General features: G+C 43.7%; 2 protein-coding genes across 5 annotated transcripts; one reads left to right on the forward strand and one right to left on the reverse strand.

The window, feature by feature from the left end:
- The first annotated feature begins 24,139 nt into the window (after positions 1-24,139).
- On the forward strand, positions 24,140-49,134 carry galk1 (galactokinase 1). The gene is made up of 8 exons (XM_059653846.1): positions 24,140-24,336; positions 30,367-30,556; positions 32,511-32,630; positions 34,429-34,564; positions 43,583-43,764; positions 45,790-45,940; positions 46,960-47,122; positions 48,385-49,134. Exons 1-8 carry the CDS (start codon positions 24,172-24,174, stop codon positions 48,454-48,456), a joined length of 1,179 nt encoding a protein of 392 aa, XP_059509829.1. The 5' UTR covers positions 24,140-24,171; the 3' UTR covers positions 48,457-49,134.
- Positions 49,135-64,980: 15,846 nt separating this feature from the next.
- itgb4 (integrin, beta 4) lies at positions 64,981-208,952 on the reverse strand. 4 transcript variants are annotated; one of them, XM_048555468.2, is made up of 43 exons: positions 208,361-208,951; positions 192,863-192,936; positions 189,823-189,898; positions 189,228-189,310; positions 188,251-188,343; positions 185,280-185,484; positions 184,560-184,656; positions 179,385-179,556; positions 173,828-174,091; positions 167,518-167,607; positions 167,028-167,156; positions 163,794-163,958; positions 163,632-163,708; positions 161,379-161,602; positions 159,823-159,926; positions 156,522-156,614; positions 155,325-155,448; positions 154,581-154,700; positions 152,421-152,527; positions 151,312-151,363; positions 149,980-150,162; positions 148,449-148,552; positions 146,803-146,861; positions 144,598-144,621; positions 141,770-141,918; positions 141,084-141,263; positions 139,455-139,606; positions 133,266-133,473; positions 129,672-129,784; positions 123,296-123,473; positions 118,919-119,055; positions 116,241-116,418; positions 113,801-113,938; positions 113,408-113,590; positions 112,310-112,429; positions 102,878-103,042; positions 94,904-95,029; positions 83,308-83,454; positions 81,821-82,009; positions 76,534-76,689; positions 68,571-68,735; positions 67,862-67,978; positions 64,981-67,379 (listed from the first exon to the last, which is right to left on the reverse strand). In XM_048555468.2, exons 2-43 carry the CDS (start codon positions 192,914-192,916, stop codon positions 67,255-67,257), a joined length of 5,625 nt encoding a protein of 1,874 aa, XP_048411425.1. In that variant the 5' UTR covers positions 192,917-192,936; positions 208,361-208,951; the 3' UTR covers positions 64,981-67,254. The 4 variants fall into 4 exon arrangements, with proteins under 4 accessions (XP_048411425.1, XP_059509831.1, XP_059509830.1 ...); XM_059653848.1 differs by lacking the exon at positions 81,821-82,009 and having other exon boundaries at positions 208,361-208,952; XM_059653847.1 differs by lacking the exon at positions 94,904-95,029.
- Between the last annotated feature and the right edge of the window lie 10,666 nt (positions 208,953-219,618).

The raw sequence follows: 219,618 nt of genomic DNA on the forward strand, positions 1-219,618 counted from the left end.
TTCAAATGAAATTCCAGGAGTATTCTTCATCAAGTGATGTTGCATCCATGATCCTCTTTCCATTGTTCAATGAGATGGTCTTTGATGTTCCACTAGTAGTCTGTTGGCTTGATGGTGCATAGTAGGGCCACCCCCTTGGTCCATGGCTTTTCTGCAGTTATCTTCTTCATTATCATGGTCATAATGCATTTTACAAGACAAAGACAATGTAACATAAGAACAGTGCTACAACCAACATTACTATTCTCTATACATTGGATGTCTGAAGGAATCCCAGCCATTCTTTCGCCTAAGTACATAGTGTCGAAGAGGGAGATTATTTAAGTTTATTCATTTCTTTTTGGATATGGTCAGCCAGGTCATATTTGTTTGAGTTATCGGGGATGAACGAATAGCACTCTTTTCTAATGAGTGCATATGTTCCTCATTTCTTGGCTAACATCATGTCGGGGCAGTTCAGTTCTGTAATGTTATGGTTCGTATGGCGACCATTTCTGCATTTATTTTACTCAAAGTTTGTGACACGCCATTGGCTACTTGTGCTAAGACTTCAACCAAATTGATAATTCTCTGGATAACTGTGTACCGTGCCAGGGTAAGAATATGGAGAGGAGCCAATCTGCTCCTGAAATTGCACGTTTGTGTCTTTTTGGCATCATCTGCAAGAGGGATGCTGTGTGGCTTATGAATGGTACCACATAGGCCAAGTAGCATGACCCTGTCCAGGTTGGGGATAGCAGGCATAGGCTATGTGTCCAGATGAAGTAAGTGCCTTTGTATGGGACGAATTGGGATGGGTGCCCCTTCTCTTTGGTTTTCCATTCTTGTTAGGCAGATCAAGCCATCAGGTCTGCCTGTCCCTGATGTGTTAGTCAATGTGATTAAATGGGGGTGGTCGTAAGGTTGTTTGGTTGGGCTGATACCATCCTGTAAAGGTGTTTTATACCCTGCTGATTTCCATTGTGTCCTATCTTGGTCAGTATTTACGAAGTAGTTTCTAGTAATGATAAATGTCAGTCTCTATCTCCCAGTTTTGAGCTGTTCTGTCTTAATACCCATTCAGCTAATTCTGAAGTATTAAAGAGAATAGGTTGTATTGGCATCCCTCCCTTAAAGTGTATGGGGACATGGGTGCACATCCAGCAACCAGAAACATCATGCTCTCTAGCATACACACGTGATAAATACAAAAGCGTATTAACACTCTAATTCCTCTTCTCCACTCACCTATGAGTGTCTGATGGGATCAAAAGTAAGAGGAACTCACAGAGGATTAGCGTTTTCATGCTGATGTTAATGTCAGCAATGTTGTTAATTACAGTCTTTAGCACATAACTGCGTAACATGTGGCCTTAATCTGTCCAGTTGTTGTCCTGGGATTGAGGCTGCGCATAGATGAGAGCTCTCTGAAACCTGCAAGAGGGGGTGAGAGAGATAGAGAGAGATAGATAGGTAGATAGATAGAGAGCGAGAGAGAATACCAGCTTAGCAAACTGGACAGTTGCTGCATTAACAATTATATATTCTTACCTGCGTAGAATGGAAAACATAACGGTGCTTCATCAGAGGGTGCACTGATGATGTTACCCATCAGGGTCATGAAATGTCTGAGGAACAATGTACCAGCTTGGCGAGCCAACCAACCACAACATCCACAACCCGAGCTACAAACCTATTCTAACATCTTACAGGATATCTCCATTTAGCAATTCCATTTTCACTAATAAGTGCGCTTCTGTTACCTGTCAATATTCCTCATGAGGTCTGTCCCCCTGCGGGGTGATGAGGCTCCCTTGCTTGGGGTTATTTTTACCAGGACCTTTGATCCTGGGCCTGGCATTTCTGTTTGTCCTGGGTGTCCATCAGATCCTAGCCCTTGACAAACTGCTGGTTTCATGCTTGTTCATGAAGTGTGTGTAGATGCTTACTGAAGTATTTCAGGTAATCCCAAACTTGTCCTTTGCTCTTAATCGGTTCTGCTCCCACTGTGATTAAGTCCTGGGGGAGTGTCATTGCTTGTTCTGCCATATATTCAAAAGGTGTTAGTCCAGTGACCCTAGAGGGTGTTGCCCTCTCAGCCATCAGAATGGCTGGTAGGGAAAGAGTCCATTTAACCCCTTCTCCTATTATTGCCTCAGTCAGAACATTTTTCAGTTTCTATTCATCCTGGATGTGAGTTTGCTCGCTGAGCTGGAAGGCTCGTTTTCAGATGTTTCGTCACCATTCTAGATAACATCATCAGTGAGCCTCCGGTGAAGCACTGGTGTTATGTCCCGCTTTCTATTTATCTGTTTAGGTTTCTTTGGGTTGGTGATGTCATTTCCTGCGTTGGTGATGTCATTTCCTGTTCTTTTTCTCAGAGGGTGGTAGATGGGCTCCAAATCAACGTGTTTGTTGATGGAGTTCCGGATGCAAGAACTGTGACAAACACTACATTGAACAAACTGGCAGAAAGCTAGCCACCAGGATACATGAACATCAACTAGCCACAAACAACATGACCCACTATCACTTGTATGCTTACATACAGATGAGGAAGGACACCACTTTGATTGGGACAACACATCCACCCTAGGACAAGCCAAACAGAGACACGCACGAGAATTCCTAGAAGCATGGCATTCCAACCGGAACTCCATCAACAAACACATTGATTTGGAGCCCATCTACCACCCGCTGAAAAAAGAACAGGAAATGACATCACCAAAGCCAGAAATGACATCATCAACCCAAGGAAGCCTAAACAGATAAATAGAAAGCGGGACATAACACGAGCACTTCACTGGAGGCTCACTGATGATGTTACCTAGTATGGTGACGAAATGTCTGAAAACAAACCTTCCAGCTCAGCGAGCAAACTCACATCCAGAACCTCAACCTGAGGTACAAATCTTCTCTATTCATCCTCTCTACCATCCCCAAGCTCTGTCGAAGATCGGGGATATGATACCTTTCATATTATACATGCTTCTTTCAGGCCACTTGACAAAATTTGGCTGTCACTTCCCATTCCTTTCCATATCCAGCAATTAGTTATCAGCTGTATCATTTTATTTTCCCCCACGCATGCTAATCCATGGCAAACATTGCAGAATGTCTGCTGGCAGAATGCAGGGGTTACCACTTTACCTCCTTTTCTCTAAATTTCGTCTGCTCTTAACGACGCCCCCTCTTTTATCCTTTCCGCTTTTTCTTCTGAATTGGCTGCTGCTTGTCAAGTTAAAATGTTCCATTCATCATCTTTGGCTATTTGGTCTCTCACAGCTACTATTATTATCACTTCCTGTTCTACCATTGCTTTTGCTGCACTATCTGCATAACTATTCCCACTTTGCTCTGGTGGTTCAATTTTCCTGTGTGCTTTTATTTTAATTACTGCTGCTTCTTTTGGTTTAGTAGCTGCAGCCACTACGTCCTTGACTAGGTTCTCATGCTGGATTATACTACCATTTGAAGAAACACAACCTCACCTTGCCTATGCCATCATATAGCCATGGACTATACCGAAGGCAAACTTACTGTCTGTGTGGATGTTAACCCTTTGTCTTCTCCCTTGCTTCAGGGCTGCAGTAAGTGCTTTTACTTCAGCTACCTGGGCAGACTGACATTGTTCTATTCTCCCTCCCGCTAAAAGCTCCTCTTTCAAATTACTCATGGCCCACTCAGTCTGTGCCTCACCATCATAATACCTCCCTGCCCCATCTACAAGCATATATTTTACATCTGGCCCCTCTAATGGCTTTTCCTTAACTCAATCCTGTCTTTCTTCTGCCCGCTCCAAAGAAAGGGATACAAACGTGTCTCTCTCCTTGTTTCTCCAAATTTTTCCCATTTCTTTAACTATGTCAACAGCTTCAGGTCTCATGGGGTACTGCATGTTAGGTGGGTGTACATTTCCAGGTATTTCAATTGGTTTTATGTCTCATCTTCCAAATTCAGTTTAGGTAGTTGCCCGTAATTTGGGGCACATCATTGCTAATTTATGGTAGGGATTCTCAGGGTCACATTCCCACTCAACTTTGGCAGCATAGATTCTCTTAAGGAAGCATGCAATCCTTGACCTTCTAAATTTAAACCAGCAAATTTAGGGCGGCATGGTGGCTCAGTGGTTAGCACAGCAGCCTCACAGCACTAGGGACCTGAGTTCAATTCCAGCCTCAGGTGACTGTCTGTGCGGAGTTTGCACATTCTCCCTGTGTCTGTGTGGGTTTCCTTCGGGTGCTTCAGTTTCCTCCCACAGTCCAAAGATGTGCAGGCCAGGTGGATCAGCCATGCTAAATTGCCCATAGTGTTCAGGGGTGTGTGGGTTATAGGGGGATGGGTCTGGGTGGGATGCTTCAAGGGGTGGTGTGGACTTCTTGGGCCAAAGGGCCTGTTTCCACAATGTAGGGAATCTAATCTTATCCCAATCAATTTTTGCTTCTCATATGTTAATTACAGCTCCAAATTGTTCCAACGAGTCTATTCCTAATATACTATTTTTGGTATTTTTATACACATACATACCAGTATTGATCGCACAATCTGCAGCTTTTATTTCAATCAGTTGGCCGAGGGTGGCTGGTAGAATCCTGCCACTCACACTCTGTGTTTTCAAAGTTTTGTCTGTTAATGGCAAATCCAGATCTGTGAGAGAGATGGAGGCTTCAGTGCTTGCTAACATACTGCACTGCCGGCTCCCCTAACAGCACATTTGCATACATCCGGTTATCCCCTTCCCTCTCTGCTTGAGGGCAGCTGCCTGTCGTTTACCCATGATCAATTTCTGCAACTCTCCTGCTGTAAGTTGCATGATAGTCTGCTCACTTATATTGCCATTGGCAACCAGCTGGCGATCTCCCTGAGTCTGTCTTGGCCCCTGCCTGTGCCTTCCTCCCTGGGGCACCAGCAATCTTCTGTGTGTCACATTATCTGGACATTTTGGGACAACCTTTGGTGAAATGTCCTCCCTGATTGCATACAAAGCAAACTCCTCAATTTTGCGACTCACTGGCTCCCTGTTTGTGAGAGTTTCCTGGAGCAATTGCTGCTAATTTCTTATTATTCCCATTGGTTAATTTCTGCTTTCATAGCCCGATGGAGTACTTTATTAATTTGTGGTTTTTTTAATCCTCCAGTTCTCTATCCACAGATTACTTCACCCAGTCGCAGTGAAATATTACACATGGACTTAAAATTTCTAAGAAAGTACCCATCTATCCTGAGACAAGCAGAATGAATTAAATAGTATTGAACCACCTCCTCTATTAACTTTGCCTTTTTTAATTCGTCTATCAGCTTTCTTAGATTTTAGAATATATCAGAGTTTTATTCAAAGGGAATTACATTCCCGAGATTCCAAATTTCCTATCATTTGCTTCTTTCACATCGCAGTACCTTTACAATGAGCATATCTTATTATTCGGAGCTAAAGATTCACTCGTGTTAAAACAGTTTTCAGAAATTCATTGCTGGCCAGTAAATGAAATTCCAAACATGGTAATTTCTGAAATTAAAATTTACCCAAAGTCCAAACACAAAGCAGAGCTAGCACCAAAAGATGAATTTTTACTGAGCTTTACAAACTAACCTTTTAAATCAACATATTTTTATAGACTTCTGCTGCATACAACCACTCAAAGTTTCTTAAATAGACACATTAACCACACATGTCCCAAACTTACATAGGGACACCTCACATTAAATCACCACACATTCCCAAAATGCAAACTAACTTCAAAGGATCTCCAGATCTCGAGCGCCAGGGATCAAAAAAACACAAGACAACATTTAGCAACATGTCCAAGTGAACTAGTCATCCTGTTGACAAGGTACAGAGAAAAGCCATCAGGTCTCAAGCAGCCAGAAGCTCTCTTCGTTCTCTGCTGTAAGCCACTTTAAACTTGGAAAAACACTCTATCTTTTCTTCAGTAGTTGCTGGAAGGTGTGACTTTTAATTAGAATTTTAAGTTAGAGACGTTGTCCAAGTGAACCAGCCACGCTGTGCCTCTTAGAACCAATAGAAATATTTGAAAAAGGCCAATGAGCAGCAAGAACTAACTTAGATTGTCTAAACAAAGACTTCTACACTACTTTCTCAGTTTTTCCTCTGACTGCATTTTATTTTCCCTGTTTATGTCAGTCTGTATGAAAGGTGGAGCTTATAAAGCTATTTTGTGTAGCTGTGCTCATGCTGACAGTTTATAACTGTCCACCTGTAGCTAAAGTCTAATTACTCCTTATGATTAGTAATTCTTGTTAACTACTGAAACACGGTCAATGCTTTCTATTAACCTGGGTCTAAAAGACAGGTGGGTTGGGAATTTTGTGTACTTTAAAAAAGCTCTAACTTTTGTGGTGATTCTGGGAACAGTGGGGATTGCTTTCTAGCATGCTACCCCAGAAAGGGGCAACACTGCCAACATGAGGACTTCAGTCTGATCACTCAAAGTCTGGAGGAGGACTGAAAGGGATTGAGTCTCAAACCACCATTGAGCCTCCTTAGCAGGTGGTGGCTCCACTCTTTTCCAAATCTGTGAAGATCTTGATGTAGTGGTAATGTCACTGGACTAGTCCTTCAGAATCCCAGGCCAAAGTTCTGGGGACATGGTTTCAAATCCCATCATGGCAGATGGTGAAATTTGAATTCAGTAAAAATCTGGAATTGAAAAAGCCAGTCTAATTGTTGATTGCCATTTGTCATAAAAAGCCATATGATAGGAAATCTATCATTCTTAACTGTGACTCTTAAGGGCACTGTGCTCAGGTTAGGCCAGGAACACCACCTGGGCCCATGATTTCAGTCCTTTTCCGTGGGTCAAGTGCCAGAAAGGAGGGTGGTGAAATGCATTCTAAATGGCAAGGAGCATTGAGAAATGTTTCCTCACCAAAGTCCTTGTTACCACACATTTTAAAGCATTTGTCTAACACGGTATCACTATCCCACTGTTCCCTTTCTAATGGCAAGAGGAGAAGGTGCATAATGCCGAGAGATGACTAGGACTGGAGATGGAACTGCAATATAGGCCATTCTCATCTCAATGAAGAAGAGGTCTTGAAGGTGGTCTTGAAAAATTATTGGCCCAGAGCTATTGGTTGAGGTGAGCTGCGAGGAAGGCTTCAGATCCTGAGATTCTCAGGACTCACATCCCTCTGCTGCAAACAGTGGTGAGAGGAAGTCAAGCTCTGCTCAGTAAGGGCTCTGGCTCCAGTCCATTGAACATCCCTGGCACCTGGGAGTGCCTTAGGATGAAAAATTAAAAAATTTTCCCTCAAGAAAATGTCAAGAGGGGTCCTAAAATGAATTATTTTGACCCATGATTTGTATGTCAGCTTAGGCTCCATTAGCAGGAGAGTGCCTTCTTATCCACCTGCCTCAGCAGCAGGTTCTGCAACTTCCAGTAGCACAGGATCTACAGGTCTTTGGCCAGCTACGTTCCTTCTTCTTTTTCAACTTTTCATGAGAGGTGCAGATTCCAGTGGAATGGACGCAATGCTCAACTTACACAGAATAGGCAGGTGAACTTGTTTAGGTAGGGAATTTGTTGAGGATTTTACTTCTACAAGGCTCCTTTGTTTGGTTTATTTAAAAGGGAAGCAGTTTAGAACTGCACAAGAATTGTGTGAAGTTACCACAAACCCTCAAGCAGCATTGGTCTTGATGTCTGTAGTCCTATTTTCCAAGGACCTGTCTCCATCTGCTCCCCGCCCATTCATTTACCTGTCTAGATATATCTTATATGATGCTATCGTGCCCGCCTCTGGCACCTCTGCAGGCAACACATTCCAGGCACACACCACCTTCTGCGTAAAGAACTCTCCACGCATATCTCCTTTAAACTATTCCCCTCTCACCTTGAAATGGTGACCCCTAGTAATTGAATCCCCCACTCTGGGAAAAAAGCTTTTTGCTATCCACCCTGTCTATACCTCTCATGATTTTGTAGACCTCAGTCAGGTCCCCCTCTAACCGTTGTCTTTCTAATGTAAATAATCATAGCTAGTGCCCTCCATAACAGGCAACATCCTGGTGAACCTCCTCTGCACCCTCTCCAAAGCTTCCACATCCTTTTGGTAATGTGGCGACCAGAACTGTACACTGTGCCTGGAATGTGTTGCCTGCAGAGGTGCCAGAGGCGGGCACGATAGCATCATATAAGATATATCCAAATGTGGTCAAACCAAAGTCCTATACAACTGTAACATGACCTGCCAACTCTTGTACTCAAGACCACGTCTGATGAATGAAAGCATGCTGTATGCCTTCTTGGCCAGTCTACTGACTTGCGTTGCCACCTTCAGGGTACAGTGGACCTGAACACCCAGATCTCTCTGTGCATCAATTTTTCCCAGGACATTTCCATTCACCGTATAGTTCGCTCTTGAATTGGATCTTCCAAAATGCATCACCTCGCATTTGTCTGGATTGAACTCCATCTGCCATTTCTCTGCCCAACTCTCCAATTTGTCTATATTCTGCTGCATTCTCCAACAGTCCCCTTCACTATCTGCTCCTCCGCCAATCTTAGTGTCATTTGCAAACTTGCTAATCAGATCATCTATACCTTCCTCCAGATCATTTATATATATCTCAGACAACAGTGGTCCCAACATGGATCCCTGTGGTCACAGTTCTTGATTTGAGAAACTCCCTTCCACTACAACCCTCTGTCTCCTGTTGCCCAGCCAGTTCTCTATCCATCTAGCTAATATACCCTGGACACCATGCGACTTCACTTTCTCCATCAGCCTACCATGGGGAACCTTATCAAATGCCTTACTTGAAGTCCATGTATATGACATCCACGCCCCTTCCCTCATCTATCAACTTTTTCAATTCCTCAAAGAATTCTATCAAGTTGGTAAGACATGACCTTCCCTGCACAAAACCATACTGCCTATCACTAATAAGCCCATTTTCTTCCAAGTGTAAATAGATTCTACCCCTCAGTATCTTCTCCAGCAGCTTCCCCACCACTGACGTCAGGCTCACCTGAATTATCCTTGCGACCCCTTCTTAAACAAGGGGACAACATTAGCAATTCTCCAATACTCCGGGACCTCACCCATGTTTAAGGATGCTGCAAAGATATCTGTAAAGGCCCCAGCTACTTCCTCTCTCGCTTCCCTCAGAAACCTGGGATAGATCCCATCCGGACCTGGAGACTTGTCCACCCTAATGTCTTTTAGAATACCCAACACTTCTCTTCTCCTTATGCTGATTTGACCTAGAGTAATCAAACATCTATCCCTAACCTCAATTTCTGTCATGTCCCTCTCCTCAGTGAATACCGATGCAAAGTACTCATTAAGAATCACACTCATTTTCTCTGACTCCTCACATAACTTCGCTCCTTTATCCTTGATTGGGCCAAACCTTTCTCTAGTTACCCTCTTGCTCCTTATGTATAAATAAAAGGCTTTGGGATTGTTAAAGATATTTCATGACCCCTTTTAGCCCTCTTAATTCCTCATTTCAGATTGGTCCTATTTCCTGATATTCTTCCAAAGCTTTGTCTGTTTTCAGTCACTTAGACCTCATGTATGCTTCCTTTTTCCTCTTTGCTAGTTTCACAATTTCACCTGTCATCCATGGTTCCCTAATCTTGCCCTTTCTATCCTTCATTTTCACAGGGACATGTCTGTCCTGCACTTGAATCAAGCTCTCTTTAAAAGCCTCCTACATATCAAAATATGGATTTACCCTCAAATATCTGCTCCAAATCCACATTCCCCAGCTCGTGCCGAATTTTGCTATAGTCGGCCTTCCCCTAATTTAGCACTCATCCTTTAGGACCACTCTCGTCTTTGTCCATGAGTATTCTAAAATTTACAGAGTTGTGATCACTATTCCCAAAGTAACCCCCTACTGAAACTTCAACCATCTGGCCGGGCTCATTCCCCAACACCAGGCCCAGTATGGCCCCTTTCTGAGTTGAACTATTTACATACTGCTCTATAAAACACTCCTGGATGCTCCTTACTAATTCTGCTCTATCTACACCCCTAACACTAAGTGAATCCCAGTCAATGTTGGGAAAATTAAAACCTCCCATCACCACCACCCTGTTGCTCCTACATCTTTCCATTATCAGTCTACATATTGTACCTCTATCTCACACTCGCTGTTGGGAGGCCTGTAGTACAGCCCCAACATTGTTACCACACCCTTCCTATTTCTGAGTTCTGCCCATATTGCCTCACTGCTTGAGTCCTCCATTGTGGCCTCCTCCAGCACAGCTGTGATATCCTCTTTGACCAGTATTGCAACTCCTCCAACCCTTTTACCTCCCTCTCTATCCCACCTGAAGCCTCTATATCCTGGGATATTTAGTTGCCAATCTTGCCCTTCCCTCAACCAAGTCTCAGTAATAGTAATAACATCATTCTCCCAGGTACTAATCTAAGCTCTAAGTTCATCTGCCTTAACTACTACACTTCTTGCATTAAAACAAATGTACCTTGGACCACCTGTCCCTTTGCGTTCATCATCTGCTCCCTGCCTAATCTTCCCCTTAGTTACACTGACTTCATTATCTAGTTCCTTACAGCTTTAGTAACTACCTCCTTACTATCCACTAACCTTCTCATTTGGTTCCCATCCGCTGCCACATTAGTTTAAACCCTCCCCAACAGCATTAGCAAAAGTAACCCCTAGGACATCGGTTCCAATTCTGCCCAGGTGTAGGCCATCCGATTTCTAAAATTCCCACCTCCCCCAGAACCAATCCCAATGTCCCAAAAATCTGAACCCCTCCCTCCTGCACCATCCCTCAAGCCACTCTTTTATCATGCTTCTTCTTTCATTTCTACTCTGACTAGCACGTGGCACTGGTAGCAATCCTGAGACTACTACCTCGGAGGTCCTACTTTTTAAACTTGGCTCCTAACTCCCTAAATTCTGCTTGTAGGACCTCATCCTGTTTTCTACCTATATCATTGGTGCCTATATGCACCACGACAACTGGCTGTTCACCCTCCTCCTTCCTATCACAACAGCCCTTTAATCAAGAGCTTCTTAACCCTTACCATGTTAACCAAGACTATACTAACCTTGACTGTATTAACCCACAACATATTAGCCTTGACCAAATAACCATGATTACATTTACCCAGACCTTATCAATGCTGAGCATATTGTTACAAAGTTGGGTAGAGTAGTTGTGGGGTGGAAGGCAGGGAGCTAAAATGTGTGGTTCCTACATGTGCTTTGTCTGTAATATACATCTGTGAGCAGCAGCTGAAGTTACCAGTCCAGAGAGCCACAGAAAGTGAAGCCCGTATATCAAAACAGCTTTACAGGCGGCAGGCAAAATAGCAGCCTTCAACTCCCCCTCGCACTCCCTGGAGGACATGTCCATCCTGGGCCTCCTACAATGCCACCCAGAAACTGGAGGAACAGCATTTCATATCCTGCCTTGGAATCCTACAACTTAATGGTCTCAATGTGGACTTTACTAGCTTCAAATTCTCCCCATCCCTGACCTCATCCCAAAACCAGCACCCCCCCACCCATCCTCGCCTCCTTGACCTGCCCATCTTCTCCCCCACTGATCCACTGCTCCCACCTCACTGAACAAACCCCACCTCCACTTCCTACCTCCAGTCACCTTTACTAGCTTCATCCCCACCTCCTTGACTTGTCTGTCTTCTCTATCCACCTTCTATCACCGCTCACCTCTATTTATTTCAGAGCCCCCTTCCCCTCCCTCATTTCTGAAGAAGGGTCCAGATCTGAAACATCAGTTTTCCTGCTCCTCTGATGTTGCCTGGCTTGCTGTGTTCATCCAGCTCTGTACCTTGTTATAACAGATTGGGGCTCGTGTTTCAGTTTAATTATCAGAGAGGTTTGACCATCCCTTGTCACAACAATATCAACCTAGAACTTATTAACCCAGAAAATATTATTCCTTACTAGCCACTACCTCCTGCGTGTTTGGAGTATGTAGTGTCACTTCCTAATGATTATCATTCATCCCAAATGTCCCAAATTATGAATCTCAGTGTTCTTCAAAATCTCTCAATTTGCTTTGACTACCAGAGAATAAAAACAGTAGATTAGATTTTCCTACGGCCAGACAGTCATTACTCTGGGAGTTCCTCATGGCGATGCTGAGGAATCGCCTTCTGAGGGAATTTTCCAGGAATTTGAACATTTCACTGGACAATTCCTGTACACCCAAACCCTTCATGAAAGTTGGAGACTTCAGGCGATTCTGATGAAATTAAGTAAAACAGTTATTCAGGGAAACTAAACTGCATTGTGAAACACCTTAGTAATTATTCAACTGACCCCATATTTAGCAACACAGCTGGATCTACATCTCCCCCCCAGGTCCTTCTAACCCCACAAAGGGACCCGACACTCTACCCCCAACAAGACCTGACAGCACTGTTCTGGGATTTGAGACTTGAGTCTCGAGATCTTTTGGCACCGTGTCCAATCCCCACCTCACCATTGAACCCAACCCTTGTGCTGCCTGACCATCTACTCCCCTCCCCCAACTGGACGAGAATGTATCTGCCCTCCACACACTCCGCTGCAGGACCTTAAATCCCCAACAGCCACTGTCTCCTAGGTCCGATTTCTCCAGCTCATCCCTACATACCCAAAACAATTACCTGTGCACCCTGCCCAACTACCTTGCACCCTGACCCTATCCAGCTGGTACCCTACCCCCTAGCCATCTGGCAACCTATCATCTGGCACTTTACCTTCAAACTTTTTGGCAGCCTACCTCCCCAGTATTCTGACATTTAATACACATTATTACATAACCCTGGAGCAGGTGGGAATTGAATCTGATTCTTCTGGCTCAGAGGTAGGGACACTGTCACTGTAGTTCAGAGCTTATTAACCCATATCTTATTAACTCAGGCCACATTAACAATGGTCCATGCATTTACATGTATGTGGTATAACCCTGATTTAGACTCATTTCTTTTCCCTTGAATTTGACTCCAGCTATTAACTTATTATTCTCTATTCCAGTAAACTGTGATCGGGGGTTCTCCCAGCATTTTGTGTGCCTTGATATTAATTTCCATTCTTCTATCCGGGTTCCCACCCCCAAGCAAAGATAGTTTTAAACCTTTGTCAACATCACTAGCAAAATGCCCTGCAAAGAACTCAGTCCCGGTTCTGTTCAGATGCAACCCATGTGGTTTGTACAGATGCCATCCAGTGTCCCAGGAATCCAAAGCCCTCCCTCCTGCACTATTTTTCCAACCACATATTCATCTGTCTTATCTTCCTGTTTCTATACTCACTTGCACATGGCAGTGGGAGTAATTTGGAGATTAGGCTTGCTAATTTTATACCTAAACGCCCTAAATTTTGATTGCAGGACCACATGCCCTTTCCTACCCATGTCATTAGGGTCAACCTCTTCACTCTGCCCAAGCAGAGTGTGTTGCAACATTTCCATGACAGCAGTTGCTGGAGAAGCTCAGCAGGTCTGGCAGCATCTGTGAAGGAAAAAAAAAATTGGAGTTAACGTTTGGGTCTGGTGACTCTTCCTCAGAAAAGGATCCGCAGTACTGTCCGTTTTTATTTCTGTGGCAGCCGTGACCCTAGCGCCAGTTACTCAGGAGTCATGTTGACAGCTATAGAAGTGCCTGCTCATTTCCCTGATTAAAGAATTTCTTGTTAAAACTGCCTTTCTGTTCTTCTTGCAGCACCTGTGAAGAGAAAATCCGAGGTAACGTATCCTCAGAACAGTTCTGAGGAAGGGTCACCGGATCCGTAATGTTAACTCTGATTTTCTCATCACAGATGCTGCCAGACCTGCTGAGCTTTTCCAAAAACTTCTGTTTTTGTTCCTGATTTACAACATCTGAAGTTCTTTTGGTTTTTATTTTCTATTCTTCTGCCCAGCTGGGCTACCCATAATTCTAGAACATGGCAGTTGCTGCACTCTTCCAAAGATCTACTAACCTCACCAATATCCAGATTAACTGCATTGTGTAACACAGTGAGGAACCGCTTAGTGAATGAGACCTCTACAAAGCTTTGGTCAGGCAACAGCTAGAGTATTGTGTGCAGTTCTTGAATCCACACAAAGTCTTAGCATTGGAGGGGACGCAGGGGAAATTTACCAGGGTAAAAACTGAAAGAACTGCTGGTGGTGGAAATCAGAAACAAAAACAGAAATTGCAGGAAAAGCTCAGCAGGTCTGGCAGTATCTGTGGAGAGAAATCAGAGTTAATTGAATTGAATCACTTATTGTCACGTGTATTCAATGTAAAAACACAGTAAGAAGTGTGTACCTTCACTGTACATATATGGCACCATTTGCATTCACTTAGAATAAAATATGAAACAAAAACTTAAGTGAGTCCAACTTTCTTTTACACTGCCGCAGTCCCACTCAGGGCCTTCTAGCCCTCACCATGCCGCCACCAGTGTCTCACCCTGGGCTGCCTCACCAACCCAATCTCACTGGCCCACACTTGATCCACTGCCATCGTTCCGGCCCACCCTCGATCTGCCATTGGTGCAGGACACAACCTGAGTGTACAGCCTCTGCCAATATGGTTCCCAGTCGTGACCCAGCTCCTCAGGCAAGTAGTTAAAGGGGCGGGGCTGGGATAGAATTACTACAGTGGGAGGCAGAAGTAGGGAGAAAAATTAAGAAAGAGAACTGGCGAGCAAAGTGAAGCACCAAATGGAGCAACTTACCCTGCTGCCATTTTACCAACCAATTAATGTTTTGGGTCCAGAGACTCTTCCTCAAAACTCAGAGCATGGTGTTGTCTGGGATGGAGAGTTTCAGGCTTTGAAGGGAGATTAGACAGACTGGAGTTGTTTTCCTTGGAGCAGTGGATATTAAGGGGGAAAATGACTCATATAAAATAAGAGGGGCATAGATGGAGTAGACAGGAAGAAAAGCTTTTCCTTGATAGAGGGGACATAGATTTAAAGTACAGGGTAGAAGGTTGAAAGATGTGAAGAACATCTTTTACCCAAAGGGTTGTTAGAATCTGGATCTAACCGCATGTAAAGGTGGTAGAGGCAGAAACCTTGTAACATGTAAGAATTATTTAAATGTACATTTGCAACACCAGGTACACAGGGCTGTGGGCCAGTTGCTGGAAAATAGGATTAGAATCATTTGGTGCTTATTTTTGACTGATGCAGATGTGATGGGCCAAAAGGCCTTTTCCTGTGTTGTGGAAAATTAACACCAACTTATCTACAGCTTCATTAACCACCTCTTTTAAACTCCAGGATGTATTCAATCTGAGCATAATGACATGTTGGCCTGCAGGTCTATTAGCTTGTTCAGTACAATTCCCTAGTGTTTGCAATTTCACCAATTCCCTCCATACTTACCACCACCTGATTTATAGCATCTCCCTTGAATGTTTTTTGTATCCTCTATAGTGAAGATCGAAGCAAACTATTCTGTTAGAACTGTTCATTCCATCTGCCATTTCTTAATTATCTATGATCAACCTCCTATTGTCACTCTCTCCAAAGGACCAACACTCACCTTACTGAGGAGGGGTCATGGATCCTAAACTTTAACTCTGATTTTTTCTTCACAGATACTGCCAGACCTGCTGAATTTTTCCATCAACTTCTGTTTTTGTTTCTCACTTTACTTTACCTTGTCCTTTTTAAAAATACATTTAGGAACTCTACTTATTGATTGTTAGATCTCTAGCTATTTTCTTCTCACACTGTAATGTATTTCTCCTGTTCAGCTTTTATGTACACTCTGCCATTTCTTATATTGTGTCCAATCATCTGATCTACTACTCACCTTTGTGCAGATGCTGTTTCCTGAAGTTGGAAATTTTGTAACTCACATTCTTGTTACTTTAATCAACCGGTTCAGAAGTGTTATGAGACACTTCTAGTACGGGTGAGACTTGAACCCAGTCCTTCTAGCTCAGAGGTGCTTCCTTTAACTTTTGTAGTTAATCATGGATGGTGGGTCTTTAGAATTTTTCTTTTGAGTAGGAATATACTTATTCTGAGCACTCTGAAATATTCCCTTAAAAGTCTGTTGCTGTGTCTCTATTAATCTATCCTGCAGCTAGTTAGCTTTCGTGCTTGCATAGTTACCCATATTTAAGATTAATAATACTATAAGATCTAATTTTCTTCCTCTCAGACAGAATGTGAAATTCAATCCTATTATGATAAATGCTATCCTGAAGTGCCTTTTCTTTGAGGCCATGGATTAACTTGGTTACTTTACACAATGCCAAGTCTACTGAAACAAAAAAATCTATCTCAAAAGCATTCTTTGATATCAGTGAAGATAGATGCTAGATGGCTGACAGGTATTATGACACTGACTGCTCAAATTCTTCAGACATAAGAACAACATTGGGCATGTGTGGTACATGCCCCAGGCAAGACAAAACATGAATAGCCATCTCTTGGAGCTTACGGTGTGGTTCAGTTATGGTGAAGGAGTATAACCTTTGGATACAGGGGGAATTTCTGGAAGGCAAATTCCTGACCTTTGCAAAAGCAAAGATTATTTAGATGGGCCTCAATGTTTGGTGCAGGGGAGGTAAATTTAAGTTCAGGATAAAAGAATCTCAGGATCATAAAGCCAGCTCTGAGATATACAAACTGACTGTCCAACAGATAGACCATGATCCTGCAACCGCAGGAAGTGCTACACTTGCCCCCACACCTCGTCTCTCACCCCATCCCAGGCCCCAAGATGACTTTCCATATCAAGCAGATGTTCACCTGCACATCTGCCAATGTAACATAATGTATCCACTGTACCCGGTGTGGCTCCCTCTACATTGGGGAAACCAAGCGGAGGCTTGGGGACCGCTTTGCAGAACACCTCCGCTCGGTTTGCAATAAAGAACTGCACCTCCCAGTCGCGAACCATTTTAACTCCCCCTCCCATTCCCTAGACGACATGTCCATTGTGGGCCTCCTGCAGTGCCACAATGAGGCCACCCATAGGTTGCAGGAACAGCAACTCATATTCCACTTGGGAACCCTGCAGCCCAATGGTATCAATGTGGACTTCACAAGCCTCAAAATCTCCCCCTCCCCCACTGCATCACAAAACCAGCCCAGCTCGTCCCCGCCTCCCTAACCTGTTCTTCCTCTCACCTATCCCCTCCTCCCACCTCAAACCGCACCTCCATTCTCTACTTACCAACCTCATCCCACCTCCTTGACCTGTCCGTCCTCCCCTGACTGACCTATCCCCTCCCCACCTCCCCACCTATACTCTCCTCTCCACCTATCTTCTCCTCTCCACCTATCTTCTCCTCTATCCATCTTCGGTCCGTCTCCCCCTCTCTCCCTATTTATTTCAGAACCCTCTCCCCATCCCCCTCCCTGATGAAGGGTCTAGGCCTGAAATGTCAGCTTTTGTGCTCCTGAGATGCTGCTTGGCCTGCTGTGTTCATCCAGCTTCACACTTTGTTATCTTGGATTCTCCAGCATCTGCAGTTCACATTACCCATGATCAAGGAATGGGTTGGTTTGAATCCCTACGAAGCAGTCAAAGTCACTCTGACCTTGATAGAAAAATGCCAAAATGATGCCCAGTAAAACCTGGAGAGTTGTTTTTTGCAAAAATGATGAAATTATAAACTGATGACCAGGAACACTTCGGGGACTGCATAGCAAGCAGCCACTTCCTTTTATTCAATCAGGTGAGACCGGTATTGTTGTCCATCCCAAATTACCCTGGAGAAGATTGTGGTGAGCTGCTTTCTTGAACCATGGCAGTGTTGAATTTCAGTGATGCTCACAATGCCATTAGGGAGGAAGTTCCAGGATTTTGACCCAGCTGTGGTGAAGGAACAGTGATATTTATATTGCTAGTGCAGTTTCTGGTCAATGGTCTTATCTACAATTTTGAAACAGGGGGGAGTCAGCCATGGTGATGCCACTGAATATCAAGCAAAAATGTTTAGATTCCCTCTTGTTGGAATGGTCAGTGATTGGAATTTGCATGCTGTGGATGTTACTTGCCATTTGTCAACCAAAATCCGGACATCAGCCAGTCTTAAAGCATTTGAACATGGACTGCTTCAATATCTAAGGACATACCTGGTCAATTTTCCACATTGCCAGAAGCCAGTGTTATAGCCTAATTGGAACAACTTGGCTACAAGTGTGACAACTTCTGGAGCACAGGTCTTTTAGGACCATTCCCAGAATATTGTCAGGTCCATAGTCTTTGCAGCATTCAGCCATTTCTTATTATCCCATTAAATGAAGCAAATTGGCTGAAAACGGGCAACAGTGATGCTGGGGACCTCAGGAAGAGGCTGAGGCTGAATCAACGAAAGGATGGGATTAAAGAAATTAATTACTGACTGATTGTTGATTTTGAATACCAATGCATCAGCAATCACAAACCTTGCAATGTCCATTGAGATAGTATACTTCCAGTGACGCGTGTAGGAGTTTCTACAGGGAAGAAATGAAAGGAGTTTAAATTGGCTGAGGAAGGCGGGTTCATGAATTTACGTTAGCAAGATATTGTGATGGTGCCAGAACTCCGTCCAATGCCATCAATACCCAGTGGTGAATGTGTCACAGGAAAACAGGATGGACGTGAGGATGTGATGAGCGTTATTCAAGGAGATGCAAGGAAGTGGTAAATGGTGTGGCAAAGAGCCATAAGGAAGTCATAACGGCTGCAGGTAAAGTGGTAGAGAATGGAGGTGATTCAGGTATGTGGATCCAGTGAAGGGTCATGGGTGATGTTTGCTGCTGCATGTGGTTCAGGAGAGAGTGGGAGGTGCAGGAGAAGTGGCAAAGGGAGAGGTGACCATCAGGATCTATGGTTTTGAGATACACAATGCTGTTGTAACTGGATTGGAGCAATCACGCATGGGCTGGCCATCCAGAGTGGGGGTCAATCTCACGATTTCCTTTTCCTTTTTGGTGGTTGCAGGAGTTACAGTGTAACACAATCCTGTTCACATGACAACTCATGGCATCAATCGTGAAATAGTTTCAGTTCCTCATCTGTACGCCAGTCAACTCCATCTGATCATTCAAAGTCTTTTCACAGGCTGTTGTTAAGCTTGATCTCTGTGATTCATTTGCAGCGACTGGAAAATCTCCATCCACAATTCCTGTTGTGAATATTGTACCTTCACCGGCTACTTTTGAATTTATGTTGCAGTAAACATGACAGGGCATCGGCTGTTGCATTCTCCTTTGAATTCTCTATTTTTGCGAGAATTGTACTGTGAAAGAATGCAACACACCACTGCATCATTGACACTCCCGTTGTTGATATTGCAGACATTGGGCACAGTGTTGCTATTTTCTTGCGTAGTTGGATCTTTACATACTTGTTGATGACAAGGCAAAGTCAAGTACTGTCTTCACGCTGAGAATTCAAAGTAACACAAGTTGAGTATTGCTGAGAGGAAAAAAAAGGGACACATTGTGTTCAATATTTTCATCTTGCACTGATCAGGGCAATTCATAAGATACCAATTCCAGGAGAAAACTAACATTTATACTGCATGAGAGGACTGCTGATTGGTTGGAAGGTGGATCCTGATTAGTAGAGGCAATGCCATGGAATTTAATGCTGATTGACAGTTAACTGACAGACTTTGTTTAAAGTTTAAACTAGGTAGGTTGACTATGATTGATCAGGGCACCAACCTGACAAATAAACCATCATATGGCCGTTGTCTGTTTCGTTGAGTTGAAACAGGTGGGGTGTGTACATGTACTTTTTTTCCGCAAAAGAGAGAAAAAAGGACCCTATGTGTAGCTTTCAGATCAATCACATTCACCACACCTTGAAATTGAATGATAATCCTAAATTGTTGTCAGCATTGTGTGAAAAAATCTCAAGAACTGTTCAACAAATATTGCCCAATTGCAGAATCACATCCAGCATCTAATGTTGGATATTGCATGCTCAGAATGGTAAGCATGAACTGATTGGCTACATTGAGTACCCTGTTAGTTGTGAGCAGCCAAAGGGAAAAGCTGATCGACAGCTGGAATCTTGTCTACAGCTCTGGACAACAGTGTAGGAAGGATGTGAATATATTCAAGAAAATGCAGAAGAAGTTAATGAAAATGTTACCAGAGATGAGACACATCAGTTATCAGGACAAGAGATAACAAAGTGTAGAGCTGGATGAACACAGCAGACCAAGCAGCTTCAGAGGAGCAGGAAGGCTGACATTTCAGGCCTTGAACCTTCTTCAGGCTACATTCTTTGGAGAGTAGGAGGCTGAAGGAGATTTAATTGATGATTTCAATATCATAACAAGCCTGAGGCAGAGAAACTGTTCGTGTGTGTAAATAGATCAAGAACTAGAAGGCACAGTTCTTAAGGGTTTTGCAACAGAACAAACTATGAAGTGGGAACTTTTTGTTTTTCATGTGAATTTGGAAGGCAGTGCCTCAAAATGTGATGGACACAGATTCAATTAAAACGTTCAAGAGGATATTATAACTATTTAAATTTTTAAAATCTGCAAATACAGGGAAAAGGCAGGAAATTGGCATTAAGTTTAGATGTGATCTGACAGGCTTTGGGACAAGCAGAACCATACCTGGCATTACACTGGCACTGAAGTCCACATATCACATTTGTGAGATAGGCATTATGGCCTTTTGGCTCGAAGGCAGCATCTTGTTAGTGGTAAACACAATTTGCATTGCTATTGAAGAGTCACAGCATAAGATACATAGTTTCACCTGTTGCTCAAACATTTGAGATTCTTTAGCCTTTTGTAGATTGGACACTTTTCAGGACCAAGAGTAACTGCCTTTCGTCAGTTTGCTCTATTTACAGTGAGAATGATCTGATCAGAGTACTGTTTTTCTGACAGGATGATTTTGATGTGTCTATTTCAAAAACCAGGTTTACACAATTCTCAAATGGCTCAAGCCTTATCAACAAGGTTTCCAATTAAGCCAATTTTATAGGGTATGGAACTTTATCAATTACAACATGGATACCAATAAATAAAGTAAGTTTGAGTAGAAGTGTATTGATGGGCTGAAACTACTTTAAGGTCCGGCCAAATGATTAAAAAAGGCATATGTGTTTTGATATGAAGCATATTTGTTAACTTAATCTACTTAACATACATTAGAACCATATGCAAACTAATGAGTGAATCTATTAGCTTAAACTATGTATACATATAGGCTCTAAAAGTTAAGTGGTCTCAGCATATTTATTAGCAACGAATGTATAATAATTCACTGCCTTGTGCCTGTTGAGGACCCCGTACTGCATTGGCTGATCGAGAGAACCCAGGGTTTCTGGCACCATTCGTGATCCTGGTCCAAGATGAAGCCCGATGATTGAGAGAATCATTAATGCTATTCTGGTTATGTACTGTGTCAAAATTTTGTGGTACTTTTCCAGATATTCCATTGTGCAGACAATAAGTGGAAAACATCTTCCAGGTGGGTCCATGTCAACTAACTAATTTAAGAAAGATTCCATGAGTAATCAATGCTGTGCAGTTACCCAAAAGCTTTAAAAATAAGCTGTTTTTTGCACTTAACCAGTATTCTTCCATTTGTCTTCAATTGCTCATTGTAATGTCAAATTAGCCCTTAATGATCGACCTTTAATAGTCTGGCTTGAAGACTTTTTTTGAGCCTACAAGTAGACAGTAGTAGAGAAACCACTTATCGTTTTCACAACGAGGACATGGAGGAAAGGAGCTCATTTGACTGTTCCATATCAAACCTAAATTTGAGCTTAGAAGAATGAGCATATTGAGATGTGCAAAGAAATATTACATGCAGCAGCAGATTTAAATGCAGAGGCTTTGTGAGGGGTAGGTCATGCCTTACAAACCTTATCGAGTTTTTTGAGGATGTGACTAGTAAGGTTGATGAGGGTCAAGCTGTGGATGTGGTGTATATGGACTTCAGTAAGGCATTTGATAAGGTTCCCCATGGAAGGCTCATTCAGAAGGTCAGGAGGAATGGGATACAGGGGAACTTAGCTGCTTGGATACAGAATTGGCTGGCCAACAGAAGACAGCGAGTGGTAGTAGAAGGAAAATATTCTGCCTGGAAGTCAGTGGTGAGTGGGGTTCCACAGGGCTCTGTCCTTGGGCCTCTACTGTTTGTAATTTTTATTAATGACTTGGACGAGGGAATTGAAGGATGGGTCAGCAAGTTTGCAGACGACACAAAGGTCGGAGGTGTCGTTGACAGTGTAGAGGGCTGTTGTAGGCTGCAGCGGGACATTGACAGGATGCAGAGATGGGCTGAGAGGTGGCAGATGGAGTTCAACCTGGATAAATGCGAGGTGATGCATTTTGGAAGGTCGAATTTGAAAGCTGAGTACAGGATTAAGGATAGGATTCTTGGCAGCGTGGAGGAACAGAGGGATCTTGGTGTGCAGATACATAGATCCCTTAAAATGGCCACCCAAGTGGACAGGGTTGTTAAGAAAGCATATGGTGTTTTGGCTTTCATTAACAGGGGGATTGAGTTGAAGAGTCGTGAGATCTTGTTGCAGCTCTATAAAACTTTGGTTAGACCGCACTTGGAATACTGCGTCCAGTTCTGGGCGCCCTATTATAGGAAAGATGTGGATGCTTTGGAGAGGGTTCAGAGGAGGTTTACCAGGATGCTGCCTGGACTGGAGGGCTTATCTTATGAAGAGAGGTTGACTGAGCTCGGTCTCTTTTCATTGGAGAAAAGGAGGAGGAGAGGGGACCTAATTGAGGTATACAAGATAATGAGAGGCATAGATAGAGTCGATAGCCAGAGACTATTTCCCAGGGCAGAAATGGCTAGCACGAGGGGTCATAGTTTTAAGCTGGTTGGTGGAAAGTATAGAGGGGATGTCAGAGGCAGGTTCTTTACGCAGAGAGTTGTGAGAGCATGGAATGCGTTGCCAGCAGCAGTTGTGGAAGCAAGGTCATTGGGGTCATTTAAGAGACTGCTGGACATGCATATGGTCACAGAAATTTGAGGGTGCATCCATGAGGATCAATGGTCGGCACAACATTGTGGGCTGAAGGGCCTGTTCTGTGCTGTACTGTTCTATGTTCTATGTTCTATGTTCTAAAATGTGTTGTTCTAGCAAAGATATTCATGAGCCCTGGGCCTATTAGGGCAACTCCATTTATCTGAACATACTTAGTGTCATTGAAACTGAACTCAGCTGTGTCAGTTGTTGAGTTCACACAATGGTCATGGGTCTAGATCATCATGACATTGTACTGCAACACAAATGTCTATGGCTTCTGAGTGGTACATTGGCAAATTGGCTGGTGTAGGGGTGACCTGTACCTGGTTACGTAAGGTTGCTTGGAGCTAAACACACTGAGGCCCATGCCTGCTCACAAGATGACAGACAGAAACTAAGTAAAGCTTAGTAGCCTGCTCATACAATGAAATACAATGGTACCTTTGAACAGAACTGCTAGTAGGTCAGGAAAAGGAACTCTGTACGTTGCCATCTGAGACAGTTCTGATTAAAAAAAATTGCCTTGGGACAGATAAATGACCAATTCCAGCTTTATTAATGAAAGGGTGATTGTTCCTGTAAATGAATAATGTCAGGTGGTAGATGAGGTACTCAAACAGCTGCAAGGACAACAGCTAAAGTTATTTTGGAGTAAATACTCGTGTAATGTTTTATGGGGCGGCGCTGTTCAGTGGTTAGCACTGCTGCCTCACAGTGCCAAACACCCGTGCTTGATTCCACCCCCAGGTGATTTGGGGATGTTGTTCAAACGACAGTAAATTCCTGACACACATCCGGGTGTGAAATCAGCAACCAATCAGTATCGACGAGGTGGGACTAGGGTATGACATACAGGGGGGCGGTGTGCCCTGATAGCCAATGGAAGGCGCGGCTGTAGAGGAGCGGCAGTGAGTGGGCGGGGTCTACGCCTGCCCTTCACCGATGGGGCGGGTCGGCGGTTTGATTGGCATATGGGTGCCGGGCTGGTGTTTGATCGACACATGGGGGCAAGAGATGGGCGGTGCCTGTGGGCGGTGGGGTAAGTTTATGTCTGATTGGTAGATGGCGTGGAGGAGGCGGGCCTCAATGTGATTGATAGTTGCGTGCAGGTTGAGGGGGCGGTTAAGGGTGTGTGGGTGGTGCGGACATTTGATTGACAACGTGATGAGCGAGTAGGATGGTGGGTGTGCGCGGCACTGACGTTTGATTGACAGATGGGTGTAGTTGGCGTGTTGGAAGAAGGCACGGCTGGTTGCCTGTGTGTATGGTGATGGCGGATTCCGGGGTTGGAAGATTGTTGCAGGACGCGCTGCGGGTTTTCAGGGAGAATTACCCGATGTACGAACCCAAAGTCGGCGTGGCCGCTCCGGGAAGAGTGAATCTTATCGGGGAGCACACAGACTATAATCAGGGATTCGTGTTGCCTGTGGTGAGTGGGAGAGTATGGTGAGGGAAGGCCGAATGGTTAGGAGAGAGGGAGAGAAGCAAGACATTAGAGAAAGGGCGTGTGGAGGAAGAGGGTTTAGAATGAGGGAGGGGGAGAAGTGAGGCACATTGGGTGGAAGTTGGTGTGCAGGAGAGAGTTTGTGTTTGGGGGTTGGGTATAGGAAGGGCTGGAGGGTAGTGGAGGTAGTTTCTGCGTGAGGCTTTGAGGAGGAATAGCATTCGGGAAGTTGAAGGGTGAAGACGTTGAAGGGTGAAGACAGTGGTGAAAAGATGGAGACTGGAGAATCAGGATCGCTGCAGTGTGGAAGCAGGCCATTCAGCCCCTCAACTCTACACCAACCCTCTGAAGACCATCCCATCCAGACCCACCACTTCCCTGTAATTCAGTATTTCCAGTGGATAACCTGCACACCTTTGGACTGTGGGAGGAAACCAGAGCAAGGCGTTCGATAAGGTTCCCCACAGTAGGCTATTATACAAAATGCGGAGGAATGGAATTGTGGGAGATATAGCAGTTTGGATCGGAAATTGGCTTGCTGAAAGAAGACAGAGGGTGGTAGTTAATGGGAACTGTTCATCCTGGAGACCAGTTACTAGTGGTGTACCGCAAGGGTCGGCGTTGGGTCCACTGCTGTTTGTCATTTTTATAAATAACCTGGATGAGGGCGTAGAAGGATGGGTTAGTAAATTTGCAGACAACACTAAGGTTGGTGGAGTTGTGGATAGTGACGAAGGATGCTGTAGGTTGCAGAGAGACATAGATAAGCTGCAGAGCTGGGCTGAGAGGTGGCAAATGGAGTTTAATGCAGACAAGTGTGAGGTGATGCACTTTGGTAGCAGTAACCGGAAGGTAAAGCACTGACCTAATGGTAAGATTCTTGGTAGATGAGCAGAGAGATCTCGGTGTCCATGTACACAGATCATTGAAAGTTGCCACCCAGGTTGACAGGGCTGTTAAGAAGGCATACAGTGTTTTAGCTTTTATTAATAGAGGGATTGAGATCCGGAACCAAGAGGTTATGCTGCAGCTGTACAAAACTCTGGTGCGGCTGCACTTGGAGTATTGCGTACGGTTTTGGCCACCGCATTATAAAAAGGATGTGGAAGCTTTGGAGAGGGTGCAGAGGAGATTTACAAGGATGTTGCCTGGTATGGAGGGAAGGTCTTACGAGGAAAGGCTGAGGGACTTGAGGCTGTTTTTGTTAGAGAGAAGAAGGTTGAGAGGTGACTTAATTGAAACAATTTAAAATAATCAGAGGGTTAGATAGGGTGGATAGGGAGAGCCTTTTTCCTAGGATGGTGATGGCGAGCACGAGGGGGCATAGCTTTAAATTGAGGGGTGAAAGATACAGGACAGATGTCAGAGGTAGTTTCTTTACTCAGAGAGTAGTAAGGGAATGAAACAAAGAAAGCTACAGCGCAGGAACAGGCCCTTCGGCCCTCCAAGCCTGTGCCAATCAAGATCCTCTGCCTAACCTGCTATCTGTTTTCTAATGGTCTGTGTACATTTGTTCCCTGCCCATCCATGTACCTGTCCAAATATATCTTAAAAGACGCTAACGTGTCTGCGTCTACCACCTCCGCTGGCAACACGTTCCAGGCGTCCACCACCCTCTGTGTAAAGAACTTTCCACGCATATCTCCCTTAAACTTTCTTCCTCTCACTTTGAACTCATGACCCCTAGTAATTGAGTCCCCCACTCTGGGAAAAAAATTTTTGCTATCCACCCTGTCTATGCCCCTCATGATTTTGTAGACCTCAATCAGGTCCGCCTCAATCTCTGTCTTTCTAATGAAAGTAATCCTAATCTATTCAACCTCTCTTCATAGCTAGCACCCTCCATACCAGGCAACATCCTGGTGAACCTCCTCTGCACCCTCTGCAAAGCATTGATTAGCATGCAGGAGAGACATGTACCTGTGAAAATGAGGAATAGAAAAGGCAAGATTACATCCTTTTGGTAATGTGGTGACCAGAACTGTACACAGTACTCCAAATGTGGCCGAACCAAAGTCCTATACAACTGCAACATGACCTGCCAACTCTTGTACTCAATACCCCGCCCAATGAAGGAAAGCATGCCATATGCCTTCTTGACCACCTTATTGACCTGCGTTGTCACCTTCAGGGAACAATGGACCTGAACACCCAGATCTCTCTGTTCATCAATTTTCCCTAGGACTTTTCCATTTACTGTATAGTTCACCCTTAATTTGATCTTCCAAAATGCATCACCTCGCATTTGCCCGGTTTGAACTCCATCTGCCATTTATCTGCCCAACTCTCCAGTCTATCTATATTCTGCTGTAATTTCTGACAGTCCCCTTCACTATCAGCTACTCCACCAATCTTAGTGTCATCAGCAAACTTGCTGATCAGGCCACCTACACCTTCCTCCAAATCATTTACATATATCACAAACAACAGTGGTCCCAGCACAGATCCCTGTGGAACACCACTGGTTACAGGTCTCCAATTTGAGAAACTCCCTTCTACTACTACCCTCTGTCTCCTGTTGCCCAGCCAGTTTTTTTTATCCATCCAGCTAGCACACCCTGGACCCCATGTGACTTCACTTTCTCCATCAGACTGCCTTAGTGAAGTCCATGTATATGACATCTACAGCCTTTCCCTCATCAATCAACTTTGTCACGTCCTCAAAGAATTCTATTAAGTTGGTAAGACATGACCTTCCCTGTACAAAACCATGTTGCCTATCACTGATAAGCCTATTTTCTTCCAAATGGGAATAGATCCTATCCCTCAGTATCTTCTTCAGTAGCTTCCCTACCACTGACGTCAGGCTCACCGGTCTTATAATTACCTGGATTATCCTCGCTGCCCTTTTTAAACAAGGGGACAACATTAGCAAGTCTCCAGTCCTCTGGGACCTCACCCATGTCTAAGGACACTGCAAAGATATCTGTTAGGGCCCTGGCTATTTCCTCTCTCGCTTCCCTCAATAACCTGGGATAGATCCCATCCGGACCTGGGGGCTTGTCCACCTTAATGTCTTTTAGGATACCTAACACTTCCTCCTTCCTTATGTCAACTTGACCTAGACTAAGCAAACATCTATCCCTAACCTCAACATCCGTCATGTCCCTCTCCTTGGTGAATACCGATGCAAAGTACTCGTTAAGAATGTCACCCATTTTCTCTGACTCAGCGCGTAACTTTCCTTCTTTGTCCTTAAATGGACCAATCCTTTTTCTAGTTACCCTCTTGCTCTTTATATATGAATAAAAAACTTTGGGATTTTCCTTAACCATGTTTGCCAGCAATATTTCATGTCCTCTCTTAGCCCTCTTAATCCCTTTTTTTCAGATTCACTCTGCATTCCTGATATTCTTGCAAAGCTTTGTCTGTCTTCAGTCGCCTGGACCTCATGTATGCTTCCTTTTTTCTCTTGGCTAATCTCACAATTTGACCTGTCATCCATGGCTCCGTAATCTTGCCTTTTCTATTCCTCATTTTCACAGGTACATGTCTCTCCTGCACGCTAATCAACATTTCCTTAAAAGCCTCCCACATATCAAATGTGGATTTGCCTTCAAACAGTTTCTCCCAATCTACATTCCTCAGATCCTGCTGAATCTTGGTATAGTCGGCCTTCCCCCAGTTTAGTACTCTTCCTTTAGGACCACGCCTATCCTTGTCCATGAGTATTGTAAAACTTACGGAATTGTGGTCGCTATTTCCAAAGTTGTCCCCTACAGTAATATCAACCACCTGGCCGGGTTCATTCCCCAGCACCAGGTCCAGTATGGCCCTTTCCCGAGTTGGACTACATACATACTGCTCTAGAAAACCCTCCTGGACACACCTTACAAATTCTGCTCCGTCTTGACCTCTAACACTGACTGAATCCCAGTCAATGTTGGGAAAATTAAAATCTCCCATCACCACCACCCTGTTTCTCCTACACCTTTCCATTATCTGTTTACATATTTGTACCTCTATCTCACGCTTGCTGTTGGGAGGCCTGTAGTACAGCCCCAACATTGTTACTGCATCCTTCCTATTTCTGAGTTCTACCCATATTGCCTCACTGCTTGAGTCCTCCATGGGGCCATCCTTCAATGCGGCTGTGATATCGTCTTTGACCATTACTGCAACTCCTCCGCCCCTTTTACCTCCCTCTCTATCCCGCCTGAAGCATCGATATCCTGGGACAACTAGTTGCCAGTCATGCCCTTCCCTCAACCAAGTCTCAGTAATAGCAATAACATCATACTCCCAGGTACCAATCCAAGCCCTAAGCTCATCTGCCTTGTCTACTACACTTCTCGCATTAAAACAAATGCACCTCAGACCGCCTGTCCCCTTTGTGTTCATCATCTGCTCCTCGACTGCTATTCCCTTTATTCACACTGACTCCATTATCTAATTCCCTACAGGCTTTTGTTTCTACCTCTTTTCTGTCCAATATTTGGTTCCCATTCCCCCTGCCACATTAGTTTAAACCCTCCCCCACAGCATTAGCAAAAGCATCCCCAAGGACATTGGTTCCAGTCCGGTTCAGGTTAGACCGTCCAATTTGTAATAGTCCCACCTTCCCCACAGCCAGTTCCAATGTCCCAAAAATCTGAACCCCTCCCTCCTACACCATTTCTCAAGCCACGCATTCATCCTAGCTATTCTTTCATTTCTGCACTGACTAGCACGTGGCACTGGTAGCAATCCTGAGACTACTACCTCGGAGGTCCTACTTTTTAAACTTGGCTCCTAACTCCCTAAATTCTGCTTGTCGGACCTCATCCCGTTTCCTGCCTATATGTTGGTGCCTATATGCACCACGACAACTGGCTGTTCACCCTCCCCCTTCAGAATGTCCTGCAGCCGATCGGAGACATCCCTGACCCGTGCACCTGGGAGGCAACATACCCTTCGGGTATGGAACACTTTGCCTGCAACGGTTGTAGATTCACCAACTTTAGGTACGTTTAAGTCGTCATTGGATGAGCATATGGACGTACCTGGAATAGCGTAGGTTAGATGGGCTTCAGGTCGGCACAACATTGAGGGCTGAAGGGCCTGTACTGTGCTGTAAATTTCTATGTTCTGTGTTCTATGTTCTATGCACCCGGAGGAAACCGACACAGAGAGAGCAAGCCATCTCCACATAAACAGTTGCCTGAGGCTGGAATCAAACCCCGGGGCCCCTGATGCTGTGAGGTAGCAGTGCTAACCACTGAGCCACTGTGGGAGGAAGGGGTGGCAGTGGTTTGAGGGAAGTACTCTGAGTCAGGAGTCTTACAAAAGGGAACAAGTGTGAGAGAAGGCTTAGTGGGAGAAGTAAAGGGATGAGCTGAGGGATAGGGATGTATTTGAGATAATAGGGAGGAGAGTAGAAATGGGGTGCGAAAGAACTTGATTGACAAGCCAGAGGGAGGGAGAGAGAGCTAAGAAGTTGTGGGCAGGGGTTGGCATTGAGGAAGAATGGGGAGGAGGGTTTCTGGCTGGGAGGGAGAGGGGTAGCTGGGGTGCGTGTTCCCCCAAATCCTGTCTAATCGTTCAGCCACTGTCAGTAAAACAGAAAACTGATTGTGGGATCCTGATGTACTGAGCTGGTTAGATGGATGCCAGACTTTATAGGAGCAAATTACTGCAGATGCTGGAAGCTGTGCAGGAAGCAAACAATGCTGGAAATCAGAGGGAGTCAGACAGCATCAAACTGTTAGCTGCTCTGTCTCTCCTTGGATGCTGCCTGACTGCTATGATTTCCTACCAGACTTTGTACATTATAACAGTACAAATCAGAGTGTTGTTTGTAAAATGGCTTGGCACTTTCTGATTCTGTCAGTGCTGTTATATAGATCAATGATGTTGCTTGGAATAAAATATTTTTAAGTGCTGAATGAGTGTTTCATTTGTGGAGGTGTAGATTTAAAGCAAAGTGGTGAACTTTAGGAACAGAAGCTTGAAAAGAAAAGGGAAAAAGAGATTCTTTAGTAGTCTGATTTTTGAAATGGTTGATAGCTGATGGTTAATAATCTGTTATTCCTTAAGGCTGTCCCGATGGTCACAGTGGTTGTCGGCTGTCAGAGTGCAGATGGGATCATTTCGTTACTTACCACCGCAAAGGAGGCAGATGAACCAAAGCAACTGGAATTTCCTGTGCCATCTGAATCAAAGCCTCTGAGTCCTGGCATACCTTGCTGGGCTAACTACGTGAAGGGAGTTATTCACCATTACAGGGGTAAGAGCATTTGTTGCTGCTGGAGATCACTAACATGTTGAGCTGCAATTTGTTTTGGTCTGGAGAGTCCAAAATAGGGATGATCATACAAGAAAGATACTAATTTGGGGGCCCTATTGTGGTCCAGTGGTAATTTCCTTACCTGGACAAGAGGCCCAGGTTCAAGTCCCACCCGCTCCATAGGTGTAATACTATCTTTGAACAAATTGATTAGCTGATACCAAGGTGGGCAGGAATTGAGAGTTTTGAGGAGGATGTAAGGGGGCTACAAGGTGATTTAGATAAGGTGAGCAAACACATGGCAGATGCAACATAATGTGGCTAAACATGAAGTTATATAACTTTGGTGTGCAGACCAGAAAGACAGTATTATTATGCAAGACACCTAAGGGATTTAACAGACTAGATTAGGAAAGGTTATTTCTCTTCATGAGAAAACCTAATCTCTGAGTAAGTGGTCTCCCATTTAATACAGATGAGAAATTTCTTCTACAAGAGGATAGTGAATCTGTGGAATTCTTTACTGCAGAGGGCCATAGATCATTAAGTATATTCACGGCTGAGATGGACGGATTTTTAAGGAGTAAAGTACTTGAGGGTTGCAGGGACAAGGGAGGAGGGTAGAGTTGAGTATCATCAGATCAACCACGATTGCATTGCATGATGAAACAGACTCAGTGAACTGCTGCTCCTTATTGAAATGGTGCTGGATTGAAAAATATGAATGTACAAAGGCAGGTGCACAAGCAACCAGGAATGCAAGTGTTGTCCAGTGGTAATTTCCTTACCTGGACAAGAGGCCCGGGTTCAAGTCTTTCATTGCAAGAAGATTTGAGTTCTGGAGAGATATCTTACTGCAGTTATGCAAGGTCTTGGGGTGAGTATTGTGTGCAGTTTTGGTCTGTCTACTTAACAAAAGATAAATTTGCCAGGCAGGGAGTGAGGTGGAGGTTCACTTGGCAGGTACGTTGGGTGGCAGGACTGTCTTATGGGGAAAGATTAATTTAACTGAGCTTGTGTTCACTAGAGTTTAAGTGGATATGAGGGGATCTGATTGAAATATATACTAACAGGGCTGGATTGACAAGGTGCAGGGATCCAGGACTGAGAGTTGCTATCTTGGGATATAGAGTAGACCATTTGGGACCACCTCAAAAGCTAGAAAACTTCTGGAATTCTGTACTACAGAAGGCCAAGTCACTAAATATATTCAAGAAAGAGTCTGATAAAGATTTAGATTTTAAAGGTGTTAAGGGGTGTGGAGAGGAAGTGGGGACGTAGCATCATGACAGAGGATCAGCCTGGATCATATTGAATGGTGAATCAGACTCGAAGGGCGAAATCACCTGCTGCTCCTAGTTTCTGTGTTTCTATAAATACAGTCTGCTGTTGGTATTGAAGTCCAGCTTCCAGCACCATTTTGCAGATGAGAGCAAATAATGTTTCTGCTCCAGTTGGGTTTTTTGGAGAGCCAAGCAGGAAGGCTTTGCTTTCCCTTAGTTGGGCACTATTATTGGAAGTGCAAACAGTTATGTGGATAGTGTACTGTTAACAGTAAGTGTGTTCAGACCTGCAGCTTGTAATGTGTTGCTTCTTTGAAAATAACCAGCAGATCAGTTGGCCTCCAGATCCAGGCTACAATAATTAATGGGAGATTATAGCAAAATATGTACAGTTCTGTCTTCTACTGTTCTTATGCAATCTTGTCAACCTTTCCACCACTTTTGTTTTGTAGTTCCTTGTTTATAATTGCTAGTTCGTGTGTAATTTCTCTAGAATTTCTCATAGGTAAATATTGCCAAGTGGAATATAACTAGTGTTTTCAGATGCACCAGGGACACTATCTGGTATACAGCAGATAGATTTAGCTATTTTGCTGGTAGTTTTTAAATTTTTGAGCGTTTTTCTTTGCCATGTCACTCGTATGAATATGCTGTCTATTGTATCTCTGCAGCGGGCCCACTCCCTGGGTTTAAGGCAGTGATGGCGAGTAATGTTCCGTTAGGTGGAGGCTTGTCCAGTTCAGCATCTTTGGAAGTTGCTATGTACACCTTCCTACAGCAGATTTGTCCAGGTGAGTGAAATGAGATGCTTCATAATTGGAAAATTATCAATCTCTGCTTTGCCTCTACCGCTCCCAAGAAGATTTAATGATGAAAGTCTCCTCCATCTCCAGTCTAGTTGTTGAGTTTACATATTGGAGGTATTCAAATGGCCAAGCAAGGTAACTACTGTGTTAGGTGTTCCTACTGTTTGGCTGGGTCATTATAGCGATCAGGGCAAGTACACTGACTGCTATAAAGTCTTGGCTTGAATCCTTTTACGAACCTTTTATGAAAGCTCATGGACCTTTTATAGAGATACTTACATCACAAAAGTGCCAGGCACTGACCAGATCTGACAAGATAGAATCTATTCATCACCCCTTGATGCTCAATGTCATTGACATCAGTGAGTCCCCTACTGTCAACATCGTGAAGGTAACCATTAATCAGAAACTGAACTGGACTAGCCATATAAACTGTGTTTACAAAAGCAGGTTAGAGGCTTGTAATCCTGCAGTGAGTAACTCCCTTCCCACCTCCCAGTGTTTTTTCCACAAGGCATTAGTTAGAAGTGAGACGGAATACTCTCCACTTTCCTGGATAGGTGCAGCTCCATAGCGCAACCCTATGTAGGATGTCTACTCTATGTCTGCCCGATTTGCACCCCATCCACCTCCTTCAACATTCACTTGCTTCTTCACCAATGATGCACTATAGAACAGTGTGTACCTTCTGCAAGATACACAGCAGTAACTCACCAAGCCTTCTTTGACACCATCTGCCAACTGTGCAACCCCAACCATGTAGAAGGACAGCATCAGCATATGTATGCACGGAAACACCACACCCTGAAAATTCCCCTTTAAGCCACACATTACCCTGACTTTCTCACCATAACTTCACTGCAGCTGAGTCAAAATCGTGGAACTCCCTGTGTAGCAACACTCAATATACCTACACTACATGGTTTAGCTCTATTATTGCTGGACTGTTAATCCAGAAACCGAGATAATGATCTGAGGACCTGGGTTCAAATCCTGCCCTGGTGGATGATGAAATTTGGTTTCAATTAAAATGTCTGGAGTTAAGAGTCTCATGATGATCATGAATCCATTGTGGATCGTCAGGAAAAATCCAACATTAATGTCCTCTAAGGAAGGAAACGGCCATCCTTACCTGGTCTGAACTACATGTCACTCCAGATCCACAGCAATGGGCAATAAATATTGGCCTAGGCGGTGGTGTACTCATGAGTGAATAAAACAAAACACTTCAGTATTTCAAGTTGCTCAGCACCACTTCTCCAAAGCATTTAGAGGCAGGCATGAAATGCTGATGTCCCATGAACATGCTTTTTAAAAAAGCCAATGTACAGGACTGGCAGGTCAGAGCCTATGAATTAAAATACAGTTGGCACAAGTTAAATACAATTCATTAAATCTGCTGGCACCAGGAAAAAAAGTTACCCATAAATGCTGCTGCTGGATTGACTTAAAAATCCCACTGATTTACTAATGTCCTTTGGTGAAGGGACCTTTTTCCTACACTTAACACACTTGATTCCACTCCAAAAAGTGGAATGGACATTGCCAACATCATCAAAATTACAACTGATTAATTAAAGAGGCACTTAAACTCAGGCATTGGCTTTGGAGAATACGCGCAATAAGTGTGGCACACTACTTAGGATGGGAGAGAAAGAGTGTTATGGATTATTGAGATACACATCCTGGCAGTAGGAACCATGCCTCTACATCATAGATGAAGCGTGAGGTGGTGGTAATAGCGCAAATGAGCCCTGACTATGTTTAGTTTTCTGATCATCAGATGATGGAGATTTAATGGAAAAGGCTCTGGCTTGTCAGAAAGCTGAACATACCTTTGCCTCCATGCCCTGTGGAATCATGGACCAGTTCATCTCGGTGATGGGGCAAAAGGATCATGCCTTACTCATTGATTGCAGGTGAGCTAAGGAAGGCATACACATCTGTTGAGTGTGACCTGTGATCTCATGACATTCTGTGTGGCTTTTGTTTTGGTCATGGATCAGATGACTATTACCATTCGAGTCAGGTGCTTGTGGGTTCAAATCCACTGCTAGAATTCTTGCACAAAATGTGGGCTGACACCCCAGTGTAGTATTGAAGGAATTCTGAGCTGACTGATTCATACAGTCATAGTGATCTATGTGAGCATAGAAAAAGATTCTTTGGTCCATTGAATCTGTGCTGGTCAAAAACAAGCACCTCATTATTCTCATCCTATTTTCCAGCACTTGGACCACACTTTGGCATCGCAATGTGCTTATCTAAATATTTCTTAAATGTTTTGAGGGTTTCTGCCTCTTCCACCCTTACAGGCAATGAGTTCTAGATTCCAACCACCCTCTGGATGAAAAGATTTTTTTCCCTCACATCTCTAAGTCTCTTGCCACTTACCTTCAGTCTATGTCCCTTGTCATTGATCCCTCCTTCAAGGGGGAAAGTTGTCTGCCCTCAGCCTCTGGTTCAAGAGATACAACCTCAGGCTATCTTCATAACTAAAATTCTCAAGCCCAAGCAACATACTTGTAAATTTCTGCAACCTCGTCAGAGAATCGGAGCAAGGTGGATTCCAGGACTGCATACAATACTCTAGCTGTGGCCTAATCAATAAATAATAGTTCTAGCGTAACCTGCTATTAAACTCTATGCCTTGGTTAATAAAGCCTAGTATCCAACCATATGCCTTCATAACAAATCTACCTGTACTGCTACCATAAGGGCCTGGTTGACATGCGCACTGAGGTTCCACTGATCCTCAGTTCTTCCTACTGTTCCTCATGTGGTCCCTTGCCTTGTTTGTCCTCCCAAGTGTATCACTTCCTGATTGAACACCATCTGCTATTGGTCAGCCCATCCACATTCTCCTGTCGTCTAAGGCTATCCTCTCACTACTTACCAGCTCACCAATTTTTGTATCGTCTGTGAACCTACTGATAAGCCCTTCTACTTTAAAGACTAAACATTTATATTACAAACAGCAAGGGCCTCAACACTGATCCTTACAGAACCTCTCAAATGTTAATGCTGATCATGCTCTGTACACCTTCTATTCAGCTGTAATACTGTACTCTGCTACTTGATGCACTTTGCATGGTACAATCTACCTGTAGAGCAAGCAAAACTCTTTTCACTGTATATTGGTATATATGACAACAATAAATCAAATCAAATCAAACCCCACTGGACATAGACTTCCAGTGACAAAAACTACCCCAAGCATCACCTCTGCTTTCTGATGCTCTCAATTTTGAACCACTTAGCCAAATTTCCTTGGATCCCTTAGGCTGTTACTTTTGCCATCAGTCTCCCATGTGGGATCTCATCAAAAGCTTTGCTGAAGTCAAAATTATCCACGTTAAATGTACATCTACGCACCAGTTCATCTCTTCAAGAAATTTGAACAAGTTGGTCAGACATGACCTCCCTTCACAAAACTGTTAAGCTGACTGTTCTTGATTAATTCCTGCTTCTCCATGTGCAGACTAATTCTGTCCCTCACAATTGCTTCCAATGGTTTCTCTACCATGGAGACTAAACTGACTGACTGGCCTGTAGTTTCCTGGTTTATCCCTTCCTCCTTCCACATTGGCTGCTCCCCAGTCCTCTGGCACCTCTCCTTTGTCCAGAAAAGAATTATTGCGAGCAGTCCTATTTGCTCCCTTGGCTCACTTAGCAGCCTGGGATACATTTCAGCCAGCCCTGGAAATTTATCTTCTTTAAAACGCGCCAGAAGCTCAGAACCTCCTCTCTGTCTATGCTAATTTCTTTAATTGTATCACAGACCTTCTTCCTGGTTTCTAACCACATCATCTCTCTCATTAGTGAACATTAACATAAAGTATTCATATAGAATCTGACCTACATTCTCTGGCTGTACGCACCACTTACCACTGTGTACCTTATTGGGCCCTGTTCTTTCTCTAGTTATTGTTTTATCCTTCATGTACTTGTAAAATATCTTAGGATTTTCCATTGTTTTATATGCCATTACTAGATGGGCTGAATGGACTAATTCTCTTCCTGTATCTTATGGCCTTTCATATCCCTTTTGGTCTCTCTCCCTAGTGCATTCTGTACTGCTCTAGGGCTTCTGCTGTTCTGAGTCCTAAGTATCTGCTGTGAGCCTCCCTTTTTCTCTTTATCCAATCTGTATTTCCCTCAATATCCAGGGTTTCCTGATTTGTTGGTCCCACCCTTTCTCTTTACTGAAACATGATGGCCCTGTACTCTTCCTGCTTCCTCCTTGAATTATACCCACTGCTCTGAATGGATTACCTAAAGGTATCTGCTGCCAGTCCATTCTGGCCAAATTATATTTGATCTTATTAACGTTGGCCTCTCCACAGTTTAGATCTTGGATTTCATGCCCATCTTGCCCTTTTCTATAACTATCTTGAATCTAACGGAGTTGTTTTTGCAGACAGCAATCACATTGATACTCCCGCATTGATACTTCATTCCCTAAAATTAAGGATTGTCCCCTCCCTGTAGGGTCTTCAACATACAGGCTTTAAAAGCTCTCTATGGTGTGTTTTAAGAATTCTGCTCTCTCTGAACTGTAGTGATTGCAATGAGGTCATTCAGGTGCACTTCATACAATATGAGTTCCCTGGTTGGGGCTGTTAATCTGGTCTCCTTAGGGAGCCCTGGCTGACAGATATAAACCAGGGTGTCAGACATCCTGTTCACCCTGAGAGCTAGCTCTGAGGGAGCTGGATCAGTGTCAGAGACTCTCCATGTATAATAAAGGGTGACTTGGTGACAGGATACCAGCCTCTCTGGAGTTATTTCATAAACCTTTCACACTATGATGACTTCTGTTAATGTTGGGTGAGTTGAAATTCCCCTATATCACTACTCTATTACTTTTACAGTGAAATTTGCCTACATATTTACTCTTCTACTTCTGTTAGGGGCCTATAGTACACTCCCAACAATGTGGTTGTTCCTTCTAGGTTTTTAAGTTCTACTCATATGGATTCATTTGAGGAGCCGACTAAGATACCATCCCTCATTGCTGTGACTGATTCTCTGATCAATACTGTGACACCCTCCTTACCTTTTATCCCCATCCCTATCTTGCCTGAAGGCCCTACATACTAGAATATTGAGTTGCCAATCCTATCCCACTCTCAACCATGTTTCAGTGACAGCAATCTCAACACACTCCCAAGCTTTCACTTGTGCCCTGTATTCATCTGCCTTGTTCGTTAGACCCGCTGCATTAAAATAAATACCATCCAATCTTGCCAAACTTCCTTTACCCCTAAGTGGCCTATAATTTTTGTGCCTTCCTGACTCAATTACTGTTTCTTCTCATTTTGGCTGTGCATCTCCCCCTGCTCAGGATCCCACGCCCCCTGCCAAGTTAGTTGAAACCACCCCCCCCCCCCCCAATAGCATGAGCAAACCTTCCTGCAAGAAGATGAAGGGTCTAGGCCCGAAACGTCAGCTTTTGTGCTCCTGAGATGCTGCTTGGCCTGCTGTGTTCATCCAGCCTCACATTTTATCATCTTGGAATTCTCCAGCATCTGCAGTTCCCATTATCTCTTCCTGCAAGAATGTTGGTTGTCTTCTGGTTCAGATGCAATCCATCCACCTCATATTGGTCTCACTACTCCTGTTGTCCCAGAAATCTAAAGACCTTTCTCCTGCATCATCTCTCCTGCCACACATTACTCAGGACTAATCTCTTACTTTTATAATCAGTTGAACATGGCGCTGAAAGAGATTACAACTTTCTGGGTCCTGGTTTTTAAGCTACTTCCTAGTTCCCTACATTATGTTTCAAGGACTTTGTCCCTTTCTCTTGATACAGATATGATATCTGTCTGTTGCTCCTGTCTCATCAGAATACCCTGCAGCTATTCGGTGACATCCTTGACACTGCATTAGAGATGCACCATACAGCCTGAAGTCTTCCTTGCAGACACAGAAATGCCCACCTGTTCCTTACAATTAAATACCCTATTGTTATAAACCTACCTTTTGTCTTCCTGTCCTCTTGTGCAGCAGACCGACCAATGGTGCTGTGAAGTTCTTTCACCTGCACAGTCACCTCCCCAGTAGTGTCCAAAACAGTGTCTCAGTTACTCTGCCTGATGGTTGCCAGTTCAATCTTCACTTGTAATGGTACCACCTCACTGAAGTGACTTGCTCAACATCACAAATGCTGCACAGCAAATTTACTGCAGGTCCAGCTCTGAAATGTAGTTTGCCAGTAGCCGCAGCTGGACGCACTTCCTGCATATGTGGCCACCACGGACAACTGAAACTTCCATGATTTGCCACAGGAGGAGCATATCACAGGTCTGAGCTCCATTGCCATGACTTCCCTTAAGCCCCTTAGTTACTCCTTTTTTTAAAACTAAAATTACATTTATGTAAGAATATGTCAGTTAAATCCACAAATAATCACTAGTTTAAAGAATCTACGTTGTACTAGTTGACGACAATTTGTAGGTAGTCTCCAGTAGTAGCCTCCTCAGCCAATGAAATCGGTGATTTCTTGTGGTGTCTCTCCGATTGATTTGAACTCGGAGCGGGAAATTTCAGAGACGCTTTATTCAGTCACTCTTCCAGACTCCTCTGTTCTGGTCCCAGTTGCACATGCTGGTCTCATGGAAAGGCTGAAATTCTACTCACTGGCCTATATTTACATGCTGCTGATCTCCCAAAGTTCTCTGCTCCAGTCCTGCTTGCTCACTGGTCAGAAGGATTGCAAGCTGTTGTCCTTAGTCCCAGATGAGATGTTCAACTATTTGCGGTCTCAGATGAATGTGAACAATCTTACGCCACTATTCTGAAGAGCTGGGAAATTCTCCTGGTGATTCAAGATGGCTCCTGGGTGGTCAGTTTCCTAGGAAGGTTCTTATTTGTCTTTGACTGCCTGCTGCCACTTTACCCATTTTTCCCCCAGGTTCCTGTCTTCCACTGTTTCAACTCCTTTGGCCGTGTTAATGGGTGCATTTTGGTCCTAATGAAGTTAACAAAATCATTACAATGCAGAAGGTGGCCATTTGGCCCATCTTGCCAGCACTAGTTTTCTTTCCTTAGTGCCAGTCTCCTGCCTTATGCCCGTAGCCCTCTGCACTATTTGTATCCAAATAATCATCCAGTGCTCTTTTGAATGCTTCAGTTGAACCCGTCTCCATCACATATCCAGGCAGTGCATTCCATACCCTAACTACTCACTTTATTCTCACATTAGTCTTGCTTTTTTTGCACTTTAAGTCTGTGCTCACTCATTCTTTTTTTCTTTTGAAAGCGGGAGCAGCTTCTCTTTATCTACTGTCGAGCCTGCTCATGATTTTGGAGATCTGTGTCAAATCTCCTCTCAGCTTTCTTCTCTGAGGAGAACAGTCTCAAGTACAGACAGTCCCCAGGTTATAAACGGCTTCCATTCTTCAGTATGTTCATAAATCAATTTGTGCGCAAGTCACAGCTATGATACAAAATAGCTCTTATAAGTGCAAGAAAACATTCATATGCCAGTCATTTAAAATAAATATTAGTGTGAAATCTTATTAATAAGAATGAGTGTTCATAAATTGGGGACTGCCTGTAGTTCAGTCTGTTCTCATAACTGAAGTTTTTCATTCCTGGAACTATTCTTGTAAATTTCATCTGCAGTTTCTCCAGTGCACTTGCATCTTCCTGAAATGTGGTGCCCGCAACTGTATGCAGTACTGCCGCTGAGATCTAACAAGTGTCTTACACAAACTCAACATCACCCCCTTGCTCTTTTACTCTATGCCACTATTAATAAAGTTGAGAACACTGTACGCCTTAGTAACTTCTCTTTCCACCTCCCCTGCCATCTTAAATGATCTGTGCATACATACACTCAGGCCCCTCCACCCCTGCACCCCCTAAACTTCAAGTTATGATTGTCAGTTTACTCTCTGAATTCATCAGTGGGTGCAACAGCTTTTCTTAAATTTAACTTCCCAATTGCTGGACTTCTCTGGACATCAAGATTACTGTATCTCTGTTTTTAAACTTTTAAATTAATTTTGATCTGATTTCGGATGTTTTCAGAGATTCTCTTCCCTGTTCATCTCTGCCCAACCCCCGCCCCATTTAATCCCACTCTGAATTTGACTCTAGCTTCAGTCCTGTTTTTCTTTTCTAATTCCAGATATATATAAAATAGCTTCATAACCTTGGGTATTTAATGACAAATTCCTGTGTTCATTTACCTGCACTTCTAGGCTGTCACAGAACTGTACTTTGTTCTAACTTATTTTTGCTAGACTCCTCTCTCCTTTTGTTCACCTACTGTGAAGACTGATGCAAAGTACTTATTCAATTCCTTGGCCATTTCCTGGTTCCCCGTTGTTATTTTCCCAGTCTTGTTCTGCAAGAGGCCTTTCTTGACTTGAGTGTCTTTCTTCCTTTTTATACATTTAAAGACTAGATCATTGCTTTGGTAATATGGCTTTAATAACCAAACCATAGATTGGTTTGAAGACATACTTCACCTGGTTCCAGCCCTTTTGCTGCTTATTCAAAGCCTCATGCAGAATTGCCCATCCGGCTGCTTTAAACATTTCATTGTCATTATATCTTAAATGCTTAAAGGGATAGACTGGGTAGATGCAGGTATGATATTTCCCCTGGGAGTCTAGAATAGTGTACATTACATAAAAGTAACAGGCATGCCAGTTGTGTGCAAGATGAGAAGGTTTTTTTTGGAGGTTTGTGAGTCTTTGGAATTCTCTATCACAGGGCTGTGGAGACTCAACCATTGAGTGTGTTTGAGGTCGAGACTGATCGTTTTCTGATCACCAGTGGCATACAGGGTTGTGGGAATGGGTTGAATAAATGACACTGAAATGTTTGATCGGATGTGATTGTATTGAATGGCAGATAGGTTTGACAGGCTGAATGGACTGTTCATGTTTCTGTGTTCCTGTTCTTCTTCCTCTGATCCAAAGTGCTTTGAGGTAGTATTATGAAATGTAATTTGGCACTGATACACACGCAAGGTGATATCAGGTCAGGTGACCAAAAACTTAGAGTGTGTGTTCTAGGGTGTACTAGTTTTTAGGATGACATTCCAGAGGTGAAGGCTTGATTGCCACTCCTGGAGTATTTAAAATCAGGGATGTTCAAGAACTGGAGGAGTTTGGATGGTCATAGGGCTACATATGATTACAGAAGCAGGGAGGAGAGAGGACAGCAAGGAGATTTGAAAGCAAGGATGTGATTTCTAAAATTGAGTCATTGCTTAATCAGAATTCATTGCTAGTCTGCAAGCATGATTGAAGGGTGAATAGGATGAGGTGTGATTTAAGATGTTGCAGCAGGGTTTTGGATGATCTGGAAGGTTAAAGAGGGTCAAAAGTGGGAGGCTAGCCGGGATTGAACTAGCGGAGCCCAGAGGAAATCAATATGTGAGTGAGGATTTCAGGATAACATGAACTGAGGCGAGGGTACAATTGGGTAATGTGCGAGTGAATGAAAGGAAAGATGAGAAGTGGCGCATGCAGGTGAGCTGATCGTCTTGATTTTCAGGAAGAAAAACCGATGTTGGATAGAAATTTCAGTCAACTGACAATCAAGCAGTGACGATCAAAATAATTTTCAAGTCATGCAGCTAAGTAAATTAGGGAATGCTGGGGGCTTAGTGCAGTGTTCAGAGGAGGTGATTTCTCTGCTTATTTATTGCACTCACTTATTTCCTCCCTGCATCTGATCTTTGGTTCCGTAAATCTCCAGCCCCTAGTCCCAAGGCAGTGCATGTGTTCTCCCTGCAGCTTTTAGTTCCCTCTAATGGCATATGAACAATGCAACAGAACAGGGGTTGTGGGTATTTGTACATAAATCACCAAATGTTAACATGCAGGTAAAGCAAGCAATTTAGAAAGCAAATGCTCTGTTGGCCTTTATTACAAAAGATTAGAGGATAAGAGTAAAGAAGTCTTATTGTACATGTATGGTGAGAATATGCCTAGAAGTAGTAGGTTTTTGGTTCTTTTTTCTGAAGGAAGGCTGTACTTGTCATAGAGTATGATGAAGGTTTACCAGATTGATTCCGGGGATGATGGATGGGACTGTTGTGTGAGGAGACTAGATCTATAGTTCCTGCAGTTAAGTGGAAGAAGTGCTGTCACTGAAGATACCAAATTCTTAAGGTGCCTGACAGAATAAACACTGGATGTTTCCACTGGCTAATGTTTAGAACGAGTTGTCACAGACTCCAAATAAGGGGTCTATAATTTAGTTCTGTTCTGAGAAATTCCTTAATTTGAAAGGTTATAAATGTGATTTTTTTTTACTTCAGAGAAGTCTGGGTACTCATTGAGAATATTGAATACTGAAAGAAATTAGATTTTTAGATACTAAGTGAATTGACATGAATGGAGATAGGCCTGATGATGTCATTAAGATAGAAGGTCAGAAGATATCCAGACCCATTGTATCTTTGTGGATAAAGCAGCATTATCTACTTTCTCATCATATCTCTGACTTCAGTCTGCCTATCTGTGGTTCAGCGTAACCTTAATTAGAGGACGTAAATGATTCAGTTAAACTAAATTATGCCCACACCTAAATTATTGTTCTAATCTTGTTTATATCTAATCCATGTGGCGTTTGTCCTCAGAGATTTGGTGAGGAAATAATAAAGGAGCTTTAATCTGTATCTAATCTCTTGTACCTGCCCTGGGAGTACTTGATGAAAGAAGTGAATAATCTGGATGTCTCCATGTAAATAACATGACCCAGCTCAAAAAAATTACAAAATTCAGAAAAAGGCCAAAGATAAGCTTGTGAGTTTTTCTCAGACACTGTTGGGAACCTGTTCGGTGTGAGGTTAATTGTTTTCATATTTTGTGACTGTTCTTTTGGATCTGCATTTGTGCTGTCCTCCGAGTGAAGCAGCCAAATTCATAGGGCTTGAGATATTTAAACTCGTACTGTTCCAACCTCAGGTCTTTGGAAGTTACCCCTGTGCCCCTCAATGATCCCAGTTTGGTGGTTATGATCACAAACTCCAATGTAAGACACACTCTGACAGGAAGTGAGTACCCAACCCGACGCATGCAGTGCATGGAAGCTGCAAAGGTGCTTGGAAAAGAGAGTCTCCGAGATGTTTCCATGGCTGACCTGATAGGTGCGTACCAGCTTGGTTTTTGCATCTTGTCTTTAAATGGATAAGGTGGGTAGGGTCAGAGAGAAAGGGCACATTGGTAATTAGCAAATAAGGAGTACTGGGGAAGATTGGTTTAAGAAGCATGTGAAGGATGAATTCCATTGGTGGGAAAATCATGATGCAGAGTCAAGGTGGTGACATTACTTGCCATCATGAGGACAGTAAGTGACTTGTATGATACATCGTGGATTTACACTTTCAACTTAGCTAGTGATTTTTTTCCTTTGGACGCATAGTTGGCACTTACTCAGTTGTAAGGCAGTTTGGATATTCCGAGGTTGTGAAAGGCACTATATAAATACATGCTTTTCTTGGATCTGCTCTTGGGCTCATTGGAGTAATTATATGACATTGGCTGTAAGTTCACCACCTAATTTACATCTCTCTCCATTTTTGTTCTGCTTTGGCCATAACTTCCAAATCCACCCTGCAAGGACAATACCATCTCTTCCAACTTACAGCGACCTGATTCTTCTTTGTTGCTGGGTCAAAATCCCAGAACTCCCTCTCTAGTTATACGATGGAGTCGTGTCACCATGGACTGTAGTGTGTCAGCAAGGTGGCTCATTACCACCTATTTGAGAACACAGTCTTGGGCAAGATATGATGCGTTGCCACCTATGCCCACATCCCAATAATTATTTTTTAAGAATTACTTGACAGAATTCAAAATTACGACCACTGTTTCTGTCTGCGTTCCTGGAAGCGTGCTCCTGTCCACTCGGTCCCATTCAGTACCAGTTTCCAACTTGTTCAAAGTACACAAGGGACCGTGGCCACAGAACAATCTATTACTGATTTTATAGGGTCAGAAGTTACAGCTATTCCACCGGATCTGGGGCTAAGCTGGTACTAGCTGTATTGCTCTTCATATCAATTCTACCTTACCCCAATTGCTATAATGTTGTCTTTTCCCTCCAGTGTTTATCTAATTAATTCTTGAAACTGCTGACTAACTGACAATTTCAATAATTGCTTGTGGCAAAGCGTTCTGTATTCTCGTAACCCAGACTAAAGGGCAGCTGAAAGTATTAACATTGGAAGGAAGCCAGATGTTGCCCAGAGCGCCTCTCAGATTCTTAAGATGCCCCAAAGTTTAATACAAACAATGAATCCCATTCAGAGTATACAAAGGATTGTTATGTGGGTAGCCAATGTGCAGACAGTAAAACTCCACAACTAGATGACAAAATATCTGATGGTTATGAAATTGTTGTAAGTAAATGTTGATCTCTTTATCACAGGGAATAATTGGATTAGAATTTTTTTATAGATCATAGGATCCCCACAGTGTGGGAACAGGCCCTTCGGCCCAACAAGTCCACACTGACCCTCAGAGCATCCCACCCAGACCCATCGCCCTATACCCCACCTAATCTACACATTCCTGAACACTATGGGCAGTTTAGCATGGCCAACCCACCTAGCCTGCACATCTTTGGACTGCAGGAGGAAACCGGAGCACCCGGAGGGAACCCACGCAGACACCGGGAGAATGTGCAAACTCCACACATACAGTTGCCCGAGGAATTGAACCTGGATCCCAGTTGCTGTGAGGCAGCAGGTTTAAGCACTGTGCCACTAGCTTAGTAATTTTGGAAAGTTTGATTAGATACCATACTATTAACTGGCTTCCCAAAGAAGCAAGTGCAGTAAATTCATCTCAGTTGTGTTTGTGGTAACTTGCTGTACACATTTTGAACAATATGTTTCTTACATTATAAAACTTCAAATGTACTTTATTGGCTGTAAAGCATTTGGGATATCTTGAAATAGATTATTGAAATATACGACAGAAATATATATTTGTTTCTACCTTGATGTAATTAATTTCTACCTCTTGCTTCTTCTCTCTGCCCTGCATGTGCCCACCCTCCCTCATGTGCCTCCTCTCCTTCCATCCCATCATACTTGAACCCTCTCTTTCTCCTTCCTTCCCATGTGTCCACTTCTGCTCTGTCTGTCTCCTATCTCTCTTGCCCTTAGCGGCTGAGGCCCATCTGGATAAGGAGGTGTATTGCAGGGCCCGTCACGTTATCAGTGAAATCAAACGCACGACTGATGCAGCCGCAGCTTTGAAATCCAGGGATTACCAAGAGTTTGGGAAGCTGATGGTGCAGAGCCACAATTCACTGAGGTACAAAGGAATATGGGGCAGAGTGAGGGGAGTGGAGAGTGAGATGATGCTCTGATAATATTTTATTTCCTCTATGGTCGAGACTGATTATATGGCGACAGACCTGTACGCACCAGTGCTGGGTGTACCCAATGTATGTTGTATATATTGTGCAGGCATTGCCTGTACAGGTAGCCCAGTGTGGTATAGTGACAGATCTGTACGCACTGGTGCCATAGCCCAGTGTGGTATAGTGACAGATCTGTACCCACTGGTACATATATCCCGTTCGGTATGTGGCACTTTCAAGGTCAAATGTTCTCTTTCATTATTGGAAGGAGTTTGGAAATCTGGAACCTATAGTTTTATGGCTATATTGTTTTCACAGCCCAAGTGATCATGGTGTGAGAATTACATGGCATTTTGCCAGCGACCACAATCTGCGTGTCCAATGCTTCAAGTATACTGAGTGCCAATCTCAGTCCAGCGTAGGCCTTGCATCAGGTAGTGTGATGTTGGTTTCATAATGCAGCCTCACAACCTGAGTCTAATACAACGCTGTTGAGTGGTAAAGTCTGATATTCAGAAATGATGGGCGTGGTCTGACATTTCCGATGAAATGTTTCCATACGTCTGACCTCACTACTTTATCAGCAATTGTATCCTAGACAAATGTGAGATCTTGATGTATATCAGACTTGAATTCCAGATTTGATCTCAGTGAGTCTGCAATGGCTCCTTTTATCCAGATTGAACAAGCTGTGTGAGCTGTACAGTAGACCTTGGCATTCCTGGGTTAGTGAGGAAAAATGAGAGATGTTCTGTGCTCCTAATCACTATTTGGTATACCACTGAATGAGCTATGCTTGTGTATATTGCGCGTTTCCTCAGTCACACTCTAAGGATGGTACTAGCGCCTGATGTTCAAGCATAGCTGCCAAGGACAGGAAATTGGGTAAAATACTTTCAGGATGGAAAATGAAGAAGATTGGAATTAACCGGCAAAGTTCCCACCTCTCTCACTTTCTTCTGTTTGATAGAGATGATTATGAGGTCAGTTGCCCGGAGTTGGATGAACTGGTTGCTGCAGTAATGGATGGCCAGGGGGTCTATGGCAGTCGAATGACTGGAGGTGGTTTCGGTGGCTGTATAGTTACATTATTGGACGCTGCAGCTGTGGAAAAAACCATCCAGCGGATAAAGGTAATGCTTAAAAAGCAAAGATCAATTTGACCTCTGGTTGGGAACAGTTTATGCTGTGGGTTAAGGGCAGACTTCAACTTATTCTCTCGGCTATGGGCGGACTGCAGTTAATCTTCTGGGTTAGGAGCGGACTGCAGTTAATCCTCTGGGTTAATTGGGAATATAGTTACATAATTGCAGCTCTGTTTGGAATTTCCTTCCTGATGGATGTCCAATAGTATAACTGGATGCACAAATTTGAAAATACAGTTGTATTAAATATTTCTGCAAATGGGGTGATCCAGTACAATTTTACTTTGGCGTAAGGCATTTCAAAGTGAAAGCGGGTTGTTCACCACTGGAAAGAAGTGTAGTGCAAATCTAGAATTCTGTTCCCTCAAAATAGCAGTGGGTACTGGGGAACAATATAGTTCTCAAGACTGATCGGTTGTTAGTTTTTATTTTATTCATTGGTGGGAGGTGGGCATCGTTGGCTGGCCAGAATTTATTGTCCATCTCTAGCTTTCCTTGAGAAGATGATGATGAACTACAGTCCATGTGCTGTAGATAAGATGAGGCTCAGTTCTTATGAGTCTGGAATAACTCTGACTCTGCTAATGGAGTTGTAGTTTCTGGGTGTGCCTCTGTCATTGTTGCTGAATCGTTGGGAGTGTATTTAGCTGTTTCAGTGGACCAAAACACTTGGATCTTAATTAGGTCCTCAACATAACACACAGCTTCATTAATCTTGTTTCTTGTCTGTCTAACCACAGTGGGACAGAATTAATCCATTCTGGGAATCTATTAATTTAGTCCCACTGATAACTGTCTTTCATGTCAATGCCTGGAATATATATTATTGGTGGGCTGTACTTAGCTTTTCACCAGCCGCCTGCTTGTTATCTTACTTGTCGTCTAACCAAGACCTTTGGGGTTTTTTCTGTTGTTCTTTTCCCTTTCCTGATCTTAACGTATTAAGACATTCTGCATCTGTAATACCTCCCCTTGAGTCTCTTGGCTTCTTGTCTCTTCTGATTTCATGTGATAGAATCTTTTGCTTGCCCCTATAGTTTCTTCTTCTGACAACAAATACTAATAAAAAGCAATAATATGGCTTCTGCTTGTTTTCAGTCCTATGGGGTGCATTTGGGTGGTGGCCCAGTCATGTGGGGTGGGTGCTGTTTGCCGTTTTATCTTGTCCACCTGACGAGTTTCATTGCAAATATTGGCTTTCTAACCTGAAGATTCTTTGCAGAATATAAAGTACCGTCTTTCATTAACAGGACAAGTACAGTGGAACAGCAACATTCTATATAACTAAACCGTCCAGTGGTGCCCATGTACTGAAACTGTAAGAACATATTCTCACCATCCCAACACTGACAATTATCTACATCCCTTCGAGGGAGCCGTGTAACAATCCACAAAGCAACTCTCGCCTGACCCCTGTATATGGAAAAAAATTTTGACAAATGTGTGAGAGAAAACATTTTTCAGAGGAATTCTGTCAATAACTGACTCTGATGGGTGACAAAAACTGAAACCCCTGACTCCTGGTGAGGAACCAGATATGACCTTTAGTCCATTGGATCCCCTGGCTTAGTGTGGAGTATTGTACATCAGAACCCAACACAGCCATTATGCAGATATATTTGGGAGAGCTGCCTGTCATCTGCACTACTGTAACAGGTTTGAAGGAGTCATCAGTCTCTTTCTCATGTCCTCCATGTTTATACCAGGGCTGCTTGATGCATAAGGGTTTATAACTAAAGTAGGTAAGTGGAATTGAGATACAGGTCAGCCACGATCTAATTGAATGTACACAAGCATAAGAATCAGGTCATTCAGCCCCTCAAGTTTGGTCTGTCATTTGATAAGATCATGGCTGATTTGATTGTTGCCTCACTCCACATTCCTTTTCTGCCCTCAATCCTTGATGCCCATGGTGAACAAAAATCTGCCGAACTCAGCCTTGAATCTATTCAGTGAAGATTGCTGGAATACCTGAAAGGGGATGAATGTTCTGTTCCTGTTACCATCTTGTTCTTGTCAAAATTTTAGTGTCTGTCTCTTCCAACACAGCTGGATGCAGTAGTCTTCTGTTGGCAAGTTAATTAAGCTTTTTGTTTTGTTTCCTTGGAGAAATGGACTTTTACTAGAATGTTACTTTAGGGAACTGGACCCCTCTCTCCCTTAATAATGTATCCATGTGGCCATTCTCTGTATTTGAGCCCACACTGTGAGCACTGATGGGTTACTGCTACTGTACAAGGATTACTTGATGTCCACACCTGCAGGTTTCACCAGAGCCCACTGCATTGTGATCGAACACTGAACCTAGAACTTTGTTCTGTGAGATTAAGTACCAACCTAGGCTATGGATCTAACCCACTGAGCCATCTAGGGAAGAATTGAAGTGTTGGTGTGTGAACCATGGTTATTGATGAGCACATTAGGATGTGACAGAACTGTTACTTCTTGGTGTATGGTACTATTTGACCCAGGCTTTTTTGTTTCTCAATAAAATTTAGGGTACAGTTTATGCAAATTCACAGTTCATCTGTTCTTTGAGATATCCATATTTTCCATTCAAAAAATCCAGTAACACAAAAAAAACTTCGTATGGTGGTCTGAAGTGTTTGCTATTTTAACCCAATGAACCTAAAAGGAAATTACACAATACATGTCTTTCATGGTACATATAGAAGATGCTTGACATCTTTGCTTTGGAAACTATTGTCTGAGGAAATCAATGTTTGAAGTCAGTCAGAGAAATGATATCGCCTGCAAATTCAAACTCTGGCACTGTTCCATCAGATCATTGGTGATCTATAATTGACTGGCATTAGTTTTATAACCATCACTACCTTTTCTTGGGGAAAAGGTTATCTAATTCAGTTTTTAGCAGAGGAAAAAGTTTCTTCTTTCACCTTCCATTCAATACCTAAAACACTCTTGGATAACCCCTTAAGCCTCTATACTATTCACAACAGATTCCTGTGTGTAATACAAGCTATTCATCACACTGACCATTCATAATGGAATTGTCCTTACATGTGGTGATTTGTTAAATTTAAGTACAGTTGTCTTTTGGGGTTGCTTGTAGCCCTCCGTCATTTCCCATAAAGAAGTTTTCACTCACCACCTTTTCACCCAGCTTGTGTTTCTTTTCCTGTCTCTTTAAATCTCAGCTGAGGACCGATGGACTATAATTTGAGGCGCCATTGCTGCTGCGAATATTTGTTGACAGTAACAGCAGTATAGCTACTAGTCTTGTTTAACATTTGAACAAGAATCATATTTTTGCTGTTGAGTTGGAAAATACCAATAATGGAGCCGACCTGATTGTTGGGAATTGTATCAGTGATAATGGGAACTGCAGGTGCTGGAGAATCCAAGATAACAAAGTGTGAAGCTGGATGAACACAGCAGGCCAAGCAGCATCTCAGGAGCACAAAAGCTGACGTTTCGGGCCTAGACCCGTCATCAGAGAGGGGGATGGGGTGAGGGTTCTGGAATAAATAGGGAGAGAGGGGGAGGCGGACCGAAGATGGAGAGAAAAGAAGATAGGTGGAGAGTAGAGTATAGGTGGGGAGGTATGGAGGAGATAGGTCAGTCTAGGGAAGACGGACAGGTCAAGAAGGTGGGATGAGGTTAGTAGGTAGGAAATGGAGGTGCGGCTTGGGCTGGGAGGAAGAGATGGGTGAGAGGAAGAACAGGTTAGGGAGGCGGGGACAGGCTGGGCTGGTTTTGAGATGCAGTGGGGGAAGGGGAAGAGCTGGGCTGGTTGTGTGGTGCAGTGGGGGGAGGGGAGATTTTGAAGCTGGTGAAGTCCACATTGATACCATTGGGCTGCAGGGTTCCCAAGTGGAATATGAGTTGCTGTTCCTGCAACCTTCGGGTGGCATCATTGTGGCACTGCAGGAGGCCCATGATGGACATGTCATCTAAAGAATGGGAGGGGGAGTTAAAATTGTTCGCGACTGGGAGGTGCAGCTTTTGTGCTCCTGAGATGCTGCTTGGCCTGCTGTGTTCATCCAGCTTCACACTTTATTATGTTGGGAATTGTACATTGTTTTGTAGGCCTGGAATTATTCAGGTCCTGAAAGTGAGGGGCAACAGTGCTAATATCTGGGACATTGTCAAAGTACAGACACTTATTAATATGTAGCTCAGAAAAAGAAATTTGGTAGAGAGTTTCTGCCCAGGCACTAAATGTTGGGAGATAATTGTAACTTGGAGAGTTTCAAATCTTCTGACTTTCAGTTAACATTACCAAAATAGTACGTATCGTGTGCGTTTGTTGCTAGAGAGTTGAGTCTCAGTACAAAACCAGAATATTTAAATAAAGACTTGTATTTGCACAGCATGTTTCACAAACTCTGAACATTCCAATGTACTTCCCAGTCAAAGTCTGTTGTCGAATAGTCTGTGTTATTCTTTAAGAAACAAGGCATTTAGTTGACATGATTTTGCCAGATACCAGAAACTGTTGTGCATATGCAATCAGCTTGCATCGATCTCCTGCTGCATGTGAGTTCCCCAAACCCTTTTGTGGTTTAATAATAGGTAAAGCTTGATCAAATTTATATGCTTCTGAATTTTAGCATTGCAGAATTTAATATTTAATTATTTTGTTTTAAAGAATGTGGATTGCCTTGTTTAGAATGATGAGCTTTACTACTTCTGGGAATGTTTGAATTATTGTCAGTAAACATTAAAGTACATCTAATTTGGCCATAAATTGTCAGAGATTTTCAATATGCTATAGTGCATAGTTAATTCATAATTTTCATGGATAATAATCAGAAACTTGTGATCAGATGAGGACTATATTGGGTTCCTCTGTTCAACCTCTTCAGTTGATTTAGAACAAATGTTTTAAAGTTCTTTTTTGCACATGATGATACCACTCTCCAGTTAAAAATGTAGTTCTCTACTTTAGTGGCCAATGCCCAAGTTCTTTTTTTGAGTTAAAACATGTGTAAATCTTTTAACTGTTAAATGTGAGGAAAATAATAAAAAAATGCAACATCAAGCATGTGGTCTCCGAGTAGTCACTTGCCCCATCTCCTTCCACCCCCAACACATACACAGGTACAAAGTTAAAAGAGAATAGTGTCCAAAAAAAGATAAAGGAATAAATGGTTTAGAGTGTTTTGGTTGTCTTTGAGACCTAACGTATTAATCTGAATGCAGTCAAGTGTAGTGAATGTTGCAGTTACTGAAAATTCTCAATTCATTTAATGATTTTTCTCCCTCTGTTTCTGTGGGAACCAGGTGCCAACTACTTCAGAGTGAAAATGGAGACAGAAACTTCTATAATTATTTGCTCAAGTGCTTTCAGAACCTTCCTTGAACTACTAGTTCCGTTGTGTATTTCCAGAATATTCTTTTGGGTTGGTCTGTCTGTGAAAGCTATTATGTCAATGTTTCATTCTTTAATTTGTTAATGTCAGTCTGAAACCAGGATAGGATTTTATGGGTGAAAACCTGACAGTTGGCCCAAAAAAGAGTAGCCTGGTTGCGCAGTTTCTGTTGATTATTGGCAGTGTTTCCCTGTTATCCTTTGATAAATATGTGGGAAAGTGGGTTGTTTCTATGCTCCTACTTTCATGATGACTTTCAAATTTAAACCTTTGTTCCTGCAATATCCACAGTCATCAAGCCTTGTCCCCATGCACTGAAACATTTAAGATGGATTCTGAGTGATCCAGGATGGGAGAAAACATTGATCAGAGATGATGGGAATGGCAGATGCTGGAGAATCCAAGGTAACAAAATGTGGAGCTGGATGAACACAACAGGCCAAGCAGCAACTTAGGAGCATAAAAGCTGACGTTTCGGGCCTAGACCCGAAACATCAGCGTTTGTGCTCCTAACGTGCTGCTTGGCCTGCAGTGTTCATCCAGCTCCACACTTCGTTATCTGGGAGAAAACTTTGAGGTTTTTTTCAGTGTGAAGTGGATTTCCTCGATTTTCTTGGAGCAGTAATTAGTGTTTTGTAAGTTGTTGCATTGTTTTGGAATTTTTGTGGAAAAAAATCAAAACAACAGTATTTTTTAAAAAAAGGGAGAGTAGGTACCACTTGGGAGGTGTAAAAAGGGAACCTTTCATGGCTGTCTGATCAGGCAGTGACGTTTCACAGTTGACTGCCTGTGCTGTTATTTCAAGCATCTCTGGAAATCAGAGTTTGGTGTAAGAAAAATAAACAAACAGTAAAATTTATAACTGACCTTGGAGAAACCTCCCTATTGTGAGCTGCTCACAGCAGGGCAACAGCTAAGTGTTTTTTTTAAGTCTAACCGTTCTGTGTTCTTTTTGTAAATTTGCAGTAGGTTTTTTTTGTTTTTATTGCAATGTGTCTCCAGATTAAACTTTTGTTTAAAGTATAGGTACTTGGTTACCCTTGAGCAGTGTTTTTAGAACAGTAAGACTGTACTATTTTCTGGCTCCGTAGGTTAAGGTGCAGAGATGGCTTTTAGTCGAATGATGTGCATGTCCTGTCAGATGTGGGAAATTTGGGAGAATTTCCATGTTACTAATGATAATGGCTGCAGGAAGTATGTTTGGTTGCAAAACCTTTCAAAATGTATGGATAGGTTGGAGTGGCAGTTAGAGGCAATGAGGAACTTAAAGGAACAGGGGTGTGATGGATGGCAATTTCAGGAACGTAGAAAAAGCACAGATACAGTCAGGTAGATGGGTTACCTATAGGAAGAGTAGGAGAGGTAGCCAGATAGCCACAGGAAACTCCTGCACTATCCCCATCTCAAACAAGTATACTGCTGGAAGATGTAGGATGTAATGGACTGTCAAGGGAATGTAGTACCAATAATAAAGTTTCTGGTACTGAGACCAGCTGTACTGTAATGAAGGGTATGTCAGGTCCCATGCGATTGACTGTGATAGGGGACACTTTAGTCAGAGGCATAGTCAGTTGTTTCTATGGCTGGCAATGAAATATCAGAATGGTGTGTTGCCTCCCTAGTGCCAGGGTAAAGAATGTCTCGGAGAGGGTGCAGAATATTCTCAAAGGGGAGAGAGACCAGCAGAACGTCATTGTAAACATTGGAACCAATGACATAGGAAGAGAAGAGGACAAGGTTCTGAGGAGAGAGTGTAGTAAATTAGGCAGGAAGGCAAAAAGTAGGTCCTCGAGAATAGAAACATTTGATTTACTCCCAATGCCATGTGTTAGTGAGAAGGAATAGGAGGATACAGCAGAAAAGGGTATACCTGGTCTAAGAGTTCTAAATTGGAGGAAGGCCAATTTTAATTAAGCAAGAACTTTCAAAATTTGATTAGAGGCAGATATTTGCAGATAAAGGGATGGCTGGAAAATGGGAAACCTTCAGAAATGAGATAACGAGAGTCTGGATACAGTATGCTCTTGTTAGGGTGAAGGGCAAGGCTAGTAGGTGTAGCGAATGCTGAATGACTAGAAAAATTGAGGAAGAAAAAGAAGGAAGCATATGTAAGGTATACAGGGATCAAATGAACACCTAGAGGAGTATACTCAACGGAAATCAGGAGGCCAAAAAGGGGACATGAGATACCTTTGGTAAATAGAGTCGTGGAGAATCCAAAGGTTTTCCATAGTACATTAAGGACAAAAGATTAACAAGGGAGAGAACAGGCCCCCCCCTGCTAAAAATCAGCAACGGCACATATATGTGGAACTGCAGGAGATGGACGAGATACTAAATGAATATTTTGCAGATGGAGATGGATATAGAAGCTAGAGATCTTGGGGAAGTAAATAGTGGTATCTTGAAAAGTCTATATTACGGTGGAGGACATGCTGGACGTCTTAAAATGCATAAAGGTGGATAAATCCCGGGGACCTAATCAGGTGTAACTTAGAAATCTGTGGGAAGTTAGGGAAGTGATTGCTGGGCCTCTTGCTGAGATATTTGTATCATTGATAGCCACAGGTGAGGTGCTAGCAGGCTGGAGGTTGGCTAACTTGGTATCTTTATTGAAGAAAGGTGGAAAGGAAAAGCCAGGGAACTATAAATCAGTGAGCCTGGCATCATTGGTGGGCATGTTGTTGGAGGGGATTCTGAGGGGCAGGATTTACAAATACCTGGAAGGGCAAGGACTGATTAAGGATAATCAACATGGCTTTGTGCATGCCTCACTAACTTGATCGAGTTTTTTGAAGAAGTGACGAAGAGGATTGATGAAGACAAAATGGTGAACAATCTGTGTGGACTTCAGTAAGACATTCAACAAGGTTCCTTATGGTAGACTGGTTAACAAGGTTAGATCACAGTGAATACAAGTAAAACTGGTCACTTGGATACAAAATTGGCTCAAAGGTAGGAGAAAGAGGGTGGAATGGAGGGTTGTTTTTCAGACTGGAGACCTGTGACCAGCAGTGTGCTGCAAGGATCAGTGCTGGGACCACCGCTTTTTTTCATTTATATAAATGATTTGGATGTGGATATAGTAGGAATGGTTAAGTTTGCAGATGACACCAACCGTGGTGGTGTAGTGGACAGTCAAGACGATTTCCTCTGAGCAAAACTGCACCTTGATTAGAGGGGCCAAGAAGTGGCAGATGAAGTTCAAATCTAGATAAACGTGAGGTGCTAGATTTTGGTAGGGCAAATCAGGGCAGGTAATTGTCGAACAAAGGGACCTTGCAGTGCAGTTCCTTGGAAGTGGAGTCATAGATAGAAAGGTAGTGAAGAAGGTGTTTGATACAATTGCCTATAATGGTCAGTGCATTGAATACAGGAGTTGAGGGGTCAGCAGCTGCAAGGGACATTGATTCGGCCACTTCTGGAATACTGCATTCAATTCTGGTCTCCCTGCTATAGGAAGGATTTTGTTTAATTTGAAAGGGTTCATAAAAATGTTGCCATAGTTAGAGGGTTTGAGTTTTAGGGAGAGGTTGATTAGGCTTGGGCTATTTTCCCTGGAGCATAGAGGTTTATAAAATCACAAGGGGCATGGATAGGGGGAATAGTCAAGGCCTTTTCCCCAGGGTAGGGGAGTCCGACACAAGAGGTCATCGGTTTGAGGTGAGAGGGTAAAGATTTAAAAGGGATCTTAGGAGCAACTTTTCAGGCAGAGGGTGGTGTGTGTGTGTGTGTGTGTAATGAGCTGTTGGATGAAGTGGTCAAGGTTGCCACAGTTACAACATTTAAAAGGCACCTGTATGGGTATATGAATAGGAAGGATTTGGAGGGATATGGGCCAAATGCTGGCAAATGGGACTGGATCAGTTTAGGATATTGGGTTGGCATGGAAGAGTTGGACCTAAGGGTCTGCTTCCATGATGTATATCTCTGACCCAATGGATATGATTCCAGAATGATTAATTTTAAATCTAGGTAATTACCCCGTGGAGAGAGATAATGGGAACTGCAGATGCTGGAGAATCCTGAGATGCTGCTGGGCCTGCTGTGTTCATCCAGCCTCACATTTTATTAACAAAATGTGGGACTGGATGAACACAGCAGGCCAAGCAGCATCTTAGGAGCACAAAAGTTGATGTTTCGGGCCTAGACCGTTCATGAGAAGGGTTCATTTTTTCTGATGAAGGGTCTAGGCCCAAAACATCAACTTTTATGCTCTTAAGATGCTGCATGGCCTGCTGTGTTCATCCAGCCCCACACTTTGTTATCTTGAATTTACCCCGTGGATAGCCTTTTCCAGGCATGATAGTCTGTAATAGCCACTAGGCATTTCTTTGTGTAATCCTAGATTTTGACTACTTTTAGGCCAGATTACTTTGGTAACCTTTTTAAAGTGATCAGCTCATGTCTAACTTTAATTTCCTCTCTGTCTCAAAGTCTGAGACTTCTGTATTAGTTGTGGAAAAATTGGGCTTGAAAGTGAAGCTCTTGATACAACAAATACAAATGTTGCCAATTTTTTTAAAAACTGAAAGAATTGTGGATGCTGTAAATCAGAAAAAGAAAATGGAAGCTGCTGGAAAAGCTCAGCAGGTCTGGCAGCATCTGTGAAGAAAAAAATCAGTATAAACATTTCGAGTCAGGTGACCCTTCCTCAGAACTGATGGTAACTGGGAAAACATCAGTTTATTTGCAGAAAATAGGGAAGGGAATTGGGTGGGGAATAAATAATAGGATCAAGTCTGAAGATAGAGAAAAGCAGTTGGATAGACAAAGGAGTTGGTAACAATCTGGCTAGGACGGTGAATAGCTGTCAATGGGGATTGGTGGTGACTAACAATAGGTTGTGTGTAATGGCAGACTGATAATGACCTGGTGTGTGGTAGGGGGCTGGGACATTAGAGAGTTTAGGCCCTAAAATTATTGAATTCACTATTGAGTCCGGAGGGCTGCAGGGTCCTGGTTACAGCATTCACAGTTATTTCAGTTATTTAGTTTTTAACTCACTGCCACATGTCTTTTAGGCATGCCCACCTTGAAGAAGTTCTACTCCTCTCTTTGGGATTTCTGTTCCAATCTTCCATCGACATTAATTTCACTATCATCCCTGGTGTTCGACCAAGTATTTGCGAAAAACCTGTTTCCACAGCCATATAACATTCCTCAGTGATTGTCTCTGACTCACACTCACCCCACGTGGATTCCAACTGAAGTTTCATCCCTCTTGTTTTGAATCCCAGGATCACAGATATCTCTGTGATGTTCAGTGTTCGATAGACAGCTGATCTTGCCGCATCCTGAGATCCACACTCAGTGCCATGCAACGTCACACTCAGAGTCTCAACTTTTCTCTCTAACAGTATTGCAACACACTGGCTCAGGGCTGCACCACTCCACAGTTCCACTTCATTCTCTGGCTCATTCGCCGTGCTAACAGGAAAATTTTCTTTTCCTTTCAGGCATCAAGGCCTACAAGATTCAACAGCTGAGAGATACCCATGGCTTTCTGGAACCTTCCTCTCCTCCCTTACCCTCTGATTCTGTCCCACTTCCCAATCCCACCTCTGTCGGGTATTCACCATCCCTCCTAACCTTCCGTTCTGTACTCGGCAAAGGCCTCAGCTTTATCTCTCTGCATCCCCACCTTAATGAATTTCAGGCACACCATGATGTTGAACTCTTCTTCCGCCGCCTTTACCTCTGTGCCCATCTCTTTGGACAAGAGTCCTCTCCCCATCCCACAGACACTTTTGCCCAGTTTCAACACTCTCCCTCCACCTAGACCCCTCCCTCTGGACTTTTAGTTGCACTCAATCTGTTCGTTGAGAACTGTCAATGTGATATTGGTCACCTCAATATCTCCCCCCACCCCGTCACCAAATTTAACATATCCCCCTCTGAACTGATCACATTCCGTGCGCTCAGATCTAACCCTGAGTTTGTTATTAAGTCTGCTACTAAGGGTGATGCTGTTGTAATCTGGCGAACTGACCTTTACATTGCAGAGGCTGAGCACAGCTCACAGATACCTCGTCCTATCTTCCCCTGGACCATGAACCTACCATGATGCATCAAGCCATTATATCTACTACAATAACTGATCTCATTTCATCCGGTGACTCCCCTGCCACTGAGTCCAAGCTGAAAGCCCCCAGTCCCATGCAGCTCACTTCTACATCCTTCCAAAAATCCACAAACAGGGCTGTCCAGGCAGACCTATTGTTTCAGCCTGCTCCAGGCCCACAGAACTCATTTCTTCTTTTCTTGACTCAGTCTTCTCTGCCCCGGTCCAGTCCCTGCCAACTACATCCGTGATTCCTCTGATGCTTTATACCAGTTTCAAAATTTCCAGTTTCCAGATTCTAGCCGCCTCCTCTTTACCATGGACATGCAATCCCTTTACATGTCTATTTCCACACCAGGAGGCTCCTAGGCCTCTCTGCTTCTTCCTGGAGCAAAGACCTGAACCATTCCCACCCACCACTACCCTCCTTTACTTGGCTGAACTTGTCCTCACTCTCAACAACTTCATTTTCTTTAGATAAGAGGTGTGGCATTGGGTACCTGTATGGGCCCCAGTTATGCCTGTCTCTTCATGCAGTACATGGAACATTCCTTGTTCTAATCCTATTCCGCCCCCACCACAATTCTTTCTCTAATATATCAATGATATTGTCAGTGCTGCTCCCCTCTTTCATCCTAAATTGGAAAATTCCACAAATTTTGCATCCAATTTCTACCCTGCACTTGCTTTCACCCGATCCATCTCTGACTCCTCCTTCCTGAAAATCTCTGTTTCCATTTGTGGCCATAGCATGGTCACTATTATCCATTATAAACCCACTGACTCCCACAGCTACCTGGACTATACATCCATACACCCTGCTTCCTGTAACGACTCCATCCCAATCTCTCAGTTCCTCCGTCTCCAACGCATATTGTTCAGATGAGGCCAATTTTGACAAGGGAGCCTCCGAAATGTCCAACTTTCTCCTCAGCTGAGGATTTCCCAGCTCTGTGGTCGACAGGGTCCTTGACTGGGCCTGACCCATCTCCCGCACTGCCTTCTTCACACCCTCTCTTCCCTCCTGCAACAGCGATAGGGTTCCTCTTGTGTCCTTACCTACCATCTCACCAGCATCCACATCCACAAGATCAGATGCCAGTTCTGCCATCTTCAGCTGGATGCCACCACCAGACATGTATTCCCTTCACTCTCTTGTCTGTATTCCACAGGGACCGTTCCCTCTGGTATACCCTGGTTCACACTTTGTTTGCTCCCAACACCACCCACAGCCCTACAGCACTTTCCCCTGTAACTGTTGAAGGTGCAACATCTGCCCATTTACCACCTTCTTCCCCAGTATTCAAGGGCTGAACCATATCTCCAGGTTGAGCAACACAACCTGCACTTCCCAGAATCTATTCTACTGTATTCGTTCCTCACAATGTGGTGTCCTCTACACTGGCAAATAAAGCCTGACTGGGTGACTGCATCACAGAACATTATGTTCTGCATGCAAAAAATACTCTGAACATCCAGTCGCCGGCCACTTTAACATACTACCCTGTTTCCTGACCAACATCTTTGGTTTGCTGCAGTGTTCCAGCGAAGCTCAATGCAAGCTGGAACAACAACACCTCCTTTTCCATTTGGGGACTTTGCAGCCCCTGGATTCAATATCGATTTCAATAATGTTAGGACCTTATTTCCTGTCCTGGTTCCCTACTCCACACACCAGGCCTTGTTATCATGCAGCCTGCCATTACACATCACTCGTTGTTTGTCAATTACTGTCCCCATTAACAGCTATTCACCCTCCCAGCTAGATCATCATCAACTATCTTGTCTATCTAACTGTTCTTCTTTCTCTTCAGGCTCTATCCTTTATCCTGTCATTTAGTCCCTACCCCATTCCCCTCCCTATTTTCTGCATAAAAATCACCATTTTCCCAGCTACCATCAGTTCTGATGAAGGGTTACCGGACCCAAAACATTAACTCTGACTTTTTTTTTCCTTCACAGATGCTGCTTGACCTGCTGAGTTTTTCCAATATCTTCTGTTTTTGTTCCCAAATTTTTAGAGTGTCTGGCCACAGGAGTAGTGCCAGAAGACTGCTACTATGGTTCCACTTTGCAAGAAGGATAGTAGAGATAGATCAGGGAACTATAGTCCACTCAGTTTTACATCAGTGAAAGAGAAACTAATGGAGAAAACAGCGAAGGAGAAAATTGATCTCAATTTAAAGAGGCAAGGTTTGATCAGGAATGGACAATGGCTTTTCAGAGGGAAGTCATGACTAACAAATCGAGTAGAAGTTTTCAAGGAGGTAACCAAATGTTTGGATGAGGGTAGGGCAGTTGATGTGGTTGATGGAGATTTCAACAAGACCTTTTGGCAAGGTCTGACATGGGAAACTGAAAAAGAAGATAACAGCTTCAGGGATCCAGGGTAACTTAGCAAAATGGATGTGTGGTGGTGTACCAGAGGGATCAGTGCTGGGTCCCTTATTGTTTTTAATATTAATAAATGATGTAGATGAAAATGTGGAAGAGATGATAAATAAGTTTGAGGATCTCACAAAGATCGGCCAGATGTTGATGGGAGGAAGGTCTTGGGCTACAAGAGAATACAAACTAGTTGGGGAAATGGGCAGATCAATGGCAGATGAAACTTGACCCTGTTGAATGTGAAGTGATTCACTTTGGAAGAAGGAACAAAATAAGGGAATACTCAATGAATGGCAAGATACTAGAAAGCTCAGAGGAACAGAGAGATCTTAGGGTGCTTGCCCACAGATCCCTGAAGTTGGCAGGATAGGTTAATAGGGTAGTTAAGAAGGCATATGGGATGCTTGTCTTTATCAGTTTTAGCATAGATTATAAGAACAAGGATGTTATATTGGAGCTGTACAGCACTTTGGTTAGGCCATAGCTGGAGTAATGTGTACAGTTCTCGTCACCACACGACAGGAAAGATGTGATTGCACTGTTGGGGTGCAAAGGAGATTCATTAGAAAAAAAATTGAAACTGGATCCTGGAAATCAGAAACAAAAATAGAAATTGCAAAAAAAAATCAGCATGTCTGGCAGCATCAATGGAGGGAAAATAGCGTCAACATTTTGGGTTCAGATATCCTTCTTCAGACCTGTTCTGGCCAGATTCACCAGGATATTAGCTGGGATGGAGTATTTCAGTTATGAAAAGATGAAGGGTACCAACCCAAAACATCAACTTTCCTGCTCTTCTGATCCTTCCTGGCCTGTTGTGTCCGTCCAGCTCTCTACACTGTGTTATCTCTGACTCCAGCATCGGCAGTTCTTAATATGTCTGGCTAAACTTGAGTTGTTTTCTTTCATATAACGAAGGTTGAGAGGGAACTTGACAGAGGTGTATAAGATTATGAGGGGCATGGACAAGGTGCATAGAAAGTAGCTGTTCCCCTTGGTTGAAGGATTAATAACAAGGGTCAAAATTTTAAAGTAAAAGGCAGGGGGTTCAGAGGGGATTTGAGGACGAACATTTTGACCCAGAGGCTGGTGGGGTCTAGGATGAACTATCTTGGAGAGTAGTTGAGATAGGAAACCTCACTTTAAAAATTACTTGGATGAGCACTTGAAGTATCATAACATTCAAGGAAAGTGGAATGAGTGTAAGTAGAACTATATTTTTGGTGGTACAGACTTGATGGGGTGAGGGGTCTCTTCTGTACTGTATGCTTCTGTAAAATAGAATCTTCGATGCCAGGGTGAACCAGAGTGATACTGAAACCTGGCAAATTGAGGAGTTGCTGCATAAAGCTGGTGCCAGGGGAATTATCTTGTTGACCAACCTAAGAACAGTATCAAGAAGACAGCTTGTCTGGAAATTAGCAGCCAGATTTAAGGCTGCATGTTTCTCTGGATACCTGGAAATACATTGCACAATTTTAAGGCACTACCAATTTAAGTATGTTCTGTACCTCTTTTTACCATGTATATATCTTGCATATACCACTTTAGACCTTGTGTACAGAGCTTCGGTGTTGAGTCACTTGCTTAGTTGGCTATTAACCTTGTCCATGAGACACTACCCCTTGTCCCCTGAACCTTTACCCACTAAAATATTGACTGTCCAGCTTCCCGTCCAGGTTCTCATGTTAGCTGACATTGTTTCTACATCCCCTGTTCCGACATTATCTGCCACTTTTCATAAAACACTGTCCTTATAAGTTATTATTTTATCTCTTAGAATAGATTAGATTAGATTCCTTACAGTGTGGAAACAGGCCCTCAGCCCAACAAGTCCACACCACCCCTTCGAGCATCCCACCCAGACCCATCCCCCTATAACCCACACACCCCTGAACACTACGGGCAATTTAGCATGGCCAATCCACCTAGCCTGCACATCTTTGGACTGTGGGAGGAAACCCACGCAGACACGGGGAGAATGCGCAAACTCCGCACAGACAGTCACCCAAGGCTGGAATCGAACCCAGGTCCCTGGCGCTGTGAGGCTGCTGTGCTAACCACTGAGCCACCGTGCCGCCCCTGGTCATCATGGTCATTACCTTCCTTTCCTCTCCAAAGTCCATAAACACTAACACCTGAAGAAGGAGTAAGACTCCAAAACCTTGTGTTTTCAAATAAACCTGTTGGACTATAATCTGGTGTTGTGTGATTTCTGACCTTGTCCACCCCAGTCCAACACTGGCATCTCCACATCATGAATACCACTGCCTAAATTGGTATCCAGTGTTCCAGGTACTCCATGTTTGTATTCCTCCAATCAGATTTGGACCTGTAACAAATAACTTCCTGTTTGCTTGTTGCAAGCTAACTCTCCTCGTCGTCAGAGATAATAGGAACTGCAGATGCTGGAGAATCTGAGATATCAAGGTGTAGAGCTGGATGAATACAGCAGGCCAAGCAGCATCAAAGGAGCAGGAAGGCTGACGTTTCTGAACTAGACCCTTCTTTCTCCTTGTTACCTCCTTTTCGTCAGACTGTCTGCAGCTTTGATGTAGATACTCACATCTACGTGCTTTGCTGCGTCTCCCCTGTCATTCGGCTGGGTTGGATTGCACTCACTTGGCTCCACTCTCATCAATCTAATCATTACTGGAAAATCATCTCCATTGGCTGTTGTCCCTGCTGCTATGTCCATGCTGTTCCCAAGGATCTATTCTTGGCTACGTCTTGCTTCTCAATCACATAGCACCTCTTGGTAATATGATCTGAAAACCCAGCGTCATAACTACACTGACAGTATCCAGCTCTGTAACTGTCTTGACCCCTTTTTGATGGGTTAGCCATTTGGAAATTTCTGCTCAGCCAATGCCATCAATTAAGTACTGCAAAGACTGAAGCCATTATCTTCAGCCCTGCTACAAACTGCATTCTGTAGGTACTGATTCCACCTCTCTTCCTGCAAACTGGGCTGAACCTAACTGTCCTATTTGATCCTAAGATGACCTTTTATTCACTTTTTCGCACAATCACTAAGGCATATATTTCCTCAATTGCACCATGTCTCATTTACCCATCACACCGTACTTAATGATCCACACTGGATGCTACAGGATGCCTCAGTTCCCAAGCTTGTTATCAGCTGCCTTCAAGGCCTTGAGGGTTCCCTATCTCTATAATGTCAAGTTCTAAAATCAGTTCATCTTCTGAGCTACTTAGAGACATTGTCCATCACAATCTATCATAACGCATGAGCAGCAGCCCATTTATGGTACATATATGTATAGCCATGTAATCATATTAAATGGACTGAACAATTAAAACATTGAGAATTGACAGGAATGTCCCTTTAACCTTCTGAGGTATCTTTATTCCTCTAATCCTGGCCCCCTGGGCGTCTTATTAACAGCTTTAACATTGGTTGCCATGCTTTAGTTGTTTTGGCTCAAGCTTTCAAATTGCCTTCCTAAATCTCTTCTCTTTTGTTATGGTCCTTATTGTCTACCTCTTTGACTAAACATTTAATCATCTGCTCTAATATCACCGTATGTGGGTTAGTGTCAGATTTTGTTGATATACTCCTATGAACTATTTTGATGTAAAGTCAAATTGTGTTGTTTATCTTGACTGCTGATCTTACGTTGGTTGCTGTGTTATGTGCTAAACTATTATATAAAGACATGTCCTTCAGTTCTTTTAGGCAAGTAAATCAATGGATTATGGGATTAAATTCAGATGATGGAGTTTAGGTGTGGACTAATTGTGATCTGAATGAATGGCAGAGCTAACACATAGGGCTGCATTCTCATAGAATCTTCTGTTCCTGAGCTAATTTATATTTAAAAATGCGCACTTGGTGAGTTTTGAGATCTTAGCGAGTGCATATTTTCCATTTTGGAAATGTTCCACAGTACATGAAAAGTTTCGCCACTGTAATTCTGGTTGGGTCTGTTGGATTGATTAGGTATGGTTTTAAATCAAAAACTGTGCACTGTGGAAAAAGCCAATGGTCAATGTGAAGAAAGACAATATTGGGACAAAGCGAATCAAGGCCTATCTACATGATTTAAGTGCAGAAGAAGCATTTTATTACAAGTACAAAAACCTGAAGCAGTGTTTACAGAGTGGGATTCACTAGGTAAGCCACATGCATAACAATCTGAGGCCATTTCCATTCCAGATATTGCTGCTCCTCAATTCCTATTGAATATTGTGTCACGTCTGTTCTGACTTTGCTACCTCTTGGTGTACCAGTGGTGGCTGGCACCGAGCAGTACTTAGACCCAACTGTGCAGTCTTCTGCCTGATCCTGACCTCACTGAGTGCAAGGGATAACCATCTGTGACAGGATCCATGGCTGATTTCTGCTTGTTCCCGCTGTAGGTTGTAATTCCCAATGTTTAGCTGCTTGCCTGAGATTAGGCTGGGAATTATACTTGGATTGGTTAGGCTCTGTACAATGCAACCTTCACAAAATTAATCTTGTTGAAAGCAGGCAATAGAAATCTTTAGCTGAAATGTGGAAACCAAATCTATGGCATTTAGCATACTGTATTGTATGGAAATTCCAAAATACAACCCAGTAAAATTACAATAGAAATACATACTTGGTATCTAAAATGTAAGCTTTTTAGGAAAACACTAGCATTTTGGTTGCACAGTATAAAAAATTGCTGAGCAGTTGGGAGGCAGTGTAGTAGATTTGGTAGGTTTCTATCCAAAATGGAGGATAAAAGAAACACATGTTGCAGTTCAGCACCTGTGTAGACAGGTGAGATACCTAAATAAGAAGAGGTATCTGGCTTTTGGAGTCAAGAAGCTGAATCTCCATGTATGCAGCATATTCTGTGTAAATACCTACATGCCTGTGGAATTCACCACCACAGAGGCTGAAACATATGGTTTGGAGAAGGAATTCAATATAACATTTAGACATAAGGGAATCAAAAAAATTAAAGGAAAAACAGGAATGGCTATTGAGATGGATGATCCAAGATCATAATGAATGATAGAGTAGGCTTGAAGGGCCAAAGGGCCTACTTGTGCTCCAAATTTTTGTTTATCTCTGTACATTTCTTAAATCCAACATCTACTAGCTCTCAGTGAATCCAACTGCATTGGACAAACATCCCCACGGTAATGAGATGTCTCTGCCAAATGGGACAAGTTCAGTCATCATCCTGATTAATAATTGTGAGTTATGGGGTCTTTTATACTAGTGGGAATTCAGCATCTGAAATGTGAGAGTCAACAATGCTTGACAGGATTAAGTCATTAAAATGAAAATAGCAGGGCAACAATGCAGAGCAGGTTGAGGTGGTGATGGGGATGTGGAAAGGGCTCAGTGGTTAACACTGCAGCCTCACAGCGCCAGGGACCCGGGTTCGATTCCAGCCTTAGGTAACTGTCTGTGTCGAGTTTGCACATTCTCCCCGTGTCTGTGTGGGTTCCTCCGGGTGCTCCGGTTTCCTCCCACAGTCCAAAGATGTGCAGGCTAGGTGGATCAGCCATGCTAAATTGCCTGTGGTGTTCAGGGGTGTGTGGGTTATAGGGGGATGGGTCTGGGTGGGATGCTGTAAAGGCTGGTGTGGACTTGTTGGGCGAAAGGGCCTGTTTCCACACTGTAGGGAATCTAATCTAAAAAAGGGTGACAATTAAATAAGAAAGACTGAGCGAAACCCAGAGAACACAAGAAATTACACCTGTTGATCAATGTTACTGTAAAGTATGTAGATTCCAGATAATTGCTCTCAGACCCACAGAGCAAAATTATTTTTCGCAACTTGAATCAAATACACTTTGAAAGTTATTTATACATTCTATATGGAGTAGTTGCTTATATCTGAATGTAAAAATAAATACAATGTATGTATGGAAATAATGTGACCCCAAGTGGAGGTTTCTGTTGGTGATAACAAGCACCAAGCAATGCAGAAAGAGTGAAGAAAGCACATAAGAATCTTCTGTGTCCTTGTCTGCTTCATTGGAGGCCTGGATTCAAGGTAATTGGATTGAAAGGAAAGTAAAATTTAGAGGCAGTTGGAAATTTGGACAGATTTCAGGATATGGTGAATGCAGAGTCTTTCATGATCGAAGCTCACCACCAACAAACTAGAAAACGTTACAGCAATATGTAACAATGCCAAGTGACCAAGCCTAATGAACAAATGGGAGCAAGCATCCATCATAACTATCCAGCAGGTCTCTTTTAACATGGGTGCTGACAAGCTTAGAGATCAGCGCATCAGAGATTACTCATTGGTATAGTTCAATGTAAAGAATCTGCAGCTGTCTGTACAAAGAGCAGGACTTTGCAGAAGCTAGTCCATGGATCAAGCCTCGTAGAACTTCCTTTCCATCTGTTTGGTGACTGTGCCACTCGTCATCATTGTTCGAGTGATCTGTTGAGTGATTGATGTTGCACCTTCCATTCGTTGTGTTGTAACGGTCATTCCCTCTGGAACCAAAACAGTTAATTAGAGCTTCATAGCAAAGCTGCTGATCCGAATATTCAATAACAGCAGTAGCTGAGCCAGAAGAGACAGAACAGCACACTCAGCTTGGTATCATTCCCACCAAGGGAGAATCTCTACCTTGGTGCCACTTCCAGAGAGGTACATTCCTGGCTTGGTACCATTCCTGGGAGGGTACAACTGCTGACTTGGTGCCACTCCAAGCTGGGTACAACCCTGGCTCAGTAGCATTCCTGGCAGGTACAACCCCCCGCTTGGTACCATTCCCAACTCAGTTCCACTCTGATTGGGTATAACCCTTAGTTCAGTACCACTCCCATTTCCGTACTAGGTGAACTACAGCAGGTGAAGTATTGATGCCAGAGACTGGGTACTGCAGCAGACAGAGTGCTTTTATTCATAGGCTAGTATAGGGTTTGGTTTTGAAAATGCTGGGGTAAATACAGTAAATGCTGTCAAGACGTACCTGAGAACATGGGGTCGATGGTGGACTGCAGTAGTCTGGTCTGCGTGCTCATATTCCCAGGTACCGTGTATCCCTCATGCCTCATTACCATCTGTTTATTGTAGTCAGTGAAGTTTGCTACAATATAAAGATCAAAACATAGCTGTTATAACTTGGAACAAGACCACTGCAATCCATCAATATCCTTTATATCCACTCGACAAATCACTATCATATATAAAGGAAAATTCTCAACTGATCCATCTATTCTTTCTTACCAGGTTTCATCTCATCATATCCCTCAACTTCTCCAATTACACTTGACAATGCAAAAACTGCCTTCTACATTGTTCTCCACGGATAGTTCCAATGTTCTTTGGTGAAATAGTTTTCCCCAGTTAACAACCTCATTTTGAATGTTACCATTACAGGTTCATGACTACCATGAATTAGAACACTGCATGGTCCATTTCCCAGCGTAGCCATTTGTATAAATGAAAGAAGGTAGGCAGGAAAGAATGAAGTTAGAAAGGAAGGTAGTTCAGTAGATGGCTGGGTCAATCAATTGACCAATCACCAGTCAAATCAATTGGCTGAACAAGGGCTCAACAGTTTATGACAGTGATTGACATACTTAGACACACCTGGAATATTTTAGTGTGTATGATACAGTAATATATGATCTGTTCATTGTTAATGACTGATTCTTTCTTACTGAGCTGGCTCCTACCTCCATCTTGTGACTCAATGGTGATGATGCCTTCACGCTCTGGGCCATAACCTTGGGTTGTCTTTGCTTGAACTTTGAACTTATATGGAACATTTTCACTGAGGTGAGGTACCATCAGTGTCATTTCTGCATCGTCACCCTCCACTTGATAAGTCTTGATTTCACCTACAAAATGAATCGAGATACAGTGTGAACAAAGTTGAATGAGGCATTTTTGTTGACCACAGTGTTAACTGATACCTACAGCATCATACTGGGGAATAAGATGGTGTGTCAAAAGAAATGATACCCACAGAACCACACTGGATGTTATAGAGAGTGATATCAACAGGAAAAGATTTTCATAGGGGTCGCCTTATAATAAGGATTAGCAGATGGTGGGAGGCACAGTGGAGGAATGAAGAGTGCAGACTCTGACTGGCAAAGTTTCCCCAGGGATTTATGTTGAGGTCAGAGACAATGGGAACTGCAGATGCTGGAGAATCCAAGATAACAAAGTGTGGAGCTGGATGAACACAGCAGGCCAAGCAGCATCTCAGGAGCACGCTCCATCATATTTATTAATGATTTGGATGAAGGAATAGATAATTTGCATATTTGTTTGCTCACAGTGTTAAAGTCGGTTCAACAGCATGTTGTGTAGCTGATAGCAGAACATCATAAAGGACATAGGCAGATTAAATGAGTGGGCAAAACTATGGCAGACAGAGTTCGTGGTGAGAAATTGTGAGGTCATCTACTTTGTATCCTAGAAATACAGACTGGAATATTTTCTGAATGGCAAGATAATGGACAAAGAACAGAAATGTTCAAGGGTTTTGTGTTCATAAGTGACTAAAAGCTAATGGACAGGTACAAGGCCAATCCCAAAGGCTAATGAAATGCAAAATTAACCAGAGAGAGCTGGGGCAAGGAAGAGGAGGTTGTGCTTTAGTTTTACATCCCAATCTGAAGTAGTGCATTCACCCTTCTCGTACCTTCACCTCAGGAATAATTTACTTGCTTGAGGGGACATACATAAACTCCCTAAAATTATACCAGAGCACTAAAACATGAAGACAGTTTACCTAAAATTGATTTGTATACTCCCAGGAATTTAAAATGTTGAGAGATAAACAAATAGAAGTGTTTAAAGGCATTCAATAGGGCAGGACAAGAGAAACAATTTCCTCTGTTGTGAGACTCCTGAACAAGAGGTTTAATCTTTAAATTAGAGTTAGACCATTAGAAATAAAACCATGAAGCACTTCTTCACACAATAAAATAGTGTACTCCTGGAATTCACTGTCCCAAAAGAGTGTCACTGCTTGGAGGAGTGACAGCTTTCGTTGAGCTAAGTATTGGAGCAAAGGCAGTTGATGGAGTCATGATATAGCTCAGCCATGATTGAATAGAATGCAGGAACAGACGTGATGAGATGACTCACATCCTACTTTGGCTATGTGGAACTTCCACAGTCAAACCAGTATCAAGCTGCTGAACCCAGCTGCAGTTGAGATTATGTGGGAGAGGCATATTGAACATATGACTGTTCAAGTCCTCCACTACTGATGCCATGATGGTGGCAAGATCAGGGAAGGGCACTTCATTTTAATGGCACAGGCAGATGCTTGTGCCCTGAGGTTGTGAATTGTGCCCCATCTGGAAAAATTGTTTGAATAATCCCAGCAGCCCCATATTATAAGGTAACTGTGTTTAAGTATAATTATAAGAAAACAACTTAATTCCTTTTTATTGGGGTGTCCTTGACACAGTCCCAGCTCAGATTCTACTTCTATCAACCAGTGATCTACTCACATCAAGTATTTTCCTGTCAACGATGGCCCAGGGAGATGATATCACAGGAGCCCTTCACATTGAGAGGACCTATCTCTCCCAAATTATTCCAATGGTATTGGTAGAGGTGGTAAAATGTCATCATTAACAGACCCTCAGGAACCCTCTCACCTTTATGCTGGGTACAATTGGACTGGTCTAATTTCCAGACTAAACGACCATAAGGTATAGGAGCAGAAATTAGGCCATTCGGCCCATTGAGTCTGCTCTGCCATTCAATCATGGCTGATAAGATTCTTAAGCACGTTCTCCTACTTTCTCCCCTTGACAATCAAGAACCTATCTATCTCTGTCTTAAATGGACTCAATGACCTGGTCTCCACAGCTTTCTGTGGCAAGGAATTCCACAGATTCACTGTTCTTGGGCTGAAGAAGTTTCTTCTTCGCTGTTCTGAAGAGTCTTCCCTTTACTCTAAGGCTTTGCCCTCGGGTCTTAGTCTTTCTTGCCTATGAACATCTCCCCTCTGTCCAGACTGTTCAGTATTCTCTAAGTTTCAATTAGATCCCCCCTCAACTTTCTAAACTCCATCGAGTATAGACCCGGAGTCCTCAAATGCTCCTCATATGTTAAGCCTTTCATTCTCAAGTGATCATTCTTGTGAACCTCCTCTGGACCCTCTCCAGCGCTAGTTCATCCTTCCTGAGGTATGGGGCCCAAAATTGCTCGCAAACCTCTAAATGCGGTCTGACCAGAGCTTTTATAAAGCCTCATAAGTACATGCCTTCTTTTATATTCTACTCCTCTCAAATTTGCCTTCCTAGCTACTGACTAAACCTTCAAGTTCACCTTAACAGAATCCTGGACTAGGATTTGCAAGTCCCTTTGCACTTCAAATTTCTGAATTTTCTCCCCGGTTACAATAAGGTGGACAGGCAACACATTACAGCCATTAAAGCACAGATAAAAGGTAAGACCATTGACAACCCTGTGGGAATGCATTGCTGTGCTTCAACCTTTGATGAAGCAAACTTGTTCAATATAGAATGTGTCCATATTAGCTGAGACTAGTAGGAGATTGAACTTGGAAGCCTTTTATACCAGCATCATCTCTTATCCCCTAATTGACAGACCTTCAAGTTCAGGTCAAAGCATCTGCTTCTCAACACAGCTACAAGAGACACTATAGAAACAGCCCAAAAAACTTAGTTTGCAATGAATTGCAGTCACTGTTAATATTTGAGTAAGTAGAATAACTTGTTATTTGTTAATAAAGTCCAACAGACCAGTTAAGCATTGGACACTGGAACTCCCTGCTTTACAATGAATGGTGCTACAGGATTTTATTTTTCTGTGTATTGTTGAGTGTACGCTGAAATGGGAACAGACTGTTGAAGGATTACTGCAGTTTTTTAAAGCAAGTAACCTGACACTAATTGTAAGTACAGTTGGTTCTGATATAACATGATAGTTCCATTCTTGTGCGATATCACATTAAAAGAAAATCGTGTAATCGTGGTGCCATTTGAACTAATAGGGCCAGAGCCACGTTAAAGCCAGTATAGGTAAGGAAAGTTTGCGCTGTACAAAATGCGGTCTAAATTCTTCAATTGCATTAAAGCCAATTCATGTTGAAGAAATATGTGTTATAGCAGAACCGACTACTATTTACTGTTGGTTCAAGCAGCAGTGGGCAGTGAGTTTGTATGTGTTTATGTCTGTGCGCATCAGAGTGAGAAGGGCCTTGCACCTGCCAACAACTATGTGATTGGTTCCTAGAAAGTGGAACAGTTTGCGCTGTTAATAACTTAGTGAAAAACTATCAAATCTCGGTGGGCGCTGTTCTCTGCAATAAAAATCATTTTAAGCCCAAGAAAACCACTTTATTTTTCTTTCAGCAATTACTGTAAGCTATTGATTAATAAACCAGATACCTTTCATGGGTATGAACTAGTCACCCAATAATGAACCACTGAACTATTTTCCAGTCTTCCTCTTTGCCCATGACACCTAAATTTATTTTTCTGTCTATTGGTCTCTGTGTGTGTGGAAGGGGAATGTTTATGAGGGGAGGTGTAGATTTATAACCAGTAAAGTTATACGCTGTCTGTTCTAAATTATTTACTTTATGGCTAGAGTATTTAATAAATAGTGTAATAAATAAATGTAATAAATAATGATAATAAAATGTGAGGCTGGATGAACACAGCAGGCCAAGCAGCATCTCAGGAGCACAAAAGCTGACGTTTCGGGCCTAGACCCTTCATCAGAGAGGGGGATGGGGGGAGGGAACTGGAATAAATAGGGAGAGAGGGGGAGGCGGACCGAAGATGGAGAGTAAAGAAGATAGGTGGAGAGGGTGTAGGTGGGGAGGTAGGGAGGGGATAGGTCAGTCCAGGGAAGACGGACAGGTCAAGGAGGTGGGATGAGGTTAGTAGGTAGCTGGGGGTGCGGCTTGGGGTGGGAGGAAGGGATGGGTGAGAGGAAGAACCGGTTAGGGAGGCAGAGACAGGTTGGACTGGTTTTGGGATGCAGTGGGTGGGGGGGAAGAGCTGGGCTGGTTGTGTGGTGCAGTGGGGGGAGGGGATGAACTGGGCTGGTTTAGGGATGCAGTGGGGGAAGGGGAGATTTTGAAACTGGTGAAGTCCACATTGATACCATATGGCTGCAGGGTTCCCAGGCGGAATATGAGTTGCTGTTCCTGCAACCTTCGGGTGGCATCATTGTGGCAGTGCAGGAGGCCCATGATGGACATGTCATCAAGAGAATGGGAGGGGGAGTGGAAATGGTTTGCGACTGGGAGGTGCAGTTGTTTGTTACGAACTGAGCGGAGGTGTTCTGCAAAGCGGTCCCCAAGCCTCCGCTTGGTTTCCCCAATGTAGAGGAAGCCGCACCGGGTACAGTGGATGCAGTATACCACATTGGCAGATGTGCAGGTGAACCTCTGCTTAATGTGGAATGTCATCTTGGGGCCTGGGATGGGGGTGAGGGAGGAGGTGTGGGGACAAGTGTAGCATTTCCTGCGGTTGCAGGGGAAGGTGCCGGGTATGGTGGGGTTGGAGGGCAGTGTGGAGCGAACAAGGGAGTCACGGAGAGAGTGGTCTCTCCGGAAAGCAGACTGAGCTCACTGAGCCCTGCCGAATCTTCACCATCCCCCCAGACCTCCCACTGACTGAGGACGAACGGTCAGTCCTTAGTAAGGGGCTCACCTTTGTCCCCCTACAACCACACATCAACGAATACCAGTCACGGTCGGACATAGAGCAGTTTTTCCGCCGTCTTCGCCTGCATGCCTACTTCTTCAACCGGGAACCCAACCCTCCTTCCACTGACCCCTTCACCCGCTTCCAACACAAGTCCTCCTCCTGGACACCACCTCCAGGCCTCCTACCCTCCCTCGACCTCTTCATCTCCAACTGCCGTCGAGACATCAACCGCCTCAACCTCTCCACCCCTCTCACCCACTCCAACCTCTCCCCCGCAGAACGGGCAGCCCTCCGCTCCAACCCCAACCTCACCATCAAACCCGCAGACAAGGGTGGCGCAGTAGTAGTATGGCGTACTGACCTCTACATCGCCGAGGCCAGACGCCAACTCTCCGACACCACCTCCTACCGCCTCCTCGATCATGACCCCACACCCGAGCACCAAACCATCATCTCCAACACCATTCATGACCTCATCACCTCAGGGGACCTCCCACCCACAGCCTCCAACCTCATTGTTCCCCAACCCCGCACGGCCCGTTTCTATCTCCTTCCCAAAATCCACAAACCTGCCTGCCCCGGTCGACCCATCGTCTCAGCCTGCTCCTGCCCCACCGAACTCATCTCCACCTATCTGGACTCCATTTTCTCCCCTTTGGTCCAGGAACTCCCCACCTATGTTCGTGACACCACCCACGCCCTCCACCTCCTCCAGGACTTCCAATTCCCTGGCCCCCAACACCTCATATTCACCATGGACGTCCAGTCCCTGTACACCTGCATTCCGCATGGAGACGGCCTCAAGGCCCTCCGCTTCTTCCTGTCCCGCAGGCCCGACCAGGCCCCCTCCACCGACACTCTCATCCGCCTAGCGGAACTCGTCCTCACACTCAACAACTTCTCTTTTGACTCCTCCCACTTCCTACAGACCAAGGGGGTGGCCATGGGCACCCGCATGGGCCCCAGCTATGCCTGCCTCTTTGTAGGTTACGTGGAACAGTCCATCTTCCGCACCTACACAGGCCCCAAACCCCACCTCTTCCTCCGGTACATTGATGACTGTATCGGCGCCGCCTCTTGCTCCCCAGAGGAGCTCGAACAGTTCATCCACTTCACCAACACCTTCCACTCCAACCTTCAGTTCACCTGGGCCATCTCCAGCACATCCCTCACCTTCCTGGACCTCTCAGTCTCCATCTCAGGCAACCAGCTTGTAACTGATGTCCATTTCAAGCCCACCGACTCCCACAGCTACCTAGAATACACCTCCTCCCACCCACCCTCCTGCAAAAATTCCATCCCCTATTCCCAATTCCTCCGCCTCCGCCGCATCTGCTCCCACGATAAGACATTCCACTCCCGCACATCCCAGATGTCCAAGTTCTTTAAGGACCGCAACTTTCCCCCCACGGTGATTGAGAACGCCCTTGACCGCGTCTCCCGCATCTCCCGCGACACATCCCTCACACCCCGCCCCCGCCACAACCGCCCCAAGAGGATCCCCCTCGTTCTCACACACCACCCTACCAACCTCCGGATACAACGCATTATCCTCCGACACTTCCGCCATTTACAATCCGACCCCACCACCCAAGACATTTTTCCATCCCCTCCCCTGTCTGCTTTCCGGAGAGACCACTCTCTCCGTGACTCCCTTGTTCGCTCCACACTGCCCTCCAACCCCACCATACCCGGCACCTTCCCCTGCAACCGCAGGAAATGCTACACTTGTCCCCACACCTCCTCCCTCACCCCCATCCCAGGCCCCAAGATGACATTCCACATTAAGCAGAGGTTCACCTGCACATCTGCCAATGTGGTATACTGCATCCACTGTACCCGGTGCGGCTTCCTCTACATTGGGGAAACCAAGCGGAGGCTTGGGGACCGCTTTGCAGAACACCTCCGCTCAGTTCGTAACAAACAACTGCACCTCCCAGTCGCAAACCATTTCCACTCCCCCTCCCATTCTCTTGATGACATGTCCATCATGGGCCTCCTGCACTGCCACAATGATGCCACCCGAAGGTTGCAGGAACAGCAACTCATATTCCGCCTGGGAACCCTGCAGCCATATGGTATCAATGTGGACTTCACCAGTTTCAAAATCTCCCCTTCCCCCACTGCATCCCTAAACCAGCCCAGTTCATCCCCTCCCCCCACTGCACCACACAACCAGCCCAGCTCTTCCCCCCCACCCACTGCATCCCAAAACCAGTCCAACCTGTCTCTGCCTCCCTAACCGGTTCTTCCTCTCACCCATCCCTTCCTCCCACCCCAAGCCGCACCCCCAGCTACCTACTAACCTCATCCCACCTCCTTGACCTGTCCGTCTTCCCTGGACTGACCTATCCCCTCCCTACCTCCCCACCTACACCCTCTCCACCTATCTTCTTTACTCTCCATCTTCGGTCCGCCTCCCCCTCTCTCCCTATTTATTCCAGTTCCCTCCCCCCATCCCCCTCTCTGATGAAGGGTCTAGGCCCGAAACGTCAGCTTTTGTGCTCCTGAGATGCTGCTTGGCCTGCTGTGTTCATCCAGCCTCACATTTTATTATCTTGGAATTCTCCAGCATCTGCAGTTCCCATTATATCTGTAATAAATAATGACTTTTGTTAAGCACATAAACCTAATCTGTGCTTTCTGTCAACTTGGGTCAGAAAGACAGATAAATTGGGGAATTCTGTGTACTTTGCAAAATCTTCAAATTTTGTGATGATTCCAGGAATAATGGTGCTTAATATTCAGTGTGCTACCTCAGTGAATCACAACAACATTCAGCTGTGAAGACAGGCAGGGCTTAATTTTAATTTATGATCTGAACATGGCACTTCTGATCGTGCTACACCCTCATAGTGTCATCTTGGACAGGGTGCTGAAATCTTGAGATTGCAACCTTATGGACTCAGAGGTGAGGATGCTGCCAATTAGCTGAATATGTAACTTGCTATGGGGAGAAACGGATGATTGTTTTGGTGCTTACCTTGTCCATCCAGTGGTTCACAAGTCACAAGGTAGCCCATGATGTCTCCATTTGGTTTGCGAGGTTTCTCCCAGCTTAGTTTGAGCAGTTCAGAGTTAATGGCTGTAAAGACCAGGGGCCCTGGAGCACTTGGTGTACTCAGTGTGAAAGGAGAGCCTGTTGAACAAAGAACAGGGATTTAGGATGTTTTCAATTCCTCCAACATTGCAGCTTTGTACTCATCATCCAATCAGCAATAATTATTAACAACTACCGCATCAAAATTGAGACTGTTCACGCAAGGCCCCCAACTCTTTGAACGCAGAATGAAATGGAGTCACACAGGCCTGCTTGATCCCTGGTTCAGCAAGGTTGGACAGCACAGCCATCACAGATGTAACCTCCTCTCCTCAGTTACAACCCAGGCCAGAATTCTCTTTTCTAACCTCTGTGCAATGACTCTCTTTGCCTGAAGCATGGCAGTCAATGATTGATGACAGGATCAGATTTGTCTCCAGCACCACCTTATTTTTAATTTTTTTGTAATTATCTCTCTGCCTCAATTAATTGGGTTATAGGTCATTCCCTTCACTTACTATTCAACTATTGATACTTTACTCACTTGCAGAGACTTGTTACTTAACCTTGTTGACTCTGCACTCACACCATTTATAGATATAGATAGATGCTGTGCCTGCATGCTTTTTTTCACCTGACGAAGGGACAGCACTCCAAAAGCTTATGATTTCGAATAAACCTGCTGGACTATAACCTGGTGTTGTGTGACTTCTGACCAGGGTCAGAATCAGCTCTCACCAGTTAGGCTTAAACTTCATTTAGACAGCAGTGACTGTGCAACTTGACCTAAGCAAGGAATAGGTTGCCTTCAGGAGAGAAAAATCAGATGGAGATGAAAGTGATTTTTACATTATCCCCTGCCTAACCAATTAATGGAACCTCAAAACTATAAGCAGGAATGAGAATTCCATTTAGAAAATGCCTTTCAAAGTGTTTTTTTTTCCCTTTTTATTCATTCAGGTCACGTGGGCAGCATGGGTGGGTTGGTATTTATTGCCCTTCCCTAATTCATAGAATCTTCTACAGCGTGGAAGCGGGCCATTCAGCCCATCAGGTTCGCACTGATCCTCCAAAGAGCATCCCTTGCAGACCCACCCCATCCCTGTAACTCTGCATTTTGCATTACTAATCCAGCTAGCCTGCACATCCCTGGATGCTGTGGGCAATTTAGCATGATCAATTCACGTAACCAGAACTTCTTTGGACTGAGGGAGGAAACCAGAGCACCTGAAGGAAATCCACATGGACACAGGAAGAATGTGCAAACTTCACACAGACAGTTGCCCAAGGGTGCAATTGAACCCAGGTCCCTGCTGCTGTGCTGTCCAAGATGCCTATACAAAGGTGGTGGTGAGCTGCCTTCTTGAACTGCTGCAATCCATGTGCTGTAGTTAAATGCACTACGTCATTAGGAAATTGCCCCAGTGACACTGAAGGAACAGCGTTATATTTCCAAGTCAGGATGATGAGTCGTTTGGAGGGGAACTTGCAAGTGGTGGTTGCCATATATGTGCTGCACTTGTTGCAAGTTATTTTGGGTTTCGAATCTTAGCAGCCTTGGTGAATTTCTGCAGTGTATCTTGTAGCTAATGCACATGCTGCTACTGAGTGTTGGTGGTGAGGGTGTGGATCCTTGTGCATATAGTGCCAATTGAGCAGGTTGCTTTGTCCTGGGTGGTATCAGGCTTTGAATGTGATTGGACCTGCACTCATCCAGGCAAGTAGGGAATATTCCATCACACTCCTGCTTGTGCCATGGAGATGGTGCACAGGAGGCGAGATTTCCTACCCCCTGAATTTCTGTCACAACTATAGTATTTATATGGTGAGTTCAGTTGAACTTCTGGTCAATGCATGTTGATGGTAGGGCTTTCAGTAATGGTAATGCCAATGGATGTCAGGGAAGATGGTTAAGTTCTATCTTGTTAGACACAGTTAACACCTAATTTTGTTTGGCCCAAATGTCACTTGCTGCTTTTTAGCTGAAAGCTTGCCATGAATGTTCATCCAATCAAAGAACACTGAAATAGACTCTTCGGCCCATCATGTCAACACCAACTAACAAACACCAAACAATATTAATTTCATTTACTTTCACTTGGTCCATAGGCTACTGTGCCCTGACATTTTAAGTATCAAATTGCTTCTTAATTGTTGTGAGAGTATCAACATCAATCATCCTATCAAAATTTCTTCAGATCTTCTCTAAACCACTTACTCCTCAATTTAAACTTATATCCTTTAAACTTATGCCTTTAGAAAAAGATTCTCAATATCTGTCCTGTCTTTGGCACTCATAACTTTACAGACCTCACTCAGATTCCTCCCCCCCCACCAACGCCTCAACCTGTTCTGCTCCAAGGAAAACAAACCCCAGCCTATCCTGTCTCTCCTCATAATTGAGATTTCCATCCCAAGCAACATCCTGGTGAATCTCCTTTACCCTCTCCAGTACAAACATATCCTTCCCATAGTGACCAGAACTGCATATATTATTGTGTTTTTGGCCGAATCAATGAACACTGTGCAATCATCAGTATACATCCCTAAATGTGACCTTATAATGGACGGAAGGTGATGAAGCAGCTGAAGATGGTTGGACCTAGGACTCTAAACAGCAGAGAGCTTTTCCACTGATTCCCATTGACTGTAGTTTTGCTAGGGCTCCTTGATGCAACACTTAGCAGAATGTAGTCTTGATGTCAAGGGCTTTCACTCTGAACTCATTTCTGGAATTCAGCCCATTGTCCATGTTTGAACCAAGACTGTAATGAGGTCAGGAGCTGAGTGGCCCTTGTGGAACCCAGCTGAGCATGTTTCATGGTTTTTGGACAGGGTTTGGATCATTATTAGGCATTAAACAACGAGTTTGACAGATTTGTAATTATTGTGATGATGCTGTCACTTTAAAAAGGTCATTTTGTTCTGGGTGTTTTGTAGAGAGTTTGTAAAGACAGAGGTGTAAAAGTGACTACGGAATTTGGCCTAAATCAATAGTTTAAGAGGCCTTTAGGTTTTGTTTGAAACAGTTTAACATTAGAAAGGGAGTGGCCAGTTCTCCAGATCAGGCTTTCTATTTCTTTATTTGTAGCAGTGAGAAGCTATAGGGTCCGAGAAGAGTTGGAGCTCCAGTAACTGATTCTTAACTCTGACTTTCTCTGAAATCTTTCTTGATGTTGAATGGCATGTAAGAATCTGTGTCTGAATTTACCTTTTTGCCAAAGGGTGTGTTTATGGGATGTTACTATATTGGAACAGTTAATTCGTAATAGGTACTGTATCTATTATTTGGATAAGTTTTTCAATAGTTGAGTTATTCCAAGTTCCTCTTTCTTTTGCTTGTATTTTAACTATAGTGTTTAAATAAATTGTCTTGCTTAATGTCGAATGGATTGACAGTTGTTTCATATGTGGAACACCCACTTGACATCTATCTTTAAAATAAAAAAAAATTAGGGTCTAGACTACCTTCTTAAAGTATTTTGAGGGTTCAAGTCTGATCCATAACATTATACAGCACCTTTCTTAACCTCAGAATGCTTCAAAATGCCTTACAGCTAAATAAAAACAATAGAAGTGTAGTTACTGTTCTAATCTCTGTGTCATATTCAGTATGTGACTTTGACGTGTGTTGTAAATTTTTCATCCTCATCCTTCTCAAGTTGTCTGCAAGCCATTAACACTAATGAACAAACCATATTTTGCTAAGTATTGGTAAGACTGCAACCATTATCTTTAGTCCTTGCCACAAATTCTATTCCCTGAATAGTGACTCCAACCATGTCTTTGGCAATTGTCTGAACCTAAGCTAGACCATTCACAGCATCAAGTATTTTATATGGAGATGAGCTGTCAACTACATATCTCCACACCTGAAACAACATTTGATTTTGTTCTGCCTCAGCTCATCTGCTGGAAAAATCCTTGACATTAATCATTGCAGTGTTCTCATGGCCAGCTTCCAATCTTCCATCCATTCAGTCAAAACTGGCAACGCGTAACTTTTGCATCAAACTGCATTCACCCATCATCTCACGCTTGTTGGGCTGCATTGGTTCCTGGTTCTACAATACCTCAATGTGAAAATTCTCATTTCCAAACCCTTGCCTGTTTATAATTCCGTAAACTCCTCCATCCTTCCTAGCTGTTGAGATCTCTCCAATTCTGATATCTTACACAGAAATTGCTGGAAACTCAGAAAAAAATCAGAGTTTTGGGTCCAGTTTTATCCAACTGTATCCAGCTGCTCTTCTCTCTCTTCGGGCTGTATCCTATCGTTTACCCCCTTCCCCATCCCCCTCCCTATTTTCTGCATGTAAAGTGATGTTTTCCAAGCTACTGTCAGTTCGGAGGAAGGGTCACCGGACCCAAAACATTAACTCTGATTTTTTCTTCACAGATGCTGCTAGACCTGCTGAGCGTTTCCAGCAAATTCTGTTTTTGTTCCGGATTTACAGCATCTGCAGTACTTTTGGCTTTTATCTGACACCTTACACTTTGATTTAAATTTGTCCATTGTTGGTGGTGCCAGGTTTTCAGCAGCTTGTGTCACATTATTCCCACTTAATTCCCACGCAAAACCTCTCCATTTCTCTGTGCCTTTTTCCTTCTTTAAGATGCTCTGGTCATCTGCCCTGATACCTTCCTCTGTAGAATGGTGTCAAATCTTAATGAAGCAGATTGTGATATTTTACTATGTTACATGTGGTCTATAAGTGTAAACTTTAATGCAGTCATGTAGGAATCTGTGCACTGTAAGGTCCCACAGATAGCAAAACCGTAATTGTGCTGGTTAAGGGATAAACAAAGATAAATATCCATTAAAGCAAATTTAGACTGGCTTTTCCTCAATCTTTGCTGACTTTAGACTCTTGAATTGACTCAACTTGGTAATACGATGTAACACAATAAGTTATTTAAGAGATCACACTCCAACTCTTAAGTTATCCAAAATGATCACTTGGCTTTTCTCATGGAATTTACTCTTAACAACAAAACTAACTGAGTATAGATTACAGACAATATTCCAGGTTTCCAGACTGAACTCCTTTTCCACAGTAATATTTGCAATGCTTCATTTCTCATTAGTAGCAACATACAGAATATGTCCAGAGCAAACATTTCAAGCTTTTCAAGATAATAAAATGTGAGGCTGGATGAACACAGCAGGCCAAGCAGCATCTCAGGAGCACAAAAGCTGACATTTCAAGCTTTTCAGTTCACAAGTTACCTGGAACTGGGCTCAGAGGGCTTAGTGGGTCCACGTTTGATTCAATGGTGATGACGCCTTCTCGGTCTGGACCCCAGCCCTTCTCACTCATAGCTTTGACCTTGAACATGTAGGAGCAGTTGGGTATAAGATCATTGATGATCATGGAGTTCTCGTCGGGGTCTGAGATGTCAATTATTTTCGTCTCACCTGGAACATCACGAGACAGTCAGTAAAGTTCAACTTAATCATGTTGTGGTTGGACCAGAATCATAGCTCAAGAACAGTTACCACCCTTCCTTCTCATATTCTCTGTCAGTATGCGTGGTACTCCTGATAGTCTTTGCCTATATATGTAAGTTTCCTATCTCCTGTCTATTCCTGTTTGAACAAAATACTTTGTCCTTCGTGGATCTTTTCTCGCCAAGCTTGAATCTGTATGAAAAAGGAGCAGAATTAAACCCTTTGGCTCCTCAAGCCTGCTCTGCCATTCCTACCAACATAATATCTAGGAGCAGGATTAAGCAATTCAGCCCCATGATACCGCTTTGCTATTTGATATGATTATAGCTGATCACATCTTGGCCTCAGTTTCATTTTTCTGCCTGCTTCCCATAACCCTTTAATCCATTACTAATTAAAAATCTGTCTGTATCCTCCTTAAATTTAATCAGTGTTCTGGGGTCCACCACACTCTGGGGTAATAAATCCCACAGATTCATGGCTCTTTGAAAGAATTAATTCCTCAACTCTGTTTTAAACTTTCCATCCCTTATATCCAATAAGATCATGAATGATCTCTTTGCATTTTGAATTCCACATTCTCAACTGCCCTGATAACCCTTGATTCCCCTGCTTAAAAATATTCTGTGACCCCTGGCACTCCCACCTTCCAAGGTACAGAGTTCCAAAATCGCACAATCCTCTGACAGAATTAACTTCATCTCTGTCTTAAAAGCATGACCTCGAATGTTCAAAGAGTGGCCCCTAGTTCTGCACTCACCTGCAACATTCTTTCCACATCTAACTTGTCAAGACCAATCAGGATCTATACCAGTTCACCTCAGTACTGTCTGCCCTAAATGCATGGCCCTAGGAACAGAGAACATCATTCCATGCCTTTGTCTCTGGATAGATGTTAGTCTCTTCGTGTATGTTTATATGTCTGTTTGTGAATGCTTTCCCTTCTGTGCATGTATTTGCCTGCCTCTTCGAATGTACCAATCAATGTGAAACACAAGCAGAAAAGAAACAGCAAGCCTGACAATGTTGGTGAAGGAAGCGACACAGCTAACATTTGTTCAACAGTCACTAATTGCCTACATCTAATTTTCTACAAACGTATTGGATTATTTTGCATTTCTAATCTGTGATATTCTCAACTGGTGAAGCTCTAGGCTACCCATCAAACTATGATGGGAACAAATTCAGACATTGATGAGTACTGGTGAGGCCTGGAACTCCCAGTGACAGCTGTGGTTCATGAAATGCGGAGAGACAGCACTGACCTCCCAGAAGAGGCTGGTATGTGACCCGATAACCCATGACCTTCCGGTCACATTGAGGTTTCTGCCAGCTGACTTTCAATGAGGTTGCTCCGAGGGCAGAGAACACGAGGCGAGTCGGAGTGTCTGGGATCCCGGGAGATCGGCTTTCTGGGGAGGAAGACAAGAATCAATTGAGTAAGTCTTGGATCAATTGAAGATTAAAACACAGGCTAAAGTTCTTCACAGGTAACAACACCCTTTCCTGGGCTTTGTCTAATGTCCTATAAGATGTAGCCTGCTAACTGGTGCCAAATGTACTGGAACTTCAATGTTGGCAAAACTGACATCACATCAGCAGATTGGGGTGGGCCTATTTACAATTCCTGCATTTTTCTCTACTGATCAAAATGTCAAGCATGCAACACTGTGCCTAATGTCATCCAAAATCTTGTCCATTTTCACAGGGCGTCATGGTTGATGCTGGAAATCTGGCATCAGCGTGGCAGGTAGGGTGTTTGTTTATGAGGTTTGTAAGATTGCGATATTTTAGGTAGTAGTTTTGAAATGAGAATACGTGAAGGGTATGTTGTATCCTCTGCAATAACTTGTGCAGTTTGTGAGAAAGAAAAGATTTAGATTAGAGCGGGATGAACGCAGCAGGCCAAGCAGCATCACAGCAGCTGGAAAGCTGACGTTTCGGGCCTAGACCCTTCATCAGAAAAGGGGGATGGAGAGAGGGTTCTGAAATAAATAGGGAGCGAGGGGGAGGCGAACCGAAGATGGAAAGAAGGGAAGATAGGTAGAGAGGAGAGTATAGGTGTGGAGGTGGGGAGGGGATAGGTTAGTCCAGGGAGGACGGACAGGTCAAGGGGGCGGAATGAGGTTAGTAGGTAGGAAATGGAGGGGCGGCTTGAGGTGGGAAGAGGGAATAGGTGAGAGGAAGAACAGGTTAGGCAGGCGGGGACGAGCTGGGCTGGTTTTGGGATGCAGTGGGGGAGGGGAGATTTTGAAGATGGTGAAATCCACATTGATACCATTGGGCTGCAGGGTTGCCAAGCAGAATATGAGTTGCTGTTCCTGCAACCTACAGGTGGCATCATTACAGCACTGCAGGAGGCCCATGATGGACATGTCTTCTAAGGAATGGGAGGGGGAGTTGAAATGGTTCGCGACTGGGAGGTGCAGTTGTTTATTGCAAACCGAGCATAGGTGTTCTGCAAAGTGGACCCCAAGCCTCCATTTGGTTTCCCCAATGTAGAGGAAGCCAAACCGGGTACAGCGGATGCAGTATACCATATTCGCGGATGTGCAGGTGAACATCTGCTTGATGTGGAACGTCATCTTGGGGCCTGGGATGGGGGTGAGGGAGGAGGTGTGGGGGCAGGTTTAGCACTTGCTGCAGTTGCAGAGGAAAGTGCCGGGTGTGGTGGGGTGGAGGGGAGAGTGGAGCGGACAAGGGAGTCACGGAGAGAGTGGTCTCTTTGGAAGGCAGACAAGGGTGGGGTTGGAAAAATGTCTTTAGTGGTGGGGTCGGATTGTAGATGGCAGAAGTGCGGAGGATGATGCGTTGTACCCGGAGGTTGGTGGGGTGGTATGTGAGGACGAGGGGGATTCCCTTAGGGCGGTTATTGCAGGGGCGGGGTGTGAGGGATGAGGTGTGGGAAATGCACTGTTCTTGACCATTGCGGGGGAAGGTTGCGTTCCTTGAAGAACTTGGACATCTGGGATGTACAGGAGTGGAATGCCTCATCCTGGGAGCAGATGCGATGGAGGCAAAGGAATTGGGAATAGGGGATAGAATTTTTGCAGGAAGGTGGGTGGGAGGAGGTGTATTCTAGGTAGCTGTGGGAGTCGGTGGGCTTGAAATGGACATCGGTTTGTAGGTGGTAGCCTGAGATGGGGACTGAAAGGTCCAGGAAGGTGAGGGACGTGTTGGAGATGGTCTAGGTGAACTTAGGGTTGGGGTGGAAGCTGTTGGTGAAGTGGATGAACTGTTAGAGATCCTCTTGGGAGCATGAGGCGGCGCCGATACAGTCATCAACGTAACGGAGGAAGAGGTGGGGTTTGGGGCCAGTGTAGGTGCGAAATTGGGTCTGTTCCATATAACTTACAATGAGGCAGGCATTGCTTGGGCCCATGCAGGTACCCATGGCCACCCCCTTTGTCTGTAGGAAGTGGGAGGAACCCTTGTCTGCCTTCCAGAGAGACGACTCTCTCTATGACTCCCTTGTCTGCTCCACACGCCCCTCCAACCCCACCACACCCACCACTTTCCCCTGCAACCGCAGGAAGTGCTACACCTGCCCCCACACCTCCTCCCTCACCCCCATCCCAGGCCCTAAGATGACATTCCACATCAAGCAGATGTTCACCTCCACATTTGCCAATGTGGTATACTGCATCCGCTGTACCCAGTGTGGCTTCGTCTACATTGAGGATACCAAACAGAGGCTTGGGGACTGCTTTGCAGAACACCTACGCTCGGTTCGCCATAAACAACTGCACCCCCCAGTCACGAACCATTTCAACTCCCCTCTCCCATTCCTTAGACGACGTGTCCATCATGGGCCTCCTGCAGTGCCACAATGATGCCACCCGAAGGTTGCAGGAACAGCAACTCGTATTCCGCTTGGCAACCCTGCAGCCCAATGGTATCAATGTGGACTTCACCAGCTTCAAAATCTCCCCCTCCCCCACTGCATCCCAAAACCAGCCCAGCTCGTTCCCGCCTGCCTAACCTGTTCTTCCTCTCACCTGTCCCCTCCTCCCACCTCAAGCCGCACCTTCATATCCTACCTACTAACCTCAACCCGCCCCCTTGACCTGTCCGTCCTCCCTGGACTGACCTATCCCCTCCCTACCTCCCCACCCATACTCTCCTCTCCACCTGACTTCTCCTCTATCCATCTTCGGTCTGCCTCCCCCTCTCTCCCTATTTATTTCAGAATTCTCTCCCCATCTCCCTCTTCTGATGTACGGCCTAGGCCCAAAATGTTATCTCTCATAAAGACCCTGTCTTTTTAGTTATCTATATTTTAAATTGTGCACTGAAATTGGAAAAGAACAGTTTTAAAATGAAGGATTGCTGAGGGATTACTTATATTTTTGAAAGCAAATAACCTGGATAGTCATTATAAATGTTGTTTATCCACCTGCTTATTCAAGCAGTAATTGAAGTATAAAATTGCGATCAGATATAATGGGAACTGCAGATGCTGGAGAATCTGAGAATATAAAGTGTGAAGCTGGATGAACACAGCAGGCCAAGCAGCATCTCAGGAGCACAAAAGCTGATGTTTCGGGCTTGGACCCTTCATCAGGTGCTTTCTGATGAAGGGTCTAGGCCCGAAACGTCAGCTTTTGTGCTCCTGAGATGCTGCTTGGCCTGCTGTGTTCATCCAGCTTCACACTTTGTTATCTCAATAATTGAAGTATAGTTTGTAGATGAGCTGGAGCTGATGGATGTGAACAAGATAAAGAGAAATTATCAGATTGCCACAGCTCAGGAGTTCAGTCTGTTTTCTCAGTAAAACCCACTACAGGCCTGAAGAAAACTAATTTATTCTTCCTTTAGCAGTTGGTGTAAATTATGACTTTAAATTGGTTAAGTGAGAGATCTTTTACAAGTGTGAACCAACCTCTTGCAAACCAGTGCAAGCATCCAGAGAAGACAGACTGAGAAGCAGAGTTTTGACAAACACAAGGAAGATCTGAGCAGATTCCTTGAGCAAAGACTACTGAACCGCTTCCCAGATGTTTTCCTTCATCAATAACATCCATGTTGTTTTCTGTCTGTGTGTGTAAGAGGGAGGTTGTTTGGGGGGATGGCGTTAGAGTTTTTACTAGTAGAGTTATTTGATGGTTCATAATTATTTATCAATGGCTGGAGTCTGTTTATTTGTAGTAAGTAGAAAATGTTAATAAAATGATAAGTGAATAAAGTCCTTAAAATGACTGTCAGTCTACAGAGAGTGCAATGGGTACATAGAACATAGAACATAGAACATTACAGCCCTCGATGTTGTGCCGACCTGACATACCGATCTCAAGCCCATCTAACCTACACTATTTGATGTATGTCCATATGCTTGTCCAATGACAACTTAAATGTACCTAAAGTTGGCGAATCTACTACCGTTGCAGGCAAAGCGTTATGTTCTCTTACTACTCTCTGAGGGTATACATGAGGATGTACACTTCATGCAACTAAATGATAAGATGCATACAGAAATTATGATGAAGAGTCACCAGACTCAAAGAACAAAGAAAATTACAGCATAGGAACAGGCTCTTCGGGCCTCCAAACCTGTGCCGATCAAGATCCTCTGTCTGACCTGTCATCTATTTTCTAAGAGTCTGTGTCCATTTGCTCCCCGCCCATCCATGTACCTGTCCAGATATATCTTAAAAAGTATATCTTAACGTGTCTGCGTCTACCACCTCCATTGGCAATGTGTTCCAGGCACCCACCACCCTCTACGTAAAGAACTTTCCTCGCATATCTCCCTTAAACTTTCCTCCTCTCACTTTGAACTCATGACCCCTAGTAATTGAGTCCCCCACTCTGGGAAAAAGCTTCTTGCTATCCACCCTGTCTATACCCCTCATGATTTTGTAGATCTCAATTAGGTTGCCCCTCAATCTCCATCTTTCTAATGAAAATAATCCTAATCTACTCAAGCTTTCTTCACAGCTAGCACCCTCCATACCAAGCAACATCCTGGTGAACCTCCTCTGTACCCTCTCCAAAGCGTCCACATCCTTTTGGTAATGTGGCGACCAGAACTGTACATAGTACTCTAAATGTGGCCGAACCAAAGTCTTATACAACTGTAACATGACCTGCCAACTCTTGTACTCAATACCCCATCCGTGAAGGAAAGCATGCCAATATGCCTTCTTGACCACCCGATTGACCTGCGTTGCCACCTTCAGTGGAATGGACCTGAACACCCAGATCTCTCTGTTCATCAATTTTCCCTAGGACTTTTCCATTTACTGTATAGTTCGCCCTTAATTTGATCTTCCAAAATGCATCACCTCGCATTTGCCCGGTTTGAACTCCATCTGCCATTTATCTGCCCAACTCTCCAGTCTATCTATATTCTGCTGTAATCTCTGACAGTCCCCTTCACTATCTGCTACTCTACCAATCTTAGTTTCATCTGCAAACTTGCTGATCAGACCACCTACACCTTCCTCCAAATCATTTACATATATCACAAACAACTGTGGTCCCAGCACAAATCCCTGTGGAACACCACTAGTCACAGGTCTCCAATGTGAGAAACTCCCTTCTACTACTACTCTCTATGTCCTGTTGCCTAGCCAGTTTTTTATCCATCTAGCTAGCACACCCTGGACCCCATGCGACTTCAATTTCTCCATCAGCCTGCCATGGGGAACCTTATCAAACGCCTTAGTGAAGTCCATGTATATGACATCTACAGCCTTTCCCTCATCAATCAACTTTGTCACGTCCTCAAATAATTCTATTAAGTTGGTAAGACATGTCCTTCCCTGCACAAAACCATGTTGCATACCACTGATAAGCCCATTTTTTCCAAATGGGAATAGATCCTATCCCTCAGTAGCTTCTCTAGTAGGTTCCCAACCACTGATGTCAGGCTCACCAGTTGATAATTACCTGGATTATCCTTGCTACCCTTCTTAAACAAGGGGACATCAGCAAGTCTCCAGTCATCCGGGACCTCACTCGTGTCTAAGGATGCTGCAAAGATATTTGTTAAGGCCCCTCCTATTTCCTCCCTCGCTTCCCTCAATAACCTGGGATAGATCCCATCCGGACCAGGGGACTTGTCCATCTCAATGTCTTTTAGGGTACCCAACACTTCCTCCTTCCTTATGTCAACTTGACCTAGAGTAAGCAAACATCTATCCCTAACCTCAACATCTGCTTCTCATCTGTTTTCACTGAGGAACAGGAGAATATTGTAGAGGAGATGACTGAGTTATGGGCTACTAGAATTGAAAGGATTAAGGTTAGTAAGGAGGAGGTGTTATCAATTCTAGAAGGTGCGAAGGTAGATAAATCCCCTGGGCCAGATGGGATTTTTCCGAGGATTGTCTGGGAAGATAGGGAGGAGGTGGTGGAGCCTTTGGCCTTGATCTTTGAGTCCTCATTGTCTACAGGTTTAGTACCAGAGGACTGGAGGATTGCAAATGTTGTGCCCTTGTTCAAGAAGGGCAGTAGGGATGACCCAGGTAATTATAGACCTGTGGGCTTTACGTCTGTTGTAGGAAAAATTTTGGAAAGGATTACAAGAGATAGGATTTATAATCATCTAGCAAGCAACAATTTGATTGGAGATAATCAGCATAGATTCGTCAAGGGCAGGTCGTGTCTCACAAACCTCATAGAGTTTTTTGAGAATGTGACCAAGCATGTGGATGAGGGAAGGGCAGTTGATGTGGTGTACATGGACTTCAGTAAAGCCTTTGATAAGGTTCCACATGGTAGGCTATTGGAGAAAATACAGAGGCACGGGATTGAGGCAGTTTGGATTAGAAACTGGCTTCCTGTAAGAAGGCAACGAGTGGTGGTTGATGGAAAATGTTCAGCCTGGAGTCCGGTTACTAGTGGTGTGCCTCAGGGATCTGTTCTGGGACCACTGCTATTTGGCATTTTTATAAATGACTTGGACGCAGGCATTGGTGGATGGGTTAGTAACTTTGCAGATGACACTGAAGCCAGTGGAGTGGTGGATGGTGTGGAAGAATGTTGCAGGTTGCAGGGAGACTTGGATAAACTGTGGAATTGGGCCGAAAGGTGGCAAATGGAGTTCAATGCGAATAAATGTGAGGTGATTCACTTTGGGAAGAATAATAGGAAGGCAGAATACTGGGTCAATGGAAAGATTCTTGGTAGTGTGGATGTGCGAAAGGATCTTGGTGTCCATGTACATAGATCCTGGAAAGTTGCTACCCAGGTTGATAGTCCTGTTGAGAAGGCTTACGGTGTGTTAGGTTTTATTGGTAAAGGGATTGAGTTCCGGAGCCGTGATGTTGTGCTGCAACTGTACAAAATGCTAATGCGGCCTCACTTGGAATATTGCGTACAGTTCTGGTCGCCCCATTACAGGAAGGATGTGGAAGCATTGGAAAAGGCGCAGAGGAGATTTACCAGGATGTTGCCTGGTCTGGAGCGCAGGCCCTATGAAGAAAGGCTGAGGGACTTGGGTCTGTTCTCATTGGAGAGAAGGAGGCTAAGAGGGGATTTAATAGAGACATACAAGATGATCAGAGGATTAGATAGGGTGGACAGTGAGAGTCTTTTTCCGAGGATGATGACTTCAGCTTGGAAAAGGGGGCATAGCTACAAATTGAGGGGTGATAGATTTAAGACAGATGTCAGAGGCAGGTTCTTTCCTCAGAGTGGTAAAGGCGTGGAACGCCCTGCCTGCCAGTGTAGTTAACTCAGCCACATTAGGGGCATTTAAACAGTCCTTGGATAAGCATATGGATAATGATGGGATAGTGTCAGGGGAGGGGCTTAGATTAGTTCACAGGTCGGCGCAACATCGAGGGCTGAAGGGCCTGTTCTGTGCTGTATTGTTCTATGTTCTATCTGTCATGCCCCTCTCCTTGGTGAATACCGATGCAAAGTACTCATTAAGAATGTCACCCATTTTCTCTGAGCGCATAACTTTCCTTCTTTGTCCTTAAGTGGGCCAATCCTTCCTCCAGTTACCCTTTTGCTCTTTATATATGAATAAAAGGCTTTGGGATTTTCCTTAACCATGTTTACCAGCATATCGCATGTCGTCTCTTAGCCCTCTTAATCCCTCATTTCAGATTCGGTCTACATTCCCCATATTCTTCCGAAGCTTCGTCTGTCTTCAGTCGCCTAGACCTCATGTATGCTTCCTTTTTCCTCTCGGCTAGTCTCACAATTTCACCTGTCATCCATGGTTCCCTAATCTTGCCTTTTCTATTCCTCATTTTCACAGGAACATGTCTCTCTTGCGTGCTAATCAAACTCTCTTTAAAAGCCTCCCACATATCAAATGTGGATTTACCTTCAAACAGTTTCTCCCAATCTACATTCCCCAGATCCTGCCGAATCTTGGTATAGTTGGCCTTCCCCCAGTTTAGAACTCTTCCTTTCGAACCACTCCCATCCTTATCCATGAGTATTGTAAAACTTACGGAATTGTGGTCGCTATTTCCAAAGTAGTCCCCTACTATACTATCAACCACCTGGCCGGGTTCATTCCCAGCACCAGGTCCAGTATGGCCCTTTCCCGAGTTGGACTACATACATACTGCTCTAGAAAACCCTCCTGGACACACCTTACAAATTTTGCTCCATCTTGACCCCTAACATTGAGTGAATCCCAGTCAATGTTGGGAAAATTAAAATCTCCCACCACCCTGTTTCTCCTACACCCTTCCATTTTCTGTTTACATATTTGTACCTCTATCTCACGCTCGCTGTAGGGAGGCCCCAACATTGTTACTGCATCCTTCCTATTTCTGAGTTCTACCCATATTGCCTCACTGCTTGAGTCCTCTATCGAGCCCTCTTCGAAACTCGAAATGTTAACTCTGCTTTCTCAGTTATGAAGAGAGATTGGACAGGCTGAAGTTGTCTTCCTTGGAGAGGAGGAGATTGAGTGGGGACATGATTGACATGTGTAAAATTGAGGGCATAGAGACGGTTGACAGGAAGAAACTTTCTGCTTGGTGGAGAGATCGATGACATAGTTTTTAGGGTAAGGGGCAGGAAGATTAGACAGGATATGGGAATTTGGAACTCACTGCCTGTAAGCGTGGTAGAGACAGAAATTCTATATTCTCTCCTTAGCACCTTGCCCTTTTCTCTTCCTATGTTGTGAATTCCGATGTGTACAACAACCTCCTGCTAGTCCCTCTCCCCTTTGAGAATATTCTGCACTCTCTCCGAGACATCCTTTATCCTGGCACCAGGGAGGCAACACATCATTCTGACATCTCGTTGTTGGGCACAGAAACATCTGCCTGTGGCTCTGATTTGAGAATCCCTTGTCAAAATTGATCGCACGGAACCTGATGTGCCCCTTGCTCTAGTAGAGCCATTCCTAGTACTAGAAACTTGGCTGTCAGTGCTACATTCCCCTGAGATCCGTCACCCCCTATATTTTCCAAAGCAGCATACTTATTTGAGATGGGGATAGCCACAGGAGACTCCTGCACTACCTGCCTACCTCTCCTACCTTTCCTAGAGGTAACCCACCTGCCTGACTGTTTCTGCAATTTTTCCACCTTCCTGAAACTGCCATCCATCATACCCCCTTGCTCCCTGTAAATTCCTCATTGCCTCTAACTACTACTGCAGCGTATCCATGTTAACTGATAGGGTTCATAACCACACACACTTCCTACAGACATAATCATCAGAAACATAGAAATTCTGCCTAATCTCCTACATCTGACAGGAACAGCACATCACTGAAGGTCATCTTTGCACCTTAACGATCCACAGACACAGAAACTGACACAGTCTTGCTGCTGTAAAAACACTGCCCTAGGGTAACTTGGTACCTATATTTTATATTTTAGAAGAACAGTCTAGTCTAGAGACAGATCTCAATAAACACATAAAAAACTACCCTATTCACCATTATGGATTTACAAACAAATAGAAAATGATTAGACTTATTAAAGTACTTAGATGTTCCCCTGCTGTGAGGAGTTTCCGATAATGAGTTTCTCAAGGTAGACCGTGAATTTTGCTGTTTGTATATTTTTCTTAGATCTAACTCAGATGTCCAGAGTTACTTGAAACTACCAGCATATACAGTCAGCTGTGAAAGGTCACTGCCTGGTCAGTGGCTGTGAAAGGTCACTGCATGGTCAGCAGCCATGAAAGGTCACTGCCTGGTCAGCGACTGTGAAAGGTCACTGCTTAGTCAGACAGCTGTGCAGGTTCACTGATCTTTTCTTTCGCCTCCCACATCGTCCCTGCTCCCTCTCTTGTTTTGAAGTATCTTGTTTTGATCTTTTTCCAAAGTTCCAAAATAACGCAACAGGTTATAAAATAGTAACTACTCCTCCAAGAAATTGAGGAAATCAGTTCCAACAATGAAAATACTTCAAAAAGGAGCAACTCTTACAGTCATAATTTTCTCCCATCCTCCATCTTACAAGCCCAGCCTGTTCCAATCTCTCCTCAGAAGACAAATCCACTCATTTCAAGTGTTAGGTTTGTAAACCTTCTCTGAACTGATTTCAACACAATTCCATTCTTTGTTTATTAACAAGGCCAATACTGTGGTCAGTACTCCAGATGTGGCCTCACTATCTAAAGAATAACCTGGATGTGAGTTTGCTCGCTGAGCTGGAAGGTTAGTTTTCAGACGTTTCGTCACCATTCTAGGTAACATCATCAGTGAGCCTCCGACGAAGCGCTGGTGTTATGTCCCACTTTCTATTTATATAATAGAAAGCGGGACATAACACCAGCGCTTCGTCGGAGGATCACTGATGATGTTACCTAGAATGGTGACGAAACGTCTGAAAACTAACCTTCCAGCTCAGCGAGCAAACTCAAATCCAGAACCTCAACCTGAGCTACAAATCTTCTCAAAACTCGCTAAAGAATAACCTCCTTACATTGTATTAAATTTCCCTGACAATAAACAATGACATTTTGTTAGCTTTTCTAATTACTTGCAGGACTGGCATATTCAAGTTCTGCAATTTACGGAGAACAAATTGTTTTGCATTTTAGAGCTCTGCAATCACTCACCATTTAGACAATGTATTTTATTGTAGCTGCCAAAATGGGCAATTTCACATTTTCTTCAATTTCCCACATTCTCTCCATATGCCAGATCTTCGCCCAGTTTGTAACTTTCTTATGTTCTCTTCACAACTTACTTTCCTGCCTATCTTGTTTCATTTGCAAATTTAGCAACCTTACCTTCATTCTCTTGTTTCCGTATTATATATATAAATTGTCTGAATGTGAACCAATTTAAATGCGAAACTGAATCAGAATCTCAATATGAATCTAAATCAATCTGAATTGCAATCATTTTGAATGTAAATATGAATCAATCTGAATTGGAATCATTCCACATGTGAATCTCAATTAGATTTGGAGTTATTCCGAATGTGATACTAAATCAATCTGAATTGCTATAATTTTGAATGTGAATCTGAATCAATCTAAGTTGAAATCATTCTGAATGTGAATCTGAATCAATCTGAATTAGAATAATTCCAAATGTGAATTTCAATCAACCTGAATTGGAATGATTTTACATGTGAATCTCAATCAATCTGAAACAGAATCATTTCACATGTGATCCTGAATCGATCTGAATTACCATCATTGTGAATAAGATACTGAATAAATCAGAATTGGAATAATTTCAAATGTGAGTCTCAATCAGTCTGAATGGGAATCATCCTGAATGTGATCCTGAATCAATGCGAATCATTTTGAATGTATGTCTCAATCAGTTTGAACCAGAATCATTCTGAATGTGATCCTGAATCAATCTGACTTAGAATTTCAATCATAATGAATATGGATTGGAATGTAGATTATTCTGAATGTGGATGTAATAATTATGAATAAGAATCAGAGTTTAGGGAAATAAGGTCTAACCATGTAGAACCATCTCCAGGTTCTCAAGAGCAGCATTTATATCCTCGGATTCAGTGCGTCTCCTCCCTCCAATCATCTGCTGTGTGTTCATGTAGTTAACCCCTTTCTTTCCATACATTCGTGATTCTGCGCAAACAAACATCCATCAGGAACTCAGAACAGTATGACTGGAGCAGTCCGTCCCTCTATCTCAATTAATCAAGCCTTTTGATCCTCTTCCGCTGACGGTACTGCTGTTGACTGGGGTATAGTTTCACAGTTTCTGCCTTGTTGTCCCTCCTGTATATTTGACTCTGAAACCCAATGTCAAATAGACACTGCACCTTTAGCTGGATCGCTAACAGGATTTTGGCCCCTTAGCTTCAGGCTCACCTGGAGAGCTGTCCATCTGAGATTAACTAACGCAGCCCGAGTTAGAATCTGACAGCCTACTGGAGGCAGCCAAGAAGTCCCTTGACCCTGTATTGTCATGCAGTTCGACAATGAACAGTCTGTATCTTAACTCTATTTGCCTACCATACTTCTGTAATCCATAACTAAACAAAACAATCAACAGCAGTTTTGAAATTTTAAATTGATCTTCAGCCTCGTTTTTTTTTGAGGGGAGACTGTAGTGACTGTAATGAGGTCAGTCAGGTGGACCTCATAGAATTTGAGTTCCCAGATTGAGGCTGTTAATCTGGTCCAATCAGGGAGCCCTGGCTGATAGGTTAGAACAGGGGTGTTAGACATCCTGTTCACTCTGTGAGCGGGCTGTGAGGGAGCGGGATCAGTGACAAGGACTCTCTGAATGTAAGTAAAGGGTGACTTGGTGATGGGATACTGGTCTCTGTGGAGTTATTCAGTGGAAGTAAGAGAAAAGCATGCTCCTGAAGAAATTTGCTTGCGACAGTTGTCTTTGAATTGGGGTAAGCATTTCTGATTAGATTCCCTACAGTGTGGAAACAGGCCTTTCAGCCCAACAAGTCCACACCGCCCCTTGAAGCATCCCACCCAGACCCATTCCCCCATTACCCACACACCCCTGAACACTACGGGCAATTTAGTACGGCCAATCCACGTAGCCTGCACATCTTTGGACTGTGGGAGGAAACCGGAGCACCCGGAGGAAACCCACGAAGACACAGGGAGACTGTGCAAACTCTGCACAGACAGTCACCCGAGGCTGGAATCGAACCCGGGTCCCTGGTGCTGTGAGCCACTGTGCCACCCTAATGTCTTGCCATTAAATGAGATGCTTGACTCATTCAATGCTGCCATCAAAGAATGGGCACATGATGTGGAAAGAATGTTATTTTTTTCCGGGCAAATGACATTCAGGGCAGGTGAAAAGCAATGAGTAATTCTCCTTACAGCTTGTAGTCCCACAGCTATTTTGGTTATTCGGAGCCTAACTTTCCCTGAAACACCAGATATTAGAACCTTTCAAGAGTTGATGGAATATTAGGGCCCCAAATCTCCTATAATTGTGAGATGCTATTGGTTTTATTAAGCAATTCAAGAACCACGGGAATCCATAATGGGATTTTTGATCAGGTTGAGACGACTGGCAAATAACAAAGAACAAAGAAAATTACAGCACAGGAACAGGTCCTTCGGCCCTCCAAGCCTACAACAATCCAGATCCTCTATCTAAACCTGTCACCTATTTTCCAAGGATCTGTATAACTCTGCTCCCTGCCCATTCATGTATCTGTCTAGGTATATCTTAAATGGTGCTATCATGCCCGTCTCTACTACCTCCACTGGCAACACGTTCGAGGCACCCATCACCCTCAGTGTAAAGAACTTTCCTCGCATATCTCCCTTAAACCTTCCCCCTTTCACTTTGAAATAGTGACCCCTCGTAATTGAATCCCCCACTCTGGGAAAAAGCTTCTTGCTATCCACCCTGTCTATACCCCTCATGATTTTGTAGACCTCAATCAGGTCCTCCTTCAACCTCCGTCTTTCTAATGTTAATAATCCTAATCTACTCAACCTCTCTTCATAGCTAGCACCCTCCATACCAGGCAACATCCTGGTGAACCTCCCTGCACTGCCTTCAAAGCATCCACATCCTTTTGGTAATGCAGTGACCAGAACTGTACGCAGTATTCCAAATGTGGTAGAACCAAACTCTTATACAACTGTAATAATGACCTGCCACCTCTTTTACTCAATACCACGTCCGATGAATGAAAGCATGCCGTATGCCTTCTTGGCCACTCTATTGACCTGTGTTGCTACCTTCAGGGTACAGTGGACCTGAACACCCAGATCTCTCTGGGCATCAATTTTCCCCAGGGCCTTTCCATTTATCATATAGTTCCCTCTTGAATTGGATCTTCCAAAATGCGTCACCTCGCATTTGCCTGGATTGAACTCCATCTGCCATTTTTCTGCCCAACTCTCCATTCTATCTATATTCTGCTACATTCTCTGACAGTCCCCTTCACTATCTGCTATCCACCAATTTAAGTGTCATCTGCAAACTTGCTAATCAGACCATCTATACCTTCCTCCAGATCATTTATGTATATCACAAACAACAGTGGTCCCAACATGGTTCCCTGTGGAATACCACTGGTCACGGTTCTTCATTTCAAGAGATTCCCTTCCACTACAACCCTCTGTCTCCTGTTTCCCAGCCAGTTCTCTATCCATCTAGCTAGTACACCCTGGACCCCATGCGACTTCACTTTCTCCATCTGCCTACCATGGGGAACCTTATCAAACGCCTTACTGAAGTCATGTATATGACATCTACAGCCCTTCCCTCTTCTATCAACTTTGTCACCTCCTCAAAGAAAGCAGAGGCATGTGACTTTGGTTTGACCCTTAATGAGGTGCTGAGTAGCCATTTAGTATGTGGGATTAATGATGTAACCATGCAAGAGCACCTACAAGCTAAAGCCTAACTGGACTTCAAGCAAGCATGACAACTGGCTTTATCATTGGAAAATGTGGCAAGTGGACACTATGAGTTGCAGGTATTCCAATGGAAGTTGACACTCTTAGAAATCTGATTGTCCTTGGGGAACACCACTTGAATGAAGACAATTGCATTGCCTCACTCAGGACTTTAAATCAGCCCACAGCAAAACCCTAAAACAAAGCCAAGCCTTGGCCAAATGGTTAAATTTTCCTTCAGGATCCGGCCAGCAAGGCATTGTAGTTTTTATCAGTATGTGGACTCAGAACAGCAAAAGAATCCCACTAGGCCTAAATTGAGTAAGAGAACCCATGAGCCGGTATTCAGGAGAGTGCAAACCCTGGAACATCCACCTAAATTTGGTTTGGAACAGATTGCTTAGCAATGTCAAAATCAGAGCCAATCAAAATAAATGTCTGGTTAAATGGTCACCTGGTTCTTTTGGAGGTCGATAACAGCATGCTTATTTCATTCATTGCAGAACCAGTCTTGAACAAAATTTGCTTTAGATTCCAATCTTAAGTTTGTGCAAGACTTCAGCTAGGCTGAGAACCTACACCGAGGAACCTTTAGAGATTAAGGCTACAAATTTGGTTCCGGTCTCTTATGAGAAGCAGCTGGTTCAGTTAACACTGATTGTAGTAAAAGGTCCAGTCCCAAGCTTGATGGGGCAAAAATAATTGAGAAAGATTTACTTCGACTGGCTCAACACTTTTCAATTAGAAAATGGCTGCCTGAGTGAAATCCTAATTAAATACCCAAAAGCTTTTCAGGAAGGTTTAGAGACTATCAAAGGAGCCTAGGCCAGCTTGCATGTTGTCCAGGAAGCAATTCCACATTTCTGCAAGGCTCACCCAGTGCCATTTGCCTTAAATGCAAAAGTAGAGGGAGAAATCAGAGGGCTGGAAAGTGAAGGAACCATAAAACCACTCCTGTTTGTGAAATGGGCAGCACAGGTGTACCAATTCTGAAACCCGACTGGTCAGTTTACCTTTGCGGGGATTTTAAACAAATGGTCAATCCCCTTTCAAAACTGTATAAATACCCAGTCGCTTGCATAGATGATCTATGTGCAAAGCTGGCAGGAGGGATGTCTTTTATGAAGCTGGCCATGAACCATGCATATTTGCAATTACGGTTAGATGAGGATTCCCAGTAGTAAGCTACAATTAACATCCATAAGGGTTTGTAGCAAGGTATGAGACTGCCATTTGAGGTTATTTTCAGCCTGTGCAATTTTTAAGCAGATGATGGAGAACATGTAACAAGGTCTACCCAGGTCACCATTTACTTCGATGATATGCCAATAACAGGGAAGGCAAATAAAGATCACTTAGAGAATTTGGATATGATCCTTAAATGTTCTCCCAGGTGGGTGGACACTTTAGAAGGAAAAACGTGCGTTCCAGGCACCCCAAGTGACCTATAAAGTCAACAAGACCAGGTTACACTGATTGGAAGAGAAATGAGAGCGGTCAAAGGTGCCCCGACTCCCATGTCTGTACTGGACCGGTGTGAATTATTATGGGAAATTCATACAGAACCTGCCTTCCATCCTGGCATCTTTGCAACAACTCTTAAAAAACAGTCAGCCTTGAAAATAGTTGCATAGCCAAGCCATAACTTTCAGCAAAGTGAAGAAACTGTTGTCATTCTCTAAGATGTTGGCACACTGTGATCCCAAGTGAGATCTGGTATTGATATGAGATGCCTCACCAAATGGTATCAGGATAGTGTTAGTTCATAGGTAGTTCAATGGAGAGGAAAGCCCAAAAGCACATACATCCAGGACTTTGGCTAATGCAGAGCGTAAGTACACTCAGACAGAGAAGAAGGGTTTGGTGGTCATATTTAGAGTCAGGAAGTTCCACCAATATCTTTACAGATGTGAATTTGTATTTAATAATGGACCACAAACCTCTGCTAGGTCTACATAAGGAGGACCAGGCAGTGCCGTTCGTGGCTTCAGGTCAAAGTCAGTGACGGGATATAATTGCAAATTGGAACACTGTCCGGGAGGCCAAGTAGCAAATGCCAATGCACCAAGTTACCTCCTGTCGGCAGATACACCAACAGTGGAAGAGTCCATAATGGCATACTTCTAGTCATAGCTGACCATATGAAATTTTGGACACAGAAATATCCAGTCCTGGCAAAATTGAAGCAGCTGGTGGTGATGGGGAAAACCAAAGAACCATCACAACCAGAACTGAAAGCTTTTTGGAACTGGAGAGATCAGATCACAGTAGAAGATGGCATATTATTATGGGGAACAAGAGTGATTGTTCTGAGCAAAGGTCACTGCCAGATAGTGGCTGAACTCCACCAGGGATATCCAGGGGTTGCATCTGGTGGCCAGGATTTGATGCATAGATAGTTACATGCATGGGGCAGTGCCCAGAGTGCCAACAAGGACAGAAATAATTGCCAGCAGCTCCCCCACATTTCTGGGAATGGCCCAGCAAATCCTGGACTCAGTCACAGGACGGCTATGCAAGTTCTTTCATAAGCTCAATGTTCTTAGTCATTGAGGATGCCCACATAAAGTGGTTGGTTGTGCATAGAGTTCATTTGTCAAATACAGGAACAACAATAGAAAAACTGCATGCATCCTTTGCAACACATAAACTCCCGGAAGTATTAGTCACAGGTAATGGGCCATTGTTTACCAGTAGGGAATTTGAGTATTTCCTAAAGTTGAATGGTATTCGACATATAAGGACAAGTCCATACCAACCATCATCCAATGGTCTGGTAGAAACTGCAGTCCAAACTTTGAAGGCAGGCTTAAAGGAAAAGCCGACAGCTTCACTTGATACCAAAGTGTCCCAGTTCCTATTTGATTACAGGATCACCTCTCGTATGACTACAGGATAGCTCCAGCAGAGTTTTAAATGGGGAGAACAATCCACACCAGATTAAAACTGATCGTCCCAGAACTTGGGGACATGGAGGGGTGAATGAAATGGCATCAAGAATGTCAATGCCAGACTCCAGACTCCATTAACTGAGAGAGGTAGTTTACTTGCACTGGTAAGAGGCATGACTGATGTGAGGTCAAGTCCAGTCATATATAAAGTTTGGGTAGGTGTGATGGTCCTGAATGTGCACATGGACCAGATGAAAGCAAAAAACCACAAATAGCGCAGGACCAAAACATGTCCACCAGCTGTGTTCAACCACCCAGTCCAGGGGAGATAGTGGAAAAGCAGAGAAACTGTCTATGCGTGGATTCTGCACTTGGCAGTATTGTGCACAGATTTCAGAATGTTAACTGCATTCTGTCTTGTCAAATTCCACCGGTCAATGATTTTTAGCACTATAACATCAAGGTGATCTTCTAAATTTTTGTCAGAATGGAATTTTACAGACTTTTTTTTTAAATTTGGCTTATTACCTGGAGTTTGCATCTTCCTAGATTTGAAATGATCCTGAGAGTCGAGACAGTGCTCTAATCAAAGCCGGTAAGGCATTGTGATTGTGTGAGAATAGACAAGAACAGCTTATTCATGTGTATAATGTAGCCTCACATACGTTCCCAACCAGAAAGTCAGGTGAGAAAGGATTTCTCTGCCCACTAGCACAGTACAATTGTCTCAGGTGTCTGTTTCCCCTCCGTAGAAGAAGGGTGATATCTACCAGCGTTCCTGCTCCTGATCACACTGGAGAATAACACAGCACTGCAGGAGGCTATTTGGCTTGTCTTGGTGGTGGTAGCTGTTTGAAAGTAATCCTGCTGTTTCTTCGTAGTTGTCCAAATTTGCCTCCTCCAAGTGTTGACCCAATTCCCTTTTCCCTAAACACTGTGTCAACATCTTTTAAAGTCTCCTCTACATTGGGGAAACGAAGCACAGACTTGGTGACCGCTTCGCAGAACATCTACGTTCCGCTCGCAAAAAAGACTCTGAACTGCCTGTTGCCTACCACTTCAATGCACCACCTTGCTCCTGGCCAATATCTCTGTCTCTGGCTTGCTACAGTGTTCCAGTGAAGCCCAGCGCAAGCTGGAGGAACACCACCTCATTTTCCGTTTGGGGACCCTACAGCCCTCCGGACTCAATATTGAGTTCAATAATTTTAGGTCCTAAACTGCCCAATATCTCAGCCCCCCACCCCACACACCAGGCCTTGTTACCACATAGCCTGCCATTACACACCCCCTGTTGTTAGTCACTAACAGTCCCCATTAACAACCACTCACCCTCCCAGCCTGATCGTTAGCAGCTCCTTTGTCTGTCCAACTGTCTTCTCTCTCTTTGGGCTCTATCCTCTCATTTACTTCCTACCCCACCCACCTCCCTATTTTCTGCATATAAACTGACGTTTTTCCAGCCACCAAAGACCCGAAACGTTAACTCTTTTTCTCCTCCGCTGCCAGACCTGCTGAGCTTTTCCAGCAACTTTGCTTTAGTTCCTGATTTACAGCATCCGCAGTTCTTTTGGTTCTTCTTCTCTTTCATAGTTTTGCTCACCTCGAGCGTCCCCATAGCCTTTTCTATTCTAAGGAGAAGAATACCAGTTTTATAATTGAAATACTTAATTCCTGGTACTATTCTAATAAATCTCCTTTGCAGCCACTCCAATCTTGACACTGCCTGAAGTGCCATTGTCTGTCACATACTCTAAACTCAGGTTTAACCAGTGACAGAAAGTATACTCGTGGTTGTTGGCTGATGCCTGCTGTTGGTTGAATGTACAGCTGGGATTAACTGCTGGGGTTCACATACGAAGAATGGTTTCCGAACTGGAGGCAGTTGGCATATACTTTACTCCACATGATAACACTGCATGTCTCAACAGACCCAATGGCTGTGGAATGCAAATTGGATGTGGAAGGGACTAGATGAATGCCAGCTCATTATTTATGAGGCAGCAAGAGTCAGTGTCTTTACAGCATAAAATGCATGAAATTCTGACATAAATTATTCATTATGGTAGCTTTCTCTTTCAAAAGTTACAACAAATTAAATTCCAGAAATGCCTATCTCTATGATTCAGACATAGGAGGTGAGATGATTTGAGCACACAGTATGTTACACACCGGTATAGTTCATACTGACCCTGTCCCAACATCATGTTAGTGTGAGTCTCTGAGGACATGAAAGAGTCTTCCATCAACCTGGTATATTGCTGGTTGTACGTGGTGGTGGTGCTCCTATTGAGGGTGCTGTTGGCACTGCCAGGGAAAAGAGAGTTCATCTCCCATTTCCCGTTGATCGGCATATCTGTGGGGAAAGGAGAAAAATTGTGTTCAGTAAAGCAATACAGAATTCTACACAGCAGCAGGCATCAGCAAGTATTGTCTCAGTATCAAAGTCACTGCACCTGGGCACCAGCACCACTCTACCTTTTACCCTTGATCCATTAATATTCAATATATTTTTGGATATCAGCTGCAAAGTGAGGGTTACTAAGTGGTACACCTTGTGCCAATGCCTTTTCTAAACTTAGTGAAAACCTACTGTCATGAGGGCCTCTGTAGTTTGGGTTTTCAGAGTTGGAACTCACTGTTCCACTGGAGGATGGTAACAGTATGGATTCTGTTAGGTTTACAGCAATGGAGGACAGTGGGGAGGAGAGTGAACCTGCCTATTTTGAGAGATTGGTCCATGTATTGGAATTCAGTTCCGTGGGTTGGAGCGCAGATACATTGCCAAGTCTGTGTAAACACCAATCAAACCATCAATGTGTCGTCACAGCTGTCCTTACAGTCAACAAAGGGGAGAAACAGGAAAAAAAATTCAACAATTAGGGCTAATGAGATTGCACTAAAGAAGCTCAGTCCTTTTGGTTCACAGTCAACATGAGTTGAGGTTGGGAATCATGCTGAGTAAATTGCTTACAACATACACTGCTCAGACCTTGTTTAATTCCTAACTATCCTTCTAGACATACTTTTAAAACATATGTTCATGGAATGTAGGTGTCACTGGCTGGACCAGCATTTATTACCCATTCCTAATTCTCAATCCCTTGACAAAGTGGTGGTGGGCTTCCTTGAGCTGTAATTGGGCTGCAGCCCAATTGATGTGGGGATACCCAAAATGCAGCTAGGGAGGGAATGATATATTTCGAAGCCAGGATGGTGGGTGGCTTGGAGGACAGAGTGCAAGTGGTGGTGTTCCCATGGATCGGCTGCTTTCATCCTTCCAAATGGAAGTGGCTGTGGGTTTGGAAGGTGTTGACCAACAAATCTCTCCAATATCTGTTAGCTGTGCTAGTATCTCAGTACCAGCTCAAATAGTCATGAGGAAAAATAAAGAAAGAGAAAGCTTGCATTTACATAGCACCTTTCAGAACTTCAGATCTCGGCAAAGAGCGTTACAGCAAATACTTTTGAAGTGTACACTCTACTCACTGTTGAATGAAGCACATGACAAAATGGACAAAGAGGTTGCACAATTATTACACAGATTGAAGAGGAAAGGAGTTCAAATCCCTCTAAACTGGCAAAGTATTTCTGAATGACAGAAGAGGAAAGGCCTGCAGAGAGGAGTAGGCCTGGTTGCCACAGAACATTGATTATAGAGGTACATCTCGGGCTACGAACTTCCATTTTGTATTTTATTACATGCTTTACAATGATCTTGTAGCATTGAGGCATGACCGTACATGTATAGTCAAGTGTACATCCAGACATCAGTAGCCACTTGAATCTCAAATTCTCTCAGGCGAATTTGACTCTTCCTGATCAGTGAGAAAAAAATGTGGCTCCATCTGCCACTTGAACCAATAGTTTCCCATTTCTGTCAGCAAATGCCATATATGGGTCACATGTATGTCCCTCCAATACTGTCAGGTAAAACTGAAGACCAGAGTCAACTTAAAAATCAGGGCAGGAGTGCTCTTCTCGGCAGCACGGTGTCCTGAACCAGCCCACGAAGTCGCAGGGTTCTCGCAGCAGTTTCCTTCTTCTTCTAGCCCGCCCTTTCACCTACCTCACTGCCACTAGCCCTCTCTTGGTGCCTCTGAACCACTCGGTGATCAATACCCCTCCTCTGGCTGATCAGACAGAAAGTCATTGGTTTCCCTCTGAGACAGATGACCAGCTGTTAAAGATTACCATTATAGACTGTCCACGTCAGACTGCCATCCACTCCCACTGGGAGTTGAAGTCAGCCCTATTGTGCCATAATATTTATTCAGAGGCTGCAGTCCCTGCCTCCCAGAAAGTGTGTGTGTCGCTTGCACTTTGTAAGCAGTGTTAACAATGTCCACTTGGTATGAGATGTAACTTTTGAATTTGCACAATAAAAAAACTGACCCCAGCAGCATGCATAAAGTGTTAACAGATCCTTAACCCTTTCTGCATGCATCTCTGTTCAGTTAATAGGAGTGTACGCAGTAAGGGTAGGAGGAGGTTTCTCAGACCACTGAGAAGTTTGCGCAGAAATACAAGTATGTTAATGAAACAAGCATTGTGAGATCTTCACCTTGACGTTCCTGTGGTTGGGGTGTAGCCTTCCTCCTCATGTTGTCTGAATACTCAGTGTCTTCGGAGAGGAGGCTCTCAATGTCTGAGGAAGCATGCGTCAGGGAAGAGCTACAGGAAAGGCGGGGTATCACTTCCACTGGTAGCTGCCACGTTACCTTCCGCCCATCGAAATCATCACCCAGCAGTTGGACATGTTGCCATTTGGAGCCTTGCAGAACAAGTTAATGACTGGTGTTGGTATATAATCCCAGAAAATGGTTCAGCATCAGCCCAGCAAGGCCATATCCACAAACCTAGCCTACCAATGTCAGATGGGAAACACTCAACGGATAGGCTTGAATAGAGAGAGGTACCTAACCACTACATAGGACTGTGTGTATGGCATGTGTACACAAATAAATCTATGCACACAGGAATGCATGCACACAACTGCACGCATACACACATACACCTTACCATACATGCATGACCCCAAATACAGAAAATTAAGAAGGATCAATGGTCATTATGAGGGAGTCAATAAATGGAGAAGCCTCTGAACTTTAGGTAAAGGTAATGTGTGACCAATTTTCAAAACTAGGTAATGACTGAAGTAGCAAAAGACAATGCTGGAAATACTCATCATGTCTGTCAGTATCTGCAGAGAGAAAAAGGACTGATGAAGGACCATTAAGTTGAAATGTTAATTCTGCGTCTCTCTCCACAGATACGGTTAGATGTACTGACTATTTCCAGCACGATCTGCCTTTAGTTCTGATTTCTAATATCCACAGCATTTTGCTTTTGTACAAGTTCACTGCTGACACCCAGTTATTTTGCTTGAGTAGAGTCTACGTTAATAGAATCAATTATCGGGAATAAACCTGAAGATGAGAACAGGAGGCAACATATATTCAGAATCTACTTAAACGACCACCTTGATTCTTTGAGAAAGTGTCATTCCAATCGGGTTGTTCACTTCGAAAGTAATGTAACAAAACTCAGCACCCGATACTGCCACTTAAGTTTAAAACTGTGGTGATTCAAGGGATAATAAAAGCATGAACTGGTGAAGGAAGCAACCTGGAAAGTTGAAGGATGCTTCTTTGTGGGAATTCTGATGGATGGGAACAAAGAGCTGAATGTGGTGGCCCAGCCTCAGGGTTTCCAAACTGTTCCAACAACCTGGACAGTAAAGCTCAACACGAACTGTTCAAATTTACAAATGATAGCAAATTAGGCTACTATTGTGTCTGGTAGCCAAGGACTATATTGAACCAAATCTTGGAATGTTTTAAAGAATATTCAGTTCCCAGGTTGGGATATCTATGATGAACAACTGTCTTAACCATCCATTGCCATATCCATTTGGACTATTAGGTTCCACTCTCGACTGCTAAGACTAAACTGCTGAAAAGGATTTCTCCGGACTGTAAAAATAACTGTTAGTTTCATTTCTATAAGACGATAAAACAGAGGAGCATAAGTAGTCCATTTGGCTCATCAAATCTGTACCATCATTCACTGAAATAATGGCAGACCTGATAGGATTCAGCTCCACTTTCTTGCCTTTTCCCCATAACCCTTGATTCCCCTACTGATTAAAAATTTCTCTATCTCAGCTTTGAATATCCTTAATGACCCAGCCTCTACTGCCCTCTGTCATAAAGAATTCTACAGATTCACTAACCTCTGAGAGCAGAAATTCATCCTCAGTGCTGCTTTAATGGGTGACTACTTACTCTGAGATTATCCCCTCTCGTCTTAGCTTCTTACATTGGGGGAACATAAGAAATAGGACAGGAATAGGCAATTCAGCCCTTAAGCCTGCTCTGCCATTTAATATCGTCATGACTGGTCTCACCTCGTATTAAATGGTGGTGCATGTTTAAGGGGCTGAATTGCCTACTCCTGTTTTTAGTTTTCACGTTCCCTCTTTGGAACAGCCTAGGAACAAAAGAAGCAACTTCTCAGCATTTATCCTGTCAAGACTTCTAAGCTGTAATATTGAAGCCATTTTAAAGCACCCTCCCCCTGCTCCTCCAACTTCATGTTCAATAACAAATGTGAGGAATTTGTGGGTGTCTTTTTGTCTCAAAGACAGCTGATATCTGTTCAGTCAACTCTGCCACTTCCATTATTTCTACCAGCCAATGTGCCAAATCTCTCGTAAATTCTCAGAATTCAAATCTTTCTCTAGATTGTAACTATCTTCTATCAGGCTGTCTCTGAATTCACTACATTCATGAATCTCAACTTATGATCCTTTAACTCAAATCCCACTACTTTTCTGACATTTCACCTTCCCTCTCTGGCCTCTTTGCCAGTTAATTTCCCTCTAGATCTAGATCCCTGAGCAAGCTTTCAATCATCTGTCCAGATATCTCATTCTGTGATTCAGTGAAAAATTTATAATCAATAACTCTCTGTGAAGTTCCATGCTGTACATCTCAATGACTCTATGACTGTAAGTGCCTCAAGAGGTTTGGCTGTGTTAAAGTGTTACATCAATGTAACAGTTGTAGTGTCCAGTTCCTGAGCTGTAGTTTAATTCACAAACAAAACATGGAGCTGTACCCTATGGTAAAAACAGTGCTGTGCAAGTCTGGGGAGCTCTGGGACAACCTGTCCACGGCTCTGATCAGACTGTGCCTTAGCTGCTGTGGCCATTTCAGGCCTAATAAAAACACAAAGGAGATACTCAAATGCTAGAAGTGATGCACCGAGGAAGAATGACCTTAATCCCAAATGACAGGAAGGAGAAAGAAGAAAGCAGAGAGCTGTCGCTGTAGAATGCATGTAACGAACTGCACGATAAAGTAAACACAAACATGACTTCAAACTGAAACCATCTGAGAAGTACAAGCTCTAACAGCAAAAGAGAAATTTAAGATTGATGCTGGAAGGTTCTACTTCAAAAAGGAACTAACAAGGTACAAGTCTTTAAACTAGGAAGGTTATGGATGAAATTGAAATATAGCCCTTGTTTAAGATCTTGTCTGATAATCAGCGCTTATGTTATCTGTGAAAAGGGGCTTTTTTTTTGTATCTGTTGAGAAAAACATGGCGAGCTGTGGGAATATTATCAGCACCTTTTTTTTGTGCTTGGAACTCAGGAAAAGAATCATGTAGACTTTAAAGTAGGAGATCACAAGGAGTGACGAGGATAATGCCAGGAACTCAACCATCAACATTCTCATCATCAACAGCAATATTAGCACAAGAATTATCAACATCCTCATTGGGCAACCAAAAGATCCAGCATCTGGGGGCCAGGATGGAAATGGAGTATGTGGTGAATGAATAGATAATGTGGTAAGTCTTTCAGATGTTTTTGAGAAAGTTGGAGGAACTTAAGAACTCCAAGGCGCTAAAAAGCTTTGCCACCAGAAACAGAGCAGGGAGAGTGCAGACACAAAACAGATGAGTGGAGGGAGTAGTTGGGGCATGAAGCCTGAGCAGGTTACAGCAGCAGAATATCGGAGAGTTTGTGAATTAGAGCAAAGATTTTAGAGCCTTTTGATGGAGTGGGCTTTTGTAAGTCTCCTGATTTTTTTCATATTCTTGCAATAAAAGATTATGATCTTACCTGAAATTGCTGAAGAAAGCACTAGGAATAGAAAAAAAAATCATAAATCACTGAAGGCCTCAGTAAGTCCCAAAATTGGTAAAAACAGAAGGAAATCAAAGAATGGGTGAGTGGTGAGTATATTGAAGATAAATGGGTAGAACTGTTTCAGTCTGGCTCTGGACAGGGATATGTAAAGTTTCACACAAGGCTGGAGCGAGCCAGAATAAATGGACTGAGCAATCCTGAACTCTTGGAGAATGTGCAAAGTTGAAACAAGGATCACAGGACACAGGGCTCCCACATGATTTAGGATGTAGCTTGGATTGGAGAGTTCTATTAAGGTTTGGAGCAGTGACTGACATTGGAGGAAGATGCAGTCACAGTTACAGGAGAATAAGATCCAAAGCTGAGAATTACAGATTAGTTTGTCTCATATCTAGAGTGGAAAAATACTTCAACTGAAAGGTGGCAGCAAAGATCCAAATGTGTCATCAGAAGCAACCAGCAATGTGTAGAGAAGTAACAATTTGTTTCTTACAAACCTATTTGGATGCTTGGAGTGGGAAACTAAGCTCACAGATAGACTTCTCTCAGCTACTCTTTGTAGATTTAAAAAAATGTTTACTAATTTCCTCAAATCAGCTGGAAAGGTTAAGGCTTGTGGAATTTGCAAATTTGTTTAAATTGATTGGGAATTGGTTCAGCCCGGACAACGTAACACGTGAGCATCGGAAGTGCAGGAAAGTCAATGTTTCAGGTTTGGACTCTCCTTCGGGACTGGGGAGGGAGAAGGGAGCTAGAAATAAATAGGCGGGTTGAAGCTGGGGGAAAGGTAGCTGGGATGATAATAGGTGGATGCAGGGAGGGAGTTGTAGAGATCTGTCAATGGGAAGGGTGGAGCAGACAGGTGAGAAGGTAGATGGGCAGACGAGCATAGTGAGCAGTTCCTACGGAAAGCAGGTGGGAAGAAAATATCTTTTTGGTGGTGGGGTCTGATTGCAGATTGCAAAACTGGCCGAGGATGGTGCATTGGATTTGGAGATTGGTAGTGCGGTATGTGAGGACCTGGAGTCTCTATCCTGATTATAGTTTGGGGGAAGGGGATTTGAGAGCAGTAGTGCAGGATATTGGTTGAGGGTATTATGAATTATGGGAGAGAGGAAATTACAGTCCTGGGAAGAGATGAAGTATGGTTCCTCAGCAATTTTTCCTTTGATTCCTCCCACTTCCTACAAAACAAAGGGGTGGCCAGGGGAATCCACATGGGACCAATCTATGCCTACTTCTTTGTAGGATGCTTGGAACAGTTCCTCTTCAGCTAAACCAGCACCATCCCTTACCTCTTCCTCTGCTACATTGCTGACTGATTCAGTGCTGCCTCATGCTCCCACGAGTAACTCGAACAGTTCATCCACTTCATCAACACATTTCACCCTGACCTCAAATTCATCTGGACCATCTCTGACATCTCCCTGCCCTCCCTGGACCTCTCCGTCTTTGTCTCAGAAACTGACTTAGCACCGACATCCATTTCAAACACACTGACTCCCTCGGCTACCTTGACCACATTTGCTCTCACCTACCCTCCTGTAAAATGTGATCCCATGCTCCCATTTCCTCCATCTCTGCCACATCTGCTCCCAGGATGAAGAGTTCTACAGCTAGACATTCCAGACCTCCTTCTATTTCAAGGACCATAATATCTGCTCTCCCATGATTCATAAATGCCCTCAACTGAATCTCCTGCATTTCCCATACTTCTGCCCTTAAACCTACTCATCCTATCAACAATAAGGATAGAGTCCCCTTAGTCTTCACATATTACCCCACCAATCTCCAAATCCAATGCATCATCCTTTGCCATTTTTGCCATCTGCAATCAGATCCCACCACCATCAAGATATTTCCCTCCCCACCCCATCCGCTTTCTCTAGGGGCCGCTCACGCTGCCTCGCCAGCTCCACACTCCTCATCAACCTTACCACCACACCCAGTACCTTTCCCTGCAACACAGGAACTGCTACACCTCCCCTCTCACCTCTGTCCAAGGCCCTAAACAATCAATCCAAATCTGGCAGAGATTCACCTGTATCTCTTCTAATCAGGCCTATTGCATCCATCGCTCCTGATGTGGTCTCGTCTATATAAGAGAGACCAAGCGCATACTTGGTGACCACTTCGTGGAGAATCTCCCCACCTCCGACCTCATCCCATTTCCAGCCCTCCCTCTCATCCCCGCTTCCTTGACCTGATACAACTGGTTCATCTTCCTTCTCACCCATCTGCTCCACCCTTCTCAATGACCAATCTCCACAAAAACATCTCCACAATCCACTATCAACATCCCAGCAACCTTTCCCCCAGCCCCACGCCCCTCTCTCTATTTATTTCTGAGCCCCGTTCGCCCTCCCCAGTCCTGACGAAGGGTCTAGACCCGAAGCATGACTTTCCTTCTCCTCCAATGGTGTCTGACCTGCTGTACTTCTCCGGCTCTACATATTATCGATTCTGACTTCCAGCCTCTGCAGTCCTTACTATCTCCAATGTAACAAGTGACCACACTTCCAAAAGTAACATTTCGTAATGAAGTTGCATTGGGATATCCTGAATGAGGTGTTATGGTTCGGCTTCAATGAATATCAAAGAAACAATGAATATTCAATGAATATCAAAGAAACAAAGAAACCTACAGCACAGGAACAGGCCCATCGGCCCTCTAAGCCTGCGCCGATCAAGATCCTCTGTCTAACCTGTCATCTATTTTCTAACGGTCTGTGTCCATTTGCTCCCTGCCCATCCATGTACCTGTCCAAATATATCTTAAAAGATGCTAACGTGTCTGCGTCTACCACGTCCGCTGGCAACGCATTCCAGGCGCCCACCACCCTCTGTGTAAAGAACTTTCCACGCGTATCTCCCTTAAACTTTCCTCCTTAGCAGCAGAAGAGAAAGATGAGCAGTGAATGGAAAATGTTTTTACCGTGAAAGAGTGTTTAAAGATTACTCTCTGGGGATCTGATCTCAGAGTCTGATGCTTTAACTGTGAATACTACTGGGGCAGGGAATCTGGAACAATGATTAAACATTCTGAATGCACACCCTTCTCTGCACGTAAGTAATAAATAGAAAAGACAAATGTTATCTTCAAAAATTTAGACCTGTACATAAATGGAACTTAACTTCAGTGGTTTGGGTTTCAAACTGTATAAATACAATGTACTAACACTAAAACCTGAACAGTGTTTCTGACAGATTTGAAACGGAGGAGGATCCATTACTGCTTAAAGTAGGGAAAGTACAAATGTCAAGTAGTGGTGTTATCCATGACAGAACAGTCATCTACGAACTACACTTGATGAGCTGAATGGTATTTTCCTTGTTCACATTTACTTATGGCCCGTTGTACACAAGCTGTGGTCTCAACACTGCTGGTTCAGATGGTTGCCTCTTTGATGTAATATGATTGCAGTTAAAGCAGAGAGGTGCTGGGAATGAATTAGGTCATACCTAAGTCATCAGAAGTGCTCGGCCTGGGTGATCGCATTACATCTGAGCTGTACATGAGGAAGTTCTCGTACTCATCGTGTGCTTCGGCATCAATGATCGGAACATCTGGAATGATGGGAACTGTGGGTGGCAGAGACAGGCATTTAAATAAGCTGTTGGTTCATTTTGGCAGAGATTTTCAATGTTATGGCCACAAGCTTTTAGAAAAGTTTCTCATTTTAGTTTTGGAACAAATACAAACGGCAAACACAATTTTGAATCTCGAAATGTATTTTCAGTGTTATCAGCATCAGATAAATTTGTGTGTAGCATCACAGCATAGAACTATGCCAGTTCATCTCAATGGCTGTCTCTTGTTCTCTGGGAAGAATGACAGATTTCCTATGTTTAGGGAAAATGAGGCCGACACAGCACGGGCTGCAGGACTCAAGTCATAGCATGAAAGGCATTGCGACATTAAGTATTTCTGACCAGGAGACTCTCCAGCTCTTACTGTCTGCCATCAATGCATTAGAATGATATGCAGGTTGATAATCAACCTGTGAGGCTGCATTATAAACAGCTTCTATGGCCATCAGTACCAGGACTGGGTTTTATGTTTACAGCAGTACCCAAACTCATACATATTAAAATTGGCTAAAATATCCTTCTTTCAAATTACAGTGTTTTTTCATGACTTCTTTAGTATGATTGGGCAGGGAGTGGAGGGTCCCAGTGGGTGAAGACTCAAACACCTGACCAAGAGGCAGAGGTTATGAGAGAAACTGGTCAGAATTTAGAGGGAAGATGGCCTCACGTTGGGTCAAGGCAGATCTTGTGGATGCACGAAGATTTTTTTTCTGTGATGAATGGACCCAGGGAATGGGTTTCTGGTTTATGAGCTGAATGATGACTCACTGTGAGAGCTGGACCCGTTTCTTGCAGTGAGTTGAGTTCACCTCATACACAAGGAGGTACCTGGCAATATTACTCAGTGAGATCTAGTGTCCATTGCCTAGAGGAGGTGATCTCCCTGGTGTGTGTGTGTGTGTGTGTGTGTGTGTGTGTATTAATTCTCTGACTGAGTGTTCAATACTCTGCATGAGACAGTTCGCTTACTGGACATTGGCCTTTTTGGCTGCGTGGAGAGGTTCATTGTGGCTTCTCGGACAGGTCCCCAACCAGCACCATTCTTGGCTCGCACTGTGTACCGATATGGCTGCTCTGCTTTCAAATTCTCGATCATTACCATCCGCTTCTTTGGCTTATCGATCTTCACCGTCTTTGTAGGTCCAATGGGCTCTGTCAACACGTAGCAAACAAAACAATCAGAAACCTGGACGTTCCAGCCTGTCCTCTTGCTCAGGATTGCAACAGAAAGGAATACACACTTAAAATTTCACGAAAGAGGGCAAACCCCAGACACACTCATCATGAAGCACCTAGAAATTTGATCATGCAAATGCTTCTGAGTATATGTCTGGAGTGTTTCCCTGTTTGAGAGGTACTTACTATTCTCATCAGTCACCACAGTGTAAGTGACTTCATACTCTGTGATTTCCCCATTGGTTTCTGAAGGTTCGGCCCAGCTCAGTTGGGTCACAGTTGGTGAAATGACATTGAATGCCAATCGTCCTGGCTCATTTGGTACTAAAAGGAAACAATAAGAACATCAGCATTAGTTTTCCTCATATTGTACACCACAATGTCCACCATCTACAATCAGGAATGCCAAGTGCAGCTCTAGCAAAAGACCAAGAAGCTTGACATCATCCAGAACAAAGCAGCCTGCTCAGTTGGCAGCCCATCCACCAACTTCAACATTCCCTCCCTTCACCAGTGCTGTAGAGACAGCAGTGTGTTTGATCCACACGATGCAGTGTGAATATATCTTTTTTGATCGCACTTTCCTGTGACTTCTACCACCTGGATGAACAAGGGGTACAGATACAATACATGGGAACACCATCTTCTACACCATGTCACACACCATCCTGATGTGCTAGTATGTTTCCATTACCTCCTCAATGCTGGATCCAAGTACTGGAGCCCCCTCCCTAACAGTATATTGAGTATGCCTTTTACCTCATAAACTGCAGCAACTCATGAAAAAGCTCACCAACAGTTTCTCAATGGAATTTAAGGATGGGTTTTAAATGCTGTCCTCATCAACGACACTCACATTCCATGAATAAATTTAAAACAAGGATCTTAAGGCAAAGGCAAAGTAAGAGTTGCCTTGATGAGGGTTTTTCAGATTGTGGCCTAAACAGCTGCAAGTACAACCCCACCCCCCCATTACTCACACCATTTGACACTCATGATCACCTGCGGAAACCTATTATTTGGCCTGTCAAGACTCTACTCACACCATTTGTGTGTTCTTTTAATGTCTCTACCTATTGATCTCTCTATGAATTCTGTGCCTGTGTGCTTCTCTCTCACTTCACCTGTTGAAGGGGCAACGCTCTGAAAGCTTGTGGTTTCAAATAAACCTGTTGGACTATAACCTGGTGTTGCCTGACTTCTGACCTTGTAATTAGAGACAACAGAGAGGTTGATGGTGGAATTTTGAGATGGTCTTGTTAGTTATTTTAAAAGGAAATGCATAATCACCAGAAAGGAGAGATTATTTCTAATGTTAGCTATCATGGATTGAAGAAGGGTCATTGGGCAGCCAGAAGGTTAGAGGAGTTGAGGGAACAGGAGTTAGACCTGATGGATGAGGTTGAAGAGTGTAAGAAAGGAAGCTGGAGGAAAATGAGATGGAGAAATAATGGTTAGTATTGCTTGGGGACCAATGGTTGGGAGGGAAATTTGCCTTAGGAGGTGAGGGGGAAGTGGAAAGCCTTTCAGCCTCATGAGACCATGGCTGATAGAATCTTTCTCACACACTATTTTCATATTTCTTTACATCATTTGTATTTAGAAATTAGTCAGTCAATCTCTAATTTAAACAAAACACTTCCACAGTCCTCTGCGATTGAGGGTTCCAAAGATTCACAACTGTCTGAGTGAAAAGGTTATGCCCCATCTCAGTCCTGAGCGGCTTTGCCTTTATTTTAAAATTATGTGCCTTGTTCCCAGACTCCATAACCAAAACAAAAACAACCTATCTGTACCTACCCAGTCTACTGCTTGAAGTATCTTGTAGCTTTCAATGAGATCACCTCTCATCTCTAAAACTCCAGAGAATATAAGCCCAGTTTGCATAACTTCTCCTTGTAGCTAATTATGCCATGCCTGGTAAGAAGACTGAAGCTACATACAGTACTCCAGCTGCAGTCTAACCAATTTGATTGAAGATGAATGAATAATTCCTAACATAATGATGATAGAATTCAGAAACTATTTGCACCTGTTTCTAGAACTGAGGCTAGAGAGAGCGGAGGCAAGGGACTGAAGGAGAAGAGACGCTAAGACACATTCACGCCCTTGGTCCAAGTAGATTGTGGGGAAGGAAGATCTGTCACACTGCACAGCAGAGCTTCTGTCCTGTTCTTCACAGGCCAGTGCAGAATCTACCAGAAACATGATCACCTCTTGTCTGCCAACAGAAACCCTGTGCAATGCCCAGTTGAATGGCAAATAATAGTCATGTCAGGAGTTAATTTTATCCTTCTGATGTGATGTAAAACTGAGGCCTTAACTGAGATCCTAGTTGCCCTTCTAAATAGCTGTGGAGGATCCCATGGCCACCGTTTTGAGGAAGGGATAGGATGTTATGTTCCAGAGGCCAATATTTATCCTTTGACTCCTATCCTGAAACTGGTCATTTCACACTGCTGCATGTGGGAGTTTGCTGTGCACAGGTTGGAAGCTACATTTTTAAAACTGCAATAGTGATTACTGTTCATTGGCATCAAAGCACTTTGCAATATCCTAAGATCATGAAAAGCATGATAGAAATATATGCTGTTTCTTTCTTAATAATAATTCTGAAGTAGCTTACAGTCTTCCAGTGTGCGACAGTGAACAACCTCCGAGTGGGGCCCAAAACCTAGCGAGCTGTGGGCACAAACATTCATCTCATAGTCACAAAATGGGTAGAGATTGGTCAGATCAGCAGAGGGAGTAGTCGTTTTTATGATCCGAGAAGAATTCTCATCCCCTTCAATCCAGTAGGTCACCTGTACATGAAAGAGCTCTAGTTAATTTACCTGATCCATTCAACTTATTTCGGATGAAGGTGCTGACCATTAGAAAATAATTACACAAAATATTCTTCACAGAAACAGGCCAGTCAGCCCGTCTGCTTTGGCTTGGTGTTTATATTCCACACAAGTCTCCTCCCATTCCATCTGTCACATCTCAAACGTTCAATACGTCTTTTCTGTTCCCTCATGTATTTCTCTCCTTCTATTTACCCAAATTACTTTCTATGTTTACAAGTGTCACATTCAAACCACTCTCTGTGCAACAAAACTTCACTCTAATGCCCTCTTGATTTATTAGTGGCTACCTTGTAATGATCGTCCCTTATTTTGGAAAGTTCTCTCCCCATCTACTCATCCAGCATTTTAAAGACCACTGAAGATGGTCTAAAGATTTGAAGGTCACTTCTAATTCTCCTCCTTTCCCAGGAAATAAGAAACATATTTTGTGATAGCTGCAGTCACTTGGATCTGGAATCATACTTGTAGATATTTTCACTTTCACCAGACCTTGTATGTTTGTTTTGTGGTATCGAGACCACATCTGTATACAATTCCATACACCTGACCTTACACGGTGAGCATAGTTTCCTGGTAAGGTCGGGTATATAGAAGTGTATATAGGCAGGCTGACTGGCCTATATAGAACTGTATACAGGCAGGCTGACTGGCCTGTTTCTGTGAAGTATATTTTGTATAATTATTTTCTCGATACCACAAAACAAACATACAAGGTCTGGTGAAAGTGAAAATATCTATAAGCATGATTCTGTACCCTCAGAAATAAATTCCAGTGCTTTGTTAGCACTTTTAGTTGCTTTGCCAAGCTGTATTGTTATTTTAAACGATGTTTATACCTGCACACCCAGATTTCTTGGAGTTTTTACCCATTTATTTCTTATTTTCTAATGGCACAGATATCATTTCTGTTTTCCTACCTAAGTGCAAGGCCTTACTATTGTCTATAACAAAGTTTATTTGTCACTTTGCTGCCCAGTCTTCATGTTTTCTAATGTTTCATTATTTTACGTGGAATTTTTCCTCTTTGTTGGCTGAATCCCCAGTTTGGTATCATTAGTACATTTTACATTGAGTCCACTTGTTGAGTTAAGTCTAAATCTTTAATGTAAATATGACGAACAATTGTCCCTATACTGATTGTTGCGTCATACCACATTTGACATTCCTCTATACTGAGTAACTATCCTTTACCTAAACTCACTACTTTCTATTTGGTCAACCAATTTTTTTTGTCCATTTGCTCTGCCTCCAGATGTCAAACCTCTTTCATGAACTTGCTGTGTGGAACTCATTGAAAATGCTGACTGATCTGGTCACAGCAACAATCAAAGTTTTGCACAATTAGGGGAACAGCATAGAATCATGCAGCGGTGAATGAGGCCATTCTGCCCATTATGCATACACTGACTCTTTGAAAGAACTGTCCAACTAATGCCAATAATCAATATTGCTTTATTTTTCAAATATTTATCAAATTTCCTTTAAAAGGCTACTATAGAATCTGCCCCATTCACCCTTTCAGGGCCCTGAATCATAACAGGTTTATGCATAAAAATAATTTTCATCATTGCCTCCCAGGACTTTTTCTGCCAATTATCTTAATTTGGCACGCATTGCTGACTTATCTGTTAGTGGAACCAAATTGCTCCCTTTCTATTTTATCAAAACCTTCCTAATTTTGAACACCTTCATCGAGTCACCATTTAACAATAAAACTTACCGTCTTTCTTTGAAGGATAACAATCCCAGTTTTTCTCATCAACACTTTTGGAGAAGAAGGCGTATGCTTTACCATGAGCTATCTGTCAAGTTCTATTGAGACTCAATGGGGACCAGTGTCGGATGGAAACCAAGAAACTTAAACCTATTCACATGGGATGCACCATTGAACCTTGAGGAGGAGTGGGTGGCAATGGAGAAGCCACACCAGATGTACCATAGAACAGCAAGAGAGATGAGTGCATATGAAGTACCATGGAACTTCAATGGTGGGACCAAGAGAGTACCATTCAGCCTCAGAGGGATCTCACATGTAACTTTAGGAGAGGCATAGAAGATACACTATGTGTAAAACTGAAATCCCTCATTCTGTTCAATTGTTATTTGTTTATGGTGAGTCCAGTCTTTCAGTCTTTGGTACCACAGAGAAAGAAGATTGAGCTAGGTAACAAAGGGTAACAGTTACGAAGAGGATTTGGGTAATAGGCTATAGCTGGCAATGTAATACGCTGAAAGTTCAGGAATTCGAGCGTGCCTTCTCTGCCATTGAATTTATTTGTATGGATGCTCTGCATCATTTCTTTTAGGGAAGTCTGTGGAACTCTCAGTTCTATTGTAGGAGTCAACAGTCCTGCTGCTGTCGAGTAATCCCCAACGACCGCTGAGTTCGGTACTTCACACTGACACCAGAATCAACGCTGCTGACAACCTAACCAGATGGTCAAAGATCCATTACCTTATATTCTGATGGTCGGCCTGGCGGAGGGGTCCAATTCAGACGGATTCTTCTGCTGTCAATTGGGTGAGCTTTCACATTAGTTGGTGGGGAATTAATGGGGTTGGCATCCTTCAGAGGGATTGTTGCTTGATTTACTGTAATATCAGACAGCAGGATACATTAATGAAAGGCCTTAAACTTTCTTACTGACTATAGAAGAATTGGGAGCAATCCAGTATTATTCATCTGGACTGAAAATTAAAATATACGAGATTGAAACATTAGAGAAGAAAAATTATTTAGGATGTGTGGCTTAAATGTGTTTTTCATATGCACACACTGAATATACAGAACTGAATGCATTCAAATACAAATTAAACTTATTGGTTATGATGTGGTAACCATTAGATGAATAGACACTGGAGATTTTACGGATGGAATTAAGAAATAGAAAAGGATAGTAGGGTTAGTGTACAGGCATCCAGCATCAGCTCAGAAATGATAGACTGCTTCAATGCAGAGATCAGATAAGTGTGAGGCAAAGGCAGGATGGTTTTAATTAGAGGTTTTAGTTATATATAGATTGAGGTAAGGCTACTACATGGCACTGAAACTTCTTCAGTGTATTCAGAATAGTTTATTGCAACGATGTGTCCTAGAACCAAGAAAGCATGTCATATTAGATTTTACAAGTAATGAATCAGGTTTAGTTAATAGCCCAACACAATGTGAGCATATATCTAAAAGTGGCCAAAATGTGATCAAATTCAGCCTGATGTTTGGAAAGGAGAAACACAAAGCAACAACTAATGTTCTAGATTTAGGTAAGGATGGCTTCAATTGTTCGAGACAAAGACTGTCCACAAATATACTGATAAATCTGCTGATACAGAAAACCACAGAAAACTGGAGGACAGAATTCTGAAAGAATTTGTGATGCAGAACTTTATACATCTAATATAGGAAAAGCCTTTACTTGCCAACAAAAAAAATTGGAAGACTAATGAGGTGAGAGGCAACCTAAAACTAGGGGAAAAACACAAATTGCAAAAATAAAATCCTGGTGTCTGGGAGAGAAACAAGAAGCAGCAAAGGGTGAGAAAATTCAAATTAATCACGACAAAATGAGTACTGAAAGAAATATGCAAAGGATATGACATTTACCACAAAAAGAGTTATTATGTTGTTACAAAAAGATGGTATGAGTAATGTTCTCCACTTGAAAGCTGATTATAGTGCTAGTGTCAATGAAAATAAGGGAACTGTTGGATCTCTATTGTGTACGCATTTACACTAAAGGAAGAGTTCAGCATGACACAGATAACAAGGAAACTAATACTGCATTGAATCAGGGAAGGGGACTCACCAAAATTAACAATGATGAACATTGATACAGTGATTTTAATGTAACTAAACATTTCAAGGTACTTTACAGAAACATCATGAACTTGATACTGAGCTACACAAGGAGATATCAGTCCATATGACTGAAAGCTTGATTCATGAAACAGAACCTAAGGAGCACCTTAGAGCAGGATGTGGAGGTAGAGGGAAACATGGTCGAACTCCAGAGCTCAGTGTCGAGACAGATGAGGACACTGCACTCAGTGATGGAGTGATTGAAAAGGCCAGAATTATCACAGTAAAAAGGTTCACAGGGCACTGTGGGGCTGGGGGGGTGGGGGGGGGGGGTGTGTGTGGGGGACAACAGAGACAAGGAGGGACAGGGCCCTGGTTGTTTTACAACAAAGATATTGCTTGACCAGAGAAAATTTCAAAACATTGGAATTGAAGAGTGATAAATATGCAGAACCAGCTGGATTCTATTTAAAAGATCATGGGTGAGAATTTTGTAGATTCCCTCAATATAATCGTTCAAAGTTGCCTCAATTCAGGAACATTCCTAGAGAATGGAAAATTGTCATTGTGCTATTCAAAAAGTGTGAGAGAGGAGAAAAGCGGGAGGTTATACATTGGTTAAACTTACATTTGATGTCAGAGCAGCTTGGTCACTGTGCATGAACGGACAGCCACAGGAAAGAAACAGGAAGAGAAGGTTCACTTAGCTGATACCAGGTATGGAGAGACTCTCTTCTGAGGAGAGTTTGAGAAGATTGGGCCTGTACCCATCAGAATTTACAAGAATGAGAGGGACCCTCATTGAAACATACAAGAACCTTAAGAGACTCAAGAGGGCTGGTGCAGAATGGTTGCTTCCTCTAGTGGGAGAGTCTGAGACCACAGGCATGAGCTCACAAATCCCACATTTAAGACAGAGATGAGGAAGAATTTCTTCTTTCAGAGGGTTTTGAATCTGTGGAGTTCTTTACCACAAAGGGCTGTAAAGAGTGGATCATTAAATTTATTCAAGGCTCAGATAGGTTTAGGTTTGATAAAGATAGATTTTTAGTCAGCAAGAGAATCAAGGATTATGGGTAAAAGCAGTAAAGTGGTGTTGAGGATGATCAGAGCAGCCATGATCTCATTGAATAATGGAGCAGACTCAATGGACTGATAGGCCAACTTCTACTCTCATATCGTATGATCTTATTAAGTCCCACTTTGAAGCTGTAAGCATATTATCCAGTTAATTGTGAATCACAGAGTAGGGTGACAAGGTGGCTCAGTGATTGGCACTGCTACCTCACAGCGCCAGGGTCCTGGGTTTGATCCAGCACTGGGCGACTTTCTGCGTGGAGTTTGCACATTCTCTGTGTCTGCGTGAGTTTCCACTGGGTGCTCTGGTTTCCTTCCACAGTCCAAAGATGTGCAAGTTTCATAGAATCCCTACAGTGTGGAACCAGGCTATTCAGACCAACAAGTCCACACCACCCGTCCGAGGAGCATCCCACCCCAGACCCATGCCCCTACCCTTTCCCTGTAACCCTGCATTGCCCATGTCTAATCCACCTAACCTTCACAGACCCAGATACTATGGCAAATTTAGCATGGTCAGTCCACCTAACCTGCACATCTTTGGACTGCTGGAGGAAACCTGAGCACCCGGAGGAAAGCCACGCAGACATGGGGAGAACATGCAAACTCCACAGTCAGCCGAGGGCGGAATTGAACCCGGTCCTTGGTGCTGTGAGGGAGCAGTGCTAACCACTGAGCCACCGTGCCACCAGTTAGGTGGTTTGGCCATGCTAAATTGCCCCGAGTGTTCAGGGATGTGTAGGTTAGGTGTGTTAGATATGGGAAATGTAGGGATAGTGGATGGATCTGGATGGGATGGTCTTCAGATGGTCTGTGTGGAGTTGCTGGGCCACATGGCCTGTTTCCACACTGTGGGGATTCTATGATTCTAAGTTTTAGAAGATATGGGAGTATATCAGTGATTGACTGCAAGACATTGGTATGAGTCATAATCTGGATTGCACCTGCAACAAGCTTTGATGTCAGCACTTTCTCACATCACCATTCTTGACCTTCAAGTCTCTTATGGAAAACCTCCCTTCTGTTTTTGAGGGATATATAATGTTGCCATGGATGGAATAGTATAACTACCACTGCATAATAATGATTCATGTTGCAACAGGCGTTCACTGTGTAAGATACTACAGCAACTCAGTCAGGCTCCTTCGACCGCACTTTCCAAACCCATGCCCACTGCTACAAGGACAAGGGCAGCAGATACATGAGAATACCAGCTCCTGAAAGTTCCCTCCAAGTCACTCACCATCCTGACCTAGAGCCATATCACCGTTCCTTTACTGTTGCGGTGTCAAAATCCTGTAAGTACCTCACTAGTTGTATTGTAGGTGCACTTACACCTGCAGTGATTCAACAAGCAGCTCACCATCACCTTCCCCAGAGTCATTATGGTTGTGCGATAAATGCTGGTTCGGTCAACAACACCCATATCCCACAAAAGAATAAGAAGACTCATTGTTTATGAGGTGCTGGTTTCTGAGTTGTCATATGGCCCATATACTGAAATAATAAAACCTTTAGAATCCAACATGTAATCCAACAACGGTCTGAGCTTTAAAGCTTGCAATACTCTGGGGTTATACAACAGCACTCAGCATAGCTGAAATTCAGCCAAAATGTCGTTCAGCAATAACATGCTTTCACTTCTTAGACCCCAACATCTGCAATATATCAGACTTCCACTGTAAACCATATAGATCATAGACTATATGGACCACTATACTACAATATGCTCAAAAAAATCAGAGGGGTATTTTCCAAAGGAAACAGAAAGGCTGAAAATGCAAACGGAGAAAATAAATGAATAAAGCAATGGTGTGTAAGATCCAGAGGTTGGTTACGTGAATAAGAATCATGAAGACCAGTGTCAATTTTCTGTCCTTAGGGGCACTGCCCCCAGTGCAGGTACAGAATTCAGATCTATTCCATAACATCTACTAATGTTGCTCAAAACTAATTTACCCTCATTCAAGGTGTGACTGTAAGTGATATCCGAGCGGGGACCATCTCCAAGATCATTGTAGGCCAGTACATTCATTGCGTAGTAACAGCCTGGCTGGAGATTGATGAGCTCAGCAAAAGTATTCTTTGTCTCTATGACCTGAGAGGCGAGTCTGTCATCCTCAGGCCAGTACTCCACCTGAGAAAAGAAAAGCACGCCCAGTTAATAAGAACATGTTAGAACATAAGAACTAGGAGCAGGAGTAGGCCATCCGGCCCCTTGAGCCTGCCTTGCCATTCACTTAGATCATGACTGATCTTCTTGAGACTCAGCTCCACTTACTTGCCCACTCACCATAACCCTAATTCCTTTACTGTTGAAGAATTTATATAGCCTTGCCTTAAAAACATTCAGCAAGGTAGCTTCAACCACTTCACTGGGCAGGGAATTCCACAGATTCACAACCCTTTGGGTGAAGAAGTTCCTCCTGACCTCAGTCCTACATCTGCTTCCCTTTATTTTGAGGCGATGCCGTCTAGTCCTAGTTTCACCTACTAGTGGAAACAACCTCCCTGCCTCCACCTTATCTATTCCCTTCACAATCTTAGATGTTTCTATAAGATCTCTCCTCATTCTTCTGAATTCCAATGATTATATTCCCAGTCTACTCAGTCTCTCCTCATAATCCAACTGTCTCAACTCTGGAATCAACTGAGTGAATCTCCTGTGCACCCCCTCCAGTGCTAGTATACCTCTTCTCAAGTAAGGAGACCAAAACTGCACACAGAACTCCAGGTGTGGCCTCACCAGGACCCTATACAGTTGCAGCATAGCCTCCCTGTTTTCAAACTCCATCCCTCTAGCAATGACAAACAAAATTCCAGATAACAAAATGTGAAGCTGGATGAACACAGCAGGCCAAGCAGCATCTCAGGAGCACAAAAGCTGACGTTTCGGGCCTCGACCCTTCATCAGACAGGGGGATGGGGAGAGGGATCTGGAATAAATAGGGAGAGAGGGGGAGAGGAGAGTATAGGTGGGGAGGTAGGGAGGGGATATGTCAGTCCAGGGAAGACAGACAGGTCAAGGAGGTGGGATGCGGTTAGTAGGTAGGAAATGGAGGTGCGACTTGAGGTGGGAGGAAGGGATAGGTGAGAGGAAGAATAGGTTAGGGAGGTGGGGACAGGCTGGGCTGGTTTTGGGATGCAGTGGGGGGAGGGGACGAGCTAGGCTGGTTTTGGGATGCAGTGGGGGAAGGGGAGATTTTGAAGCTTGTGAAGTGCACATTGATACCATTGGGCTGCAGGGTTCCCAATTGGAATATGAGTTGCTGTTCCTGCAACCTTCGGGTGGCATCATTTTGGCACTGCAGGAGGCCCATGATGGACATGTCGTCTGAGGAATGGGAGGGGGAGTTAAAATGGTTCGCAACTGGGAGGTGCAGTTGTTTATCACGAACCGAGCGGAGGTATTCTGCAAAGCGGTCCCCAAGCCTCCATTTGGTTTCCCCAATGTAGAGGAAGCCACACCGGGTGCAGTGGATACAGTATAGCACATTGGCAGATGTGCAGGTGAACATCTGCTTAATATGGAAAGTCATCTTGGGGCCTGGGATGGGGGTGAGGGAAGAGGTGTGGGGGCAAGTGTAGCACTTCCTGCGGTTGCAAGGGAAGGTGCAGGGTGTGGTGGGGTTGGAGGGGAGTGTGGAGCATACAAGGGAGTCACAGAGAGAGTGGTCTCTCCGGAAGGCAGACAAGGGTGGGGATGGAAAAATGTCTTGGGGTTGGATTGTAGATGGCAGAAGTGTCAGAGGATGATGCGTTGTATCTGGAGGTTGGTGGGGTGGTATGTGAGAACGAGGGGGATCCTCTTGGGGCGGTTGTGGAGGGGCGGGGTCTGAGGGATGTGTTGCGGGAAATGCAGGTGATGCGGTCGAGGTCGTTCTCGACCACTGTGGGGGGAAAGTTGCGGTCCTTGAAGAACGTGGATGTCTGGGATGTGCGGGAGTGGAATGCCTCATCCTGGGAGCAGATACAACGGAGGCGGAGGAATTGGGAATAGGGGATGGAATTTTTGCAGAAGGGTGGATGGGAGGAGGTGTATTCTAGGTAGCTGTGGGTGTCGGTGGGCTTGAAATGGACATCATCCCAAAACCAGCCTAGCTCGTCCCCTCCCCCCACTGCATCCCAAAACCAGCCCAGCCTGTCCCCGCCTCCCTAACCTGTTCTTCCTCTCACCTATCTCTTCCTCCCACCTCAAGCCGCACCTCCACTTCCTACCTACTAACCTCATCCCGCCTCCTTGACCTGTCCGTCTTCCCTGGACTGACCTATCCCCTCCCTACCTCCCCACCTATACTCTCCTCTCCACCTATCTTCTTTTCTCTCCATCTTCGGTCCGCCGAAGGGTGGTAGGTGGTAAATAGTGAGGAGTATCGCCTTGGATTACAAAAGGATATGGATGGCTCACCAGTGGGAAATAGAATTCAATCCAGATAAATGTGAGGTGATACACTTGGACAGGACAAAAAGTCAAGGGGATACATAATGTATGGTAGGATCCTGGGAAGGATTGAGAATCAGAAGGATCTTGGTGTGCAGGTACACTGGTGCCTTAAGTTTTGTTTTTGTTCATTTGGATAAAGTGGTTAACAAGGCATATGGGAGACATATCTCACTGAAACATAGAATTTAAGAGCAGGGAGGTTATGCTGGAACTGTATAAAACATTGGTTCGGCCACAGCTCCAGCACTGTGTGCAGTTCTGGAATCTATGTTATATGAGGGATGTGATATCATTGGAGAGAGTGCAGGGGAGATTTACCAGGATGTTGCCTGGGCTGGAGTGTTTCAGTTATGATGAGAGATTGAACAGAATAGAGTTGCTTTTCCTTAGAGCAGAGGAGATTGAGAGGGGACATGATTGAGATGTATCAAATAATGAAGAGCATGGAGGGAGTAGACAATATTCCCAGAGGATGGTGGGAATTTGGAACTCCCTGGCTATAAGGATGGCAGAGGCAGGAACCCTCACAACATTTAAGAAGTATTTAGTTGTGCACTTGCGATGTTAAGGCATTCAAAACCATGTGACAGATGTTGGAAAATGGAATTAGAATTATCAGGGGCTTGTTTTGCAGGTGCACATGCAGTGGGCTGAAGGGCCTTTTTCTGTGCTGCAAGTCTCTATGATTCTCAGGACTACAGGCGCTTTCTATCCATTCTATTTAGACCCTTTGTGATTTCATAAGCCATGATTAGTTTTTTCTCAGTCTCATCTATTGTAAGCAACCACAACTGATTTAATCATTCCTCATTGCTAAAATTCTATAATCCTGGCAACATCCTCAGAAATCTCCTTTTCCAGAAGACTACATCCTTCCTGTTTGTTGGTGACAAGAACCATATGGAGTGATTAGTTGCTGTCTAACTATGTTTTTATGCAGTTTCAGCTTAACCTCCCACTCTTATACTTTAGACCTTTTGCTGATAAAGGAAAGTATTTTTTGTCCCTTCTTAACCATGTATGCCTGTTTGCTACCTTTAGGGTTCCTTGGACTTTCACTCCAAGGTCCCTCACTACCTCTACACCTAGCAGTGTCCCAGCATTTTGTATAATCCTTTACTTTGTTTATCTTCTGAAAAATCACCCTTCTCCAGACTGAATTTCGTTTGTCACTTTGTTTTTGTTCATTTGTCACTTTTCTGCCCACCCAATCAATCCATTGATATCTGTCTGCACTCCACAACTTTGTTTTTTACTACTAAACACATGGTCAGTTTTTACATTATTTGCAACCTTCCATTTAAGTTTAAATCATTGATCTGTACCATGAGCAGCAGGGTCTGAGTACTGAGTCCTTCAGAACCCAACTGGAAGCAGTCATCCAGTCAGTAAAACACTTATTGTCCATTAATTTTGGCTTCTTGTAACTGACTCAGTTCAGAATCTAATTTGCTGCCTAAGCTTTTAGTTTTCTGACCAGTCTGCCTGAGATGGGACTTTGTCAAATGTGTTGCTAAAATCTATGAAGACTATGTCAAACCTGCAACCTTCACTGGCCTTCTTCAAACAATCAGTTAAGTTAGTCAGACACATTTTCCTTTATCAAATCTGCACTGACTGACTTTGGTTGATCCATACATCTCTCAGTGATGATCGATATTCTCAATTTCTTTTCTATTGTTGAGAACTACACAGGCGTATCTAAGTGTCCTCTAAGTGGACCATCTAACTGTCCACCATCACCTGCGAGTTCCCCTCCAAGCCCCTCAGCATTCTGACATGGAAATATATTGTCATTCCTTTACTGTCACTGGGTCAAAATCCTGAAATTATCCCCCTTACTGCATTGTGGGTCTACCTATAGCACATGAACTGCAGCGGTTCAAGAAGGCAACTCACCACCACCTTCCCAACAGCAACCAGAGATGGGCAATAAATGACGGCCAGTCAGCAATGCTCACATCCCAGGAATGAATTACAAAAGAAGTTTCTCCATTTTATCCCTTTCTGCCCTGTTAAGCCACAGTACACTATTAGGAGTCCTCTGGGGCCACTCCTGTGGGCAGAAAGGTCCTGTAGCCAGAAAGGAATGGAAAATTAAGGTCAAAGTTTTGCCTTTCTGACCCCACGCTGCCCTTAACAGATTACCCAGGTTCATTGTCTAAATCAAAGTCCAGACCAGCCAAGGCAAGTTAAGGTACCCTCGGACCAAAACTCACACCAGTGTGACAGGAATCTTAAGCCGATCCTCCTGTACGCTCTAGCCGTACATTCAGCTTCACTACCCTGTTATTTCTGCACTCAGTGCTGAAAGAGACTGGGAGTAATTCGATAATTACTACCTTTTTAATTCCTTCCCTGGCTTCTAAAACCTTCCCTGCTTCTGTCATTGGAGCTGATATGGACCAGGACCACAGAACTGCCCTGTGACATCCTTGATTCTGGCACTGAGAAGTTACATACCATCGTAGGATCATGCCTTCACCTACACAAATGCCTATCTGCTCCCCTAACTGTTGAATCTCCTAGCACTAATATTTTCTTGACTTGCCTCCTCTTCACCTGCACCAGCCATGATAGACTGAACTTTGCTCAACCTGCATTCTTCACTGAATATCACTGAAGGGTGTGGCGTTCCCCTACATGACTTGCTTGACTTGCTAGCAGTTATAATTCCTTCTCTGCCTGCACACCTATAAATTGTGGGATGGCCACATCCAGAAATTTGTTATACATCTTGCTTTCAAGTTTACAAATGCACCACAATATCACCAACTGTTGCTTAAGCTCCAAAATCAATTGTCCAATTAGTTAGAGATAGTAGTAACTGCAGATCTGAAATAACAAGGTGTACAGCTGGATGAACACAGCAGGCCGCATCAGAGGAGCAGGAACGCTGATGTTTTGGGCCTAGACCCTTCTTCAGACACAAATAGTTATACTGCTTAGTTAGTTATGTTATTATCCAGTTAGTTATGTTATTCAGGAACAAAAACAGAAGTTGCTGGGAAAGCTTAGTAGATCTGGTAGCATCTGTGAAGAAAAATCAGAGTTTCCGAGGAACGGTCCCGCACCTGGAACGTTAACTCTGATTTTTCTTCATGATGCTGCCAGACCTCCTTAGCTTTTCCAGCAAATTCTGTTTTTGTTCCTGATTTACAGTATCCGCAGTTCTTTCAGTTTTTAGTTATATTATTTGGTTACTTATATTATGAATTATTTATAATGCCCCAGTTACGTTGTTGCCCAGTTAGCTATATTGTTGCCCACTTAGTTATGTTCACCAATTAGTTATATTGCCCAGTTGGTTATTTTATTGCTCAGTTCATTACATTGCCCAATAAGGGTCAGCACACAGCTTATCCATCAAAGTTATTTCTGTTGATTCCAGTTTTTCATGCCCATTTGCCTCATATCATTTTTGTGTTCTTACACTGTCCATCAAATCCAGTGCCAGTTATGACCATATTGTATCACCATTTGCAAACTCTTTGGAGTCCCACATCTGGATCTCTCCTGCCCCCTCTACATCCTTGCTGTGTTTCTTTGGGTTTAACTAATAATAGACAGCAAACCCACTTAAAGTACTGTTTATAACAGTAAATATGTAAGTACCTAAAGAGTTTTCAGTGGTGACATATATAGTCATTATTGACACTGGATTTGATGGGCAGCGTAACACAAAGAACTGTGGATGCTGAAAATCTGAAACAAAAACAGAAGTTGCTAGAGAATCTCGGCAGGCCTGGCAGCATGTGTGGACAGATAAACAGGAATTGAAGTTTCAAGTCCTGGGACCCAGACCTTCTGGGTTTCTTTAGCAATTTCTGCTTTCAATTGGCAGTGTGCTAGGCTGGTAGTCCAGATACCCTGGGACAGTTTGAGTCTTACCCTGTATCCTGATGGCTCACCCAGAGGTGGGTTCCAATTCACCTGGATCCTCCTGCTGTCAATTGGATGAGCTTTCAGATTGAGAGGTGGGGTATCAATTGGGATGAGCCTCTCTGTGATATGAGACAGAGGAGTATTAATAAATTATGATCAGTATTCACCCTCTGAATCAATCAGGCATCAGACAACAGAATAATGACCCCCTTAGTTTTGAGCTCTGTGAGTTGTCCAAATTGTACCATCAAACTATTTATAACTTATTTATAATTATGTGGGGCATATAAAAACAATCAGTGTAACCCCTTTCCACATAGACAATCAGGCATACAAAGACAGCTTTTGTTAGGGATTAAGTAACAGACACAAAAGAGAACACAGGAATAAACAAATCTTATTTAGTTTGGTAGGCTGTAATCAGCAGGAAACCCAAATATCATAGCTTTGTCCTGTGCCATTTATAATCTGTACCAAAGACTTGGATGAGTCTAAGTGTAACATATTCATTTGCTGACAATATAAAGGTAGATGGAAGATTAAGCCACAAGGAGGTATGTAATGTAGTCGGCAAAATGTAGGAAAAAATATGTATGTCAGTAGAAAAATGGAAACACAGAATGTTTTTTAAATGGTGAGACAGTGGAAAATGGTGGCTTTCAGAGGAATCTGAAGATCCTATAAGAATCACACAAGATTAATATGCATGTATAGCAACTAATAGAAAAACAAATGTTGGCATTTATTATTTGGGATACTGTATTAATTAAGTCTTACTGTGATGATTTAGGACGAGACCACACCTGAAATACTCTGTAAAAATTGAATCTCTGTACAAGGAAAGGACAAACTTGTCTTGGATAGAATCCAATGAATGGTCACAAGACTGATTCGTGAGATGCAGGGATTGACCTGTAAGGAGATGTTGAGTAGAAACCTAAAGTTGCCTTAGATGAATGGGAAGTAATCTCTTTGAAGCGTATAAACTCCTTAAGGGATTGACACAGAGAATGGGAGCTGGAAAATGTTGCCCCTGCCCAGACAGCATAGAATTAGGGTTTTGTGACTCATTTAGGACTGAGATATTGTTACATTTTTTCACTCAAAGTGTTCTTACAATTGGAGATTCACAAGATTACTATATTTTAGGGTAAAACGAAGGTGGTTATGTAATCTATACTAAAGTTTGTATGACTACAGGTATGGATGATAGAACTTAAACATTAAATGAAGATATTTTTAAAATGCCAGTACATGTTAAAAAAGTCAGGTTATACAAGGCTTTACTTGAAGTGTCTTTGATTTCAGGATAATTTGGATTTGGTGTTTAGACAATAGCTGTCAGCTCTACTACCTGGATACAAAGTTCATGTCTTCATAATTCCCACAAGAATGGGTTCAGCAGAAGCCATTGCAAAGGATTGGGTACTGGCTTTCCTAAAATATCACTAAACGTCACAAACAGGTAGATTAGGTCCACATGAGAAAGAGCAGCTAGAGTCAAGAAGTCTTTGTGAGTCATTGTGCCAGAATGCAGGTGGAAGCTTGGACATGTTTGAAAAGACCAAATTAATAAGGAGTTAGGATGAAGCTGCAAGATTTACCTATATTATGCTGTAGAGGCAAGATGCCTAGTAAGACTTTCAGAGTAAAGAACAATTCTGGGGCTAGAAGTTACTAGGCTGAGAAAGGAACAGAACAGGAGCAAACCCTTAGGAGCTAAGATTCATTATGAACTGATTCTGGGAAAATTTCATGTCTAAGTAAAGGTTAGTATAAAGTATAAACATGAAGTATGATTTATCAGCTGGGTTTAAAGAAAAGATGAAAAATTTCTTGTTTGTGATTTAAAGTATAATACGCCCAGTAAAATACTGTTTAGTCAATAGTGATTTAAGTTTTATTTTATACTAAAAGCCTTAAAATGTAAAATCAGTTTTTAAATCAATAACTGAAAGTTCAAATTCTTTTGTTATTACTGCTCTCAAAGGAGTATAATAATTAAAAATGTCTACCACAGTGAGCTATGGAAATTCAGTTTTGAATATACTGAAGACTGAAGATGAAATTATGGCAGGGTAAAATAGAGATCAAAAGACAGATATTACCAGATGGTAGAGCAGGCTCAAAGGACCGTATGTTTTGTGTTCATTTCTTATGTCCACCTTTACACCTTCTCAGTCACATAGACACTCTCACACTCACACATATACACTCACGTGCACTCTCACTCACATACATACAGACAGACACAGACACACACACAGACACACATGCACACACAATCTCAGTATCACATACACACCACATATAGACAGGTATACACACAAAGACACTTACACGTAATCATAGAGACACAGACACACACACACATATTCACACATGCATTCAGATTTGCACATGCTCTCAGTTACAAAATACACACACATACACAAAGACCCATGCATACAACCACACACACAGCCTCATAGAAACGTACACATACTTTCACACTGATACACACACTGACACACGGTCACACACACAGATTTGCACACTCACAGAGCTGCATACACACGGGCACACATTGAATAGAGACACATATGATCATTCACACACACATATATTGTCACTCTGAGCAGGACTAAAAGTTTCACCAAATGATTCAATAAGTGGAAAATATTATGTGTTGCCCATCTGAGCTGCTTAGTTAGTGCTGTGCCGTGGCATCCACCTATTTCTGATGGGTTTGTGTTGTGACAATCTGAGGAGAAGTAGCCTGTTTTAATATGGGGAAGACCCAAAACATGGCTCCTCAGCCACCAGATGATGACACAGTTGGGAAATTTACCCTGGATTTCCAGCTGACTGTGTGAGGGGCAGGATCCTGTCAAATGTCAATGTAATGTTTCTGTTTTACTTTCCAGGGGCCTCTGAACTGGTTGATATTATTAGTAATGCTAGTTTGAATCTTGTATTACAGTTGGTGTTACAAAAAGCGCAATTCAACTGTATTCCCTTGATTGCTTCTTCACCAATCAACTGGAAGAAGCCCCCAAGTTCAGTTCTGGACTATGTGCAGCAGGGTAGTTTGTCTCAGCACCTTTGCGTTATGAGAGGAGTGAGTGCCCTCTGGTGGAAGAAAGTACGTCAGTCTTGACGTACCTGTAAATGGTGTGTGTAGGCATGTGACTGTGTGCCCACATGAGCAAAGTTTGCCCACTTGCCCATGAGTGGGTGTTTAAATGTGGTGTTGGGGGAGAGGGTGCTGGCTTGCAAGTGGTTGTGTGTGTCTGTGGGTGGGCTGTGTGGTGGATGTGTGTCTATGGGTGGGCTGTGTGGTGGATATGTGTCTGTGTGGTGGATGTGTGACTGTGGTTGGACTGTGTCCTGGATGTGGGTGCGTAAATGAGGACAAATGAAGACTCGCTTGAAGTGATGCAGCCCTTGGTGAAATAACCTTTCAGATCACACAGAACATGGTTGCCAATGGCCTGTGCCAGGGCGCACCTGAGCAGGAAAGTCCCTTTTAGATAATTTTGTTGGGGATATAGGTGGTGGCCAGTGACCAAGCGGGAGCATAAAAAGTTACGCAACAAACAAGGCGCAAGTTGAACACACCATTATCATCAGTGATTATGACGTTGGTTTCGGGATACTTCCCAAGCTTTGCTCCATTTTGGGGATTATACAGTTCCATGCAGAATTTTTTCTCCTGCTCATTTCCCAGCAGGGTATCAATCTCGGTCTGCTCCAGGAGAACAACAGGAATCTCTTTGCGAGTCTCACCGGGCTGGAATACAATCTGGTTCTCTGTTGCTTTGTAATCCTACAAGGGACAGAGGAGCACGATGTAAGAAGTGGAAGAGTAGAGAATTGTTCTTTCCAAGAAAGCAAGTTAAACCTTTATTAAAGACTGGTTAGGCCTCAGCTGGAGTACTTTGTCCACACTTCAGGAAGGATGTCAACGCCTCAAAGAGGGTATAAAGAAATCAACCAAGATCTGTAATCACCGTTTTCATTTAGCAATGTTTAGGTTTGGGGTCGCAAGAGATTGCAAAAGTCCTGATTGTTGCTAAACCTTATCTTTTAATGAACATTTTCCAAGAAGTAGCAATCTCACACAGAAAGGTCAGACCTGACACATACTTTAACTGGAACATACAAGATTCTGAAGGGGCCTGACAGGGTAAATACTGAGTGGTAACTTCCCCTGGCTACAGAATCTCAAATACAGGGGCACATCTTGGGATAGGGATCAATCATTTAAGACTGAGGCAAGGAGAAATGTCTTCACTCTGACGCCTATGAATCTTAGGAATGGCCTACATTAGAGATCTGTGGATACTGTTGTTGATTGCGGCTGAGATAGATTTTTCAAACTTGAGGGAATTAAGGGATGTAGGATGCAAGTGGGAAACTGATGATGAATGAGAAGATCAGTTATGAGCATGTGGAAGGCATGTACAGAAACAAGCTTAATATACCAAATGGCATACTACTGCACTTAACAATGGCATCCAGAATATTCAGGGCTCCTTCACAGCTCTTACTGGCAATAAAGCAATTTTAGCCTCTGTTATAACACAGGAAACACAACAATTTGTGCACAGTAAACTCCCAAAAAATTAGCAATTTGATTGCGACCAAATCTCTTGTGTTACATCAGGGATAAATTTTAGCTATGATACTGGAAGAATTTCCCAACTGTTCTGTGAATTTGTGCTCGGAGATCTTTTACAGTCAATGGGAGGGCAGGTTTTAATGTCTCGTTCCCAAAACATTGTATCTGGAGAATTGCTTCATGCAGAATTTACAGAACAAAAGCATATTTGTGCTCCAAAGTAGACTTAGAATCATAGAATCATATGTCATGGAAACAGACCCTTCGGTCCGACCAGTCCACACTGACCGTGTTTCCAAACTAACCCAGTCCTACCTGCCTGCATTTGACCCAAGTCCCTCCAAACCTTTCCCATTCACAAACTATTCCAAATATCTTTTAAATGTTGTAACTGCACCTGCATCCACCATTTCCACTGGCAGTTCATTCCACACACTAACCACCCTCTGTGTAGAAAAGTTGGCCCCATGTCCTTTTTAAATCTTTCTCCTCTCACCTTAAAAATATACTTCCCAGTTTTAAAATCACCCACCTTAGGGAAAAGACCTTTGCTATTCACCGGATTTATACTCCTCATGATCTTACAAACTTCTGTAAGGTCACCCATCAACTTCCCATGCTCTAGTGAAAAATGTCCTAGTCATTCCAGCATATATTTATAACTCAAACCCTCCATTCCTGGCAACATTCTGGTAAATCTTTTCTGAATCGTCTCCAGTTTAGTAATATCTTCCTATAGCAGGGTGACCAGAATGGTATACTCTCCGACACTATTTTATCTAACCATTTCGATGTGACCCTCTGTTCCTTTCTCCCCTCTATGTTCATCTAGCTCCCCCTTAATAATCTTTGGGGGTCAGTTAGCTCAGTTGGCTGGAGTGCTCATTTGTGATAGAGTATGACAAAACAGCTTGGGCTCAATTCTCCAGCATCTGCAGTTCCCATTATCACTGGGCTCAATTCCAATACTGGCTGAAGGTTTCAACCTTTCCCTTTGCCTGAACTGTGGCAGCCCTCAGGTTAAATAACCTCTAGTGACCCCTCTCTTTGATGAGATAGCAGCTGTACTGTCCTTTGGGACTATGGTGAATTTAGCTACATCACTTAAAGCCATCTTAAATTATTCACTCTCATCATGGTAGCAGACATTCTCTCAGAAAAGTTACTCCTAAATTCTCATCGGATTTAGAAAGGTTGATGAGGGTCGAGCTGTGGATGTGGTGTATATGGACTTCAGTAAGGCATTTGATAAGGTTCCCCATGGTAGGCTCATTCAGAAGGTCAGGAGGAATGGGATACAGGGGAACTTAGCTGCTTGGATACAGAATTGGCTGGCCAACAGAAGACAGCGAGTGGTAGTAGAAGGAAAATATTCTGCCTGGAAGTCAGTGGTGAGTGGAGTTCCACAGGGCTCTGTCCTTGGGCCTCTACTGTTTGTAATTTTTATTAATGACTTGGACGAGGGAATTGAAGGATGGGTCAGCAAGTTTGCAGACGACACAAAGGTCGGAGGTGTCGTTGACAGTGTAGAGGGCTGTTGTAGGCTGCAGCGGGACATTGACAGGATGCAGAGATGGGCTGAGAGGTGGCAGATGGAGTTCAACCTGGATAAATGCGAGGTGATGCATTTTGGAAGGTCGAATTTGAAAGCTGAGTACAGGATTAAGGATAGGATTCTTGGCAGCGTGGAGGAACAGAGGGATCTTGGTGTGCAGATACATAGATCCCTTAAAATGGCCACCCAAGTGGACAGGGTTGTTAAGAAAGCATATGGTGTTTTGGCTTTCATTAACAGGGGGATTGAGTTTAAGAGTCGTGAGATCTTGTTGCAGCTCTATAAAACTTTGGTTAGACCGCACTTGGAATACTGCGTCCAGTTCTGGGCGCCCTATTATAGGAAAGATGTGGATGCTTTGGAGAGGGTTCAGAGGAGGTTTACCAGGATGCTGCCTGGACTGGAGGGCTTATCTTATGAAGAGAGGTTGACTGAGCTCGGTCTCTTTTCATTGGAGAAAAGGAGGAGGAGAGGGGACCTAATTGAGGTATACAAGATAATGAGAGGCATAGATAGAGTTGATAGCCAGAGACTATTTCCCAGGGCAGAAATGGCTAGCACGAGGGGTCATAGTTTTAAGCTGGTTGGTGGAAAGTATCGAGGGGATGTCAGAGGCAGGTTCTTTACGCAGAGAGTTGTGAGAGCATGGAATGCGTTGCCAGCAGCAGTTGTGGAAGCAAGGTCATTGGGGTCATTTAAGAGACTGCTGGACATGTATATGGTCACAGAAATTTGAGGGTGCATACATGAGGATCAATGGTCGGCACAACATTGTGGGCTGAAGGGCCTGTTCTGTGCTGTACTGTTCTATGTTCTATGTTCTATGTTCTATTTATTAGTGACTGTTCTAAGTTATGGCCCCTAGATTTGGACTCCATCACATATGGAAACAATCCACATGCCTTGAAAAAACTTAGAAAACAGCCCAGCTTGCAACAATGTTCTTATTCCCCCTTAAGGTCACCTCTCACTCCCCCAGCCTCACCTTTGCCTTTCCTTCAAATCATCTTTCATGTCCCCATGCTATCTTTTGCCTCTTTCATACTCCCTCATTTCCTGTACCCTTAGAGTCACCTTCCATTCCATGCTTCATTATATCCCCAAGCCACTCAATATCCCGTCCAAGCCCCACATGTGCATGTCTTCTCGTATCTCATGCAGCCTACTGCATTCTTCATGTTCTCTCATAGTCTCCAAACCTCCTCCAAACCCCCATGCCCCAATATCCCTTGTGCCATTGCCATGTCCCATTATTCTCCCATCTCCTCAATCTGTAATCATGTAATTCTCAATCTGCAATTGTACAAAATGCTAGTGCAGCCTCACTTGGAATATTGTGTGCAGTTCTGGTCACCCCATTACAGGAAGGATTTGGAAGCATTGGAAAAGGTGCAGAGGAGATTTACCAGGATGTTGTCTGGTCTGGAGCGAAGGCCTTATGAAGAAAGGCTGAGGGACCTTGGTCTGTTCTCATTGGAGAGAAGGAGGCTAAGAGGGGATTTAATAGAGACGTACAAGATGATCAGAGGATTAGATAGGTTGGACAGTAAGAGTCTTTTTTCGAGGATGATGACTTCAGCTTGTACAAGGGGGCATAGCTGCACATTGAGGGGTGATAGATTTAAGACAGATGTCAGAGGCAGGTTCTTTACTCAGAGAGTGGTAAGGGCATGGAATGCCCTGCCTGCCAACGTATTTAATTTAGCCTCATTAGGGGCATTTAAACAGTCCCTGGATAAGCATATGGATGATGATGGGATAGTGTAGGGGGATGGGCTTAGATTAGTTCATAGGTTGGCGAGACATCGAGGGCTGAAGGACCTGTTCTGCGCTGTATTGTTCTATGTTCTATGTTCTTAATCCCTCATGTCATCTCAAGCTCCCTCAGATTCTGTATGTCACCTCCCTGCCAACTCTCAACCCCCTGCCATCCCATGCCCCCAAACACTCGTACTAACTCCTTGTGGCCTCATCCTCCTCATTCCTCTCCCATATTTCTTCAGCTTTGGATGCATTATAACACCTTTTGCATTAGGAAAAGTACTGCAAAGCATGTTAACACTTACATTATGCTGGTCAATGTATTGATTGACTTAACTTTGCAGATCAGAGTACTACAATCAATTATCAATAAAATTAAAAATGCATCACTAGTGGAATTTGAAATTGGCAATACATTTAACACGAGACTATCACATTGTTCCCATGAAATGGTAGAACTGACTTATGAGATGGGATGAGAGTCTGGAAGCAGACCCTTCGGTCCAACCAGTTCACACTAACCATGTTCCCAAACTAAACTAGTCCTACCTATCTGCATCTGGGGATAAGAAAAGGGTTGACTTCATTGAAACTTACAGAGTTTGGAAGGATAGATCTAGATAAACTTTCTCGAGGCTCATGAGTCTAAAACCGGATGACGTTACCTCAATGTAAAGGGCAGGTCATTCAGCACCGAGATAAGGAGGAATTTCTTTATTCAAGGGTTGATGCATCTTTGGAATTCTGTACTCCTGAGGACTGTGTAAAGTCAATGTTTGAGCGGGTTCCAGACAGAGGGCAACAGGATATGAGGACACTGTAGGGAAGTGGTGTTGAGGTAGATGATCAGCAATGACTTTTTTATTCATTCACAGGATATGGGTGTCACTAGGTGGGCCAGCATTTATTGCTTATCCCTAAATTCCCAGAGGGCAGTTAGGAGTCAGCTACATTGCTGTGGAGCTGGAAATTAATGTAGACCAGATCAAGTGAAGATGGCATTTCCTTTCATAAAGGACATTAGTGAGCCAGATGGGTTTTCCCAAAAGCTGGCAATAGTTTCATGATCATAATTAGACTCTTAACTCCAGATTTTTATTGAATTCAAATACCACCGTTTGCTGTCGCAGAATTTGAATTGAATCCCCAGGACATTGCCTGGGTCTCTGGTTTAATAGTCTAGCATTAATACTGCTCTCCCTTATCCTAACTGACCTAATTGAATGGCAGAGCAGCTTCAATGGGCTGAATAGCCTCATCCTGTTCCGAGGTTCCTAACACCTCAGCAGGAATCTCCCAGCAGTCACTAACTATCTGACCTGGTGGGGTTTTTTAGGGATACAAAACCTGAAATGGCACGAGAATAGAAGTGGAAAGATATTTAGAAGCCTGTGGTCCTCATAGTGGCATCTCCAGCCTCTAGAGAACAGGCCAGTGGCAGTTACACTTGTGGCCTGCCTGATCCAAGAAGAGATCAGACAGAAATACTGCTGGGTCAGAAAGGCAGAGGAAATTTGCTTTTGCTACCAGCGAAATCAGAATTTCAGGTTTCTTGAGTTGGTTTCCAGCTCTGGAACTTCCGGCGTCAGAACTGTGCAATCTGGAGACTAGCATCGACACGGGCAGTGGCAGACAAGAACTGTGCCTCTCTCTTAGAAATCAGCCCAGCTGGGGATCCACTCCACAGTCGGCTGCAGTCCTGGGGATCCACTCCACACAGTCAGCTACAGTCCTGGGGGATCCACTTCACAAAGTCAGCTGCAGTCCTGGGGGATCCACTCCACACAGTCAGCTACAGTCTTGGGGATCCACTCCACACAGTCAGCTGCAGTCATTGCTCAGCAAACTTTGTTACGTGCGTCGTCCATACCTTGCCATCCTTGGCAGTGCGATCTTTTGTCCTGTAAGAGACCTGTGTGCGTCCATCCTCCCGTATCTCCCGGATAAGGGGGATTTTGGCCACCTTGTCTTGCCTTTGGTATCTGTATGATGGCTGCAGAAAGGTGATAATACTTTTGGCTACTGGAAAGACAGAAATGTACACATGTCAAACAGTGCCAAGAAAGACTGGCACCAGAAGTTCACCAATGTTGTGATACTGCTCCCCACCCACCGCTCCCTCCCGCTTCCAGTATTCCACTGGAATTACACCAGCCAATCTCCAGCCCAGGAGCATGAAACAATAATGTCAGGGTGGGAACGTGTGTGGATTCAGAAGCGTTTCACAATCAAATGTCTTTCTGCCACTTATCCATTGCAAATGGCCACTGTCATTTGTGACTTGGACAGGCTAGGTGAGTGGACGGATGCATGACAGATGCAGTTTAATGTGGATAAATGTGTGGTTATCCACTTTGGTTGCAAGAACAGGAAGGCAGATTACTATCTCAATGGAGTCAAGTTAGGCAAAGGGGAAGTACAATGAGATCTAGGTGTTCTTGTACATCAGTCAATGAAAGCAAGCATGCAGGTACAGCAGGCAGTGAAGAAAGCGAATGGCATGCTGGCCTTCATAACAAGAGGAATTGAGTATCGGAGCAAAGAGGTCCTTCTGCAGCTGTACAGGCCCCTGGTGAGACCGCACCTGGAGTATTGTGTGCAGTTTTGGTCTCTATCTTTGAGGAAGGACATTGTTGCTATTGAGGGAGTGCAGCGTAGGTTCACAAGGTCAATTCCCAGAATGGTGGGACTATCATATGTTGAAAGATTGGAGCGACTGGGCTTGTATACACTTGAGTTTAGAAGGATGAGAGGGGACCTGATTGAGACGTATAAGATTATTAAGGGATTGGATACTCTGGAGGCAGGAAGAATGTTTCCGCTGATGGTTGAGTCCAGAACCAGAGGACACAGTTTAAAAATAAGGGGTAGGCCATTTAGAACAGTTGAGGAAAAACTTCTTCACCCAGAGAGTGGTGGATATATGGAATGCTCTGCCCCAGAAGGCAGTGGAGGCCAAGTCTCTGGATACTTTCAAGAAAGAGATGGATAGAGCTCTTACAGATAGTGGAATCAAGGGTTATTGGGATAAGGCAGGAACAGGATACTGATTGTGGATGATCAGCCATAATCATAATGAATGGTGGTGCTGGCTCAAAGGGCCGAATGGCCTACTCCTACACCTATTGTCTATTGAGCCATAGCCTGGACTGGCGAAAGAAAGGGACAGAAGGTGGCAATGCCCGTGGTGAGGCAATGACCTGGTGGTATTATCACTAGGCTGTTAGTCCAGACACCCAGATAACATCCTGGGACCTAACAAGAGGAGGCACCAGATTGAATCCCCAGGAGTGATGCGTCTCCCAGTTGAAATAAGTGCAATCAAGTACTCGGCTTTCAGCCCTTCAGAAACAAATCGTGGGCAAAGTAACTTTGAGAGTATAATATATCAATATGAAGATAGAACGGAGGTAGGTAGATTGGGGCTTAGGGGCTGAATGACAAGGGGCCACACTGAACCAGAACTATTTGGGTCAAATTGAGATTCCGAAAGACGTACAGGCCTGTTTGATCATGGTGATGTACACAAATGGCTGGTCAATCTCTGCATTTCCCTTTGGAACATCAACAGCCTCCACTTGCAATTGCTTCTCATCATCATCTTCATCTTTCACAAACAGTGGGACCCGCACATCAATGGATTCAACACCATCTTGGAATTCCACTTGCCCATGAGCATCTGCCAAGACAGCAAGGAACACAGGTGATGCCTTTCAGATTTGCTCCATACACTGAGACACTTGCTGTTATACTTTAGGTCCCTGACATAGAACAGACCTGGGAGCAGACTGAAATCTATTCAACGCACACAGCTCTCACCACTATTGTCACACTCATGGAATGGTGAGTTTAAAGGTAAATCTTAAGATCCACTCCATCCAGCCACCTCCTCTCCTTGTGATCTATTCCATACACCATTTTCCTAAATTGCTCAATGAGCCACTCCATACAGTCAATTTCAGACCTAGTAAGTCACCCTGTACAATTCCCACCAGTCTGGCGATCCAGTCCATGCGGTCATCTCCAGCCTCAGCAACCACTCCGAACAGTCAGCTGCAATCTGGGGATCCACACCATACAGTCTGCTACAGTCCTGGGGATCCACACCATGCAGTCAGATACAGTCATTGTGATGAACAATTCATAAAGAGTCTGGATCAGCAAACTTTGCTGTTTGAGACTCACCTCGATCAGATGCCACTGTATAGTAGCCGGGCAAAACCTTCAGATTGTTGAAGGCACCCATGGACACCATGTCTTCAGTTGTATTGACAATCTGTTTCTCTGCTGATCGAAAGGCGGGTAATTGTGTGTCAATGATGGTCAGGTCCTGCCTATGGTGAAACACAGTCAGAATTACTAAGTAAACATTGCAGATAACCAGACAAACATGAGATGTTGGATTAAAGTTGACTTAAAGTGCTGGACATTAATAGGAAGGTTCAGGAGCAAATTGGACAAAAACTTGAAATGGGAACAAAACTGCTATGGTGTTGGAAAAGTGGTGGGGCAAGAGAATCATAGAGATCAACAGCATAAAAACAGGCCCTTTGGCCCAAATTGCCCATGCTGCCCAGTATTCACAATTTAAACAAGTCCCATTTGTTTGCATTTGGTCCAGATCCCTCTGTACCTTCCCTTCCATGTACCTGTCCAAATGTTTCTTAAATAACAAAATTGTACTCACTTCCACCACTTCCTCTGGCAGCCTGTTCCAGACACTCACCTCCCTCTCTGTGAAAAACTGTCCCTCTGGACCCTTTTGTATCTCTCCCCTCTCACCTTAAACCTGTGCTGTCTCATTTTAGACTCCCATACAATTGAGAAAAGCTGTCTGCTATCTACCTTATCTATACTCTTCATGATTTTACACACCTCTATAAGCTCACCCCTCAGTCTCCCATGTTCCAGTGAAAAAAAGTTCCAGCCTATCCAACTTCTCCATATAGCTCAAACCTTCCAGTCCGGGTAGCATCCTAATAAATCTTTTCTGCACTCTTTCTAGTTTAATAATGTCCTTTCTATAGTAGGGCGACCAGAACAGCACAAAGTATTCCAAATATGGCCTCATCAACGTCTTGTACAGCTCAAACAAGACATCCCAACTCCTGTACTCAGTGCTCTGACCTATGAAGGCCAGCATGCCAAAAGCCTCCTTCACTGCCCCTTCTACCTGTGACTCCACTTTCAAGGAGCTATGAACCTGTATCCCTAGATGTCTTTGTTCTATAACTTGCCCCAGGGCCCTACCATTGATGGTGTAGATCCTGCCCTGGTTTAACCCTCCAAAATGCATTTATTTAAATTAAACTTTGTCTGCCATTCTTCTGCCCACTGGCCCAGTTGATCAAGATCTCGCTGCATTCCCAGATAACCTGCTTCATTGCCAACTATACCACCAATCTTGGTGTCATCCACAAACTTACAAACCATAATTACTAAATTCTCACCCAAATCATTTACATAAACAACAAATGCCAGTGAACCCAGCACCAATCTCTGTGGCACACTGCTGGTCACAGGCCTCCAGTCTGAAAAACAGCCATCTACCACCATCCTTAACCTTCTACTGTCAAGCCAATTTTATATCCAATTGGCTATCTTTTCCTTGATCCCATGAGATTTAACCTGCCAAGAGGTACCTTGTCAAAGGCCTTGCTAAAGTCCACGTAGACGACTACCACGCTGCCGTAATCTCCTTTCTTGGTCACCCGTTCAAGAAACATAATGGATTTCCCACGCACAAAGCCATGCTGATTGTCCCAAATGAGTCCTTGCCTCTCCAAATGTCTGCAGATCCTGTTCCTCAGAATCCCTTCTAACAACCTACCCACCATGCATGTTAGGCTCACCGATCTATAGTTACTAGGCATTTCCCTGCAGCCTTTCTTAAATAACGGCACAACATTAGCCACCCTCCAATCTTTGGGCACTACTTGGTGTAACTGGCCCTTTCAAAGAGCTGGTACATGAATGGTGACTGAATAGCTCCTTTTGTGCCATAGGATTGTAGAAATATTGATCACATTACCCAGAACTACACACTTGCTTCACTTGAGGTTGGGTTGTACAATGGTGTTAATAAGTCCCGACACCTCTCCAATGAGGGTCTGGGCAGTGCACAATATCAAGGCACCAACAGGATTTTTCAGCCTCGATACCTGTCCAACACCTTCTGTTTATCAAGGCATGGTTTAATTTGGGGGGCAAGAGCAGAATTCATGAGATAATGGGAAACTGGGCCTGAAGAGTTTCAAATACTTAAAGGGATAGACAGGTTGGATGCCAGTAAAATGCATGGCTCCCCCAGGAACCAGGGGGCATAACTTCAAAATAAGGGGAAGCCACTTGGGGCAGAGATAAAAGGGAATTTCGTTTCGCTCAGTGGATTATGAATCTTTGAAATCCTCTATCCCAGAAGAGATGGAAGCTTGATCTTTGAATATGTACAAGTTAGAGATTTACAGCATTCTCAATAACATAAAGGGATTCAGAGGTGGTGTGGAAGAAGGGTGTTGAAGTGGTTAGTTGAGCAACCCTGATCGTATTGAATGGTAAAACAAGTATGGTGGATTGAATGGCCAACCCCTGGCCCTCTGACCCTAAGATTTACTAGCTAGCAGGTCACAGGTACAGATATAGCTCATTCTAACCATAATATGCTCACTCTACAGCATATGATCTAGGCTGACACAGTAAGCGCAGTCCTGAGGGGAGAGCTGCACTGCCACATGTGCAGTCCTTCAGATGAGATGTTCGCTCATGAAGAAAGGTGTCAGTAGGTCAGGCCCACAGCAGCACATCAGCTAATGTTGAAGAAAAGGTCATTTTAAAATATCTGTCAACCTTTGTGAACAAGGAAGGTGAAGTCAATGTTCCGGAGTGAGCTGTACAAGCGTGATATGGGCTATGCCAGCTGCAGGTTGGTCAATGTACAGTGATCATTTATAACTGGCAGGATAAAACATTCACAATGTGCATTATAGGCTAGAGCGTGTTGATAAATCGCTTACCTTCTTCCTGCATTTGGTTGAAGCCTACAAATAGAAATCACAGTTTTAAATGTTAGATCAAATAAATTCTCAATTCCAAGTGTTTATAAACATCATAAAAAGGAGATTAACCATGAGAGAGAGAGCAGGGAGATAGAAAGACACAGAGAGAGGGAGAAAGAAAAAGAGAGGCACAGAGAGAGAAAAACACATAGGGGGAGAGGGACACAGAGATAGAGTGGGACAGGGGACAGAGGGAGAGGGGTCACAAGAGGTGTGAGAGCATGGAGGGAGACAGCACACAGAGTGAGAGGAGCATGGGGGAGAGGGGTATGAGGAGACAGGAGCACACAGGGGAGAGGGGATACTGAGGGAGGGGGAGAGGAGCTCAGGGAGCTAGATGAAGCTCCAGTGAAAGGAGAGAGAGCAGACATGCCAACTCTCCACAACATGACTGAGAGAGACATGATTTCTCAGCCAAATACCAGTCACACTGATAATCTTATGAGAGAGATGTGAAACCATGTGATTTTATTTTGGCTGTTTATTGTGGAACTGTTCACACTCCCAGTTCATCCTGACACTTCTACCCTAATTCAGATCCATCTCGGACCAATGAGTTCTTCTCTGATGCCAGGAAATTTTGCTAAAATGGAACAAGCAGTTCCAACTGTGACAGTGATGGGGTTGAATGGAATAGTAATAGCAGCTTTTGGCCATGAATGTTGGTGAGAATTGCACAATGGTGACTGTAAGAGGTGATATGATTAGCTCAGGCTAACAGTGGTTAAATTAAAAAGCAGAAATTGTAGTGATCTTGCCTGAATGATTGTACAATGACTCAACACCTGCAAATTCAGACAGCTTTTCCAATTCTCATTTGTAGGTGTGAATTTAGGCCAGTTGGCTCCTAGAACATTGAATGTGCTTGAACTTAGAGACTCATGTTATTGCTGATGAATTTTAACTCAGTGATATGGGGAACACTTACAAATACTGTCAGGTTAAGAGCCGAACTGTTTGTGCCAGTCAGATATGAACATGAGACTGGAATCAGGGCCAAAATTAAGGATGGCAAGATTTTTGTCCCCTGAAAGACACAGATGAACCTTTTGCATTTATGTAACATTCACAATCACTTTAAACTATCCGAACTGAATTGAAATCCTCCAAATACCATGGTGGAATTTAAACTCCTGTACTCTGGTTTATTATTCTGTGTCTAATTAACTAATTTCGAGATATTGTTAATGAAAATTATGATTCAAACTAATTATTGAAATTAATTCTTTAAATATTTATATGGCGTGGATGGGGAGCCAATATAGTGCATCATGATATACAAGGTATCAGAATTCCTGGGGACACAGAGGATGATAAGAAGGATCTGAACTATCAGTCATAGATTAGATTAGATTCCCTACAGTGTGGAAACAGGCCCTTCGGCCCAACAAGTCCACACCACCCCTTGAAGCATCCCACCCAGACCCATCCCCCTATAACTCACACACCCCTGAACACTACGGGCAATTTAGCATGGCCAATCCACCTAGCCTGCACATCTTTGGACTGTGGGAGGAAACCAGAGCACCTGGAGGAAACCCACACAGACACGGGGAGAATGTGCAAACTCCACACAGACAGCTGCCTGAGGCTGGAATCGAACCCGGGTCCCTGGTGCTGTGAGGCTGCAGTGCTAACCACTGAGCCACCGTGCCACCCTGAATTATTTATATGTTTACGTTAATGTAACTGTTACTATTGGTATTTTAAATAACTCCAATTTGAAGATGATAATAGTTACTCCACAGTAGATAGAAGTATTTTTAATGTGTTTTTGCATGTTTTAATGTATTAAGTTTCTGGTTCATGTGTTAGCGTTCATTTCATAAGGAGGCAGCTGTTTCAGTCAATAAGTGGCCTCGTTGACTTTAACATGTGGGGATAACAAGGAGGATTTTAAAAAGTTATTGTATAAAGAATTTATAGATGCAGAAATATATAGTTCTTGTTAGGAGTTAGCAATTAAACAATTCAGTAATGAGCTTTGACAACAAACGTCAATCATTATTGGTTTAAAAATTGAGAAAATAGCAGCTGATGCTTTTTATATCAAACTAAGAGATTGTGGTTGACATTAGAGTGAGATAACACAAGAACAGAAACAGAATGCGACTCACATGTACAAGACCTGAAAGACTCGAGAATGTAGGGAAGAATCCTTACCTAAACTTTGTCTTCCGGACTCCCTGGAAACCTGGCACAGTTTTGAACACATCATTGAGCTAAAGTCACACAGGTCAGAAGTTAGTTGTGATATTAAACATTTATTAAAATACACAGTATTTTCAGAACAGAAACTGGCCATTTATCCATGATTGTATCAGTGATAATGGGAACTGCAGATGCTGGAGAATCCAAGATAACAAAAGTGTGGAGCTGGATGAACACAGCAGGCCAAGCAGCATCTCAGGAGCACAAAAGCTGACGTTTCGGGCCCAGACCCTTCATCAGAGAGGGGGATGAGGAGAGGGAACTGGAATAAATAGGGAGAGGGGGGAGGCGGACCGATCTTCGGACCACCTCCCCCTCGCTCCCGATTTATTCCAGTTCTGTCTCCCCATCCCCCTCTCTGATGAAGGGTCTGGGCCCGAAACGTCAGCTTTTGTGCTCCTGAGATGTTGATTGGCCTGCTGTGTTCATCCAGCTCCACACTTTTGTTATTTTGGTCATTTATCCAACTGTTTACACACATCCTTCCTCATCTCACCCAATGGTGTATCCTCCTATTCATTTCTAAAACTTGCCTTTAGAATATAGCATGAACAGTTACACCAGCCTATCACTGTCACCTCAGGATATTGACAATGAATGTGATAATGCACAGACACAGACTGACGCTCATGAATCCTCCTGGGTCCATGGGTCCGGGTAGAATCAACCAATATTATTGTGTTGCAGTATTTCTCAGTGGTTCTAATGCATTGATAAAACATTGTAAGTTGTATCTCAGAGTATCGTGTGTTTACCCCCAGATTTCCACCTCCTAATTCTCCCAGTGAGTCTCTCTGATGGATTCTAGTCTTGGTTCAACATCTCATGCTTATTCTTCACTAGATTGTCCTGAACTTCTTGGTCTCAGTGGGTGTAAAGGTGGGCCCCATCTTGTCCTAACCACTGACAAAACTCCTGGAAGTTGATCAGAGACCAGAATCCCAGCTCATTGTTTCTCACCTGTTGCTCGAACCAATGGAAGGCAAACTGAATGGATTGCAATAACTGCATTAGACCAGACCAGGAGCTACAACCTCAACATTTCTGTGTCATATAACATAGCACTACACTGACCTTTACCCAAGAAAGGTAAGCTCACATTTAAAGGAGTTTGTTTACTGTTAGTTTATTAAAATAGATATAATAAATAATTACATATACAATAGTAAAAATCAAACATATTCCTATCAGTCTTTTCCATAATAAATTACAATGCCCACATTAACAATGGAAACTACCTCTATGAACACATCCTGCTACCACTGGCAAAGGTTTGCATCAGCAATTTTTGTTATAAATTGAGACCCTGGGGTTTATATTAGATAATAAAATTGAAGATGCCTGTGTAATTCTGAAAGTGGGGTTGAGTCATTGTGGGTAAGTTCACAGGCGATTGACTAATGCTAGGGAATAAAACTGAATTGGAATATACCGTAAGAAAATGTGAAAGAAATAGATCGTGTGCTGTCTTTGGATTAGCTGCAATAAAAGCTTTTAGCAGGAAAGCATGCATGGTGGATAGAGAAATAAAATAAAACTGTGATTGCAGAATGAGAGCATACAGTCTGCACTGTCCTGGTCAATGCATTCACACTTACATTCTCCTCCACCTCCATGCGTAGCTGCTTAAACTCTGTTGAGTCTGGATTCTTCAGCACATCATTGTATATTCGGGCTGCTCGCAGTGACAGGTTGTACAGAACTGAGAATGAAAAGTGGAACAGGGTCAGGAAGTACTCAGATTAGATAGAGTCATCCAGTATGATATTAAAAGTCTTGCATTTAGTCACTTGCGTGAATATTACACTTTACCTCTGTCACACTTCCCTGACGGAATAATGTTGACTTGGTGAGTTAACTTTGTATCCTTATTATTCACCTATTTGTGGACAACACCAGGATTGGTCATGCTAAGGGATCAGTCCAGCCAGATAAGGAATGTTACTCCAGAAGTGATGGACAATCCACAGAATATGTATACCCATATTTGGGTGACTTTGTTCAAATAGGATGGCAACATTGAGGTATTGAGGTATCCACTGCTGTTGAGGAGTTGGTATTATTAAGTAGCCAGAAGTTCAGTTATTTGTGACAGCTGTGGAATAAATAAACACAGTCTAGGGAGCCAACCTGGGTCTTGCTTGGCCTTGTATAAGTTCCATTCAGACTGGGAATGTTCTTTGAAGCACTGAGCAAGGCAGCCCAAAAGTTTCAACATTCTCTGTGGCTGCACCAAGATCAAAGAGTCCTTCTTCTGATTGAGATATCATAGACTTTCACACTGCATGGAGTTCTATGTAAGATTCTTCTCTTATGCTGCTGAACCAGTTTATTGCTGGGTATGAAATGGGTTCGACACAATGCCAGATTTAAAGATAGCCATTCTCGATAACCACAAACTTTCCAACAATTTTAAAAGTTGTACAATGTGATCAATACAAGTTAAAAATCTTACTCTTGTTGGGAAATTAAAATTGAGGCAGCTACAAAACAAAAATTGGTGGCTGTTGACTGTGGCGTCCTAATTACATTGCACGGATCCCACATTCCTGACCTTTGGAATTGCATTGGCTGTGTAATATTGAAAGATGTTTGTCTATCCCAATCCATTTCTCTTCCGAGGCTCCTTGGATTCTGGGTCTTGGTGACTATACTTTAGCTGCCTAGGCCCAAGGCTCTCCATCCTGTTATCTCACTATTTTTTAAGGTTGTCTTTCCAACTTAACCCCTTGACCAAATTTCTGACTGAGTCTTTACTTGGTATGAACTTTTCACGTGATTGTGCTCCTTCTGAAGGAACTTAAGTTCTTAGGGCCAAAGGGATCAGGCTGTATTGAAGGAAGTGGGAACAGTGTCCTCAGTTGGATGATCAGCCATGGTCATGCTGAATTGCACAGCGGGCTCAAAGGGCCTCCTCCTGCTCCTATTTTCTGTGTTTCTGTGAGATGTTTTAGTCTCTTAAAGGCACAATATAAATGTAAACTGCTGCTTTTGCATGAGTAGGACCAGCACAGAAATCTCAAAGGTTTGTTGAAACAGAGGACACCAAGATGCCACTTTTCAAACCACTGAAGTAGCTTTTGCATCCCTTGCTGTTCAAAAATGCTGAACCTCTCCCTCAAGACTCACCAGTGTCATCAGGATTGGTTCCCTGATACCGTTTAGAAGGTTCTCTGTGAACGTTGTCCATCGCCTTCCACCTCACGATGTCTGTTCCGACAGGCTTGTTTGTCCGTATCATTGGTGTGTCAAGGTAGGTGAGCTTGCTTTGATTTAACATGTGGCGGTTTTCCTTAAATCCAACCTTGGTACCTGGAAATAGAACAAAGACAGATTGAATAAAAGTAGAAGCTCAAATTGCAAGAGTTGGGGTGATGTGAATGAAATGTCTAATTTGCTTAAAAGAGTCAACAGGGTAGAATTACACAGAATCAGGCCATTCAACCCAAGCAGCCTGTGACAACAGGATACAGAGAAACAATTTCTTCGAGTAGAGGAGTCCAGAACAAGGGAATATAATCTACAGATTAGACCCAGGTCTTGCAGGAATGCTGTCAAGAAGCACTACTTCACAAAAATGGGTGTAAATTTGGACATTTTCCCCTCAAAGGGAGTCAAATTAGGGTTTTCAAGACTGAGACAGATAGATTTTTGTGGGTAGGGGCATTGTGCATTAAGTGGCAAATGGAATAGACTCAAGGGGCTGAATGGCCTTCTTTAGGTCCATGAAAAACATATTACTGTACTGAGCTGTGTTTACAACCATCTATAATTTCTTGCGGTCCTGGGCAGACCAGTTGTCATACCAATCTATGATGCATTCAGATAGGATGCTTTCTACAGTGTGTCTGTAAAAAATGATAAGAATCTTTGTGAACCTGCTGAATTTCTTAAGCCTTCTGAGAAAGCAGAGGCATTGGTGTGCATTTTTGATTGAAGAATAGCTTCTTCCCCGCTGCTATCATACTTTGAACAGACTTCTCATAAATTAAAGTTGATCTTTATCTGCACCTTCTCTGCAGCTGTAACAGTATATTCTGCATTCTGGTCTATTACCCTGATGTACTTATGCCAAGTATGATTTGCCTGGTTAGCACGCAAAACAATGCTTTTCACTGTATCTCGGTACATGTGACAATAATAAATCAAATCAAGTTGTTCTAAATGATTGGGTCTAATGTACTGAGTTTGGTTTCCATGGGTGTTTGCTGCAGCCTATTGAGCTCCAGTATTAGATCAAGGCCTGAGTGGGTCTGAAGTTTGCGTATCCATCTTTGGCAGACTGCTGCCTTCAGCAGGACACCCAAACTGATATGTTCGTTTGCAGCGCAGAATGTCTCGTCATATTGAACACTCAGCACCCACTTTGCACCCGATCAGTTTCTAGGCCCATGATTCTTCACAGTCCGATTGATTTGAGAAATCAAATTTAGTGCAGAGATTCCACAAGACTGAGATTACCTGCAGCACAGCATGGCAGCATCGCACAACATGGGAGTCTTGCACAGCAAGCCTGTGAAAACACAGAGTCACAGTGAGCCACACCAGGTTTTCAGTAATTAGATTTCTGGTCACAAAGCTTTTCATTTGGTAGCCATTTGAAAAAAAAACACACACAGCAACCTCTGTTAGGAATGTTACAAATAGAACATGGTTAATAACACAAAATTCAATCTGGGACAAACCCCATCTGCCCTGTGACACCGAAACCAACACCATCTGATACTCAAACCCAGGTCTGAAGGAACAAAAACAGAAGTTAAGGTTGTTGACTTGCTGGTTGAGGTGGCCTGTTCTCGTTCAGACGTTTTGCCATCATGCTGAGTGAGATCATCACTGGAGCCTCCGATGAAGCGATGTTTTTCTGCTCTGCTTGGAATTTATACTATTTGGTCCGTTATGGTGAGTTTTGATCTGTGTGGGTTTTGATCTGTATGGGTTTGTATATGGGGTTCAATTCTATGTGTTACAAACCCATACAGATCAAAGCCAGAAATGGCAGTACTCACCATAATGGACCAAACAGTATAAATTCTAAGTGGAGTAGCATAACACCGCAACCTGAGCTACAGATCTTTGCCAAAACTTTTGAAAAACTGCTGGAAAAGCTCAGCAGGTCTGGCAGCATCTGTGAAGAAAATATCAGAGTTGATATCAGAGGATCTGGTGACGCTTACTTACAGCAGTTATGAATAGGACTCCAGTTCTGAAACCCTATCTTCAAACGAATGCTCTGTTACCCAAAACAATTTGACCTGAGGCTCAATCCTAATTTCAAGGTCCAGTCCCCAGTGTGATAATTCATGGATAAGATCAATCAGCAGCTCAATTTTCTGAAGTTTGTTTGTCCACATTTTCACCATGTCTGACACAATAGAGTCAGTTCTCTGAGCCTACAGTCAATTTGATATAGGATGCATGGGAATATGTGGTGCCTATACTGAAACTCTCAAGATTTCATTCTGAACAACCCCCAGTGACAGCTGGCCATAACAAGCCAGGTTAGTACAGTTAATACACACTGCCCTCTCCTTTCTGTACCATAGTGTGAATACGAAATGAGCACTCACCCGAAAACAGGCACAGTACTTCCAGCAGAGCAACAACAGGAGACCCAACAACAGCATCAGGAATATGATGAGTGGAATGAGCCAGAGGAAACCTCCTGGAGGACAATCTGGAGATGGAGAACATCATCATCTTAGCAGACATTAGGGATAATATGAATACCAAAATGCACCTTTCAAACACATGACCACTTCCATCTGAAAGCAGAAGAGCAGCAGGTCCCATGGGAACAGGACTACCTGCAAGTTTCCCTCTAAGCTACTGTCCCTTCATTGCTGCTGATTCAAAATCCTGAAATTCCTTCTGTAAGGGCATTATGGGTCAGCCTACAGAATATGGACCACAGCAGTTTAGCAAGGCAGCTCACCACCACCACCTTCTCAAGGACAATGAGGTATGGGCAATAACTAGTGGGGTCCCCAGCAATATTCATACCCCATGCCTGACATGAAAACAAGAGATTATAAGGAGATTTATTAATACAAATCTAAAATTGGATGGAAATTGGAAGAAAATTGATTAATTTTTCCAGTTATGTATGAGAGCAGGAACCAGCATTGATGATGTTAATGCTAAACTGTTTAAGTACTGTCAAACTTACTTGTTATATGCATTTTCTTTGAGTTGAGCTGTTGTAGCTTTGCTAAATCGATAAATGCAAGAGCATAAATAAAAGGATTATCTACCTAGTCTGTTATATGCTTTTGTTAAAAGTTTTGGTTTTAAGGACTTTTATTTTTATAGCCAATGTTAATGAAACTTCCATTGTGGTAAACTTCTTTCTTGTAAGGGGAAAGGTGTGATAAAATCCTATTTTTCCGTCTATCCATTTTATACTGTGCAAGTGGCAATCTGTGAATACCGTAACATTCAGAGAACAGAGTGCTCCAAGAGATTGCTACTTTTGACTGTTCCAAAAATTAGTAACATCTGTACTGTCTAAGCACAAATGTGGGCTTATTGCAAGGTTTGCAACAGATTATGCAAAACAGTTCAAGCGTCTCTCAGAACAGTTCAAAGTTTACATGCAGATGGAGTCAGAAACAGTGAGACTGTATGAGAAAAGGAGGACAGAAGGAGGCTCCATGTTAAGTAGTGCAACTGTTTAGTTGTACTACTGACAGAACACTATTTCTGTGCGATTGGAGTTCAGGGAGAAGTCCCAAGAGCAGCTGGAAAGCTCTTATGCAGCTAGGAGTCAGGGAAATCCTGGAAGACAGTTTGTATAGCTGAGCAAGATTCGAGATCTGGAAAAAAAGAACTAACAGCAGTATTAGCTTGGTGAAGCTTGCTGACAATGGAAAAGCCATGGGTGTATTTGTCAGTAGGTGCTAGAGTTCTATTTTCAGAATCTAGGGGCAGTGTGGATCTCAGGAAAGTAGGTAGAATATCAAGGATGAAGTGGTTTTTGAGGGAATTTGGAGGTAAGTCATCAAAAGAGAAGAATTGAAGTGCCTTTGATGGGATCGATGGGTCACAGCGTATGTTGCTGCAAAATCCGTGGCACCTTACTTAGCTGCATTTACTATTAGATGTACTCGGGAGTGTTCAACTACAGTTTGTCTGTAGGCCTGTTTGTTTCTGGCTACTTCTGGACATTAGAATATAAATTATACGTACATATTTGTAGCAGATTGCATTATTGTTCTAACATTGTGTATTAAATTTTAATAATGTTGTTCCTAAGTTTGAAATCTTATGGCTTTACTATCAAAGTACTGAGATCTCATACTTTGTCTATTTTAAAAATAAAAGTTACAGGTCCCTAACCAGGCCACAGTGTAAGTTTGGTGACCTGCTCTGGAGCCATAACAGTGTGCAGGGTTGGTCTCTGCAGAATGACTTGTTCTTCTTTGTACAGATTTTCATGAGGAAGTAGGAACTATCAGAGAAGGGCACAGCAAGATCCCACCTAGCTCACTCTCCAGAATCCAGCGATAATGGCATTGATGAATAATCAGAATAATCAATCTCAGTTCATGACTCTATAGACCCACATGGGAGTTGAAGAGAAAACCAGAAAACTCCCATAAGCAAGCCAAAATGTTCACCCCACTTCATCTCTCCAAATTCTCAGACACTTTTGTCCTTATTCTCAATTTATTAGAAGCATTGGTAGCCAATCAACAAAAGTCAGAATTCCAGTTTTATTTTCCACGCACCTTTCTTTTTCAGCACCTCTACATAAGTTTGGTTGCCACCTGGGGGCATTGTCACTGTGTAATAAAATGTACAGTCATCTTCCTCATCACGGAACTCACAGTGTTCTGTCACTTCCTTTTCTGTAACGACAAAATAATATTTGTAAGTGTTGAGGTGCTTCATATTGCAGACCTTTCGCCTGGCAGATTTTGAATTGAAGCCCCGTTCCAGAGATTTGAGTCTACAATGTAACTTTATGCTCCCTTGCAGTACTTAGGAGGTACTGCTCTGTCAGCTATGTCATTCACTCCACTCAAAGTCGTGCCTGCCCTCTCAGGAGCATGTTAAAGTCTCTCAGCACCCTGAGGTGAACAGGTTCCTCTGCTGACTTGGCAGCGTGCAGTATGCAAACTGCCGAGCCATTGGTCAGTCTCACCCAGCTGTGCCTGTAAATGTAGCTTCATCCTTTGACCATGTGACAACAGCGAGAGCACTTTACAGTATCTTAGATCAGAGTCATGCTGAAAATTACAAAGGGAATTGGCATACCTGATCAGGGAACACTGTCCACTCAAACAGTCTCAAATCCAATGGAGCACAAGTTTATAAAATGAGGAGCTTATGAGTAGGAGGACATTCCGAGACAGCCTCCTTAAGTTGAGCAATAGGACCAATGTCTAAATGTGGACAGTGCAGAGGGTTCAAAAGACGATTCGCAAGAGTGGGACTTTCCTTCAGTAGTAATCAGTACTGTTCCAACTGACCTGGTTTCAGTTTGTCCACAAAAGTAAAGATGCTTGTGCACTTCTTGCAGTTGTTTCCTTTCTTGTCCCCAGTATTCCAGGCCCAGCATTGGACACAGGTGCGAATGTCTTCACATAGTCCCAGCTGCAACAGGGAGAGAAGGAGAGAGGAACAGTGTCTATGAGACGGGGACACAAACTCATCCCAGAATTGTAACCCCAGTTTCAAGCCCCAGTTGACAATGGGAATGGAGCAGGCTGTGGGGTATATGGGGGGGGGGGGTGTTTAAATCAGGGCTAACGCCTGTCTCCTTTGTTCCCCACAAGCTCCTGCCCACTGCCATTGAAAGTAGTCAAGCACGTCATTAAAAATGCTGAGGTCAGGGGCCTGATACCATCAGTCACATTCTGAGGCAGTTTACACTCGGATTTCTAGCTTGTGCTAAAAACTTGCTGACAAACAGCTCAAGGCCAGAAGAGGCCCAGGGCAGATTGAATTATTTAAAAGTCTCCTCATGGGTCCTAAGGGACCAAACAGGCACAGCCCCGCAAAGAATTCTAAGCCTCCCTATCTGGTTTCAAGAACTGCAGGGTTTCTCCCTGGACAACACGGGACTTTCTCTGTTGGAGGTGCCATCTCCTGGATGAGATGTTAAATCTGTTTCTTTTTCAGCTAAAAGGAAATGATCCGGGTAGCACACTGGCTCAGAGGTTAGCACTACAGCCTCACAGCGCCAGGGACACAGGTTCAATTCCAGCCTCGGGTGACTGTCAGTGTGGAGTTTGCATGTTCTACCTACATCCAAATATGCGCAAGTTAGGCGCATCAGTCGTGTAAAATTGCCCATAGTGCACAGCGATATGCAGGCTAATGGGATTATCTGTGGGGTTACAGGGATTGAGTAGGGAGATGGGCCTGGTTTTGGGGCCCTCTGGATGTGTGGTATGGACATGATGAGCTGAATGACCTGATTCCACACTGTAGGGTTTATATGATCCCACAACACTGCCTAAAGAAAGGCAAGGACATCCTGACTAATATCTATGATTATTACAAAACAAATAATCAGGTCATCGATACATAGGTACATATGGGGGCTTCCTGTATGTTAATGCCTTGCTGTATTCTCTACATTATAACAATATTTCATAGGCTGTCAAACATCATGGGCTTTTTTGAAGTTGGGAAAGGAATGGTGTAAATGATTACATACTTACCAAGTACTGTAAAGAGCTACAGGTTGGATCAGCATTGTTATCCTCACACCGACATCTTCCACAATCACAGACACCTTTACCACTGCAGAGTCCCTGTAATCAGGAAAACAAAGGTGGAAACTCCTAGGTTAGGGAACATCCTCGCACCTAGCTCTTCCCCTGGAAATCACTGGTTTTGTTTGAGTGAGCAAGTAGAGAGGAATTCTCCTCTTTGAACAAAGTAACCAGGACACTCCCAGAATGGTCCTGGCTGAACCCGAGAAATGTTGAAGTCCTATCATTTTTTTTTGTGTGGCAGCAGAGGGAGCTCTAACACAAACTACAAGATAGTAGGAACTGCTGATGCGGGAGAATCTGAGATAACAAGGTGTAGACTGAGCAGGCCAAGCAGCTTCAGAGGAGCAGGAAAGCTGACGTCTCGGGCCTAGACCCTTCAAAAATGTGGGAGGGGAAGGGAACCTGAAATAAATAGAGAGAGGGAGAGGCAATGTTAGAAGGTGGATAGAGGAGCAGATAGGTGGGAGGGAAGACAGACAGGTCAAGGAGGCAGGGATGAGATGGGCTGGTTATGGGATAAGGTTGTGGGAGGGGAGATTTTGAAGCTTGTGAAGTCCACATTGATACCATTGGGCTGCAGGGTTCCCAAGTGGAATGTGAGGTGCTGTTCCTCCAGCCTTTGGGAGGCATCATTTTGGCACTGGAGGAGGCCCAGGATGGACATGTCGTCCAAGGAGTGGGAGGGGAAGTTGAAGAGGTTCGTGACTGGCAGGTGCAGTCGTTTGTCACGATCCGAGCGTAGGTGTTCCATGAAGCGGTCTCCAATCCTCCGCTTGGTTTCCCCAATGTAGAGGAGCCCACATCAGGAACATTGGATACAATATACCAGATTAGCAGATGTGCAGGTGAACATCTGTTTAATGTGGAAGGTTTTCTTGGGGCCCGGGATGAGGGTGAGGGGGAAGGTGTAGCCTTATCACCTCAGGTGACCTCCCACCCACCGCCTCCAACCTCATTGTTCCCCAACCACGCACCATCCGCTTCTATCTCCTTCCCAAAATCCACAAACCCGACTGCCCTGGTCGACCCATTGTCTCCGCCTGCTCCTGCTCCACCGAACCCGTCTCCACTTATCTCGACTCCACAGGAACTCCCCACCTACTTTTGTGACACCAGCCATGCCCTCCACCTCCTTCAAAAACGTCTGATTCCCTGGTCCTCAACCTCTCATCTTCACCATGGACATCCAATCCCTATATACTTGCATTCTCCATGCAGATGGCCTAAAGGCCTCAGCTTCTTCCTGTCCTGCAGGCCCGACTAGTCCGCCTCCAACAACACCTTTATCCGCCTAGCTGAACATGTCCTTACCCTTAACAACTTCTCCTTCCACTCCTCCCAATTCCTACAGACAAAGGGGGTGGCCATGGGTACCTGCATGGGCCCAAGATATGCCTGCCTCTTCATAGGTTACGTGGTACAATCCTTCTTCCAAAGCTACACTGACCCTCTGCCCCATCTCTTCCTCTGTTATATCAATGAGTGTATTGGTGCCACCTCATGCTCCCACGAGGAGCTTGAGCAGTTCATCCACTTCACCAACACCTTCTGCCCCAACCTTATGTTCACCTGGACCATCTCTGATACTTCTCTCTCCTCCCTGGACCTCTCTGTTCCATCTCTGGAAACCACCAGGAAACTGATATCCATTTCAAGCCCACCGACTCCCTCAGTTACCTAGAATACACCTCCTCCCACGCACCTTCCTGCAAAAATGCCATCCCTGTTCTGAATTCCTCTGCCTCTGCGACATCTACTCCCAAGAGGAGGCATTCTACTCCCAGACATCCCAGATGTGGTCAAAAATGCCCTTAACTGCATCTCTCGCGTTTCCCGCGTCTCAGCCCTCACACCCGCTTCCCGCAATAAAAAACAAAATAGAAACCCCCTCATCCTCATGTACCACCCCATCAACCTCTGGAACCAAAGCATCATCCTCTGGCACTCCTGCCATCTGCAATCCGATACCATACCAAAGACATTTTTCCCTCCCCACCCTTAGCTGCTTTCCGGAGGGACCACTCTCTCCGTGACTCCCTTGTCCGCTCCACACTCCCCACTAGCCTGCAACCCCCGGCACCTTTCCCTGCAAGTGCAGGAAGTGCTACACCTGTCCCTACACTTCCCCCCTCACCTCCATACCAGGCCGCAAGAAAACTTTCCACATTAAACACATGTTCACCTGCACATCTGCTAATGTGGTATAGTGTATTCACTGTTCTTGATGGGGCCTACTCTACATTGGGAAAACCTAGCGGAGGCTTAGAGACCGCTTTGTGGAACACCTACGCTCAGTTCATGACAAACGACTACACCTCCCAGTCGCAAACTACTTCAACTCCCCCTCCCACTCCTTGGATGACATGTCCATCCTGGGCCTCTTCCATTGGCACAGCGACGCCATCCGAAGGCTGGAGGAACATCACCCCAGATCCCGCTTGGGAACCCTGCAGCCCAATGAGCTCAATGTGGACTTCACAAGCTTCAAAATCTCCCCTCCCCCTACCGCATCCCAAGAAAGACCAGCCCATCTCGCACCCGCCTCCTTGACCTGTCTACCTTTTCTCCCACCTATCCGCTCTCCCCTCCTCACTGACCAACCCCGACCCCTACTTCCTATCTACTAGCCTCATCCCCGCCTCCTTGACCTGTCCGTCTTCCTTCCCACCTATCCACGCCTCCCTCCTCACTGACCAACCCCCATCCCAACTCCCTAAGTACACTTGCCTTTACTGGCTTCATCCCCACCTCCTTGACCTGACTGTCTTCTCTCCACCTATCTGCTCCTAACCTTTCATCATTACCTCCTCCTCTCTCTATTTATTTCAGAGACCTCATCCCCTCCCCCATTTCTGAAGAAGGGTCCAGACCCGAAACGTCAGCTTTCCTGTCCCTCTGATGCTGCCTGGCCTGCTGGATTACTAGTTCGCTGTTGTTATCTTTATGTTGCCACCTCTCCTTATCCTGGAATTTACCCCTCCTCTCGGGACATATGTTCTCTGAATCTGCTTTGTACAATTTTCATAATTTAACCCTTTAAACCCAGAGTATCATTTGATGAGAATGTCATACCAGAGGCACAGATTAAATCTGATCTGTAAAAGGAACAGGTGGCAATGTTTTGATGATAGCACAAGCAATGGTTAACCAGTATCCCAAGTTAAAAATCATCGAAAACACTACCACCCATGTCCAGTTTCCACCTGACAGTGTATGTGATGCTGTGATTTAATTGCAGTCTCACCCCATTGGCATCAATGCATGTGGCATTGCTGACAGGGCACTCACAGGAATCGCCTGTCCATCCTTCACTACAAATGCACTTTTCTTCAATACATTCACCACGATCTGTGAACAAACCAGAACCAACACTGAACCAAAAACCAAGTTTAAACACTCTGAAGGCACAAAGCCGAATTGGCCAAAACTCAATGGAGAACCGTCAAATCAATGCAGATTATTCTGCCAACACAATTACTCAATGCAGTGCATACTGCCAAGACCATTCGTCAATGTAAATCATTTTTAGTTATAAATTTGATCAAACAGACAGTGATTACTGGAAATCTACAATTATTTGTCAGCATCTAGAAAGGCAGGCTTAACTCAAAGATCTGATAAATATTGATATTCCTTTATTCTTTCAACTCTTGATGTCTGGGACATTTGCGATTCCTGTTGAAGTCAAGGCTGCAGAGAAGGGGCAACCCAAAGGAGCTCCACATCTACAATGTTCTCATAGTCAACAGATCCATGGAGTTCTAGTGATATATATCTAATCAGTTTCTTGTATTCAATCTCTGCTTCAGTTTCCTCGGTAAAGGAAACGTTTTGGGGGACACCTCCAGATTTTATCTACACAATGCGCATGGGAAGGTTATTTTGTTTTTGGATTAGCATTATTCCATGGCACAACACCATGAGCCGAAGGGCCTGTACTGTGCTGTACTTTTCTATGTTCTATGTTCTAAGCCTTTTACTCCTGAATCATATGCTTGATTCCTGGACAGGTTGATAATTTAACACTCTTCATGACATGACATTAAGTTCAGCGTTACAGTTAATATTCACAGTTGGCCCTGCCCACATTTGGTGGCGCACTATTCCTAAAATGGAGGTGGTGCCATTAACCACCTGTAGTTTGCAGTAACCTATAGTCAAAGATGTATCACTTCAGGAGCGATCTACCCGCTCAGTGTTGTTCATTGCCATCTTGAGGCACTGAAACCCATTCATTGTGTTTCAGTGGTGAGCTGACAGAAGAAACCTGAGCACTGAAGCTCTTGGTGTTACAAGCTGGCATTCTATGATTTCCCATTCACACTGGGTCAGAATCTCCTGCACTGTGTGTTTCCTGGTCTAAACATCATGAATTCAAACACATTGCATGGATGACAGCACAAGATCTGAGTTCAACATTCCCATTGGAGTATTTACAGAGTGCTGCGCTGTCACAGGTTTGGTTCATCAGATGCTCATAACATCATTTCTCCCTGATGGATATTAAGAAGACACCATGACATTACTGGAGGGAGAGCAGTGTGTTCTCCCCAGTACTCAACAACATTCCTCAAACAGCACTGGCAATTTTGTTCTTTGTGTCATCATGCTGTGTTTGACTTGCAAGCAAACACAAGCTTTCTTCAAAAAGAGCCTGTTAGTTGGAAAGGGCTTTGGATTATATCATAAATTTGAGCCAAAGTTATATAAATCTTGGTGATCTTTCTTTTGCTGAAATCCATGGCAGAAGTCTAATTTCCATACCACCAGCCCCCCACCTTTAGTGCAAGTGTCACTCACTATTACACATAAAGCCGGCAAAACGTGGGCAGAGCAGGGTGCTGTATTGACAATATTTTCCTTCAAATCTTTCCAGGTGGTGATCTGATGGATTGCAGTAACAAACTCCACAGTAACAATCCCCACGACCGGAGCAAATCTGGGAATTGTCGAGTGGATTCTTGCAGGCTTCGATCTCAGTACCATCCTGATTACTTGTGTCACACTCACAGGTCTCCCCGTGCCTGAAGAAGGAAATGTACAGTTTCAACATCAGTGAAATAACAGCCTCACTCACTGGCTAGCGTGGTTGATTTCAGAAAGTGAGCCTTTTTCCCTGATTTTTCGGGGAATTAGAAATAGGTAGTGGCCATTCAGTGCCTTGAGCCTGTTTCACTTATCGAATCAAATCTCAAAGTACCCAACTCAATTCCTTATCTCTAAATACCTAATTTCGTAATCCCAGACTCCAAACATCCAACTGATGTATAATGAGGATACAGAGTTGGCAATTTAGGACTGAGATGAGGAGAAATATGTTCTCCCAGAGAGTAGTGAACCTGTGGAAGCCTCTGCCACAGAGAGTGGCTGAAGCCACACCATTTAATGTTTTCCAGCAGGCATTAGATATAGTTCTTAGGGCTGAAAGAATCAAAAGGTATGGGGAGAAAGCAGGAACAGAGTACAGAGTTGATTTGTCAACCATAATGATATTGAATGTTGGAACAGTCTCAAAGGACCTATCCTATTTCTGTTCCAACTCCTGTTCCTATTTTTGAAGTTCCTATGACCTCCGGACACGCTGGGTTTGTGAAGAAGTCTTAGATTTCCCTTTGTGTGAGGACAAGCTTCCTGACAGGAACCTAGAGCAGCCTGACTCTTTATTTTAAGATTACTTTCCTTAGTTCTTGATTGCCGAGAGGAAGTAGCTTTTCTGTATTCACCGGCACCAAATCAGCAGAAATTTATTGCAATTAAAAATTGGGAAGACTGAAACCATTGTTTTCATTCCCCAATCCAAAATGTGCTCCTCACCTACCAACTGCCCCCTTGTTTTAGCACAGTCTGAGTCTAATTCAGACTGTTTGAAAACTTGGTGTCACATATTACCACTTAATGAGCTTCCAACCACATATCTTGCTCTATTGTCAAGACCTGTAATAAATCAGCTAGCTTGCCACTCCGCAGCTCATCTGCTGCTGAAAGTCTCATTCCTACCTCTGTTAGGGCAAGACTTGACTTTCATCTGCCTCTGAGCTGCCCATTTTAGCAGCCTTTCTGTTCCTTCCTGAATTTTATCTCTGTCCTCCTTATGGTTCACACTGCTATCAATACTTTGTGCTATTTGCAAGCGTTGATATTTTACCCTGCACAGGGAAACCTAGGTTATTTTTCATCAAGAAAATCCCAGTGCCAGTCGCTGGGAAATTCTAATTAAGCTTTCCTCCAGTTCAGAAAAGGCACTCTCAATAACTGTCTGTTTCCCGGCACTCAGCCAACCTCATACCACATTGCCACTGCTCCCACTAATCTAAAAGCTTCAATGTTATTGATAAAATTGTTAAACAATGGTTCATCAAGCATCTTTTGAAAGTTGACATTCACCACACCAACATAATCAACTCTTGCTGTAAATTAATCAAAGATAACTCAATGAAATTAGTTCAACGTGATTTGTCTTTAAGGACTCTGCTGGCCCTTTCTTAATGAATCTACACTTTCCCAACTTGGTAAAGCTGCATCATGGACCATATGCAAGAGACAGAGTTCAGCAATCCCATAACCAGGGGATCAAATGTAAGCTCTGCAGTTGTCCTACACCCTGCTGTAAATGGTGGTGGACAGTGGAGGAGATGGCTGCACAGGTATCTCCATCCTCAATGATGGGAGAGCTCAGCACATCAGCACATACAAAGGCCAACATCTTCAGCTAGAACTACTGACTGAGGGGATCTACCACAGTCTCTGGAGGAATCCAAGTTGAATCACCCACTCAGCACATTTGTTCAGCTTCTAAATTCAAGATTTACGAATGAATTGAATTGAAGTTCCCCAGATGGCATGGTGGGATGAGTAGGCCTTTGGGTTATTAGTCTAGTAACATTAGCAATGCGCTAATTCCCTGCATTAAAAGAATGACGACATTCTTCAAATCTACTTAATTTGCTCAAAAACTCTCTCAAAGCTGCCGAGGACATGAGTGGGACAATTGAATTGCAGGTTCCTTTGCTATTCTTTCGTGGTCAGCCCCACATGGCTCTGCTTATTTCTTACCAAGTATCTTTGCACACGCACTGCCCACAAATAAAGTCACCATGTCCTTTACATTTTGGAGAGTTCTTCTCTGGATTCTGTTGATGAATGATAGCAGAGAGGTTAGAGAGTATGAAACACCAGTTGTAATTTTCTAAGTAACACATGGCAATGCGATCTTACCAGTTCACATGAACATTTTTCACACAACAGGGAGGCATCCAGTGAGAAAGCGTCTGTGAAAGTGCTGGGCTTGACAATTAGGTTTGCTTTCTGGTCCTTTTCATAGGTACACACATGCTGGTTTTTAATGGAATCCAGAGCTTTCACTTTCAGCTCAAACTCTTTCTGTTTATGAACAGATAAAACAAACAGCATGAACACCATAAGACCCTCTATCCCTGCAAACTCCTCCAGCCCACATATCCCTCTCTCCTCCAGTCCCCTACACCTCTCTCTATCACTGTAACCTCCCCTAGCCCCTACACCCTTCTCTATCACACTAACCTTCTCTAACCGCTATGCTCTTCCCTCTCACTACAACCTTCTGTAACCCCTACACGCCTCCTTATTACTGTAACATCCTCCAGTCTCTACAGCCCTCCCTAACTCTGCAAACTCCTCCAGCCTCTATTTCCCTCTCCACATCTGTAACTCCTCCAGTCTCTGTACCTCTCCCTGTCTCTGTAACCTCCTCCACTCCCTACACCCCTCCCTATCCCTGTAGCTTCCTCCAGTTCCTATACTCCTTCCTATCACTGTAACCTCCTCCAGTCCTTACACCCCCCCTATCTCTGTAGTCCCTCTAGCCACTATACTCCTCCCTGTTACTGTAATCTCCTCCAGCCTGTACACCCCTCCCTATTTACTTCCACCACCTCTTCTGGCAGTTTGTTCCATACACGCACCGCCCTCTGCGTGAAAAAAGTTGCCCCTTAAGTCCCTTTTAAATCCTTCACCTCTTACCTTATACCTATGCCCGCTAGTTTTCGATTCCCTTACCTGGGGAAAAGACCTTGGCTATTCACCCTATCCATGCCCCTCATGATTTTATAAACCTCCATGAAGTCACCCCTCAGCCTCTGATGCTCCGGGGAAAATAGCCCCAGCCTATTCAGCCCCTCCCTGTGGCTCAAACCCTCCAACCCTGGTCTCATCCTTGTAAATCTTTTCTGAACCCTATTTAGTTTAACAACACCTTTCCTATAGCAGTAAGACCAGAATTGGATGCAGTATTCCAAAAGTGGCCAAACTAATGTCCTGTACAGCCACAATATGACATTCCAACTCCTATACTTGATTCATTGACCAATAAAGGCAAGCATACTAAATGCCTTCTTCACTATCCTGTCCACCTACGACTCCACTTTCAAGGAACTATACATCCGCACCCCTAGGTCTCTTTGTTCGGCAACTGCGTAAGTCCTGCCATAGTTTGCCTTACCAAAATGTGAGTTAAACTCCATCTGTCACTCCTTGGCCCATTGACCAATCTGATTAAGGTTTCATTGCACTCTGAGATAATCTTCTTCTCTGTGCACTACACGAAACCTTACAAACCAAATCTCCTATATTGACATCCAAATAATTTAATAAATTACAAAAAACAGAGAACCCAGCACTGATCATTGCGGAACACTGCTGGTCACAGGCCTGGCTTGATAATAACTATGTGACTGGGTTCTTGGTAACTGAGTAACCTGTGGATGTACATGATCCTGACAGAAGACTTTGGACCGCTGCAAGGGGCAGGTGGTGTGACTTTCTCTCCAGAAAAATGGCTAAAGCTTGCAGAAATCTTGTTTATTTTCCATAATCAATTGCAGCATGCAATGGCCCGTAGCCAATAGCTAAGAAACTTTGTAATTAGAGTGCCTTTCACCCTGTGAAAGGGATTGAAAAAAAAGAAAATCCTGACAAATAAAAGGTTCATTTTAGCAAACCCTGTGAATTGAGGTCTTTGAACTGCTTCCCCAGATTTTTACCCCTTTATTCATAACACCTTTTCTTCTGTTTTGCATGTCTATGTTTGTCCATATAGAGTCACAGAATCATTCAGCACAGAAACAGAGCCTTCAGTTCAACTTGTGTATATTTTAGAAGGGGGGTTAGCATTTTAATTAGTAAAATAATATACTGACAGTTCACAGTCAATTGCCTGTGGTTAGAATCTATTTACTTGTAATAAATAAGAGCTCTTGTTCTCACAGATCTGTTCTATGTTTTCTGTTGGCCTTGGTCTATCTAATAGGTAAACTGGGGACTTGGTGTACTTGGATAATTTTTTGACTTTGAGATGACTGCAGGAAAAGTAGGGCTTGATTTCCAGTGCACTTTCCCAGTGAGAGAGGTATCATAACTACAAGCAGGGGCAGGAACAGAAATCAGGGACTCAATGTTGCGTCTAGCCTAGGCCCACAACCCCAAATGCAAGCACAGCAGGGGCCTTGTGGCCCTGCACTCTGGGGTTACTGAGCAAGATGTACCCTCCCCATGTCCTGGGCTCACGTCACAGCATAGCTCACATCTGAGGAAAAAGCTTTCAAGTGGTAGTTGGTGAATTGGAACTCTCTGAATCAGTCCAATGGAGAGAAATTAGAATGCAGAAATCCTGAAGGCTGATAGTATTTTAAGAAGTGCTTTAACAAATGAATATAGGAGATTTGGTTTGTAAGTTTTAGTGTAGTGGACAGAGAAGAAGATTATCTCAGAGTACACTGGAACCTTAATCAGATTGGTCAATGGGCCAAGGAGTGACAGATGGAGCTTAACTCATATTTTGGTAAGACGAACTATGGCAGGACTTACACAGTTGCCGAACAAAGAGACCTAGGGGTGCAGATGTATAGTTCCTTGAAAGTGGAGTCATAGGTGAACAGGATGGTGAAGAAGGCATTTGGAATGCTTGCTTTTTACCCTAAATTGCCGGAGCAATGTTTTGAGGCTCACAATGCACACAGTAATGAGCTATTCCAGATAGTCCAGGACCACAAGAGACAAAAGATGTTATCATCACAACAGTAAATGATCATTGGCATCAGTACTGATTGATACAAGCCTTGAGGCTTAACCTTGTAAAGAAACATAAGGAATATTGAGATCAAGGGAAGCATACGTTAAAGGTGGAGACAGTTTGGATATTTACTGGGATGATGGGATGTCAGTCATACTGGCTAGACCAGAATTTATTTTCCCACCTTTAATTGCCCAAGAGAAGGTGATGAGCTCTTCCTGCTGCCTCAGCATTCCAGAGCACTGGATATTGTTAGTTACAACTGAACTCATCTAGTCAAACACTGTCTACACACATGCTTGTACACACAAGCACACTACTGGGCAGCTATAAGAAGGCAGGCATTCCCGGATTTCCCCCCGCTCGCTAACGTTTGCTGGTCAACACAGACTTGGGTTTCTTACCACTTCTCCTGGCGCCACAGTGAAGACAGAAGAGTCACTCTGAGACACGGCAGAAGATAATGACGAGACTTTAGCCAACATTGTTATGGGGACATTCTCAGCTCGGATTTCCATCTTGGAGCGGATATTCTATAGAAGGAAGGACACAGGCCAATCAAAACCAAAGCCTGGGGGTGCTGCAGATCACTGCACAAGTCCCATAACAATGCAGCAGGACCTGTGTGACTCAACAGTGACACCATGCAACATACAACATGGTACACACACCAGGCAAGTACCGGCCATTGTGAAGAAATCATTTTTGACCCGAAACATTAACCCTGTTTCTCACTCAGCAAATGCTACTGGACCCACTGAGTTTCACCATATCTTCCTGTTTTACATTTCAGTTTCCAGTAGCTACAGTAATTTACTTTATTCTATGCGGCCAGTGCGGTCTGGACAATGGACAAACTTGTTTTTATGGCAGCAGCACTTGGAGGACGTTTACCTCAAATGCATTCCGTAACAATTCGATTATATTGGAAGAGTCTTCCTGGAGCTGCCCAATATCAGACACAGGAAAATATTTACTCAATTTCTGCAGAAAAATAAGAAATATGTGGCATCTTAGTGCATGTAGTGAATGAAAACAAGACAATCTAGCAGAGACCATTGAAAAAGTTTGATATGTAAGATTAAGCTAAGCCATGAAGTTAACTATACAATATATTGTATCTCTGATGATATACAGTGTCACATTGTCTGTAATATTAACCATATCATATCTAGTCTAACATTCACTAAATCAGTGCATAACAACTGCAGTATTTGCTGTACACATTCTCCATAACATACATTGTATCACATTTACTCTAATATTCACTGTATCACATCCCCTGTAATATGCCACTGTTATATCATATTATACATCTACAAACACACAGATCAATCTAGGAATAGGACATCTGAGGCCTACTCCACCATTCAGTACGATTAGAGTTGATCTAAATACTTCATCTTCCTGCTTACACTGATAACCTTTCACTCACTTTCTCTCAAGAATCTTTTCAATTCTCTCCCTGAAACATGGTGGAAGTAGTTTTTGAATATTTTTAAAATTCACGACTTTGTATATGCTGTATCAAGCCAATTGTTACATAGCTTCTGATAATGAGCAGTATGCTACACACTCTATATCATACATTTGTAACGTACACTATCTGACACTCTCACATAGGTATTACAGATTCTGTAACATACACTGTATCAAACCAACTATAACATACTGTATAACACAACACCTTTCTTTCAATGTATCACACACTATTATAGAACATATCACACCTTGTAATATACACTGTACCATGACCTTAAATGTACAGATTATCTCACTCCACTATAACACACTCTGGGCTGGACTTACAGCTCTCATGAGCAGGTCTGTAGTGGTAGAGGGTTTGGGGAAGATAGGCTCATAGAACATATCGCGTGTAGGACATGGCCTTCCCTCCTGTCTCATGACCTGGCTCCTATTTTGAGAGGGGATGGTGGCAACATTGGGCGGTTCACTCACTCTTGGGCCTAGTGAGATCAATAAGTGGCCAATTAATCACTGCAGTACGTAATGCTGCCCCTGGGGGGAGACGGGTGGGGGAGTCCATGCACATGGGCTGTTACTGGGCAAAAGGCATCTGGTTCGGTATGTGAATAGGAAGGGTTTCGAGGGATATTGGCCAAATGCTGACAAAAAAGCCTACACTAATTTAGGATATCTGGTCAGCATGGACAAGTTGGACTGAAGGACTTGTTTCCATGCTGTACAACTCTGTGACCATCTGACTCTAAGTGGGCATTGTGACCTCCCTTCAGGTGTTGCCAGTGAGAATTGAAGACATTCTCCCCATCACCACTTCCCAACATTGAGGACATACCCTTCACCATTAACCATCGCTCCTGACCTCTCCAATCATGCACCCACTGCCTTCCTTTCTTATGGGAACTGTCAGCCTCACTGGCCAAACCTGGCACTGTTGGGAACACACAGCTGCCAGCTAGTTGCATTGGGCGCCCATCTCCCAAGACAGCTGCCAAGCTTCGCTCAAATGGCTGCTGAGCAACAACTTCATCAGGTGTGCGCTCCAAGTCGACTTTTTGGTTGGAGGGGATGCGTCCTATATCCCCTCTAATCTTTTTCTCGTTACTGCAGGACCTCTGAGCTCTGTGTGCGGCCCTGACCTCCAGTACCAGAGGTCTATCCACCCATGTACCAATCAACCCTCTGAGCAGTTAAACAAATGCACAGTTTAGAGGGAGAATGGTGGGATCCTGGCACCTCATAAATTCAGCCATCTCCTGATATACAGCATATCACACCCTCTGAAATATACACTGTATCACATGCTAGCTAGTGGACATTCTATCATACTAATAGTAATATACAATGGATCACATCCCCTGAACTGTATACTTATAACACCCCTGTAATGTACACTGTATCACACCTCCTGAAATATACACTCTATCACACCCCCAATATACACTGCATCACACCCCTGTTATTTCATAGAATCAGATACTGTGCATATAGAGGCCATTCAGCCCATTGTGTCTGCACTGACAGTCCAAAGAGTATGCCACGTAGATCCATCCCATGCCCTATCCGCATAACCCTAGATCTTGCATGGCCAACCCAACCACCTCGCCTGCACATCCGTGGTCACTACAGACAATTTAGCATGGCCAATCCACCTGACCTGTAGATCTTTAAACTGTGACAGGAAAACAGAGCACCCAGAGGAAACCCACACAGACATGGGGAAAAACGTGCAAAGTCCACACAGTCACCTGGAATTGAACCTTGGTCTCTGGCTGTGTGAGGCAGAAATGCCTACCTCTGAGCCACCATGTCACCTATATAAGCTGTATCACACTGCCCAGCCCCCACCCCACCACAACATACATCATAGCACACTCCCTGAAACATACATCATATCACAACTCCTGCATCATAAACTCTGTCACATCTCCTTGAACATCCATTGCATCACACCCCGTCATAGACACTGCATTCACCCCGTACTATGAACTATGTAATATGTTTGACTGTATGCATATTTTGAAGATAAATATTAATGTGTATTGTATAATACAACACATTTCAGGTGCTATCCTTAGTAGATTTATGTAATAGTGAAGTACAGAGTCTAAGCATGAAATAGAATCAGGCCATTAGGCTAAGATAATAAAATGTGAGGCTGGATGAACACAGCAGGCCAAGCAGCATCTCAGGAGCACAAAAGCTGGCGTTTTGGGCCTAGACCCTTCATCAGAGAGGGGGATGGGGTGAGGGTTCTGGAATAAATAGGGAGAGAGGGGGAGGCGGACCGAAGATGGAGAGAAAAGAAGATAGGTGGAGAGACTATAGGTGGGGAGGTAGGGAGGGGATAGGTCAGTCCAGGGAAGACGGACAGGTCAAGGAGGTGGGATGAGGTTAGTAGGTAGATGGGGGTGCGGCTTGGGGTGGGAGGAAGGGATGGGTGAGAGGAAGAACAGGTTAGGAGGCAGAGACAGGTTGGACTGGTTTTGGGATACAGTGGGTGGAGGGGCAGAGCTGGGCTGGTTGTGTGGTGCAGTGGGGGGAGGGAACGAACTGGGCTGGTTTAGGGATGCTGTGGGGGAGGCGGAGATTTTGAAACTGATGAAGTCCACATTGATACCATTAGGCTGCAGGGTTCCCAGGCGGAATATGAGTTGCTGTTCCTGCAACCTTCGGGTGGCATCATTGTGGCACTGCAGGAGGCCCATGATGGACATGTCATCTAAAGAATGGGAGGGGGATTGGAAATGGTTTGCGACTGGGAGGTGCAGTTGTTTGTTGCGAACTGAGCGGAGGTGTTCTGCAAAGCGGTCCCCAAGCCTCCGCTTGGTTTCCCCAATGTAGAGGAAGCCACACCGGGTGCAGTGGATGCAGTATACCACATTGGCAGATGTGCAGGTGAACCTCTGCTTAATGTGGAATGTCATCTTGGGGCCACTTCCTACAGACTAAGGGGGTGGCCATGGGCACCTGCATGGGCCCCAGCTATGCCTGCCTCTTTGTAGGTTACGTGGAACAGTCCCTCTTCCGCACCTACACAGGCCCCAAACCCCACCTCTTCCTCCGGTACATTGATGACTGTATCGGCGCCGCCTCTTGCTCCCCAGAGGAGCTCGAACAGTTCATCCACTTCACCAACACCTTCCACCCCAACCTTCAGTTCACCTGGGCCATCTCTAGCACATCCCTCACCTTCCTGGACCTCTCAGTCTCCATCTCAGGCAACCAGCTTGTAACTGATGTCCATTTCAAGCCCACCGACTCCCACAGCTACCTAGAATACGCCTCCTCCCACCCACCCTCCAGCAAAAATTCCATCCCCTATTCCCAATTACTCTGCCTCCGCCGCATCTGCTCCCACGACAAGACATTCCACTCCCGCACATCCCAGATGTCCAAGTTCTTCAAGGACCGCAACTTTCCCCCCACAGTGATCGAGAACGCCCTTGACCACGTCTCCCGTATTTCCTGCAACACATCCCTCACACCCCGCCCCCGCCACAACCGCCAGAAGAGGATCCCCCTCGTTCTCACACACCACCCCACCAACCTCCGGATACAACGCATCATCCTCCGACACTTCCGCCATCTATAATCCGACCCCACCACCCAAGACATCTTTCCATCCCCACCCCTGTCTGCTTTCCAGAGAGACCACTCTCTCCGTGACTCCCTTTTTCGCTCCACACTGCCCTCCAACCCCACCACGCCCGGCACCTTCCCCTGCAACCGCAGGAAATGCTACACTTGCCCCCACACCTCCTCCCTCACCCCTGTCCCAGGCCCCAAGATGACATTCCACATTAAGCAGAGGTTCACCTGCGCATCTGCCAATGTGGTATAATGCATCCACTGCATCCGGTGTGGCTTCCTCTACATTGGGGAAATCAAGCGGAGGCTTGGGGACCGCTTTGCAGAACACCTCCGCTCAGTTCGCAACAAATAACTGCACCTCCCAGTCGCAAACCATTTCCACTCCCCCTCCCATTCTTTAGATGACATGTCCATCATGGGCCTCCTGCAGTGCCACAATGATGCCACCCGAAGGTTGCAGGAACAGCAACTCATATTCTGCCTGGGAACCCTGCAGCCTAATGGTATCAATGTGGACTTCACCAGTTTCAAAATCTCCTCTTCCCCCACCGCATCCCTAAACCAGCCCAGTTCGTCCCCTCCCCCCACTGCACCACACAACCAGCCCAGCTCTTCCCCTCCACCCACTGCATCCCAAAACCAGTCCAACCTGTCTCTGCCTCCCTAACCTGTTCTTCCTCTCACCCATCCCTTCCTCCCACCCCAAGCCGCACCCCCATCTACCTACTTACTAACCTCATCCCACCTCCTTGACCTGTCCGCCTTCCCTGGACTGACCTAGCCCCTCCCTACCTCCCCACCTATACTCTCTCCACCTATCTTCTTTTCTCTCCATCTTCGGTCCGCCTCCCCCTCTCTCCCTATTTATTCCAGAACCCTCACCCCATCCCCCTCTCGGATGAAGGGTCTAGGCCCGAAACGTCAGCTTTTGTGCTCCTGAGATGCTGCTTGGCCTGCTGTGTTCATCCAGCCTCACATTTTATTATCTTGGATTCTCCAGCATCTGCAGTCCCATTATCTCAGGCCATTAGGCTAATGTGTTTCTCAACCCATTTGAACGTGGGTTTCTGAACCCTATTCTCCCTATAAATCTTTATTATTCAATATGGACAGCTTGTAATGTAGCTTCTATTGTGAACCTTTGATTGCCAGTGTCTCATTGAATCATAGAATCCCTACAGCCCAACTAGTCCACACTGATCCACACAGTATCCCACCCAGATCCATTCCCCTATAAACCCACCTAATCTACACATCCCCGAACACTATGGGCAATTTAGCATGGCCAATTCACCTAGCCTGCACATCTTTTTTGGACTGTGGGAGGAAACCAGACCACTCAGAAGAAACCCATGCAGACATGGGGAGAATGTGCAAAATCCACATGGACAGTTGCCCCAGAGTGGAATTGAACTTGGGTCCCTGGTGCTGTGAGGCAGCAGTGCTAACCACTGAGCCACTGTGCTGCCCCAATATTTGATTCCCTGAGCGGGAATCGAACCTGGGTCATGGCAGTGAAAGCGCTGAATTCTAACCACTAGACCACCAGGAATGGTCTTACAAGCAACTTTGCAGTAAGCAAGATGTTTTGCAATAAATGAGAACTTCTACAATAAAAACCAAAAGAACTGTGGATGCTGTAAATCAGGAACAAAAACAGAAGTTGCTGGAAAAGCTCAGCAGGTCTGGCAGCATCTGTGAAGAAAACATCATAGTCAACTTTTGGGTACAGTGACCCTTCACTGGACCTGAAACGTTAACTCTGATTTTGGTACCTAGAAAAAAATGATCCCTTAAGATGTTCGGATTAGGGACCTTTTATTGGGAGTGTAAAAGCAAGACTGGATTCATTCTATACTTAGAAAAAACTATGTTGTTGATACAGTGATATTTGCTTTGCCTAACTTCTTTTTGTATGAAACAAAGTTTATTTATGTTTAAAATATAAAATGCTCTTGGTATAACTCTCTCGGTTAATTGCACTATTCAAATTTCACTTTAAAAGCTCATGATCCTTGCTTGGATCCCAAAACTTACACAATAGATAATGTATAACCCGTCCCGCAAAATGTCTTGTGGACAGCATTAAAGCAAAGTGAACTCTGTTTTCTCATGCTAAACATCTTACCTGGTAATAAGAATAAGAGTGGTTGGTAACTGCAAAGACTGGGATAATGCTTCGTTCTGTAAGATGACGAATCAGAGTTGGAATCGATGGGTAATCTTGCAACGTGTGCCAAGTATAGGTACCTCTCGAGTCCAAGTGGCAGCCTTCATCATTCCGTTTCAGAATCCCCGAGAGAACATTGGAGCCATCAGCCTCATAATGAAAGGCAGATTCAGTAGAGAAGACTAATATGTGAGTACTCTGATCCCTCCAGCCAATATGTTTCTGCAAAGAATTGAACACTGTGCTCAGGAAAGGGAAATTCAAACAGAAAAATGTTTCATTACATAGAGTATTGACTGACAAGGGCAGAGTACCCAACAATGCAACTTCAGGGCAATGGGCCATCAAATAAAACACCAGACAATATTGTAGGAGCTTCCTGGTACACTCATTGTGGTCAAAACTCAGTGTTTTAGCATTAGATTAGGACATTGATTCCAGCATTACACAGGAAAGCCTGCACAAAGTCTCAAAGTCTTATAGAAATGAAACTCAACGGATCACTTAGCATCGACCTAGGCACCAGAAAAGACAACGACAGAAGCAGCCCTGTCCACCCTGCAAAGTCCTCCTCACTAACATTTGGGGATTAGTGCCAAAACTGGGAGGACTGTCTTACAGACTAGTTAAGCAACAGCCTGACACAGTCATACTCACAGAATCATACCTTATAATGTCCCAGATACCACCATCACCATCCCTAGATATTTTCTGTCTCACCAGCAGGGCAGAACAGCAGAGGGGGCAGCACAGTGCCATACATTCGGGAGGGGGTTGCTCTGGGAGTCCTCAACATTGACTCCAGACCCTATCAAGACTTATGGCTTCAGGTTAAACATGGGCAAGGAACCTTCCTGCTGATTATCACATACCATCCTCCCTCAGCTGATGAATCAGTACTCCTCAATGTTGAGCAACACTCAGAGGAAGCACTGAGGATGGCAAGGGCATAAAATATACTCTGACTGGGGGATTTCAATGCTCACCATCAATAGTGGCTCGGCAGCAGCACTATTGATCGAGCTGGTCAGGTCATAAAGGGCATAGCTGCTCTGGGTTTGTGGCAGGTGGTGAGGGAACCAATAAAGAGGGAAAACATACTTGACCTTGTCTTACCAATCTGCTAGCTGCAGTTGCATCTGTCCATGACAGTATCAGTAAGAGTGACCATTGCACAGTATTTGTGGAGGCAAAGTCCCGCCTTCACATTGAGAACAACCTCCATCATGTTGTGTGGCACTATCACCCGTGCTAAATGGGACAGACTTTGCACAGAACTAGCAGCTCAAAACTGGGCATCCATGAGGCAGTGTGGGCCATCAACAGCAGCAGAGTTGTACTTCAGCACAATCTGTAAGCTCATGGACCGGCATAGTCCCCTGCTCAACCATTACCATCGAGCCAGGGGATTAACCATGGTTCAATGGAGAGTGCAGGAAGGCATGCCAGGAGCAGCACCAGGCATACTTCAAGATGAAGTGTCAACCTGGTGAAGCCACCAGATAGGACTACTTGCACACCAAACGGCAAAAGCAATAAGTGATAAACAGAGCTAAGAGATTCCACAACCAACGGATCAGATCTAAGCTCTGCAGTCCTGCCACATCCAGTGGTGAATGGTAGGGGACAATTAAACAACTCACTGGAGGAGAAGGAGGCTCCACAAATATCCCCATCCTCAATGATGGAAGAACCCAGCACATCAGTGCAAAATATAAGGCTGAAGCATTCTCAGCAATTTTCAGCCAGAAGTGCCAAGTGGATGTTCCATCTCAGCCTCCTTCAGTGCTCCCCAGCATTACAAATAGCACTCTTCAGCCAATTCAATTCACTCTATGTGATGTGAAGAAATGACTGGAAACATTGGATAATGCAAAGACTATGGGCCCTGACAACATTCCGGCATCAGTACTGAAGACTTGTGCTCTAGAACTTGTCATTCCCCTAGCCAAGCTGTTCCAGTACTGTTACAACACTGGCATCTATCCTAAATGTGGAAAATTGCCCAAATATGTCCTGTACGTAAAAAGCAGGACAAATCCAACCCGACCAATTACTGCCCCATCAGTCCAGTCTCAATCATTAGTAAAGTGATGGAAGGTGTCAGTAACAGTGCTATCAAGCAGCACCTACTCAGCAATAACCTGCTAAGCGATGCCCAGTTTGTGTTCCATAAGGGCCATTCAGCTCCTGATCTCATTACAGTCTTGGTTCAAATGTGGACAAAAGAGCTAAATTCCACAGGGGAGATGAGACTGACAGATCTTGATATCTAGGCTGCATTTGACCAAGTGTGGCATCAAGGAGCCCTAGCAAAACTGGAATTAATGGGTATCGGGGCAAATTCTCCGGTTGGTTGGGGTCATACCTGACACATAGGAAGATAGTCGTGGTTGTTGAAGGTCAGTCATCTCAGCTCCAGGACATCTCTGCAGGAGTTCCCTCAGGGTAGGGTCCTAGGCCCAACCATCTTCAGCTGCTTCATCAATGACCTTCCCTCCATCATAAGGTCAGAAGTGGGGATGTTCGCTGATGATTGCACAATGTTCAGCACCATTCATGACTCCTCAAATACTGAAGCAGTTTATGTTCAAATGCAACAAAATGTGGGGACTATCCAGAGATTGTAAGAACTGCCGATGTTGGAGTCTGAGATAAAACAGTGTGGAGCTGGAAGAACATAGCAGGCCAGACAGCATCAGAGGAGAAGAAAAGCTGATGTTTCAGGTCAGGACCCTACTTCAGAAACGTCGGCTTTCCGGTTCATCCAATGCTGCCTGGTCTGCTGTGTTCTTTCAGCTCCACACTGTGGACAATATCCAGGCCTGGGCTGACAAGTGGCAAGTGACATTCATGCCACACAAATGCCAGACTATGACCATCACTAACAAGAGACGATCTAACCACCGCCCCAGACATTCATTGGTGTTACCATCACTGAATCCCCCACTATCAACTATCAACTGGATTCATCACTAAACACAATGGCTACAAGAGCAGGCCAGAAGCTAAGAATAATGCTGACTCCTCAAAGCCTGTCCACCATCCACAAGGCACAAGTCAGGAGTGTGATGGAATACTCCCCACTTTCCTGGATGAGTGCAGCCCCAACAACACTCAAGAATCTTGACACCATCCAGGACAAAGCAGCCTGCTTGATTGGCACCACATCCACTCACCCCATCATCGACGCTCAGTAGCAGCAGTGTGTACTATCTACAGGATGCACTGCAGAAATTTACCAAAGATCCTCAGACAGCACCTGCCAAACCCATGACCACTTCTGTCAGGAACGACAAGGGTACCAGACATATGGGAACACCACCCCCTGCAAATTCCCCTCCAAGTCACTCACTATCCTGACTTGGAAATATGTCGCCATTCCTTCAATGTTGCTGGCTCAAAATCCTGGGATTTCCCCCCCCAATAGCATTGTGGGTCAACACACAGTAAGTGGACTGCAGAAGTTCAAGAAGGCAGCTCATCCCCACTTTCTCAAGTGCAACTAGGATCAAGCAATAAATGCTGGCCCAAGCAGCAATGCCCACATCCTTCAAATGAATAGAGAGAGAGAATAAAAACAATGAAGTTTGGTAAAGTTACCATAGTCCTGGAGGACCACAAAGCTGTGCACTCTTTCAAGGGATGCTATGTGTGTGTGTGAGAGACAGAGAGAGAGAGGGAGAGGTGACTGTTGTTTTAACCTGAAGGTCAGAGTCCTTCATGGTGACCTTAGCCGGTGCAGAATTAAACCCATGCTTTTGGTGTTACACTCCAGTTGTCCAGCTAACTGAACTAACCCCCTAAAATGCAAAACAGCCCTACTGTACAGTGTACACGGACAGATTCAGGGATGCAGTCTTGCTCTGGACTGTGAAGACAAACTAAATATTAAGAAAACATACATTCCAGATGAGCACATAAAATTCCAGGACATAGTAGGCTACGGAGCAGTGTAGTCTGGTGTTTGTTGATCGGCATGGACGTGGTGGGCCAAAGGGCTTGTTTCTATGCTGTTTGACTCTATGACTGTATCTCATACTGTGAATTCAATACCCTTCACATGCTCACCACCTCTCTTGTGGTCAACGAGATGAAGCTTCCAAAGCCATGAACTCTCAGACTGAACTCCTGTGCAACCTACAGAGGAATGTGTCCAGGTTGAGGGAGTGGAAGCAAATGATAAAATAACCTTATACACAGCAGTCATTTGTTTGGATACTCCTAGATCCATACTGGTGCAGAACATCAGAGAATCTCATTGATCATGTCTAGTTTAATACCATCTCTACAGCCACAGACTGGAAGAATCTGGCAATAGTGCTGGAGCTGCATATCATGGTGGGGACAGGTCTGTCACTATATAATAATGGGGCTACAGTACTAGTGCACACAGCTCTGTCACTGTGTAAGACCAGGGTACAGAATTGGTGGGGACAGGCCTGTTGCTGTATAACAATGGCATACAGTTCCAATGAGGACAGGTCTGTCACTGTATAACACTGGGGTACAGCACTGTTGGGGGACAGGTCTGTCACTGTATAACACAGGTGTACAGTACTGATGGGGACAGATCTGTCACTGTATAACACTGGAGTACAGTACTGGGGGACAGGTCTGTCACTGTGTAACACTGGGGTACAGTACTGGGGGACAGGTCTGTCACTGTATAACACTGGAGTACAGTACTGGTGCGGACAGGTCTGTCGCTGTATAACACTGGGGTACAGTACTGGGGGGGACAGGTCTGTCACTGTATAACACTGGGGTACAGTCCCGGTGGGGACAGGTCTGTCACTGTATAACACTGGGGTACAGTACTGGGAGGACAGGTCTGTCACTGTATAACACTGGAGTACAGTACTGGGGGGACAGGTCTGTCACTGTATAACACTGGAGTACAGTACTGGTGGGGACAGCTCTGTCCCTGTGGACAGAACTGGTTTCAAAGTTACAATATATTTTTGTGAAAGCTGCTTTAAATGGGTCATATTTTGGGGAACTCAAGCTAATCTGAATCCCTCCTGGGTTGTCTACTGCCTTAATAAGTTACAACCTAAAGCCATACAGCAGATGGCAAGAAATTCTTAGAATTTTAACTCCACTTTTCCCTATGCTGTCCTGCACAACAATGACAAGAAATGACCAGCTCCATTTATGTAAGACCTGTCCAACCATTGCCTAACTTACTGGGATAATGTCCATTGAGAAATGAGAAAATTTTCTTGTTATCCCCAGTTGACCAGAACAGATCCAGAGTTAAGCCATTTAACTGAAAGGAGGAGCAGGTGATCTGGGCTAGAAATGGAGATGATGAATGATTTCAAAAGGAAATTGGATGAGCATTTGAAAAGTAAATGTGAATTTGTAAGAAGATCCAAGTGGTGGAATAGGTCTGACTGAATTGATCAACAAGATCCTGCATCTATTCATTGGGCTGAATGGCCTAATTTTGTCTGACACTGACTTTATGACAGAACTGAAATGTAATGGATCCCAGAGCAAATGAACTCACCTGGCAAACAGCAACCTGCAGAATGGCATCAAATCCACCTTCAGGAGCATCTACATTTCCTGAGATTCTCTCCTTCTCTAGCTCCTCGGTGAAATGATTAGCATCTGATGTCAAAGGAATAACATTCTTGAAGGAGAATGGAGCATCGCTGTTGGGCCAGGGTTGTCGGAGTCTGGAACGGATGAAAAGTCAGGAAGGGTGTAACGTGACTAAATTTTAACATATTCCACCGTCCCATGGGAGAAACTAGGACAGATTTCCAGCTGAGATTTGAGGAGGACTTCAGATCAAACAGGTTTCCACCCCAATACCTAAAGAACATGCTAATCTGAAAAGTGGGGGTGGGTGGGGATCCATCCTACATAGAGAATGAAGCAGTAAGGTCAATCTGCTCTTTGTGGCTCTATCTATTCATTTGTAGAGAAATCCTGTTGGTCCTATCTCAATCTGTTTCATTTGTTGAATTAATTTCCACCATCCTACCAGGCAGTGCAATCCAATCAGAAAAACTCAGAGTTTGAAATAATTATCTTCATCTTTCCACACAAAACCCAAGTATTTTACTAAACTTCTTGAATCTCTGCTTGCTGTTTATTGACTGTTCACCAACAAGGACTCTATCTTCTTGGTTACTCAAAACCCTTCATGATATTAAATCACCCTGAAACCTCTCTCAAGTTGAAAATAACAGATCCATTCTTGTTATTCTCATCACTGACTATCTGATCCAACCTCTCTGTCTGAATCCTGTGTCTGCACAAACACTCAGTCACCGCGAAGCATTTATTTCTAATTAATTATAGTTTGGGTGAAAATGTTATGAAGTTGATTATTTTATCAAACCTGACTTTTGATTCAGCAATCTGTATGTGTCCCATATTCAGACAGTGTCAGTTATGTCACTTGCTTAATAATATGCGATTTGGGGTACACTTGGAACTTCTTCAGAAAAAGGGTCTAGGCCCGAAATGTCAGCCTTCCTGCTCCTCTGATGTTGCTTGGCCTGCTGTGTTCATCCAGCTCTGCACCTTGTTATCTCAGATTCTCCAGCATCAGCAGTTCCTACTATCCCTAAACCTTCTTCACCTTGCTTTTCAGCAGCTGTGTATGGATCACACTGATTAGATAGACACTGTTAAAGCAAGTGAAGATCTTGCTCCATCAAGTGCCCGTCCTGGTCTCTCACCAGGCCTGTCTGATATCATTAGGTGATGCTTCAGGCACTCTTCAATGTGAACCATTTCCAACCCTTACACTTATACTAAACCCATGGGCTCACTTGCATGATGGGCCGTCATCTGATGATGGTTCAGTTGAGGTTACACCATACAGGCCTCAGATACACACACAGCAATTATATTTGTCTAGCTTGCCCATTTAGAAATTTTGCTCATTTTGGGCAACCTAAGGGGAGAGTGTAAAGTGAAGGGAATGACAGAGAGATAGAGTGAGAGACAGGATGCAGGAGGCACTGAGATAAAGGAGACATACAGCGAGTGAACGTTAGAATGATGGAAACAAAGATTAACAGACAAACAGATAGAAATAGAGAGTGTTGGAGTGAGAAACTGGAGAACAGAGAAAGAGAGGGATAGACAGAGAAAAATGAACTTAAACAGATGGATGCTGAGAGGGTGATAGAGGGGAGCATATGAAGAAAGTTCGAGCGAGAGAGCCAATGGAAATAGGCAATTATTGAAAGGCTTTCAACGATAAATGCACAGACAGCTGGGTAATTTCAGCCCTTCATCAGCATGAAAGGAGACTGGGCACGCTTGCTCAAAGAATTTAATCTTTGTATCCCAAGGATCTGTGACTCACTGTCTTCACTGTGAGCCAATGGAACAATAAGGTCTTTCACCCATATTCACCCAGCCTGGCTCTGGGCTAATGCTCTGTTGTACTTTGGAAGCAATAATAAACCTATTTGTTCTCAGATTTTACTGTTCGGGCATGATCTTCTAAAGAACAGAAACAGTGAAGTTTCCTTATCTTTCAATTGAGTGCTGCTGCAGTCACACCTAGAGTTAATGGCTTTTACTACGTCCTATGTCTGATAAACAAGTAACCCTTACAGAGATGATAAAATGTGAGGCTGGATGAACACAGCAGGCCAAGCAGCATCTCAGGAGCACAAAAGCTGACGTTTCGGGCCTAGACCCTTACAGAGAGCTGCCTGCATGGTAAACATATGTTTAGATTTTATGTTTCACTCAATAATTCCAATTTATTACATTTTCCTCCTATCCTCTGTGTTTCCCTTCCTATGGACCTGGTCATGTTTCTGTCAACAATGCCACATGAACTCAGATTTCCATGCTGTTCCTTATTCTAGCCTCTCACTCACCTTCCTCTGACCATTTCTCACCGCTCCCCTGTCTCTCTCTCTCTCTCTCTCTCCATGTAATCTCCACCCTGATTCTTACCAGCCTCTTCTCTCTTTCCGTACCCACTCAGTGTCAGGCTCTTTTGAAACATTAGCTCAAATTGCAGAGCAGTGCACGTGATCTATATGGACTTCACTAAGGCATTTGGAAAGGTTCCTCATGGTAGACTGGTGAGCTAGGTTAGATCACACGGAATACGGGGAGAACTAGCTATTTTGATATAGATCTGGCTTGAAGATAGAAGACAGAGGGTGGTGGGGGAGGGTTGCTTTTCAGACTGGAGGCCTGTGACCAGCGGTGTGCAACAAGGATTGGTGCTGGGTTCAATGCTTTTCATCACTGACATATGATTTGGATGTGAACATAGGAGGGATGGTTAGTAAGTTTGCAGAAGACTTTGGAGGTGTAGTGGGCAGTGAAGAAGGTTACTTCGGAGAGCAACAGGACCTTGATCAGCTGTGCCAATGGGCCAAAGAGTGGCAGATGGAGTTTAGTTTTCAATAAATGTGAGGTGCTGCATTTTGGAAAGGCAAATCAGGGCAGGACTGAAAAGGCTATTGGGGTGGGGGGAAGCACCCAGCTGAGGCCGGGCTGGAGTTTAGGGATATGGATGCCTCAATCAGAACAGAGGCAAGTGATGGGGTTGTCTTTTACCATCTGAAGCCTGGGCAGGTTATACTATCTGACAGCACCACCACCACCGAGCCCACCCCGCACCCCACCCCCATCCCTGACCCACCGAGCCCACCCCGCACCCCACCCCCATCCCTGACCCACCGAGCCACCCTTAAAAGTGCAGCCAGGTGAAGCATCAATATCTTAAATGGTCAATATCTGTCTCCTAACCACCTAAACTGGCGAACTACCTTATCCACATCCCACAAACTGCCCAGGTCAGGGATGGGCACCAAGAAGGCATAGTCTCATGAAAAGGTTTTTGATTAAATATCTGTGGTTTGGGATGGAAATCTGCTGCCCTTACCTGGTCTGTTCTGCATACAACTCCAGGCCCAGAGCAACATGGTTGACTCCTAATAGTTCTGCTGACAGTTCTCTCCTTCTCTTAAGGATCAGCAATAAATGCTCAACTCGACAGCAATGCATATATCCCATGTGCAAACAATAATAATGCCCACAAATTCACGCCCGATATTCTACTCTCCATGTGTCAGGGTTGGATAATTACCAGCCCTTGCTGTACCATCTGGCACGTTTTAAGACAGCAGATGCCAGGCTAGATTCCTACCAACAGTAAAACTAATATTTTGGAACTATTCCAGAGGCTTAATCAATGATCTGTGTCAAATTTCACCACAGCTGCTAGTGGAATTTAGTTTTAATTAGTGAATGAATCTGGAATAAAATTCTGGTCCAGTTAAGGATGATCATAAAACTCATAGGTTATTGTCAAAACCAAACTTCTCACCACGAACAGCATTTGTCATCCTTTGCCCAGTCAGTCTCCAGACCCAGGCCAATACTTCATGGCTGCCCTCTGAGACTGCCCAGTCAGCCAATTAACTACATTGAACTACCACAAAAACAGTAAAAGAGAAACAGAACCAGGCTGAACACAGGCCGTGCTGTATTGAAATAGGGAATGGGCACATCAAAGGGTATCCTGGCCAGGTCAATTGGTAAAATCACTAATCCCTAGGGAATTGTGTAAATTGCTGCAGATTACTGGCAGCAGTTCATTGGAACACATCTCCGACTCTTCCACTACCATCGGATGTGGCACCATGGTGGTATACAGTCAGGAGGGAAGACGTCATTAACGCAGACTCCAGATGTCATGCAGTCTCATGGCATCAAGTCACACATGAGCAAGGAAACCTCCTGCTGATTACCACATACCGTCCTCCCTCAGCTGATGAAGCAGTACTCCCCTATATTGAATAACACTTGGAGGAAACGGTGAGGGTGGCAAGGGCTCAAGATGTCAAAGTCCACCAAGATTTCAATGTCCACGAGCAGCACTACTGATTGAGGTGGTCAGGTTCTAAAGGATACAGCTGCTAGACTGCTTCTGTGGTAAGAGGTGAGGGAAAAACATACTTGACATCATCATCAGTAATCTGCCAGCTGCAGATACACCTGTCGGTGACAGTATCGGTAAGAGTGACTCCATCACACAGTCCTTCTGGAGACAGAGTCCCACCTTTGCATTGTATCGTGTGGCATTATCACTGTACTAAATGGGACAGATTTCAAACAAATCTAGCAACTCAAGACTGGTTCAAGAATGCAGCTCACCACCTTCTCAAGGACAATTGGAGATGGACAAGATGCCCATATTCCATGAACGAATAGCAAGAACTATGGGATTTTGTGAGATGGTGTATCTACAGATGTGTCAAACCATAAGACACATTGTAGTCAAACACAAATGTATGCATGCACTCACACAGACACACATGCGCACGCACACGCACACACACAGACACAGACACATGCACGCAGTCACACACACTCTCGTACACACACACATACACACACACCCACACACATATACACACACTCTCTCTCTCTCACACACACTCTCATGCTCACAGACTCACACATATATGCACACAGATACACACACACTCTTGTATGTGCACACACAGACACACACATACACACTGAAACATATACACACGCTCTCTGTCTCACACACACGCACACGCACACACAGTTGCACGCACATGCGCGCAGACATACATACATGCATACACACACACAAAAAAACACACACACACGCATAGATAAATAGTCTCTCACAAATAGTCTATCTTCCTGCTCTTACCTTGAAGGTCTCATATCTGTCTGTGGGACAGTTACTTTGTCAACAAACTTCCCGAAACCGATGGTGTAGTCACTCGACATGTTCCGCACCAGATCAGCTGCCAAAAACAATGAGAGTTAGGATCATTCTAATACAAAGGCTCCATCTGTACAGCTCTTGCCATGACCTCAGGAACTCCCAAAGCACTTTTCAGCCAGTGAAATATGTTTGAAGTGTAGTCTCTATGGTAATGTCGGAAATGCATCTGCCAACTGCTCCCACAAACAGCAATGTGAAAACCATCAGATAGTCTGTGCTTTAGTGACAGTATTTGAAGGGTAAATACTGGCCAGTATATTAGGATGAATTCTCCTGAAATTATTCAAAACAATGGAATCTTTACATCCAATGGAGAGGGCATATTGGGTCCCAGATCAATTGACTGCTCTAACAATGCAGCACAGTTTCAGTACTTTACTGGAGTTTCATCCTGGAATAGGGCTTGATCTCGCAACCCACTATTAGTGAGCTAATACTAAACTAACACTTAACATAGATGAGGTACCAATCCATGCGGAAAGAACCCCTCCCACTCCATCTCTGATTAAGATGGATTGTTAGCTCCCTCAGACAACTACCAACAAGGTAGCAATCCTCAGGCTGTGAAGCTTAGTGATATCGGGGCTGCTGTATTGGGTGGAGCACTGAAACGATATTGGACAAAATGCTCTTGGTGCTCACCCAGCTTGAGGCCCAGTTTCTTCAAGTTGTCCAAATCGTCCTTCATTGAGTTGGAGAAGTCCATGAGGAAATAAAGATCGACTGGAGTTTCCAGCGGCTGAAAGACCTTGAATTTCACCCTCTTCTCTTCTCCCGCTCGCAGAGTCATTGATGCTCTTTGTGGTGAGATTTGGCTGTGTTTGCTGCTCGTGTTGATCATTGTATTCTGAGAAGGAAAGAATGGCGTTAATATTGCAGCTTTCACGGTCCCTGGGAAATTTCAATGCGCTTTACAGACAGAAAGTATTTCTGAAGTGGAGTTACTGCTGCAATATGGGCATCATGACAGCCACTGCATGCATAGCAAGATCCCACAATCAGAAATATGATTTTTTTAGAAGTGGTATTCGAGTCACAGAATCATAGAAGTCTACAGCAGCCACCTAATGACTGCCTGGTGGCTCGGTAGTTAGCACAGCTACCTGATAGCAGTAGGGACCCAGGTTTGATTCCACCCCAGGGAACTGTCTGTGTAGAGTTTGCACATTTTCTCCATGCCCACTGGGTGATCCAGTCTCTTCCACAGTCCAAAGATGTGCAGGTTATGTGGATTAGCCATGCTAAACTGTCCTGTAGTGTCCAGGGATATGCAGGCTGGATGGATTAGCCATGCAGCGTTACAGGAATAGGGTAGGGTCTGAGTCTGTGTGCGATGCCCTTTGGAGGGACAGTGTGGACTTGAATGGCCTGCTTCCATATTGTAGAAATTCAATAGTTTTTCCATCACTTAGCCCTTAGCCTTGTGTGACTTGGCATCACAAGTGCACAACTAAACACTTGTTCAACATTTTGAGGGTTTCTGCGTATTTCTTACAGGCAGTGAGTTCCAGATTCCCACTGGGTTTTTCCTCACAGTTCCTCTAAACCTTTAGCTCTTTTTTTCCTTAAATCTATGCCCCTTGGTCATTGTTCCCGCGATCAAGGGGAAAAGATTCTTGTCCTGCAGTGCTCTTAATTTGATACATCTCAATCATTTCACCTCAATTTCCTCTGCACTCAGGAAAAGCAACTCCAGTCTGTCCAATCTCTCTTCGTAACTGAAATTCTCCAGCCCAGGCAACATCCTGGTAAATCTCTCTGCGCCCTCTCCAGGGTTATTACATCCATCCATAATGTGGATTCCAGAACTGCACACAGTATTCATTGAAGGACATGTTTTGGTCAGGACACCAGCCAGAACTCTATTGTTTTTCTTCAAGACATTGATGAAGAGTCTTCTAAGCTTTAAACATCTCATCTAAGAGATTGCAGTCTGAAGATGCAACATTCCCCTTACACAGCACTGAAATGCCTGCCTAAAATGTTGTTGTCAGATTTCAGGAATGTCAAAAGCAAGAAAGCCAGGGTGAATCTTTCTAAATCCCTTGTTTGTCCTCAACTGAAGCATTGTGTCCAATTCTGGGTACTACACTTTTAAGACAGATGTGGAGAGAATGCAGGAAAGACTCACAAGGGATGGTTCCAAGGATAGCAATTTTAGTAACTTGGATAGTTTGCAGATATTAATTGGAGATTGGAAGGTTGCGAGGAGATTTGATCAAGACAGTTGAGTTTTCTGGACAGAGTAAGCAGGGAAAACTGAGTTTATCTGTGGAAGGATCAAGAACCAGACAACATAGATTTATAATGATTGGTTTTAAAAAAAAGCAAGTTACAATGAGCCACGTCTCAACAGATCCAAATTCCAAACAAAACCCAATCCCAACAAATCCAAATCTCAACATCCAAATCCCAACATGGTCAAATCCCAACTAAGTTGAAACCCAGTAGAACCAAATCACAACAGGACCAAATCATAACAAAATCAACACCTAACAGAGCATAATTCCACCAGTGCTATTTCCTAACAGAGCCAAATCCAACAGAGTAAAATCCAAGCCAAACTAAATCCTGGCAGAACCACATATCAACACAGCCATATTACAGCAGAACCCAACCCCAATATCACCAGACCCTAAAAGAACAATTCCCCACTCACCCAGAGCCAAGTATACATGTGATAGATCCGTTCACCAACCATTCCACACCCCAGTCGAAAATACATCCTAAAAGTGCCGCAATCCAAGAAAACCATATCTCAGTCAATCAGACTCTGGAGAAACATGTACAAAACAGCCACATCTTCATGTAACCAGCCCAGCTCTTCCCCCCCACCCACTGCATCCCAAAACCAGTCCAACCTGTCTCTGCCTCCCTAACCGGTTCTTCCTCTCACCCATCCCTTCCTCCCACCCCAAGCCGCACCCCCAGCTACCTACTAACCTCATCCCACCTCCTTGACCTGTCCGTCTTCCCTGGACTGACCTATCCCCTCCCTACCTCCCCACCTACACCCTCTCCACCTATCTTCTTTACTCTCCATCTTCGGTCCGCCTCCCCCTCTCTCCCTATTTATTCCAGTTCCCTCCCCCCATCCCCCTCTCTGATGAAGGGTCTAGGCCCGAAACGTCAGCTTTTGTGCTCCTGAGATGCTGCTTGGCCTGCTGTGTTCATCCAGCCTCACATTTTAACATCTTCATGTAACCTAACTCTACCAGTAGTGCCTTAGTCCAATATAGTACCATGGTTTTCAGGGAGCATGAAATGAAAAGGTTCTGCAGGAACATATGGTCCAGGTTGTACATAAGTGAAGATGCTTTACTCAAATTCACTGACCATGGTAGAAGGAAAATGTAAATATGTCTGCTCATGGCCACTAGTCAGGTGTGAGTGGACAACATCCTGCTAGGTGGTTTCCCACACCTTAAGAGATGTGACCAGCTCTGGGGAAGGAGAGCAAGTTATTAAGCAGTAAACCACATCCCAATCAAAGTCATTACATTCAGGATTGAGATGACAAGAGAGTTGACAAAGTTTCCTCTCAGCGAGGCTTGTCTTCCTTGCTCATGGTCTCCAGACTAGGACAGCAGCTTCTCAACTGCTGGGAACCTACCTTCAGGATTTTCATTGAGCTCTGAAGCATCATAATTTTGTTGCATTTTGATTTCAGATTGATGTACAGATCACACCTGGGGTAATTAATGCCCTGCAAAACAAGAAACAGTTATTATTGACAACACACCACTGGCCCTCAAACCTCTGCTTCCTCTCTGACTCCTGACTAAACTATGTTATCAACAGCATTTTGGGTGTCTGTGCAACCTAAAGACTGGTGGGGGTTCAAGAAGGCAGCTCAACACCCACTTCCCAAGGACAACTACAGATGGGTAATAAGTCCTGGCCCAGCCACCAACACCCACATCCCAGAAAAGAATAATTTCAGAATCTCTCTTCATCCTCATCCCACCCATGGAGTTTGATGCTCCACTTATGGTACAGAGTCCATTTTTCCTTCCATTTGTGATTCTCTTGAATTCAGACAAATGTATCAACTGTCAAGTCCTGACATTTAAAGGGCTGTGTCCCTAGCCCTCTCCTCTCCCTGCTTGCTTTGACTTTAACCAGTTTGGTAAGACCTCCTCAGAACCTCTCCTTTCATTTGTGCTTTCAGTTCCTCTCCTATTCTCACTCAGAGTCCCCTTCCCCTACACGCCTCCTTCTGGGACAATGCAAGATATATTTGTGGTTGCGGAAATTGAAGGTAGTGTTGTTTGAGTGTAAATAAGAGTTCAGGTTTAGAGATGGGACCGGAGTTCAGGTTCGAAGATGAGGTCAGAGTTCAGGTTTGGATGTGGGTTTGAGGATGGGGTTGGAGCTCAAGTTTGGATGCTGGTTTAGAGATGGGGATCAGAGTTCAGGTTTGGATTTGGGTGTGTAGGGGGATTGTGGGGTCTGGGGTCTATATTTGGGTTTGTCTGTGGGTTTGAAAACAGAAGTTTTCTGTTCAGGTGTGCATGTCGCAGGGATGGGGGGGTCGGCACGTGCTTAGGGACTGAGGGATAGGGGTGTACTGAGGTTTTACGAATTTACCTCGTCAGCACAATAGGCGCAGTCTTTATCCGCTCTCATGCAATCAGAGCAGGTTTGACTTCGTTTGAGAAAGCAGCGATTGCCTGAAACCAACAGAAGACACAAAAAACATCAAATCCTCAGCAACAAGCAGTGGGACATCAAACTAGACACATTCCAATATCAATATCTTAATCACACATTTAACATTGGATTATTCCGTGATTCCTTCAAGGGATCACCAACAAAATAGTGAGCTTGTTTAAAAAATCTGATGTGATCAGAATGATCATTGTACCTTCCCCAGTTTTGTCCCCCACAGCCCACTCTCCAAGTCTGTCCTGATCACCTCAGGCACCTCTCCCTCCTGATCACTGCCAACAATGCAGTTACTCAGAATCCACCTGCTCTTTACACACTGACCACCCTGCAAAGGCCCAACAAGCAGCTGAACTTGCATGTCGGCCGCCCAAAATTGGCTGAATATTTGGGCCTATCTGTTCCCACGAGACATTGTTCCCGATGGAGAATTTCTGTGCCATGAAAGAGGTGAGTTCCTCACGGGGGACATGTTAAACAAGAGGACGCCCCACAAATTGAAAAGCAGCAGTCTCACTTCTCTCCCCGTGACACACAGCTCCCATCAGGGCCACGATCGCCAACGAGCTCCATAACGTCCACCACTGCATCTCCTGATAAAACAGAAAGTGTTAATGGTTACTGTTTACATTCAGGGACAACTGTGCCCTAGAGTCATGGAGTAATGCAGAATGGAAGCAGGCCCTTTGGCCCAAACTGGTCCATGCTGACCATGGTGCCCACTCAGCTAGTTCCAATTGCCTGCATTTGGTTCATATCCTTCTAAACCCTTCCCATCCATGTACATATCCAAATGTTTTTTAAATGTTGCTATTGTACCTGCCTCAGCCACCTTCTCTGGCAGCCCACTCTCTGTGTGAAGAGGTTGCCTCTCAGGTCCTTATTAAATCTATCCCTTCTCATCTTAAACTTATTCCATCTAGTTTTCAATTCTCCATCCCTGGGAGAAAGACTATATGCATTCATCCTATCTACGTCACTCATGATTTTATATACCCCAATAATGTCACCCCGCATTCTGCGACATTCCAAGAAAGAAAGCCCTATCCTGGCCAACATCTCCCTATAACTCAGGCCAACTAGTCCTGGCAACATCCTCGAAAATCTTTGCACACTTTTCAGTTTAACTATGTCTTTCCTATAACAGGGTGACCAAAACTGTACACAATACTCCAACTGCAGCCTCACCAGCGACTTATACAACTGTAACATAACGTCCCCCCAACTCCTAAACTCGGTGCCTTGACCGATGAACACCAGCATGCTAAATGCCTTCTTCACACCCTATCCAATAAACCATGTACTTATATTCCTGGGTCCCTCTGTTCCACAACACTCCTCCTTAACATTTACTGTATAAGTCCTACCTTGGTTTGCCTTTCCAAAGTGCAATACCTCACAATTACCTGTACTGAAATGCATTTGCCATTCCTCAGCCCACTTCCTCATCTGATCAAGACCTCTTTGTAATTTTTGATAACCATCTTCAGTAATTTTATATCATCCCAATTTTATATCATCCACAAACTTACTAATCATGCCTTGTACATTCACATCCAGATCATTTTTGTAAATAACAAATAACAAAGGCCCCAGCACTGACCCTTGTGGCACACCACTAGTTACAGGCCTTCAGTCCGAAAGAACTTTCGACCACCATCCTCTGCTTCCTAGCATTGAGCCAATTTTGAATCCAGTTAGCTAGCTCTCGCTGGATCCCATGTGACCTCACCTTCATGATTGGCCTGCCATGTGGGACCTTGTCAATGCCTTACTAAGGTTCATATAGACAACATCCACTGCTCCACCTTCTTCCACCCTCTTGGCTATCTCTTCAAAATACTCTAAAAGATTTGTCAGACTTGACTTCCCATGCACGAATCCATGCTATCCCTAATCAGACCTTGACTATCCAAATGTTGGTAGATCCTGTCCCTCAGTATCCTCTCGAATACCACTGATGACAGGCTCACTGGCCTGCAGTTCCCTGACTTGTCTTTGCTACCTTTCTTAAACTGTAGAACAATGTTTGTCACTTTCTAATCATCTGAAACTTTACCAGTGGCTAAAGATGAAGCAAAAATCTCTGCAAGAGCCTCTGCAATTTCTTCACAACATCCGAGGATACATTAAGAACAAAGAACAAAGAAAATTACAGCACAGGAACAGGCCCTTTGGCTCTCCAAGCCTGCGCTGATCCAGATCCTCTACCTAAACCACACCTATTTTCCAAGGATCTGTCTCCCTCTGCTCCCTGCCCATTCATGTATCTGTCTAGATACATCTTAAATGAAGCTATCATGTCCGCCTCTACCACCTCTGCTGGCAATGCATTTCAGGCACCCATCACCCTCTGTGTTAAGAACTTTCCACGCACATCTCCCTTAAACCGTTCGCCTCTCGCCTTGAACTCATGACCTCGAGTAATTGAGTCACCCACTCTGGAAACAGCTTCTTGCTATCCGCCCTGTCTATTCCTCACATGATTTTGTCGATCTCAATCGGGTCCCCCCTCAGCCTCCATCTCTCTAATGTAAACCAATAATCCTAATATACTCAACCTCTCTTCATAGCTAGCATCCTCTATACCAGGCAACATCCTGGTGCACCTCCTGTGCACCCTCTCCAAAGCATCCACATCCTTTTGGTAACGTGGCGACCAGAACTGTACGCAGTATTCCAAATGTGGTCAAACCAAAGTCCTATACAACTGTAATATGATCTGCCAACTCTTGTACTCAATATTCCGTCCGATGAATGAAAGCATGCCATATGCCTTCTTGACCACTCTATCGACTTGCGTTGCCACCTTCAGTGTACAATACAGTGAACACCCAGATCTATCTGTGCATCAATTTTCCCCAAGGTTTGTCCATTTGTCATATAGTTCGCTCTTGAATTTCGCCTCACATTTGGCTGGATTGAACTCCATCTGCCATTTCTCCGTCCATCTCTCCAATCTTCTATATTCTGCTGCATTCTCCGACAGTACCCTTCACCATCTGCTACTCCATCAATCTTAGTGTCATCTGCAAACTTGCTAATCTGACCACCTATACCTTCCTCCAGATCACTTATGTGTACCACAAACAACAGTGGTCCCAACACAGATCCCTGTGGAACACCACTAGTCATAGTTCTCCATTTTGAGAAACTCCCTTCTACTACAACTCTCTGTCTCCTGTTGCCCAGCCAGTTCTCTATCAATCTAGCTAGTACACCCTGGACCCTATGCGACTTCACTTTCTCCATCAGCCTACCATAGGGAACCTTATCAAACACCTCAGTGAAGTCCACATTTCTGACATCTACAGCCCTTCTCTCTTCTATCAACTTTGTCACTTCCTCAAAGGATTCTATCAAGTTGGTAGGACATGACCTTCCCTGCACAGAACCATGCTGCCATTCACAAATTAGCCCATTTTCTTCCAAATGTAAATAGATACTATCCCTCAGTATCTTCTCCAGTAGCATCCCCACCACTGACGTCAGGCTCACCAGTCTATAATTACCTAGATTATCCTTGCTACCCTTCTTAAACAAGGGGACTTACCCACCTTAATGCGTGGTCCAAAACATCGCCACTTGTTTCCCTTATTTCCAGAATCCATGATTCTGTCCTCAGTAAACACTAAAGAGAAATATTCATTAAAAATCTCCCGCATCTCCTGTGGCTCCACACATAGATAGCCATGCTGCTCTTTAAGGGTACCTATTCTCTCCTTAGCGACCCTTTTACTCTTAATATAGCTATAGGTTTACGTGATCCTCTATTAATTGCCTTGTCTCTATGAATCATGAAATGGAAACCTGTGAGATGTGGTCATGGTTCTTTTTGGCCCAAAATACTGACTCCCCCTCAAAGATTAGGCCTCACCTATCTAACCTAACCCTTAGCCATATGCATCAAACACCTTTCTCTTGAAGAATCAATACATTAGCCTGGATTTTGTGATTTGTTGTGAATAAACAAGACCAGCCTTCCATTACACTAATGGTCGCCCATAAACTTTCTGTGAGTTTTTGTACTAGCGCCTCCAATAGGAGCCATTGTAGCTTTCAACAAAGAATCAGAGAGTAGTGTGAACAGGACAACAAAACTGCAACTGTGCTCATCAGACAAGTGAGTGATTAATGAGGAACAGAAAACCTGAACCAGAAAGAATAAAATTTGTTAATTCTAGATCAAAATTGTGTGCAGAAAATAAGGAGGGAGAGAAAGTTAGATTTAAAAAACAATAAAAGGAACAGAAATTAAAAGTGAAAGAGTTATTATTGTGCTTGAAATCCCTCATAACTTGAGTACTACCGAAAAAAGATACATTTTGTTGAGGGTCTTCATCTTGCACACATCAGGACATCTGGCAAAAATACCAAAGTAAAGGGAAAGCGTTTATATATGAACATACAAACAAATTGCAAGAGAAGACCATTCAGCCCCACAGCCTGCTCTGCCATTTATTAAGATCGTGGCTGATGTTATTGTGACCTCAATTCCACAGATCTCCCTACCCCTTATAATTTCCACCCTTTTAGTTACCAAAAATCTATTCCATCCCTGCCTTAGAATATTCAATTACTCTGTTCTCACTGTCTTTTCTGGAAAAGCATTTCAAAGACTCATGACCCTCTGAGTGAAAACAGTTCAGTTCATCTCTATTTTAAATGGGTGACCTCCTGTTTTTATGAGTATGAGAGGAGAGTGCTGATTGGTTGAAAGGTTGCCTTGGATAGATAGAGATTGCCACGGGGAAAGCACCAATCAGGCCTAAGGTCATCATGCTTGGGACTGAAAAGTGCCTGGTCTTCTTCAGGTTACCCTGGAAGGACAAGCTTTGATCAAAAAGGAAAGTTAACTGTTTCACATTGATACCAAGCTGTAATAACATGAGTGTTTTTCACCACTAATGGGATCCTGTGGTCAAACCAAAATAAAAGGTGTTATTGCTAAAAGTAGAATTGCAGGTGCAGCAGGTAATTAAAAAAGGCAAATGGAATTTTGTCTGTCATTGCTAGAGGGATGGAGTTTGAAAACAGGGAGGCTATGCTGCAGCTGTATAGGGTCCTGGTGACGCCACGCCTGGAGCACTGTGTGCAGTTTTTAGTCTCCATACTTGAGAAGGGATGTACTAGCACTGGAAGGGGTGCAGAGGAGATTCACTTGGTTAATTCCAGAGTTGAGAGGGTAGGATTATGAGGAGAGACTGAGTAGACTGGGCTTATACTCATTGGAATTCAGAAGAATGGGGGGAAATTTTATAGAAACATATAAGATTATGAGGGGAATAGATAAGGTGGAGGCAGGGAGGTTGTTTCCGCTAGCAGGTGAAACTAAGACTAGGGGGCATTGCCTCAAAACAAAGGGAAGCAGATGTAGGACTGAGGTCAGGAGGAACTTCTTCACCCAAAGGGTTGTGAATCTGTGGAATTCCCTGTCCAGTGAAGCGGTTGAAGCTACCTTGCTGAATGTTTTTAAGGCAAGGTTAGATAAATTTTTGATCAGTAAAGGAATTAAGGGTTATGGTGCGTGGGCAGGTAAGTGGAGCTGAGTCTCAAGAAGATCAGCCATGATCTTATTAAATGGGGGGGCAGGCTCGAGGGGCCCGATGGCCTACTCCTGCTCCTAGTTCTTATGTTCTAACATGTTCTTATGCTTATCTCAAAAATGACTAATATGATAATGCATTTCAATGACAGTGTGATGTCGGTATTATTTACGTAGTTACAGTCACAAAGACCAGTAGATCGAACTAGACAGCTAAGTACTGACCATACCCAACCAGCCCACACTGGCAAAACTCACAATACCGTGTCCAACATTAACACAATTCTATTATAGACAACATTTCCTAAGTGTTTGAATAACTAATCTGACGACCGAGTTAAGATTGTCTATTGGTCTTATAGTGTGGTACACTTATGCACCTGGAAGCTGTATACTTTAATCGATCCAGACAGATGGAACATGTACATACCACACCAGTTTCAAATCAACAAAATACATCACAGCCATTCGCTGGTTCATTTCTCAGGGCAATGCCCCTGACTAGTCAGAGTTAAATGTCAGTTTCCATGAAAGTGCATGACCTTGGTCTCGTATCTGCCATCTGTACCTGGACCATCAGCTGCAATCAGTGAGGATAGGAAACTGCACCTCCTTCATAATAACACTCAACACACAACCCGAAGGATATGTCCTCAGCCCCCTACTGTACTCTCTGTAATCTACGACTGTGTTGCCAAATTCTGAATGAATGCCATCTGTAGGTTTGCTGACAACACCACCGTAAAGGGACAGATATCTAACAATGACGAGTCAAAATACACAAGGGAGATAGAGGGCTTGGTAATGTGGTGCAATGAAAACACTCTGTCTCTCAATGTCAGCAAGACTAAAGAACCGATCTTTGACATAAGAAAGAAAGGAGGAGAACACATCCCCATCTACATCACAGGAACTGAGGTTGAGAGGGTGAAGAGCATCAAGTTCCCCAGAGTGACGATAACCAACAATACGTCCTGGATTTCCCACCCAAATGCAATAGTCAAGAAGGCACAACAATGCTTCTTCTTCCTCAGGAAGAGATTTGGCATGTCCATAAGGTTCCTCACCAAATTCTACAGATGTACCATTGAAAGCATTCTGTCTGGGTGCATAATGGCCTGATCTGAAAACTGCTCTGTCAAGGACTGTAAGAAATTACAGAAGGTGGTGTGCTTAGCCTGGGCCACCTTTGAAGCCAACCTTCGATCCATGGACTCTATTTAAACGGCTCGCTGCCGCAGAAAGGTGGCCAACATCATCAAAAACCCATTTCACCCCGATAATGATCTCCGACACCTTCTTCTGTCAGGCAGAAGGTACAGAAGCCCGAACACATGTACAAGCAGGTTCAGGAACAGCTTCTTTCCAGCCACTATCAGACTGTTGAATGGACTCTACCCTCAAATAATGTCACCTGTATGCTTCTAAGTCTTATTGATCTGTACATCCTTTGCTTGCTGTGATCTGCCTGTACCGCCCGTAAACAAAGCTTTTCACTGTATTTCGGTACATGTAACAATAAAATCAAAATTCATCTCAAGGCAACATCTCTACCACTGTCAACCAATCAACACACTCGTATCATCCAGTATAAATACTGTTTTATCTTTACTCTGCTACTTCTTTCATATTGTCCTGATCAATGGGCCCATGCAGCAGGAAAAATAATCACAGCAGTCATCAGTCCTGCTGAATACAAAAACAAAGGCTTTGACAAAATGTGTTTTTTTCAGAAATGATGATCTGAAGAAATGAGACTGTACACGTATATAAGTTCATTATCAATGCCAGAGAGGTTCTTTGTACGTAGTTGACACTTGCTCCAACATAAAGAATGCATTTGTGCTGAAATGGTTGAATCTGATGGTTAGAGGGTAACAAATGAAATTCTGAGAGGGATAAAAAATCGAAAAAACAGCAGATGCTGTAAATCAGAAACAAAAACAAAGTTGCTGGAAAAGCTCAGCCGGTCTGGCAGCATCTGCGAAGTAGAAAACATAGTTAACATTTCGGGCCATTTCGGTGACCCATCCTCAGAACTGATGGTGGCTGGGAAAACATCAGTCTATGTGCAGAAAATAGCCAGGGGAACGGGGTATTCCATGAAGGTACTCCCTACCCCATCCCCCTCCCCTATTATCTGCATATAAACTGATGTTTTTTCCAGCCATTATCAGTTCTGAGGAAGGGTCACTGGGCCCGAATCGTTAACTCTGTTTTTTTCCCTTCACAGATGCTGCCAGACCTACTGAGCTTTTCCAGCGATTTTGTTTCTTAAGGGGATTGGCAGGTAAGTGCAGTTTCCTTTGTGGGAGTCTAACCTTAAGTGGCACAGTTTCAGGTCTTCCATTTAAGAGAGAGATGAGGGGAAATGTCTTATGTCAGAGGAATATTACTCTTTGAAATTCTCTTCTGGACAAAGCAGTGGAGGTGGAGGTATGTGCGTGTGATAGCCCCTTATCATGAAGTGACACTTGGTCTTGGCAAAGACCTTATAATGTCTTGTAATGTGGAGGGGCTGTTACACTGCAGTTGTCACCCTTTCTGGTTCAGAAAACCCTCTGGCTCTTACCTCTTGACATAGCATGTGGGAAGGATGTAGGGATAATTAATCACCCAGTTTGACTGTGTTAAGTGGCCGTTTAGTCCTCCAGTGGGACTGGAATGTTCTGGTCCAGAGGCGGGGACACCGTTCACTGTGCTAGTAGACTCCCGGTCGCTGAATGTTGCCAAGGCTGCATTAAATAGGAGTCAAGGGCTATGAGAAGCAGACAGGAACGTGGACTGAGCCCAGAAACAGATCAACTATAATCTTGCTGAATGGTGATACAGGCTTGACAGGAGAATACTTTACTCCTGCTCCTAACTGATACAATCTTACCTGATAAGGTGTAAGTGGAAGCTAGGGAATGTAGGGAAATAAACAGCAATATCTTGAAAAGTGTCCACATCTCTAAGGAGGAGGTGCAGGATGTCTTAAAACACATTAAGGTAGTTAAATCCCTGGGACCTGATCAAGTGTATCCCAGAAGCTAGGGAAGAGATTGTTGGGCCCCTTACTGAGATATTAGTGTCACTGACCGCCTCTAGCGAGGTGCTGAAAGTTTCAAGGCTGGCTGATGTGGTGCCATTATTTAAGACAGGTAGTAAGGAAAAACCAGGAAACTATAGATCAGTGAGCCTGTCATCAGTGGTGGATAAATTGTTAGAGAGCATTTTGTGGGACAAGATTTTGCATGCATTTGGAAAGGCAAGTGCTGATGAGGGATACTCATCATGTAAGTGCGTGAGAAATCATGTCTTACTAACTTGATTGAGTTTTTTGAAGACATGACAAAGATTAATGAAGGCAGAATGGTAGACATTGTCCATATGGACTTTAGCATGGCATTCAACAAACTTCTGCACGGTAGACTGGTTAACAAGGTTAGATGATATGGAATCCAGGAGGATTTAGTCAATTGGATACAAAATTAGGAGAGTAGGAGACAGAGGGTTGTGGTGGAGGATTGCTTTCCAGACTGGAGGCCTGTGACCAGCGGTGTGCCAGAAGGATCAGCAGTGGATCCACTGCTTATTGTCACTTACATAAATGATTTGGATGTGAATATAGGAGGTGTGGTTAGGAAGTTTGCAGATGACACCGTAATAGGAGGTGTAGTGGACAGTGAAAAGGTTATCTCAGAGTACAACAAGACCTTGATCAGATGGGCCAAGGAGTGGCAGGTGGAACTTAATTTAGATAAATGTGAGATGTTGCATTTTGGGAAGGCAAATCAGGGCAGGACTTAAACAGTTGATGGGAGGGCCCTGAGGAGTGTTGCTGGACAAAAAGACCTAGGGGAGCAGGTTCTTGCTTCCTTGAAAGTGGAGACACAGGTAGACAGGGGGTGAGGAAGGCATTTGGTACATAGAGTCATAGAGTCCTACAGTACAGAGACAGGTCCTTTGGCCCAAATGGGTCCATGCCAACCAAAATGTCCATCCATACTAACCCCATTTCCCTGCACTTGTCCCATATCCTTCTAAACCTTTCCTATCCAGGTATTCACCCAAATGCCTTTCAAATGTTGTTAAGTACCTGCCTCAACCACTTCTGCTGCCAGCTCATTCCATATACATACCACCCTCCTCAGATTCCTAAGTATTCTTTTCCCCTCTTAGCTTAAACTGATGCCCTCCAGTCCTTGATTCCACAACCCTAGGAAAAAACGTATCCATGCCTCTCATGAACTCATACACTTCTATAAAATCCCCTCTCAGTTTCCTGAGCTCTAAAGAAAAATGTCCTAGCTTGTCCAACCTCTCCCTATAACTCAGTGTCTTGAGTCCAGGCAACACCCTTGTAAATTTCTCCTGCATTCTTTCCAGTTTAATAACATCCTTCCTATAGTAGGGTGAACAAAACTGAACACAATACTCAAAGTGTGGCCTCACCAACATTCCATACAACTGCAACATAACGTCCCAACTTCTAAATTCAGTGCACTGACTGATGAAAGCCAGTGTGCCAAAAGCCTTCTTCACTGCCCTGTCTACCTGTGACCCCACTTTCACAGATCCGTGCACCTGAACTCCAAGATTCCTCTGTTCCACTACACTCCTTACGGCCCTTCCTTTCACCATGAAACTCCTACTTGGATTGGACTTTCCAAATGCAACACCTCAGTCTCCATTTGCAATTTCTAGGCCCACTTCCCCAGCTGATCAATTTCTGATGACCTTCCTCACTGTCTATGATATCGCCTATTTTACTGTCATCCTCAAACTTACTAATCATACCTTGTACATTTTCATCCCAATCGTTGAAAGAGATAACAAACAGCAATGGGCCCAGCACTGATCCCTGAGGCAGTTTAGGCAGATTAGAGATAATAGGAACTGCAGATGCTGGAGAATCCAAGATAATAAAATGTGAGGCTGGATGAACACAGCAGGCCAAGCTGCATCTCAGGAGATTAGACCCTGGTCTGATCTTCCAGAGCAGCCTACCATGTGGAACCTTATCTGAAATCCATACAGACTTTGCCTACCACCCTGTCCACATCAACCTTCCTGGTCACTTCATCAAAGAACTCTAACAAATTTGTGAGGCATGATTTCCCACGCACGAAGCCAGGCTGACTACGCCTAATCAAACCCTGTCTTTCTAAATAAAAACCAAAAGAACTGCAGATGCTCTAAATCAGGAACAAAAGCAGAAGTTGCTGGAAAAGCTCAGCAGGTCTGGCAGCATCTGTGAAGAAAAAAATCAGGGTTAATATTTCAGGTCTGGGACTCTTCCTCAGAACTCACTGGACCCAAAGCATTAACTCTGATGTTCTGGACCTGAAACGTTAACTCTGATTTTTTCCTTCACAAATGCTGCCAGACCTGCTGAGCATTTCCAACAACTTCAGTTTTTGTTCCTGTCTTTCTAAATGCATGTATATCTTACCCCTCAGAATCTTCTCAAGTAACTTACCTACCACAGATGTTAAGCTTATTGGAAATACTTGCTTTTATTGGTCAGTGGATTGAGTTTAGGAGTTGGGATGTCATTGTGCGGCTGTACAGGACAATAGTTCGGCCATTTTTAAAATACTGTGTGCAATTCTGGTCTCCCTGCCATAGGAAGAACGTTGTTAAACTTGAAAGGGTTCAGAAAAGATTTACAAGGATGGTGCCGGGCTTTCATTTTTCGAGCTATAGGAAGATGCTGAATAGGCTGGGGCTTTTACACTGGAAATTTGAAGGCTAAGGAGTGAACTTATAGAAGTTTATAAAATCATGAGGGGCATTTGTAGGGTAAATAGACAAGGTCTTTTCCCTGAGGTGGGGGGTGCCCAAAACTAGAGGGCATAGGTTTAAGGTGAGAGGGGAGAAATTTAAATGGGAACTGAGGGGTAACTTTTTCACGCAGAGGGTAGTGTTTGTGTGAATTGAGCTGCCAGAGGAAGTGGTGGAGGTAGCAATAATTACAACATTTAAAAGGCATCTGCTTGGGTACGTGAATAGGAAGGGTTTAGAGGGATATGGGCCAAATGTTGGCGAATGGGATTAGATCAGTATACAATATCTGGTCAGCATGGATGAGTTGGACCAAAGGGTCTGTTTCCATGCTGTATTACTCTATGACTCTATAACTCAGTTTCTCTCTCCACAGATGCTGCCAAACATACTGCATTATTCCAGCAATTTCTGTTTTTATTTCTTTTTCAACCTTGTTGCATTCCTTCTTAACTTTCATCAAATAACCCTGCAATCTCCTCAGTCTCAATGAAATCAGCTTGAATTTTACACATTTTTCATTACATTTCTATTTCCTCATCCAGCGCTACAGGTTTGAACCTGCATGACACCCTGTCCTTCCTACAACCTTCCTGTAGTGTTGAGCCCAAAGTTACACAGTTCTCTCTCAATGTTTGATGGAAATGCACCATTACATATTTACTGTTAGATTCTCTATTTCTGTTGGAAATATCTGTTGGTTTTACTTTATAGCTTTGTCCACCTGAGGCACTGTCATTAAAGTTCTGTATTGTCTCATCCTGTGTCACCAGGCTGAGCGTTTAAGCCTCACTCCAGAGACTGGAGCCCACAATCTAGACTGACACTCCAGTCCAGTACTGAAGGAGTGCAGCATTATCAGAAATGGTGTCCTCCAGATGAAATGTTCAAGCAAAGCCAAATGTGGTGTCTCAGGTGAAAAGATTCCTGAGCACCATTATCCCTGGTGCCCTGGTCATGGCTTTTATTTGTCATCTAACCTCTCAAAAGCTAATCCCGGTATCATTATTACATTTCCGTTCACAAGATCTTGCTGTTAATATTTGGCTACCATGTTTGCTACATTGTAATTGTAATCTCAGTTCTAAAGAATTTTTTATTCATTTTTGTGACATGTGGATGTCGCTGGCTGGCCAGCATTTATTGTCCATCCCTAGTTGCCCTCGAGAAGGTGGTGGTGAGCAGCCTCCTTGAACTGCTGCAGTCCACCTGCTGTAGGTTGGCCCACAATGCTATTAGAGAGGGAATTCCAGGATTTGACCCAGCGACAGTGAAGCTTCAGTGATATATTTCCAAGGCTGAATGGTAAGTGGCTTGGAGGGCAATCTGAAAATAATGATGCTATCAAGTATTTGCTGTTTTTCGAAATCAAATTGGACGTGGATTTGGAAGATACTGTCTGTGAATCTTTGGTGAATATCTGCAGTGTGTCTTGTAGATAGTATACACTGCTGTTACTGAGCGTCGATGATGGAGGGAGTGGATGCTTGTGGATGTAGTACCAATCAAGTGGGCTGCTTTGTCCTGGATGGTGTCAGAGCTTCTTGCGTGTTGTTGGAGCCGCACCCATCCAGGCAAGTGGGGAGTATTACATCACACTCCTGACTTGTGCCTTGTAGATGGTGGGCAGACTTCGAGGAGTCAGGAGGTGAGTTATTCACCACGGTATTCCTTGCCTCTGACCTGCTTTTACAGCCACAGTGTGATGATAACACCATTGAATGCCAATGGGTGATGGTTACATTATCTGTTATTGGTGATCGTCATAGCCTGGCATTTGTGTGGTGTGAATGTCACTTGCCACTTGTCAGCCCAAGCCTGGATATTGTCCACATCTTGTTGCATTTGAACATGGACTGCTTCAGTATCTGAGGAGTCACGAATTGTGCTGAACATTGTGCAATCATCGGCGAACATCCCCACTTCTGACCTTGTGATGGAGGGAAGGTCATTGATGAAGCAGCTGAAGATGGTTGGGCCTAGGACACTACCCTGAGGAACTCCTGCAGAAATGTCCTGAAGCTGAGATGACTGACCTTCAACAACCACGACCATCTTCCTATGTGTCAGGTATGACTCCAACCAACCGGAGAATTTGCCCCGATACCCATTGATTCCAGTTTTGCAAGGCTCCTTGATGCCACACTTGGTCAAATGCAGCCTAGATATCAAGATCTGTCAGTCTCATCTCCCCTCTGGAATTTAGTTCTTTTGTCCACGTTTGAACCAAGACTGTAATGAGATCAGGAGCTGAATGGCCCTTATGGAACCCAAACTGGGCATCACTGAGCAGGTTATTGCTTGACAGCGCTGTTACTGACACCTTCCATCACTTTACTGGTGATCGAGAGGAAACTGATGGGGCAGTAATTGGCTGAGTTGAAACTGTCCTGATTTTTTTATCTGCAGGGCATCCTTTGGCAATGTTTCACATTGTTGGGTAGATGCCAGTGTTGTAACTGTACTGGAACAGCTTGGCGAGGGGAGCAGCAAGTTTTGCTGTGCAAGTCTTCAGTAATATTGCTGGCGTGTTGTCAGGGTGCATAATCATTTTGATATCCAGTGTCTCAAACTGTTTCTTGATATGATGCAGACTGAATCAAATTGGCTGAAGACTGATATCTGTAATGCCAGGGACCACTAGAGGAGGCTGAAATGGATGATCCACTCAGCACTTCTGGCTGAAGATTCATGCAAATGCTTCAGCCTTAACTTTTGCACTGATGTGCTGGGCTCTTCCATCTTTGAGGTTGGGGATCTTTGAAGGGCTTCCTCCTCCAGTGAGTTGTTTAATTGTCCACCACCATTCATGACTGGATGTGGCAGGACTGCGAAGATTAGATCTGATCCATTAGTTGTGGGATCACTTAGCTCTGTCTATCATTTGCTGCTTTCATTGTTTGGAATGTAAGTAGCCCTGTTTGGTGGCTTCACCAGGTTGACACCTCATCTTCAGGTATGCCTGGTGCTGCTCCTAGCATGCCCTCCTACATTCTTTGTTGGACTAGAGTTAATTCCCTGGCTTGATGGTAATGATTGAGTGGGGGAGGTGTGGGGCCTGAGGTTACAGACTGTGCTGGAGTTCAGTTCTACTGTTGTGGATGGCCTATAGCTCTGTCCCATTTAGCACAGTGATACTGCTACACAACACAGTGGAGGTTACATGAAGGCAGGACTTTGTCTCCACAAAGACCATGTGGTGGTCACTCTTACTGATACTGTTGTGGACAGATGTATCAACAGCTGGTAGATTGGTAAGGATTAAGTTAAGTATATTTCTCCCTCTTGTTGGTTCCATCAGTACTTGCTGCAGACACAGTCTAGCAGCTATGTCCTGCAGGACCTGACCAGCTCAATCAGTAATGCTACTGGTGGACATTGAAATCTTGGTGGACAATGACATTTTGAACCCTTGACATCCTTGGCATTTCTTCCAAGTGTTGTTCAACATGGATCAACATGTTCATCAATGCATCAGCCGAGGGAAGATGGCATGTGGTAATCAGCAGGAGAGTTCCATGCCATGTTTCAGCTGAAGCCATGAGACTCCATGGGGTCCGGAGTAAATGTTGGGGACTCCCGAGCAACACCCTCCTGACTATATAGCACCGTGCTGCCGCCTCTGCTGGGTCTGTCCTGCCGGTAAGATGGGACATGTCCAGGGATGGTGATGGTGGTGTTGTACATTGTCTGTCAGTCTGTTGCTTGACTAGTCCATGAGACATCTCTCCCAGTTTTGGCACCAACCTCCAGATATTAATAAGGAAAACTGCTAACCACTGAGCCGCCATTTTAAATAATGTAGATGAGGATGTGGGAGCGAATGATAAGTAAGTTTGTGAATGTCGCAAAGATTGGCCGATCACTGACAGGAGGAAGGTTTTAGGTTGTAGGAGGATATAAATGGATTGGTCAGATGGGCAGATCAGTGGCAAATGGAATTTTACTTTATTAAATGTGTGGTGATGCACTTTGAAGATGGTTCAAAATAAGGGTGTACTTAAAAACAAAAGTGTGTTATTTAATGAATGGTAGGAGACGTGGGAGCTCAGAGGAACAAAGAAACCTTTAGATGCCCGTCCACAAGGTGGCAGGACAGGTTAATAGGGTAGTAAGAAGGATATGGCATAGTTGCCTTTATTAGTCAAGTTATAGATGACAAGAGCAAGGAGGTTATATTGGAGCTGTACAGGACATCGGTTAGGCCACAGCTGGAATACTGTGTGCAGTTCTGGTCATCAAACTAAAGGAAGGATGTGATTACACTGAAGATTCACCAGGATGTGGTCAGGGATGGAACATTTCAGCTATTAGGAGAGGCTGGGTAAGCTCAGGTTGTTTTCTTTGGAGCAGAGAAGGCTGAAGTGGGACCTGATAGACGAAGGGTCACCCGACCCGAAACTTTAACTTTGATCTTTTCTTCACAGATGCTGCCAGACCTGCTGAGCTTTTCCAACAGCTTCTGGTTTTGTTCTTGATAGGGGTGTATAAGATTACGAGGGGCATGAACAGCATGGATAGAAAACAGCTGTTCCCCTTAGTTAAAAGGTCAAGAACAAGAGGGGATTTGAGGAAAACATCCTTCACCAGAGGGTGGTGGGGGTCTGGAATGCACTGCCTGGGTGGGTAATTGTGGCAAGAAACCTCAGCACCTTTAAAAAGTTCTTGGCTGAGCCTTTAAAGTGTCACAGCATATAAGACAATAGGCCTAGTGCAGGAAAGTGGGGCTAGTGTAGGTAGTTGTGTATTTTTGGCAGTACAAGCTCTAGTTTTTATTTCTCATATTATTGCTTTTTATGTTTTTGGATTTGCTGAGGAGAGGCCTATCTGTATTACTCAAACATTTATCCAGTTAATTCAGCATAGCGCATGTTTCTGTGTTTCACATTATTCATGTCTGAACGAGTGCAGACAGCAGCAGCTGAACTTCGCTCATTGGGAGACAGGATAGAACCTGCCCAAGCACACAGCCTGGAGAATCTCCCCAGTTCAAAGAAAGTGGAAGTGTGTGTCTATCTATATCACACAGATTTGATTCCAATCTGCAGAGGCAAAGGTACAGTGTCTTCCCAATCGCCATACTGCAGACAGGGAGAGAACAATTTAACACTCATGAAAGATGGAATCTTTAATACTCGGAGAGAAAGATGCTCATAGTTGACATCTTCACCCCTTAGAGAGAAAATCTTCACGAAGTACAGAATTTGTCATCTGTAGGTAGAAAGATTTTTGCTCCTTACATATGGAGAGAGCAAACTTTATCTCTTGGATAGATCTTAACCTCTTATAGAGAGAATATTTATCCCTCAAGGATAGTTTGTTACTCTTTAAAAAGACAACAGTGACAGAAAGATGTTTTAACCAATCAGAAATAAAAGAGGGAGACAAATGTGATCTTTCAAAGAGTGGCAGAGAGTCTTCTTCAGGGATGAACTGGCAAAACAGAACTGAACGGACACTTCTACACAAACAAATTGACAATGTGTGGTTTACATACTGAGAAGAAACTATAACCAACAAATAGAACTGTGGAGTATAAAGATAACCAATAAGTTATAGAACATGGGTTGAGCAGAAAATTAACAGATTCAGAGCAATCCAAGCTGTTAAAACAGAGAGTGAGTTTCCCAAATAAATATTACAGAAGCAGTCACTCATGAGATGCTAAATGAAAGAGACGATGATAGCTTCACAATAGATTAACGTTGCAAGTTGCAAGCCAAAATGCTCCATATTCAACCCCAATCTGTGATGAATGTGCTGATCTGGGTCAGCATAGTAACAGGGACAGTATGACTGGGTTCAGCTGTCACTGTCATACTTTTCGCTCTGAGATAGAATGTTCTGGGTTCATACCCCACAAGAATCTCTCAAGAAATATCCCCAAAATAATTGGTCACTTGGGTGAGGATTGTTAGCTGCAGTGGAACTGAACCTCAAACTGCACTTCTGCCATCTTCCTATTCCTACATTTAACAATAACCATCATTTCAAAGCATTAACTGGCTTTGAAATACCTTAACATAGCTGAACTGTTGATAAGAATCACTGGTAAATCCTACAGGAGGAGACCACTGTACCCGTGATGCAGAAAGGTTTCTAATGAATGTAAGTTCTATCCATTGCTATGGAAAGCCATGGATGCCAGTCAAAGTTTTATGTCCGGCCCATTGCTCCTACAATGTCCATGTGCCAGTTAAGGATAGAATAAGGTGCACTTTGGGAAGGAATCATGAGGATAATCAAACCCTCTCACTCCTGCCTAGTGGAGGGAGAGGAAGAAACATGGTGTGTGACACACCTTGGAGGGAAGGCCCAGCCTTATATCACATTCAACGTCTTGTGTGAAATAGCAAACTTCCCATCAGTTTCAGAAAACATTCACCTTCTGTCAAAGATTCTGAACCATCACAGTTAACCTCGTCAATTGGCCTCATACTGCATTCCCCATCTGGCCCAACACCAGTGAGTGACCCCCCCTCACCCAATAGCCTTCTATCCCATTGAGTAACCCACTGAACCAACGCTTTTCTACCCAACTCTGTAAGTGACACCTACATCAAATACACTCAAACCCAGCCACCCCACCATGATCCACAATCCAACACCCTCCTGTCCCAGTGAATGGGTCCCCAATCCATTCCCTTCCCAGTGAGCGACCCCTGGAGGGGAGGGACGGGGACAGTGAGCTGCAGGCTGTGGGCGGAGGCTCGGCTTCATCGAGAGCAAACTCTAACCCCTGACTCAGACCCCCAGCCACACTCCCGCAGCAAACACTAAAATATTCCTGAAATATTCCGAATCCCGCAAACACCTCGGAAACGTCGCTGCTTGCTGACCCGCAAATCCGGGAGAACTGTCCCAGAGAGGGATTGGGCAGGATTTTCAGCCCGGGGTTAGACGGGAATCTCAAGGATTCGAACCAGTCCGGATTGGACAGGAATCCCCTCGGGATCAGGGTGCAACCTCTCGGTATCAGGGTGCGATACCCCTGGGTAAGGGTGCAAACTCTCAGGATCAGGGTGCGATCACGCTGGATCAGGGTGCAAACTCTCGGGATCAGGGTGCAATCCCCCTGGGTAAGGGTGCAAACTCTCGGGATCAGGGTGCGATCCCCCGGAATCAGGGTGCAAACTCTCGGGATCAGGGGCGATTCCCCTGGGTAAGGGTGCAAACTCTCGGGATCAGGGTGCGATCCCCCTGGGTAAGGGTGCAAACTCTCGGGATCAGGGTGCGATCACGCTGGATCAGGGAGCAAACTCACGGGATCAGGGTGCGATCCCCCGGAATCAGGGTGCAAACTCTCGGGATCAGGGTGCGATTCCCCTGGGTAAGGGTGCAAACTCTCGGGATCAGGGTGCGATCACGCTGGATCAGGGTGCAAACGCTCGGGATCAGGGTGCGATCCCTCGGAATCAGGGTGCAAACTCTCGGGATCAGGGTGCGATCCCCCTGGGTAAGGTTGTGATCCCCCGGCATCAGGGCGGGTACCTACGCTCGTCCTCTGGGTCGCTGTGGATTGCGGGGGGGGGGGGCGGGGGTTGCGGTTACAAACTGTCACTGGTCCATGTTTCAGCCCATCCATCCGGAGGTACCCGAGCCCTAAACTCCTGAGCTCCACTTTCCCAGCCCCTTTCCTGCGGGTTTTTTTTGGTGGGATGGGTGTTTGCAGCTGAATTCCCAGTCACCCCCCCCTCCCCCCCACCACAACCACACCCCACAAACTGCTGCATTCACCTACCTCCAGTGGATGATCGGCCCGGTTGCTGTAACCTTGTTAGAAACTGAAAGGGATCCAGTTAATTCCCTTGCACTTGGGAGAAGTTTCTGAATCTCCTGGCAGACTGCAGCCCGAATAGAGTGGGTGCTGGAGTAGGAAGCTTGTTTTTTCTCTCTCTCTCTCTCTCTCTCTGTTGGTGCAGGTATGTACCTGGTGATGAGGGCACAGCGTCACCCTCTGACTAACTACAGCATTCCTACCCTCCCTCACACACTCACCTGCCGGGACAAGAGCAGGGCACAGCTCCTCCCCCTGCCCCGGGCCACGCTCTCAATGAAACTCACTGCCAACTGCCTGCTCAAAATGCACGCAGTCCCGGCCACTCGCTGTTCCAGGAGTGCAGCCTGGCACCCCGGGCCAGTGCTCAAGGAGTACTGCGCTGTTGGAGACCCCCGAAGGGCTTCAGAAGATTCCACCAGGCGCCAGTCAAATAGGCGAGTCCTGTTCAAAACATATCCATCAATCAAACATCAGGTTCAAGCTAAGTCATATTGACTTAGTCATAGGATTCAGAGAGTAGCGGTGGAAGGGTGTATTTCTGATTGGAGATTGGTGACTAGTGGTGTTCCACGGGGATCGGTGCTGGGACAATGTCATTTGTAATATACGTATAAATGATTTACAGGAGAATGTGGATGGCCTGATTAGTAAGTTTGCGCGCTACACAAAGATTGGAGGAGCTGCAGATAGTGAGGAGGATTGCCAGAGGATATGGCAGAACATAGATAGACTGGAGACATGGTCAGAGAAATGGCAAATGGAGTTTAATCCAGACAAATGTGAGCTTTGCATTTTGGAAGATCAAATGCAGGAGGGAAGTTATACAGTAAATAGCAGAACTCATAGTAGCATCACTGTAGAGAGGCATCTAGGCATACACATCCACAGATCCCTGAAACTGGCAAAACGAGGTGGTAAAGAAGGCATATGGCATGCTTCCCTTCATTGGTTGGGGCATAGCATATGAAAATTGATGCACAGAGTGGAATGCACTGTGGTGGTGGAAGCGAATGAGCATCTTGATAGAATAATGAATAGGTGGGGAATAGAGGGATACAGGCTGTGTAGAGGCAAAAGGTTTTTTGTTTAGAAAATATCATGTGTCAGCGCAGTCTTGGTGGGCTGAAGGACCTGCTCCTGTGCTTTAGTATCCTTTGTTTGTCTTTGTAAGAATTGCATTTTTTGTGGGATCTTACTGTGCACAAATTGTGAGCTTTCCTGGAAAACAGCCCCATGCTATATTTCAAGTTAGTGAAGTGCTGGGGGTATAGTAGAGGTGTTATATATTGTATATTATTTATATTTAGATACCATCTGAGCAACTTTTGTCATTACAAGTTGTGGTAGATGTGACAATTAGACATCATACTCATTTACTGCAGCAATATAGCACTGGCACCTTCAGAGACCCCATGCAGCCAGGAAAACCACTCATCCCAACCAATGCAGCTTTATATTCTAGTTATGTTGCACAGAGGTAGACTTTGCAATGTACTCGCTCATTGAAATTCTACCCAAGGCAATCTATAGAAAATGATCAATGTAGTGTGGAGCTGGAGGAACACAGCAGGCCTGGCAGCATCAGGGGACCAGGAGAGTCAATGTTTTGGGTCCTGATGAAAGGTTTCAACCTAAAACGTTGACTCTCCTATTTCTATGATGCTGCCTGACCTGCTGTGTTCCTCCAACTCCACAATGTATTGACTCTGACTCCAGCCTCTGCAGTTCCTGTATCTTTATAGAAAATGGTTCATCACTTCTTCAGTGCTCGTTTTAATTCAAATATAGATATGAGTAACAAGTGATGAGGAATTTATGGGAATCATGGACAATTTTTGATCAGAGTTAGTCTGAGGTTTTTGTGTTTTCATAAATGGATGAACTAACGCAATCAAAGAGGAAGTAAAATGTCAGCATTTTTCTTGCTGCTGCATTGTTGTAGCTTGTTGACCATTTATTTGGACCAGTTTCTCCTGACCACTGGAATTCCTTCCTCACCAATACCAGTGAATCAATGTGTGCCTCCTGCTTTCCATCTTGAGCTATTTGTTAAACAGTGTGCATATTGATGATAGACGTGTTTAAAAGAGGTGTAGACAGTTAGTATTCAGTGAGTGATGCTATCCTGATTTAGCTGGAGGGTAAAATTGTATCAGAGATAATGGGAACTGCAGATGCTGGAGAATCCGAGATAACAAAGTGTGGAGCTGGATGAACACAGCAGGCCAAGCAGCATCTCAGGAGCACAAAAGCGGACGTTTCGGGCCTAGACCCTTCATCAAGAAAAAGGTCTAGTAGTTGTAGATTGTTCCTGTTTGTGATAACAAATGATACATGATGACTAGATAACTGTTTTTACTCATCTGAAACAAAATTAACATTATGTAAATTATTAAAATCATATAACATCTCAATAGCAACACTGAGCAAAGCGCAGGAGGCCATTCAGCCCATTGTTTCTGGGTTAGCTCTTTGCAAAACAACTCTGATAGCCTAATTTCCTGAACATAGCCTTGTAAATACTTTCAATTTATGTGTTTAGTTAATGTTCTTTTGAAATGTACAACTTAATCTTTTTCCACCACAGTACTTTCTAGATGCTAGCCCCTTGTTATTTTAAAATAGTGTTTCTCATGTTCCTGTTGCTTTATTTGCCAATCACCTTAAGTCAATGTCCTGTTGTTCTTGACTTTTCCACTAATAGCAACTGTTTCTTCCAAGCATTTCTGTCCAAATCCCCTATGATTTTTAATACAGGGCATCCTCATTTAAAGCTTCCCTTTGTAAAGTCTTTTTGTCACTATAAAGTTGTTTCTTTTTAATATTCTCTCACATCATTTAAAGTGCCATTCCCTGTTTTAATGTCCCTTATTTTCTAGTTGCATCTTACATCATTACATTTCTTAATTCTTTGTGTGAGTTGCATAATTACATCATTAGCAAGGCCCCCTCATTGTGCTAGTAGAGTTGGTGCCACTCTGGTCGCACCCTGCAATTGAAGATCAGCATTTTTTCAGACAGTTCTTTTCTCAGGTACTGGAATAAACTTTGTTTCTAGTCTTTGTATGTTTAATTTCTCTGATGTTTGTATCTATAGTTTTTAGTTGCTAGTGATAATAATGTGAACAGAACTCAAGTCTACAATTTTACACGAGAGCTTTGTTTCAGTTAGCCACACTCTATATAAACTCACCAGTTATGAGCACCCCGTATTTATACACCCAGATCAAACCCAATTAGCCCTCCATTAATACACTCATAATATGTTCCCTCATTCCATTAGGTCTCAGGCATCTTTCATACCTTGTTAGATGATAACATGTAAATCAACTTTTAGGTAAATTGGTCTGTAATAATAAGAAAAACAAAAACAATTACAACAGATGATATTCCCGTCTATCTCTTTTGACTTTATGTTCTGAACATCCCTTTCCCATGATATCCAACAGTCTCATCCAACTTGCCACTTTCTTTGGAAAGCAATCAGGCAGCTGATAGCTGCTATCAACCCATTTCAATTTGGAGACCTCTCCAATCCCTATTACCTGATTTAAAACTGCAATATCGATCCCTTTTTAGACTTCATACAAATATTTTTGTGAAGAAATATGCCATATTTAGTACGTTACTAGAGGACATAGTGCCCCAGCTGAGGTCAAACCAATATTTTGCAAATGGTCCTCAAGCCTGTGTTTGTACTCTGTGCCTCTATTAATGAAACCTTGGTTCTCTTTAGCCTTTTTTCACCACTTTCTCAACATATCCAATCATCAATGACATGGTACAACTGGGTCTCTCAGTTCCTAACTTCCCTTTGAATTGTATCTTTATTCTGTTTTGCCTCTCTTTGCTTGTTCTACGCTGCTTGACATTAAGTTTCATCATTTACATTTCTGTCTATTCCAGTAGCCTGACTCTGTTCTCTTGAAGTTTATCACTATCTTTCTCACTTCACATTTCCTCCAAGTTTTGTACCACTTGTAAACTTTGAAATTGTGCTCTGCAATCCCAAAACAGGTCATTATTATAGATGAAGAAAACTACTGGCTATTTGTTACAATTGGACCACAGGCGAGGTTCCCTAACTCCTTAGTTATGATACTCCAAATGATTAAGCTGTTGGGTGAGGTCAAATGAATTAGTTCCCCTTCTTTATTCACTGATGACTTGGTTGTTGTAACAGGCTTCATTTTTAAAGGACTGTTTCCTTTGTAGATACCTGTCTCTCAGACCCAAATGAACTAATGTTTTAAAAGGAGCCAATTTAACCAGGTTTTCTTGAGTTAACAATAATACTGAGTTTAATCATTAATGCACATGAGAAGAAATACTAACATAAACACACATACAAAACAGGTAACTCCAGAAAGTGAAAAGTAAAACAAAAGATATAAGTATCAGTGTCTGATGAAATACAGAAACTTAAAGGTTCTGGCTGTCACAGGATAAGTTACTACAGCATCAGTATTACCAGAACAGTTGGCTTCATGATCATTTTGTGGATTGGATGAAATTCCTTTTGACTGTAATTGAATTGCAGCATTAGTTTTTAAAACTGATTTGCAGCAGTCTGAGTGAGAGATCATCTTAACCTCCAACACAGAGGTGACTTAGGGGATCGTTCTTTGACTGTGATGATCACAGCATGCAAATGTTTAAATCCAGGGGGATACACTCAAGAGCATTCAGTCCCATTAATGCACTACAGGAGAGTTGAAACTGGCTTTTCTTCAAAGGGCAAAACATAAAATGTCTGCAGTTTGTGTCTCTTTCCACAGTCACTTAATTTACATCCACAGCTATTTTTGTCTGTATTCGCCCTCTTCTAAATAAACAAATTTGGAACCACATGTTAAAAATTTCTGCAGTACTTTAGGGTTCTGACCAATGTTTATGAGAACCAATATCGAGCCTTCGGAATTGCCCTTTATAATATAATCCACTCTGATATACAATTGTTCACCATGACACTCTGCTTCCTATTACTCAGTCAGCTTCATATACATTGCTGTCACTGTCACTTTTACCCCATGGGCTTCACATTTCCTGGAAAGTCTACCATATGGCATTTTATCAAATGCCTCTTGTCCCTATGAGCTACTTATTATGTTACTCTCAACAAGCAAGTCTAGCACCTCATGAAAACGCAAGCAAGTCAGTTAAATACAATTTGCTTTTAACAAATTCCTGACAGCTTTCTTTCATTAATCTACATTTCTTCACGTAACTATAAATTTTGTCTTGGATTATCATTTATGAAAATGTTCTAACCACAAAAACTAAACTGGCCTTTAGTTGCTGGATATATCCTTAAACCATCTGTAAACAATAATTGTGTAACACCTCCAATTCTCCATGTCCTTTGGTACAACTCAAGACTTTGAGGTGCAATGGAGGGTTATGGCTGGGGCCTCCGTAATTTCCTCCCATTTTCCTCAGCGTCATCTGATCTGATCTGATTATTTTTCAGCATTAAGTACAGCCAAGGTTTCTTGTACCTCACCTTTATCTATTGTTAGCCGAACGTGTATCTCAACTGTTTTCTCTTCTTCTTTGGTAAAGACAAATGGAAAGTTTTCATTTAGTACCTCAGCCATGCCCTTTCCCTCCTCAAATTTCCCTTTCAGTTAGTTAATTGTCATGTTACCTATTTATATCTCTAATTTGGATCCTCATGTATATTCACTATGTATCTCCTCTCATACGTTCTTTCAGTCTCTCTGTCTTCCCCTTTTCCATACTTTCTATAGTTAGTCTTGTTCTTACACATATTAACAACCTGGCATCTGTCATAGATGCAACATTTTACTCTCTATCTATTTTATCATTGAGCTTTGAATCTCAACCTTCCTGTCTTGACTAAGCCTGAAGCCTGTCCTCTTTAGATGCAGCCCATTCTTCATTCACAAAGTTTGTCTGTTAAATTTGAATTCCAGTTTACCTGGGTCAATTCCAAACTCACTCTATCGAAATAGACCCTTGTCTAAATTCATGTTAGCTACTTGTCCTTTTTCAAAACATAAATAGTAACCTAAATTTTATGATAATATGATCACTGTTCCCTGAATGTTCTAATTCGAAACTTAATCCAGCTAACTTTCCTCAAACCCCAGTCAGATCCAGTTGTGATCCTTCCTCATTGGAATTGAAATTTAAATGTTTAAATACATGCTGCTGAATACACTTCAACAGTCTTGCACTCTCTGCCATTTCTCCTATTTCTCTCCCAGCCCATATTGGACAAATGAAGCCCACTATTATCACTGCTATATAAATGTTGGTTGCTCTGCGCCACAGTAATTTCCTTTACCCTGGTTACAGGTAGGGCCTGGCACTGGGGGACACTTCAGAGCCAGTAGTAGAGTCACAGAGATCTACAGCACAGAAAAAGACCCTTGACCCCATCATGTCCACATCAGTCAAAAACAACCACTTAACTATTTTAATCCCATTTTCTAGCACTTGGCCCATTGCCTTGTAGGACTTGGAATCAGAAATGCATATCTAAATGCTTCTTAAACCTTATGTAAGGGTTTCTGCCTCTACCACCGCTACAGGCAGTTTCCCATCAGCCTCTGAGTGAAAAGGATTTTCCTCACAATCCTGTAAACATCCTGCCCCCTTATTGTTGATGTCTCCATCAAGGAGAAATGTTTCTTTCTGTCTACCCTATATATTACCCTAATAATTTATATATGTCAATCATGTCTCCCCTCAAGTTCCTCTGCTTTAAGGAAAACAACTTCAGTCTGTCCAAAGATAGTAGGAACTGCCAATGCTGCAGAATCTGAGACAACAAGGTGTGGAGCTGGATGAATACAGCAGGCCAAGTAGCATCAGAGGAGCAGGAAGGCTGATGTTTCGGAGCTAGACCCTTCTTCAGGAAGGGCCCAGACCTGATACATCAGCTTTCCTGCTTCTCTGATGCTGCTTGGACTGCTGTGTTCATCCAGCACCATGCCTTGTCATCTCAGTCTGTCCAATCTCTCTTCATAGCTGAAACTCTCCAGTCCAAGCAATAACCCTCTGCACCTTCTCCAGTGCTATCGCATTCCTCCCATAATGTGGATTCCAGACTGCACACAATGCTGTAGGTCTGGGCTAGGCATAACATTCCTGTTGTTGAACTCTGTGCCTCAACGAGTAAAAGCAAGTATATCATATGCCTTCTTAACCACTTTATCCACCTGTCCTGATACTGGTGTACCTGCACACTAAAGCTCCTCTGATTCTCAGTGCTGCCCAGGGTCCTTGTATTCCTTTGCCTTGTTTGTCCTTCCTAAGTGGATCACTCACACTTATCGAGATTGAACTCAGTTTGCTACTATCAGCCCATCTGATATATCCCCCTACAATCTAAGGCTATCCCCCTCACTATTTATTTGCCCAATTTTTCTATCTTCTGTGAACTTCCTGATCAACTCTCCTACATTCAAATCTAAAGCATTTATATAAACCACAGGCAGCAAGGGGCCCAACACTGATTCCTGTGGGATCCCCCAGTTGGACACAGACTTCTAGTCCCTCTGCTTCCTGCCACTCAGCTAATTGTGTATTCAGTTTGCCAAATTTCCTTGGATCCCATGGGCTCTTACCTTCACAATCAGTCTCCCATGCAGGACCTTATCAAAAGCCTTACTGAAGTCCAAGTAGACTCTATCAAGAGCATTGTTCTCATCCTCATATCAGGTCACCTCTGCAAAAAATTCAATCAAGTTGGTCAGACATGACTTTCTCTAATAATGTCATCCTGACTGTTTTTGATTAATTCCTACCTCTCCAAATGCAGATTGATTCTGCCCTTCAGAATTGCTTCCAATTGTTTCCCCACCACTGAGATTAGACCGACTGGCCTGTAGTTTCCTGGAAAATCCCTTGTTCTTTTCTTGAATAATGATAGCACATTGGCATCTCTCCTGCATCCAGAGAGGAAACGAACATTTTTGAAAGAACCCCTGTTCTGTCCTCCCTTGCCTCACTCAACAACCTGGGATACATTTCATGCAGCCGTGGAGATTTACTACTTCTAACCATCAGACCACTCAGAACCTCCTGTCTGTCCATGCCAATATTTTTAACTATATCATAGGCCTTCATCCTGATTCCAACACCCACATCATCCCTCTCACGACTGAACATCAACACAAAGTAATCATTTAGAACCCTACATACATCCTCTGGCTCCATGTATGAATTACTGCTATGGTCCTTAATAGATCCTCCTGTTTCCCTCATTATCCTTTTATCTTTAATCTGTCTGTAAAACAATTTCGGATTTTCCTTTAGTTTACCTGTCATTATTCTTTCATGTTCCCATTTAGCGCTTCTATCCTCCTTTATATTTTATACTCCTCTGAGGCACCTGCTATTTTGATCCCTCGATATCTACCATAAACCTTCCTTTTCTCTGAGCCCAATATTGTATATTCCTTGATATCCAGGATTTCCGCCTCCTTTGTCTTTATTAGAACTAGTGGCTCTAAAAGATCTGTTGTGCGCAGTTTGGAGCTGGATCAGGGACCTGCTGTGCCTGGGTCAGGGGCCATGAGAGGCACTGGGGCCAAGATTTCTACCCCTGGCCCTGATACCAGGGAGGCAACACATCATATGGACTCACATCAATGTTTGTGGAAATAGCTGTCTAAATCCCTGACTATTAAATCCTTGACAACTCCATTTGGAAATGTTCTGATACCTTTCTGTGCAATCCTTTGTCCCATTGGTGTACTGCATATGCTCTGGATTTCCCTCCCCCATGCTGTTGTCACCTCAATGATAATCAAGAAAAAATTGGTTTGCCAGTACACATCATTGGAGGACTCCTACTCTGTTGCCCCTTCTTCCTACATTTCGGGATAACTATTGACCTCCTGAATTTTCTGTAGCTCTGAGTAGTAAACTCTGGGAGTTAAGTGATTTCAGCCTCTGTTTGTCCTGGAGTTATTCCAGTCACACTTCAAGATTAGATACGCTAAGGTTGTGTTTGAGCAGAGGGAAGTGATTTCTGCAAGCAGGGCTATCTTGGAAAGCAACAGAAATAGCATGTGACATAGAATTTGTATTCAATGACTCTCAAACCAGTCACTCCCCTGAAATTACCAGTTTATTAAATTTAAGTTCTCTTTATTTGGAAGTTACCTGTGCTCTTTACCCCACTTTGACATTGCCCTTTGGTTTTAGTCACTGAGCATCTCCTGACCCATCTATGCTTAATTTCCTCTCATCAAATTCCTATTTAAGGTCTTCACTCTGTTTACTATATTGACTCCATTTAATTCTTTTCTGTGCCCAAGACACACAAGCATGGACTTGAGTGAGAAAGAGCTATTCTGTCCACCAGTGTTTTCTCCTTTCACAGCCCACATTAGAGAAATAATTTCATTGACTCTACCCAGACATTTAATCTCCTTCCACCTGCTGTGATCTCGACACAACCATGGACTCATTGCGGAATATTGGATTTGTGACAGTGTGGCCGCAGTTTGACAGAACAGTTCTGAAAAAGGCACTACATTAAAGCTGGCTATGCCCATTATTATTCACTGAATTGAACCATCTATTTCCATGACAATGGACTCTCTGTCAGTCTTTATGGGAAGACCTTACAACCTCTGTGCTCTTTTTGGGAATTCAACTGTTCATGAGCTGTGCATTTTTAAACTGCCCTTTTAAACTGCCCCCTCAGATCCCAATTCTATCAACAGTTTGGAGGATGTCCTGAATTAAAGTGTTTAGTTGAAACATTGTCAGACTTTTGAAGGATATTTATTATACCCTTGCCACAAAAGTATTATACTTTTGATGCATTGAGTTAAAGAACATGCACTGAATTGTGTTATTCATGATCTCAGGACATCCCAAAGCATGTAACAGTCATCGAGCTACTTTTAAAATGTGACCCAAATTATTATGTAGAAAACTCTGAATCTAATTAACAGCAAGCTCACACAAACAACAATGAAATAAATCTACTTCAGGTGTCTTTTTTAATCTCTGAGGGCTGTGAGTTTTTTGGAATTCCCTTCTTCGAAAGACAGTGGTGCAGAACCTTTAAATATTTTCAAGGCCGAGGCAGATAGATTCCTGATTGCCAAGGGGATGAGGGATTGTTGGGGATATGCAGGCGTGTAGAGTTGAGATTAAAATCAGATCAACAGTAATCTTATAATGTGGTGGAAGGCCTGAATGGCCTACTCTTGTTCCTATTTGGTATGTGTCTGTTGAAGGATATATATTGCTCACAGCATCTGGGAACTCCCTTTCCCTTCTTTGAATATTCTATCGGAGGGAAAATCTGAGGCCACAATTTTTCAAAGACAAAACCTCTGAACTGTGCAGTACGTTATTGAAGTGTCGCCAGGATTTTGTACTGAGCTCTCTGTAGTAGGGCTTGAGCACATGTTAAGATGAGAGATTCTTTTTATTTCAAAAATATACTTTATTCATAAAATCTTCCGTAAGTACATACCAATGTTCTACATCAGTTCTGTACAGTCTTCGCAGAGAGAAGGAAAAAGCAACACATTGGAATTTTAACATTTTTCAGAGCTTCTCTATGGTCACAAGAGACAAATACATTTTCTACTTTTTACATTCATCTTGAGACAACTGGACAGACCCTCGTTAAACTTTGGCAGAAAGACCTTAGGCGGTGGTCTTTCTCCACTATGCTTTGGCAGCAGCTCTCCCGAACTTTTACTGCATCCTTCATCACGTAGTCTTGGAATGTGTCAGTCTGCAACACTTGGTCGAGGTCAATTCTTTACACTAGAAAACCAAAGAGCACTTTTCACTGTGTTGATGGTCCTTCAGGCTCAGTTGATGTTTGTCTTGGTTATCTGTTTGGTGGATGGCTCGTGGAACAAGCCGTAGGGTGCAATTGCATTGTGCATTTACCTACAGCACTGGATTATAATGGTTCAAGAAGGCAGATCACTGCTATCTTTTCCAGGACAACTAAGGAAGGGCAATAATTTCTGGCCCAGCCAGCAACAATGAGTGAATACAAAAAAGACAAACAGAGTAAAGTGTGGCGGTCTCAGGTTATTCTGCATACAGTGAAATAAAAATACAAAAAAAGATTTTTATGACTAACCTTGACTATTTATATACAAATAAAAACTCAAGAAAGCACCTTCAATGCAATAAATACCTCAGACATTGCATAAAAATATGATGGAGTAAAATTAGATGCCAAGGCAGATTACATTGGGTGAGGT

Source organism: Stegostoma tigrinum, chromosome 22, assembly GCF_030684315.1.
Source record: "Stegostoma tigrinum isolate sSteTig4 chromosome 22, sSteTig4.hap1, whole genome shotgun sequence".
Classification (NCBI taxonomy): Eukaryota; Metazoa; Chordata; class Chondrichthyes; order Orectolobiformes; family Stegostomatidae; genus Stegostoma; species Stegostoma tigrinum.

Bases quoted from the DNA above. Each gene is read 5' to 3' on its own strand.
- galk1 (XM_059653846.1), top strand. From the start codon at position 24,172: ATGGTGATGGCGGATTCCGGGGTTGGAAGATTGTTGCAGGACGCGCTG. The intron at 45,941-46,959 runs GTACAAAGGAAT...TCTGTTTGATAG, and splicing joins CAGAGCCACAATTCACTGAG to AGATGATTATGAGGTCAGTT. The intron at 47,123-48,384 runs GTAATGCTTAAA...TTTCATTAACAG, and splicing joins AAACCATCCAGCGGATAAAG to GACAAGTACAGTGGAACAGC.
- itgb4 (XM_048555468.2), bottom strand. From the start codon at position 192,916: ATGGATTCTGGAAATAAGGGAAACAAGTGGCGATGTTTTGGACCACGC. The intron at 141,264-141,769 runs GTGAGTCTCAAA...CTGTCTTGGCAG, and splicing joins TACAGTGGCATCTGATCGAG to ATGCTCATGGGCAAGTGGAA. The intron at 82,010-83,307 runs GTCAGTGCTGTC...GTGATGTTCCAG, and splicing joins ATACCAGCCTCTTCTGGGAG to GTGAGACGAAAATAATTGAC.